The following is a 288,358-nucleotide window of genomic DNA, read 5'->3' on the forward strand; positions in this document are numbered from 1 at the left end:
ATGGTGGAGTCGATTATTCAGGACATAGTTTTCGGGTACTTGGAGGCACATAATAAAAGAAGCTGTCGTCAACATGGTTTCTTCAAGGGAAAATCTTGCCTGACAAATCTGTTGGGATTCTTTGAAGAAATAATAAGCAAAATAGACGAAGGAGAATTGACTGATGCTGTGCAATTCGATTTTCAGAAGGCCTTTGACAAGGTGTTATACATGAGGCTGCTTAACAAGTTACAAGCCCATGGTGTCACAGGGAAGATTCTAGCAGTGGTTAATTGGCAGGAGGTAAAGAGTGGGAATAAAGGGAGCTTTCTGGTTGGCTGCTGTTGTGTAGTGGTGTTCAACAGGGTCTGCGTTGGGACCAATTCTTTTTACATTACATGTCAATGATTTGGATGATGGAATTGATGGATTTGTTGCAAAGTTAGCAGATGATATGAAGATAGGTGGAAGGGCAGGTAGATTTGAGGAAATAGGGAGGCTACAGAAGGACTTAGATTAGGAGAATGGGCAAAGAAATGGCAGATGGAATACAGTGTCAGGAAGTGTATGGTCATGCATTTTGGTAGAAGAAATGAAAGTGTTGACTATTATCTAAGAGAAAATACAAAAATCTGAGGGATTGGTAGTCCTCGTGCAGGATTCCCTAAAGATTAGTTTGCAGGTTAATTCTGTGGCAAGGAAGGCAAATGCGATGTTGGCATTCATTTCAAAAGGATTAGAATAAAAAGCAAGAATTTAATGTTAAGACTTTATAAGGTACTGGTGAGGCTTGAGAGCAGTTTTGAGCCCCTTATCTTAGAAAGAATGTGCTGAAACTGGAGAGGGTTCAAAGGAGGTTCATGACAATGATCCCAGGATGAAGCAGCTGGTCAAATGAAGAGCATTTGATCGCCCTCGGCCTGTATTTGCTGGAATTTAGAAGAATGAGGAGTGACTATCAAATAGTGAAAGGCCTCGGTAGAGTGGATGTGGAGAGGATGTTTTCTATGGCATGGTAGCAGAGTCTAGGACCAGAGGACACAGCGTCAAACTAGAGGGACATCCTTTTGGAATGGAGATGAGCAGGAATTTCTTTAGCCCGAGAGTGATGAATCTGTGGAATTCACTGCTACAGGCAGCTGTGGAGGCCAAGTCTTTATGTATATTTAAGGCAAAGATTGATAGATTCTTGACTGGTCAGGGCACGAAGGGATATTGGGGGAGGGGGAGGGAGGCAGGAGATTGGGGCTGAGGCAAAAAGCAGAGCAGACTTGATGGGCCAAATGGTTAATATCTTATGGTTTTATATACAGCTAGGGTGCCCAAGACTTTTGTACTATATTGTAGTAATTTTATGTATTACACTGTACTGCTGCCACACAAAAAACACAATTTCATGACATATGCAAGTGAAGATAAGCCTGATTCTGATATTGGCCTCTATTGTTCACTGAGAGTGGGAAGGGAGCAGGGAGAGGGGAATCATGGTTGGGAAAAGGGGAAGGGAGAGGGAAACACCAGAGAGACATTCTGTAATGATCAAAAAAAATCAATTGTTTGGGATCAAATGTCCTAGACTGGTGTCTCAGGGATGGGTGTGTCTGCACCCACACCACCCCCACCCCTGGCACTCCCTCTCTGCTACCTGAGTACAGGATATGACATTAGTCAATCTTGAGGGATAATAAATCAGCCATGATGGAACAGCAGAGGAGACTTGACGAGTTGAATGACTTAAGTGTCTGGTGGTTTTACGGTCTTGTCACTACAGAAATAGCAGATTAATTCCAATAAATCATGAGGAAACAAACACGCTTCAACTCACATCAAACAGAGTCAGTTTCTGCACCTGGTCCATGATCAGTGACTTGAGTGGGGAAATTACAACAGTGACTCCTGGGGTCAGACAGGATGGCAGCTGATAACACAGACTCTTTCCTCCACCTGAAACAGACAGAACACAGATTTCTGCAAAGAAGCACAAGCTAAACAGCCACAATAAAGGAACTACCGCACACTGGGTATTGCATTTTCTTTAATGCTTCCCCATGTGATACTAACTGAAGTACAGGATCTGCATTCCTCAACAATTACCACTAAAAGCAGCTGTTACCTCGCTGTTTGCCCCTTTCCTTGTTTATAAAATAGTACAGGCTCTTCAGCCCACATTGCCGTGCCAACCGTTAAGCCACTCTAAGATCAAACTAACCCTTCCCCCCTCCAAAACCCTCCATTTATCTCTCATCTAGGTGCCTATCTTTATGTCACTAATGTATCTGCCTCTATCACCACCATTGGCAGCGTGTTCCATACCTCCCTGTCTGTGCAAAAGAATCAAATCCTGACATTCCCTCCGTATTTTCCTCTAAATACTGTAAAGTTACGCCCCTTTTCATGAAAAGAAAAAGAAAATTAACTAGCATTTATATCTTTTGAAATCAGTAATTGTAGGCAAAACAGCACATGCAAAATACTGGATGAACTCAGCAGGTCAGGCTGCATCTATGGAATTGAATAGATAGTCGACATTTCAGCCAAGACCCTTCTTCAGGACTGAGAAGGTAGGGGGAAGATGCCAGCATTTTGTGTGTGCTGTTTTGGATTTCCAGCATTTATAGACCTTCTCCTTTTTATTGTAAGCAAAATGTACTAATCGTGTATTTATATAGGTTAACAAAGATGAGGTATAGGGCCCAATTCTAACAAATCAATTACCACAGCTGGCGACCCCCACGGATTGATATCCTTGTACGACACACCCTCCAATCACTCCAAAAGAAGAACTGTATTTGATCCTTTAGTAATAACAAGCAAAACAAACAACACTGAAGCGACTAAACTTATGAAACTAAGACCTGTGATACTGAACATACTTAAGTGGACTTAACCAAATTTAAGCATAACTCAGCAGTCAATAAAAGAAATGACATCCGTCAGTCCCCAGTGCTAAACCACCCAGAACAAAGCACAAATATGTAACTTATTCCCTGTGCTTTTGCCATGCCCCCACTCACGTAACTAGTTACAATATATATAATAAACACGCAACACAGAATACAATGCAGATAGAAAACGTTTGCATGGCTCCTACTTGGAGAGTATCAAACTAGGTGGCACAATAGAGTATCTGTAAGCATAAAACTATAACAGTGTATCTGACCCGGGTTCAATTACCACCGCTATTTGTAAGGAGTTTGTACATTCTCCCCGTAACCGCGTGATTTCCTCCGGGTGCTCCGATTCCCTCCCACGTTCAAAAGAAGTACGGGTTAGTAGGCTAATAGGTCACATGGATGGTGCAGGCTCATTGGCCTGTTATCGTGCTGTATATCTAAATAAAAAGCTGTCATGAAGTGAGCTATTTGAGGTGTTTGCTTGAGCTACCTCAGCAACATACCAGTGGGCATCAGAACAAAGCAATCTTCATTCAGCAGCGCTGCATTAATTGCTTCCAGCTGGTTGGTTCGGAAATGGTGCAGCCCAAACTTCTTGTGGAAAATCCGCATCATCTCTTTGGAGTGTGGAAAGTGGTAGCCTCGGAAACGTTCCAGAGCTGGGTCTTTGGAGAGCCACTGCTCACTGGAAGACCCTAATGGAAAAAAGTAAACTCAATGTCAGTATTTATTCTAAAGAGGCACCTTGCTGTCACTCACTCACTCTCTCTCTCTCTCACACACACACTCACACACCTCCTCTCTGATCTTGAAGCTCTGCAGCTTAGAAAATAATGAATAGGATGGGAACAAACTGCAGGAGGCTATTGCCAAATTGGCAAAATCAGCAAATGATTCAGCAAATACAATTTAACATGGGTAATGTAGGGGGCAGTAGAGTGGCATAGTGGTTAAGATCACTGATCTGGGTTCAATTCCTTCCACTGTCTGTAAGGAGTTTGTACGTTCATTTCAAATTCCAAAGGTGTATAGGTTAGGAGTTGTAAGATTACGGGCATGCATATTGGCACCAGAAGCATGGAAACACTTGCGGGCTGCTCCCAGCACATCCTCAGATTGTGTTGTTTGTTGACTCAAAATGATGCTTTTCACTGTTTGCTTTGACATACATATGACAAACCTAATCTTTAAGTATATGTAAAACTACACATTGGGACAAAGAATCTAACTTGGAATTTTTCAGCTGGTGAAGAAATAAAGGGACATGGAATGAACATAAATCATTAAACTTTCCAGAGCAAATTGTTCATGCTGTTATAAAACCACATGGGAAAATCTCAGACTATGAAATAAAAAACTGGACCACAGTACACCATTCAGACCACCTTAGGAAATTATGTCAAAGCTCTGGAAAGTGTACAGTGGTTGTAACTTGGGAAGAGTTTGGTGATTTTAAAAAAATACAAAGAAAATTGATATGTATCAAAGATAGTCAAAATCCTAAAGATTTGGATGAAATAAAGGAGAAACTGTTTCCTTTGTGGCCAGAGTTCATAAAGGTGCAGTTACAGAGGAATGGAGAAATATCTCTTCAACAAGGGGCTGCAGACCTGAAACTCAACATATAGAAACATAGAACAGTACTGGACAGCACAGGTCCTTCACCTCACAATGCTGTGCTGATTACTGGAGGTTTTTACTCCAAAATACAATGTAATGCATTCCTCCTGCATAGACCTCCATTTTCCTAGCATCCACATGCCTATCTAAGAGATTCTTAAATGCCCCTAATGTACCCTCCTCAACCACCACCCTGGCAGGGTGTTCCATGCACCCACCACTTCGAGTACTTTTCTCCAATCACCCTAAAATTATGCTCTTCCGTATCAGCCATTTCTACATGGTTAAAAAGTCTGACTGCCTATTCGAAGTATGCCTCTTATCATCTTATACACTTCCATCAAATCACCTCTCATCCTCCTTTACTCCAGAGAAAAACCTTAGCTCATTCAGTCTATCCTCATAAGGCATACTCTCCAATCCAGGCAGCATCCGGATACATCACTTCTGCACCCTCTCTAAAGCTTCCAATACCTGAAAATGTTATAAGATCAAATTAAAAGGAACACTCAAAACACAATTTGATACATATTTGAAGTGTCAGCTTTGCAGATAAAAAGATGAGGTTTGATGTGAAATTGGAAAGCTCTTTGAAAGAACCTGCATAAGCACAAAAGGTCAAATTGACTCCTCCTGTGTAGCAAGGTAGTATGATTTGACAGTACTACAGAGATCTATTGAAAAAGTACTATATGAAGGTCAAGTAATGAAGTTGAAGAGTGATTTCACTTGTTTGCCTAATGCCATACTGCTTGTCTTTGACACTCTTTCAAAGAATATCACAATACCTAGAGAAAAGAACACTTTAAAATTATAAATAACAGCAGGTTTTTTTTTACAGAATCAGAGACGGTTTTACTTTCAAAGTAATTTGAAGCTTAAATCCATAAATATCAGATGACAATTCCACTCTCACGTGTTGCAGTCATGCCACACTCTCGTCGACATCTCATTTTCTGACAGGAGTCGCTGGCTGCCCACTACTCTCTCCAGCACTTTCCTCTTGCCCCTCACTCTGAGGCGACACTGTGGCATCGCGGTTAGCACAACAAACGGGGTTCGATTTCTGCCACTGTCTGTAAGGAGTTTGTATGTTCTCCCCATGACATCCTCCAATTTCCTCCCACATTCCAAAGACATGCGGGTTACCAGGTTAATTGGTCACGTGGGTATAATTGAAATGTGCACTCCTTGGGCTGGAAATGCCTGTTCCTGTGCTGTATCTCTGAATAAATAAGACAATCCAGTGCTGGACATTAGAGAGAGGTCATTGGTCCGGTGATGCCCAAAGATCCTCTAAGCCCAGCTGAGGTTATGCTTAGTCAGTTATGGGCATGCTACATCGGCGCCAAAAGCAGGACAACATTTGCGGGCTGCTCCCAGCACATCCCGGCCTGTGTTGGTTGTTGACGAAAAATGACATATGTCACTGGATGTCTCAATATTAATGTACCAAATAAAGCTAATCTTAATCTTCTCATGTTCTACACAATTCAAACCAATACACTGAACCTGGAATCTCTGAGGGCCATTCCGGTTAAATATCAATCCAACAGCTGGTTGGTTTAATAGGCAAAGGCACCAAATGGTAAACCACAGAGTGAGGGTCAGAAGCGGAAATGGTGAGCAGTGTCAGGTTCCTGGACATCAGCATCTCTGAGGATCAATCCTGGACCCAACACGTTGATGCAATTACAAAGAAGATGCAACAGCAGCTACATCTCATTAAGAGTTTGAGGAGAATTCGTATGTCACCTAAGACACTCACAAATTTCTACAGATGTACTGTGGAGAGCATTTTAACTGGTTGCATCAACGCTTGGTATGGAGGGGCCACTACACAGGATCAGAATAAGCTGCAGGAAGTTGTAAACTCAGCCAGCTCCATCATGGGCACTGGCCTCCCCAGCATCTGGGACACCTTCAAAGGGCAATGCCTCAAAAAGGTGACATCCATAATCACCCAGGACATGCCCTCTTCTCTTTGCTCCCATCGAGGAGGCGGTTTTCTGAAAGGACAGTGAACCCATGAACACTACTTTTCCCCCTCTCTTATTGCACTGCTTATTTAATTTTCTTTTTTTTTAATATGTTCTTATTGTAATTTATAGTGCTTTATTATTATGTATTACAATGTACTGCCACTGTGAAACAACAAATTTCATGACATGTGCCAGGGATATTAAACCTGATTATGATTCTGAAAGGAATGAAAAATTCCACTTCACTCTTTGGACTGCAGAGAAAGCTGTTGCTGTTTACTCACTGCAATTAGTGGCAAAGCCTGGCAGGGCATTGGAAAAGACAGGTCAAATTTTGGAATCCTCAAATATTAATCTCAAAAGGATAAGGTATGGCAGCATTGTAGTTATTTAATTGCAAATGTAAAGACAACTCAAATCCAAATATGGCAATTTCAAGATTGAAGTACAGTTTAAAACAAACTACTGGCAAAAGGATATTCTGTAAGAAGATGATTGAGTGAGCTCGGGCTGGTGGTTGAAAATGGAGGGCTATGTAGGAGGGAATGGTTAGACTGATCTTAGAGTAGGTTAAAGGGGTGGCACAACATGACGGGCCAAAGGGCCTGTACCATGCTGTGATATTCTATGTGTAACATTCCCCTATCCTTGCCCATGCTGGTCTGTACTTAATACCAAACAGCAAATGGATTTGATGTTCAGTTGTACCAGATCCGTAATATAATTTAAATCAGGATAGCCAAAGACAGGAAACAGATTATCACCAACGCTGAAAGCAAGTTTAAATATGGTCACTATGCAAAGCTCTGCATCAGCTACAGTGGCAACTGGACAAGGTAGCAGATGTCTGCTGGTACCAATGGATCTCCGCTCAACATGAACGAACTCTGATTAAAAAGAGAGATAATTCGGAAGATGCAAATCCTCAGCTTAACTCCACCGGCTGCGAAAGGAGAGCTGGTCATGGGGCCATCAACCCCAAGACATAAAACCCCATAGCTATAGTAACACTGACAGAAGCACCAAACACCTCGTTTCTGGAAGAGGATGATCTTCACCTAGAAGACATATGAAGTCATGAGGTGAATTTGGAAGGCACAGGGCAAATCAACCTTCAATCAGCCCAGGACAGGGGACCTCTGGCGAGCTGCTGACAGCAACCTATGCTCCAGTAGGGGTGATGTGCTTAAGAAGATCCCAAACTTAGTTAAAGTATTCAAAGATTAAAGATCAGCTTTATTTGTCACATATGAACATCAAAACATACAGTGAAATGTGTTGTTTGCATCAATGGCCAACATAGTCTGAGGACGTGCTGGGTAGCCCTCCCAACCATTGACCACATCTACATGAAACGCTGTCATAGGAAAGCAGCAACTATCCGAGATCCCTATCACCCAGGTCATGCTCTCTTTTCGCTGCTGCCATTAAATAGAAGGTACAAGAGCCTCGGGACTGGCACCATTAGGTTCAAGAACAGTTATACCCCTCAACTATCAGGCTCTTGAATGGAAGGAGATAACCAGTCACTTGCCCCATGATTGAAATGTTCCCAATTATCTTACTTTAAGGACTCTTTATCTCATGTTCATGTTATTTATTGCTATTTATTTATATTTGCATTTGCAGTTTGTTGTCTTCTGCACTCTGGTTGATCTTTCATTGATTCTGTTATCTATCCTATAGATTTGCTGAGTATACCCACAGAAAAATGAATCTCACGGTTGTATATGGTGACACACATGTACTTTGATAGTAGATTTTACTTTGAACTTTGAAGTATCATCACACTTCAAGCGTCAACATAACATGGCCACAACTAACCGCACGTCTTTGTGGAACGTGAGAGGAAATCGGAGCCATCAGAGGAAACCCACACAGTCATGGGGAGAACATACAAACTCCTTACAGACAGCAGCAGGAATTGAACCCCAATCGGTGATCATTTGCGCTGTTAAAGCACTGCACTAACCGTACAGGTCATGGATTCTATTAAACACAGCAAGTTCACTGATTACCTGTGGGGCATAGTGTGGTTTGAGATTTGACGTCAACATCTTGTGGCGGGATTCTCTTCTCCCAGGACTTTTTGGACCCTCCTTCCCGGATGGGGAGAACATGGGATGTAACACTGGATGTAGGACCACTTGCCGAATGCACAAAACACTCGGTTTCTTCTTCATCTAAGTCTTCTATGTCGAAGTTATCAATATCAAAGCCATCATCCAGTAGCGGCTCCCCCTCAGTGCTGCGATTCTTGCTTTGTATGCTGGGTAGCCTCTGATTATGAGAAGTAACCCTGCTTTCAGTAGAGACTGGTGGCCATCCATCTGCCTCCCTTCTGACATCTCCATTAGAGGATCTGTTCAAGACATGAGCAGAAGGAGAATACTTGTACTGGCTGGTAGTCGAGGAGGATGTTTCACTCCTCCCTACCGAAAAATCAAGCTTGCTTCTTTGGAAACGCTGCATGCTGCCAATGACAGGAGTCGAGTGCACACTTGTAGTGCCAGTTTGTGACGAAGTTTCATCCAGTGCAAAGAAATCTGCTTCATTAAGAAAGTTATCCGCTGGCAGGGTCGAGTTGTTTGGGCAAGATTTCCTAAATGTAAATGTTTTTGGAGAACACCGTCCCTGGTTTGAATAGATGTGAACAGGAGGAACTGAGTTGATAGAGTTATCATTTCTTAAAGAATTCTGTACCGGCCAGGAAGCAACCTTCACAATATCTTTGTTTGGTAATTTCTGTGTTTCGTTCTGATTAGCCAATAGCTTCTTCCTGGAAAGATAATAACAATTCTTAGTTAGTCAATGATATACAATGAAGAAGTGAAGTGCCCTTACTTTGATGGGGCTGGGGGGGAAGGGGGAAACAGTTCAGGTGACATCTACTCTGTGCAATGAGACTCTATGCAGAGCCCCTTTATACAACTAAAGCGAACTCCAGTCTCTGAGGCCACAGCCCCCACTCACCCGCCCACCCCAAACTGGTAGCCTTGTTACTTTTGAATTTCCTTCCTGAGCATGTATAGCATTCAGCATATTTAATCTGAAGATACAAGAGACGATGGATGCGGGGATCTGGAGCAAAAAAAAAGTAAATCTATTATCAAAGTATGCATATGTCACCGTATACTAGCATTTTTGCTGCAATTAAAGGAAAATAAAAAAAAAAGAACAGAATCTGTGAAAACTATACATTAACAAAGACAAAGAACCAATGTGCAAAAGTCTAATTCTGTTTAGAACATGAATTGTAGAGTCGGTGAAATTGTAGAGTTGTGAAATCAGTTCAAAGGTTCATTTTATTATCAAAGTAAATACAAACCTGAGAACTGTCTCTTCTCCAGATAGCCATAGAATACAGAAAATCACACAAGTAGATGAAAGAAAGACATCAATTCCCCCTCCCCCCATCCCCGCTAACAAAAACTAAAAACTACAATTAAGTGTAGTGGTGAATGAAGTTATCCACACTGAATCAGGAGCCTGATGGTTGAAGGGTAATGACTGTTCCTGAATCTGGTAGTGTAGGCCTGAAAGTTCCTTTACCTCCTGTCCAATGTTAACAGTGAGAAAAAGCATGGTCTGGGTGGTAGGAGGTCCTGCATGATGGGCGCTTCTTTCTTGTGACAGGACTTCTGGAGGAACTCTGCGTGTCAGGCAGCACCTACGGAGTCAATGGCTGAAGGGGAGATGGCTAACAAGATGTTGTGAGGTGCAAGGGTGAAGCAGGAGCTGACAGGCAATTGGTGGAATCAGATGGGGAAAGGGATGATGGGTAAGTTTTGAAGTTAAACCATTACTGAAATGCAGGTGTAGAAATTGCAGTAAGACAAAAGGTTAAAACAAGAATAGCTTGGGATAGTTGTAGTCAATTAAGACCTTTGCAGTGAGACTGCCGGAGACACTTCCTCATACTATAGAAAGATAGACTGGGATGACCGTGGCAATGTGTACTTAAGCCAAATGAGTGAGGCCTCTGTGGTGAGACTTTTCCAGAAAGGTCGCCCTCAAACAAACTGTCCCTTTACACAATAAAAGACAAGATAACAGAAGGAAGTGAAACATACCCCAGGCTCCATTGTCTTTACTAACTTCAAAATATCATCAGCTGTCTACTTGAAGTCTTGATGGTCTTTAACACCTCTATTATGAATGGCAATTGATCTTGCGAGTAAGGAACTCAAACATATACAATTACAATGATCAACATCTTAACTGATAAGCCAATTCTGTATAAAAATAGCAGTTTTCTTTGGAATGAGATTCGAACATGAGGATTATCTGAATCAGAAGCAGGAGTACTAGCCATTTGGATTCTCTTTCACTTCCGCTGCCAATCTCATCTCATGCTTTTGCTTCCCCACCCCCACCACTCTCCCCCCACCCTTTTTTACTTTCACTTCTAACTTTGAAATTTCTGTAATCAGCCTGATTCTGATCTCTGAAACTCATAAAGCTGCTGATGCCGGAAGGCTAAAATTAAACCAAAAAAAAAATGTTGGAAACACTCCAACGCTTTGGTAGCATGCCAATGATCATCTTCCTGAGAAATTAACCCAGATTCTCTTCGCAGATGCTATTTAATTCTCACATATCTGTCATCTGTCACTGGTTGTATTTTAATTTCCTTACTGTTTTTCCTCATGGAATCTCAGACTAGATGACCAAATCTTCGGACAAAAAAATGAAAGATTTGCTTTATTTGTCACATGTACATCGAAACAGAGTGAAATGCGTTGCTTGCTTCAAATCAAATCAGCGAGGATTGTGCTGGAGGCATCCCACAGGTGTCACCACACTTCCTGCAACAACACAGCATGGCCACAACTCTCTAACCCTAACGCGCACATCTTTAGACTGTGGGAGGAAACCACAGCGCCCAAAGGAAACCCACGCGTTCACGAGAGAAGGTACAAACTCGTTACAGCGGCAGTGGGACTCAAACTCTGATCTTACAACTAAGCACTGTAATAGTGTTACACTAACCACTATACCACTGTGCTGTCCCTACACTACCGCAAGGAAACAGAGGAGTTAATACATAAAAAAAATTGGAGGGGCAAAGGTGTGAATGATAGAAAAAAAGATCAATTGAAGTAGTAGAGGGAACTCAGAAGGCTGCAGGAATTTATGGAGAAAGAGAGGTAATAAGGCCATGGAGGGAGGTGAACACAGTGTAACTGACCAACGTCAGTTAATAAGTATCGGAGAGGAGAGTGAACAGGGAATAAATGAGCAATAGGTCTGATTATGGAAAAAGACGGAAAGAGAGCCAGAGGGTGTTTTGGAATGTTCAGTGGTGCAAGTACAGAGGAATGGATCTTGAACAAAATGCTAATGGATCTTGAACTTGAATAGATGGAATCAGCACTTACCGGAGTGCTCTCTGCTGAAGCAGCTGACTGGCACAAGACAAAACCTGCAGTTCACTCCCAGGGATCTGGTCAACCAAGGTACAGATATCTTCCATCACTTGGATCAGTTGCTTGCTGTACCCCATTGAACTACCTGTAAAATGGACAAAGTCAGCATCTCTTTATAGACAACTTCACAGTTTACATGTTTAGATATACACCTAATGCACCCAAATCACTAGCCTCTCTAACGCAAGTCTGGAGAACGCCTACAACACAATAATTAATCCCACAAGAGGTCACCATGCAAACATCATTTATAGGAGGATGCATTTCTAGAAACTCTATTTTGCATGTTTATCAAAAAGTACAACATCATTCATTCTTCAGTTAATATCTTTAATTTGAATTGCCTTTTTTCCAGTGTCAGCAATGACTTGGCATCATACAAAATACTCCCTACTCCAGAACACCAAGTATAAAAATCCTGGCTGACACTATCAGTGAAGCCCCTTGGCAGTGCTGCACTATCAGAGATACTGTCTTTCGGGAGATATTTTGGACAGTCAAACCAGGACCAGACTTGTACAGTGAATGGCTGGGTGCTAATGAGTGTTGTAGAACACAGGGACCTGGATGTACAGTGCACAGTGAAGGCGACATTTAGCATATTGGCTTTCATCCAGTTTAGGAGTAGGGGCGTTATGTTAACTTGATGAGGCTCCAGTTTGAGGCCATTGCTAAATCTTTTAGTTATTGGTTTCTATTCCCAATGCAGTTTTATTCTTCGTTTGCCATTAATGAATAAACAAAAACAAAAGCAGACCATTCAGGCACATTAATTCCAGGGCTAACGTTCCTCACAATCCGTGGAGAGCATTCTAATTGGTTGCATTACTGTCTGGTTTGTCCCTTCCATACTACACAGAATCAGAAAAGGCTGCAGAAAGTTGTAAATTCAGCCAGCTCCATTATGGGCACAAGCCTCAACAGTATCAAGGAGCCTTCAAAAGGTGATCCCATCGTTAATGACTCCCATCATCCAGGACATGCCCTCTTCTCATCGCTACCATCAGCGTGGAGGTAAAGGAGCCTGAAGACACACACTCAATGTTTTAGAACAGCTTCTTCCCCTCTGCCATCAGATTTCTGAATGGACCATGAAATTATAAACACCCACTTGGAAGTTTTCATGTTTTATTGTTTTACAACATAGAATCACAGTGGATTTAATCTGGCTTTTTGACACAGAGCAACAGAAAAGACTCTTTAATGTCAAAGTGAAAACAAATTTCTACAAATTGGTCTAAATTTGCAGAAATTGATTGCATAATTACTCACTCCTTCAGTCAGTATTTGGTAGATGCACCTTTGGCAGCAATTACAGTCTTGAGTCTGTATGGGCAGGTCTCTATCAGCTTTGCATATTTGAACACTGCAATTTTCTCCCATCCTTCTTTACAAAACTGCTCAAGCTCTGTCAGATTGCATGGTGGTTGTGAGTGAACAGCCCCTTAAGTCCAGCCACAAATTCTCATTTGAATTGAGGCCTGGACTCTGACTTGGCCACTCCAGGGAAAATAACTTTGTTGTGTTTTTAAGCCATTCCTGTGTAGCTTTGGCTTTACGCTTGGAGTTATTGTCTTGCTAGAAAACAAGTCTTCTCCCAAGTACAGTTCTCTTGCAGACTGCATCAGATTTTCCTCCAGGATATCCCTGTATTTTGCTGCATTCATTTTACCCTCTACCTTCACAAGCCTTCCAGGGCCTGCTGCAGTGAAGCATCCCCACAGCATGATGCAGCCACCACCATGCTTCACGGTAGAGATGGTGTGTTTTTGATGATGTATGGTGTTTGGCTTACACCAAACATAGTGTTTAGTCTAATGGCCAAAAAGCTCAATTTTGTTTTAATTAGACAATAGAACCTTATTCCAGCTAATTTCAGAGTTTCCCACATGCCTTCTGGCAAACTCTAGCCAAAGTTTCATGTGAGTTTTTTTTCAACAGTGACTTCCTCTTTGTCACTCTCCCATAAAGCTACGGGCAACAGTTGTTGTATGTGCAGTCTCTCCCATCTCAGCCACTGAAGCTTGTAACTCCTCCAGAGTTGTCAAAGGTCTCCAAGCTTGTAACTCCTCCAGAGTTGTCAAAGGTCTCCCTAACTAGTCCCTTGCATGGTCACCCAGTTTTTGAGGGCAGCCTGCTCTAGGCAGATATACTGCTGTGCTACATTCTTTACAATTCATGATGCATTCTTAACCGTACTCCAAAGGATATCCAGTGACTTGGAAATTTTCTTGTATCCAGCTCCTGACATGCTTTTCAATAAACTTTTCGTGGAGTTGCCTGGAGCGTTTTTTGAGTTCATGGTGTAGTTTTTGGCAGGATACTGGCTCACCAGCAGTTGTACCAGCTTCGTCTTCTGACTTTTAATGGCTGTTGGCAGCCCGACATAAGGGTGCATTGCCATCACCGACTGGAGTGTGGTGTACAGAATTGGGAAATAAAACCCTTACTTGTTCTTTATCAAATGAAAACTAAGTTACCCCAAAAAAACCCTATAGATTGTAAATAATGAAAGATAATATTGTGAATTAAATTAAAGTCACTTTCATAACTTACAAGTTTTTAAATGAAAACCTGGAAACCATCAGCCCCTAAAGACAGTAGTAAAGCCTGCATTTGATTTCTTTCAACCTTGTATGTTTCACATTGCAATAGAATGTGTTTAACTGTTTCATAATGATGAAACCTACACAGCCCAGAGTGATGTTTTCCAACATGATTCAAGGAATAATTAAGCATAGTATGCCTAATACTAAGTCAAGTCAATATAATTCTTTCCCTTCTTGTTTTACCCCCTTCTCCCATCAATCCAACAGATTTATGTATTCTTATAAATGTGTGTCCCCTAATGCCCATTATCCAACAAAGTCTCAGGCATATCAGAATCTATTTCATTAAATAACGTAACGTAAAATCAACTAAAGTCATTGAAAAAAACAAGGAGGGGTTACTGAGAAAGTTACAGTGGGACATATTGCATAATCTAGCAAACCCATATTCCTAGCATGATAAGAACCCAGCCACCCAAAACTAAAAAAGTTCTTCTTGTGATCCTCCAAAATGTCTTCCAATACACTTTTAACAGGGTAATCATTTCTCTGCCCCCTCAAATTAATCCAGTATGTTAACAGCAACTTCAACCTCCACAACTGTAAAGGTCCCATATCAACCAGTAAAGCGAAAAAGGAGATAACCTTACTGCACCACAGCACGGTCTGAAAACCTGTGCTTGCATCACATCCAAACATTTTATATTTGAAGATGAAGCTGATCCATAAGCCACACGGCCATAATCAAGTACAGAGCTAATTAAACAAATATAAATGGTCAACAGAGATTTTCATGTAGAACCCCAAGAATACCCATATAGACACCCAAGGATATTTAATGCTCCTTTACATTTATCAATATTTAGTAGTTGGACCTTCCAGATACAGGTGTATTTTTACTACTGATTGTACTCTGGTGATCTCTATTTAACTGATTGTGACTTCTAAAACCAATTGGTGTGTCATATTAAAGGGAGTGAATACCTATGCAATCAATTATTTTGTGTTTTATATTTGTAATTAATTTCAAAATCTTTGTAGAGATCTGTTCTCACTTTGACACGAAACTCTTTTTCTGTTGATCAGTGTCAAAAAAGCCAAATTAAATCCACTGTGATTCAATGTTGTAAGACAATAAAACATGAAAACTTCTGGGTGGTGGGGTGAAGGGGGTGAATACTTTTTATAGGCACTGTATATGCAATGCCCTGATTAAGATTTTTTACTGCTATGCACACTCCAAGTAGATGATTTTATGCAGTATATGATCTGTTATTTTCTGCCAATCAACAGTTGTGTATGGGCAATATTTACACAGCACAAGCTCAAATAGAAGTTTCTTTAATTGGAACATCATGAAGTTCCTGCTCGGTTGAACCCTAAATCATATTGACCCTGATGGATATCGTTTATGAAAGGTGGCCTTCTCACCACTTAGTCCCGTGGCTGTTAGTGGGGCCAGCAATGAGACAAGTTTCCACATGAGCCTGATGGCAAACAGCCTGTTCCTCTGTTCCACATTCTCATCATTCTTCAACAGCAGAGGAGCAGTTTCAGTTGAACTCTTGTTGGATTTATTAGCAGCAGCCACTTTCAGTCATACATTGCAGTCAAGACCTGGCGTAGCCTCACTCACAAAGGAAAAAGAATATGCACATTTAATCTAGTCTGTTATAAATCCTGATAAGAATATAAGATACAGGAGTCTGCTCCACCATTTGATCATGGCTGATTTATTATCCCCCCTCAACCCCATTCTCCTGCCTTCTCCCTATCACCTTTGACACCCTTACTAATGAAAAACCTATCAACCTCCGCTTTAAATATACTAATGACTTGGCCTCCACAGCCGTCTGTGGCAATGAACTCCACAGATTCACCACCATCTTGCTAAAGAAATTCCTCATCTCTGTTCTAAAAGGACATCCCTCTATTCTAGACTCTGGTCCTAGACTCCCCCACTGTAGGAAACATTCTCTCTACATCCACTCTATCTAGGTCTTTCAATATTTGATAATTTCAATGAGTTGCCCATCATTTTCTAAACTCCAGTGAGTACAGGGCCAGGGTTAACACTTCTCATTCTCATGAACCTTCTCCAATCCTTTCTTGGATAAGGCGCCCAGAATTGCTCAAGGTACTCCAAGTGCATTCTGACCAATGCCTTATAAGGACTCAGCATTTCATCCTTGCTTTTATATTATAGTGTTCCTGAATTGAATATCCAGATTCACGATGGAAAAGTCTGAGTTAACAGGTTACTGCTCCAGTAACCGGATCAATTAAATACATACACCTAATTGAGGCATGTAGCAGATATATGTCAATATTTAATACATTTGAAATTTAGATTTATTATTGAAAACATGACCACAATTTGAAAAGTCTTATTCCCTTAGTAAAAACTACGATGGAAGAAATCAATCTTTCACTGATTCTATCATTGTTATTATTCCATTGTGGATATATTCAGTATAGCTGCAAGAAAATGAATTTCCGGGTTATATATGCTGACATGCATGTACTTTGATAATACGTTTACTTTGAACTTTGAATATCAATGAACAACAACAGGATAAAACTCTTACCTTTATCCACTCTACTGCTGGATGATCCGTTGGTATGATCCTCATCTTGTGGTTGTGGATCTGTTGATGAAACAAATTGCTCTCGAGAACGCACAGTTTCTGCTGAATCACTGTGGACAGAGATTATTTCAGTGAAAGGTTCTATTCAAAGATAAAATCCCGGAGGAACTGCTGCATATACTGACTTGACCAAGCACTGAACTGCCTTTCATGGTAGCACTCTCACCACTAAATGGCAGAGTTGTGGGTTCAAGCCCCACTCCAGAAAACAAATACATTGTTCATATTGATTGTCCAGGGCAGAATGAGATCAACACTCAGCACAGATGAACCTCCTGGACCTAATAAAGTGTATGATTATGGTCTTTCGCTGCTGCAGCCCATCCACTTCAAGGTCCAATGTATTGTGTGTTTAGAGATGCTCTTCTGCACACCACTTTTGGTAATGCATGGTTATTTGAGTTACAGTTACCTTCCTGTCATCTTGAATCAGTCTGATATTCTCCTCTGACCTCTCTCACTAACAAAGTGTATTTGCCCACAAACGGCTGTTCACTGGATGTTTTTTGTTTGTCACACCTTTCTCGGCCCTCTCTGGAGGCTGTTCTGTGTTAAAATCTTAGGAAATCAGCAGTTTCTGAGATATTCAAACCACCCTGTCTGGCACCAACAGTCATTCCACAGTCAAACTTTTCCATTCTAATGTTTGGTTTGAACAACAACCGAATCTCCTGACCATGTCTGCATCTTTTTACACCACTGAGTTGCTGCCACGTGATTGACTGATTAGATATTTTATTGATTGATAATTTATTTATGGTAATATTACTTTTTGTGTTGTGTGAGTTATATTTACTATGTTGTGCACTTTTGTCCAGAGGAACGTTGTTTTGCTTAGCAGCATACATATATACAGTTGAATGATAATGAACTTCAACTTACTCCTTTTTCAGATTGGTTCACAGGTGCATTAGATAGAAAATTAATAAAAACATATTTGCAACAGTTTATGATTCAAGTGGAAGGGTCACACAAAGCTTGCGCTTACAAAAAATTAATAGCAGAGCATCAAGAAACTTGTGGAAGAGAGCAGTAAAGTGTGAATTGTCACAAGTGAGTTCAATTAAACTTGCTTGTTTACAACCAAATTCTGGCCTATTAAGATTTTACCTACTGTTACTCAAGATACTCCCAGAGAAAGTGATGGTATTAAATACTCCCCTCACCATCCACACTGAAAAATAGAATTGATTGTGCAGGCAAACCTGAGACATTTGAAGAAGGATGGCAAAGACATCTGATCACTTTCGGGGGACGGTGGAATAAAATCAACTTCACAGTCCTCGTTCTGTGTTTGATCCTGGTTGCTGCTCTCTGAGTGGATGGCATTAAGTTGTGGCTGGCTGCTCAGAAGGATGTCAACATCTGTAAGGTCAACTACATAAATCACAGAAAGTTAGCAAGCAGGTAAAGCCAAGCGATTAGGAAGATGAATGGCCTTACTGCAAGAGGGTTGGAGTAGATTGTAAAGGGCTTTAAGTTCACACCTGGAGAACTGCATACAATTCTGGGCAGCACAGTAACATAGCAGTTAACATAACACTTGACAGCACCAGTGATGAGGGTTCAATTACTGCCATTGTCTTTAAGGAGACTGTACATTCTCCCTGTGACATTCATATTAGCCATTATCACTGGGAAAAGTCTCTGGCTGTCCACTCAATCTATGCCTCTTATCTTATACATCTCTATCAAGTCACCTCTCATCCTCCTTCATTCTAAAGAGAAAAGCCCGAGCTCAGTCAACCTATCCTCATAAGACATGCTCTCTAGTCCAGGCATCATCTCGGTGAATGTCCTCTGAAGTCTCCCTAAAGCTTCCACATCCTTCCGACAATAAGGTGACCAGTGACCAGAATTGAACACAATATTCCAAGTGTGGTCTAACCAGAATTGTAGCGGCTAAATCTAATCCAAAATCAAAATGCACAACACAGGATACATGGCTCCTACAAGGGTTTTATAGAGCTACATTACCCTATGGATCTTGAACTCAATCTCTTGTCTAATGAAGACAACATACCCTTAAGGATAACTTCCAGGCTGAGTCAGTGGTGAAGAAGGCAAATGCAATGTTGGCATTCATTTCTAGAGGAATAGAGTATAAGAGCAGGGATGGGATGTTGAGGCTCTATAAGGCGCTGGTGAGACCTCACTTGGAGTACTGTGGGCAGTTTTGGGCTCCTTATTTTAGAAAGGATGTGCTGACGTTGGAGAGGGTACAGAGAAGATTCACTAGAATGATTCCGGGAATATGAGGAATGTTTGTCCGTTCTTGGACTGTATCCCTTGGAGTTCAGAAGAATGAGGGGGGACCTCATAGAAACACTTGGAATATTGAAAGGCATGGACAGAGTAGATGTGGCAAAATTGTTTCCCATGGTGGGTGAGTCTAGTACGAGAGGGCATGACTTAAGGATTGAAGGGCGCCCATTCAGAACAGAGATGCGAAGAAATTTGTTTAGTCAAAGGGTGGTGAATCTATGGAATTTGTTGCCACGGGCAGCAGTGGAGGCCAAGTCATTGGGTGTATTTAAGGCAGAGATTGATAGGAATCTGAGGAGCCAGGGCATCAAAGGTTATTGTGAGAAGGTGGGGGAGTGGGTCTAAATGGGAGAATGGATCAGCTCATGACAAACTGGCGGAGCAGACTTGATGGGCCGAATGGCCGACTTCTGCTCCTTTGTCTTATGGCCTTATACCATACTTCTTCTTAACAACCCTATCAACTTGTGCAGATTTGATGGATCTGTGGACGTGGACCCCAAGATCCTTCTGTTCCTCCATACTGTTGAGAACCCTGTCATTAACACTGAATTGTGTGAGGAATGTCAGGAAGAGGAGACAGTAGAACATGTAGTTCTGAGTTGCAGGAAGTATGGGATACAGAGAGAGATGATGAGAATTAATCTCAGGGAATTGGGGGTGCAGGAATTCACATTAAAAGGGTTGCTGGGCATGGGTGAGAGAGCACAGGTCAGGGTATTTTTAGCTTTCTTAAGGGATACAGGTCTTTTTTTTATATAGGATATGATGGATAAGCAGGAATAGGGTACTAGGATGGCCAAAGATGGGAGGATAAGTGCAGGTTAGGGTATGTGTTGGCATGTGATTGGGTGAAGGGATTTAGAACGTAAGTCTATTGCACACTCTGGAGCAGAAGGTGGTGGTAATGCACCATTAAGCTGGGTGCCAACTGCTATAAAACAAGACGGAAAGGAGAGACCCCTGAACTCTGCCTTGAAGAGCATGATCTGGGATCAGCCATGATGGAATTGTGGAGCAGACTCGATGGGCTGAATGGCCTAATTTGCTGCAGTGTTTTATGGAACTTCCACAGTGAATTACTTCACAATTTTCCAGATTGAACTCTATCTGCGAATCCTCAGCTTTCCATCCTGTCAATGTTCCAATGTTACCCATGACAACCTTCTACACTATCCACAACACCACCAACCCTCATGTCATCTGCAAATTTACTAACCCACCCCTCCATTTCCTCACCCAAGTCATTTATGAAAATCACAACAAGCAGAAGCGCCGGAACAGATCCCTGCTGAACACCACAGACCTTCAGGCAGTCCATGGGCACCACGGTTAGCAGGACACTATTACAGCTCGGAGTACTCTGGAGTTCAGAGTTCAATTCTGTCAGAAGTCTCTGTACGAGGGTTTCCCCCAGGTGCTCCTGTTTCCTCCCACGGTCCAGAGACCTACTGGCTCAGTTAATTGTTCATTGTAAATTGTCCCGTGATCAGCACAGGGTTGATCAGGGTTGTGAGGTTTCTGGGACAGTGTGGCTCAAAGTGCCAGAAGGACCAACTCCATGCTGCATCACTAAAATAAATAAATAATACACTCCATCTACTACCACCCTCTGCCATGTCAGACAGGAGCTGAATGCAGCTCATCGTGTCTGCTCCACCAATCGGCCATCGCTGATTTATGATCCCTCTGAACCACAACGATTTTGCCTCCAAAGCCATCTGTGGCAATGAATTCCAGATTCACCACTCTCTGGCTAAAGAAATTTAGACCATAAGACCATACGACAAAGGAGCAGAAGTCAGCCATTCGGCCCATCGAGTCTGCTCCGCCAGTTTGTCATGAGCTGATCCATTCTCCCATTTAGATTCACTCCCCTGCCTTCTCACCATAACCTTTGATGCCCTGGCTACTCAGATACCTATCAATCTCTGCCTTAAATACACCCAATGACTTGGCCTCCACTGCTGCCCGTGGCAACAAATTCCATAGATTCACCACCCTCTGACTAAAAAAATTTCTTCGCATTTCTGTTCTAAATGGGCGCCCTTCAATCCTGAAGTCATGCCCTCTCGTACTAGACTCCCCCATCATGGGAAACAACTTTGCCACATCCACTCTGTCCATGCCTTTCAACATTTGAAATGTTTCTATGAGGTCTCCCCTCATTCTTCTAAACTCCAAGGAATAAAGTCCAAGAGCGGACAAACGTTCCTCATATGTTAACCCTCTCATTCCCGGAATCATTCTAGTGAATCTTCTCTGTACCCTCTCCAACGTCAGCACATCTCTTCTTAAATAAGGAGACCAAAACTGCCCACAGTACTCCAAGTGAGGTCTCACCAGCGCCTTATAGAGCCTCAACACCACATCCCTGCTCCTATACTCTATTCCTCTAGAAATGAATGCCAACATTGCATTCGCCTTCTTTACTACTGACTCAACCTGGAGGTTAACTTTAAGGGTATCCTGTACGAGGACTCCCAAGTCCCGTTGCATCTCAGAACTTTGAATTCTTTCCCAATTTAAATAACAGTCTGCCCGTTTATTTTTTCTGCCAAAGTGCATAACCATACACTTTCCAACATTGTACTTCATTTGCCACTTCTTTGCCTATTCTTCCAATCTATCCAAGTCTCTCTGCAGACTCTCCGTTTCCTTAGCACTACCGGCCCCTCCACCTATCTTCGTATCGTCAGCAAACTTAGCCACAAAGCCATCTATTCCATAATCCAAATCGTTGATGTACAATGTAAAAAGAAGCGGCCCCAACACGGACCCTTGTGGAACACCACTGGTAACCGGCAGCCAACCAGAATAGGATCCCTTTATTCCCACTCTCTGTTTCCTGCCAATCAGAAAATGCTCTATCCACCTATGTAACTTTCCCGTAATTCCATGGGCTCTTATCTTGTTAAGTAGCCTCATGTGTGACACCTTGTCAAAGGCCTTCTGAAAATCCAAATATACAACATCTACTACATCTCCCTTGTCTAGCCTATTGGTAACTTCCTCAAAAAATTGTAATAGGTTTGTCAGGCAGGATTTTCCTTTAAGGAATCCATGCTGAGTTCTGCCTATCTTGTCATATGCCTCCAGGTACTCTGTAACCTCATCCTTGACAATCGACTCCAACAACTTCCCAACCACTGATGTCTAGCTAACAGGTCTCTAATTTCCTTTTTGCTTCCTTGCCCCCTTCTTAAATAGCGGAGTGATATTTGCAATCTTCCAGTCCTCCGGAACCATGCCAGAATCTATCGACTTTTGAAAGATCATCGCTAGTGCCTCCGCAATCTCCACAGCTACTTCCTTCAGAACACGCGGGTGCATTCCACCTGGTTCAGGAGATTTATCTACCTTTAGACTATTCAGCTTCCTGAGTACTTTCTCTGTCGTAATTGTGACTGCGCACACTTCTCTTCCCTGCCACCCTTGAGTGTCCGGTATACTGCTGATGTCTTCCTCAGTGAAGACTGATGCAAAATACTCGTTCAGTTCCTCTGCCATCTCCTTATCTCCCATTACAAGTTCTCCAGCATCATTTTCTATCAGTCCTATATCTACTCTCACCTGTCTTTTACTCTTTATATACTTGAAAAAGCTTTTAGTATCCTCTTTGATATTATTTGCTAGCTTCCTTTCATAGTTCATCTTTTCCCTCTTAATGACCTTCTTGGTTTCCTTTTGTAAGGTTTTAAAAACTTCCCAATCCTCTGTCTTCCCACTAATTTTTGCTTCCTTGTATGTCCTCTCCTTTGCTTTAACTTTGGCTTTGACTTCTCTTGTCAACCACGGTTGCATCCTTTTTCCACTCGAAAATTTCTTCTTTTTTGGAATATACCTGTCTTGCACCTTCCTCATTTCTCGCATAAACTCCAGCCACTGCTGCTCTGCTGTCTTTCCCACCAGTGTCCCTTTCCAGTCAACTCTTCACCTCTGTTCTAAAGGAACATGCTTCTGAGGCTGTGCCCTCAGGTCCTAGACTCCCCCACTATAGGAAACTTCCTCTCCATGTCCACTCTGTATTCAGCAGGTTTCAATGAGATTCCCCCCCCCCCAATTCTTCTAAACTCCAGCAAGTACAGGTCCAGAGACATCAAACCCTCCCCACACACTAACCTGGGGGTTTCCAACCTGGGATCCATGGACACCTTGGTTAATGGAAACCCTGCATTAACCCTTTCATTCCTGGAACCATTCTCTTGAACCTCATCTGGACCCTTTCCAATGCCAACACATCCTAGGTGACCAAAACTGCTCCCAACACTCTAAATGCACTCTGAGCAATGCCTTATAACCCCTCAACAATACATTCCTGCTTTTATGTTCTAGCCCTCTCAAAATGAACCCTAATAATAAAACAATTCACAGCAGCTCCATTAATTACCTTATTTCTATAAGACAGGCGTGTATTTAATATTTCATTAGTAGTTAAGTAATATTGTAAATATATTGTTTGATTAAGCATTCTTGCTCATTTAAATCATTCATTACAGATTATATGTAAAAATACGTGAATTGTGTTCATCATGAAGCCACTATGTCATACGTACTAACCTCGCTTAAAGCAACCACAAAGATAGACTTGCATTTTGGACTCCTGTGTCTTTCTTTTAATTAGTTTAAAGTTTTGGAGTTACAAAAGATAGGAGTCAGAAGTGGGGACACTCAATAACGACTGCACTATGTCCAATTCCATCTGCGCTTTCTCAGCAAGTGACACTGCCATTGCCTGCACGCTGATAAATGACAAGTATCATTCACCAAAGACCCAGACCATTTCCAACCAGAGAGAGCATTGAACCACCTACCCTTAGTTACAAGAGTCTGAGTTCTAACGGCAAGCCATTCACCACTTCCAGATATCCCTGAGTATCTAACCTGTTGCTGCAGCATCCTTAAACAAATTCATTAACTTTAGGCAAATCATAACCAATCCTTACTTTTCTCTTCTGCATCCTCCTCACCGCCAACTGAGTCATTGTCACTCAAGATAATCCGTGGGCCTGAAAAACTTATCTTCTTTTGAGTGGATGACCTGGTGGAATCTTCATTGTCACAGTGGGAAGCCTGCTGGGAGCTGACCAGGCAGACTTCAAGGTCATTAACCTGCTTTGACCCTGTACAGAGTCTACCCGGTGACTGGATCGCTGTGCTGCTCTTGCCCAAAGAAGTTGCATTCTGGTCCTCACTGACTGGCTTCACATTAAGACTGTCTCCATTTAGAGCTTTGGGTGAAGTCAAAGCACTAGTGTTTAAAAGCTTCACTTTATTAGGTTCATGTGCTGGCTGCTCGGTGCTAGAAGACAAAGTTGATTTCAAGCCACTTTTTTCTTTCTTTGGGGGTTCAAAGTCATCCAGATCATCCCAGTCATCCAGACCAACAATGGAGCCTAACGACTGATCTGGATCAAACTTCCTAGAAACAGGGTCAGCCGCTGCACTTTGCCTGAGAGATGGGGATCCAGCCAAAGGAGCGACATATCGTGATGTCACGTCCACCTGCTTGACAGCACATTCATGAAAGTTATTGATCTTGAGTGGCAGATCACTAGGCTTTGGCGAGCATGGAGTTGATACAGTTTTACTCAGGGTTGCTTGCTTGAGAACATTCACATCCCTGTCTTTCAGAGCACCGGTGCAGGTTAATCGCGGTAGACTGGGAGTTCCAACAGTGCCTGGGGGAACCTTCTTGAACGTGAATGTCCTGTTAATGATAAATTGGATTTACATGTTATTATTGTATGGAGACATGCTCCTGCTTTATGGCAAACTGGGAAATAATACTTGTAAGGGATGATCAGGAATTTCATGAAAGACAGTCAAATGTAAATACAGTTTTAATATATTTTTAACTACATACCCTTGTTTGCTTTTGCCCAGGGAAAGCTTATTTGGTACTCCTTTCTCCGAGTGCAGCTCGAGCTGTTTCTGCAGGTTGTTCTGTGGCAAGCAACTCATTCTGCAGAACAAACCCAAATACAATAGCTGATTTATATTTCAGTTTGGATAGTTTACACACAGGTACGTGCTGATGCTCAGTGGAATGTATCAAACTTGATCCATGGAACTCACGTTCTCCCACCTTCCATGTACCATACTTGATTAATTCGATTGCCATGTGAATTCTAGAGGCTCCGATCTGAGCAGATAATCTGGATGATAAACGCGAGAAATTCTTCAAATGCTGGAAACCTGCAGAATTTAAATAATCTGGATGTCACTTCCATACTGATATCAGTGATGAAGGCCCACTTCAGTGACTGAACCCCATAACCCTGGATGACACTTGTGCAGTACTGAGGAAATGTAACATTTACTTGGATAAGTATTTACCTGTCCTCTGACCAATAATCTTACTTCCATCAACGTAACCAGAAAAACGCATTAGCCTGCAACTTGCAGGGAATGCCAACTGATGCCAAAATGTGAAACGTTTAAGGGGAACCTGAGGGTGAACTTCTTCAGTCAGAGGATGATGCGAGTGTGGAACGAGCTGCCAGCGGAAGCAGGTTCAATTGCAACACTCAAGTGAAGTTTGGATCAGTACATGGATGGATGGAGGGGGTATGGAGCAATATAGTTCAGATGCAAGCCGATGGGTCTCGGCAGAGTAATAATTCCGCACTGACTAGATACGCCAAAGGGCCTGTTTCTGAACTCCAGTGCTCTGATATATAAACTGTCCTGTATCTTACATAAAAGCAAAATATCCCTTAGCATTTAAAGACTATGCACCATCCAACTGTCTACCAATAATAATAATACCATTTCAGGAGCTTTCTGTGTGGAAAATGTAATGTTCATTATATTACGACTGAATCAGCACTTTTAAAAAATTCATAAAGCTCTTGATATCCTGAGCTAATGAAAAAGACATAGAAATGCAAACGAGAAAATCTGCAGATGCTGGAAATCAAAGTAACACACACAAAATGCTGGAGGAACTCAGCAGGCCAGGCAGCATCTATGGAAAAAAGTAAACAGTTAATTTTTCAGGCCATCATGACTGGGGAAAAAGAGATTATGAATAACAAGGTAGGGGGAGGAGAGGTAGAAATACAAGGTAGTAAGTGATAGGTGAAACCAGGAGAGGAGGAGGGGTGAAGTAAAGAGCTGGGATGTCGATTGGTGAAAGAGATAAAAGGCTGGAGAAGGGAGAATCTGATAGGAGAGGACAGAAGGCCATGGAGGAAAGGGAAGGGGGAGCAGCACCTGAGGGAGGTGATGGGCAGGTAAAGAGATGAGGTGACAGGGGAACTGGGATTGGTGAAGTGGGGGGGGGGGCATTACCAGAAGTTTGAGAAATCGATGTTCATGCCACCAGACTGGAGGCTACCCAGACAGAATATAAGGTGTTGCTCCTCCAATCTGAGTGTGTCCTCGACCGGAAGCTCAAGAAATGCAAGTGCTTTTCTCCATCCTCCACATGATATAGAAAGAATTATTGGGGTTGAAGACCATTCAGCAATCAGTTCACCTGAACTCTTTGCTGAACAATCCCCTCTGTCCATTCCCCTGCTTTCCTATAGCCCTGTAAATCATTTTCGTGCCTATTCAATCCCTTTTCAAAAATTATGACTGATGCAGCTTCTCCACGCATCATCTCTGGATCTTCAGCTTTATCGTTTTAAACCTGTTCTTCAACCCTCTGCTAAAGGGACAACTTCTCTCTAAAACAAGGGTTCCCAGCCTGGGGTCCACAGACCCCTTGTTTAATGGTACAGGACCATAGTACTAGACAAGTTGGGCACCCCGCTCTAAAATAATCTTCTAACCTATCATGATCATACACAGCACACTCAAAATGCTGGAACTCAGCAGGTTAGGCAGCATTGATGAAAATGAACAAACAGTCAATGCTTCGGGCCAAGACTCTTCCTTCAGGACTGGAAAAGAAGGGGGAAGACACCAGAGTAAAAAAAAAGGTGCAGAGAGGGGAGTGGGCCTAGCTAGAAGGTGATAGGTGAGGCCAGGATAAAGGGCTGGAGAGGAAGAAATCTGATAGAAGAGGAGAGTAGGCCATCAGAGAAAGGGAAGGAGGAGAGGATCCAAGGGGAGGTGACAAACAAGTGAGAAAAGTTACAGGCTAGAGTGAGTAATAGAAGAGGAGAGGGGGACGGATTTTTTTTAAACTGGAAGGAGGAATCGATATTCATTCCATCAGGTTGGAGGCAGCCCAGATGAAATACGAGGTTGTGCTCCTCCATCCTGAGGGTGGCCTCGCCTTGGCACACGAGGAGGCCTGGCACCGATGATCTTACACACCTTTGTTAAATCGCTTCTCAAACTTTGTTGCAGGGAAAGGGCACCAAAAACTAAAGGGCATAGATATTTGATATTAATGGTCACACGTACCAAGCTTGTTCTGCTTGTTGTTCACACAGATCAGGTTCTTAAAGGTTGTTATAACCAGGGATGGTAGTGGGGATAAGCTCCCAATAGATAGGCCTCAAATAGCCCCTGGCAATCAAGTTCAGGCCCTGGCCTTTGCGTGTGGCTTAGCTACTAAGCCCGGCAGAACCATTTCTACTGACAGATGGGGCAAAGGCAGATTACTGGCACTTTAAAACCAATCACTCCAGGCAGATGGGGCTTGTCAACAGTGATGGCAACTCATCCCAGAGAAAGAAAACTCTGATCTCAAATCTCTGCTGCCTTGCTATACCCATTCATGGGGAGGGCCTCGGGAGGAAACCAGGAGGGAAAAGTCCGGAGCCGGAGTCCCTAAGGCAACACTAACTGGTAACTCCTGCAACACCTCTGGTGCCAAACTGTACTGGTCTCTGCAGCTCCTTTGGATTCATCACCTGTGTACAGAGGGGAAGTCTGCCACACGGGCAACTGCTTGCTCACTGTGTTATACTGCCCTGGTTTCTGACCGTACTGGCTGGTGTATCACATAGCCAGCTGGGCCATAACATCCACGGTCGACCTCAAACGTTGGAGGGCCTCCTCACACAGATCAGATCATTACACAGTGCATCGAGCTAGGATAAAGTAAAACCATAATCATGCAAAATAAAGTTTAAGAACTACCGAAAAAAGTGCAATGCAGGCAAACGACAAAGAGCAAGATTATAACGAGGTAGATTGTGAGAGCAAGAGTCCATCTCATCACACAATAGACCCATTCGACAGTCTGATGAAGCTGTCCTTGAGCCTGTTGGTACCTGCTTACAGGCATCCCTGAAGGGCAACTTCATCATGCAGAAGGTACATGGAACGAGCTAGCAGAGGATGTGGCTGAGGCGGTTACAATAACGGCAATTTAAAAGCTATTCGTACAGAAACGATGAACAGTGCGCAAACACAGGCAAATGAGACAAGCTTAGATGGGAATCCTGGCTGACATGCAAATCTCTTACTGGCTCTTCCTTCAGTTAGTCCTGACGAAGGGTCTCGGCCCGAAACGTCGACTGTACCTCTTCCTAGAGATGCTGCCTGGCCTGCTGCGTTCACCAGCAACTTTGATATGTGTTGCTCGACATGGAAAGGTCGGGCCGAAGATCCTGTTTTTGCGGTCACGACCCTGACTCTTCAGTTTATTAAACAAGGACGTGTCTACCCTTCATTGTGGTTTAGGGTGGTGGTGATGTGTGACATTATAATGGGAGCAATGTATCAGTGGCCAATTCCCCTCGCCTCAGGAAAGTTTGAATCGTTGAGTTCGTCCCCTACCGAATGAGGACAAGATGCAGACGTTTGATGAGGCAGCACAGCCAACAACTGTTTCTGTTCATCACACACACACACACAGTGCAGGGAAGCCGAGGCCTCGGCTTGCTTGCTCGGCCGCTGCAGTCCACTACCCGGACGGGAGTGGTCGGTGGCAGACCCCGCCTCTGCTCCTCACTGCGGACCTCCAAAGAGCCACATCGACCCTCCCAGCCCCACGCTCACCTTGCTCCCAGGGGCCGGGCCCAAGGTGCCCACGACCCGAGGCCCGTCGCCCGCCACTTCCCGACTCAAATTCCCGCGCCCGCTTCTCCGCCGTATCCAGGAAGTGCGTCACCGCCGCGCCGTGGGCGGGACCAGGCGCAGGACCCGCCTCCAGCTGATGTCAGTCACCCACTTGGGAAAAGTGGACGATGGTTGTCAAAGTTCAGTAAAACTTTTGGCGGTAGGGAGGGAGGTCGGATGGAGAAGCCCCTCAATTATTTGTAGTACTGTAGCACCCCAGGGGCCATCTAAGTGGTAAAAGGGCCATGACTTTTAATAAATGTACTCAGAATCAGGCGTAATATCACTGGAATCTGTCGTGAAACGTGTTATGTGGCAGCAATGAAAATGCAATGCATGTAAAAACTGTAAATTACAGTAAGAAATATGCATATATTTAAAAAGTTACATTAAATAAGTAGTGGAAAAAGACGGAAAAAAGTGGTGAGGTAGTGTTCATGGGTTCAATGTCCATTTAAGAGGATAAGAAGCTGGTGCTGAATCGTTGAGTGTGTGTCTTTAGGCACCTACACCTCCTCCCTGATGGTAGCAATAAGATGGCGTGGCCTGGGTGAAAGATCTGTCTTTTTGAGGCATCCACTACTAGTTTAGAAGACTGAGGGGGGATTTCATTGAAACCTATCAAATAATGAAAGGCCTAGATAGAGTGAATGTGTAGAGGATGTTTCCAATGGTGGGGGAGTGTAGGACCAGAGGGCACATTTAGAACAAAGATGAGGAGGAATTTCTTTAGCCAGAGGGTGGTAACTCTGAAATTCATTGCCACAGATGGCTGTGGAGGCCAAATCATTTGGTATATTTAAAGCAGAGGTTGATTAGTAAGGGTGTCAAAGGTTATGGGGAGAAGGCAGGAGAATGGGGTTGCAAGGGATAATAAATCAGCCATGATGGAATGGTGGAGCAGACTCAATGGCTTAATTCTTGTCCTTTGTCTTAAGGTCTTAATGCATGGTCTATGAATGTAAGAATGAAAAGGCATTGCACTGAGGAACCTAGAACGAGAGGCCACTGGTTAAAAATAGGGGCTGTTCATTTAAGATAAAGATGAGGTACCATTAATGAAATAGAGGAACGGAGTTCCTCATGCGATGGAAATAGTCTTTGAAAAATTTTTAGGTTGTTTGGAATCTTTAAATTCCCTGGTGTTATCAGAGGGTCTGTCCTGGGACATCATCACAAAGAGGGTACCATGGTGGTTCTACTTCCTTAGAAGTTTATGTAGATTCAGCCAGTCACCAAAAGCAGACACCTAGTGGAGACTATCCTAACTGGCTGCATAAAAGCCTGGTAGGCCCATGAATGGAGAAGTCGACACAAAGTGCTAGATACAACCTAGTTCATCACAGGCAAAGACCTCCCCACCATTGAGCTCAGTGAGTGAGTCTGCTCAGAACTGGCAGCTCTGCTCGGCTCCAGTTCGCCTCCGTGTGTCATGGCTCAGGTAGTGACAAGGATCAAATTTATTTGTCATATGCATTTACAAGGTGGAGTGGGGGTACATCTCTACCAAAGGAGGTGTGAAGTACTCCTTCCCTCTGCTAGCCTGCAGGTGTCCCTTGGTGTGGCACCTTCTTAGCCACTCCCCCCCCCCCGCCGATCAGGGTCAGGTGAAGCCATGGGAACAGGTGGCGGATGGTCTTATGAGCAGCTGGTACATATCACAAGTCCAGGTTATGCCACCACTGATACCAGGCAGACAGTCTCTGAAGAGTATTGACAATGGCTGGGGTCACCCGCCTTGTAAAGACACTGCCCAGGAGAAGGAAATGGCAAAACCACTTCTGCAGGAAAATTTGCCAAGAGTGACCAATGGCATGGAAAGACAATGATCGCCCATGTCATGTGACACGGCACATGATCAACAGTTGACATTTACACATATTGGGAATTGCTGTGGTGTGTTAGTCAGGGCGTGACATACTACAAAAAACAACACTCAACAATTATAAAGAGTTATATAAAAAATAAAGTTAGAGGTTAAGGTATGGATATGGAATAAAATGTGTATGAATAGATAAACACCAGCATATATTTACAGCATTATAAAAATGGTTTAAAGTGTTTACAGAGCTGTGTAGTAACTGAGGGAACAGATAGAAGGGGGGTGGGGGGGGTTGATCAACTGCCTGGGGGAAGAAACTTTTAAGGCGTACATGGGGTGAGGAGATGCATGGGAGTGCCCCATGCCTGCCCAACAGAAGATACCTGAGCCCTGCATCAGTCAGCAAGTCCATCCCCATCCGTCCCACTGCCTCACAAATGTACGGGGAGTGCAAACATTGGACATTCATAACCAGGAAGGTATTGTTTAAAAGTTTGGGGCTGGAAGTCAGGATTCTCAGGTCAATGAATTATTTACAATAGCGTCAACTAAGCTTTTCACTGTATCACGATACATGTGATAATAATAGATCATTATCAACAATAGCAAATAATCAATATCAATAATGGTCAGAGATCACAATCAACAACTTGTTGCAGTATTGAAATAGAAATGCTTTCCATTTATTTGCTCTGGAACTATAAAAATAGAAGCAAGGTTCTCACTGCTGCTGAAGCAGGGTGCCTGTGTGTGACAGTCTCTCTCCCTCCCTCCCTCAAATAGCACTGGCATTTTGGGTCTGCAGTTTGTGGATTGGAATCTTTTGATTTTGTGTTTTTATATTCTGTGTTTTTGCTCGTTCTTTCTTGTTGCTGTTTACGTGATTTGTTTTTTTTGTGCTTGGGGAAGGGGGTTGATATTTTTGTTGCCGTTTACACGGTTTGGTTTTTGTGAGTGAGGCAGGCTTTGATATTTTTCTTTGACCAGGTTCCATGGTTTACCTTGTTCCAAGGCTGTCTGTGGAGAAGATGAATTTCAGGGTTGTATACTGCATATGCACTTTGATAATAAATATACTTTGAAGTTTCATTTATTTTTTACGTGTACATCCAAACATACAGTGAAATGCATTATTTCCACTAACAATCAACACAATCTGTATTGCAGCGCCAGTGGTTACTGCTGGAGTTCCATTCCTGCCACTGACTGTGAAGAATTTGTAGAATTTCCTGATGATTGTGTGTTTCCTCCCGGTATTCCAAAGACATACAGTTGCTATGTTGGCGAAGGAAGGGTGGTGACACTTGTAGGCTGCCCAGCACAACCCTCACTGATTTGAATTGATGAAAGTGACGCATTTCACTGTATGTTTCGATGTACACGTGACAAATAAAGCCAATCTTTAACCTAAGGATGTGCTGGGGCAATTTGCAAATGTCACCACACATTCTGGCACCAATATAACATGCCCACACAATTGCTGGATATAAAGAGCTTGACAAATTGTTGGCAGAATCTTTCGGATGGTGACAAGAGGACGCTACAGGAGTGAGATATACCAGTTAGTTGAGTGGTAATGCAGCAACAACCTTGCAGGCAACGTCAGTAATCAAAGAACTGATTGTGGACTTCAGAAAGGGTAGGACAAGGGAACACATACATTCGTCATAGAGGGATTAGAAGTGGAAAGAGTGAGCAGTTCTAAGTTCTTGGGTGTCAATATCTCTGAGGACCTAATCTGGACCCAACATATCGATGCGGCTATAAAGAAGGCAAGACAGCGGCTATATTTTATTAAGAGTTTGAGATTTGGTATGTCACCAAATACACTTGCAAACTTCTACAGATGTACTGTGGAGAGCATTCTAACAGTCTGCATCACCATCTGATGAGGGGTAGGGCACAGAATCGAAGTAAGTTGCAGAGACTTGGAAAATTAGTCAGCTCCATCATGGGCACTAGCCTCCGTAGTATTCAGAATATCTTCGAGGAGCGGGGCCTCAAAAAGGAGGTGTCCATCATCAAGGGCACCCCATCACCCAGGACATGCCCCCCTCTCATTGCTGCCAGGACGGAGGTAAAGAAGAATGAAGGCACACACATACAACAATTCAGGAACAGCTTCTTCCCCTCTGCCATCCTATTTCTAAATAGTCATTGAACCCTTGAACACGACCTCACCACTTCTTTATTTCTTTTTTTTTGTGCTACTTATTATTTAATATATATATTAGTACTGTAATTCAGTTTTTTCTCTACTACTGTATTATGTATTGTGTTGTACTGCTGCTGCAAAGTTAGCAAATTTCACAACATATGCTGGTGATATTAAACTTGATTCTTATTCTGAACATTACACAATGTCACCTCATTAAAGAAAACTGGACACTTGCTTGCAAAAGGATACAAACTTTATAGCCATGAAAGAAACATGATTAATGTACAAAAACGTAACAATTAATTCAAACTCTGTATGAAAATAACATTGGAATATCTGAGGGTGTTAAGCAGGTGTGGAAATCTAGATTCCTCTCTCCTTAAAAGATGTAGAGCATGGAAGTCAATAGGAAATATAAATTTGATATTGATTTTTGTTGAAGGGTATTGAGTGTTACTGAAGCTGGAGCTGATACAGTTGAGCTGAAAAAAACTCAGGATTGAACAGCTTCCATTGGTAAGCATTTGAATGAAAGCAATTATGCTTTAAGACTGTAACCTGTAACCTTTCAACTAATAACACTAAAATAACTAACAAACAGCTGATGACTGATGCTGACTGTAATTGAAAAAGAACAGAATACATGATTTACAATCAAATTGCAGCAACTGTAAATCTACTTGTATTGCCACACATAAGAATGCTTCACAGTGTGAATGTGTCTCAGATTTTTCTAAATAAAAACAGAAAATGCTTAGAATCCACAAAAATTGTACATTGACGAAACTGGCATTCCTATACCCAACTAGGGTTTGACTCACAGGATTCTGGTTGTTGCACCCTTCGTTCATGGGGAATAAGATTAGATGGGGAGAGAAAGAGGACGTGAAAGGAGCTGAGGGGGGAGAGAGGAAGGGGGAGAGAGGGGGAGGGGGGAGAGATAGAGAGAGAAGGTGAGAGGATCTGGAGAGGGAGAAAGGGAACATGAAAGGATCTGAATTTAAAAACGCAAACAACAGGAATTCTGCAGAAAGGATCTGGTCGGGGAGAGAGAGGACATACAACCATTGCCTTTAGAGTGTGGCCAACAGTGGGAAGCTACGTGATTCTGACAAAAGAAACCAATCTGAAACTTTATTCTTTTCATCTCTCTAGATGACTGACCTGTTAGGTATTTCCAGCATTTTCTGCTTTTACTTCAGATTTTTTAGCACCCTGAAATATTTTGCTTTTTGATTTTTTTCAAAAATATCACCTGTTAGGCTTATAGAGTTTCCTTCTTTCTAAATCCTTCTAAGGTTTTTTTTTAAATGGTTTGTTGAATGTTTTGGGGCAAAGATGAGACTGTATGTTGGGATTTAGTTGCTGAGTGTTTGTACTTGGTTATTTCAGAGAGGACATCCACAAGTTAAAGCTGCTGCTTTTTGTATTATACTGAGTTTTGTGTGTGCTCTCAAAAAATGCATTTTGAAGTCAGTACTTCTTTGTCTAAGTTTTATGAAGAGGGCTACATAACCCCTCTTTTCCAGTTCTGACGACAAGGCTACACCTAAAACTTTAACCTGCCTCTGCTCCGAACAGAGCTCCTTGAGATTATTGTTGATTTCAAACTTTTTCTTTTAAATCAATGTTTTATTTATTAAGCTTTTCCTACAGAATCCTGACCAGTGAACTCAGTGTCAGAAATACTCTATTTTGTTGTCTTCTACGTAAAACTATTTCTTTTCATAGCAGATATTAATATTTGATTCAACAAGTCAATCAGGTTTTAGATTAAAGCAAAAAAAACATTCATGTGCCGGGTGAGATCCATTTTGTCAAATGTGTATTGCTCCAGTTCAACTGAATTTCATGCAGAGTAAATGTAAAATTTGGACGTTAGGGATTATTTTGTACTCACAAGAGTATTTAAATCTGAAGAAGTATGAACACTGTCATTTTTACTTAAGTGTAAGTTATACTGAAGTGATTGAAAACAAAACAGACACATATTTAATATATTGCTAAGCAGTAATCAGCCTTTCATTTTACGATTCGATGTCTCCTTGGGATTCAGCTGCAGCTGGACCATTCATCACGTCAGAGCTTGGGGATGGGATAGGATGCACATGCAGCCAATCCACACATGTTCTTTCCTCGTTCAATGTAGAAATAGCTAAACAAAATGCACAGAGAAAGATTTAGGATGTCTGACAGCAAATGAAGTGTGGTGTCAGTTGCAGTGGAGTGAGCAATCATGGTCCTAGTTGTTATGTTCAGATATACAGCATTAGTTTTGTATGCACAAAACATCCATAAACAGCAGGAGGGAACACATTGATCTTTGACTAAGGACATTTCAGGGGTTATGTTCCAGTAACCGAGCAGATGAACAGCTTTAGTTTTTGTATGGATGAACTGGAGTATCACTACTCTGCATTTTATAAACCAGATCATCAGGCATAGTTCAATTCCTGCTGAAGATGGAGGGACACATGTCCATGAAAGTTCTCAGTCATCCAAGTCATTGTATATCAAGCAGTAGTAAATCAAGGCAACTGGACTTGCTGTGTTGTCTAGAAGACGTTCCACCACTCATCCAAGAGGCTTCTTCAGTTCTGATCCATAGTGGATAGTTTTCCGGTTTATAAACTCTGTGAGTGGGAAAGCACACCCCTGAAAAGAGGGGGTGGGGTATGACACCATCTATCAGCTACTCACACTGCAGTCCTAACATCACTACCCCGGTGTCTCCACAACTGTTCACACCTCCATTGATGCAAAGACAAGACTAATGACCCTGTCATTACCTCTATGACTCTTAAAGACCCTCATGTGATTGCTGTACCTTTAAACAACTCACAGAGTTTATAAACCGGGAAACTGCCCACCATGGATCAGAACTGAAGAAGCCTCTCGGATGAGTGGCGAAATGTCTTCTAAACAACACAGCAGGTCCAGTTGCCTTGTTTTACTATTCTTAATGAGGAGGGATGTAACTTTCTTCTCCTCACCTGCCTGTGACCTCTCTTTGGTTCCCTTCCTCCTTACCTTTCTTCCATGGTGCACTGTTCACTCCTATCAGACTACTTCTTCAGCCATTTATCTCTTCCACCTACCCCATCCCATCCCAGCTTATTTCATCCCCCCGCCTCACCTGGTCTCTCCTATCATCTGCCAGCTCGTACACCTTCTCCCCCTCCCACCTTCTTATTCTACCTTCTCCCCCCTTCCTTTCCAGTCCTAATGAAGGGTCTCAGGTCAACTATTCACTGTCACCATCAGGGAGGAGGTACAGAAGTCTGAAGGCACACACTCGGTGATTCAGGAACAGCTTCTTCCCCTCGGCCACTGGATTCCTGAATGGACGTTGAACCCGTGAACACTACCTCACTTTTTTTTAATTTTTCCACTACTACATATATATATATATATATGTAATTCAGTTTTTCTTCTCTCTATAATTATGTTTTATATTGTACTGCTGTTGCAAAGTTAACAAATTTCACAACGTATGCCAGTGATATTAACCCTGATTCTGACTGTTTCCCCTCCATTGATACTGCCTGACCTGCTGAGTTCCTCCAGCATTTTAAACCTCTACAGTTGTGGCTGCTTATACATAACAATCAACCCTTGGGAATGGGAATTAGAAAGTGAACACAAAAGGTAGTTTGTAAGCCAGTAACGTTCCTAGAATAGACAGAGGAGCCACAGAATGGATACAGACCTTTCGGCCCATCTGGTCCTCAGTGACCTCAGCCTCCTCCCTTCTAGTCTCAGTTGCCCACGATGTCCCATAACCCTCCAAGCCCTTTTCCTCCATCTGCCTATCCAAATGCCTCTTAAATGTTGCAATTGTATCTGCCTCGACTGCCCTCTCTGGCAGCTCAATCTCAGTTCCCTTTAAATCTCTCCCCTATTACCTTGTATTCGCGCCCTCTAGTTTTGGACTGTCCAACACTGGGCAAAAGACTTATCCCCAGCTTTCATGATTTTATAAACCTCTATGATCATTTATGATGTAATATCAAGTTCTCCAGCAAACTGTTCCTGCTTTCTCCCGTAAGGTCAGAACCCAACCTCTAAAGTTGCATCAGCGTCCTGTTATTCCTGTCTACTTTGCTCAGCTATTGAACCAAGTTGTGTTACTGCCAATTAGTCATAATCTCCCGGATTCACATGGATGGTCTAATTTTTATGACACTGACCCATGAATTCCCCAGCCAGAACCCCAGGAGTTCTTCACAATCCAGTACTTTTTCCCGTTGGACTCTCCATAGCCCACTGCTAACACGGCGTGGTTCACTTTGTCTGGGGTCGAAGCGCAGTGTTTGCTGTCAAAGGATTATTTAAAAAATAAGTTTCATTAGCAATACAAGTCTTACATTTATTATTATTATTAATAAAGATACAGTGTGGAATAGACCCTCCCAGCCCTTCGAGCCGTGACACCAGCAACCCACCGATTAAACCCCAGCCTAATCACGAGATCATTTACAATGTCCAATTAACCTACTAACAGGCATGTCTTTGGACTGTGGGAGGAAACCCACACATTCACAAACTTCTTACAGACAGTGCAGGAATTGAATTCTGAACTCCAGTGCCCCAAGCTGTAATAGTGTTGCGCTAACTGCTACTCTACCATGCTGTGCAATTCAACATTTCCCATTCCAGGATTGCCAACAAAAACTCGCACAGTGTAATTACAGTGGCACCTGTAACAGAGGAGGTATAACTGCACCGTGACAGGTTTATATCAGCATTTTACATTGTAAATATAGACATAAAATTTTGTACCGGGATCTTAAACTGAATTATGACGCCCTGATTTAGTTCAAATTTCTCTAGTCCTTTGTGTGTTACATCAGGCGAACTCAGCTATTTTTTTTTCTTTTTAGTAAGGAAACCTACTAGAAGTGATCTCAAACATCTAAAATATTCCGTAAGTTATCATGCTTAGAATGCTGGAAGTAAGATTTCTGCAAATCTGGATCATTTCACCTGAAGAGTGGTAGAACTATGGATTAGGTTATGGGGCATTTAACTTAACTGAATGGCTCAGGGAACAAGTGAAGAAATCTGAAAGTAAGTTTGAGAGAAGATTAGTTCATGGGGTTTATTGATGTGTTATTGGACATTTGTACTCTCTCATGTTCCTCTTTCTTGGGATTCCAGACTCATCTCTCAATAACATAAGATTAAAGGGCAGCTTTATGGAGTTTCTGAGGTGTTTGATAGGGTAGCCATGAAGAAAATCTTTCTGTTGTGGAGAAGCCCAAAACTGGGAATCATAAATATAAGAGAGTTACTAATAAATCTAATTAAGGAATTCAAGTGAAACCTCTGTACCTAGAGGATGATGAGAATATGGAGGGTCCCCTCAGGGCTCCAGGTATCTCTGTACCTAGGGGATGATGAGAAGATGGAGGTCTCCTCATATCTCTAGATACCCCTGTACCGAAAGGACAATGAGAAGATGGAGGTCTCCTCAGGGCTCTGGGTATCTCTTTTGCTGGAAGACAATGACAATATGGTGGTCTCCACAACAAGTATTGCACTGTATGTTTCAATGTACCTGTGATAAATAATTCTGAACCTCTGGTTGAGGCCAATGGCTCAGAAGCGATGAAGGAAAATCTAAGTATCGGAGGGACAAAGGAATAGAAGAATATACTGGGAAGATGACCAAGCACGTGAAGCGTCTAACGACCACCAAAGTGCACTCGACCGGTGTTAGTTACAACCTGTTTGGCAATTAATTGGCATAGTGTCTCAAATAAACAAAGGGAATCCTGGCAATTTTCTCGATTAGTTTTTGCTCTTTAAGAGTTAAGCGACTGCCCCATTAACCGATGGCCCAGTTAACCAGGATCCATTGTGTTTTCAATTTGAGTATATTTTGGATTCAAGAAACTTACTTGGAATAAATGCCTTTGTGGTAATTGAGAAAATCGTCAGTCACTTGAAAAGCAAAACTGACAGGGTTGACTCTTGCCACAGCATCTACCATGCCATTTTCATCGTACTGTAAGACAAACAAATCATTAGACTGATGGACTTCCTCAGGTACTGTAACAACACAGCAGGCACACTGCTGGTTGACAATCTAATTTTTGTGCCATGTTGATCAGCATATCCTTCATAAACATAGGAAAATATGCAGCCGCTGGAAATCCAGAGCAACACACACAAAACACTGGAGGAACTCGGCAGGTTAGGCAGCATCCATGGAAATGAATAAACAGTCCATAGATACCGCCTGACCTGCTGAGTTCCTCCGGTGTTTTGTGTGCGTTGCTCTGGATTTCCAGAACCTGCAGAATCTCTAGTGTTTATGAAGGAAATGCTGATATAAATCAGGCTGAGACTCTTCATCAGGACTGGAAGGGAAGGGGGAAGCAGCCAGAATAGCAAAGTACGGAAAGGGGAAGGAGTACAAGTTAGAAGGGGATAGGTGAAGCCAGGTGACTGTGGTGGGGTGGCGGGGGGAGGTTGATGAAGTAAGAAGCTGGGAGGTGATAGGTGGGAAAGGTAAAGGGCCGAAGAAGAAGGAATCTGATAGGAGAAGAGAGTGGACCATGGGAGAAAGGGAAGGAAGAGGGTCACCACCAGGGGAGGTTATAGGCAGGTGAGGAGGAGAGGTAAAAGGGGTGGCCAGAGTGGGGAAATGAAGGACAGCATATCCTTCGATAGATTTCATTAGCAGTAAGCTACAAAGGTCAAGTTTCAAATTAATAATGGAGCATCAATTTCTGTTCACAGAAGATAGCCTCAGTTCTGTTGTTCCTTGAGAGCAGGTGTTTATTGGATGCCTCCATTGGTCAGGGTTGACAGTGAATGTTGTGTCCTGGCTGTCTATATTCGATACACAAGCCAGGGCAGGTTTATTAACCATTTCCAAAAGGCTTGACTTTTAATTTTCATACTACACTTCCTAAGACTCTCAACCAACAGAAATAATTTCCCTCAGCCTACCTTACCATTGCACGTACTGTGAAACCACTCTGTAGCAATTTAGATTCCATGGATTTTAATAAGGACAATCTTGAGGGGTTTTATTTCTTTATTTGCTTATGAGATATATGGAATACTGTGAAGTTCAGCATTTATTGCTGACTATAGCTTGGGAAAATTTGGACTAGGGGAAAGAAATGAAAGAGGTGAGAAATGGGTAGAATGGTGCAAGATGAATAATCAGGTCATTCTGAACACCTACTTTAAAAACCATCCAAGACGCTTGTGGACCTGGAAAAGTCCAGGTGATAACACTAGAAATCAAATTGACTTTATTACTATAAACCAAAGATTTAGAAACTCAGTGACTCAATGCAAAACATATCCAGGTGCAGACTGTAATAGTGACCATAACCCAGTAGTATGTCATGTAAAAGTAAAACTTAAAAAACTAAAGAAGCAAAAACCTGAAAAATTCTTTGACTACTCGCAATTAATTAAAGAAGAAAACTTAAGACAAAAATTTACAATTGAAGTAAGGAATAGATTTCAAAGTCTAGAAATAGAGTCTGTTGAAGATGATAGCAATCATGTAGAAATGAAGTTTAACTCTCTAAAGAATGCCTTGGTAGAATCAGCAAAGTCAGTGATTCCTGGAAAAGTAAAAAGCACAAAGAATAAATGGATGACAGATGAAATCAAAAATCTAATGGAAGAAAGGAGACGGAAGAAAGCAAATCCTAGAGAATATAAGTCCTTAGATAAAAAAAGTTAAAAGCTTATGTCACAAAGCCAGAGAAGAATGGTTAAACCAGGAATGTGAGCAAATAGAAAGAATCCCTATTACTGATCTAAAAAGGTTACATCAACAAATCAAGAATATTACTGGTAAAAAGCTCCTCTGTTCTTCAGGTGGATGTTTGAATGGAAAGGACGGTACCATTATCATGGAAAAAGATGAGATTATGAACAGATGGACTGAGTATATTCAGAAATTGTTTGAAGACGATCGAGGCAAAAAACCAAAAATTAAGAAGAACATTGAAGGTCCAAATTTTAAAATCTAAAGTTCTTAATGCTATAAATAAGATGAAGAAAGGAAAGGCAGCAGGTCCTGAAGAATTAGTAATAGAACAAATTACCGCTCTTGAAGATTATGGAATTGAAAAACTTACTGACTTAATCAATGATATTTATGAGACAGGAATAATACCAGAAGAGATGAAAAAAATCAGTATTTATCACTCTTCCTAAGAAACCTGGAGCAATAGAATGTGAATTACATAGGACCATAAGTTTAATGAGTCATATCACTAAGATACATCTAAGAATTTTGATGACAAGAGCTAAAAGTAAGATACAAGCTGAAATAGGTGAAGAACAATGTGGTTTTGTGAAAGACAAAGGTACAAGAAACGCGATATTGATGTTAAGGATACTATCAGAACGAACTATTCAAGTGCAAAGAGATTTGTTTGTTTGCTTTATTGACCACACAAAAGCATATGATAAAGTGAGGCACAATAAGTTATTTGAAATATTACAGAAAGCTCTAGATCTAGATTCGAAAGACCTCCGCCTAATCAGAAATCTGTACTGGGAACAAACTGCCGCTGTAAGAATAGACGGAGAAGTGAGTCAATTTACGAAAATCAAGAGCGGTGTTAGACAAAGGTGTGTTTTCTCCCCTGATTTGTTTAATGTGTATAGTGAAACAATATTACAAACATCTTGGGAATCAAAGTTGGCGGTGAAAACATCAATAATTTTAGATATGCAGATGACACTGTGTTAATGGCAAGTACGGAGGAAGAACTACAAAATTTAATTGATATAATTGTTGAAGAAAGTGCAAAAATGGGTCTATCTATCAATTGCAAAAAGACAGAATGTATGGTGATATCCAAAAAGAAGGAGAATCCTATCTGCAGGCTGAGAATAAACGGGGATGTTATAAAACAAGTACAGAACTTTTGCTACTTAGGAAACTGGGTGACATCAGATGGCAGGTGTGACATGGACATCGAAAGAAGAATAGGGATGGCAAAAGACACCTTTACGAAAATGAAGAGTATACTGACCAATACTAAACTAGGTATGACAACCCGCCTTAGAGCACTGAATGGTTACATTTATCCAGTTATGTTATACGGCTCAGAATGTTGGACAATATCTAGTAACATGAGGAAACAAATTGAAGCAGCAGAGATGTGGTTTTTAAGGAGGATGCCAAGAATATCATGGAGGAAACGAATATCTAACAAGGATGTCACGAACAGAGCAAGCGCAAAAAGTGAAATAATGTATGAGATCATGAAAAGACAACGTAACTTCATTGGACATGTGATTAGGAAAGAGGAGTTAGAATGCACGGTAATTATGGGAAAGATTGAAGGGAAGAAAGCAAGATGAAGGCAAAGACAAATGATGATGGAGACAGCAGCCAGAGAACTGGAAATGAACACCAATGAATTGATCCACTTGACCTGAAACAGGAGTGTGTGGGCCATGGCAGTCAAAGCTCAAACTGTGCACGGCACCCGATGATGATGATGATGATAGCTTGGGAAGGCGATGCCGAGCCACCATCTGGAACTATTGCAATCCTTCTGAAGAAGGCACCCCACTATATTGTTGGCTAGACTGTTCCAGGCATTCAATCTAGCAATTTCTTGGTAACTTAACTCTTGATTAGGTAAAACTGTCCTTGAGTCCTTTCAGGACCAAGGGCTGGGGGCCACTCTCCAAGGTGTTCAGTGATTCATGAGGTATTCTACCCATAGGCTCTGACTGGTTCAATGGGACCTGAGCTTGCTAACCAGACCAGACCAGAAATGTTCTCAGTACAACTGAAACATAACTCCTGTTCCCTTCGGTCTTTATATCCAGGGACTTTACTATTTTTAATTAAATATTTACTCATTTAGGTACATGAACTCACAAGACTTCACAGACTTCCAGTACTTTTTGCTTTTCACCATTTGGAAAACATTCTGTTGTTAAAGTGCAAAATGGATGGCCTCGTGTTGGAATTCTTCCCCCACACCATTTCCCATTCACTTCATCCATTATCACTTTGATCTGTGCTGCTTCTCTGTGTAGTTTGGTAAGGGACAGAAAGTCTGTCTGGTCTCTGTCTGTCCCTGTGCACACTTGTATGCCTAGAGCCTGGAGGGAGCTGTACCCTGGGACTGTGAAGGGGTGGGTGGGTGGGTGTGTGTGTGTGTGTGTGTGTGTGTGTGTGTGTGTTAATAATTACATGATAATTTGCAACCAACCTCTGTTATATTGACCACATCCTTGACAAACGCAGCGGCTTTGCTGGCCTGGAACCTGCAAGTTGCATTCTGTTCGAAACATAAAGAGGAAAAGCGAATCATAAAACGAATATTAACTGCAGTTTGCTAGATCCCTTTTTTTTGCTCTGTAAAATAGCTGCTGAAGTTGGGTAGACTTTTGATTAGAAGATTTTATGACTGGGTTTTAGTTTAAAAATTTTGAGGAAAAGTGTATTATGCTTTATTACTTTGTGAGATTAGTGTGTTTCCATTGCAATCCTTTAAAAAATGGATTATCTTTCCTAAGGCGATAAGAAAAATGCAATACAAAATAATCCAGGGATGGGCTTGCCAAAATAACAAACCATTCGAGGAACTCAGCACGTGAGGCAGAGTCTATCAAGTCAGAAAGATGGTTAACATTTCGGTTGAGACCCTTCATCTAATCATGACACAGGTCCTGCCCTGAAAATTCAACCAACCCTCTGCCTCCACAGATGCTACCTGACACATCAAATTCCAACAACAGTTCGTTTTTTGCCCTAGCTGAAAGTACCTGTGGAGGGTGGTCCCGGAGTTCTGGGTCTTGGGCAAGGTTTAATCAGCACAGTTTGTGGATCGGACTCTAGTTTACGTTATGATGTGTTTCTGCTTGCTCCTGTGTGTGTGTGGGTGATTTTGAATCGGGGCAGCCTGCAGGTAACCAACACTCAGCTGAACTGAATATGCCTGGACTCTTTCAATTTTGTGTTTTATAACCTGTGTTTTTTTTTTTCGTTGCCATTGGCATGATTTGTTTTTCTTTGTGGGCATGGGAAGGTGGGGTTTGATGTTTTTCTCAGGATGGGTTCCGTGGTTTTCTTTGTCTTGTGGCTGTCTGTGGGGAAGATGAATCTCAGAGTTGAGTACTGCATGTACTTGGATAATATTTGTACTTCGAATCTCCTTTGTCTCACCAAAATCCTGTACATCTACAACCAACCTTCCTTATCTCACACCCAAACCCTCTGCATACCAGTTAGCTCTTCCCAAACTAGGCTATTAATTTTCTATGTTTTGAAAAAATACATAAGGGCACAGATGTCCCTATAAATAATGATTCCATAATAGATTTCCATAGATCTTGTTATAACAGGTAAATTCACGCACTGCCCCATTATTCTCTACCTGCATATTATTGTCCACTCTCTTTGTAGACTACTCACAGTTCATTATCTTATCTAGCATTTTATCATAATGTTTTGGATATACTACATTTAATTCTCTCATTGGGAATGGTCATGGGGGGAAGGCAGAAGAATGGGATTTGGAGGAATAATAAATCAGCCAAGATTGAATAATGGAGCAGACATTCTAGGCTGAGTGGTCTAATACAGATCCATAATTCCTCGAAGGTTGTGTCACAGTTAGATATGTTCACGATGAGAGCTTTTGGCACACTGGCCTTCGTAATCAGAGTCCTGAGTACCGGAATTGGGATATTATGGTGACACTGTATAAGACGTTGGTGTGGCCAAATTTGGAGTATTGTGCATTGTCCTTGTCACCGACCAACGGGAAAGATATCAATACGATTGAAAGGGTACAGAGAAAATTTACACTGATGTTGCCTAGACCTGTGGACCTGAGTTAGAGAGAAGGTTGAATAGGTTAGAACTTTATTCTGTGGAGTGAGGGGAGATTTGCTACAGGGTATACAAAATTATGAGTGGTATAGATAGTGTAAATGCAGGCAGGTTTTCCCCACTGAGGTTGGGTGGGACTAGAACTAGAGGTCATAGGTTAAAGGTGAAAGGTGAAATATTTAAGGGGAACTTCTTCGCTCAGAGGGTGGTGTGACTGTGGAATGAGCTGCCATTGGAAGTGGTGCGTATGGGTTGTAATATTTACGAGAAGTTTGGATAAGTACATGGATAGGAGGGGTATGGAGGGATATGGTCCGTGCGGGTCAATGAGACTCGGCAGAATAACAGTTTGGCACAAACTAGATGGGCTGAAGGGCCTGCTTCTGTGGTGTAGATTATTAATGTAGATCATACAGCAAATAGATGAAGCCAGCAATGATTCCTAGGGTATGCAGCTATTTTAACCACTGCTACCCCAAGGCCCATTCCCACTCTATTTTCTGACATCCCCAACCTCACAGCCTTTAATCTTGTTCAGTAGTCTACTGCATGATCTCTGATCAAAGTCCTTCTGAAAATCCAAAATGGCCCCTCCACTGCCTCTCTCTTACCTTCCTTATACCCACTGCTAGTTACACCTTTAGAAGATATAAAGGGTTAGTGAAACATGTTTTCCTTTTTGGAAGCATGCTGATTCTGCCCAGTCATCTTGTTTTTCTCTGAACTTCCTGATACTGCACCTTAGAAATAGATCCCGAGTCAGAGTTTGATAGCAGGAAAACAGGCCATTCAGCCCACTGTGTCCATCCCAACCCTTCTGCCCAACTACTATAAACCCCACTGGTCCCTATTAGGACCACGTTCTTATGCTCTCCCAGTGCAAACACAGCCTTCCTACAGTGTGACGAGTACCTCACTGTACATAATTCTCCAAGTGTTGCGAAGCTGCAGTCTCCATCGAGGTCGTAGCTCAGCTTTAGTTGGTTTTTGAAGTTCGTAAGGATGGTTGGGGTATAATGAGGGGAGATGGGTGTCATATTAGGGTTTAGGGACAGGGATGTCGGGGAGTTAGAGATCAGGACAGAGTCTGGGCTTCTGCTTCACACTTGAAAGCCAGTGACATGTGTATGGATGCTGGACTGGCCCAGGTCAGTGTGTCCTGGGATTGGAATTAAAATGTGAGCAGGAGGCACAGGAGCCGGTGAGTCAGCGAGCCCAGTGTGTGATCCTGGAGTCTGGGGTCCTGTCATCAGCAAGTCTGAAGGGGAATACCAAAAATCAAAGCCCATTGGTAGTATAGAAGTCTGGAAGCTGAAGCCTGATGGGCAAAGTCTGAACACTGGAGGCCCAGATCCCTGTCTTGGTGTTGGAGGACTGTCCTTGTTTGTGTATGGCAGGGGGGAGTAAAGGGGCTTGTTTTTCTGTTGTTGTTTGTTGCTTGTTGTGTTCTGTTTTATTGTGTTCTATGTTGTTCTGCCAAGAACTTTGGGTACACTGCGTTGGCGCCGGAATGTGTGGCGGCACTTGCGGGCTGCCCCCAGCACATCCTTATGTTGTGTTAGCGGTTAATGCAAACAATGCATTTCACTGAGTTGCACTGCATTTCAAAAATTAATAGATTAAACAAAGACATAGTTAAGCAAGATGCTCTTTAACTGTATAGTTATAAATATAAATTCTCACCCTTCCTTCATAAGGATAATCCTTTTCTGTTTCTAACCCATGGTTGTACTTTATGTATTCAAAGGCTTGACTTGGCAGACCCCTAGAGAAATATTTGAAAACACAACTGTAAAGCAGGAAATAGCCACAGGGAGTTGTGAAGAATCAGTTCCGGTTTTATGACTTCAAAAGCATCACAATCATAGGATGCAGAGTTCATTACTTTGGACGGATTGTGCATGGGATTGAAATTGCCTCACCGTGCTATAGATAGTAATAATCACATTTTAATTTGAAACTGTAAATAACTTATGATGTCCTGATTATTATGTAGTGTTTTTTTAGTGGATAAACATTTGTAAAAGGAATGTAGTTGGATTCGTCACAAAGAGAGATTACCCCTATCCCACAGCAGGTGAAGGAGCCTCTGTGGAGAAGGCTGTATTTCATTAAGAGTTTGAGGAGAATTCGTATGACATCTAAGACACTCATAAATTTCTACAAATGTACTGTGGAGAGCATTCTGACTGGTTGCATCACCGCCTGGTATGGAGGGGCCACAACACAGGAATAGAAAACGCTGCAGAAAGTTGTAAACTCAGTCAGCTCCATTATGGGCACGAGCCTCCCCAGCATCGAGGACATCTTCAAAAGACGATGCGTTAAAAAGTCGGCATCGCCATGAAGGACCTCCATTACTCAGGACACGCCCCCTTCTCATTGCTATCATCAGGGAAGAGGTACAGGAGCCTCAGGACACACACTCAATGATTCAGGAACAGCTCCTTCCCCTCTGCCATCAGATTTCTGAGTGGATGTTGCACACGTGACAGCTACCTCACTATTTTTTATAGTTTTGCACTACTTATTTAATTTAACTACAAACGTTTGTATTTAATATATACCTTTGTATATTTACTGTAATTCACATTTTTTTCTATTACGTATTGTATTGTACTGCTGCTGCAAAGACAACAAATTTTACATTTGCCGTTGATATACTTTTATACTTTATACGTTATTGTCGCCAAACAATTGATACTAGAACGTACAATCATCACAGCGATATTTGATTCTGCGCTTCACACTCCCTGGATTACAAATATTAAATATTAAAAATAGTAAATATTAAAAATTTAAATTATAAATCATAAATAGAAAATAGAAGAATGGAAAGTAAAGGTAGTGCAAAAAGTCCAAGAGGCAGGTCCGGATATTTGGAGGGTACGGCCCAGATCCGGGTCAGGATCCGTTCAGCAGTCTTATCACAGTTGGAAAGAAGCCGTTCCCAAATCTGGCCGTGCGAGTCTTCAAGCTCCTGAACCTTCTCCCGGAGGGAAGAGGGACAAAAAGTGTGTTGGCTGGGTAGGTCGTGTCCTTGATTATCCTGGCAGCACTGCTCCGACAGCGTGCGGTGTAAAGTGAGTCCACGGACGGAAGATTGGTTTATGTGATGTGCTGCACCGTGATATTAAACCTGATTCTGATTCTAATGATTACTGGATGGTCAACTTTTAGTCCCACATTCAAAATGAAGACTTTTTTGAAAATATGTAACACATCACTGAATCACTCACCCTGAGCAGCCATGGTTGTTGAAGTTCTGAGCGCAGTCTATGAGCTGTTGTTCTGCCTAGGAGAAGTTTTAAAATATCTTAGCTTCATGCAGACTTAGAATGGTGATCAATAATAACTGCTAGCTTAAACGAGGGAAGTTTGGGAGCTACACTTACCAGTGTAAGAAGATGTTTGGACCTTATTGCAATTGCAGATTCCAAGCACCCCGTAGTGGAAAATGTCCAACAGCTCCCACATGCACCCTGTGGAGAACACAATATGTAAATAACTTTAAGACTAGAACCAGAAAAGAGGTTTTATTCTGTGCCTAAAGTATCTTAGTTGTTCATACAGTAGAACTTAGATGCTGCTTAGAGGGCCAAGACCCTAAATTCCACAGTAGAAAACCCTCCCTACTGTGTGTCTCCCTCTCTACTATACTTTCATCTCTAATTTACCAACTTGGACCACTGTCTCCTTTCTTCCAGAATTTTTCTTTGATAGCATTCTCCTGAAGCAATTTAGGGTGCTGTACAAAATAATATATATTCAATGAAGCTTATCCAATGCCTATAAAATAATGAAGTATTTTACATTTAAAATAATACAGATTCAAAGCAAATTTATTATCAAAGAATGTATAAATTATACACCTTGAGATTTGTCTGCTTACAGGCAGCCACAAAGCAAGAAACCTGAATAACCCAGTTTAAAAAAAGATCAAAACCACTGCGCAGAGGAAGAGAGAAACAAAACACATCATCATGCGAACAACAGAAGCAATTCAATAGCATTCCGAAACAGACTGAGTCCCCAGATCCACTCCCAGAGTAGGTCCAAGTCTCAGTCCCAATTTATCACACCAGTGGAGCCAAAACACACAGCAGCCGGACCAGTTCACAGCCTCGGCACCTCGGGGGAAAAAAGGGAAAATTTGCGGGACAGCGAGCAAAATCAGCCTGACCCTTGCCTCCGTTCCCATCACTCGGGCTTCCAGTCTACCTGTGCGGCATTTAAATTGTCCAAGCATAAACAACGATGCATCTAATGATAGGATTTATTGAATATAAAATAGTGATAAGTATTTTAAAAATTAAAATAATAATGCCTATACAATAATAAAACATTTCACTTTTAATACTTTATTACGTGTCAGGTCCGCACCAAGCAGGATTTCCTGGTAGCCAACCATTTTAATTCCAATCCCCATTCCCATTTCAACATGATGAGGCCACTCTCAGGTTGGAGGAGCAACACCTCATTTTCTATCTGGGGAGCCTCCAACCTGATGGCATGGACATTGATTTCTCCAGCTTCCACGAATTTTTCCTCCTCCCCTTTCCCTCTTCTTCCATTCCCCACTCTACTTCTTCACTGAACCTTACCCACCTATTAACTCCCTCCCCCCCCACCCGTGCTTCTCCTTCCCCATGGTCTACTCTCCTTTCCCATCAAATTCCTTCTTCTCCAGCCCTTTTCCTTTTCCACCTCTCACCTCCCAGCTTCTCACTTCATCTCCCCTCCCCCACGCAACTGGTTTTACCAATCACCTTCCAGTTTGTGCTCTTTCCCCTACCCTCATCTCCTTCTCTGGTTCCTTCCCCCTTCCTTTGCAGTCCTGATGAAGGGTCTCTGCCTGAAACACTAACTGGTTATTCCCCTCCATAGCTGCTGCTACGTTCCTCCAGCGCTTTGTTGTTTTTTTTTTGCCCTGGATTTCCAACATCTACAGAAGCTCTTGTGCTTATGAAAATGTTCATTCTGTCCATCATTTATATTGTGTATCCATCTCCTAGCACCGCAGTTTGCTGGAAAAATACTGCAATTTTGGGTATATGACTCCTGAAATGCCCGCTTTGCTGCCGCTGCTACTGTGTGGTAACCGGAATCTCTGGAGCTGAAGGCCTCGAAATCCTCGGCTTTGCGTGTTTCAGCAGCCGGGGCGAGGTCGAAGGCGCTCGGCAGAGGATGACGCTTGGGAGGCTGTATCGGAGAGGCTGCTTGGAAGCTCGGAGTTTTCGGACAGATGGACTCAGTGTCGGCTGTGGTCGGCTGCTTCCAAGGTATTGGCAAGTCGACAGTGCCTGGAGGTTTATGGCAGGGAGTTTCTCCCTTTTGCCGCCTGCTATCGGGGACTCGGGAGTCGATCGACTCGGGGACTTGGAGACTATTTTTTCTTACCGTGCCCATGGTCTGTTCTTCATCAAATTATGGTATTGCTTTGCACTGCTGTAACTATATGTTATAATTATATAGTTCTGTCAGTGTTAGTCTTTGGTTTGTCCTGTTTTCAGTGATATCACACCAGAGAAACATTATATCATTTCTTAATGCATGTATGCATTTCTAAATGACAATAAATGAGGATTGAGTGTTCTCATAATCTAATATGTTGACTTGTACAAGATTCAAGATTGTTTAATGTCATTTCCGGCATATAAGTGTAAAGAACAAAATAATTGTAACTTTGGATCTGATACAGCACAGAAAACACAATTTGATAAAGAACACAATAAATATTAATACTTAAAATAGCATATATACATCGATTGATGTATAGGTGGAAACGATAGGATCTTTTAAGAGGTTCCTGGATGGATACATGGAGCTTAGAAAAATAGAGGGCTGTGGGTAAGCCAAGGTAGTTCTAAGGTAGGGACATGTTCAGCACAACTTTGTGGGCCGAAGGGCCTGTATCAGGCTGTAGGTTTTCTATGTTTAGTGTGGGCACGTGGCCAAGTGGCATTTGACTAGCGATCTGAAGGTTGTGAGTTTGAGCCCCAGCCGAGGCAGTGTGTTGTGTTCTTGAGCAAGGCACTTAACCACACATTGCTCTGCGACGACACTGGTGCCAAGCTGTATGGGCCCTAATGCCCTTCCCTTGGACAACATTTGGTGTCGTGGAGAGGGGAGACTTGCAACATAGGCAACCGCCGGCCTTCCATACAACCTTGCCCAGGCCTGCGCCCTGGAGAGTGAAGACTTTCCAGGCGCAGATCCATGGTCCTGCAAGACTAACGGATGCCTTTTATATATATGTTTCTATGATTGTATGTCCATACAGAGGTGCGAGGCACGAAGTGTCTGTACTCAAGGTGACTGACAGGAAATGAGAAAGTAGTGGTGGTTGGACTGGGTTAGTGGGTGCAGGTGTCTTGTTGCTGTTTTCCATGTGGGAGATCTGTTAGGTTCTTCTGTGTGAGAGAGGGGATTGGAGGTTTGGGGTTTTTGCGAGCTTTTCTTTCTTTTCTCGTGCGGGGGGATTTATGTCTTTCTTTCTTCAACTTCCATGGTTTTCTTTGTTTCGTGGCTATCTGGAGAAAATTAATCTCAGAGTTGTACACAGCATACACGTTTTGATAATAAATGAACTTCTGAACCTTTGTTTTTGTGTCTGGTGGTCGTAGCGTGGAGGTTACTTCTCCCTGATGGCAGTGGGACCAACAGTCCACGAGCGGTGTGGGTGGGATCCTTCATGAAGTTACTGGTCCTTTTTCCAGCACCTTTCTGTATGCGTGTCCTTGATGGCGGGTGGGCTGGTGCTGGTGATGTGTGGGGTAGTTTTGACCACCCATTCGAGAGCCTTCCTGTCCTCTGCGGTGTAGTGTTCAAGAGTACGTACTTTTGAAGTTAACTCTGACCATTCACTGTGCTTAGCTGTAAAACTATTTTCGACGCACGCTGCTGCAGTTCCAGCTCACTGGCTAATAGTGCGATACTGCACACTTTGCCCTTACTCTGCCTGGTTGTCGTGGAAACACCAGCCATCCCACCTCTCCCGGAAGTTCTGGGAGTCTCCCGCAAATTAATAGTGGCTCCCTGATGCCCACAAATTATATACAATGTCCTGGAAATTGATTTTTTTGAGAGCGAGCATGAGAGAACGCGCGAGAGAGAGTGAGAGAGCGAGCACAAGAGCAAGAAAGCAAGCACGAGTGAGAGCGACCACGAGAGAGAGTGAGAGAGTGCGCACACGAGAGAGCGAGAAAGCAAGTGCGAGAGAGAGTGAGAGCGAGAGAGCGCGCAATAGAGAGAGAGTGAGAGCAAGAGCAAGAATGTTCCAAAAAAAGAAAATATAAAACGTACGTCACCCCAGACTACACTAAAGTGTACCCCTGCCTAATAGGGGTCAAAATAATGACAGTGTTGCTCACTGCACTGTTTGCAACAGTGACTTTTCTATTGCCCATGGTGGGATAAGACTGTAAAAGACATGTTGAGGTGAGTTTAACAGGTGTCATTCGTTCATTAGCATAGTTAACGTTATTTAAACTAGCTGGTCAGCTGCTAAGGAGCTACTCTATTGCAGACATCCCACCTCTCCCGGAAGTTCCGGGATTCTCCCGCAAATTGATGGTGCTACCTCCCCGAAATGAGTTTTTGCAGGGTGGGATGTCTGAAACAGTAAGGACACCCAGAGTGACTTCGAGATTCGTTTTAAGAGTTTATTAACATGATGTCATGGAGAGTCTGCAGCAGTCTCCATCACCACCAGAACTCTGAATTCTAGGTTATACCAAGCTCATATTTATACAGCAAGACAAACAACTTCACATAACTTTGTTTGGCCTCCCAAGGTTAGTACATTATCAATCGCTTAAAAGACATGTCAATTATTCTCTCAGCGCGAGTCTAGCGATCTAACAGTCCTCTTTGTTCCCTGTTATCAGGGCTCATAATTTACCCCCAGACACATCCTCCCTCCTGGTTCCAGGGGCCTAGTATCTTATTAATTGGAGTTCTTGTGTTCACTTATCTTCCAAGGTTATTCTCGACACACATCAGCAGTCTTAAGCCCAGCTGCTCCAGAATGGTCAGTATCCCATCAGACATTAGTTTTAATCACAATGGAACATCATTGTCTCCCTCTCTGAGCTGTCTCACCACTTGAGTACTTTCAGCATTTTCTGTTTTTTATTGCATTTTCCCAGTGTCCATAGAATTTGCTTTTCCTTTGACTGTATTCCTTCTGTGGCTGATTTAGTGACCATAAGTTATGAAACTTTACCTGATTTTTCACGGGCGTGACATAATTTCCTTTTTTTCTCCAATCTATGGACTTGGGTAATGGGCCATCTTTCGTGTAGTGGTTCCCCCGGGTAGCTGAACAGTTCTATTGGACAAAGGAAACAATTCTTTTAGGAAAAGTAAACTTAGTCATATTGAGGCCTGAAGATTGTTATTCACCACAGACTGGAGCCCAGCTCTTTATTTCAGATGACAATCATAGAGTCATAGAAAAGTATAGCACAGAAACAGGCCCTTTGGCCCATCCAGTCCGAGCCAAACCATTTAAACTACCTACTCACATTGACCTGCATTCGGACAGTAGCCCCCCCCATACCCCACCCATCCACGTACCCATTCAAACTCCCCTTAAACACTGGAATTGAGTTTGCATGACAGCTTGTTCACATTCTCAAGACCCTCTGAGTGAAGAAGTTTCTCCTCAAGTTCCATTTAAACATTTCACCTTTCACCCTTAACCCATGACCTTTATTCGTTGTCCCATCCAACCTCAGTGGAAAAAGCCTGCTTGCACTTACTCTATCTACACCACTCATAATTTGGTATACTTCTACCAAGGCACCTGAGTTTTGATCAATTTAAGCTCTGAGTCAAATTGAAAAGGTTGGATACATGCAGAATAGAGGTGGCAGGGCTCGAGCCCGAGAGCAAGGTACAACCCAAGCTTTGCACGATTTCAGCGCCGGACCGGATCGGAAAGGTCAGGGGGTCAGGGACGAGCCAGTTCAGCTCACCTGCTCCGCGAGATTTACTCGTCTCTGCACTGAACTGAGGCTAACGGGCTTCTGAATCATCAGTTTCAGTTCTGAATGCTATTGGCTGACTTTTCTTGTTTGCACGATTTGTTTTTGTTCTCTCTCTGCATACTGGGTGTTTGACCGTCTTCTTTTGTTTTAATGGGTTCTATTGTGTTTCTTTGTTTTGTGGCTGCCTGTAAGGAGATGGATTTCAAGGTTGTATAAAGTGTACATACTTCGATAATAAATGTACTTTGAACTTTGAACTTGCAGGCTGCCCCCATTAAATCGTTAAGTTGTGTTGGCTGTTAATGCAAACAATGCATTTCACTATTCAGTACATTTCAATGTACATGTGATAAATAAAGATGTAAATGAAAAAGATGAAATGGAAAGATGATTCTGCTAGTTTTCATGAGCTACTCTGCCATGATTAGAAACTCAGATTCAAGGAATATCTCAATGATATAATTACGAAAAAAATATATATAATTGCCAGGCTTCTGGGCTTTGTATAGCCTGGTTAGTTATTGGAACACCATTAAATAATGTAGAAATTAATCTGCAGGAAATATAGTCCAGAGTAACTCCAGCATTGTCTATACAATAACATTGCAGAGTATTTATGTGTAGGAATAAGCCACAAAACATTGAAAAGCAACTGTACAGCAAGAGATTAAAAAAGTATTTTATTTCTGAAGCACCTTTCGCCAGGGGCTGTTTCAGCTAATGAAGTATCTTTGAAACCTAGGGAAAGGCAGCAGCCGTTATCTGGACAGACTAAGCTACAACAAAAAGCAGTGAGATAACGTTGAGAGTCTCTCTGGGAGGGTTCCCCTGCTTTTTTGAAATTACGCTGTTTCATTCTCTATGGCCACGTGCACAGAGTATACAGAATCATGAGGGGTATGGATAAGGTTTTCCACTTTTCCATTGAGGTTGAGTGAGACTAGAACTAGAGGTCATAGATTACCATAGGGATGAGATGGGGACAGCCCACAAGTTTCCTTACACTTCTGACACCAAAGTAGCATGCCCACAACTTAGTAGCTGTGACCAGAGCATTCAGAGGAAACCCACGCTATCACAGGGAGAATGTGTAACCTTCTCAGGGACAGTGGCAGAATTGAACCTGGGTGCCGATTCTAAAGTGTTGCACTATCCACTACGCCACCGTGTCACCCACAGATTAGAGGAGGATATTAGTAAAACATCCAAACAAAGGCAATTCAAGCACTGATACCATTAACAATGCAGCGTATAAAGAGTTAGAATATAATGAACTCACGATCTCCTAAGCCAGAGATGAAAGTGTTTCCCACCAGAAAAGTGGAAAAGGAAAATTATAGAACTAGATGAGAAAGGAGAGGACATAAATTCCAAACAACGTTGAATACACAGTCAAGGTGTGTTCATGTTCTTGAGTTATGTTATTCCTCTCCATGCCTGGTGGCACTTTGGGTGATAATCTTGCCATTTCTTTAGCATTTTGTCTTTTTTTTAAATGAGGTTTAGTCGCTAGCTCGAGGCTCAACCCAGCACGGGTGCAAAGCGCGCAAGGGGCCGGCCGGATTTGACCCGGAACCACTCACCTCAAAGTCCGATGCTGGTGCCACTACACTACCAGCCAGCATGTTCTCGACTAACACACAGAAAATGCTGGAGCAACTCAGCATGTCAGGCAGCATGTATGGAGGGGAATAAACAGTTAATATTTTGAGCGGAGACTTTTCATCAGGAAGCGGGGAGAAGCCAGAATACTTGTGCCACTGATGGTCTTGTTCCTCGGACTTTTTGCCTTGCTTAGTGATACTTTCATTCTGTGTTTTATCCCTGGGTATCCGATATTAGTCTTTCCCTTTTAGTGCACGAGCATAAAACCCAAGGAGATAACAGCTGAAAGAAATTGGTACCTGTTGTTCTTTCATCAAGTATAGTTCCTTAAACTCACTGAAGGTCATGTCAGAAAATTGGTTGAGACCCACTGTAGAAAAGGAATTGATACATTAGGCCTTTGCAATACTGTGTCTGGGGAATTACGTCAATGTAAATAGTACAGATTGCATAACATTTACAGTGAATGTATTACTTCACAACTGTAATTTTAATAGATTACATTGTTTTTTTTCACACTGTATCGGTCTATGAAGTAACCTCGGCTGTTGTACATGGAGTATATATAAAGGCATCTGTTAGGTCTTGCGAGACCATGGATCTGCGCCTGGAAAGTCTTCACTCTCCAGGGTGCAGGCCTGGGCAAGGTTGTATGGAAGACCAGCAGTTGCCTATGCTGCAAGTCTCCCCTCTCCCCGACACCAGTGTTGTCCAAGGGAAGGGCATTAGGACCCATACAGCTTGGCACCCGTGTCGTCGCAGAGCAATGTGTGATTAAGTGCCTTACTCAAGGACACAACACGTTGCCTCGGCTGGGGCTCGAACTCACGACCTTCAGATCGCTAGTCCAGTGCCTTAACCACTTGGCCACGTGACCACACAGAGTGTATATATATTGCATGGCAATAGTTAATCAAATTAACTTCAATCCATGATGTTTCAACAAACTCTAAAATAACCGGAAGTTTTTAGTTCTAATGTGTTGACCTCATGACCTTGCTTTTCACCTTTTTGCTCTTCTTTCCGTTTAATCTTAATCGTTTTTAGGGTATTTAGAAACACTGGGGAAACTGGAGCCAGGCGATTTGTCTATCTGGCACAGCAAAAACACTCTAGCAAATTTCTACAGATGTGCTGTGGAGAGCTTTCTAACCGGTTGCCTCTGGTACGAAGGCTCGGGCCACTGCAGAGGGTCGAAGAGAGCTGCCCAGGCTTGGGAATTCAGCCAGCTCCCTCTCGAGCACAAGCCTCCCGGCATCGAGGACACTTCCGAAAGCTGATGCTTCAAGCAGTCGGCATCCATCGTGAAGGACCCTCACCACCCAGGACTTGCCAGCTTGTCATTACTAGCGTCTGGGAGGAGGTACAGGAGTGTGAAGACACACACTGAATGCTTCAGGAACTGCCTTTTCCCCTCACATACTTAGTTATACGACCACCATTTTGTGTGAAGAAATGCCATAACTCTCCGAACAGCACTGATTTAATTTTAAAGTTGTGCCCCCTTATTCCGCTCTGGGCTCAATTTAATTGATCGATATGCAGAGCTTTGTCTAGTTAAAGGGAGCTATAAATCCAGTTGTAAGTATAAACTCAGCGGCCACTTTATTAGATACACCCTGTACCTAATAAAGTGGCTACTAAGTGTATGTTCACAGTCTTCTGCTGCCACTTCAACTTTTGATGCGTTGTGTATTCAGAGATGCTCTTCTGCACACCACTGTTGTAACGGGTGGTTATTTGAGTTACTGTCGCCTTCCTGTCAGCTTGAACCAGTCTGGCCGTTCTCCTCTGACCTCTCTCATTAACAAGGTGCTTTTGTGGGCAGGTGGCCAAGTGGTTATGGCACTGGACTAGTGACCTGAAGGTCGTGAGTTCAAGCCCCAGCCGAGGCAACGTGTTGTGTCCTTGAGCAAGGCACTTAATCACACATTGCTCTGCGATGACACTGGTGCCAAGCTGTATGGGTCCTAATGCCCTTCCCTTGGACAACATTGGTGTCGCGGAGAGGGGAGACTTGCAGCATGGGCAACTGCTGGTCTTCCATACAACCTTGCCCAGGCCTGCGCCCTGGAGAGTGAAGACTTTCCAGGCGCAGATCCATGGTCTCACAAAACTAACGGATGCCTTGCCCACAGAAATGCCACTCACTGGATGGATTTTTGTTTATTGCACTGTGAACTCTAGATGGTTGTGTGTGAAAATCCCAGGAGATCAACAGTTTCTGAGATACTCAAACCAACGATCTGGCACCAACAATCATTCCATGGTCAAGATCACATTTCTTCCCTATTCTGATGTTTGGTCTGAATCTCTGAACCTCTGGACCATGTCTGCCTGCTTTTATACACCGAGTTGCTGCTACATGACTGGCTGATTAGAGATTTGCATTAACGAGCAGGTGTACTGGTGTACCTAATACACTGGGCACTGAGTGTATTTGAATGGACTCACTCTGAAAGGAGTGTTCGCCACTGTTGTGAGCATCAACCTTTCTCTTGTTCTGGATGAAAGTGTGCATCCTGTCGGTATACTCCTCTGTGCTGTAGTCTTTGTTGTGCTGAGCGGGAATCAAGTAAAATATTATCAATAAAAGTTCGCATTTACAGTATGTATCAACTATTAATGCAGTGAAACATCCCAGAAAGCAGAACCAAATAAAATATGTCATTAAAGCCCACGTTAGGTGGCGAATAAAGACTGTCTTTAGAAGGGAAAGGTTGCACGATATCCACACCCGAGAAACTGGCAATATGAAAGGTCACTTGGCAATCAGCATACAAAGGAATAAGCTTTACAGTGGCTGCCTCACTCCCCCCCCCACACCCCACGGTCTTCCGTCTACCCATAGACATGCAGATCTTTTTCAAGAATCTATCCAATTCTTTTGCACGCAGTTGACTTTGCTTCCACTGCCCTTTCACGTAGCACAATCCAGATTGTAAAAAAAAAATCACTGAATGAAATAAGATTTAAACCGGATCAGCAAATTTGCTAATCACACTAAGATTGGGGGTGTTGTGGACAGCGAGGAAGGCTAGCAAAGCTTGCAGCGGGATCAGAACTGGCTGGAAAAATGGCAGATGGAGTTTAATGCAGACAAGTGAGAGGTGTTGCACCTTGGGGGGACAAACCAGGATCGGACTTAGCCAGTGAACAGCTGGGCACTGAGGAGAATGGTAGAGCAGAGAGATCTGGGAACCCAGATCCATACGTCCTGCAAAATGGTCTCACGGGTAGAAAGGGGTGAAAGGAGAGCTTTTGGCACATTGGCCTTCATGGGCGGCAGGGTAGAGTAGTGGTTAGCACAACGCTTTGCAGTGCAGGCGACCCGGGTTCAATTCCCGCTGCAGCCTGTAAGGAGTTTGTACGTTCTCCCCGTGACCGTGTAGGTTTCCTCTGGGTGCCCTGGTTTCCTCCCACAGTCCAAAGACGTACCAGTGAATTGCAAATTGCCCCCTGATTAGGCTCGGATTAAATCGGGGGCATTGCTGGGCAGAGTGTCTCATTGTCCACAAGACCGAGGAGGATGATACGAAGGAGCGGGCACATCTGTGGAGATTTTCACAGCCACAGGATATCTGAAGGTGGTCGACAGTTAATTAAGTATTTTGTAATATAGGAAATTCTACATCCATTCTGGCTGCAGTCAGTCCCCAAAGGCCGTGAAGTGATCATGATGAGATAATTGTCTTGGTAGTGTAGGAATACAGGCAGATCTAAAGAATCTAGGTTTGCTAATCAATGTCACAAACCAATGTAATAAGCACAAGCAATAAGGGATAGGTTGCACGTGCAGGAGGGTGCCTCACATAATGTTTGCATTGTGGCCGGTACCACAGGGGGAGGAAAATATCATGACCTTCCACCTTATCTATGCCCCACATGATTTCTGCCATCAGCAGTAGCAACAATTGAAACCTGTGACTGTTTCTGCGAGAGGCTGGAAGTGGGGTAGGATTGGAGAAGGCAGCCTGTCAAATGCAGCAGACATAAGATGCCCAAGAAACTCAGCAGGTCAGGCAGCATCAATGGAGGAAATAAACAGTTGATGTTTTGGGCCGAGACCTGTCATCAGGACCGGAAAGGAAAGAGTCAGAATAAGAAGGTGGGGAGAGGGGGAGGAGTACAAGCTGGCAGGTGACAGGTAAGACCAGGTGAGGGGGAAAGTGGGTGGGTGGGTGATTAAGGACAAAGTAAAAAGCTGGCAGGTGACAGGTAAGACCAGGTGAGGGGGAAGGTGGGTGGGTGTAAAACGAGGTGAGGAGGAAGGTGGGTGGGTGGGTGATTAAGGACAAAGTAAAAAGCTGGCAGGTGACAGGTAAGACCAGGTGAGGGGGAAGGTGGGTGGGTGTAAAATCAGGTGAGGGGGAAGGTGGGTGGGTGTAAAACGAGGTGAGGAGGAAGGTGGGTGGGTGGGTGATTAAGGACAAAGTAAAAAGCTGGCAGGTGACAGGTAAGACCAGGTGAGGGGGGGAGGTGGGTGGGTGTAAGACCAGGTGAGGGGGGAGGTGGGTGGGTAGGTGATTAAGGACGAAGTAAAAAGCTGGCAGGTGACAGGTAAGACCAGGTGAGGGGGAAGGTGGGTGGATGGAGCAGGGGGATGAACTGAGAAGCTGGCAGGTGACAGGTAAGGCCAGGTAAGGGGGAAGGTGGGTGGATGGAGCAGGGGGATGAACTGAGAAGCTGGCAGGTGACAGGTAAGACCAGGTGAGGGGGAAGGTGGGTGGATGGAGCAGGGGGATGAACTGAGAAGCTGGCAGGTGACAGGTGGAAGAGTGAAGGGCTGAAGAAAAAGGAACTTTCTTCTGCCTCTAGTTGTCAACTCCCACACCCTGGGGGAAAGAATTTGACCACCTACCTTATCTATGCCCCTCGTATTTTATAAATCACTATAATCATCGCAGAGACACGAGTTCATATCCCAACATGACCTCTGAATGGATCTAGTGTAAATTGAGTAAATTAAACATGCCGGAATTTAAAGGCCAGTGTTGGTGACCATTATTAATGCAAAAACCCAAGCTTGTTGTTCTCACCTACCCCTGTGAAAGGCCCTGGTCCTCACAGACTTCAAACACAACTTGCGTGGCCAGTACAGGTTGAGGTGACACAGAAGTGCAGCAATTAGAGTAACACTTTACAAGGTCAGCTGGAAGGGCAGAGCTCCAGGAGAGGACAGTGGGCCATGGGAGAAAGGGAAGCAGGAGGGGAACCAGAGGGAGGTGAAAGGTAGCTAAAGAGAAGAGAAGGGGTGAAAAGGGAACCAGAATGAAGAATGGAAAAAGAGAGAGGAGAGAAGTTACCAGAAGTTAACACAATCGATGTTCATACCATCAGGTCATCAAATGCAGACTAGGAGAATGGCAGAAATGGGCAGCCTTGAGCAGATGTGGAGAAGATAGAAGGCAGGGTTTCAGGGCCAGAGGATGAGCGGATGTGGAGACGGTAGAAAGCAGAGTTTCGGGGCCAGAGGATAATTTTGATAAGGCAACTGAGGAAAATGATGGAGTTAAAGTCAGAGTTTGTGTTCCAAGCCAAAAGTGCAAACACGAATGGGTTACCATGGGCCACTTTTGGAAGAGTAGGGGGACTTATTCTCAATCTCCGGACATTACCCCTCCTTCAAGCAGCTTACTAATGTATTACAACACAGAACTAGACCACTCAGTCAATCAGGTCAACGTCTCTCCCGGCAGACCAGTTGCTCTCTTATTTCCCTTCAGCCCACCTCTCCTGTACCCTTACAACTCACATGCTCATCAGCTCCCCTTTCGTCCATTTGCCACTCATCTACACCAATTCACAGCAGCTCTTTAACCTGCCAGTTCATCTTCGAGATGTGGACAGTCCCAAATACCCGGAGAAAACCTGCACGATCAGGGCTGGGATCAACGAGTGCCACAAGATGGTACCCAAGGCCAGTATTAGACGCAGATCCCTGGAACTGTGAGTTAGCAGAACTAACTGCTGCCAATCCTGGGCTTGAACGCGATTCAGTTCAGGTTTTACAATAACCATGTCAAAGCAGGGAAGAATAGAATTAGGAAGCAAGAGGGCAGAGACTGGAGGTATTGGACCACTTTCTACGGACTCACCTTCAAGGGCTCTACAACTCATGTTCTCAATATTATTTATTTATTTAATTATTTATTATTATTTGATTTTTTTATATTTGCCTGGTTTGGTCCTCTTTTGCACATTAATTGTCAGCCTTTGTGTAGGTTTTCATTGATTCTATTGCATTTCTTTGTTCTACTGTGAATGCCCGCAAGAAAATGAATCACGAGATAGTATATGGTGACATACATGAACTTAGATAGCAAATTTACATTGAACTTTGGAGGAACAGGTGGATCAGAGGTGACCTGTATTGAAAAAGAAATGTTTCCATTTGCGTCTCACTGTTTCTAAGTACATACAGAACTGTGCAAGTCTTAGGCACGTATATATATATAGCTACAGTGCCTAAGAAGCATAGTAATTTTGTGTATTGCACTGTACTACTGCTGCAAAAACTAATTTCATGACATACGTGAGTGATGATAAAGCTGATTCTGATCTGGGTCTCTGTTGTGGACTGAGAGTGGGAAGGGGACAGGGAGAGGGGAATCATGGTTGGGAAAGGGGGAAGGGAGAGGGGAACACCAGAGGGACATTCTGTAATGATTAATAAACCAGTTGTTCAGAGTGAAATGACTTTGCCTGGTGTCTCAGGGTTGACTGTGTCTGCTCCAACACCACACGTACCCTGGTACTCCGTCTCCCCCACCTGTCCCACGTGGCTCCCGTGGCACTCCACCCTCACCATTCCCAACATCCTTATCTCCCACCAGATTTACAAACTCGCTCTCTGCTCCACATTGGCAAATACAGTATTGTGCAAACGTCTTAGGCACCCAAATATATATAAACTCCCAAGACTTCTGCACAGTACTCTACTTCAGGAGTTTGAATTTTTCTTTATGTAGGTGTCACTGGCAATGAAATGTTACATCAAGGCAGTAAATATGGGAGATATTGTGTGCACAGCAAGATTCACGGCTTGAAATAGCAAATACCAAGGGGCATCATTTTATGGTGATTGTAGTAGTGTTTCGGGGAATGCCAGAGGTGGATTTTTTTACACAGATAATGGCGCGTGTGTGGGACACATTACCAGGGCTGCTGGTAAGGGCAGATACGTCGGCGACATTTAAGAGATTCTGACATAGGCACATGGATGTTAGCAAGATGGAGGGTTATGTGGGAGGGAAGGGTTCGATTGATCTCAGGGGTCAGCACGACATTGTGCTCTACTTTCTATGGTACAATATTCCTAGGAATCAGACATTTAAAAAGGACGGGAATTTCTCAGAATGGGAATGCAGGAAAGCAGAAGTGTGAAAGTTTCGCGGAGCTGAGGGGACGTCCCATGAGTCACAATGAGGTAGTTCCTTCCTTGAATGAAGTTTAGAAATAGACGAAGGGAATCTAGCTTAAGCTCTGAGTAGGCGATGAGTACAGGAGACTCAGTTCCTACACCACCAGGTTCAGGAACCGTTATTACCCTCCAACCAGCAGGTCCCACACCACTAGGTTCAGGAACAGTTATTACCCCTCAATCATCAGGTCCCACACCACCAGGTTCAGGAACAGTTATTACCCCTCAACCATCAGGTCCCACACCACCAGGGTCAGGAACCGTTATTACCCTACAACCATCAGGCCCCACACCACCAGGTTCAGGAACAGTTATTACCCCTCAACCATCAGGTCCCACACCACCAGGTTCAGGAACAGTTATTACCCCTCAACCATCAGGTCCCACACCACCAGGTTCAGGGACAGTTATTACCCCTCAACCATCAGGTCCCACACCACCAGGTTCAGGAACAGTTATTACCCCTCAACCATCAGGTCCCACACCACCAGGTTCAGGAACAGTTATTACCCCTCAACCATCAGGACCCACACCACCAGGTTCAGGAACAGTTATTACCCCTCAACCATCAGGTCCCACACCACCAGGTTCAGGAACAGTTATTACCCCTCAACCATCAGGTCCCACACCACCAGGTTCAGGAACAGTTATTACCCCTCAACCATCAGGTCCCACACCACCAGGTTCAGGAACAGTTATTACCCTACAACCATCAGGTCCCACACCACCAGGTTCAGGAACTGTTATTACCCCTCAACCATCAGGTCCCACACCACCAGGTTCAGGAACAGTTATTACCCTACAACCATCAGGTCCCACACCACCAGGTTCAGGAACAGTTATTACCCTACAACCATCAGGTCCCACACCACCAGGTTCAGGAACAGTTATTACCCCTCAACCATCAGGTCCCACACCACCAGGTTCAGGAACAGTTATTACCCCTCAACCATCAGGCTCCTGAACCATTATGGATAACTTCACTCAGCTCAACACTGAACTGATTCTGTGACCTATAGACTCACTTTCAAGGACTCTATAACTCATGTTGTCAGTATTTATTTTATTTCACTGCACAGTTTGTCTTGTCTTGTACATTGGTTATTTGTCAGTCATGGCTTATGCACAGTTTTTTTTGTAGATTCTGTACTATTCCTTTACTTTTCCTATAAATGCCTGCAAGAAAACGAATCTCAGGGTGGTACATGGTAACAAATATATAATTTGATAATAAGTTTTACTTTGACGTGGGCAATCTGGTCTATAAAAGCTTAGACTCAGTGGGTGGAGGGAGAAAGCTAGAAAATATGAACAGCAGTAGGGTGCATCTTTGAAATGGGGGGGAGGGTGGAGGCAGAAACAACAAAGCACAAATATTTACCATTATCATCCATTTCTTGAAAGTATTTATTTCTGTAAAACAAAGCAAAGAAAATTATCTCATTTAAATCACCATGTTCCCTCTGTTACTAAGTTTGCTGATGCTCAATATGCTAAATTATAGGCATCCGTTAGTCTTGTGAGACCATGGATTTGCGCCTTGGAAGGTTTCCAGGGCGCAGGCCTGGGCAAGGTTGTATGGAAGACCAGCAGTTGCCCATGCTGCAAGTCTCCCCTCTCCACGACACCGATGTTGTCCAAGGGAACGGCATTAGGACCCATACAGCTTGGCAGTGGTGTCGTCGCAGAGCAATGTGTGGTTAAGTGCCTTGCTCAAGGACACAACACGCTGCCTCGGCCAAGGCTCGAACTAGTGACCTTCAGATCACTAGACCACACGCCTTAACCACTTGGCCACGCGCCAACACAATATGGTACATATACTGTCTGTATCAATAAAATTGCACTCCTTTTAGTTACGTCCCAATCACGACCAGTCCATTCCACTCAATACCATCCCTGTTGTTGCAATGAGAGTCGCAGCGTCACGGTGCCATCGTGGTCAGTGCAACGCTTCTCAACACCAGTAATCAGCGATCAGGATCCAATTCTGCGAGGAGTTTGTTCCTGCCTGTAACGAGTTTATACACTCTCCCCATGACTGCTCCGGTTTCCTCCCGCCATCCAAAGCTTAGGGTTAGTAAGTTGCCGGCATGTCATGTTGGCGTGGGAAGCGTGCCCACACTTGCGGGCTGCCCCTGGCACATCCTCAGACTGTGTTGGTTGTTGGTGCAGATCAACACAGTCCGAGGTTGTTGGTTGTTTCATGCACAGAACTATGCAAAGTGGTTGGGTGTGTATGTGTGTGTATGTGTATATATATACACACACACACACCCAGGGTGCCTGAGATTTTTGCAAAATACTGCAGTAATTTTATGTATTGCATTGTACTGCTGCAAAATAAAAAAAAAATTTCATGATATTTGTGAGTGATGATAAACCTGAATTTGATCTGGGTCTCTATTGTGGACTGAGAGTGGGAAGGGAGCAGGGAGAGGGGGATCATGGTTGGGAAAAGGGGAAGGCCCTTTTCCCAACCATGGGAATTTCCCAAGGCCTCCAGTTCAGACAACATCCTCATGAGTTGTTTCTATATCTTTTCTAGTTTAATTACTATAAGACCGTAAGATATAGGAGCAGAATAAGGCCATTTGGCCCATCAAGTCTGCTCTGTCATTTCATCATGGCTGATCCATTTTTCACCTTCGCCCCAAAATCCTACCTTCTCCCTGAATCCCTTCATGCCCTGACCAGTCAAGAATCTATCAACCTCTGCCTTAAATACACATAAAGACTGTATGTGGTAACAAATTCCATAGATTCACCACTCTCTGGTAAAGAAATTCTTTTTCACCTTCGTTTTAAAAGGACACCCATCTACTCTGAGGCTGTGTCCTCTGGTCAAAATCAAATCAAATCAAGTTTAATTGTCATTCAACCCACACATGAACACAGCTGAATGAGAGAGCGTTCCTCTGGGTCTGAGGTGCAAAAATATACACGCGCATTCAAAATAATAAGAAAGGTGAAAAAAGAGCATAGTAACGTAAGAAAACAAATTTCTAATCCAGGTCCTTGGAGCGACAAATCCTGCAAACTGACGGTTCCCAGCAGTCCTGCCTGTAACTCCACCAATCCAACACTAGAGGGCAGCACTGGTGGGTGAGGCCACCCCAACCGAGCCTGGACGTCATGCTGTAATGCAACCCCAACAACTGAGGGCTTGTCCTAGCTACAATGAGGCGACACTGCTGTCTCATTGCCTGTCCCACCAGCAAACAAGTCTCTCCCATCATAGAAAGCATCCTCTCCATGTTCACTCTATCAAGACCTTTCACCAGTTGACAGGTCACAGCTCATTCTTCTTAATTCTATTGAGTACAAACTCAGGGCCATCAAACTCTCTTCACATGACAATCTGTTCAATCCAGGAATAATTTCTGTGAACCTCCTATCAATCCTCTCCAGTTTCAGCACATCCTTTCTGAGATAAGGGGCCCAAAACTGCTCACAATACTCCAAGTGAGGCCTCTCCAGTGCTTTATAAAGTCTCAACACCCTTGCTTTCATATCCCAGTCCCCTTTAAATGAACGCTAACATCCCACTTGCCTTCCTCACCACAGATTCAACCTGCAAATGAACCTTTAGGGAATCTTGCATAGGAACTCCCAAGTCACATTGCCTCTCAGATTTTTGAATTTTCTCTCCATTTAGGAAATAGTCTACCCTTTCATTTAGTCGACAAAAGTACATGACCATACACTTCCCAACACTGTATTCCACCTGTCACTTCTTTTCCTATTCTCCTAATCTGTCTAAGTCCTTCTGTAGCCTCTCTATTTCCTCAAAACTATCTATCCCTCCACCGATTTTCATATCTTCTGCAAACTTTGCAACAAAGCCATCAATTCCATCATCTAAACTATTGACATGTAATGTAAAAAGAATCCCAACAGATTTGTCAGGCAAGATTTTCCCTTGAGGAAACCATGCTGACTATGGCCTATTCTATCATGTGCCTCCAGGTACCCTGAGACCTCATCCTTAATAATCAACTCCAACATCTTCTCAATCACTGAGGTCAGACTAACTGGCCTATAATTTCCTTTCTTCTGTCTCTCTCTCTCTCTCCCTTCTTGAAGAGTGGAGTGACATTTGCAATCTTCCAGTCTTCTGGAGCTATTCCAGGATCTAATGCCTCCACAATCTCCTCAGCCACCTCTTCCAGAACCCTGGGGTGTAGACCATCTGGTCCAGGTGACTTATCTACTTTCAGTTTCCCAAGAACCTTCTCCCTAGTAATGGTAACTTCACACACTTCATGACGCCTGACACCTGGAACTTTCACCACACTGCTAGTGTCTTCCACAGTGAAGACGGTTGCAAAACATTTATTCAAATCTTCTGCTATTTCACTGTGCCCCATTACTACCTCTCCAGCATCATTTTCCTGTGGTCTGATATCCACTCCTGCCTCTCTTTGACACAATTTATCTGAAGAAACTTCTGGTATCCTCATCCTTTCTATAGCAGAGATATAGCATCCTTCCTTTTGCAAAATGATCAGATCTGCACGCACCATAGCAGGCGTGGTCTAATCAGCAAGTTAATCATGAATATGCAAAATTGGAATGTGCAAATTATTCATGATATGCAAATATGCTTTGAGCACCCAACTCTAAGTCACTATATTCAGACATGTAGTGGTTTTAGCAGGTACCCCTGGGAACATTCTCTATACACTTCCTTCTAGACAAATAAAAAAAAATTGGCCATTTCTACACTCTGCTAATTACCTAACCTTACTTGTTCAACCCCATTTATTGGTGGCTGGCACCGTAGTGTGACAGTTAGCACAACCGCCTTACAACACCAGCGATCACTAATCAGGGTTCGATTCCCGGATGGCGCGTAAGGAATCTGCACGTGACCGCGTGGGTTTCCTCCAACATAGCGAAGATGTACGGTTAGGGTCAGTGTGCTGAGGGTGTGGTGTGTTGGTGCTGGAGGCCTGGCGACACTTGCGGGCTGCCCCCACAACAATCCCTGGACAGTGCCGGCCATTGATGCAAATGATGCATTTCACTGTATATTTTATGCACACGTGATTAAACAAAGATAATCTTTAATATATCTCTTCACTCAGATACAGTTTCAGATGTACTTGTCACGTGTACGTGATAACATACAGTGCAATGTGTTTCAGCGTCAATGAGTTGGACAGCATCCAATCAGTGAGCAGCAGCACAAGCAGAATTCACTTAGGCAGACAGTCTGAAGTTGAAACTAAAGCATCACTTCACCTACTACCCTCAGCCACATGATATATGCCCTCTGTTATTTCTGACACTCTCAGTGCAGCCAACTGTTCCATTACCTTACAGAACAGGCCCTTCAGTCACCAGGGTTAAGACTCCCACGGTGAACAATAGACTTTGATGTCTGCCAAAGAACAAAATGATCTGTAAATACAGATCCATAACTCCTTGAAAGTGGCAATGCAGAAAGATAGTGTCATGAATGCCACGATAGCGTTGCCGTTAGCACGATGCCATCACAGCTTAGGGTGTTCTGGAGTTTGGAGTCTAATTCCGCCTCCATTTAGTTCTCACTGTGACCACGTGGGTTTCCTCCTGGTGCTCTGGTGTCCTCCCACCGTCCAAAGGTGGCTAGTAGGGTCACTGGTCATTGTACATTGTCCTGTGATTAGGCTGGTGTTAGATAGTTGGATAGCTGGGTGGTGGAAGAGTCTGTTCTGCACTATCACTCGAAAGTTCGAAGTACATTTATTATCAAAGTCAAATATTCCAATATACAACTTTAATATTTGTCTCCTTACAGGCAGCCACAAAACAAAGAAACCCAATAAAACCCCCTCAGAAAAAAGACAGTCAAACACCCAATGTGCAATAAAAAGAACAAATAATACAAACGCTAAAAAGTAAACAAATAACAATCAGAGCTAAAATTCAGGAACAGCCACAAAGCCAGTTCATTGCTGCAGCCAGTCCAGGAGCTTGTTAGTTGTAGGCCACTGCCTCATTTCAGCTCACAGACGAGTCAACCTCGGGGAGCAATGAGCGGAACACCAGCCCGTCCCTCACCACCAGCCCGACGCCCCGACCCTTTCAATCAAATAAAGGGAACTTTTGGCACATTGGCCTTCATAAATCATGGCATTGAGTACAGGAGTTGGGAAGCTATGTTGAAATTGTACAAAAGTTGGTGAGGCCAAATTTGGAGTACTATATGCAATTCTGGTCACTTATCTAAAGGAAATATTTCAATAAATTTGAAAGAATACAGAGCAATACAAGGATGTTGCCTGGACTTGAGGACTTTGGCTATAGGGAAAGGTTGAATAGGTTAGGACTTCCGGTAAATTGGCAGCTCGTTTGAATGCAGTGGTCTCTTAGGGGCCAAGCAAAGATCACTTTTCCCTTTGTCTTATGAGTGATCTGTTTCTTGTTTGGAACTGCTGACCGGGCTGTCAAAGGAGCCAGCGGACGAGTCAGATAGAGAGAAGCTGGTGCTCGACTAGGTGAAGGAGAGGTGGCGGTCAGCCGGGAGAAGGAGAGGGGGCGGACGGCTGGGAGAAGGAGAGGGGGCAGTCGGCCGGGAGAAGGAGGGGACGGTTGGCCGGGAGAAGGAGAGGTGGCGGTTAGTCGGGAGAAGGAGAGGAGGCGGTCAGCTGGGAGAAGGAGAGGGGGCGGTCAGCTGGGAGAAGGAGAGGGGGCGGTCAGCCGGGAGAAGGAGAGGGGGCGTTTGGCCGGGAGAAGGAGAGGGGGTGGTCGGCCGGGAGAAGGAGAAGCTGGCGGTTGGCTGGGAGGAGAAGTGGCTGGGGATGGGTTGGGAGAAGGAGAGGGGGCAGTCGGCCGGGAGAAGGAGGGGACGGTTGGCCGGGAGAAGGAGAGGGGGTGGTCAGCCAGGAGAAGGAGAGGGGGCGGTCGGCCGGGAGAAGGAGAGGGGGCGGACGGCTGGGAGAAGGAGAAGCTGGCGGTTGGCAGGGGATGGGTTGGGAGAAGGAGAGGTACCAGTCGGCTGGGAGAAGGAGAGGTACCAGTCGGCTGGGAGAAGGAGAAGCTGGCGGTTGGCTGGGGATGGGTTGGGAGAAGGGGGGCGGTCGGCCGGGAAAAGGAGAGGTGCCAGTCGGCTGGGAGAAGGAGTCAGCAGGCAAAAGCAGCGCGCAGTGTAAACTGTGACTGACTCGGACGTTCCTCTTGTGATCGCAAGACCCTACTGGACACTGATAATGTGAGATGTCGCAGGCCTGTTTCCCTTCTTTGGTGGAGAGAGAAAGGCAACGAGGCAGCAGCGTGGTCTTGGTTGTAGCATGGTCAAGGCCTGCCGCAGACCAGGTGAGACGACACTGGAGGCAGTGAAGTGTGGAATCCGTGCTCAGTTGGGAGCCGACCTCTCCCGTCAGTGCTGCCCTCCAATGTTCGATAGGTGGAAGGACAGGCTGGATTGTCAGGAGCTGTACCGTCAATTTGCATGTCGCTCAGAGACTTGGACTAATCATGTGATATCTTATGTAACAAATGATGTGTGTGTGTTTTTCTTCTCTGTCTCACTATTTTGAATGTATGTTATGCACCTGGGCCCCAGAGGGCCGCCTCCTTGTTCGGCTGTCTCCATGTATCCAGGAAACCTGACAAATCTGTTACAGTTCTTCAAGGAAGTACCAAGCAGGGTGGACAAAGGAGAGGCAGTGGATGACATTTACTTGGATTTTCAGAAGGCATATGATAAGGTGCAACACACGAGGCTTCTTAACAAGATAAAATCCTGTGGCATTACAGGCAAGATACTGGCATGGATAAAGGAATGGCTGACAGGCAGGAGGCAGCGAGTGGGAATAAAAGGGGGCCTCTTCCGATTGGCTGATGGTGACTAGTGATGTTCCTCAGGGGTCAGTATTGGGACCGCTATTTCTCACATTGTTTGTCAATTATTTGGATAATGGAATTGATGGCTTTGTGGCGGATAATACGAAGATAGGTGGAGGGGTAGGTAGTGCTGAGGAAGCAATGCGATTGCAGCAGAACTTAGACAAAATGGAGGAATGGGCAAAAAAAAAGTGGCAGAGGGAATACAGAGTTGCGAAATGTATGATAATACATTTTGGTAATAGGAACAAAAGTGTGGACTATTACCTAAATGGGGAGAAGTTTCAGACATCAGAGGTGCAGAGGGACTTGGGAGTCCAGACTCCCAGAAGGTTAAGGACATCTACATGAAACACTGCCGCAGGAACCATCATTGGGGACCCACCACCTAGGACATGCTCTCTTCTCACTGCTGCCATCAGGAAGAAGGTACAGGAGCCTCAGGACTCACACCACCAGGATCAGGAACAGTTACTACCCTCAACCAGCAGGCTCTTCAACGGGAGGGAATAACTTCACTCAACCTCACTTGACTCATCACTGAAATGTTCCCACAACCTATGAACTCACTTTCAAGAACTTTCATCTCATGTTCTCAATATTTATTGCTTTTTTATTACTATTCTTTCTTTCTTTTTTGTATTTGTAGTTTGTTGTCTTTTGCACACTGGTTGAACGCCCAAACTGGTCTGCTCTTTCATTGATTCTGTTATGATAATTATTCTATCATAGATTTATTAAGTATGCCCGCAAGAAAATGAATCTCAGAGTTGTATATGATGACGCACGTGTAACTTTGAAGGGGACACGTACGATGCAAAATCAATGCAATTTTTTTCTTTTGTGCGTCCATTAGAAAGAGTGGCGGAAGAAAGAACGATTTCTGGCTTCTTCCCCATTCCTTTCCAGCCCCGATGAAGGGTCTCAGGCCGAAACGTCGACTGTTTATTCCCCATCATAGACGCTGCCCGAACTGCTGAGCTCCCTCGGCATTTAGCATGCGCTGCTCTGGATTCCCAGCATCTGCAAAATCTCCTCTGTTTATGAAAGGGCGATTAGTTAGATGGAAGGGGATCTGGTACAAGGAAGTTTGAGATTCATGCCGGTAAAATACTTGTGAGTCTAGTCGGTAATCCTGATGCGGGGTAACAACGTCGACTATCACTGCAACAGATCCATAGCTCCATCTCCGCCAAGTCCCCCTACCCCGCAACTTCTCGCCATTGGAATTTGTCGCGCCAGGAGTGATCTCTGAGCTTGGCTTAATGCCAAATGATTTGAACAGATACAGTTTTTATAATTTCAAACCTCAGAATCGAGTAGACCAGGAACTGATTTTGCCTATTGTATTTGCCCTGGCTTTTTGAAAGAGCTCTGCAATTAAACCCTAACACGAGAAATTCTGCAGATGCTGTAGACTCCGGGTTCTTTCGGCATTTTGTGTGCGTTGCTCTAATTAATCCTACTCCGCTCTAACCCCTACACCCATTTCCTTTTCACGCGGATTTCTACCACTTTTTTTTTTCAGACTTCTTGCTTCCAACACGCTCCCAGACTGTGATTTCCAGACCGCGATTTACAGTGTTAAACGCGCGTCCCCAATCGAAAGATCTTAGGGCACAAGTTTCTGCACGGCGAGCTGCCTCACCGCGTACAGTTTACCACAGGAGTCATGCCGGCTTCCCGAACGCTCCGGCACCAACAGAAATCGCAGTCTTGTCTCTGAGGTTTCAAAGAAACCTCTTACCTTCGAAAGAATACTCGAGCTGGCTACAGACGGAGTGCAAAGCCAGAAGTATTGGGATAAGCACTAGCGACTTTCTCATCTTCAGCAGTCTCCTTGCTGGAACACAACCAGGACTGGTATTCCCCTCCGTCCGCCGAACCCGGCTGCTTCCCCTTCCTCTCGCAGTGGGCCAGACAGCAAACGGTGAAACTCAAAGCACCAAGTCTGCTGTGGTGTCGTGTCGTGACAGAGCCCCGGATCAGTTTCACTTGCGATGTGTGGCTGTCACAAAAAGGCACTGGCGGGAGGAGGAAGTGAACCAAGTAAAAGCAGGGGCACTGGAGGAGGATTTTACAACCTTAGGGCCGGTCGGGGGTGGGGCTGGAGGGAGAAAATCGCTGACTGCAAGTGTTGGGAATTACTGTAGTGCGGAGCTAAAGTTGAAGATGGCGCCATCATGTGATCTGAACGATATATTGCACAATAATAGTTTTGCAACCTTCAAATGGAGCACTCTGACCTCTGCTCCACTATAGTCACCACAGCGCCGGACACCTTTGAGCGCCTGCCGACAATGGAAGGACAGGATGCGGAGCCGACCCTCGAGGGGCTCAGCAAGGCCATCGGGGAAGGCGCCGGGCACTGATGGGATTCCCCCAGACCTGATCAAGCTCTGCATGACCACCCTACTGCACCCACTGCATGAAATCCTCAGTCAGTGCTAGCAGGTAGGGGCTGTACCACAGAATATGAGGGATGCCAAGACCACTTCCCTCTACAAAAAACAAAGGCGAGGGAGGCAACTGTAACAACGACAGGGGCATCACCCTCTTGAGTGTTGTTGGCAAAGTCTTCTTTGTCCACAGAGATTGGCTGAATGTGTCTACCCAGAGTCATAGTTTGGCTTCTGTGCTGGAAGGTCAACTGTAGACATGATTTTCTCTCCCCACCAACTCCAAGAGAAGTGCAGCGACCAAAATAAGCCCTTTTATGTCATGTTCAATGAACTCACCAAGGCATTTGACTTGGGCAGCAGAGACAGGCTCTTTCAGATTCTCTCTAAGGTAGGCTGCCCACCAAAACTACAAAGCATGATCACATCCTTCCACAACAACATGAAGGGGACTCTGCAGTACAATGGCAGTTCTTTGCCGCGTATGTCAAAGGGCTCCAGTGTTAGGCAAGGCTGTGTTCCCGTCCCAACGTTCTTTGGGATCTTCTTTGCTCTTCTCCTGAGGCATGCATTTGGCACCACAACAGAGGGGATCCACCTCCACACTCGATCAGATGGCATGCTGAGTTAACAAATTTCAAGACACATGCCAGTGATAATAAACCTGATTCCGATTTCTGATGCTTTTTAACCTCACCCGCCCAGAAGAGAAGAACCAAAGTGCATGAGGTTTTGATCAGAGACGTGCTGCTTGCAGAGAATGCAGCAGTTACAACCCACACTCTGCAGCACCTTCAGAGCTTGATAGGAATCAGGCCTGCAAGGAAATTGGTCTGACTATTAATCTGAAAAAGAAAAAAGACTTGGGACAAGATGTGGACGCATTACTGGATATACGACTACAGACTGGATGTTGTTTATCAGTTCACAGACCTGGGGTCCATCATCGGCGATAACCCCTCCTTAGATTCAGGAATTGACGTGTGCATCAGGAAATTTGCCTGCCTCACCACACAGGTCTGGGAGATCTACAAACTCTCAGTAAACAGACTCAACAGAGATTGCACCTTGGCACTATCTACATACAGTAACCACTGTGCAAAGCACCAGTTATATAAATGACTCAAAATTTAAAAAATAAATCCAGCTTCAGGTTGGTTAATACCAGAGGACGTCCTTTCAAGGTGAGTGGAGATAGGTTTAGGGGGAGGTGGCAGAGGTGTGTTTACACTCAGAGTGGTAAGTATGTGGAAAGCCCTGTCAGCAGCTGTGTGGTAAAGGCAGATATATTAGGGACACTTAGATAGACACATGGATGAAAGTGAAGTGGAGGGTTATGTGTGAGGGAAGGGTTAGGTTGGTCTTGGAGTAGGTTAAAAGGGCGACACAACATTGTGGTTGTGGGGTGGTATTAGGGTGGCGGGGTGGACATATGTCTCTACCAAAGGAAGCGTAAAGCACTCTTTCCCTCCGATAGCCTGCAGGTCACCGTTGGCCAAGGCGTAGCACCTGCTTAGCCCCCTGATCAGGGTCAGGTGAAGCCATGGGAAGAGGTGATGGATGGTCGTACGAGCAGCCGGTGCAGATCACAAGTCCTGGTTATGTGACCATTGACGCCAGGCAGACAATCTCTGAAAGAGTCTTGTAAAGTCACTGCCCAGGTGGAGGAAATGGTAAGCCACTTCTGTAGAAAAGATTGCCTAGAACAATCATGGTCATGAGACTGTGATCGCCCGCGTCAGATGACACTGTACGTAATGAATGAATAACATTGTGGGCTGTAGGGGTTGTACTGGAATGTTCTACATTCCATGTTCACAAACCATGGAGTCTGACTGATCTACTTTATTGTTTACATAACATAGTAATTTCCTCCCACTTCCCCTCTGTTCCTTTCTCACAGCGAGGTGAATCCCTATTTGCAAGAGGGCGGGGCAGCACAGTAGCTCATCATTTTACAGTGATCACTGATCAGGGTTCAATTCCCTCTGCTGTCTCTAAGGGGTTTGCACGTTCCCCCAGTGACCATGTGGATTTCCTCCCACATTCCGAGAAAACATACGGGTTAGCGACATTAGGTTGTGGGCACGCTGTGTTAGTGTGGTGGCACCGGTTCATCCTTGGCCCCTGATGCAACACAACACATTTCACTTGCTGTACATGTGACAAATAAAGCTAATCTTTCTTTTTTTTTCTTTCCGTTACTGATGTTGACAGAATGCAGGATTCAGAGCTTCTGTTAATGAAGGTAATGAGAGTTGGGGCAGGACACTCAGAACCAAGCCTCAATGACAATCACATAGACTGTAAGACCATAAAATATAGGACTAGAATGAGGCCATTTAGCCTGTCGAGTCTGCTCTGACAATTCATCATGGCCAATCCATTCTCCTGTCTTCTCCCCATAACCTTTCACACCCTGACTAGTCGAGAATCTGTCACCCTCTGCCTTAAATACAGTGGAAGCCGCCTGTGGCAATGAATTCCACTGATTCAGCTTCACCTGGCCAAAGAAATTCCTCCTGACCTTCGTTCTAACAGGGTGTCCCCCTATTCTGAGGCTGTGACCTCTGGTCCTAGACTTTCCCCACTATTGAAAACATCCTCTCCACATCGACTCTATCCAGACCTTTCAATATTTGATAGGTTTCAATGAGATGCCCTGTTATTGTTCTAAACTGCAGAGAGTACAGGCCCAGAGCCATCAAATGCTCCCAATAGATAACACTATTAGTGGTTAAAAGCTGATATGGAGTTCACATTCTACTTCTGCTATTACAAAATGTTTTAATTTCAAAATGCTTTTAAAGGAACTGCACACTCAGTGCCCACTTTGTCAGATACAACTGTACATCCGCTCGTTAATGCAAATATCTAATCAGCCAATCATGTGGCAGCAACTCAACGCATGAAAGCATGTCCACATGGTCAAGAGGTTCAGTTGTTGTTCAGATCAAACATCAGAATGTGATCTAAGTGACTTTGACTGAAAGACGATTGTTGGTGCCAATCTCGGGATTTTTACACACAACAGCCTCTAGAGTTTACAGAGAATGGTACGAAAAACAAAAAGCAAACCCTAGTGGGCGGCAGTTCTGTGGGTGGAAACACCTTGTTAATGAGAGAGGTCAGAGGAGAATGTCCAGACTGCTGCAAGCTGATAGGAATGTGAGAGTAGCTCAAGTAAACCCACGTTACACTGGTGATGTGTGGAAGAGCATCTCTGAACGCACAACACATCAAACCCTGAAGCGGACGGGCTACAGCAGCAGAAGACCACGGACATGCAGAAATACTCTTGGTGGCCACTTGATCAGGAACAGGAGTATCTAATAATGTGGCCACACTGAGCGTGGGTGATGCTGTTGGTGATTATAAGCTGACATGGACTTCACATTCTGGAAATGCTTTTAAAAGAAATATATGTGGTTAAGTTGTCATGGGATTTTACCTACCAAAAATAGCTCACAGTCATAACTGGGGTTGCGGGGGTGGTGTCGGAGAGAAGAAGGTGCTTAGGTCAGGTCACTGCTCTCCCAATTATAAGTTTGCTGTTTGCTATCATCTTTCACTGTTGACTGCCTGCTATCTGCAAAGCCCATGTGGAAGGCAGAATTATCTGTTGCCATAACAACAGAGAATTCTGCCTCCTCATGGGTAGAAGGCAGCGATCAGTTCAGTTTGGACAGCAGCTGACTGGTGCCTGACTAGGTGCAGTTGAGGAAAGTAATAATTTGCACTTAAACCATCTCCTGGGACCACTCTGCATTAGTTAACGCACTGGTATCAAAGGGTTTCAAGTGGAACTTTGAAGCAGTTTTGATAAAAAGCTGCTAATTGTGGGAAGATGGGAAAGGATCCAAAACTGACTCTATGAAGGCAAATGGTCATACAAACAAATCACAGCGTCGACTCAGACACACTTTGGTAATGGAGGGAGCATTACTGGAGCTTACTTGATGGAGGTCCCAAAGCTGGGTGCCACATTTTTATCCAGTATCTGATTTGATTTCTTATTCTGCAGTGCTGCCAGGATAATCAAGGATACGACCCACCCAGTCAACACACATTTCGTCCCTCTTCCCTCCGGGAGAAGGCTCAGGAGCTGGAAGACTCGTACGGCCAGATTTGGGAACAGCTTCTTTCCAACTGTGATAAGACTGCTGAACGGATCCTGACCCGGATCTGTGCTGTACCCACCATATATCCGGACCTGCCTCTCGGGGTTTTTGCACTACCTTACTTTCTCTTTTCTATTTTCTATTTATGGTCTATAATTTAAATTTTTAATATTTACTATTGATTTGTACTCCAGGGAGCGCGAAGCGCAGAATCAAATATCGCTGTGATGATTGTACGCTCTAGTATCAATTGTTTGGCAACAATAAAGTATAAAGTATAATGAAGCCAGGGACCTAGGGGCAGGTCGGGGTAGTGAGCTCCAGCAGTCAGAATTACAGAGCTTCTGTTGCCATGGTCAGGCCGCTCGCAGGTAGGAGGAGCAACACCTCACATTCCATCTGGGTAGCCTCCAGTCTGATGGTACGAACATCAATTTCTCTAACTTCTAGTAATTTCTTCCCCTCTGCTCCTTCCCTATTCTTCCATTTCATCTGGCTCCCCTCTCACCCCTTCTCTTCTCCTCATTTGTCCATTGCCTTTCTCTGGTACCCTTCCACCTTCCTTTTGGTCCCGTGGTCCACTCTCCTCTCCCATCAGATTCCTCCTTCTTCAGCCCTGTACCTCTTCCATTTACTACATTCCAGCTCCCTACTTCATCTCCCCTCCCTCATCCACCCATCTTTCCCCCATCTGTCTCATCTATCACCTGTCAGCTCGTACTCCTTCCTCTCCCCCCACCTTCTTATTCTTGCTTCTGCACCCTTCCTTTCCAGTCTCAGCTAGAAACGTCGACTCTTTATACTCCTCCATAGATGCAGCTTGACTTGCTGAGTTCCTCCAGGATTTTGTGTGAGTTGCTCAAGATTTCCAGCATCTGCAGAATCTCCTGTCTACAGATTGGAAGCTGGATTTTGATACAGCATCATCTGGAAGACAGAGCAGATATGGACACCCACAGACATTGCAATTTGAGCAAATGTGAAATGATTCTAATCCTGCTGTCTACATCTGACAAGCTCCATTTAGAATCAGTCTTATTATCATTGTCTTATAGGAGGTGAAATTTGTCGTTAATTTCTCTGCTGAATATTGTCCATGGAATTTAGTGGAAGGGGTTAATTACTTGGATACAAAGTCATTCATTCATTTTGTGCTGTGTCGACCTTAAGAGAGATATTAAGGCAAACAAGAAACATGAGATTCCGCAGATCTGGTAATCTTGAGAAAAAATGCACAAAATTCTGAAGGAAATTGTACAAGACATTGGTGAGGCGAAATTTGGAGTACTGTGTACAGTGTTGGTCACCGAATTATAGGAAAGATGTCAACAAAATAGAGAGAGTACAGAGAAGGTTTACTAGAATGTTACCTGGGTTTCATCACCTAAGTTACAGAGAAAGGTTGATCAAGTTGGGCCTTTATTCTTTGGAGTGTAGAAGGTTGAGGGGGGGACTTGATAGAGGTGTTTAAAATTATGAGGGGGATAGATAGAGTTGATGTGGATAGGCTTTTTCCATTGAGAATGGGGGAGATTCAAACAAGAGGACATGAGTTGAGAGTTAAAGGGCAAAAGTTTAGGGGTAACATGAGGGGGAACTTCTTCACTCAGAGAGTGGTAGCTGTGTGGAACGAGCTTCCAGCAGAAGTGGTTGAGGCAGGTTCGATGTTGTCGTTTAAAGTTAATTGGACAGCTATATGGACAGGAAAGGAATGGAGGGTTATGGGCTGAGTGCAGGTTGGCGGAACTAGGTGAGAGTAAGAGTTCGGCATGGACTAAAAGGGCCGAGGTGGCCTGTTTCCGTGCTGTAATTGTTATATGGTTATATGGTTATCACTCAGCAGGTCAGACAGCATCTATGGAGGGGAATAAACAGTCGACGTTTCAGGCTGAGACCCTTCATTGGGACTGGAAAGAAGGGAGCAAGAATAAGGTGGTGGGAGGAGGGGAAGAAGCACACGTTAGAAGGTGATAGGTGAGACCAGGTGAGGGGGAAGGTGGTGGGGTGGGGGGGGGGTTCGGGAAGGAAGGCAAATCAATCACCTCGGATGACTTTAAACTTGTCTGGCAGGAGGGTGGAGCCCAAACCAAAGAAGTGCTGTGTGGAAGACAGGGGAAACGAAAGCTAACAGTGGATAAATGAGTTAAGCCTGTTAGGCAGGACAGGGAGCAAGGTATAACTGCACTTAACGTACGGTGCCTGACCAGGCAGATGAACTTTGCATAGGTTAGCACATGACACTATGACCATATAGTTGTTTTTGAAATCACAGTTGAGGGAGTTCAGGGCTGGTAGTTCACTGTTTCCATTACAGATGCTACAGCATGACTAAGGTGTGAGAGGAGGGTGGGTTCAGGGAATCATCAGGAGTGGATATTCGAGGGGGAATTTCCCATTGAGCTCTAGGGAAGAACTTCGAAATAAGAGAGGAGTGATTACCGTAATGGTATTCTGTAGGGCTCCCAATTGTCAGTGGAATTAGAGGAGAAAATCTGTTGGAATATCACAGAAAGGGTGTAGGAACATGAGGGTTGTAATAATAGTGATTTTAACTTCCCTAGTATTGACTGGGACTGCCATTGTGTTAAGTGTATGCAGGAAGGTTTTCTGAAACAATGTGCAAAGTGTTTACACGTAACCCCCTTTTGGGAAATGTGCAGTGCCGAGGAGATTTACGAGGATGTTGCCGGGACTAGAGGGCCCGAGTAACAGGGAGAGGTTGGCCAGGTGAGGTTCTTATTCCTTGGAAAGTGGTGGACGAGGAGCCATCTTATTGAAATGTTCACAATTAGGAGAGGCATCGATAAGGTGGCTGGAAGCAGTCTTTTCCCCAGGAGAGGAAAGTACAAAACTAGGGGGATCAGATTTAGCTCAAAGTTCAAAGTAAATATTTATTATCAAATGTCACCATATACAACCCTGAGACTTATATTCTTCTGGGCATATAGCAAATCTATAGAATAGTAACGACAGTATAACAAGATCAGTGAGAGGTCAACTAGAATGCAGAAGACAATAAACTGTGCAAATGCAATAAATAATGAGAACATGAGATAATGAGATAAAGTGTCCTTAAAGTGAGATCATTGGCTGTGGGAACATCTCAGTGATGGGGCAAGAGAGTGTAGTTATCCCCTTTTATTCAAGAGCCTGATGGTTGAGGAGTAGAATCTGTTTTTTAACCTAGTGAGAGGGGAGAGGCTCAAAAGGGACAGAGAGGGTGGTGAGTATATGGAATGAGCTGCCAGTGGAAGCAGTTGAGGCAGGAACAACAATATAATTTGAGAAGCAATTGGGTAAGTACGTGGAGGGATGGGACCTGGGGAAGATATGGGCCGAATGCAGGAAATTGGGACTGGCTGGATGCTCAGCATAGACTAGTTGGGCAGAAGGGCCTGTGTCATACTGTATTGCTGTATGACTTGAAATGAGGCTGATTTGTCTGTTGGAGGAAGGGCACTTTGGAAAAATGACCATAATTCTATTAGTTTAAAATAGTCATAGGGAAAGATAACACTGGGCGATACGTTAAATTACCGAAATGGGGCAAGATAACTTTGATGGCATTAGATTTGAATTTGCACAGATCAGCTAGGAAAGGCTGTTAGCAGGTAACAGGATCTCTGGCAATTGGGAGGTTATTAAAAGAGAGAGGTGGTCCAACAAGTTCCTTTTAGAGTGAAGGGGAAGGCTGGACAGGATAGGGGAACTCTGCCTGGTAGAGATAGTGTAGGTGTGCTCAAGGAAAAAGATGGTGATGTATTTTAGATCTGTGTAGCTAGGACCAAGCGGATCCCTTGAGGAGTGCAGCAGATGTAGGATGCAATATACTATCTCAGCCTAATATATGATGACATACATATGTACTTTTGAACGGCAGGGTGGAAATATGTCTCTACCAAAGGAGGTGTAAGGTGCTCCTTCCCTTCGGTAGTCTGCAGGTCACTCTTGGACAAGGTATGGCATCTGCTTTGACCCCGATCAGGGTCACGTGAAGCCATGGGTGCAGGTGGTGGATGGTTGTATGACCAGCTGGTGCGTATCACAAATCCTGGTTATGCCACACCGATGCCAGGCAGACGGTCTCTGAAGAGTAATGATCATGGCCGGGGTCACCCGTCTTGTAAAGACACTGCCCAGAAGGTGGCAATGGCAAACCACTTCTGTAACTTGCCAAGAACAATCATGGTCATGGAAAGACCATGATCGCCTACATCATACGACACAGCACATAATGATCATGATAATAGATTAACTTTGAACTTTAAGTACACTTAAGAATACGGGTGGCAGAGTAGTGCAGTGGTTAGCATTACACTAGGATGCTATTATCACTGATTGGGTTCCAACTCTGCCGTTGCTCGTAAGGACTTTGTATGACCTCTCTGTGACTGTGTAGTTTTCCTTTGGGTGCTCGAGTTTCCTCTCAGATTCCAAAAGCATACGAGTTAATGTTAGAATGTGTGGGCCTGCTAGTTTGGCACGGAAAGCGTAGCAACACTTGCAGGCTGTAGCCAGTGCGTCCTTGGACTGTGTTGGTCATTCACAGGTTCAAAGTACATTTATTATCAAAGAATGTATAAGTTACACAACCTTGAGATTTATTCGCTTACGGGCAGCCACAAAGCAAGAAACACTAAAGAACCCAATTAAGAAAATAAAAATAAAAGACCAACACTCGATGTGCAAGTGAAGGAAAATAAGCACAAATCATGAAAACAATCGAAGCGAACAACAGCATCCCAAACCAAAACCAGGTCCTCAGATCTGAAGCCCGGAGTAGGCCCAAAGCCTCGCTTATCAGCTAGATGTAATGTAAAGATTTTTACTCCCCATGTATGTGAAGGATGCAAGAAATAAAGTCAATCCAATTCAATTGATCATATTAGCAGGCATGGAGCACAACAGTTGGGGCAGTCTTCATAGTCTCAGCGCCCTAAAGAGAGGAGTGACCATCGCAGAGAACGAGTGAAATCGGCTGTCGCCTCAGATCCTGACACCCTGACTTTTCAGTCCATCTGGGCAGGCGTTTAAGTTGACCAAGCAACGGAAGAGTGAAAGGCTGCAGCACCCTAAAGAGAGGAGTGAACATCGCAGACGGTAAGTGAAATCAGTTCTCGCCCCTGATCCGGGCCAGCGTTTGAACTGTCTAAACAGCGGATTGCACCTCGCACTGGGACCTGGCTACTGCGAAGGGCTCGGGGCCTAGACCACACCACCTAGCGACTTGCTCCAGGCCTAGATTTCGCCACCCAGCCCAAACCTGCTCTGAAGCTCTTCAATTCAGCTTGGCACCTAGAGTGATCCAACCTCACACCTGGGCTGGTTGTATCGGTACCGAATTTCCTTTGCCTCCACTTCACCTCTCGGCGTCCAGAACAATCCAATTCGCACCGGCCGGTTGTACGGGCATCGGAAGTCCACTGCCCCTCTCCAAATGGCTGACCCCATCTGCATCGATTCTGCAAAAACATCAGCCCAGCTCACCCCCAAACTCACCTCACCATAGCTCACCCCCTCACGGTTTGCGGTAATAATTTAACACAATTTATCTCAGAAAAGGTGTTTTGCTTGAATTGCTTGCTTTTCTAACTACCAGTGAGCTGTTGCATGTGTTTGGTAGTGCCAATCTTAAATGGAAGTACCTTGAATCTTTAATGTACGTGTGATAAATAAAGCTGATCTTTAATCTTTAAAGAAGCAAGCTGGGAGAGCAAAAACATGAGACATGAGATATCCCTTGCAGATAAGATAAAAGAGTATCTGAAAGATTCTGCAGCTCTATCAGGAGCGAAAGGGTAACTAAGGAGAGAGAGTAGGCCCTTTTAAGGTTCAGTGGAGCCACAGGAGGCAGGAGATGTCTTAAATGAACAATTCATTATGGAGTGGGTCATGGAAGAGAATCAGTTCAGGAAACAGTGTAGTGACCTGGTGGAACATATTGCTTTGGCAGAATTGAAGTGCATTAACGGAGCAGAAATCTTGAGGCTTTACAATTGTGTCTGAGAAATTGCTGGGCCCTGCCAGAGATATCAGCTACAGGTGATGTACCAGAAGACTGCGGGAGAATTTAATGTTACGCCTTTATTTAAGGACTGCAAGGACATTTCAGGGAACTACAGGCTAGTGAGCCTGACATCATTGGTGGCAATGTTATTGGAGGCGATTTTATAAGATTATAAAACACAGGAGCAGAATTAGGCCATTCAGCCCATCTAGCCTGCTCCGCCACTCAGTTATGGCTGAATTATTATCCCTCTCAAACCTAATTTGCACATGGAAAAGCAAGGACTGAATAGGGATAGTCAGCGTGACTTTCTCAATGGGTAATTATGTCTCACAATTTGATTGAGTTGTCGAACAGTTGACCAAGAGGATTGATGGGGCAGGGGGTAAACATTGTCTATAAGTACCTTGGGAAGGCCCTTGGTCTGGTCCTGCCTACTAGGCTGGTCTCAAAGATCGGATCTGGTTAAACCTGAACAGGACCTATCAGGCCCAGGGGAGTGTTCTTAAGAGGAGACATCATGGGCTAACACGCACATGGTTCCCTGAAAATGGTGACACAGTTGGGGTCACCTGCTATGTCCCATGCTCCCGGTGCGGCCTCCTTTATATCAGTGAGACCCAGCACAGGCTGGTGGACTGCTTCATCGAGCACCTTCACTCTTGTCTGCCACAAAAGACAGGATCTCCCGGTGGTCATCCATTTCAATTCGATTCCCCATTCCATGTCAGTCCATGGCTCCTCTCCTGCCACGATGAGGCCAAACTCAGGGTGGAGGAGCATCACCTCTCATTTCATCCAGGTAGCCTCCAGCCCAACCGGCATGAACATTGATTGCAGATGTGGGAATCTGCAGGAGCACACTGTCTGCTGGAAGAACTCAGCAGACCGGGCGAAAGGACGGAAACTATTGATGCTTCAGGTCAAAACTCTGCAACAGAGTCAAAAACGGTGCTTTTTGCTACCAGAGAAGTTTCCGACCCACTGAGTTTCTTCAGCGGATTGTTTGTTGCTTTGGAATGGGAGCTATGGTTACAATACACCAAGCTGGATCACAGGAGAGCTGAGGAGTGATTTGGAATGTTTGTGGAGGTGCGCTGCCATGGTAGGCAGCGGTTAGTGCGACGCTATTACAGTTCGGAGTTCAGAGGTCAATCCCATCGTCCTCTGTGAGGAGTCTCTGAACTCCCTCCATGTGGAACACGTGGGTTTTCTCTGGGTCCGTGTTTCCTCCCACAGTCCAGAGACATACTGGGTAAGCTAATTGGTCATTGTAAAATGTCCTATGACTAGATTAGGGTTAAATCTGGGTTGTCAGGGTTTGTCAGTGCAGCTCAGAGGGCTGGAAGGGCCAACCTGCACTATATCCCTAAATAACTAAAAGAATAACATTTCTAACAGATGATCATACTCACAATCTGATTTACTGAGGAGTTCTCATCTGACTGAATCCCGATTGTGCACATTTTTAACTGGTCAATAAATGTACTGATTAAATAATAACCGAGAAAACTTGGTTAGACTTGTGAAAAATCTCTTTACTCCTTCGAATAATGTAAGTACACACAGAGCAAAGCTCCAGCTTATTCTTGTTTCCCGTCACTGCTCGGAGACTCCAAGAGCTGACCGAAGCCTCTGTGGACAAACCTTATCCCACCCACCGTGAATGCGGTGCATCTGGTGTCAGTCGGAGCAGATCCAGAGAAACTCAAACCAGCTTGAGGTCTACAGAGAAGCAGTGGCCTGGAGTTCGAGCTTCAGCTTAACTCTTATTCCAGAACTGTTTTGTAAGGGATCAGGGGCACAATTTTAATTTCTATGGTTCTCCTTAAGGTGAGGTCTATCCTGGTAAGCCTCATCTTAATGAGCTGAGCATGTGGGCCTCACGGGGGCATTGTGGTTAGCGTAATGCTTTACAGCGCCAGTGGTCAGTGTTCAATTCCGCTACCCCCCCCCCGCTGCCCGTCAGGGGTTTCTACGTTCTCCCCATGACCGTATGGGATTCATCCGGGTGCTCCGGTTTCCTCCCACATTCCAAAGACGTACGGGTTAGGGTTAATGAGCTGTGGGCATGCTATGTTGGCGCCGGAAGCATGGCAACACTTTGGGGTTGCCCCCAGCATGTCTTTGGACTGTGTTGGTCATTGACGCAAACAACGCATTCGCTGTATGTGTTGATGTTTCAATGTACATGTGACGAATAAAGCTCAACTTTTGATCTAGTCTTGGATGTGGCGTTCGGTGTTCTGCGGTTGGGTACAGCGTGGGGCAGGTGCAGTCTACTGATCTTTCTATACACTTGAGTGATGTATCTAGCCTCAGAATGGGTGAGTGGACATCTCCACACTGGCCATGGACATCAGCTGGAAATTGGTGTTACGTCAAGTGAGCTTTTGTGCTGTAGGCTTCAGTCTGTCCAAAAAGGACTGAACCTTGGAGTCTCATTATTTAACAACTAGAGTAGGATTCAAACCAGGGTCCCAGGGGTGCTAATCCAGTTTAATCAAAGAAAGGAAACCTTTCAAGCTGAGCTTCATTGAGACCCAGAGATGGAAGGTTAGTGAATGGGAAGAGAAAGCCTACAGTCTGGGATATGAACTTGGATTCTCCCTGGGAAATATTGGTGTGGTGGTCAGTCACATCACACTGCCTTCCAGTGGCAAAAGGTCACCCTCATTGGGCAGGGGTGGGGGGTGATCTCTGCGTTTGGCTTCGAGCCCGCGATGAGACGACCACGCCGTGGATAGCGACATCACACAGCCCTTCGTCAGCCGGAAGGGCCATTCAGCCCATCAGCACGGGCTGGCGTGGAACAGGTCCCACCTCAGAGAGACTACATTCGGCCTGACGCTCAGGACGTGAACTCTGGCCTCAGTGATGAAAGGAGTCTGCTGACTATCCACACGTTCACGAGGGAGGGCAGCCGTCCATCGCGGGGCCTAGCACCCTGGGCTGGATTGGATCCAAACCCTGGAATTGGAAGGACAGTATCCTGGCCCATTACACCATCCATTCTGGACAATTTTAAAGGACTGCGTAGATTTAAAGAAAGCTAAAATGGCTCAGTTGTCACCACAAATACTAACAACTGCTGTAGTATTTTTTTTGGGGGGTTGGGGAAATATTTGCTCTACAGGAGAAGTCCAGCAGCTATTTATTGTCAAATGGCCCTCAGGAGCAGGTGGGTGGGTGGTGCACGGCATGGTGTCTTCACTTCAGCCGTGGCCCATGCACAGCACGCTGAAGGAGACCGGCGGTGTCGTTGGTTATGTAAGGGTTTCTGAGGCAAAGGGATGGTTGTGACTCAGGTCGGCTGCTTTGGTTCGATCCTCAGGGACGCTTCATAAAGGCTTTCTTCATCCATCACATTGGTCTGGACCAATAGGTACCTCGCCACCTGAATGAAACAAAACAGGACAGTTTTAGACCACAAAACATAGGAGCAGAATTAGGCCATTCAGTCCATCAAGCTTGTCCTCCATTCCATTACAGCTCATTTATTTTCCCTCTCAACCCCATTCTCTTACCTTCCTTGATACCCATACTAATCAATTGCCTATCAACTTCCAATGACTTGACCTCTACAGCCATCTGTGGCAATGAATTCCATGGATTTACCCACCTCTAGCTAAAGAAATTTCTCCTCGTCTCTATTCTAAAGAGCTGTGCCTCTGTTCTAAGGCTGTGTCCTCTGGTTCTAGACTCCCCACTAATTGAAACATCTTCTACACATCCGCTCTATTTAGGCCTTTAAATATTCCATGTCAAATTATTGGAACGAGCCTAGTAGGTTGTGCGGTTGCTGGAGTGCAGGTGAATTCAAGAATGCAGACTAGAGTTAAGTTCAGCTCTGTGATGGGCCCATACTTCAATGTTAAGCTTTGGTTCTCCATATTCAACAGCCAGGTCACATCCTGAGCCATGAAACCTCGTGGATATTACAGTTGCCTTTCCTGTTGGAAATCTCATCTACATGGAATCTCGGGAATTCCCCTTATCCACACTCAGTAGGTCGTACAGGATTGGATTACAAAGAGGCTAGACTACAGTGGAGTTCAGATTACCTTCTCCGATAGGCATCAGTGAAACAGCTCAAAGTGAAAGTCAATTTATGATCATAGTACATATACGTCTCCACAAACTACCTTGAGATTCATTTTCTTGCAGGCATTTACAAGCAAATAAAATACACTAGAATCTATGAAAAAAACATAAAGACTGACAAACAACCAATGTGCAAAAGAAGACAAATTGTGCCAATAATAATAAAGTAAATAAATAATACTGAGAACACGAGTTGTAGAGTCCTCGAAAGTGCATTTACAGGTTGTGCAGTCAGGACCTTTATGAGCAGGGCCAGTGTACTGCCCTACAAATGAGCAGATCTCTAAAGCTCATCTGAGGCTGAAGCTGTGGCCTGCTCTGGGCTCTGTGTCTGAGGGTTCTGCGCTGAACTGAGCCTGAGGCCGTGGCCTCACCTGGGATCCGTGTCTAAGGGCTCTGTGCTGAACTGAGGCTGAGGTTGTGGCCTGCTCCAGCTGCTCTGGGCGCATTTACTCAGCTCTGCACTGAACTGGGTCTGAATCTGAGGCCTGGCCTGCTCTGGGATCCATGTCTGAGGGCTCTGTGCTGAACTGAGCCTGAGGCTGTGGCCTGGCCTGGGATCCGTGTCTGAGGGCTCTGTGCTGAACTGAGCCTGAGGCTGTGGCCTGCTCTGGGCTCCATGTCTGAAGGCTCTGCGATGTTCACTCGGCTCTGTGCTGAACTAAGTCTGAGGCTGTGGCTTGGCCTGCTCTGGGCTCCATGTCTGAGGGCTCTGTGCTGAACTGAGGCTGAGGCTGTGGCCTGGCCTTGCTCTGGGATCCGTGTCTAAGGGCTCTGTGCTGAACTGAGGCTGAGGCTGTGGCCTGGCCTTGCTCTGGGATCTGTGTCTGAGGGCTCTGTGCTGAACTGAGTCTGAGGCTGTGGCCTGGCCTGCTCTGGGTTCATGTCTATGACTCAGTTTTGTTCTGAATGCTATTTGCTTACTTTTATTGTTCTCATGATTTGTTTTTCCCTCTCTCAGCACATTTGGTGCTTGATGGTCTTTTTTTTGGGTTCTTTTGAATTTCTTTGTTTTGGGAGGAGAGAAATCTCAAGGTTGTATGTAATATATGTACTTTGCTCTTTGACTTTGGAATATGGGATTCGAATCTGCAATCTTGTTGTTATCTTCACCAGAAAGTCACCTTCATTGTTGCTTCAGTGATCTCACTCTCACTTGTGAATCAGAGACTTTTGCAATTCAGACCTACTGCAGAGATCACAACAGGGGAGCCTAGACCAAATCTTCTTGCGTCGATACTGTGGGAATGCAGCAAGGTCAGAGGTGCCTTCCTTTGTGTGAGATGTTAAGTGAACTCCACGACTACTCAGGGATAAAGCCGAAAGACCCAACGTCATTATCTGAACAAGGGTTGAAAATCATAAGCGCAAAAGATTCTGCAGATGCTGAAAATCCAGAGTAACACACAAAATTCTGAGGGAAAATAGTTGTCCATGTTAATCTGGCCAAAGTATTTCTTTCAGCTTCTAACATGGCAGATTGAGGGATCTTGCTATGGACAATTTGACCTCTGCCTTTTTTTACTGCAGCAGTAACCCCGCTTTAGAAACACTTCATTGGTTGTACGGAACGGGATTTGGAGCCGTGAAGGGTGGCAGAGAGACACAAGGCTTTCAGCTTGTCTCTATTGGCAGCACTTTGTTGTTAGCTATCAGTGGGTCATCTGCAAAATATCCATCGATAAATTGGTTTATTATTGCACCACGTAGCAAGGCAGAGTGAAAAACTTGTCTTGATTAATGTACGTACAAAATCAATTTACTACAACAGCGTATTGAGGTAAAACCATAACAGAATGTAGAACAAAGTGTAATAGCTACAGAGAAGGTGCAGAGCAGATAGACAGTAAGTGCAAGGCCATTACGAGGAAGATTGAGAGGTCAAGTATTCAGTGTATCAAACTAGGTATGCTACCGTGCCAGCCAGTGCTCCCCCCTCAACAGTATGTAAGGACCACCTCTTTGTGGGCTTTGATGACAAACTCTCTGTAGATGTGTAGTAGGGAGTATATTGACTAGCTGCGTCACGTGCTGGAATGGAAATACCAAAGCCCTTGAATGGAAAATCCTACAAAAAGTAGTGATACAGCCCAGTCCATCACAGGTAAAGCCCTCCCCACCATTAAGCATATCTACATGAAACTCTGTTGCGGGAAAGCAGCATCCATCATCAGGGACCCCCGCCACCCAGGACATGCTCTCTTCTCGCTGCTGCCATCAGGAAGAAGGTACAGGAGCCTCAGGATTCACACCACCAGGTACAGGAACAGTTATTACCCCTCAACCATCAGGGTCTTGAACCAGAGGGGATAACTTCACTCACCCCAACACTGAACTGTTCCCATAGCCTGTGGACTCACTTTCAAGGACTCTACATCTCATGTTCTTGATATTTTTTGCTTATTTATTTGTTAGTATTGATATGTACTGACTATAATGGAAACGTATGTAAAGGATGAAGTTATTGAATGGTTTATTGTATATATTTATTTTTGAATAAAGTATATTTTGAAATTAAAAAAGAAATTCTTCTTTTTGTTTGTTGTCTTCATTCTGGTTGGGAAGTCTTTCACTGGTTCTGTTACGGTTTTTTATTCTATAGATTATAGAGTATGCCCACAAGGAAGTGAATCTCAAGGTTGTATATGTACTTTGATAATAAATTTAACTTTGAACTTCTCTTTTAACAAAATTCTAGGAAAGTGTTAAGACCAGCATTTAATGCATTCTATTCCCAAGGAACTGCATTTGGTGTGGTGAAGGTGCATTAGTTGGGGGTTCCGGGATTTTGTCCAGTAACAACGAGAGAGCAGAGCTGCAGTCCCAGTTGTGTAGGTGTGTGATGTGGAGGGGAAGCCGTGGGACCACTCAACATGCTAATATACGAAGGTAGGTGGATCCATGAAAACTGATTATTTGGAAGGAAAGATTTAAAAATAAAATCTAAACTTGAGCAAAAGATGTGAGTACTAAATAACGGTTACAGCAGTACCAAAACTTGACGTCATCTTAAATGTTTCTTCCCTCAGGGGGTGAGTCCGATCAACCATTCTAGCCTGCCCACCCACCTTCCCTCCCCCCCATCATTGCCCTGCGCTGTAATCAATTTAAACCACTTTTTATAAAGCTGTTTACATTGTAAATACATTCTGGTATTTATGCACGTTTTATTCCATATTCTGCACTTTAAGTTCTAAGTTTATTTTTTATATTATTCTTTATAATTGTTGAATGTTGTTTTTTTGTTGCAGGTCTCCCCCCTGACCATCACTCCATATCAAATTCCTAATACACGTAAGGTATATGGAGAATAAAGTTGATCGTTGCATTCTTCTGAGGACGTGCAGCCTTGTCAGAAACACTGTTCGAATAAGCTACCAAACTGAGCTTCTGTCTGGCAGATCAGGTAAATGTTGTGAGTTTCCTGGCACAACGTGAAGCGGCCATGGGATTTTTCTCACCGTGCTTGCCTACATCCTTCCTTTGTACACCCACGCAGAAATCAGAAAGATGCGGTTAAACCTTTTAACTTACACAACGCTTAAAATGAACTGACCTTGGTTTGCTGCTCTATTTTGTAGGAGGTCTGCTGGAATTGTCTGATTTCTCGGATTATGTGAGATATCTGTAAAAGTAAACAGAAATTGAAATGGTTTCCACAATGTACAGTATTTATAGAGCAGTCAGAGAAAACAGTCAGAGCCAAACAAAAATATAAGTACACGTAAAAAGCTTGTGTACAAAAGCATCGGCAGAAGGGAAAGGGCTGTTCGATGTAGATTACCTCTGTGTACAAGACATATTATCAATTATACAACATAGAACATTACATTACAGGCCCTTTGGCCCACAATGTTATGCTGACTTTTTAACCTACTCCAAGATCTATCTAACACTTCCATCCTACAAACGGTATATTGCCCTCCATTTTTCCATCATCCTTGTGTCTATCTACAAGTCTCTCAAATGTCCCTGATCTATCTGTCTCTACCATCACCCCGGCAGGACATTCCACATACCCATTCTCTGACATCCTACCCAATACTTTCCACCATTCACCTTAAAATTATGCCGTCATGTTTTAGACATTTCTGCCCTGGGAAAAAGGCATGGGCTGTCCACTTTATCTTTGCAACTTATCATTTTACCAATTATCTACTATTCCATCAAGGTTGGACCCTCTTGAACTCTCTTTTTCCTCCTCAGTAGTCCCTTGGGATTGAGGACACCTTACTTTCACTCCACTTCGAAGGTGACCAATGAGTTCTCACTGAGACTAGCAAACTCTGCCAAGGTTGGTTTTCCGATGATTTTCACTGTTCTGTGAGATTTTTGTGCAACAACGGAGAGTATTAGACTCAGCCAGTTCCATCGCGGGCACTAGCCTCCCCACCATTGAGGTTATCTCTGAAAGGCGATGCCTCAAAAAGCTGGCGTCCATCATTAAAGACACTGACCAGCCGAGAAATGCCTCCTTCTCGTTACTGCCATCAGGGAGGAGGTACAGGAGCCTGACAACATACCCTCAATATTTTAGGAACAGCCTCTTCCCATCTGCCGTCTAATTTCTGAATGGACATGGAACCCATGAACACTACCTCGCTATTTTTTCTTTCCTTTTGAGCACGATTTATTTAATTTAACTATTATATATACACACTTACCGTAACTCAGCTTTCCCCTCTATTATCACTGACCCGCTGCTGCAAAGTGAACAAATTTCACAACGTAATGCCCATGATAATCAACCTGATTCTGATGGCTGATTTACTATCCCTCTCAATCCCATTCTCCTGCCTTCTCCTTGCAATCTTTGACACCCTGACTAATCAGGTACCTATCAATCTCCGCTTTAAATATACCCAATAATTTGGCTTCCACGGCCATTCGTGGCAATGAATTCCATGGATTCACCAGCCTTTGGATAAAGGAATTCTTCCTCATATCTGTTCTAAAGGACCGTCCTTGTATTCTGAGTGTGGCCTCCGGTCCTAGACGCACCCACTATTGGAAACATCATCTCCACATTCACTCTTTCTAGGCCTTTCAATATTTGATAGGCTTCAATGAGATCTCCCCTCATTCTTCTAAAGTCAAGCCCAGATCTATCAAACACTCTTCATTCATTAACCCTTTCATCCCCAGGATAATTCTTGTGAATCTTCTTTGGCCCCTCTCCAATGCCAGCACATCCTTTCTTAGAAATGGGGCCCAAAACTGCTCACAATACCCCAAATGTGGTCTGACCAATGCCTTACAAAGCCTCAGCATTACATCCTTGCTTTTATATTCTAGTCCTCTTGAAATGAATACGAACATTGCCTTTGCTTTCCTTGCTACCAACTCAAGCTGCAAGTTAACCTTTAGGGAATCCTGCACTAGAACTGTCAAGTCCCTTTGCACCTCTGTCAGGGGATCAGGCAGGCCAGACAAAAGGTCATCCAGCGAAAACATTTTATTTATTTCAACATACAATGTAGAATAGGCCCTTCCAGTCCTTTGGGCTACACTACCCTACAACTCCTGATTTAACCTTAGCCTAATCACAGGACAATTTACAATGATCTCTGCAAATGGATCCTCAACTCCCTCTCCAGGAGATCACGGTCGGAAATAAACCTCCATCTCGCTGATAATTAACACAGGCGCACCTCACATCCTTTAGCCCACTGCTGTACTCTCTCTACACCGACGACTGTGTGGCTAGGCACAGCTCAAATGCCATCTATAAATTTGCTGAAGACACCACTACTGTTGGCAGAATTTCAGATGCTGATAAGGAGGCGTACAGGAGCGAGATAAGATCAGCTGGTTGATCGCAGCAACAATCATGTACTCAATGTCAGAAAGACCAAATAATTGATTGTGGACTTCAGAAGGGTAAAGACAAGGGCCCACACACCTGCCGTCATCGAGGAACCGGATGCGGAAAGGGTGAGCAGTTTCGTTACTGAGTGTCAGCATCTCGGAGGATCTAGCCTAGGCGACAGTGGCTATATTTCATTCGGAGTTTGAGGAGATTTGGTATTTCACCAAACTTCTACAGACGTACCATGGAGGGCATTCTAATTGGCTGCATTACTGTCTGTATGGGGGGGGGCAGGGGTCTACTGCCCAGGATGGAAGTAAGCTACATAAAGTCGTGAACTCAATCACCCCTGTCATGGGCGCTAGCCTTCCCAGCATCCAGGGGCATCTTCAGGGAGCAGTGCCTCAAAAAGGGGCATCCATCATTAAGGACCCTCATCACTCAGGACATTCCCTCTTCTCGTTCCTACTATCAGGGAGGAGGTACAGGAGCCTGAAGACACACACTCAATTTTTCAGAAACAGCTTCTTCCCCTCCACTATCAGATTTCTGAATGGACATTGAACCCATGAATACTAACTTACCATTATCTTTTCCCTCGTTTTGCACTATTTATTTAATTTAACTTTTTAAAATATACATACTGACTGTAATTTACAGTTTATTATTATTATGTATTGCACTGTACTGCTGCTGCATTATAACAAATTTCATGACAGGTGATATTAAACCGAATTCTAATTTGATTCTGATCAATTAACCTACTAACCGGTATGTCTTTGAACTGTGGGAGGAAACCAGAGCACCCGGAGAAAACCCCTGCATCCATGGGGAGGGCGTACAGGGACTCTCTGCAAAGACTGAACTCCGAACTGCAATGCCCTGAGCTGTAATAGTGTCACACTAACTGCTACACTACTGTAGCGCCCATTAACTTTGTTCCTCTCTCCACTGATGCTCTCTGCTCTGTTCAGTATTTCCATCATTTTCTGTTTCATAAATTCCGATTGTGTGGCTTGGTACAGCACAGTGACATGATCCTGTATTAAGTGCTTAGTACAGCTCATATCCATTTAGTCAATACGGGAATTTAGAAAATAAGCAAAGTTTTTTTTTAAACTTCTGCCTATGCCAACTCATTAACAATGCCAAGGGAATGAAATGAGCCACACATGAGGCTGCTAAGCAGGGTAAGAGCCCATGATATTACAGAAAGATACTAGCATGGAGAGAAGATTGGCTGATTAGCAGAAGGCAAAGAGTGGGAATAAAGGAAGCCTTTTCTGGTTGGCTGCTGGTGGCTTGTGATATTCTGCAGGGGTCAGTGTTGGGACTGCTTCGTTTCACGTTATATATCAGTGATTTGGATGATGAAATTGAGGGCTTCGTGACCAAGTTTGCGAACAATACAAAGATATGTGGAGATGCAGGTAGAGTTGAGGAAGCAGGGAGGCTGCAGAATGACTTAGACCAGCGGTCCCCAACCACAGGGCCGCAAAGCAGGTGCTACTGGGCCGCGAGGAAGCGATATGAGTCAGCTGCACCTTTCCTCATTCCCTGTCACACACTGTTGAACTTGAACATAGGGTTGCCAACTGTCCCGTATTAGCCGGGACATCCTGTATATTGGGCTAAATTGGTTTGTCCCATATGGGACCGCCCTTGTCCCATATTTCCCCCGCTAAGGTAGATCGATCCTATGAAACCGTTCGTGCTGAAATGGCGTGAAGCGAAGAAGCAATTACCATTAATTTATATGGGAAAATTTTTGAGCGTTCCCAGACCCAGAAAATAACCTACCAAATCATACCGAATAACACATAAAACCGAAAATAAATAACACTAACATATAGTAAAAGCAGGAATGATATGATAAATACACAGCCTATATAAAGTAGAAATAATGTATGTACAGTATAGTCGGGAAGATAAAGGCAAAACCGATTTGTGGGCAAAAAATTGGCACGTACGCGCATGCGCACACAGGTGCCCGCGCAAGGCTTCACGGTCATGGTAGTCTTTCCTGGGGTAAAGTGTCCCGAGATTTGACTGGTACTTTTGTCCCTTACTTGGGAGTGGGAAAGTTGGCAACCCTAACTGTAAAAGACATGTTGAGGTGAGTTTAACCCTACTTGAACACCCCCCCGCCCCCCGCCGTTGGCCGGTCCGCAAGAATATTATCAATATTAAACCGGTCTGCAGTGCAAAAAAGGTTGGGGAACCCTGAATTAGACAGATCAGGAGAACGAGCAAAGAGCTGGAAAATGCCATACAGTGTTGAGAAGTGTATGGTCATGTACCTTGGTAGAAGGATGTGGATTGTGTATGGTCCTACACTGAAGTTCATTGTTTCTGGAGACTCCGTTAACATCTGGTGTATTTGGACGGTATCAAGAATCCTATAACCAGCAATTCCAAGCAGTGAAATACCTGTCAAGAGGAGAGTCATCCCGATCTTCCTCCTCAACTGCCTCCCATCACTGGTCACAAAGATTTGCTCTCAAAACACAGAAGGCCCAGCTTTTCTTTAGAGGCACAATGGCGTGATTTCCACTGCTCACGAGTCCAAGAGAAATGCAGGAGCAGCATCAAACACAGTTCGTGGACTTTCCTGAACTCACAAGAGTCTTTGATTCCCTAAATTGGATGGGTCTACGGAGATTTATCCTCAGGTTTGGCTGCCCTCAGTAATCTGTTTCCTTCATATATGTGTTCTCTGATGGCATAGAAGCTGCGATATTAACCAACCAGCCTGCAACAGGTCCATTCTCAGTGTACTAAGCACAGTTTTGTACAATGATGCTGTTGGACAAACAGCCCCTTGCCAAACAGTATCATGAAAGAAGTATCACAGGGTGATCGGTACTGTCTACAATCAATGCCTTCGGTATCCGAGATGATTACTAGTGGCAGGAGGGATCAGCGGGGGAAAGGGTGAGCAATTTCCAGTTCCTGGTGTCACCCTCTCTGAAGATCTCTCCCGGGCCCACCATATTGATGAATGTGGTAAACCATATATATGTTGTAACTGGGTTAAATGTCTGGACACGTCCCTCTGCTGACTGCCCCTGTGGCTCCTCCCACAGATCCCTGAATAAAGGTGTTTTGCCTTGCCCCTCCCCCTCAGTCCAGGGGCAGACACTCAGCATGGAGGTCGTATTGTACAGCGAATAAAAGCCTTTCAGTATTTTACCCAACTTCAGTCTTTTGGAGTTATTGAAGGTGCTTCAATGAACAAGACACTTCAGCAGCTATACTTCATTGGGAGTTTGAGGAGATTTGGTATGTCACTAAAAATCTGCAGATTTCTACAGATGCACCGTGGAGAGTGTTCTGACTGATTGTATCACTGTCTGGTTGTCTGGTGTGGAGGGTCCGCTGCACTGTATCAGGAAAGGTTACAGGGAGTTGCAAACTCAGCCAGCTCTACCAGGGGCACTAGACTCCGCAGCATCGAAGACACCTTCGACAGGCGATGCCTCATGAAAGCAGCATCCATCATTAAGGACCCTGTTCACCCAGGACATGCCTTGTTCTCATTGCTACCATCAGGGAGGAGGTACAGGAGCCTGAAGACACACACTCAACATTTTAGAAACAGCTTCTCCCCCTCCACCGTCAGATTTCTGAATGGACAATGGACTCTTCCTCACTATTTTTGCTTATTTAATTTTTACATGGATACTTCTTTTGGTAATTTATAGAATATTTTATGTATTCCAATGTACTGGTGTCGCAAAACAGCAAATTTTACGACATTTGTTAGTGATAATAATTATGATTCTTTTTAGGGGGATCACAAAGTCAAGGAAAGAGGACCGGGTCGAGACAACAGAGACTTACGGAGAAGAGGAGTTCGGTGGGTAATACCGTTCCGGCTGACCGGAAGTGCACTGAGAGCAGTAAGCGTAAAGGAGTTGGGTGCTTACTGATCTGGTTAACAACAGATGGTGCAATCCGGGGTATATTACGATCGAGGAATGTGTTTGCAGACTGGATATTGAACTTTTTACTGTTGGACTTCAGCCACATTCCACTGTGATACAACACTTGGCGGCACGGGAGGTCGTTCCTGCCTGTGGCCATCGAACGTGCAGCTCCTCCCGTGGAGGGTCAGACACCCTGAGCCAATAGACTGGTCCTGGACTTATTTTCCATCTGGCATAGCTTGCATTTTGTTGTTTGATTTTTGGGGGTTTTTGTTTTGCTATATTTACGCTCTATTCTTGGTTGGTGCTGTAACAAAACCAAATTTCCCTCAGGATTAATAAAGTATATCTATCTATATCTACCTATCTTTTAATTAAGGTGAGTTTGGGGAAAACTGTCAAACCATTTTTGTGTGTGGAGATGTCTTCCCATCCACCAGACTTTCTGCCAGTAAAGTACAGCAGAGAGAGACATGATTGAACAAGGGAAAGAATCTATCCAATGTTCACTGACGTACCATTCTCATCTTGGAGAAGTTGACTAAGCCATCTTCGGTATAATTAGGCGTTCCTTCTTCAATGAACGCCAAGTCCGTCAGATACATTCCCAAGTAAGGAACACATGGAGGGTCACAACTGCAGACAACAAACAAGAAGTTGCTTGTTAAATATCAAACTGTAGACATTTTAGTTATGAAAGAAAAATAGAAAGACTAGGATTTCATAGAGCAATAAATACTCGCCAGGTCACCTCAGAGAACTCTCCTGCTCTTTTTCAAATAAAGACAATGAGATCTTTTCTCAAAGTTGTGCCTCAGATTTAGCTGGTTTTTTAAAGGTTTGTAGGGATGGTTTTGGGGACAATCAGGGTTAGGCTGGGGTTTAAGGACGAGAATGTGGGGGAGTTAGACGTCAGGTTAGGGTTTAGGGACAGAAATTTGGAGATCAGATTGGAGTCAAGGCCTCTGCTCCACGCTCCATATTCAAAGGCCAGTGATGTGAAGAAGGACATCTGGGGTCTAGGCCTCTCCTCTGTGTTTGAAGGCCAGCGTCCTTAGGTTGTGCTGGTTCTTAACACAAACGATACATTTCACTGTACGTTTCGATGTACCTGTGATCAATAAATGAATCTGAATCTCAAATTGAATCTTTTATGTTTACTTAACAAATGTACCATCAAAGGGGAGGTACCAGAAGCCTGATGATACACATTACATTCTTCTCCTCCGCCTTCAGAACAGTCTATGAACCCATGAACACTAGCTCACCATTTTGATCTTTTTTGCACTACTGAATTATTTTTAAATATACTTGTTATTGTAACTTATAGTAATTTTTTATATATTGCACTGTACTGCTGTCGCGAAACATCACATACACAAAATGCTGGAGGAGCTCCATCCTGAAGAAAGACCCGGGCCTGAAACGCCGACTGTTTGGTCAGCCTGACCTGCTGAGTTCCTCCAGCATTTTATGTATGTTGCTTTGGATATCCAGCATCTGCGGACCTTGTGTGTTTAAAATTTCACAAGATACAAGTAAGTGATAATAAGATTCTGATTTGTATGTTCATTAAACCTAAACACAGCCTTGATTTAGTGCCTCATCTGAAAGGAAGATAGTGTGATTAGCTCTCAGCACTGCACTGGAGTACCAGTCGAAATCTTTCCACTTGAGCTCCTGGAGTGGGGCTTGAACTCACAACCTTCAAGCTGGGAATGTTACACACTGAATGACTCAGGAAAGATGGGCATCTAGAAAGTGCTTCCGGTCTCTGCTAATGCCTTAGCAGGACTGTTGATTGGAAAATGGACTGGGGAAACTCTTACACCGAGGGGCAGTATTCAGCACTTACAGATTCATAGAGTGCTACAGCATAGAAACAGGCCCTTCAGCCCATCTAGTCCATGCCAAACTAGTATTCTGCCTAGTCTTATCAACTGTACCTGAACCATAGACCCTCATACCTCTCCCATCCATGTACCGATCTAAACTTATAGAGTTCTCATGAGGCAGGCTTCCTAGGCAAAAATCCACTCAGTGACCAATTTATTGGTACAGGAGTGGAACCCAATGAGGTCTTCTGCTTCCACTTCAAGTTCTACAAGTTGTGTGTTCAGAAATGTTCTTCTGCACACCACCATCATAACACATTGAGTTACTGCCCCTTCTGTCTGTTTGAACCAGTCTGGCCATTCTCCTCTGACCTCTCTCACTTTTACCCACAGAACTGCCACTCACTGGATGGTTTTTTCCAACAACTCTCTGTAAACTCTAGAGGCTGTTCTGTGTGAAAATCTTTGGAGATCAGCAGATTCTGAGACACTCAAATCACCCCGTCTGGTACCAACGATCGTTCCACAGTCAAGGTCACTTAGATCACATTTCTTCTCCATTCTGATGTTTAGTCTGAACAAAAAAATTGAACCTCTTGACCATGTCTGCATCCTTTTATGCACTGAGTTGCTGCCACGTGATTGGCTGATTAGATAGAAACACAGAAACATAGAAAATCTACAGCACAATACAAGCCCTTCGGCCCACATGTACTTACCTTAGAAATTACCTAGGGTTACCCATAGCCCTCAATTTTTCTAAGCTCCATGTACCTATCCAGGAGTCTCTTAAAAAACTCTATTGTATCTGCCTCCACCACCATCACCGGCAGCCCATTCCACACACTCACCACTCTCTGCGTAAAAAACTTACCCCTGACATCTCCTCTGTACCTACTTCCAAGCACCTTAAAACTGTGCTCTCTCATGCTAGCCATTTCAGCCCTGGGAAAAAGCCTCTGACTATCCCCACGATCAATGACTCTCATCATCTTATACACCTCTAACAAGTCACCTCTCATCCTCCCTCACTCCAAGGAGAAAAGGCCAAGTTCACTCAATCTATTCTCATAAGGCATGCTCCCCAATCCAGGCAACATCCTTGTAAATCCCCTCTGCATCTTGTCTATAGTTTCCACATCCTTCCTGTAGCAAGGTGACCAGAATTGGGCACAGTACTTTAAGTGGGGTCTGACCAGGGTCCTATATAGCTGTAATATTACCTCTCAGCTCTTAAACTCAATCCTACGGTTGATGAAGGCCAATGCACTGTATGCCTTCTTAACCACAGAGTCAACCTGCGCAGCTGCTTTGAGTGTCCTATGGACTCGGACCCCAAGATCCCTCTGATCCTCCACACTGCCAAGAGTCTTACCACTAATATTATATTCTACCATCATATTTGACCTACCAAAATGAACAACTTCACACTCATCTGCCACTTCTCAGTCCAGTTTTGCATCCTATCGATGTCTTTGACAGCCCTCCACACTATCCACAACACCCCCAACCTTTGTGTCACCAGCAAACTTACTAACCCACCCTTCTACTTCTTCATCCAGGTCATTTATAAAAATCACAGAGAGGAGAGGTCCCAGAACACATCCCTGTGGAACACCACTGGTCACCAATCTCCATGCAGAATATGTTCCGTCTGCAACCAAGATATTTGCATTAATGATAGGTGTACGGGTGTACCCAATAACAGGGCTACTGAGTGTATGCCACTGTAATTTAAGAAGGATATTGTGAAGCATGTTGCTCTTTGCCAAGATCCAGTCCTGTTTCCTAAGTTTCTATGAGGTAGAACTGGCTGCTGGAAGAAGGAATGCTGTGGTGGGGGTGGGGGATGATTTGCTGGCTTGTTACATCAGTATCCAATCTCACTTTCTGCTTTTACATGCAACAAAATGGCAGTTCAAGGCATGGCAGCCATTTTGGGTTGCCACTTAATGCTAATTTCCGTATCTCTGTTCAACATCTGAAACATACTTTTTCAGTGCCTCCCGGAGATTTTTGAATCGTCCTTCAGACGACACCAGTTTTTGCAGCTTGTCTATTAAAGCCTTAGTCTAAAAACAAGAAAGAGAGAGAGAGAAGAACGTGATTGGAATTTCAACTGTTTTCACCTGAAGCCACTTAATTACCACATTAAACTGCACCCCCTCGGCCTAACCTGCTTCGACACTTTCATCCATGTTTTCTTCAACCGGAAGATGGCACTTCTGTTAAGCGCTGAGGTTATTACCAGCACGGCGTTGTAATTGTGGAGACACTTGCAGATGTCTGCCACTGCCACCCATTTCTCAATGGCTGCCGTTCGCGCATTCACATCATCGTTCTTCAGAATCTCCGACGCTATTAAGTTGCTGATCTGAGGAGAACAGGAAGAAGGTGACATTCTTGAGAGCATCCTGACTGGCTGCATCACTGCCTGGTATGGGAACTGTACCTCCCTCAATTGCAGGACTCTGCAGAGAGTGGTGCGGACAGCCCAGCGCATCTGTAGATGTGAACTTCCCATCATTCAGGACATTTACAGAGACAGATGTGTAAAAAGGGCCCGTAGGATCACTGGGGACCTGAATCACCCCAACCACAAACTGTTCCAGCTGCCACCATCTGGGAAACAGTACCATAGCATAAAAACCAGGACCAACAGGATCCGGGACAGGCCATCAGACTGGTGAATTCATGCTCACACAACTGTATTTCTATGTTATATTGTCTGTCCTGTTCTACATACTATTTATTATAAATTACTATAAATTGCACATTGCACATTCAGATAGAGATGTAATGTAAAGATTTTTACTCCTCATGTATATGAAGGATGTAAGCAATTTAAGTCAATTCAGTTCAATTACCGTCAAAGTGTTGCGGACAGTTCCAGGCAGTACACTTTAGAGTGGGTGTCTAGGCCTTATATGGATAAAATTAACTCAGCCCTAGGGATGAGAGATCTCAGCTGTGAAGAGGATGGGACTTGCCATACAGCAGAGAGGGTTAAGAGGAGGTTTCACAAATTCTTTCAAAATTGATATAAATAAGGAAAAACTACTACCAGTGACGGGAAGGTCAATGATTTAAGATTACGGGCAGAAGAGCGAGAGGGGAGGACATGACAATTTTTTTATTTACATGGTAAGCTGAGACACAGATTTGGCAGAAATAAAGTGAATCAAAACTTCCAAAGGCATTTGGATAAAAATTGATAGGGAAAGTTCGCAAGAGTAAGTAAATTGGAGAGAACTCCAAGGAGGATGATGCCAGGTGACTTTCTTCTGGGTTGTGTGCAGTGACCGAATCCACCGGAGGGCAGCCTGTCCTGGAGTTGGAGGGGAGAGGGGAGTGTGTGTGTGCGTGTGTGAGAGAGACGGGGTGGATGAGGGGGGCTTGTTTTGTTTTGTTATTGTTGTTGTTTGTGTTCTACTGAACATGGTGAGCATACCACATACCATGTTGTCATTATGAAACCAGGTTGCCGTTATGCAATGCTTTGAGCAGCTGGTCATGGAACACATTGAAGCCTTTCTCCCAGCTACATTGGACCCTTTCCAGTTTGCTTATCGCTCAAATCAATCCGCTGATGACACAATAGCCTCTGCCCTCCATTCTGTCCTGTCCCACCTGGAAAATGGGGTCTCATATGCCAGACTGCTGTCTATAGACTTCAGTTCGGCGTTCAACACCATCATATCCCAGAAACTTGTGGGGAGACTGTCCTTGCTGGGTCTCAATGCCTCCCGCTGCAAATGGATGCTTGACTTCTTAACAGTAAGGCCACAGTCAGTCTGTGTGGGCAGCAACGTCTCTCGTCCCATTACGCTGAGCACTGGAGCTCCCCAGGGCTGTGAGCTCAGCCCGATGCTGTTCACACTGCTGACCCATGACTGTGTCGCAGGATCCAGTCAAACCACGTCGTCAAGTTTTCGGATGACACAACGGTGTTTGATCTTATCAAGAACGATGACGGGACGGAGTATGGAGAGGAAATGGAACAGCGGCGGATTGGTGTGAGAAGAACAACCTGAGCATGAAGATGGAGAAGACAAAGGAAATCATTGTGGACTTCAGGAATTTGCAGACAAGCCGTCCCCTCCTACCAAGTACATTGCTCCTCCATAGAGAGAGTACACAAGTTCTTGGGAGTGCACATCACAGATGACCTCACTTGGTCCCTTAATATCACCTCCCTGAACAAGAAGACACAGTGGCACGTCCACTTCCTAAGCAATCCCACCCCACCTTAACTGCGTTTGACAGGAGCACGATTCAGAGCGTCCTGTCAAGCTGCGTCTCCATCTGGTGTGGGAGCTGTCCAGCATCAGACCAGAAGTCCCTCCGAAGGACTGGGAGAACAGCTGAGAGGATCATAGGGGTCTCCCTACCGTCCATCGGGGACATTTATCAGGAGCACTGCGTACACAGGGCCCTTAGTATTATCAAGGATCCCACCCATCCATCCAGCATCCTCTTTGACTTGCTACCATCAGGCAGGAGACTCCGATGCATAAAAACAAGAACGGTCAGGATGAGAAACAGTTTCTTCCCCCAGGCTGTTAAGCTTCTGAACTCCCTGGTATATTGTACTTGAAGTGTTGCCGGTTAATCTGTTCTGTACCTGACAATATTTAATATCAGTTTGTTATTTATGTGTGATTCATCTGTAGATTTTATCCGTACCTTCATAAGTTATCGGGTGTTATGTGTACTGCTGTGCTTTACAACCTGGTTCAAACTTTGTTCTGTTTCGATATACATTATTTGGTTATATACATTATATGGTTACATACATTATATACATGTATACAGTTAAATGGCGGTAAACTTGACTTGATTTGTCGCCAGAATGTGTGGCAACACTTGTGAGCTGCCCCCAGCTCAACCTTAGGTTGTGTTGATTGTTAACACATTTCACTGAAAGCTTTGATGTACGTGTGATAAATAAATCTGGATCTGAGTCTATGAAGTAGGACCTATCATTTCTTCTGATGAAAAGCAGCGTGAGCTGCAAACCCTTCTGCAATAATCAGAAACAGGAAAGCTAAGGAAAGTCTGCTCCATCACGGGCACTAGGCTCCCCAGTATCCAGGACATCTTCAAGGAGCAATGCCTCAAAAAGGCAGCATCCATCATCGAGAACCCGCACCACCCAGGACATGCCCTCTTCTCATTCCTACCATCAGGGAGGAGGTGCAGAGGCCCGAAGGCACACAGGAACAGTTTCTTCTCCTCTGCCATCTGGTTTCTGAATGGACTTTAAACTCGTAAACACTACCTCACTACCACATGGAGAGGACTCTCTGTGTGGCAGAGGGTAAAGGAGGTTTAAGGCTTCTCAACACTGGGTACCAGGACAGGCTGGCAAGTGTAAAACTGATGTCAAATGGACGAGTTTAGCAATGGGACAACTCTCTTATGACATGCAGAGGCTCTGCTCTCAATGATAGCCCTGTGGGCCCATATTAGCAAAAAGTGGCATAGCAGTTAACACAGTGCTTTACAGGGGCATCTGTGCTTTACAGGGGCAGCCGCTGTCTATAAGGTGGTTGTACGTTCTTCCCGTGACGGTGTGGTTTCCTTCAGGTGCTCGAGTTCCGTCCCACATTCCAAAGGTGTACCAGTTAGGGTTAGTGAGTTGTGGGCATGGTCCCTTGACCCCAGAAGTGTGGCAACACTTTGTGGGCATCCCCAGCACAATCCTCACTGATAGGATTTGTGTATGCAACCATTTATTTCAGCTTTATTTATCACGTGCGCATCAAAACATACAGTGAGATGTGCCATTTGTGTTAACAAGGATGTTCTGGAGGCAGCCTGCTAGTGTCGCCACACATTCTGGTGCCAAGGTAGCGTGCCCACGAAGCTCGGCAGAACAACACAGAACCCAACAAGCAACAAAACAACTGCAAAACAAGCCCCGTTCCTCTTTGACACAAATGACACATTACACTGCATGTTTTGATGTATATTTGGAAAATAAATCTAGTTTTTAATCTTTAATAGATTCTGAAGTAAGTATTTGACTCCTACGAGGTTTCTATGATGGTTGACAATTCCCTTTGTGGAACGTTCTGTGTTTGATCCACAATCTTGAGCCTGCCCTGCATTTCATTATGTCATTTCAAATCTCATTTTTCTTAACAATCTTATCCAAGAAAGATTAATTCAGCTTAACGTTGTAACTATCAATGGGCCTTTCACCGGAGACCAGAGGCACTTCAGTGAAGAAACACAACCCTTCATGGTTTATTGAGTGGCTGCACTCACATCATTGAAATGTTTGGTGGTTTTCATAATGTACGGGGCTCTCTCATTCTTTTCGGGCTTCATCCAACCTTGACCAAAGAACTCCCTGCGTGGAAAGCAAACAAGTAAGCATTTCACTCAGCACAAGTATTGTCTGCTAACACCTCCCCGCGTCTTGTAAAATGAGAAATAATCACACAGGCAATTTCACAATTTTGAGGAGACAATGGGAGAGAACACAATGGAGATTTTTAAATGAGAGGTTCATTTCATAGAATAGAGTGGAGAAGCTGCTTGTACTTTCTACAGCACCACAGCACAGCACAGGCCCTTCGGCCCACAATGTGCTGACATCGTAATCTGCTCTAAAATCAATCTAACCCTTCCCTCCTACATAGCTCTGCCCTCTTCTACCATCCTTGTGCCAATCTAAGAGTTTCTAATGTTCCTGCCTCTACCACCCCTGCTGGTAGCAAGTTCCATGCACTTAGCACTCTCCGTGTAAAACAAAACTAACTCTGGCACTCCCCATCCCCCAAACTTTCCTCCAGTCACGTTTTTTTGTCTTAATTGTGTTATTCCTTGTAAACATTATGCTTTACGTTGTATTTCACTTCTTTTATGTCTTTTACATTTCTTTTTCATCTTGAACGTGATTCTGGAACAGTTGGAGCCTGTGATTTGCAGTTTGGAGATCGTTTGGGTGTTTTAGCGCTCTGCAGTCTCCGAGAGGATTCTGGGAGGCAGAGGCAGTGTGCGGAAGCCTCGTGGCGAGGAGGCTATGAGCCGATGTTCAATTCTATTTTGCTGATTAAGGTGATGAGGGAGATTGAGACGCTGGCTGCCTGCCTGCTGAGGGATCACTGTGTTTCCAGAGAGGGGTGACTGCCTTTTTATTGCTGGTGAGATCACTCTGCTACGGAGAGGGAGAATGTTGCCCAGGTCTTCTGCGTTTCTCATGGTCTCATGGCTTTTTTTTGTATTCTGTGTATTTTGCCTGATCCTTCTTGTTTTTTGTGTGCGGGGGAGGGGGATTTGGGAGTCGACATGCCGTTTTCATTTTCGTTCGTTTTTTTTGTGCAGGGAGGAAGGATCTGGGGGTTTGATGATAATCCTGTCGTTGTTTTCTTGCTTTCATGGCTATCTGGAGAAGAATAATTTCAGAGTTGTATATTTTGATAATAAGTAACCCTTTGAACCTTTTCTTGTGAATGCTGCCTGTATGACTCTATGTCCCTGTGACACTGCTACTCGTTTTCCATTGCTCTCTCTGTACATATACTTGCACAGATGACAACAGACTCAGCTTGGAGTCCCTTTGTAGGACACAAGAAATCGATAGAGGAGTGATGCTCCTCCAAGACCACCACTCCACATCCCCCCCCCCAATTGAACAGCCCTGTTGAACACCAGAAACATAACCTCCAATTCCCACTTGTTGGAGAACCTCAGGTGACTCAGAACCGAAATGTAGGAGGTCACCTTTCATCATAAAGGAGAAGGAACAGTGACTTACTCGTATGGAATGCACCCAAAGACCAGGTGATCCAACAGTGTCAGCTCTTCAGCAATCTCCAGCGCAGAGAGATTCTCAAAAGTCTCTTCTTCCGACTTTTCAAAGAGAGGGAAATAAGAGGGAGCTTCAGTGTAAAGATCCTAAATGACGGCAGTCTCAAACTGAAGAGTAAAATTCATACCAACCGTGTTCATAATCTCTTCCAGTGAGATTTGGTTATCTGCCGGGTCATCTTCATTCAGTGTCCTGGGAATTGGAAACAGAAAATTAGCAGGCCTTTACAATACGGAAAGGATGGTGAGGAAGCTATTCGGAGAGGACATTAAGCACAGAGATACAAGTACAAAATCCATCAAGACCTTTGTTAAAAACAAGTTGTTTTTCCCACTGCGACCTGATACTTACACCAGCGATGTACCACTCTCTCTGTTAAAGTGGTGAGGGTAGAGGCTCTCACAACAATATCTAGACGACCACGTGAATTCTATACTGCCATCATAGAGAGCATCGTCACACTGTCTGGTTTGGTGCATTATCCTCTTGCAATAGTCAAAAACTACAGCAAACTGTAGGGTCAGCAGAGAAGATCACTGGCTGCTGTCTACCATCACTGCAGGACTTGTGTGTGTCCAGGACAAGGAAGGAGAAAGGAAAATCATTGCAGACACTACCCACCCTGTAAACGGCCTTTTCCAAAAACTCCCTTCAGGAAAGTACCTTAGGGCTATTAAAACAAAAAACTTCACACCATCTTAAAAGTTTCTTTCCTCATACTGTTAATCGGGTTAATCATTTTAGTTACCTCCCCATCTCCCTCTATCTATTACTCCCATCACTGCACTGCAAACACTTTAAACCACTGTTTATCATGCTAGTTATATTGTAAATACATGCTGGTAGGTATGTATTTATGCACATTGCATTCCATATCCATACTTTAATCTCTAACTTTATATTTTACATAATACTTTATTCTTTATATTGTTGAACGCTGTTGTTATTTGTTGCATGTCGCGCTCTGACCAACACACCACAGCAAATTCCTAATATGTGTAAAGGTACAGTACGTGGTGAATAAAGCTGATTCCTTGGCCAAGGCAGATGAAGCTATGGGCTGGGTGCTGATGAATGGAATTGGTACAGATGGGCAGCTGGTGGTCAGCATGGGCCTGAGGGCTGAAGGGTCTTCTCCCGTGCAGCAGGAAACCACGACTCTGGTCACAGGCTAGACATGGAGCTCGGCCCCAAAACTGCTCTGGAGTGAAACAACGAGAAACTTTGAACAGCACGGGCCTCCTTTCTGTGGGAGAGATGTTCATTAGGGTGGCTGTCAAGGCTTTCCCATTATGAGAAAACTGAAACCATGAGTCTTATACATACACAAAAGTGTCACAAACATTGGAGGAATTTCTATTTATGCAGAGAGCATTTGAAATGCAGGAAGTGGTTGAACTAATGATCGAGACAGAACTAGGAGGGAGTCAGATAAAGGATATTATTGTGGGGGTGGGGGATTGATTGAAGTGTCTGTGGGACAGGAACAACTGTAGATTCTGGATGAGTCATTCGGGCCAAATGATCACCTTCCGTGGTTTTTGGGGACTCTAGAGACAGCCGATGCTGGAATCTGGAGGAGGGAGCACTCTGCTGGTTCAGCTCAGTGGCATCCGTGGGGAGGGAGGAGCCTTCAGTGTTTCGAGCCAAAACCCCGCATCAAGATTCATGCACAGCTTCAACTCGAAACATCAACAGCTCCTCCCCGCCCACTGAAGCCGCTTGACCTGTTGTGTTTGTTTATTTATTTACAGTATGGTAATCGGCCCTTCCAGGCCAACAAGATCGTGTCACCCAATTACACCCATGTCAAAGTCAAAATAATTGATCATCAAAGACAACATATATGTAACCATATACTACCTTAAGGGTGGTGGGGTGGAGGTGTAAGGTGCTCATTCCTTCCCTTAGCCTGCAGGTCACCCTTGGGCAAGGTGTAGCATCTGCTTAGCACCCCCCCCCACCACCGGCCCCGATCAGGGTCACGTGAACCCATGGGAGCAGGTGGTGGATGGTCGTACGAGCAGCCGGTGCAGATCACAAGTCCTGGTTATGTGACCACTGATGTCAGACAGACAATCTCTGATAATGGCTGGGGTCACCCGTCTTGTAAAGTCACTGCCCAGAAGGCGGCAATGGCACTAATCTGCAGGGTGTTTCCCACAGATGGTCAGTCTCTATGTTATAGGTTCCGTAGAGCACCCTGTGGACTGCCCTGATGAGGTATTCCTTCTACCTGTGATTGGGATTCAGTTTTGCTGCGTATTTTCGTTGGCGTGTATCCCTGCTTGGGAAATGTACCTGATGATGTTGGCTGCTGCTTTCCTCTCCTGAGTGAGCAGTTCAGGGTCGTGAATGACTTCCTCCAGAAAACCAATCACTTTCATTTTCAGCTCCGAGTTTGCTTCAAAGTCCTTTGGGGGAAGAGGAATTAACAGTTAATGTTCCCAGGTCTTGCAATATTGCCAGCAATACTCCTCTGGCACCTCTTCCCTTAAATACAGCTAAATCAAAGCCACCTGCATCGTCTGCCAGGATGGCATCATTCATAAAATACGTATGGTTTCATATCCATGCTTCTCACATCGCCCCCCACCCCCGTCTCCCCACCTTCCCCCTCACCTGGTCTCACCCATCACCTGCCATCGTTCTCTCCTTTCCCTCCCCCACCTTGTAATTCTGGCTTCTCCCCCTGCCCCCTTCCTTTCCAGTCCCTGATGAAGGATCTTGGTCCAAAACGCTGACTGTTTGTTCCCCTCCATAGATGCTGCCTGACCTGCTGAACTCCTCTGGGATTTTGTCTGTGCGTTACTGTGGGTTTCCAGCATCTGCAAAATCTTTCGTGTTTACAGCCAAACACCCACCTGGGAATGCTTAGAGACCCAATGCCTCAACACGTTGAGTACCCGATTCGTAGCTGCTCTTCGGATAACAAATTCCTTGTCACAAATCCTCTGATCCGCAGGAAAGCCTGAATTCAATTAAGAAATCCATTGGGAAATAATTGGGCAGAGAACAACAGATATTAGCTCATCACACCGTCTAATGCGGGAGTTCCCATCTTTTTTACGCCATGGACCAACACCATTAAGCAAGGGGTCCGTGGAACCCCAGGTTGGGAACGCTTGGTTCAATGGTAGCTCGATACTCAGGGTTAGATTAGATATCTCTGTCTCACTGGAGGTTTCCTAACTTGAGCCTGACTGAGCAGTATTAGGCTTAAGTAAGTTATGACAAAAGATGACATACCCCTTTCTCAGCATGGGTCTTAGTGCTGGGCTTCCATGCCGAGTAGCTTTAAATTCCTTGGCGTTATTGTATCAGGGGATGAGTTCTGTAAGTGTCTTCACAAAGGGTGCAACAGCGCCTCTACTTTCTGAGACATTTGTGCAGATATGGCTCATCACTAAAACTTTGACGAACTTCTATAGATGCACAGCGGAGAGTATCTGAGCTGGTTGTGTCACAGCTTGTCATGGAAACACCAATGGCCTAAAGAAGAGTCTACAGAGAGTGGTGGATACAACCCTGTCCATCACAGGCAAAGCCCTCCCCATCAGTGAGCACATTCATATGGAGCACTGCCACAGAAACGGAGCACCCATCATCAAAGACCCCCTCCATCCAGGTCGTGCTCTAGCCTTTGGCTAGGAGGTTCAGAAGCCTTGGGTCCCACACCACCAGGATCAGGAACAATTATCACCCTACAACCATCAGGCTCCTGAATTGGTATGGATAACTTCAACCTCCACTACTCTAAACTGAATCAGCTTAGAGGAGTAACAGTGTGTGGGGGAGACTCTCAGAAACAGCGGGAGCGGGAGAGCCATTTGTCCACCCGACACACTTTCTCCCTCTGGATGTACTGATTAACCATTGGAACACTCTAGACTGTGTTCCGAGTTTGTGCCTTAACTTATGTGGTTTCTGTTGCTGCCTACATTTCAAAAGAATTCAAACAATTTATGTCTTGCTGATGGTGAATTTAAATGCACAAATCAGCCCCCTTCTTCTGTTGCGTTCTTTTAGAACCAATTACCAAGGTTTGGCATTAAGAAATCAGATTCTGTGTTTCAAAATCCAGAGACTACCTGCGCTGGCCAGTGACATACGCCTGAACTTCTCCTTGGTGGGAGTGCCCTCATTGGCACCTGCGGTTGCAATGGCAAAGGCCGAGGTGGCGGACAGGGCACTGCGGTTGTTCTCCATCTCCCGACTGGACGTGACCACCACTCCATTGTTGTAGGAAAACAGGGAGAATTCTGCAGAGATAAGATGGGTCACAGGTAATCCACAGCCCCCATAGCCGAGCGCTGATGTCTGTCGAGGTCGTGGCTCAATAGTCATTTTGTTTAGGTTCGTAGGGATGGTTTTCGGGACAGCTTGGGGAGTTAAGGATCAGGTTAGAGTTCAGGGAGAGGTATAAGGGAGAGTTGGAGGTCAGAGACGGTAAATGAAGATTCAGGGGCAGGAGCAGGGGTTCGGTTCAAGATGGCGCCAGTTGCATTTTCCATTAATGTAGTGGTGCTTATCACTGGCTTTGGGGCAGTGCTGGATTGTGTTGGTTATTAATGCAATTGGTGCTTTTCACTGTTAGTTTTGATGTACATGTGATAAATAAATCTGAATCTGGCTATCTTCAGTCATCAGTTTCTTACATGGTTCAATTTATATTGGCTGTGCCAAATTACGTATAATATAGTCTATGACATTCTTTACAGAGTCATTTAAAGTAACTTTATTATTGACAATGAACTGGACTGGTCAAAGAACACTGAGGCTGTCTACAAGCAGGGTCAGAGTCGTCTCTATTTCCTGAGGAGACTGAGGTCCTTTAACATCTGTCGGACGATGCTGAGGATGTTCTATGAGTCTGTGGTGGCCAGTGCTATCATGTTTGCTGTTGTGTGCTGGGGCAGCAGTCTGAGGGTAGCAGACACCAACAGAATCAACAAACTCATCCATAAGGCCAGTGATGTGGGGATGGAACTGGACTCTCTCACGGTGGTGTCTGAAAAGAGGATGCTGTCTAAGTTGCATGCCATCTTGGACAATGTCTCCCACCCACTACATAATGTACTGGGTGGGCACAGGAGTACATTCAGCTAGAGACTCATTCCACCGAGATGCAACACAGAGCATCATAGGAAGTCATTCCTGCCTGTGGCCATCAAACTTTACAACTCCTCCCTTGGAGGATCAGACACCCTGAGCCTATAGGCTGGTCCTGGACTTATTTCATAATTTACTGGCATAATTTACATATTACAAATTAACTATTTATGGTTTTATTACTATTTATTATTTATGGAGCAACTGTAACGAAAACCAATTTCCCCCGGGATCAATAAAGTATGACTATGACTATTAAAGTACATACATGTCACCATATACAACCCTGAGATTCGTTTTCTTGTGGGCATACTCAATAAATCCATAATAGAATAATAACCTTAATAGAATCAATAAAAGACCGTACCAACTCGGGTGTTCAATCAGTGTGCAAATACAAAAATAAAGAAATAAAAATAATAACAGAAATATGCTGAATAAAAAGAGGAAATTGAAAGTCTATAGAACATGACTGGGGTAAATATTGTTCCAATAGTAATATCTACAACTGGTGTCACCTCAAAGTCACTACACAATAGCATTAAACAATTAGGGCTACACGGCAATATTTATGTAAATCTCCAGAAAGCCACAACACTACACACCACTAGAATAGTCCGAAAGTTCCTGGCAACTGAGAAATGAGTGTGTGTGGCTATGCCTGTACCTCTGGTTTTATCAGCTTGAGCTGAGAAAAAATAAAAATGTAATAATAGCCATTCATAAGAAAATAAGAGAAAAAACTTGAAGCAGTAAGAAGCTATTCAGCTCCCAGCATCTGCTTCACGATTCAACAAGGTAAGTAAGAGCTGCCTTTCTCAGCACCACTGTCTTGTACTAAACCCATATCCCTTCATGTCCTTAACATTCAAGTGTCCTCTGTATTAATGATTTCATTCATCCCTATGCAATAGAGCTACTATATAATAAGAACTATATCATTGTTGGTACAAAATATTAATGGTGTAATTGATTTGGTAAAGTAAGAATAGATGTTTTTAAAGTGAAGGAAATGAAACAGATAAATAAATATATTAGATTCATATTAATTTATTTATCATATGTACACCAAGTGAAATCTATCATTTGCGTTAACAACCAACACACTCTAAGTATGTGTTGGAGGCAGCCTGCAAGTGTCTTCACACTTTCTGGCACCAACATAAAAAGGTCATAATGCTCACAAAAGAACACAGAATCCAACAAACAGCAAACAAGCCCCTTTCCTCCCTCCCACTCACACACACGGACTGTCCTCTAATCCCAGGGCAAGCCTGCCTGAAATACATCTCTTTCAGGATTGATGAGTCAGACTTAAACAAATATAACCTGCTCAAAAAGAATTACATAGAATCTCTGAGTTGGAGAAATGACATCTGAATTCATCGTTGAAAATGTTATTGAACAAAATTTAGGGTCGGAGGGCACAGCCTCAGAATAGAGGGACGCCCCCTTTAGAACAGAGATGGGGAATTTCTTTAGCCAGGAGGTGGTGAATCTGTGGAATTCATTGCCACAGACGGCTGTGGAGGCCAAGTCATTGGGTGTTGATAGGCTTTTGATTAGTCAGGGTATCTAAGGTTATGGGGAGAAGGCAGGAAGAATAATAAATCAGCCATGATGAAATGGCGGAGCAGACTCAATGGGCCAAATGGCCAAAATATGCTCCTATGTCTTATGGTCTAAAATTTGACGCTGTTACACGAAGTAATGATGGGGGCAGATGGCCAAAGGCTGGTCTTAAAGAGCATCCTGCAGGAGGAGAAGGTTTTAGAAGGGAATCCCAGATTTTAGGACCTGTGGGGCAAATGATAAATGAGTAGAAGAAGCTGGTATTGGAAGACTGCAGTGAGGACAGACGGTTAGGGATGAAGATGTCATATTGTTATGGCTGGAGCAGTTGGAGATGGTTGTCCTGAGAGGGAGATTTCTAGGGCTGGAGGTGGTCACGTCAAGAAGGAGAGTTCTAGGGCTGGAGGTGGTCATGTTGAAAGGGATTTTTTCTGGGGATTGGAGATGGTCATGTTGAGAGTGAAATTTTTGAGATCTGCAGGTGGTCATGTTGACAGGAGAGTTCTTTGTCTGGAGGCTGGTAGTGGTCACGTTGAGAGGCATTGTTTTGGGGGCTGGAGGTGATCATGCCTCAAGGAAGAGTTCTGGAGGCTGGAGGTGGTTGTGTTGAAAGGGATTGGAGGTAGTCATGTCAGGAGGGAGAATTCTGGAGTCTGGAGGCTGAAGAGGTTACAGAGACAGGGAACTATGAGAGTTTGGAGCAGGTTACAGAGACACTACATTCCAGGATTGTTTGATCCCCTGATTAGTTGACACTAAACTCTTTGCTCCTTACCTGAAGAGTTCTTTGTTTTCAGTTTTTTTGGAGTCGTTGGAGATTTTGTCGGTGATGTTTCTGTCTCATCCTCATCGCTCAGGTTTTGCTCAATCTCGGAATCTTCCTTCACCGTCCTTGCCGTACCTACATATGAATGCGAGATTCATTATATGTCTGGAGGGCTGAGAGCTCTCAATCGATTCACTGCTTTGCCCACATCCCACCCGAATCCAGGAAACAATCTCTTCCTGTTGACTGGGAAATTAGTGAAATTATTTTATTTTATTTATAGAAACAGCATGGTAACAGGCCTTCCTGGTCCAACAAGCCCACGTCGTACAATTACACCTATGTGACCAATTAACCTACTAACCTGTATGCCTTTGAGAGGTGAGAGGTGAGAGGAAACGGGAGCACCTGGAGGAAATCCACAAGCGTCTTACAGACAGTGAAAGGAATTGAACCCAGGTTTCCAGCACTGTAATAGTGTTACACTGACTGCTACACCACTACCTGGGGATACGAATTGACAATAAACTGGACTGGTCAAAGAACACTGAGGCTGTCTACAAGAAGGGCCAGAGTCGTCTCTATTTCCTGAGGAGACAGAGGTCCTTTAACATCTGCCGGACGATGCTGAGATGTTCTACGAGTCTGTGGTGGCCAGTGCTATCATGTTTGCTGTTGTGTGCTGGGGCAGCAGGCTGAGGGTAGCAGACACCAACAGGATCAACAAACTCATTCATAAGGCCATTGATGTTGTGGGGATGGAACTGGACTCTCTGACGGTGGTGTCTGAAAAGAGGATGCTGTCCAAGTTGCATGCCATCTTGGACAACATCTCCCATCCACTACATAATGTAGTGGGTGGGCACAGGAGTACATTCAGCCAGAGACTCATTCCACCGAGATGCAGCACTGAGCGTCATAGGAAGTCTTTCCTGCCTGTGGCCATCAAACTTTACAACTCCTCCCTTGGAGGGTCAGACACCCTGTGCCAATAGGCTGGTCCTGGACTTATTTCATAATTTACTGGCATAATTTACATATTACTATTTAACTATTTATGGTTCTATTACTATTTATTATTTATGGTGCAACTGTAACGAAAACCAGTTTCCCCCGGGGTTAATAAAGTATAACTATGACTATGACTATGACTGTGACACCACCATTGGCCTTTTTTAGAGTCTTTTTTAGCCTTAAAGGAGCCTGGCTGTGATGGGTGACTTCAGGAGTAAGCAGTCTACAGTTAGAACCCTTTTTGCTCTCACCTGCCTCACTCTACATGTCAACTTGGCTTGAAACACCAGATCATGTTACCAGCCATGGAAATGTCTGAGCTCCAACTTCCCCAGTAGGTTGGGAAGCGGCTGTTAGTTCTGTAATAAATGACACACAAACTGACCGACCAAGCGCAGCTCCACAAGGGAATATTTCCTGTAGATTGCTGCTCACTCATATCATTGTACATGAAATTGAACTCCTCCGGCTCACACACACCTTCCCACCATGTTGCCAGAGCAACAGACATAAAATACTGGAGGAACTCAGCAGGTCAGGCAGTATCTATGGAAAAGATATAAAGAGTCGACATTTCAGGCTGAGTCCCTTCGTCGGGACTGGACATCCGTGGTGAAAATGAGGTGGTCAGGGCCAGGGGATTTGAAAGTTGTCGAGGAGTTCGAGAGCTTGTGAAGTGTCACAGATGAAGGTGGGAAGGGACTGAACCAAGGGGGATAAAATGGAGTCGGGGTGCGTGAACACGAGTTCAGTGAGGCAGGAGCAGGCAGAGACAATGGGCCTTCCCGGACAGTCAGGTTTGTGGATCTTGGGTAGGACATACAGGCAAACAGTACAGGATGCAGCGTCTACACCCTCCTGCTGGAAGCCCAAGCCAGGTGGGCTGGACATGTGGTCAGAATGCCAGACAGCCAATTGCCTGAGCAGCTGCTGTACGGAGAACTGTGTCAGGGCAAGTGCTCAGTCGGGGGGGGGGGGGGCAGAAGAAATGTTACAAAGACTGCCTTAAAGCGTCCCTCAAAGGCCTGGGTGTCGACATCAACACTTGGGAGACGCTTGCCCTCGACCGTCCAGCTTGGCGCAGCAAGATCACCACAGGAGCCCGTGTAGCTGAAGTCAGGCGCATCATCGAGGCGCAACGAAAGCGTGCTGTGCGCAAGGCCCGAGCAGCATCCACTGCCACGACAGCACCCACCCACTTGTGTCCCACGTGTGGGCGAGCCTTCAGGGCCCGGATTGGCCTCATCAGTCACCTCCGGACCCACAGCCAACAATCTCCCATTTGACTTTGAAGCCATGGTCATCTTCGACTACGAAGGACGAACAACAACAACAACAACACGGTAAGGCAACGAGGTTGGTGGCGGTGGGTGGGAGATCTCCAGAGTTGGTGAGGCTGGTGATGGTGTGGGAGACAATGGACACCATATTGCCATTTTGTTTTTTTTTCAAGTTTTATTCAGCAACAATACACTAAACGAGAGCTTCATAAACTATGAACCATTTCAAATTAATATAGTTATTGCTTTCTGCAGCACATTTGAGCCCCTGAGGACCCGGGCACAGGCGTAACCCTGGAAGAGGGGCAGGAAACGGGCTCAGGCAGACCCTTTGACACTCTGCCGCCTGGACCCGTGAGTGGCCTGCTCGGCCAGGCCAACACGTTGCCAATCACACATTGTGAGTGACCGAGAGGGACGGTGCCTCCTCGAACTGGACAGAGTGCAGCAGTTCAACAAGGCACACGGTTCATACTCTCAGCTGAATCAGAGATTCAAGTGTATTGTCATTCCTCAGTACGTGAGGGTAAAGAGGAATGAAATGATTGTTACTCTGAATCTGATGCAGCATAAAAAACTCAGATTAGCATAAAGAACATAACAAAGAAACAGAAAAACCACAGTATATATAAATACAACAGTACTCCTAGAAAACACAATGTACCAGTGACTGTTATATACATATTCTGATTGTATGTAGATAAATTGAAGCTGGGTGATGTGTATGTAGGGCCTGTTGGGGGTGGGGGTCAGGTTATTGTGATGTAAGTGTTGGCCAAACCATCGACTGCTGTACCCTGAGAACCCTGACACCCTGATACGATTTGTAAAACTATCCCCTTCCTGATATTACCATCTCACCACCCAGGCCATGCTGTCATCTCACTGCTGCCATCGGGAAGAAGGTACAGGAGCCATAGGACCCACACCACCAAGTTCAGGAACAGTTATTACCCCTCAACCATCAGGTCCCACACCACCAGGTTCAGGAACACTTATTACCCCTCAACCATCAGGTCCCACACCACCAGGTTCAGGAACAGTTATTACCTCTCAACCATCAGCTCCCACACCACCAGGTTCAGGAACAGTTATTACCCCTCAACCAGCAGGTCCCATACCACCAGGTTCAGGAACAGTTATTACCCCTCAACCATCAGGTCCCACACCACCAGGTTCAGGAACAGTTATTACCCTCAACCATCAGCTCCCACACCACCAGGTTCAGGAACAGTTATTACCCTACAACCATCAGCTCCCACACCGCCAGGTTCAGGAACGGTTATTACCCTTCAACCATCAGGTCCCACACCACCAGGTTTAGGAACAGTTATTACCCCTCAACCATCAGGTCCCACACCACCAGGTTCAGGGACAGTTATTACCCCTCAACCATCAGGTCCCACACCACCAGGTTCAGGAACAGTTATTATCCGACAACCATCAGGACCCACACCACCAGGTTCAGGAACAGTTATTACCCCTCAACCAGCAGGTCCCATACCACCAGGTTCAGGAACAGTTATTACCCCTCAACCATCAGGTCCCACATCACCAGGTTCAGGAACAGTTATTACCCCTCAACCATCAGGTCCCATACCACCAGGTTCAGGAACACTTATTACCCCTCAACCATCAGGTCCCACACCACGAGGTTCAGGAACCGTTATTATCCGACAACCATCAGGACCCACACCACCAGGTTCAGGAACAGTTATTACCCCTCAACCAGCAGGTCCCATACCACCAGGTTCAGGAACAGTTATTACCTCTCAACCATCAGGTCCCACATCACCAGGTTCAGGAACAGTTATTACCCCTCAACCATCAGGTCCCATACCACCAGGTTCAGGAACAGTTATTACCCTTCAACCATCAGGTCCCACACCACCAGGTTCAGGGACAGTTATTACACCTCAACCATCAGGTCTCACACCACCAGGTCAGGAACAGTTATTATCCCTCAATCATCAGGTCCCACACCACCAGGTTCAGGAACAGCTATTATCCTACAACCATCAGGTCCCACACCACCAGGTTCAGGAACAGTTATTACCCTCAACCATCAGGTCCCACACCACCAGGTTCAGGAACAGTTATTACCCTACAACCATCAGCTCCCACACCGCCAGGTTCAGGAACGGTTATTACCCCTCAACCATCAGGTCCCACACCACCAGGTTCAGGGACAGTTATTACCCCTCAACCATCAGGTCCCACACCACCAGGTTCAGGAACAGTTATTACCCCTCAACCATCAGATCCCACACCACCAGGTTCAGGAACAGTTATTACCCCTCAACCATCAAGTCTCACACCACCAGGTTCAGGAACAGTTATTACCTCTCAACCATCAGGTCCCACACCACCAGGTTCAGGAACAGTTATTACCCTCAACCATCAGGTCCCACACCACCAGGTTCAGTAACAGTTATTACCCTACAACCATCAGCTCCCACACCGCCAGGTTCAGGAACGGTTATTACCCCTCAACCACATCAGGTCCCACACCACCAGGTTCAGGGACAGTTATTACCCCTCAACCATCAGGTCCCACACCACCAGGTTCAGGAACAGTTATCACCCCTCAACCATCAGGTCCCACACCACCAGGTTCAGGAACAGTTATTACCCCTCAACCATCAGGTCCCAAACCACCAGGTTCAGGAACAGTTATTACCCCTCAACCATCAGGTCCCACACCACCAGGTTCAGGGACAGTTATTACCCCTCAACCATCAGGTCCCACACCACCAGGTCCAGGAACAGTTATTACCCCTCAACCAGCAGGTCCCACACCACCAGGTTCAGGAACAGTTATTACCCTACAACCATCAGGTCCCACACCACCAGGTTCAGGAACAGATATTACCCTCAACCATCAGGTCCCACACCACCAGGTTCAGGAACAGTTATTACCCTCAACCATCAGCTCCCACACCACCAGGTTCAGGAACAGTTATTACCCTACAACCATCAGCTCCCACACCGCCAGATTCAGGAACGGTTATTACCCCTCAACCATCAGGTCCCACACCACCAGGTTCAGGGACAGTTATTACCCCTCAACCATCAGGTCCCACACCACCAAGTTCAGGAACAGTTATTACCCCTCAACCATCAGGTCCCACACCACCAGGTTCAAGAACAGTTATTACCCTACAACCATCAGGTCCCACACCGCCAGATTCAGGAACGGTTATTACCCCTCAACCATCAGGTCCCACACCACCAGGTTCAGGGACAGTTATTACCCCTCAACCATCAGGTCCCACACCACCAGGTTCAGGAACAGTTATTACCCCTCAACCATCAGATCCCACACCACCAGGTTCAGGAACAGTTATTACCCCTCAACCATCAAGTCTCACACCACCAGGTTCAGGAACAGTTATTACCTCTCAACCATCAGGTCCCACACCACCAGGTTCAGGAACAGTTATTACCCTCAACCATCAGGTCCCACACCACCAGGTTCAGTAACAGTTATTACCCTACAACCATCAGCTCCCACACCGCCAGGTTCAGGAACGGTTATTACCCCTCAACCATCAGGTCCCACACCACCAGGTTCAGGGACAGTTATTACCCCTCAACCATCAGGTCCCACACCACCAGGTTCAGGAACAGTTATCACCCCTCAACCATCAGGTCCCACACCACCAGGTTCAGGAACAGTTATTACCCCTCAACCATCAGGTCCCAAACCACCAGGTTCAGGAACAGTTATTACCCCTCAACCATCAGGTCCCACACCACCAGGTTCAGGGACAGTTATTACCCCTCAACCATCAGGTCCCACACCACCAGGTCCAGGAACAGTTATTACCCCTCAACCAGCAGGTCCCACACCACCAGGTTCAGGAACAGTTATTACCCTACAACCATCAGGTCCCACACCACCAGGTTCAGGAACAGATATTACCCTCAACCATCAGGTCCCACACCACCAGGTTCAGGAACAGTTATTACCCCTCAACCATCAGGTCCCACACCACCAGGTTCAGGAAGAGTTATTACCCTACAACCATCGGGTCCCACACCACCAGGTTCAGGAACAGTTATTACCCTCAACCATCAGGTCCCACACCACCAGGTTCAGGAACAGTTATTACCCTCAACCATCAGCTCCCACACCACCAGGTTCAGGAACAGTTATTACCCTACAACCATCAGCTCCCACACCGCCAAGTTCAGGGACAGTTATTACCCCTCAACCATCAGGTCCCACACCACCAGGTTCAGGAACAGTTATCACCCTTCAACCATCAGGTCCCACACCACCAGGTACAGGAACAGCTATTATCCTGCAACCATCAGGTCCCACACCACCAGGTTCAGGAACAGTTATTACCCTCAACCATCAGCTCCCACACCACCAGGTTCAGGAACAGTTATTACCCTACAACCATCAGCTCCCACACCGCCAGGTTCAGGAACGGTTATTACCCTTCAACCATCAGGTCCCACACAACCAGGTTTAGGAACAGTTATTACCCCTCAACCATCAGGTCCCACACAACCAGGTTCAGGGACAGTTATTACCCCTCAACCATCAGGTCCCACACCACCAGGTTCAGGAACAGTTATTACCCTACAACCATCAGGTCCCACACCACCAGGTTCAGGAACAGTTATTACCCTCAACCATCAGGTCCCACACCACCAGGTTCAGGAACAGTTATTACCCCTCAACCATCAGGTCCCACACCACCAGGTTCAGGAACAGTTATTACCCCTCAACCATCAGGTCCCAAACCACCAGGTTCAGGAACAGTTATTACCCCTCAACCATCAGGTCCCACACCACCAGGTTCAGGGACAGTTATTACCCCTCAACCATCAGGTCCCACACCACCAGGTTCAGGAACGGTTATTACCCCTCAACCATCAGGTCCCACACCACCAGGTTCAGGGACAGTTATTACCCCTCAACCATCAGGTCCCACACCACCAGGTTCAGGAACAGTTATTACCCCTCAACCATCAGGTCCCACACCACCAGGTTCAGGAACAGTTATTACCCTACAACCATCAGGTCCCACACCACCAGGTTCAGGAACAGTTATTACCCTCAACCATCAGGTCCCACACCACCAGGTTCAGGAACAGTTATTACCCCTCAACCATCAGGTCCCACACCACCAGGTTCAGGAACAGTTATGAGCCCTCAACCATCAGGTCCCAAACCACCAGGTTCAGGAACAGTTATTACCCCTCAACCATCAGGTCCCACACCACCAGGTTCAGGAACAGTTATTACCCCTCAACCATCAGGTCCCACACCACCAGGTTCAGGAACAGTTATTACCCCTCAACCATCAAGTCCCACACCACCAGGTTCAGGAACAGTTATTACCCTACAACCTGAATCAAAGAGGACAAGTTCTCTCAATTTCACTCACCCCAACACTGAAGTGTACCCTCAATCTATGGACTCAGTTTCAAGGGCTCTTCATCTCATGTTTTCAATATTTGTTGCTTATTTATTTGTTTTTATTTTGATTGATTTTTTTTCTTTTTGTATTTGTACAATTTATTGTGTTTTGCACACTGGTTGTTTTTCCATCCTGTTGAGTGCAGTTTTTTCATTGATTCTACTGTGTTTCTTTGTATTTACTGTGAGTGCCACAAGAAAGTGAATCTCAGGGTAGGACATGCTGACATATCTGTACTTTGATAATAAATTTACTTTGAACTTTTAATGCTGTGGGCATTGACAGCTTACCTCCTTTGCCCGGACCAGAATCTTCAGCTTTGTCTGATTTGGATTCGGGCTCATCGGAGAGTTTATTGGAGTAGTTACTGGAGAAGTAGAGTTTGTTGATGTCCAGGCTGGTCTTGCTGAAGGGGGACGATGAGGAGTAGATGCTTGCATAGCCGTTGGACGAGCAGGTCACGGTGGCGAGATCCAGGGCTTTGCCTCCAGTGATAATGGGAATATTAAGAGAAAGCTTCCTCCTCCGAATAGGTGACGACGTCTTCGAAATGGAAAGGGGCGGAGGGGAGGAGAATTTCCGGCTCGCTCGTGGGGACTTTGGGGGCTCCCTGTACAGGAGTTTGTTATTTTGGCTGCTTGCAAGAAAGAGTTCAAGTGACCTGTGTTTGAGAGGAAATCTAATGTTAGTAGGGTTGCCGAGATATAACGACTGCATTTTATTTAATCAAAAGTATCATTATACAATTAGGGTTGATTGAATCCTGATGAAGGGTCTGAGCCCGAAATGTCGACTGTTTATTTCTCTCCATAGATGCCGCCTGAGCTGCTGAGTTCCTCCAGCATGTTGTGTGTGTTACTATGAAGTCCAACACACTTTGCTGAACAGAACACTAAACAGTACAACGTAATACAGGCCCTTCAGCCCACGATGTTGTGCCAACCTTTAAACCTACTCTACGATCAATCTAATGCTTCCCTCCTACATAGCCCTCCACTCTTCTCTCATCCATTTGTCTGTCTGAGAGTTTCTTAATAATATATCTGCCTCTATCGCCACCCTGGCAGTGTGTTCCGCACATCCACCAATCCCTGGGCAAAAACCTACTTCTGATCCCCATATATTTTCCTCCAGTCACCTTAAAAGTGAGCTATATTCTTTATAATTAGCCCTTTCGCTGTGTGGGCATGTGGCCAAGTGATTAAGGCATTGGACTCGTGACCTGAAGGTCGTGAGTTCGAGCCCCAGCTGAGGCAACGTTTTGTGTCCTTGAGCAAGGCACTTAACCACACAGTGCTCTGCGACGACACTGGTACCAAGCTGTATGGGTCCTAATGCCCTTCCCTTGGACAACGTTGGTGTCGTGGAGAGGGGAGACTTGCAGCATGGGCAACTGCTGGTCTTCCATACAGCCCTGCCCAGGCCTGCGCCCTGGAGAGTGAAGACTTTCCAGGCGCAGATCCACGGTCTCGCAAGACTAACGGATGCCTTTAGCCCTTTCGGACAACTGTAACGGACGATGCTGGTGATTCTCTGTAAAAGGAGCTGTAACAATCACAATGATTCCTCAGGTAATTAACTACAATTGGCTGTGACTGTCCTAAAGAGATGATGCTGAAGAAGGGAAACCAGTGTGGTAGAGACACAACGGACTGCAGATGCTGCATTCTGGAGGTAAACAAGCAAGCTTCCGGAGGAACTGAGTGGGTCAGTGGAGGAAAATGGACAGTTGACGTTTCTGGTTGAGAGGGACCGTTCACCTGGACTGAAAGGGAGTGGTGACAGTCAGGTGAGATGAGGAAAGTGATGAGGGGACGAGATGGTGCAGGAACTGGCAGGTGATGGGTGGATCCAGGTGAGGAGTGATGGTAGGGTAGGTGGGTCACATGGAGGAGTGACCCTTGTCGTGCAGACATGTCCCAGAAATCTGCCACACCAGGAGTTATTGGTAACAAACAGTTCTTGGAGACTGAGAACCGAATGTTTTCAATTGTGTGCCCAATGAAGACGATTTCATGAACATTTTGTTGACATCGCTGTACATGTGATCAGAACAATTATTTTCCACTTGCACGTACGTTTGCACACATACACACAAACATGCATGTATGCACACACACAGACAAGCAAATGCATACGTGCATGCAAACGTACACACACGCAATGGCACACAGACACACAGAGGGGGTTCAACGTGTCATACGATAATACACAGACGTCACCTTGCAGGTATTGCACTTATTGGCTTCTTGTAAATGGCGATGAGTTTGTCCAGCACCACGTCAGCCGTGGTGAATACACGGTACGAATGCAGGAATGTGTTGAGGAAGTCTATGCTTAGGAAGCGCAGGTCAGTCAGGCGTTCCAGCAGACGTTCCACGGTTGCATAGCGAATCTGGAGAACTTTGCAGGAGTTGAGAGTCTTGCTGAACCTGATATCCACATCGTCACAGTAAAGGCTGGTGTCAGACCTGTCGGTTACAACAAAACCAGGGTGATGATCTCGCTCAGCAAAGGCTGGCGCTGCCAGTGCAATGGAGACGATATAGTTCAGACTAAAGTTCCAGATGAAGTTTGATAGATTCCTGATAAAGTGTGATTTCAATGGATAGTATTAAGATATAAAAGAGGAGATGTGTCTATTTAAAGTCAGAGAACAGTCACAATCTCATCAAAAATGTCTTAACAGGATGGAAAGACTAATCTGTCCCAATATTCCTAGTAGCTTATTCTCAATATTCCTTGAAGAGCTGCCCATACATACTTTTCCTTAATGATAATTTGATGTATAGATACGGCCACACTCGAACAGTTACTTGTACGTTGTGTTTTATGGGATTGCTTTTATATTTATATTTATTCTGTTCTTCATATTTTTGTGTTTCTTTTGTGCTGCATCAGATCTGGAGTAACAATTGTTTCATTCTCCTTTACATTCGCGTACTGAAAATGATAATAAACAAACTTGAAACTTGAACTTGAAAATAGCTTTAAAATTCTGCCATGAATTTTATTTAGAGATACAGCACAGTAACAGGCTCTTCCAACCCAGCCAGTCCGCACTGTCCAGTTACACACATGTGATGAATTAACCTACTAACCCGTATGTTTTTGGAACGTGGGAAGAAACCAGAGTAACTGGGGAAAAGCCCACATGGTCACGGAGAGAACGTACAAACTCCTTGCATACAGCAGTGGGAACTAAACCTGGAAGCATTAGGCTAATTTCACGCTACTGTGCTGTCCCAATGTTCTCTCACATCCCTTCTCATTGTCGGCCAAATGGTGAAATGGTCTCTAATGGTCTACAACAGCCCAGCGACACACTCTGTTTCGTTTCTGACTTCTGTCTTCACCTGGTTGTTAATCTGATGGCAGTCTAAGCTGCCATGCTGTTTCTTGTTCCTGATTGATCAAATTGACTGGCTGGATTTGAAGTAACCTTTTCCTATTTCTGGCGCAGTGACTTGGACAATATGTGACCAAGTTCTGTTGCATTATTAATTAATTTATTGAGGTACGGCGTGGATCAGGCTCTCCTGACCCTTTCAGCCATGCCACCCAGCAATCCCCCTATTTAACCCTAGCCTAGTCATGGGCACGTGTGTGGGTATGTGGCCAAGTGGTTAAGGCATTGGACTAGCGACCTGAAAGTCGTGAGTTCGAGCCCCAGCCGAGGGAACGTGTTGTGTCCTTGAGCAAGGCACTTAATCGCACATTGCTCTGCGACGACACCGGTGCCAAGCTGTATGGCTCCTAATGCCCTTCCCTTGGACAACAGTGGTGTCATGGAGAGGGGAGACTTGCAGCATGGGCAACTGCTGGTCTTCCAGGCCTGCCTGCGCCCTGGAGAGTGAAAACTTTCCAGGCACAGATCCATGGTCTTGCAAGACTAACGAATGCTTTTAACAGTCATGGGACAATTTACAATGACCAATTAACCTGCCAACCAGTACGTCTTTGGACTGTGGGAGGAAACCGGAGCACCCGGAAGAATCCCACACATTCACGGGGAGAACATACAGGCAGCGGTGAGAATTGAAGCCTGTACTGTAATGCACTGCGCTAACCACTACGCTACCATGCCACCCCAGTGGGTAATGGAACACTCTCCCTGCGCCCCAGTGTCTGAGAGAGGCAAGTGCAGGTGCAGGCAATCGTCACTTACTTAATCATCTGTGGAACTGTGACTTTGGAATTTTCTTCAAACGCGTTCATCATCAGACCGTTGCATCGAATGTTATCTATGCACTAGTAGGACAGGAATAATTAAGTATGTAAAATCAAATAGTTCAGATCTTAAATCAAAGTACAAACCGTTGGACAGAAAGTTTTGAACAACCTGATGAAAGGTTGCATCTGAAATGTAAACTCGGACCTGCGTGCCACCACCAGCAATTTCAGTTCTTACATCTAAGTATACTTTTTGTTCTGAAGGAAAAGTACACTCATGAGATCTAAGGACTGAAATTACAGCTAGAAAATTATCCAACTGCTTACTAGAGGGCATGCGTTTAAAGTGGGGGGGGGGAGTTCAAAGGAAATACGTGAGGCCGTTTCTTACAGAGAGTGGGAGCCTGAAACGTGCTGCAGGGAGAGGTGGGGGAGGTGCAGTTCCCTCATCTCACATGCTGAAGAATCTTAGGGGTAAAAGCCGAGAGCATGCTTGGGAATTGGGCAAGGACCTTGACACAAAGCCAGTGGAAAGGGCAGGAAGAGAGCAATAGAATGGAAAGCTCTTTCAACAGGCTGGCAAAGGGATGATAGGCCAAGCAGTCCTTGTCCTCATGCTAACCCCCGTACTGTCCAGAACATCTTCAAGGAAAAATGTCTCCAAAAGGTGGCATCTACCATTAAGGACCCCCATCACCCAGGACATGCCCTCTTCTCATTGCTACCGTCGAGAAAGAGGTACAGGAGCCTGAAGACACACACTCAATAGCTTCTTCCCCTCTGCCATCAGTTTCTGAATGGACATTGGACTCATGAACATTACCTCACTATTTTTTTTCCATTACTCATTTAATTTAACTTATATACTTACTGTAATTCATAGGTTTTAGTATTATATATGGCAACGTACTGCTGCCACATAACAACAGATTTCATGACATATACCGGTGATGATTATAATTTTGTCTGCGTGAGGATTCACTCACCTGACTGACGTCACTCGTCCACGCTGCTTTCTCCTGCCGTGAAGAGGCCACCAGAATCACAGTGAACGAAGGAACATCTTTCGGTTCCACCACAATTTTGAAGTCGAGGTGTTCCATGTCCTGACCCCCTCCCCGCGCTGCCGGATTTAAAGAGAGGAATTTCAGAGACAAGGCCACCCGGGGTCCCACGTCGTCCCCGAGAAACACCAACACCACTGACCTGTCCTTGGATCGTGCCATTATAGTCACAGAGAACTGCAGCACAGAAACAGGCCTTCAGCCCATCTAATCCCTGCCAGCTTGGTCTTCTGCCTAGTCCCATCTACCCGTACCCAGATCATATCCATCCAAACCGCTCCCAAATATGTACCTATCCAAACTTCTCTTACATGCTGCAATTATTTCCGGTCAAGTATCAGCCAAAAGATTTCCCACCGTGGGAATTGGAGAGATAAGGGTAGCTGAGGGTAGCAGACACCAACAGAATCAACAAACTCATCCGTAAGGCCAGTGATGTTGTGGGGATGGAACTGGACTCTCTGACAGTGGTGTCTGAAAAGAGGATGCTGTCCAAGTTGCATGCCATCTTGGACAATGTCTCCCATCCACTACATAATGTACTGGGTGGGCACAGGAGTACATTCAGCCAGAGACTCATTCCACCGAGATGCAGCACAGAGCATCATAGGAAGTCATTCCTGCCTGTGGCCATCAAACTTTACAACTCCTCCCTTGGAGGGTCAGACACCCTGAGCCAATAGGCTGGTCCTGGACTTATTTCCTGGCATAATTTACATATTACTATTTAACTATTTATGGTTTTATTACTATTTAATTATTTACGGTGCAACTGTAACGAAAACCAATTTCCCCCAGGATCAATAAAGTATGACCTTGACTATGACTATAAAGAGGTATTAGCTTTATTTGTCACATGTACATTGGAACATCAAAATCTACAGTGAAATGAGTCAACGGCTATCGTAGCTCGAGGATGTGCTGGGGGCTGCCCGCTAGTGTCGCCGTGCTACTGGCGCCAGCATTGCATGCCCACAATTCACCAATTCATGCCCACTGTGAAAGGAAACCGGAGCAACTGGAGGAAACCCACGTGTTCACGGGGAAGGAGTGGGGTGTGGGGAGTACCAACTGTAAAGTGTTACGATAGCTGCTTTACAATGCTGACATATTATGCCCACAATGTTCAGCAGAACACCATTACATGCACAATGTCGGTCTTTGTGTATAGTATTTCATTTATTCTATATATTTCTTAATTTTCCTGTAAATGTCTGTGAGAAAATGAATCTGAAGGTAGTATATATATATATATATGTACTTTGATAATAATGGTGGATATAAGCTTGATTTCAAGGTTTAAGAGGTACATGGATGGTAGAGGTACGGAGGGTTATGATCCCAGTGCAGGTCAATTGGAGGAGGCAGTTTAAATGGTTCAGCATGGACTAGATGGGCTGAAGGGCCTTTTCTGTGCTGTACTTTTCTATTTACTTTGACTCTCACCTTACCAACTGTACACACACTTACAGAATCAAGTACACACACACAAACACACTCATGGGTGCACATGCATACCCTCTTGCACACACGTTCAAACAGCATGATAAATATTTTAATACTTTTTACGTACTCTCATCATCTGTTGTCTCTGGATCCTCCACCAAGGTGCAGTCAATAAGTGAGAGAACACCATTCTGGAATAAAGGCGAAAGATGAAGATTAGCTTTCTTACAGTCTTCAGTTGTGCATTGAAACATCAAAACATACATTGTTTACCTGAATGACCAACACAGTCCAGGAAGGTGCTGGGGGCAGCCCGTAAGTGTCTGCATGATTCCGGCACCAACGTAGCATGCCCACAGCTTACTAACTCCAACCTGTACGTGTGGGAGGAAACCAGAGCACCCAGAGGAAACCAACATGGCCAGGGTATAAAGCAGTGGAAATTGAACCCTGATCGCTTGTACTGTAAAGCATTACATTAGTCACTACGCTACTGTGCTGCCCATAAAGGCAACTGATCTAGTCTGGAGCTGAGGCTTGTTCATTGGTTGTTGGCTAACGAGGTGAGCACTACGGATGCTGCGGCTTTGTTGCCCGGACTAATCAAGTATCTATCAACCTCGGCTTTAAATATACCCAATGACTTGGCCTCCACAGCCATCTGTAGCAATGAATTCCAAAGATTCACCACTCTCTGGCTGAAGAAATTCCTCCTCATCTCCATTCTAAAGGGACGTCCCTCTATTCTGAGGCTGTGCCTCTGGTCCTAGACTCCACCACTACAGGAAACATCTTCTTCACGTCCACTCTATCTAGGCGTTTCAAGACTCAAAAAGGTTCATTTATTACCAAAGTATCTATGTGGTATACAACTCTGAGATTTCTCTTCACCAGATAGCCACGGAACAAAGAAAACCATGGAGGTCGTCCAAAGAAAAACATCAACCCCCCCCCACACACAAAAAAAACAAATCTTGCAAAAGGCAACACAATCAATAACCCCTTCCCACCACGGAAGAACAGCGACAAGGACATCAACCCCGCCCATCCCCCACGCAAAAAAAACAAATCACGCAAACGGCAAGAACATCAAATCCCCTCTCCTGCAATATTCAGTATGTTTCAATGAGACTCCCCCGGACCCCCCTCCCCGATTCTTCCAGCAAGTACAGGACAAAAGCCATCAAACACTCCTCATATGTTAACCCTTCCATTCCCATGATCTAGACGAAGCGAAACATGGTCAGTCATGGTGACCTACTTTTGTTAAATGGAGTTTCCCACCCGATCCTCTGGTGCAGACGATCAGGTGCTTGGAGAACAGAAAACATTGCTTCTCTCCCTCCTTCTTCAGCGAGAGAGACCCCAGGCGACCCCGAGTGATTTTCCCCTTCTCTGTCATTGGTACTTGGATAAGCGAGCCTGGGTTAGAGAGAGTTTCAGCTCGTTATCAGGCACACAGTAGAGCAAAGATAAACCCATCACTCTCAACAGCAGATCACACAAATTCGTACCTCAGCAAAGCTAACTATTTATTTATGGAGGTGGTTATCAAAGTTCAAAGTAAATTTATTATCAAAGTACAAATATGTCACCTGAGATTTGTTTTCTTGCAGGCATTCACAGTATATACAAAGAAACACAATAGAATCAATGAAAGACTGCATCCACCAGGATGGACAAATAACCAATGTGCAAAAAAACGTAAATGTGTGCACAAACAAAATAATAATAATAAATAAATAAGCAATCAGAATCAAGTTTGGGATTAGTAATCTAACTAATGTGAGTCTGAATCCCAAGGCCACAGATGAATTTCAACTCAGTTCATTAAATAATTGCAGTTAATTAAATAAAAATGATCACAATACTGCTGTACTCTTGGACATACACAAGAGATGCTGGAAATCTGCAGCGATAGAGATGCTGGAAATCTGCAGTGATACACACAAAATGCTGGAGGAACTCAGCAGGTCAGGCAGCGTCTATGGAGAGGAATAAACAGTTGACGTTTTGGGCCCAGACCCTTCATCAGGACTGGAAAGGGAGGGGGCTGAAGCCAGAGTAAGGAGAGTGAGGGGAAGAGGGGGGGAAGAGGGGGAGAAGAAAAAGGTGGAGGGTGATAGATGAGGGAAAAGATGGGTGGGTGGGGAAGGAGGGATGAAATAAGAAGCTGGGAAGAGAGAGGTGGAAGAGATAAAGGGCTGAATAGAAGAAGGAATCTGATAGGAGATGAGAGTGGGCTGTAGAAGAAAGAGAAGGGGGAGGCACAAGAAGGAGGTTTATGGAGGGGAATTGCTCACTCTTTTCCATAGATCCTGCCTGACCTGCTGAGTTCCTCCAACATTTCTTGTGTGTTGCTCTGGATCTCCAGCATCTGCAGAATCTCTTGTGTTTAAATGCCAAACAACTGTTCCTTCAACCCATGACTGTTTGAATGAGTAGGCCATTAAATCATTGCTCTTGAGATGGGTTCCATTCGTGAAGACATCTGGCAGTTGTCGATGTGCAGGATGCTTTATAAATCCAAGACTCGTTACATTTATATCAGAGATTCAGTGTGACTACAGCACCTCTTTAGAGGTGATGTCTTGTAAGGGACTGAACAATCTTTCACATTGGAACGAGTCACATGGCACACTGTTGTAGTGTCAGTCCTTGCAAGCACAAATTTATTATTTTACTGATGGCCTTTTTAAAAGTTAGATAGGTTAGGTGACAAACTTCCTTCCCTAATGGACTTTAGATAGGTTATAACAATACACCAGTATTGTCGAAGAGGGTTAGGCAGCTTTGGGTCTGTACTTGCTGGAATTTGAAAGAATGCAGGGGAGATCTCACTGAAACCTACTGAATGTTGAAAGACCTGGATAAGGTGAATGTGGAGAGGATGTTTTCTATGATGGGGGTATCCAGAACTAGAGGGCACATCTCAAAATTGAGGGTGACCCTTTAGAACAGAGGTAAGGAGGATTTATTTTAGCCAGAGAGTAGTAAATCTGTGGAATGTTCTGCTACAGACTGTGGTGGAGGCCAAATCTGTGTGTATATTTAAGGTGGAAGTTGATTGTTTCCTGATTGGTCAGGGCATCAAAGGACATGGCGAGAAGTCAAGTGAGTTGAGTGGGATCTGGGATCAACCATGATGGAATGGCAGAGCAGACTTGATGGGCTGAATGGCCTAATTCTGCTCCTATGTTTTATGGTCATATGGTCTTAGTACACACAAAATGCTGGAGGAACTCAGCAGATCAGGCATCTGCGGAGGGTAAGCTAGAGAAGTCATTGCTCATTCTCTCCAATTCCAGTAGTTACTCCCCCATTCCCTCTCTCTCTTGTTCCATTCCCCATTCTGGTTAACCTCTCACCTGCCCCTTTACCTGTTCCAGTTATCCTCTCCCAGCTTCTTACCTCAACTCCCTCACCTCCCCCCATCCACCTACCTTACCACTCACTTGTCCTCTTTCCCATGCCCACTCGTTATTCTGACTTCTGCACCCTTCCGTTTCCTGGTGAAGGGTCTTGGCTAGAAACACCGACAGTTCATTCATCTCCATAGATGCTACCAGACCTGCTGAGTTAGCCCCAGCATTTTGTGTGGGTTGGCATGATGTTTGCCAGTTCAACACATGGTCACGATCTGTCTGCGAGATCTCACTAGTTCACTGAGCAGCCTCCTTACATCCACCCAAGATGTTGATGGGTTTTAGCTTAACTCTTCAGTTGAAGAATGTCAAATATGGACACGCATCGCAAAATCTACAATAAGTAGTGGATGCAGCGCAGTCCATCATGCGTAAAGCCCTCCCCACCATTGAGCACTGCGAGGAGTGCTACGCCAAGAAAGTAGCATTATGGACCGCTGCCATTCAGACCACACTCACTTCGCACTGCTGCCATTAGATAGGAGGTACAGGAACCTCAGGACCCACACCACCAGGTTCAGGAACAGTTATTACCCCTCAACCATCAGGTCCCACACCATCAGGTTCAGGAACAGTTATTACCCCTCAACCATCCAGTCCCACACCACCAGGTTCAGGAACAGTTATTACCCCTCAACAATCAGTCTCCTGAACCAGAGTGGATAACTTCACTCAGCTCATCACTGAACTAATTGCACAAGCTACAGACTCACTTTTATGGACTCTGCAACTCATGTTGGCAAATTTATTTATTATTATTATTTGATTTTTCTCTATTTCACAATTAGACTTCTTTTGCACAATGGTTCTTTGTCAGTCTTTGTGTACAATTTTTCATCGATTCTATTGTATTTCTTTGTTCTACTATGAATGCCTGCAATAAAATGAATCTTGCATACGTGTACTTTGATAATAAGTCTAGTTTGAACTGTGAAGCCTTCTTGAGCGTGTGTGAGACATTAAACCCAGGTGAATGTATAGGGTCCCACAGCCACTACCGGAGAAAGAGCAGCACACAGTTATCTTTAGTGTCCCAGTCAGCATTCCTCTCCTAACCAGTCATTAAAACCTACTGTGTGACCTTGACGTGGACAGTTTCTTCAGTTGTGACAACTCCTCACAGGGATCTCATTAGCTACAAACTGATCTGAGTTCATCTAATTGCAGACATCTTCAAACAGCTCAGCCTGAAACTGGCATGTCAGCTGATCCAGTATATCCCTCACTTACTTACTGCCTGTTACCCCGCTGGCGTTTAGGGCGGCGATGGAAGTCCTCCGTCTCTGGTGGTCTTCAGGGCTTCCTTCATCATTGCAGTAGCTTCCTCTCGGTTTTCACTGTTGTCAGTCAAGCAAGTCCCAGCTGGAGGCTCAGGAATACCGTCACACTGAGATGCAGGAGGAATCTTGTTTGCTGTTTCCATAACGATTTTGTTTTACCGGTCAGGGTTGTTAGCCCTGAGCTGAGCCTCCGAACCTGGAGGACCAGCGGACCACTCTTACTCTGGCCTCTACCCTTCGATATGGGTGACTCTACCAAGAGCCAAAGCATAACACCCTGACTCCGGCCAACATGGAGTTAAAAAAAAACACGTGGACTAAGATGTAAACTGTCCTGTGCTATCACCAGTGGGGTCATCAGTTGATCTGCCACCTGTCCACAGGAGTTTCGACCCGCTTATGATCAAGACTCCCTCGAGGTGGTGGGCCAGCAGTGCTAAAGCACCACTTCCCACTGGTGAGCTTAAAAACTTGGCATCTGCCAATATCAGAGTTGTTGGTCGCTTCCATCCAACAGATAGTCTGCTCTTCAGGTGTCTATGCAACTACATAGCTTTCTGTCTCACTGAAGCACACAAGCCTCCAAACCACGGCAAGGCTGAGGTCCTCTTGAAGAAGCATAACCCTCATTCTAATGAGAAAACAAGTGAACGGCAGCTTATCCCTCTAAATGGTGGTGTTTCATTGGCCAATCATTTTAAACTAAATTAATTACATTTACATTTTACTTTACATTTTCCTATTTCACAGTTTCCAATCCATAATTTAATCTAAATTAACCAAATACAGTGGACCAAAGCTATTTGGGTCTAACTCCGTTATAAGACCATTTACAACTGTTCTATAAACCCAAGAGATTCTGCAGATGCTGGAAATCCAGACCAACACACACAAAATGCTGGGGAAATCAGCAGGTCAGGCAGCATCTATGGAGGGGAATAAACAGTCAGTGTTTCAGTCCTGATGAAGGATCTTGGCTCAGGTAATTTCATCACATCAGTGTATTAACGTAGTTTAAGGAAAAAGAAAAATCTAACAGAATTCCCCAAAATCAAGGAGGGTTCCATCAGATTCCACCTTCTTCAGCCTTTTACCTCTTCCATCTATCACCCCCAAATTTTAACTTCAACACCCCCTTTCACCACCCCCCACCATCCCTCTCCCCAGGTTTCACTGTCTCCTGCTAGCTTGTACTCTCACCTCTCCCACAACTCATTTTACTCTGGCTTCTGCCCCCTTCCTTTCCAGTCCTGAAGAGGGGTCTCAGCCCAAAACGTTGACTGTTTATTCATTTCCATAGATGTTGCCTGACCAGCTGAGTTTCTCCAGTATTTTGTGTGTGTTACAACTGTTTCCCGTTTGTTCTAGTGTCTGAGGTGTCAATGCAGCTTTGAGTGATACAATCTCCCATTACCTTGCCGTACAAATGTCTGGCTGGTGTCCAGGAGAATCTCACAGCCCTCCACGATCATCCGCTCGATGGCCAGGTTCTTCCGAATGTTTTCTGTTTCACTTACCTCATCGTGCATTATTCTGCAGTGAGAGCAAAGACCGGGGTGTCAGCTGGAGGAGATTCTGCAGAAGCTGGATATCTGGAGCTACGCACACAAAATGGCAGAGGAGCTGTGGCAGGAACATTACATCTCTCTGCCTGGAGAGGGCATGTAGAGATGTCGAAGTGTTGGGGCGGACAGTAGGTTTTGATGGACTCTAGATCGTGGTCTCGGGGGGCTCTGCATGGTTGGTGGTGGGGGGTATTGATGCTTTGGCTGAAGTGAGCAGGAGGGGGAGGGTTGATGCTTTTTGCTGCTGCTTGTGTGTGGGAGGAGGAGGGGGCTCCAGATGTTCCTCTGTCATTCACTATTTGGGCTTTTCCCCTCTCTTTTTCGTGAATGTCTGTGAAGAGTAAGAATTTCAGGTTGTATACTGCATACATTCTCTGATACTAAATTGAGCCATTGAACTCAGCAGGTCAAGCAGCATCTATGGAGGGGAATAAACACTGGAGAAGCTCTGCTGCTGTAGTTGGGGAATTGAATTCAAGTGCTGCGAGGAAATGTTGCAGCTCTATAAAACCCTGGCATTATGACGTTATAGCAATTAGTGAAACTTGGCTACAGGAGGGGCAGGACTGGCAGCTTAATATTCCAGGGTTCCGATGTTTCAGATGTGATCGAGGCAGAGGAATGAAAGGTGGGGGAGTAGCATTGCTTGTTAGGGAAAATATTACAGCAGTGCTCAGGCAGGGCAGCTTAGAGGGCTTGTCTACTGAGTCCTTATGGGTGGAGCTGAGAAACAGGAAAGGTATGGCCACATTAGTGGGATTGTATTACAGACCACCCAATAGTCAACAAGACTTGGAAGAGCAAATCTGCAGAGAGATAGCAGGCAACTGCAGGAAACATAAAGTTGTGGTGGTAGGGGATTTTAATTTTCCATATATTGATTGGGTCTCCCATACTGTTAGGGGTCTAGATGGTTTAGAGTTTGTAAAATGTGTTCAGGAAAGTTTTCTAAATCAATATATAGAGGGACCAACTAGAGGGGATGCAATATTGGATCTCCAATTAGGAAACGAGTTAGGACAAGTGACGGAAGTGTGTGTAGGGGAGCACTTTGGTTCCAGTGATCATAACACCATTAGTTTCAATTTGATCATGGACAAGGATAGATCTGGTCCTAGGGTTGAGGTTCTGAACTGGAAGAAGGCCAAATTTGAAGAAATGAGCAAGTATCTAAAAAGCGTGGATTGGGACAGGTTGTTCTCTGGCAAAGATGTGATTGGTAGGTGGGAAGCCTTCAAAGGGGAAATATTGAGAGTGCAGAGTTTGTATGTTCCTGTCAGGATTAAAGGAAAATTGAATAGGAATAAGGAACCTTGGTTCTCAAGGGATATTGCAACTCTGATAAAGAAGAAGAGGGAGTTGTACGAAATGTATAGGAAACAGGGAGTAAATCAGGTGCTTGAGGAGTATAAGAAGTGCAAGAAAATACTTAAGAAAGTAATCAGGAGGGCTAAAAGAAGACATGAGGTTGCCTTGGCAGTCAAAGTGAAGGATAATCCAAAGAGCTTTTACAGGTATATTAAGAGCAAAAGGATTGTACGGGATAAAATTGGTCCTCTTGAAGATCAGAGTGGTCGGCTATGTGCAGAACCAAAGGAAATGGGGGAGATCTTAAATAGGTTTTTTGCGTCTGTATTTACTAAGGAAGCTGGCATGAGGTCTATGGAATTGAGGGAATCAAGCAGTGAGATCATGGAAACTGTACAGATTGAAAAGGAGGAGGTGCTTGCTGTCTTGAGGAAAATTAAAGCGGATAAATCCCCAGGACCTGACAGAGTGTTCCCTCGGACCTTGCAGGAGACTCGTGTTGAAATTGCGGGGGCCCTGGCAGAAATATTTAAATTGTCGCTGTGTAAGGGTGAGGTGCCGGAGGATTGGAGAGTGGCTCATGTTGTTCCGTTGTTTAAAAAAGGATCGAAAAGTAATCCGGGAAATTATAGGCTGGTGAGTTTAACGTCAGTAGTGGGTAAGTTATTGGAGGGAGTACTAAGAGACAGAATCTACAAGCATTTGGATAGACAGGGACTTATTAGGGAGAGTCAACATGGCTTTGTGCGTGGTAGGTCATGTTTGACCAATCTATTGGAGTTTTTCGAAGAGGTTACCAGGAAAGTGGATGAAGGGAAGGCAGTGGATATTGTCTACATGGATTTCAGTAAGGCCTTTGACAAGGTCCCGCATGGGAGGTTAGTTAGGAAAATTCAGTCGCTAGGTATACATGGAGAGGTGGTAAATTGGATTAGACATTGGCTCAATGGAAGAAGCCAAAGAGTGGTGGTAGAGAATTGCTTCTCTGAGTGGAGGCCTGTGACTAGTGGTGTGCCACAGGGATCAGTGCTGAGTCCATTGTTATTTGTCATCTATATCAATGATCTGGATGATAATGTGGTAAATTGGATCAGCAAATTTGCTGATGATACAAAGATTGGAGGTGTAGTAGACAGTAAGGAAGGTTTTCAGAGCCTGCAGAGGGACTTGGACCAGCTGGAAAAATGGGCTGAAAAATTTCAGATGGAGTTTAATACAGACAAGTGTGAGGTATTGCACGTTGGAAGAACAAACCAAGGTAGAACATACAGGGTTAATGGTAAGGCACTGAGGAGTGCAGTGGAACAGAGGGATCTGGGAATACAGATACAAAATTCCCTAAAAGTGGCGTCACAAGTAGATAGGGTTGTAAAGAGAGCTTTTGGTACATTGGCCTTTATTAATCAAAGTATTGAGTATAAGAGCTAGAATGTTATGATGAGGTTGTATAAGGCATTGGTGAGGCCGAATCTGGAGTATTGCATTCAGTTTTGGTCACCAAATTACAGGAAGGATATAAATAAGGTTGAAAGAATGCAGAGAAGGTTTACAAGGATGTTGCCAGTACTTGAGAAACTCAGTTACAGAGAAAGGTTGAATAGGTTAGGACTTTATTCCCTGGAGTGTAGAAGAATGAGGGGAGATTTGATAGAGGTATATAAAATTATGATGGGTATAGATAGAGTGAATGCAAGCAGGCTTTTTCCACTGAGGCAAGGGGAGAAAAAAACCAGAGGACATGGGTTAAGGGTGAGGGGGGAAAAGTTTAAAGGGAACATTAGGGAGGGCTTCTTCACACAGAGAGTGGTGGGAGTATGGAATGAGCTGTCAGATGAGGTGGTAAATGCGGGTTCTTTTTTAACATTTAAGAATAAATTGGACAGATACATAAATGGGAGGTGTATGGAGGGATATGGTCCGTGTGCAGGTCAGTGGGGCAAGGCAGAAAATGGTTCGGCACTGCCAAGAAGGGCCAAAAGGCCTGTTTTTGTGCTGTAGTTTCTATGGTTTCTATGGTTAGACCACCTTGGAATATTGTGTTCAGTTCTGGTGTCCTCATTATCGGAAGGATATGGAAGCTTTAGAGAGGGTGCAGAGAAGTATTAACAGGAATCTGCCTGGATTAGAGAGACTGTATTATGAGAAAAGGTTGAGCGAGCTAGGGCGTTTCTCCTTGGAGCAAAGGAGGATGATAGGTGACTTTATAGAGGTGTACAAGATGATGAGAGGTGCAGACTGAGTGAACAGTTAGAGCCTTTTTCCCCAGGGTGGAAATGGCTAATATGAGGGCGTTTAATTTTAAAGCGATTGGAGGAAAGTACAGGGGGAATGTCAGAGGTAGGCGTTTTGCACAGAGAGTGGTGGGTGGGTGGAATATGCTGCCAAGGATGGTGGTAGAGGCAGATACAGTGGGGGGGGGGGGGGATTAAAAAAACTCTAAGACAGGCACGTGGGCGATAGAAAAATTGAGAGCCACGTGGGAGGGAAGGGTTAGATTGATCTTGGAATAGATTAAGTGGTTGGCACAATATCGTGGGCCAAGAGAGCCTGAACCTTGCTGCACTATGTTCTATGTTTAATTCAGCCATGGTCTTCAAATGCCACTGAGGTCAGTGGGGATTCTCCCCTTTACTGCCACAGCAGGGCCATGTTGCACAGCTCACCCTGCACAGGGTTCCCAAGTGTCGGCACTGGTGAATGCCTCACCCTCCAAACCTCGCAAGGACCCTCTGTGAGGGTCTCCTGTGGTCCTTACATGGCACTGGAATTGTCAGGGGAAGCTACTGTCACATTTTCTCCGGAGTTTACAACTGCCGGCGAAGGTAAAGCCTTCAGAACAGCGGAGGTAAACCTGCAGACACTGGGTATCTGAAACAAAACCCAAGGAAGGAGAGCAGCAACATCCATAGAGAGAGACAGAGTGAACGGGTCAGGTTGAAACAGCTCCCGATCTCAGTACGACTTTGAAAAAAACAAACTGTTGAGTGTTTTTTAATGCTGTACTGTGAGATCATGTCCCGTTATTGTACTGGAGATCCGTTCAAGGGACAGATAACAGTGAGGTAGAATCTATCCTTGGGCCTGGTGGTCCATGCTTTTAGGTTTTTGTATCTTCTGCCAGATGGAAGAGGGGAGAAGAGAGAATGTCCGGGGTGGGTGTGGCTGTGAAGCCTGACTCGGTGGGATCTAAAGGGAATTCCCTGGGCTGTGAAGCCTGACTCAGTGGGATTTGAAGGGATTTCCCCAGGCAGGCGTCATACTGGTGCTGTGAACCCAATTCCAGCAGCTCCCCTTTAAGATACTGGTCTGGGTTTTAGTTGTGTGTATCGAGATACGGGGAAAAGCTTGTCTATAGGTTATACAGATCAGGTCATTACACAGTATGCTGAGGTTAAACAAGGTAAAACAATAACAGAATGTAGAATAAAGTGCAACAGCTACAGAGAAAGGGCAGAGCAGATTTCAGTCACTTGCCAGAGGTGGCTGGGAATTGCTGGATGCCATTACTAACCGTGAAAGTTCCTCCAGCTTTGACTTGGCATACTCCAGACTCTTCCTCTCCACGTGCTCGTGGGGTGTGTGAGCCAGCAGCTCGTGCAGAGTCAGGATGTACCTGGGGATCTACGGAGCAGAAATCAGAAAACCAAATGAGAGATCAGAACTACACGAGTAGATCACACAGTGAACGGTAGGGTGTTGAGGACTGGAGTAGAACAGAGGGATCCGGGAATCCTTGAAGGTAGATAGGGTCATAGAGAGAGCTTTTGGCACATTGGCCTTCACAAATCAGAGTACTGAGTTGTGTTGATGTAGTATAAGACTTTGGTGAGGCCTAATTTGGAGTATTGTGTGTATTTCTGGTCAGCCACCTGCAGGAAAGATATCAATGAGTTTGAAGGAGTACGAGGATGTTGCCAGGAATTGAGAACCTGAGTTACAGGGAAAGATTGGACTGGTCAGGACTTCATTCCCTGGAGTGTGGGAGAACGAGGGGAGATTTGACCGAGGTGTACTAAATTATGAGGGCATAGATAGGGCAAGTGAAAGCAGGCTTTTTGCACTGAGGTTGGTTTAGACTAGCATTAAAGGTCATGGGTTAAGGAAGAGAGGTGAAATTTTTAAAGGGGACCTGCGGGGGATGTTCTTCACTCTGAGGAATGGAATGAGCTGCCAGCGGAAGTGGTGGATACGGGTTTGATTGCAACAGAAAAGAGAAATTTGGATAAGTGTATAGATGGGAGGGGCATGGAGCACTATGATCAAGGTGTGGGACTAGGCCAAAAGCAGGTCAGCAAGGACTAGATGTGCTGTAGCATTTTATAAGGAAGAGGACAGATGGCTGAGGAGGCCAAGCAATTGGATATATTTAAAGCAGAGATTGATAGATTCTTGATTAGTTAGGGCGTGAGAGGTTACAAGGAGGAGGCAGGAGAATGGGGTTGAGAGGGATAATAAATCAGCCCTGATGGATTTGCAGAGCAGACTTGATATGACAAATAACCTAAATCTGCTCTTAAGGTTTTCTGACTCTGTGACTCTAAGTAGATGTAGTGTACGCAGGCTGCTTTTGGGAGAAGCCAAACGAGAAAACAAATGCATAGACAAGCAGTGTCTTCAAGAATCCCCTGGTGTGGAGAAAATCCATGCATTGCCTGTCACTTTGTGGCTCTGAAAACCCGGCCTCCCTCCAACAGCCCAAGTCTGTGATTCACAAGGAACTACAAGTCTGGGGACAAACTACCGAAAGCATCTGAATCGAGGGAGTGTGGGACTTGAATGCCACCTTCAGAAAGGTGGCATCTATTATTGAGGACGTTCATCTGAGTCATGTCCTCTGCTCACTACCACCATCAGGGAGGAGGCATGGGAGCCGAAGGCACACAGTGCACTTGATGCTTCAGGAAAAGCTTCTTCCTCTCCACCGTTAGATTTCAGAATGGTCTGTGATTCCATGAACACTACATCGCTAGTTTCACATTATTTATTTATTTATTTTCAACTATATATTCCTTATTATAACTTAGTATTATTGTAATTTTTTGCACTGTACTGTTGCTACAAAACAACAAATTTCACTGCATATGTATTAGGCCTCCTGTACCTAATAAAAAAGGCATTTTGTGTATGTTTGCGGCTTTCTGATGCTGTAGCCCATCCACTTCAAGGTTTCACATGATCTGCGTTCAGAGATGCTCTTCTGCACGCCACTGTTGTAACGCCTGGTTATTTGAGTTACCGTCACCTTCCTGTCAGCTTGAACCAGTCAGATCATTCTCCTCCAACCTCTCTCATTAACAAGGTGTTTTCACCTGCAGAACTGCCACTTACTAGATTTTTTTTTGTTTATCGCACTGTCCTCTGTAAACTCAGAGACTGTTTTGCATGAAAATCCCAGGAGATCAACAGTTTCTGAGATACTCAAACCACCCCATCTGGCACCAACAATCATTCCGCAGTCAAAGTCACTTTGATCCCATTTCTTCGCCATTCTGATGTTTGGTCTGAACAACAACTGAACCTCTTGACCATGTCGGCATGCTTTTATACATTGAATTGCTACCACGTGATTGGCTGATTAGATATTTGCATTAACGAGCAGATGTATGGGTGTACCTAAAAAAGTGGCCACTGAATGTCTCTTTAGTCACTGTATTCCTTATAACTTATAGTAATTTTTATGTATGTCAATGTACTGATGCTGGAAAATGACAAATTTCACCACATATGTCTGTGATAATAAACCTGATTTTGGTTTCTCAAGAGCAAACACATTAAGATGTTGTTCCAGGGCTGTGAGGCCTAAGTCAATTAAAGGGCAGATGTTTAGCAGTGGAAGGCTCCGCCCTCTTCCCCGGCCCCCGAGGGGAGGGGTAGGATAGAAGCAGCTGCCTCACCTGAAACATTGGGTAGGTCAGGAACGTCTCCAGTGTCCTCTCTTCGCAGTCTGGCTTTGCTTCATACTGCTTCAGTAGTTTGTCAAAGTCTCGGTTCTGCTTGCAGCTGGCCAAGATCTGCAGACTGTACTGGTGGTTCCTCACAAACTCCTGGTAGATGTTCAGCATTGGAAGGAGAATGTCGAAAAGGTCAGCTGTGGGGTGGTTCAGAAAACACGTGGTCAAGCGGTTGGTGTGGTCATCGTCTTAACTCTCCACATTTCTGCTAAACCGGCGGGAAGCGGTCAAACCTCACATTGTGACTTGGTGCACTCGGTGGAAAGATGCATGCATTGTGAACGTTTAGAGTCATAAGCACCACAGAATAGAAACAGGTCCTATGTCCTGTCTAGTCCTTGCTTAGTCCCATTGACCTGCTCCTGAACCATTGCCCTCCGAAACCTTCCAACAATGTACTTATCCAGACTTCTCTTAACTGTTGTACTCAAACCTGCACCCACCACTTTAAAGTTCAAACTATATTAATTATCAAAGTACGAATACATCACCATCTACAACCCTGAGATTCATGTTCTTAGAGGCATTCACAGTCAAACAAAGAAATAAAATAGAATAGAATAAAAAAAACAAACTAGGACTGACAATCAACCTAGGTGCTAAAGAAGACAAACTCTAGAAACACAAAGAATAGTAACTAAATAAATAATATTGAGAACATAAGTTGTAGTGTCCTTGAAGGTGAGTCCATAGGTGGTGGAATCAGTGAAGTTATCCACACCGGTTCAGGAACTCTATGGTTATAGGGTAATAACTGTTCCTGATTTTGTCCGTGTGGGACCCAAGGCTCTTGTACCTCCTTCCTGATGGTAGCGGTGAGGAGAGGGCATGGCCTGGATGGTGGGGGTCCTTTCTTGTGAACTCCACCTCATGTACCTCTTAAATATTTCAACTTTCACCCTTAACCTATGACTTCCAGTACTAGTCTCACCCATACTCAGTGGGAAAAGCCTGGTTACGTTTACCCTATTTATACCCGTCATTTTGCCTTTCATAATCTCCAGATGAGCCATAAAACCGTAAGATACAGGAGCAAAGTAGGCCATTCAGCCCAATAAAGTCTGCTTCGCCATTCAATTATGGGCTGATCCAATTCTTCCAGTCATCCCCACTCCCCTGCCTTCTCCCCATACCCTTTGATGCCCTGGCTAATCAAGAACCTATCTATCTTCGTCTTAAATGCACCCAATAACTTGGCCTCCAGAGCCACTCGTGGCAAAAAATTCCGCAGATTTACCACCTTCTGACTAAAGTAATTTCTCTGCATCTCTGTTCTAAATGGATGTCCTTCAATCCTGAAGTCATAGCCTCTTGTCCTAGACTCCCCTACCATGGGAAATAGCTTTGCCATATCTAATCTGTTCAGGCCTTTTAACATTCAGAATATTTCTATGAGATCCTCCCTCATTCTCCTGAATTCCAGGGAATACAGCTCAAAAGCTACCAGATGTTCTTCATACGGTAACCCTTTCGTTCCTGGAATCATTCTCGTGAATATTCTCTGGACCCTCTCCAATGTCAGTATATCCTTTTTAAAATACAGAGCCCAAAACTGCACACAATACTCCAAGTGTGGTCTCATGAGTGCCTTATAGAGCCTCAACATCACATTCCTGCTCTTATATTCTATACCTCTAGAAATGAATCCCAACATTGCATTCACCTTCTTTACAACTGACTCAATCTGGAGGTTAACCTTTAGGGTATTTTGCACAAGGACTCCCAAGTCCCTTTGCATCTCTGCATTTTGAATTCTCTCCCCATCTGTAGAGCTACTAGGACTTGATGTTTCAATCCCTATGGTAAGTTGGCACTCTGGATGTTGGCAGTGTATTTGGAGTGGTGACAAGGAGGGAGGGTAGGTACGTCATCGGGGTCATCAGGTGGGCACCCTCCTTCTTTGACGTTTCATTGATAAGCCATAATAGTTTGCCTGTTTATTTCTTCCAGCGAAGTGCACGACCATACACTTTCCAACATTGTATTCCATTTGCCACTTCTTTGCCCATTCCCCTAAACAATCTAAGTCTCTCTGTTTCCTCAACACTACCCACTTCTCCACCTATCTTTGTATCATCGGCAAATGTAGTCACAAATCCATTAATCCCATTGTCCAAATCATTGATATACATCATAAAATACATTGTACCAGGTCTCTCATTGGTTGCTTTACCAAAGAGAAAAACAACCAGATATCTTACACACAAAATCCACTCCATAGATGCTGCCTGACCTGTTTAGTTCCTCCAGCATTTTGTGTGTGTTCTTTTATCTTTTATTTAGAAAAGGGGACCAAAACTACTGTGTGTTGCAGGTGTGGCCTCCCATTGTATAACTACATTAACTGTTTATTCCCCTCCATCGATGCTGCCTGACGTGCTGAGTTCCTCCAGCATTTTGTGTGCGTGTTTCCAGCATCCACAAGAATCTCTTGTGAACCAGATACTTTACCCTGGATGAGGAATTAAGTATGAAAAAGCAATTGAACTCTGATTGAACTGAGTTAGTTTACTGAATAAAAGGCGAATCCTCGTTCTGTTGAAGAGGCATAGCTCCATCTGAAGAGAGGAGGATTGCAGATTGAACAGTATAATTTTCACATCGCTGCAAAGGAGCCCATTATCTAAGTTACCACTGCCAATCCTCGTAATGAAGCAAGTTACCATACATACCTAGTACCAACGTAGGCCAACTGGAAACTCGAGCTTTCAGTCCCTGGTAAAATATTTGGTGCAAAAACATAATTGTTTCACTGAAAAAGAGAAAAATATCAAGAAAGAGAATGGAATGTGTATTTAGAGAGTTTTTCTCTGTCTCCATCTGTTCCCCTCGTCTTAACCCCCTCTTATTGATCACAAAATAAACCTTCTCAACAACAATGGGAACCATTTCTTACTCTTCAGGCTTGGTAACTGATCACATCCTTCCAACTCTATGGTAAGTTGGTTTATTATTGACATATGTACTGTTAGAGTGAAGAGCATTTTGTTTTCGCATGCCATTCATTTCGTTACAACAGTACAAGAGAGGGATGCAGAACACAGTCCTGGATTGGCACCAAAGATTGAGGCTGAAAGCCAATTGGAGGCTCGGGTTGAGGGCCGAAGTTCGATCGGAGGCCTGGAGGCCAATCGGACGTCCAGAAGTCAAGGGCCAGTGACTGGGGACTGAGTCTGTGAATCTTTGCATGTCCACTGGGGAAGTCAGGAGTCAGTGTCTGTGAACCTACGAGCCTGTTGGAGGCAGAAGTCAGCCTGTCCTGGGGTTAGTACACTGTGTGTGGATGGTTATTAGAGAGGAACAAAGCTTGCTTTGTTGCTTGTTGTGTTCTGTGTTGTTCTGCCGAGCTTTGTGGGCATGCTACGTTGGTGCCAGAATGTGCTGCAAAACCTGCGGGCTGCCCTCAGCACGTCCTTTGGTGTGTAGGTTGCTAACTCAAATGGCACATTTCACTGTACGTTTCGATGTACGTGTGATAAATAAATCCAAATCTGAATTCAAACTGTTAGTTACAAAGAAACTGCAGTGCAGGTACACAATAAGGTACAAGATTGTAACGAGGTAGATTGTGGACTCAGGGGACCATCTTAATGTACTAGGGAACTGTTCAATGAGCTTATAACAGCGGGGTAGAGGCTGTCCTTGAACCTGGTGGGACGTGCTTTCGGGCTTTTGTATCTTCTGTCTGATGGGAGAGGGGAGAAGAGAGAACGTCTGGGGTGGGTGGGGTCTTTGATTATGATGGCCACTTTACTGAGACAGCGAGAAGTGTAGGTAGAAGCCAGCTATGTGTGAAATTCATAAAGAAAAACTACTTTGAAGCACAGTGAGAATAATTTTGAAAATCTTTCATGGTGTATGTATTTCCCACCCTTCGGGAATGTGGTGGGGAACTGGAAGCAGACAACCTTGCTGAAACACACCACGTTTCAGAGCTGTTTCAGGGGCATTTTATTGTGGGTCTGAAGTCACATATAGAATATAATGGGCAAAGAATTCCCTCCCTGATGAACATCAGCCTAAGAGAGTTCTCATCAGAAGATGGTCACCAATACAGTAAGTCCAGATTTACAGTATTTAATCATCTGAATTTAGATTACCCATCTGCCAGGTGTGAATTGAGTGCACAAAGGCCCAAAAGTCGAATCCCCTTCTCCTGTGTCTGGAAGTCAGGGGCCCAATGTCCGTGAGTCTGGGCCAGGGACTGAAGATTGGAGGCCTGATGTCTCCAAATCTGAGAATCGGGGTCAAGGGCTAGAGGCCCAGAGGCGGCCTGTCCAGGAGTTGGCAGCTTGTCAATGTGTGTGTGAGTGAGCGCGTTAAGTGAGAGGGAGAATATTGGCTTGTTTTGCTGTTTCTGTTGTGACGTTCCTGACATTGTTGTTGTTTGTGCTGTTGAACATTGTGGACATGCTCTGTTGTCGCCGGAATGAGTGACAAGACTTGCGAGCTATCCCCCGTACATCCTCAGGTGTGTTGGACGTTAACGCAAACACTGCGTTAACGTCCAACGTTCACTGAATGTTTCACTGTACATTTGGTAAATAAGTCTGAAACTGAACCTCAGTCCAACAATCTAAATGCCATTGTAGTTTCCAGTTGGGTACCTGTTCAGAAATATGCTACTGACATCATCGTGGGCAATGGGAGGCTTCTTGGAGCTGGCCGCCATGCGGAGGGGTCGGAGGAAGCAGTTCACGAGGATGTGGAGCTGCTGCACGTACTCAGCCTCGGCCTCCAGCATGCTGAACACAACCTGGTTCCTCTTCCTCATGCTCTCTGCGTGCGGGGACCGGATGTAGTCCTGAATGATGGTCTTCCACTTCCTTCGGCACAGCCATCCTCGAAGAAAGCTTTGGACCTGTAGGATATAGCATAGACCAGAGACCATAGAACATAGACCGGAGAACATAGGGCATAGGGCATAGGACATAGGACAAAGATCACAGACAACTGACCACAGACCATAGGATATAGGACATAGAAAATAGACTATTGAACATAGAACGTTAAGCACAGTTCAGACCCTTCAGTCCTCAAAGTTGTGCCGAGCTTTTAACCTACTCCAAGGTCAACCTAACCCTTCCCTCCCACAGAGCCCTCCATTTTTCTGTCATCCATGTGCAATGATTTAGAACTGAACAATAGGGGCTGAGGCTAAGAGTTGGCAGATGGAACCAAGATTACCTAGATGATCGATAGTGAGGGAGGTAGGTACAGAGTGTGGCAGGTATCAGTGGACAGGTCAGCCCAGTGGTCAGGTGGGCAGAGGGATGGTAAATAAAATCCAGTTTGGAAGTGTGTGCACTGGAAGAGCACAGAAAAAAATTACAAGGATGTTGCTGTGACTGGAGGACCAGAATGATAAGGAAAGATTGAGTAAATTAAGACTTTATTTCTTGGAGCGTAAGAGATTGAGAGGAGATTTGATAGGGGTGTAGATAGATAAGGTATCGATAGGGTAAATGAAAGCAGGCTTTTTCCATTGAGGTTGGGTGAGACTACAACTAGAGGTCATAGGTTAAGGGTGAAAGGTGAAATGTTTAAGGGGAACATGGAGGGAAGTTTCTTCACTCAGAGGGTTGAGAGAGTGTGGGAACAATCTGCCAGCAGAGCTGGTGGATGGGGGTGTGATTTCAGCATTTAAGAGGGAAGTACATGGATAGGAGGGGTATGGAGGGTTATGATCCTGGTGCAGGTCAACAGGATTAGACAGAATAATAGTATGGTGACTAGATGGGCTGAAGGGCCTGTTTCTGTGCTGTAGTGTTCTATGACTCTATAGAACATATTTGTCTGGGGCAAACAAGGCAAAAAGATTTATAATAAATACGGGACATGAAGTGGGGGTCCACAGAGCCCTGAACGTTGAGTAGATAATGTGGGGTTAAGAACATGGTAAAAATCAAATCAAAAATCTCTTCCTACAGGATACCTCAGTTCTTTGTCTGTATGCCTGGCTTACCTTCTTAATTTTCTTTATGTCAACATCTTCATCATTCTGCATCACCGGTTGGGTTAGTTGGATGCGGTCGTTGTTTTTGAGTAGTGAAGCGATCTGTTAAAAGGTACGAGAGTGAATTCAGTGGCCTGTTCTGTTGACCCTGGGTGCATTCAGCTGTGGATTCACAAACAGGAGTCTCACAGACATTCCCAGACGCACCGCTTCCAAAAGGATTCTCGGCCAAGTCATTCTGGGCCGGCTTCTGGTCAAGGTGTTGCCGAGCTGCATGTGGTCTGTCACGTTGTGGCTCAGTTCTTTCTTTAGGTTCGTAGGGATGCTTTTGGGCGCAGTGAGGGGGGTGGTAGGGGTCAGCTTAGGCTTTACGGACAGGGATGTGAGGGAATTAGAGGTCAGGCTGGAGTCTAGGCCTCCGCTTCCTGTTCCAAAGCCAGTACTGTGGATGAAAGACTTCCACTGTCAGGTGACAGGTCAGCGAGGATGAGGGCTGGTGGCCCCTGCAGGTTACTGAGTTACTGGTGGGATCTGGATTCAGAGTTCTGTACGGGCTTGAGGCATGAGGGCCATGACTGCCTGGGTATGCGGGGCAGTGAGGCTGGAGTTCGAGGTCTATTGTTGGGCAACCCATCATTGGCAAGTCCGGAGCTCGAGGCCTTTAGGTCAAGGTAATTATCCAAGGTTCTCATTCGTCACTGTCAGTAAGTCCCAAGTTGAAACCAAAGTTTGAAGCCTGTCTGTGGGCCCACTGTGAAAGTTTGAAGCCTGGCTGTGGGCCCACTGTGAAAGTTGAAGCCCGGCTGTGGGCCCACTGTGAAAGTTGAAGCCTGTCTGTGGGCCCACTGTGAAAGTTGAAGCCCGGCTGTGGGCCCACTGTGAAAGTTGAAGCCCCATGCCCGCACATCCACAGATCCACTGGAGGCCGGAGACAGCCTCTTCTGGGATGGGTACTGATGCATTTCACAGTATATTTCGATGGATATGTGATAAATAAATGAATCTGAATCTGGGAGTGAGATGCCTGATTTTCTCCCTGAATTTCCTGATCCATAAAGATTTGGGATTCAAGTTTATTTATCACACATACAACGTCCATAACCCTGGTCTGAATGGCGTCTCACCTCCGCTTTCAGTCGCTCAACCTCGATCTCCTGATCCTCAATCTGCTGTCGCAACCGTTTGGCGACCGTTTTCTCCGTCTCTACAATCTGCAGCAGGTGGAGGTATTTCTGCATCAGGGATTCATGTTCCGTCGCAAGGTTCCTGTAACTGTTCCAATAACATATCGTTAATAGGTGGTGGAAAGGGAAGGGCAAAGCCTGGGTTTCTAACCTCGTGTAAAGGTATGAGAGTAGAGATTGGACCTAAGAGATAGTTTCCATCCAGGGGGTCAGTGTGGACATGGTGGAGGATTACAATTACCTGGGGATACGAATTGACAATAAACTGGACTGGTCAAAGAACACTGAGGCTGTCTACAAGAAGGGTCAGAGCCGTCTCTATTTCCTGAGGAGACTGAGGTCCTTTAACATCTGCTGGACGATGCTGAGAAGTTCTACAAGTCTGTGGTGGCCAGTGCTATCATGTTTGCTGTTGTGTGCTGGGGCAGCAGGCTGAGGGTAGCAGACACCAACAGAATCAACAAACTCATTCGTAAGGCCAGTGATGTTGTGGGGATGGAACTGGACTCTCTCACGGTGGTGTCTGAAAAGAGGATGCTGTCCAAGTTGCATGCCATCTTGGACAATGTCTCCCATCCACTACATAATGTACTGGGTGGGCACAGGAGTACATTCAGCCAGAGACTCATTCCACCGAGATGCAACATAGAGCATCATAGGAAGTCATTCCTGCCTGTGGCCATCAAACTTTACAACTCCTCCCTTGGAGGGTCAGACACCCTGAGCCAATAGGCTGGTCCTGGACTTATTTCATAATTTACTGGCATAATTTACATATCACTATTTAACTATTTATGGTTTTATTACTATTTATTATTTATGGTGCAACTGTAACGAAAACCAATTTCCCCCGGGATCAATAAAGTATAACTATGACTATGAAAGAGTCTCTGGCTGACCACTGACCACTGACCACTGACCACTGGGTCTCTGCCTCTTACCATTTTACACTCTATCAAGACACCTCACACTCTCTTTTGCTCCAAAAACAAATTTAACGATAAAAGTCTTCTTTTGTGCTTAGAATTCAACAACGTAAAATAAACAGTTGAAACCTTTTGCCCCAAGTTATTCAGTGAAGTCTTTTCAGTCCTTGCTTGAACAGTTGATAACCGTTCTCTGTAAACAGTGAGGGAACAAAATGTCACAACAGCGGGCACTCCAAGCCTGTCAGGATGTGAGTGGGTTAGTCAGCAAGGCCCTTGACTTGCTTATTGAAACCATGGAAGGCCTATTTTACGGGCTTGTCCTTTATGGCCTTTGGTTACCATGGCTACTAAAAGCCTTTCTGGACATTGTTTGTCTTACCTAGCAATAATTGGCCATTCAAGCAAATAAAGAACATTCCAGAAGAAGCCGGTGACACTGACCTTAAGAAAGAAGCTGTACCCTGCCTATCAGTCAAACTCTTAACCAATCTGCAGCCCTTCATCTTTATTAACTTAGGACACAAAAAGTGCTGAAGGAACTTGGCAAATCAGGCAAGATATAATGGAGGGGAATACTCAGTCGACATTTCAGACTGAGAGCATTCATTAGGACTGGAAAGGAAGGGGGAAGTAGCCAAAATATGAAGATGGGGGTAGGGGGAGGGAAAGAGTACAAGCTGGCAGGTGATAAGACCAGGTGAGGGGGAAGGTGAGTGGGAGGGGGGATGAATGAAGTAAGAAGCTGGGAGCTGTTAAGGTGGAAGAGGAAAGGGCTGAAGGAGGAACCTGACAGGAGAGGAGAGTGGACCATGGGAGGAGAATGGGCACCAGAGGGAGGTGATGGACAGGTGAGGAGAACAGAAGAGATAAGAATGTAACTAGAATGCGGAATAAAGAAAGAGAGAAGGGGAAGAGGGAGAAATTACCGGAAGTTTGAGAAATCAATGTTCATGCCATCAGGTTGAGGGCTACCCAGACGGGGTGTGAGGTGTTGCTCCTCCAACCTGAGTTTGGCCTCAACATCAATTTAGACCATAAGACCATAACACATAGGAGCAGAATTAGGCCATTTGGCCCATCAAGTCTGTTCCACCATTCTATCATGGCTGATCCATTTTCCCTCTCAGCCCCAATCTCCTGCCTTCTCCCTGTATCCCTCCATGTCCTGAGCAATCAAGAATCTATCAACCTCTGTCTTAAATATACCCAATAACAGCCTCCAGAGCCGCCTGTGACAACAAATTCTACAGATTCTCCACTCTCTGGCTGATAAAATTCCTCTGTTTGAAAAGGATGATCATCTATTCTAAGGCTGTGTCCTCTGGTCTTAGACTCCCCGCCATAGGAAACATCCTCTCCACATCCACCCTAACGAGGCCTTTCAACATTTGACAGGTTTCAATGAGGTCACCTCTCGTTCTTCTGAATTTCAGTGAATCCAGGCCCAGAGCCATCAAACACGTCTCGTATGACAAGCCTTTCAGTCCCAGGATCGTTTTCGTGAACCTCCTATGAACATTCTCCAACGTCAGCACGTCATTGCTTAGATCAGAGATCCCAGACTGCTCACAATACTCCAAGTGAGGCCTCACCAGTGCTTTATAAAGCCTCAACATTACATCCTTGCTTCTATATTCTGGGTCCTCTCAAAATGAACGCCAACATCACATTTGCTTTCCTCACCACTCACTCAACCTGCAAATGAACCTTTAGGGAATCCTGCACGAAGACTCCCAAGTCCCTTTGGACCTCAGATTTTTGAATTTTCTCTCCATTTAGAAAGATTTCTCCAACTTCGATCATTTCTCCACCCATTCCCTTCCTCTCCTTTTCCATTCCCCATTCTGGTTCCCCTCTCACGCCTTCTGTTCTCCTCACCTGCCCATCACTTCCCTCCAGTTCCCCTCCTCCTTTCCTTTCTTCCATGGTCCACTCTCATCTCCTGTCAGAATCCTCTTTCTTCAGCCCTTTATCTATTCCACCTATCACCTCCCAGTGTCTTATCATCCTCTCCCCCACCCAGCCACCTTCCCCCTCACCTATCACCTGTCAGCTTATACCCCTCACCTATCACCTGTCAGCTTGTACTCCTTTCTCTTCCCCCCACTGTTTTATTCTGGATTCTTCCCTCTTCCTTTTGAGTTCTGACGAAGGATCTCAGCCTGAAATGTCGACTGTTTATTCCCTTCCATGGACGCTGCCTGACCTGCTGGGTTCCTCCAGCATTTTGTGTGTGTTGCTCTGGATTTCCAGCATCTGTAGAATCTCTCCTTTTTAAAAGATAGAGGCAGCTGATCCTCAGTCACCTCCTGGACCCTGTCTCTCTCCTCCACCCTCTTTTCATATTGGCTATCTTCCCTCTCTCAGTCCCACTGCAGGGTATCAGCCCCAGGAATCTACAGCTCCATTTCTCACAGCAGCATGCCCGACTTGTTGCGTTCCTCCAGCAGTCTGTGTGTTTATTTTTTAGAGATACAGCATGGAACAGGCCCTTCCGACTCAACGAGCCACGTTGCCTGGCAACCCACCTATTTAACCCTAGCCCAGGGGTTCCTGACCTTTGTTATACCATGGACCCCTACCATTAACTGAGGGGTCCGTGAACCCCAGGTTGGAAACCCCTGCTCTAGCCTAATCACAGGATAACCTACAATAGCCAATTAACCTACTAACCGGTTCGTCTTTGGATTGTGGGAAGAAACCAGAGCACCCAGAGGAAACCCATGTGGTCACAGGGAGAACGTACAAACTTCCTTACAGCAGAATTGAACTGCAAACTCCGACACTCTGAGTTGTAATAGCATGGCACTGACTGCTGTGCTACTCTGATGCTACCGTGTCGTTCCATATTTTTCTTCTTCTCTTGTGTTTATGAAAACATTGAAGGGTTTACAACACCTCCGTTTTGGGAATGAGGTCACGACTGACTTTCTTCAGCTTTCTCAATCAGTTTAGTCAAGAGTCAAACGTGTCGGTGTGACCCTAGACACAAGACCACAAGATGTAGGAGCAGAATTAGGCCATTTGGCCCATCGAGTCTGCTGCGCCATTCCATCATGGCTGATTATTATCCCTCTCAACCCCATTCTCCTGCCTTAACCCCGACTACTCAAGAACCTACAGTACAGTCATTTAGTTTTATAAATAAAGGCACCCATTAGTCTTGCGAGACCATGGATCTGTGCCTGGAAAGTTTTCACTCTCCAGGGTGCAGGCCTGGGCAGGGTTGTATGGAAGACCAGCAGTTGCCCATGCTGCAAGTCTCCCCTCTCCACACCACCGATGTTGTCCAAGGGAAGGGCATTAGGGCCCATACAGCTTGGTACCAGTGTCGTCGCAGAGCAATGTGTGATTAAGTGCCTTGCTCAAGAACACAACACGTTCCCTCAGCTGGGGCTCGAACTCACGACCTTCAGGTCGCTAGTCCAATGCCTTAACCACATGGCCACGTGCCCACACATATACATATACACACACACACACACACACACACACACACACACACACACACACACACACGAAGGGTGATTGATAAGTTTGTGACCTAGGGTAGAAGGAGATGAGTTATTAACTTCAAACTTTCTGCATAATTACTTAGGCCACGAGTCCAGTGTTAACCTTTTAATTCCCAGAATAATTCTTGTGAACATCCTTTGGATCCTCTCCAATACCAGCACATCCTTTCTTCGATAAGGAGCCCAAAATGTTCACAATATTCCCAGTGTGGCCTGACTAATGACCTCTAAAGGCTCGGTGTTACATTCTTTCTTTTATATTCGAGTCCTTTCAAAATGGACACATAGACTCAGAACCAAGTAACAGACGAAACGCTGGGCAATCTCAGCGGGTCGGGCTGCGTTTATGGGGGGAAATAAGAGCTCATGTTTGCGCATTGCTCCAGATTCCAGGACGGCTGGATAACAAATTACACAGCATATGCTGGTGTTATTAAACCTGACTCTGATCTTCCGGTGTCTCCAGTGCTGCAGAGAAGTCACGAGACTCACAGCAGAGCCCTTGGGAGAGGTGGGGTGGGTGGAAACGAGATAATAATAAAGGCTCTCTGGAGAACCGGCAAAAACACTGTCTGACAACTGCACCATATGAGCCTTCAAAGTGCAGCTACTGTCTGTACGAGTTTTATAATTAGCACAATTAATATTTGTGTGAATTTCACTGCTGGCCTGAGAGGATCTCAGAATGCAGCCATCAGTACGTGTAAATTAGATGTGAGGGTGAGGGTGGGCAGTGTTGTAATAAGGTAATGTGTTGCTTCAGACTCTTGTGCCTGGCTGTTCGTACCCTGCCTTGGAAGATAATTGCTGGCCTAAGGCTACCATGAAGAAAAGCCAAAATCCATCTTATTCTCCTTCACCAGCTGTGAGCTGGCCATCTCTTTCAATGGACTGGTGTGGGCTAAATGGGCTGAATGGCCTCCTTTCTCTGAATCGTAAATACCGGAGATTCTGCAGATGCTGGAAATCCTGAGCAACACACACAAATTTCGGCCGCTCCGAGATGATATCGGTATTTGTAAGTAGGATGCCGTGCATAATCCTGATTTGATGGAGGCAGACGTGAGAAGCATGGAGGAACATCTGGAGAAACTTCTGAAATGCCTGCTTCGCTACCGCTGCTACTGTGCGATCGAGAATCTCTGGAAGGGAAGGCCCCAAATCCTTGGCTTTGCCTATTGCCAGGGCTGGGGTTGAAGCGCTCGGCAGAGATGGTGCTCGGTGCTCAGTGTCGGAGGACTGGTCGGAGGCTTGAAGTTTTCGGACAGACTCAGAGTCAGCTGTGGTTGGGTGCTTCCAGGGTGCTGCATCGGCAAGTTTGCGGCGCTGGAAGCTCATGGCAGGGAAAGTTTTTCTTCCTTCTCCATCTGCGTGAGATGATGGGACTTTCGAGAGACTTTGAGACCTTTTTTTTACTGTGCCCATGGTCTGTTCTTATCAAATTACGGTATTACTTTGCACTGTTGTAACTATATGCTATAATTATGTGGTCTTTGTCAGTTTTTCAGTCTTGTTTGTCTTGTGTTTCTGTGATATCGTACTGGAGGAGCATTGTATCATTTCTTTAGAGAGTCTGTACAAATATGACGGATTCTACATCCTCCCTTGATAAAGTCCTGATGAAGGGTCTCAGCCTGAAATGTCGACTGTTTATTCCTCTCCATGGGTGCTGCCTGACCTGCTGAGTCCCTCCAGCATTTTGTGTTTGTGTTCCTCTGGATTTCCAGCATCTGCAGAATCTCCTGTGTTTAATACCTCCCTCTGAGCTGTATTGTTTGCTCATCTCCACTGCTAGTGACTTGCTGTGGGTGGCAGGTGGAGATTCGTCTCTCTCAAAGGAGGTGTAAGATACACCTTCCTTCCACTAGACTACAGGTCACCCTTGGGCAAGCTGTAGCACCTGCTTAGCCCCCGATCAGGGTCACGTGAAGCCATGGGAGCAGGTGGTGGATGGTCGTATGAGCAGCCGGTACAGATCACAAGTCCTGGTTATGCGACCACTGACACAGGCAGACCATCCCTTAAGAGTATTGATAATGGCTGGGGTCACTTGTTTTGTAAAGACACTGCCCAGAAGGAGACAATGGCAAACCACTTCTGTCGAAAAAATTGCCAAGAGCAATCATGGTCATGGAAAGACCATGATCACATACTTTACAACACATCACAAAATGATGATGTCATACAATGCAGCAGATAACAATGATGTCATATGACACAGCACATAATGATGATGTCATACAACGCAGCAGATAACAATGATGTCATATGACACAGCACATAATGATGATGTCATATTACGCAGCAGATAACGATGATGTCAAACGACACAGCACATAACGATTACGATGATGAGTGACATAGTGCAACAACAACCATGGAACAACCCACACAAAACGCTGCAAGAACTCAGCAGGTCAGGCAGCATCTATGGAGAGGAATAAACAGTCGATATTTCAGGCCGAGACCCTTCATCAGGACTGGAAAAGAAGAAGGAAGAAGCTGGAATGTGTGGGGAGGGGTAGTTAGAAGCTCAGGTGAAGCCAGGTGAATGGAGAATGGGACATGATGTAAGAAGCTGGGAGGTGATAAGTGGAAAAGGCCAAGGGCTGGAAAAGAAGGAATCTGGTAGGAGAGGAGAGTAGACCTTGGGAGAAAGGGAAGGAGGAGGGACACCCTGAGGATGTCATGGGCAGGTGAGGAGAAGAGGTAAGAGGCCAGAGTAGGGAATTGAAGAAGAGGGAAGGAGGAGGGGAAAATTACCAGAGGTTGGTGAAACTGATGTTCATGCCATCAGGTTGGAAGCTACTTAGATGGAATACGAGGTGTTTCTCCTCCAGCCTGAGAGTGTCCTCATCAAGACTGAAGAAGAGGCTGTGGGTTGACGATAATGGAGTGTTGACCGATCACAATGATCAATCTCCACTGAAGTGGCCACACCAGACGTGAAAGCCCGGGTGTGCTGCACAGGGGAACCGGAAATGCAAACTCACTGTTCCTTTGTTGGTGCAACAATCCTGTTGCTCATCTCCTGTTACTCCTAGACTACAATTGATTGTGGACTTCAGGAAGGGGAAGTCAGGAGGACACATGCCAGTCATCGTTGAGAGATCAGCAGTGGAAAGGGTGAGCAGCTTCAAGTTCCTGGGTTGTCAACATCTCTGAAGGTCTATCCTGAGCCCAAGATATTGATGCAATTACAGCCCTCCGGTGAAAAATGATATTGTATCTGTTAAATAGGGGCCGTGGACAATTCTGATTTGATGAAGGTGGACGTGAAAGTACAGAGGAACATCTGGAAAAATTTCTGAAACGCTCGTTCGCTGCTGTCGTTACTGCGCGGTCGGGAATCTTTCAGAGGGTAGGCCTCAAAATCCTCGGCTTTGCCTACTGTTGGCGACCGAGAAGGAGGTTGAATCGTTCGGACAGAGATGGCGCTCAGGACTCGGTGTCAGAGAGCTGATCAGAGCTCGAAGTTTTCGGATGACTCAGAGTCGGACCACGGTCGACATGGTAGGGAGAGTTTTTCTTCCTTCTCCTGTCTGCGTGAGATGTGGGACATTTGAGAGACTTTGAACTTTTACTGTGCTCATGGACTTCTTCATCAAGTTATGGTATTGTTGCACTGTTGTAACTATATGTTATAATTATGTGGTTTTGTTAGTTTTTTTCAGTCTTGGTCTGTCCTGTGTTTTGTGATATCACATCAGAGGAAATATTGTATCAACACACATCAAAGTTGCTGGTGAACGCAGCAGGCCAGGCAGCATCTCTAGGAAGAGGTACCTCTTCCTAGAGATGCTGCCTGGCCTGCTGCGTTCACCAGCAACTTTGATGTGTGTAGCTTGAATTTCCAGCATCTGCAGGATTCCTGTTGTTTGCGTTTTTGGAAATATTGTATCATTTCTTAATGCATGCATTACTAAATGACAATAAAAGAGGACTGTGTGTCTTCATAATCTAATTACAGGCAAGCTAGAGGCTACATTTCATTAGGCACATGAGGAGATTGGTATGGCACCAAAGACTCTAGCAAATTCTACAGAGCATTGTGACTGGTATGGAGGGACCACGGCACAGAACAGTCGACTCAGCCAGCTCCAGCCTTCCAACAGTCGAGGACGTCTTCAAAAGGCAGTGTCCACCCTGAAGGGCCCTCATCGTCCAGGGCGTCCCCTTTTCTCTTTACAGGTACTATCATCAGTGAGGAGGTGCAGGAGCCTGAAGACACACACTCAATGTTTTAGGAGTAGATTCTCCCTCTCTGCCAGCAGATTTCCAAACAGCCCATGAACTCATGACCACTGCCTCACCATATCGCTCTCTTTTTGCACCAGTTTATTTTTCATTTATGCATTTCTCACTGTGATTTATAGTCATTTTCAAGGTATTGCTCAATCTGTATTGCTGCTGCAAATTTCACAACATCATCAGATGGGAATTGGAGTGAGTTGCATATCAAGGTTAAGAGAAAGGCAGGGTAATGGGGTTGAGGAGAGGGAGATGGGAGACTCACCGGGGTAGTGAGGTTGAGGGTGAGGGAGGTGAGAGACTCACTGGGGTAGTGGGATTGAGGGAGAGGGAGGTGGGAGACTCATCAGGGTAATGGGGTTGAGGGAGAAGGAGGTAAGAAACTCAGTGGGGTAGTGGGGTTGAGGGAGAAGGAGGTGGAGACTTACCCTTGTAGGGGGTTTCAGGGTGTTGGAGATGGGAGACTGATGGGGTAATGGGGTTGAAGAAGAGGGAGATGAGGGACTGACCAGGTTGGAGGGGTTAAGGGAGAGGGAGGTGAGGGACTGATCAGGTTGGAGGCATTGTGGGAGAGGGAGGTGAGAGACTGACCAGGTTGGAGGGGTTGAGGGAGAGGGAGGTGAGGGACTGATCAGGTTGGAGGCATTGAGGGAAAGGGAGGTGAGGGACTGACCAGGTTGGAGGGGTTGAGGGAGAGGGAGGTGAGGGACTGATCAGGTTGGAGGCGTTGAGGGAGAGGGGGGTGAGGGACTGACCAGGTTGGAGTGGTTCAGGGAGAGGGAGGTGAACTACTGATCAGGTTGGAGAGGTTGAGGGAGAGGGAGGTGAGGGACTGACGAGAGTGGAGGGGTTGAGGGTGTTCGAGGTGGGAGACTGACCAGGTGAGCTGCGAGCTCTCAGCCTACCTTGCATGGCCAATTGCTGTCACCCAGTCATCACAGTCCTTCATGTCCTCTGTCCTCAGCTCCAGGCCTTTCTGGGCATCGTGGCCAAAGTTAATGGTGAAGTAATACTGCAGGAAACAAGGTAACAGAGTCTCTCAGAGCAGCCCCACCAAACAGGTACTTAAGAAAGTTCCATAACATCACCTCCCAGTTCCAATACCATCATTATCACCAAATCCCACCCTCCTGTGGCCATTCGGAGAGACAGCAGAACCTTCACCCTGTATCGGAAGAATCCTGGCTCCACCAGATAGCCCCTCCTCCCTGACTATTGCCTGATGCTAAGGTCAAGAGGTCTAGTTGCTTGGAGTGAACATCATGAATAGTCTGTCCTGCTCCAAGCATATAGACGTCAGGGCCAAGGAAGTTCCTTCCTCAGGAGGCCAAAGAAATTCAGCATGTCCCCGTCAACCCTTCCCAACTTTTATTGACACAGCGCAGAAAGCATCGTATCTGAATGCATCACAGCTTGGGATAGTAACCAGCTACAAACACTGCAGAGGGTTGTGGACGCATCTCAGCAGAAACTAGGCTCCTCTCTATGGACTCTGTGTACACTTCCCACTGCCTCAATGAAGCAGCCAGCATACCCATAGACCCATCCACCCCGGATACTTTCTCTTTCCCCCTGCCCCACCGGGCAGAAGACCATAAGAGGTAGGACAGAATTAGGCCATTTGGCCCATCGATTCTGTTCCACCATTTCATCATGGCTGATCTATTTCCCTCTCCGCCCCATGTGCCTGCCTTCTCCCCTTACTCCTTACCCCTTACCCCTTCACAGCCTGACTAATCAAGAACCTCTTAACCTCTGCCTCAAATGCACCTGACGACTTGTCCTCCGAAGCCGTCTACGGCAATGAATTCCGCAGGTTCACCACTCTCTGGCGAAGGAAATCCCTCCTCAGACAGAAGCCTGAATACATGTACCATCAGGCGCGAGGACAGCTTCTTGTAAAACTATTGAACTTCCCTTATTGTGGCCCTGCACCTAACTGTTCACCTGTGCTGCACCTTCTCTGTAGCTCCTACACTTTATTCTGCATTCTGTGTTGTCCGACCTTGTTCTGCCTCGATCCCTGTGTAATGAGTTGATCTGTATAAACAATAATGCAGAGCAAGTTTTTCACTTACCTCAGTACGTGTGACAACAATAAACCAATTTACCAGCTTACCATGTTTCTACAATTAATAAACAGACATAGCTGCTCGTTACAATTTTTAAAATTCAGTTTTTCAGTGTTAAAGAGCTTAAACATTAATTACGTCTGCAATCGTCGCAGTAATGATTGCAAAAATTGCTGGCACAGTGGCGTAGCGGCTAGTGGAACGCTATTACTGCGCCAGTGACCCGGGTTCGATTCCTGCCGATGTCTGTAAGGAGTTTGTACCTTCTCCCCGTGACCGTGTGGGTTGCTCCAGCGTCCTCCCACAGTCCACAGATGTACAGTTTAGGGTTAGTGAGGGCTAGGCATGTGTCGTTGGTGAGAATTGCACACTGCCCCCAGCAAACACTTGGCTTTGTCACTGATGCATTTCCCCTCCAGTGCAACTCCATCGGCTAATTGAAGGGGTCAAGTTCTTTAGGGTGATTCAGACCGGAACGACACTGTGGGAGGGGGGAGGGGTGGTACCGAGGGAGGGTCACACTGTGGGAGGGGTGGTACTGAGGGAGGGTCACTGTGGGAGGGGTGGTACAGAGGGAGGGTCACACTGTGGGAGGGGTGGTACTGAGGGAGGGTCACACTGTGGGAGAGGTGACTGAGGGAGGGTCACACTGTGGGAGGGGTGGTACTGAGGGAGAGTCACACTGTGGGAGGGGTGGTACTGAGGGAGAGTCACACTGTGGGAGGGATGGTACTGAGGGAGGGTCACACTGTGGGAGGGGTGGTACTGAAGGAGGGGTCACACTGTGGGAGGGATGGTACTGAGGGAGGGTCACACTGTGGGAGAGGTGACTGAGGGAGGGTCACACTGTGGGAGGGGTGGTACTGAGGGAGAGTCACACTGTGGGAGGGGTGGTACTGAGGGAGGGTCACACTGTGGGAGGGGTGGTACTGAGGGAGAGTCACACTGTGGGAGGGGTGGTACTGAGGGAGAGTCACACTGTGGGAGGGATGGTACTGAGGGAGGGTCACACTGTGGGAGGGGTGGTACTGAAGGAGGGGTCACACTGTGGGAGGGATGGTACTGAGGGAGGGTCACACTGTGGGAGAGGTGACTGAGGGAGGGTCACACTGTGGGAGGGGTGGTACTGAGGGAGAGTCACACTGTGGGAGGGATGGTACTGAGGGAGGGTCACACTGTGGGAGGTGTGGTACTGAGGGAGGGTCACACTGTGGGAGGGGTGGTACTGAGGGAGGGGTCACACTGTGGGAGGGATGGTACTGAGGGAGGGTCACACTGTGGGAGAGGTGACTGAGGGAGGGTCACACTGTGGGAGGGGTGGTACTGAGGGAGGGTCACACTGTGGCATGGGAGGTACTGAGGGACGGTCACACTGTGGGAGAGGGGGACTGAGGGAAGGTCACTCTGTGGGAGGGGTGGTACTGAGGGAGGGTCACTGTGGGAGGGTCACACTGTGGGAGGGGTGGTACTGAGGGAGGGTCACACTGTGGGAGAGGTGACTGAGGGAGGGTCACACTGTGGGAGGGGTGGTACTGAGGGAGAGTCACACTGTGGGAGGGGTGGTACTGAGGGAGAGTCACACTGTGGGAGGGATGGTACTGAGGGAGGGTCACACTGTGGGAGGGGTAGTACTGAGGGAGGGTCACTGTGGGAGGGGTGGTACTGAGGGAGGGTCACACTGTGGGAGGGGTGGTACTGAGGGAGGGGTCACACTGTGGGAGGGATGGTACTGAGGGAGGGTCACACTGTGGGAGAGGTGACTGAGGGAGGGTCACACTGTGGGAGGGGTGGTACTGAGGGAGAGTCACACTGTGGGAAGGGTGGTACTGAGGGAGGGTCACACTGTGGGAGGGGTGGTGCTGAGGGAGGGTCACACTGTGGGAGGGTGGTACTGAGGGAGAGTCACACTGTGGGAGGGGTGGTACTGAGGGAGAGTCACACTGTGGGAGGGATGGTACTGAGGGAGGGTCACACTGTGGGAGGGGTGGTACTGAGGGAGGGTCACTGTGGGAGGGGTGGTACAGAGGAAGGGTCACACTGTGGGAGGGGTGGTACTGAGGGAGGGTCACACTGTGGGAGAGGTGACTGAGGGAGGGTCACACTGTGGGAGGGGTGGTACTGAGGGAGAGTCACACTGTGGGAGGGGTGGTACTGAGGGAGAGTCACACTGTGGGAGGGATGGTACTGAGGGAGGGTCACACTGTGGGAGGGGTGGTACTGAGGGAGGGTCACACTGTGGGAGGGGTGGTACTGAGGGAGGGGTCACACTGTGGGAGGGATGGTACTGAGGGAGGGTCACACTGTGGGAGAGGTGACTGAGGGAGGGTCACACTGTGGGAGGGGTGGTACTGAGGGAGAGTCACACTGTGGGAAGGGTGGTACTGAGGGAGAGTCACACTGTGGGAGGGGTGGTGCTGAGGGAGGGTCACACTGTGGGAGGGGTGGTACTGAGGGAGGGTCACACTGTGGCAGGGGAGGTACTGAGGGACGGTCACACTGTGGGAGAGGGGGACTGAGGGAAGGTCACTCTGTGGGAGGAGTGGTACTGAGGGAGGGTCACTGTGGGAGGGGTGGTACTGAGGGAGGGTCACACTGTGGGAGGGGTGGTACTGAGGGAGGGTCACACTGTGAGAGAGGTGACTGAGGGAGGGTCACACTGTGGGAGGGGTGGTACTGATGGAGAGTCACACTGTGGGAGGGGTGGTACTGAGGGAGAGTCACACTGTGGGAGGGATGGTACTGAGGGAGGGTCACACTGTGGGAGGGGTGGTACTGAGGGAGGGTCACTGTGGGAGGGGTGGTACTGAGGGAGGGTCACACTGTGGGAGGGGTGGTACTGAGGGAGGGGTCACACTGTGGGAGGGATGGTACTGAGGGAGGGTCACACTGTGGGAGAGGTGACTGAGGGAGGGTCACACTGTGGGAGGGGTGGTACTGAGGGAGAGTCACACTGTGGGAAGGGTGGTACTGAGGGAGAGTCACACTGTGGGAGGGGTGGTGCTGAGGGAGGGTCACACTGTGGGAGGGTGGTACTGAGGGAGAGTCACACTGTGGGAGGGATGGTACTGAGGGAGGGTCACACTGTGGGAGGGGTGGTACTGAGGGAGGGTCACTGTGGGAGGGGTGGTACAGAGGGAGGGTCACACTGTGGGAGGGGTGGTACTGAGGGAGGGTCACACAGTGGGAGAGGTGACTGAGGGAGGGTCACACTGTGGGAGGGGTGGTACTGAGGGAGAGTCACACTGTGGGAGGGATGGTACTGAGGGAGGGTCACACTGTGGGAGGGGTGGTACTGAGGGAGGGTCACACTGTGGGAGGGGTGGTACTGAGGGAGGGGTCACACTGTGGGAGGGATGGTACTGAGGGAGGGTCACACTGTGGGAGAGGTGACTGAGGGAGGGTCACACTGTGGGAGGGGTGGTACTGAGGGAGAGTCACACTGTGGGAAGGGTGGTACTGAGGGAGAGTCACACTGTGGGAGGGGTGGTGCTGAGGGAGGGTCACACTGTGGGAGGGGTGGTACTGAGGGAGGGTCACACTGTGGCAGGGGAGGTACTGAGGGACGGTCACACTGTGGGAGAGGGGGACTGAGGGAAGGTCACTCTGTGGGAGGGGTGGTACTGAGGGAGGGTCACTGTGGGAGGGGTGGTACTGAGGGAGGGTCACACTGTGGGAGGGGTGGTACCGAGGGAGGGTCACACTGTGGGAGGGGTGGTACTGAGGGAGGGTCACGCTGTGGGAGGGGCCATTACAGAGGGAGGGTCACACTGTCGGAGGGGTGGTACTGAGGGAGAGTCACTGTGGGAGGGGTGGTACTGAGGGGGGGTCACACTGTGGGAGGGGTGGTACAGAGGGAGCGTCACACTGTGGGAGGGGTGGTACTGAGGGAGAGTCACTCTGTGTGAGGGGTGGTACTGAGGGAGGGTCACACTGTGGGAGGGGTGGTACTGAGGGAGGGTCACACTGTGGGAGGATGGTACCGAGAGAGGGTCACACTGTGGGAGGGGTGGTACCGAGGGAGGGTCACACTGTGGGAGGGGTGGTACTGAGGGAGGGTCACACTGTGGGAGGGTGGTACTGAGGGAGGGTCACACTGTGGGAGGGGTGGTACTGAGAGAGGGTCACACTGTGGGAGGGGTGGTACTGAGAGAGGGTCACACTGTGGGAGGGATGGTACTGAGGGAGAGTCACACTGTGGGAGGGGTGGTACTGAGAGAGGGTCACACTGTGGGAGGGGTGGTACTGAGGGAGGGGTCACACTGTGGGAGGGGCCATTACTGAGGGAGGGTCACACTTTGGGAGGGGCCATTATTGAGGGAGGGTCACACTGTGGGAGGGGTGGTACTGAGGGAGGGTCACACTGTGGGAGGGGTGGTACTGAGGGAGACTCACACTGTGGGAGGGGTGGTACTGAGGGAGGGTCACACTGTGGGAGGGGCCATTACTGAGGGAGAGTCACACTGTGGGAGGGGTGGTACTGAGGGAGACTCACACTGTGGGAGGGGTGGTACTGAGGGAGGGGCCATTACAGAGGGAGGGTCACACTGTGGGGAGGGGAAGGTACTGAGGGAGACTCACATTGTGGGAGGGGTGGTACTGAGGGAGGGTCACACTGTGGGAGGGATGGTACTGAGGGAGGGTCACACTGTGGAGGGGCCATTACAGAGGGAGGGTCACACTGTGGGGAGGGGAAGGTACTGAGGGAGACTCACATTGTGGGAGGGGTGGTACTGAGGGAGGGTCACACTGTGGGAGGGATGGTACTGAGGGAGGGTCACACTGTGGGAGGGGCCATTACTGAGGGAGGGTCACACTGTGGAGGGGCCATTACTGAGGAAGAGTCACACTGTGGGGAGGGGTGGTACTGAGAGAGGGTCACACTGTGGGAAGGGTGGTACCGAGGGAGGGTCACACTGTGGGATGGGTGGTACCGAGGGAGGGTCACACTGTGGGAGGGGTGGTACTGAGGGAGGGTCACACTGTGGGAGAGGGGGACTGAGGGAGGGTCACACTGTGGGAGGGGTGGTACCGAGGGAGGGTCACACTGTGGCAGGGGAGGTACTGAGGGAGGGTCACACTGTGGGAGGAGAGGTACTGAGGGACGGTCACACTGTGGGAGAGGGGGACTGAGGGAGGGTCACTCTGTGGGAGGTGTGGTACTGAGGGAGGGTCACTGTGGGAGGGGTGGTACTGAGGGAGGGTCACACTGTGGGAGGGGTGGTACCAAGGGAGGGTCACACTGTGGGAGGGGTGGTACTGAGGGAGGGTCACTCTGTGGAAGGGGCCATTACAGAGGGAGGGTCACACTGTGGGGAGGGGAAGGTACTGAGGGAGACTCACATTGTGGGAGGGGTGGTACTGAGGGAGGGTCACACTGTGGGAGGGATGGTACTGAGGGAGGGTCACACCGTGGGAGGGGCCATTACTGAGGGAGGGTCACACTGTGGGAGGGATGGTACTGAGGGAGGGTCACACTGTGGAGGGGCCATTACTGAGGGAGAGTCACACTGTGGGGAGGGGATGGTACTGAGGGAGACTCACACTGTGGGAGGGGTGGTACTGAGAGAGGGTCACACTGTGGGAAGGGTGGTACCGAGGGAGGGTCACACTGTGGGATGGGTGGTACCGAGGGAGGGTCACACTGTGGGAGGGGTGGTACTGAGGGAGGGTCACACTGTGGGAGAGGGGGACTGAGGGAGGGTCACACTGTGGGAGGGGTGGTACCGAGGGAGGGTCACACTGTGGCAGGGGAGGTACTGAGGGAGGGTCACACTGTGGGAGGGGTGGTACTGTGGGAGGGTCACACTGTGGCAGGGGAGGTACCGAGGGAGGGTCACACTGTGGGAGGGGTGGTACCGAGGGAGGGTCACACTGTGGGAGGGGTGGTACTGAGGGAGGGTCACACAGTGGGAGGGGTGGTACTGAGAGAGGGTCACACTGTGGGAGGGGTGGTACTGAGGGAGGGGTCACACTGTGGAAGGGATGGTACTGATGGAGAGTCACACTGTGGGAGGGGTGGTACAGAGGGAGGGTCACACTGTGGGAGGGGCCATTACTGAGGGAGGGTCACATAGTGGGAGGGGCCATTACTGAGGGAAGGTCACACTGTGGGAGGGGTGGTACTGAGGGAGGGGTCACACTGTGGGAGGGATGGTACTGAGGGAGGGTCACACTGTGGAGGGGCCATTACTGTGGAAGAGTCACACTGTGGGGAGGGGATGGTACTGAGGGAGACTCACACTGTGGGAGGGGTGGTACTGAGAGAGGGTCACACTGTGGGAAGGGTGGTACCGAGGGAGGGTCACACTGTGGGATGGGTGGTACGGAGGGAGGGTCACACTGTGGGAGGGGTGGTACTGAGGGAGGGTCACACTGTGGGAGAGGGGGACTGAGGGAGGGTCACACTGTGGGAGGGGTGGTACCGAGGGAGGGTCACACTGTGGCAGGGGAGGTACTGAGGGAGGGTCACACTGTGGGAGGGGTGGTACTGAGGGAGGGTCACACTGTGGCAGGGGAGGTACTGAGGGACGGTCACACTGTGGGAGAGGGGGACTGAGGGAGGGTCACTCTGTGGGAGGGGTGGTACTGAGGGAGGGTCACTGTGGGAGGGGTGGTACTGAGGGAGGGTCACACTGTGGGAGGGGCCATTACTGAGGGAGGGTCACATAGTGGGAGGGGCCATTACTGAGGGAAGGTCACACTGTGGGAGGGGTGGTACTGAGGGAGGGGTCACACTGTGGGAGGGATGGTACTGAGGGAGGGTCACACTGTGGAGGGGCCATTACTGTGGAAGAGTCACACTGTGGGGAGGGGATGGTACTGAGGGAGACTCACACTGTGGGAGGGGTGGTACTGAGAGAGGGTCACACTGTGGGAAGGGTGGTACCGAGGGAGGGTCACACTGTGGGATGGGTGGTACGGAGGGAGGGTCACACTGTGGGAGGGGTGGTACTGAGGGAGGGTCACACTGTGGGAGAGGGGGACTGAGGGAGGGTCACACTGTGGGAGGGGTGGTACCGAGGGAGGGTCACACTGTGGCAGGGGAGGTACTGAGGGAGGGTCACACTGTGGGAGGGGTGGTACTGAGGGAGGGTCACACTGTGGCAGGGGAGGTACTGAGGGACGGTCACACTGTGGGAGAGGGGGACTGAGGGAGGGTCACTCTGTGGGAGGGGTGGTACTGAGGGAGGGTCACTGTGGGAGGGGTGGTACTGAGGGAGGGTCACACTGTGGGAGGGGTGGTACCGAGGGAGGGTCACACTGTGGGAGGGGTGGTACTGAGGGAGGGTCACTCTGTGGGAGGGGCCATTACAGAGGGAGGGTCACACTGTGGGGAGGGGAAGGTACTGAGGGAGACTCACATTGTGGGAGGGATGGTACTGAGGGAGGGTCACACTGTGGGAGGGATGGTACTGAGGGAGGGTCACACCGTGGGAGGGGCCATTACTGAGGGAGGGTCACACTGTGGAGGGGCCATTACTGAGGGAGAGTCACACTGTGGGGAGGGGATGGTACTGAGGGAGACTCACACTGTGGGAGGGGTGGTACTGAGAGAGGGTCACACTGTGGGAAGGGTGGTACCGAGGGAGGGTCACACTGTGGGATGGGTGGTACCGAGGGAGGGTCACACTGTGGGAGGGGTGGTACTGAGGGAGGGTCACACTGTGGGAGAGGGGGACTGAGGGAGGGTCACACTGTGGGAGGGGTGGTACCGAGGGAGGGTCACACTGTGGCAGGGGAGGTACTGAGGGAGGGTCACACTGTGGGAGGGGTGGTACTGAGGGAGGGTCACACAGTGGGAGGGGTGGTACTGAGAGAGGGTCACACTGTGGGAGGGATGGTACTGAGAGAGGGTCACACTGTGGGAGGGATGGTACTGAGGGAGGGTCACACTGTGGGAGGGGTGGTACTGAGGAAGGGTCACACTGTGGGAGGGGTGGTACTGAGGGCGGGGTCACACTGTGGAAGGGATGGTACTGAGGGAGAGTCACACTGTGGGAGGGGTGGTACAGAGGGAGGGTCACACTGTGGGAGGGGCCATTACTGAGGGAGGGTCACATAGTGGGAGGGGCCATTACTGAGGGAAGGTCACACTGTGGGAGGGGTGGTACTGAGGGAGGGGTCACACTGTGGAAGGGATGGTACTGAGGGAGACTCACACTGTGGGAGGGGTGGTACTGAGGGAGGGTCACACTGTGGGAGGGGCCATTACTGAGGGAGAGTCACACTGTGGGGAGGGGATGGTACTGAGAGAGGGTCACACTGTGGGAGGGGTGGTACTGAGGGAGGGTCACTTTGTGGGAGGGGCCATTACAGAGGGAGGGTCACACTGTGGGGAGGGGATGGTACTGCGGGAGACTCACACTGTGGGAGGGGTGGTACTGAGGGAGGGTCACACTGTGGGAGGGATGGTACTGAGGGAGGGTCACACTGTGGGAGGGGCCATTACTGAGGGAGAGTCACACTGTGGGAAGGGCCATTACTGAGGGAGGGTCACACTGTGGGAGAGGCCATTACTGAGGGAGGGTCACACAGTGGGAGGGGTGGTACTGAGGGAGGGTCACACTGTGGGAGGGGCCATTATTGAGGGAGGGTCACACTGTGGGAGGGGTGGTACTGAGGGAGGGTTACACAGTGGGAGGGGCCATTATTGAGGGAGGGTCACACTGTGGGAGGGATGGTACTGAGGGAGGGTCACACTGTGGGAGGGATGGTACTGAGGGAGGGTCACTGTGGGAGGGGTGGTACTGAGGGAGGGTCACACTGTGGGAGGGGTGGTACTGAGGGAGGGGTCACACTGTGGGAGGGATGGTACTGAGGGAGGGTCACACTGTGGGAGGGGTGGTACTGACGGAGGGTCACACTGTGGGAGGGATGGTACTGAGGGAGGGTCACTGTGGGAGGGGTGGTACCGAGGGAGGGTCACACTGTGGGAGGGGTGGTACTGAGGGAGGGTCACACTGTGTGAGGGATGGTACTGAGGGAGGGTCACTCTGTGTGAGGGGCAGTGCTGTATAGGAGGAAATGAGAGCCAGAGGAAACCCATGTAGTCAGAGGGAGAATGCTGAAACTCCTCCCAGACAGCGGTGGGTATGGAGCACGAGTTGCTGGTGCTGTAACGCATTAGGGTAACCTCTATGCTGCTGTGCTGCCCCAGTAACAGGCCCTCCTGGGCATGTGGCTAAACACAGTTCACACACAATTGATAAGCTATCAGGAAGACCCAAGAGTTGTTGGTTCACTGCTCGGTTATGAACAGAGGACGACTTCAACCCATTTCCTTTATCAATCGCTGCCGGATTTGCCTCATTGCTGTTCACAGGATTTTGCTATGCCTCTGCTTACATTTGAAAGTGAAAGAACGTAGGAGCTCAGGGACAGCTGAAGGGAGGACTGGCAGGGACGGGCAGAATGGAAGAGCGTGGAGTGCTCAGATGATGCTACAGGAGATACCAGGCAGATAACTAACCCCAGGAGCAAACGCTGCCATAAGCCCTCTGACAGGAATAATTCTCACCAAGTACAAGCTCTTCAAATGCTAATCGCAAAAAAAGAACACAGCTTGAGAGAGCTTTTGCTCACTTTGTACGTAGTTTTCTTTCAACCATTGTAAAAATCTATTTGTTTATTTTAGCTGTTAAAGAAAGCCCCATCAATACAATCTTCTTTCTGCAAGCAAGTGGGCACAAGTGTAGAGAAATAATCAGCTGCATTCAGAAATGCCTCCGGTGTGGGCAAGAGCACAGAGGGTGCAAGATATGAGCAAGTGTGTGCTGAAGGCCAGTAGTTAAAACCAATTCTTCTTCAGAGGACCCATCAATATCGTGTGGCTCAGACTCACACTGCAAAATGAATAGGCTGAAAGAACTCCTTTACAGAAACTGACAATGGCATCTTCTACTCAGAAGGTACGATGTTTAGACCACAAAGCCGCACACTCTATGTTCTAAAGGAATGGAAAAGGAGAAATTCATGAATGATTGAAGGGGCAGTTAATGATGGAGTGTGGATGACTTCACTCAACACAGCCCCGAACTGATCCCACAGCCTATAGTTTCACTTTCAGACGCTCTACAACACATCTTCACAGGTTCATTTAATTATTTGTTTGTTTATTTACCTATGGTCAGTTTGTCTACTTCTGCACATTGGTTGTGTGTCAGTCTTTGTGTCCAGTTTTTCAGTGATTCTAATGCGTTTCTTCATTCTACTGAGTACGCCCACAAGAAAATGAATCTCAGGGTTGTACTCTGGATTACCAGGAGGGTCACGTGCCGACATCAAAGTCTATGTATTACAACTGTTATATGAACTAGATGGGCCAAATGGCCTAATTCTGCTCCTGTGTCATATGGTTTAATAATCCATATGGCCAGGAAGGCCAATTGGCCCCTCAAAGGTGTTCCTCCTTTTGGGGGGCAACTTTCAACCTTTAATAAGAGGTTCTGCAGATGTTGGAAATCCAGAGCAACACACACACAAACAGAGTGCTGGAGGAACTCAGAAGATCAGGCAGTATCTATGGAGAGCAATAAATAGTCAATGTTTCAGGCCGAGAGCCTTCATCAGGACGATCTTGGCCTGAAACATCGACCGTTTATTCCTCTCCATGGATGCTGCCTGACCTGCTGACTTCCTCCTGCATTTTGTGCTTATTTCAACCTTAACTCACCTTTTTAAAAAATGTGAAGACGTTACATCCCTTTTCCTCCTGTCCTATCCACATGCCCCCAGCTCCTCACCCCTATCACCATCATCGTGTACCTTTTGTTCATTGCAGTGTGGGCTTCAGAAGCTACATTAAACAGTGGACCTCTTTGTCTATCAGCAAGACGCAGGAGGTGTTGGTGCACCAATCAATGAAGAACAAAGGGAGACCTCTTGTTCTCCAGTAAACTGTTGCTTACCTATCACGGCCGGGTTTAATCAGCCATTTACCTCTTTGCTGTTCATGGGAACTTTCTAATGGGGATAGGAGTTCAACAGTACAAAGTTCAAAGTAAATGTTATTATCAAATCTATAAATGTCACCAAATACAATCTATTTTCTTGTGGGCATACTCAGCAAATCTATAGAACAACAGCTATAACTGAATCAATGAAAGACTGTCAACTACGGCATTCAACCAGAGTGCAAAAGACAACAAACTGTGTAATACTGTAAGGGGGTTTCGTCTCTTATGTTACTGCGTAGGCTCATTAAAATGGCTTCTTTGTTATGTTAAACACTGAGAAAGTTTTTGTGCTAGCAGCTTGTTTTGGTTTAAAGTGTGATAAGAATATGTTACGAACCAATTGGGATAGTTGATATGTTTTTGGAGTATTTGAAGATACTGTATGCGCGGGGTTTTGTGGGAGAAGGCGGGAGAGAGAGACAGAGGAGGGACCAGGTGCTGTGAGCTCACTAACGGGGTCGGACCCCGAGGAGGGCGTTCGGCGAGGAGAGGAGATTGAGACGGACTTGTGTGGAGCGTCTGGTCGAACACTGTTGTTGGTCCCAGGCGGCCGGTCGAGGTGGTCCGAGGGGTTGCAGGGTGAAGAAGAAGGGTCCTGAGCTCCAACTGTTTGTGCACAAAGAGATTGAACTTTGATAAGTGTGGTGCCTTTTATTTTCCTTTTATATTTTATTCTCTATTAATTGTATAGTTCCAGTAATATCTATAAACTGTAAATCACTTAATTGTATCTGGTGTATTGTCTGTTATTTGGGTGGGGTGGGGTACATCACACAGCATCCACACAAACTAATTACCCAGTTTGGCGGGGCTGAAGGCTCTCCCAGTACCCTCCCCCCACCCCCCTTCCCCCTCACCTGTCACCCGTCAGCTTGTACTCTCCCCCCACCCCTCCTTCCCCTCACCTGGTCTCACCTGTCAGCTTGTACTCTCCCCCCACCCTCCCTTCCCCCTCACCTGGTCTCACCAGTCACCTGTCAGCTTGTACTCTCCCCCTACCACCCCCCTTCCCCTCACCTGGTCTCACCTGTCACCTGTTTGCTTGTATTTCTTCCCTCCCCAACCCCACCTTCTTATTCTGGCCTCTTCCCCCTTCCTTTCCCATCTTTATGAGGAGTCTCGGTCTGAAATGTTGACTGTTTATCCCTTTCCACAGATGTAGCATGACCTGCTGAGTTACTGTAGCATTTTGTGTGTGTTGCTTTCATTTCAATGTTTGTCTTTCTCTTGTTCCCTGCTGTAACGGAGATTTTCAGAAGGCTCTCTTCTCCCAGATGCATCAGCCAGGCTGGGTGTACATATATATTCATGACTTTGTAAAACAGTTGAAGCATTAGTTGGGAATAATATTTACAGGGTGGCCTAGAATGGGCACCGCAGTAATGTAGCGGTTAGCGTGACGCTATTGCAGTTCACCGTTTCGGTTAGCGTGATGCTATTACAGTTCACCATTTCGGTTAGCGTGACGCTATTACAGTTCACCCTTTCAGTTAGTGTGGCGCCATTACAGTTCACAGTTTCAGTTAGTGTAACACTATTACAGTTCAGCGTTTCGGTTAGTGTGACACTATTACAGTTCAGCGTTTCGGTTAGCGTGACGCTATTACAGTTCAGCGTTTCGGTTAGTGTGGCACCATTACAGTTCACCGTTTCGGTTAGTGTGACACTATTACAGTTCACAGTTTCAGTTAGTGTGACACTATTACAGTTCACTGTTTCGGTTAGTGTGACACTATTACAGTTCACAGTTTTGGTTAGTGTGACACTATTACAGTTCACCATTTCGGTTAGTGTGACGCTATTACAGTTCACCGTTTCGGTTAGTGTGGCACCATTACAGTTCACCGTTTCGGTTAGTGTGACACTATTACAGTTCACAGTTTCAGTTAGTGTGACACTATTACAGTTCACCGTTTCGGTTAGTGCGGCACCATTACAGTTCACCGTTTCGGAATTTGGCGTTCAATCCCAGCATCCTCTGTAGGGAGTCTGTATGTCCTCCCCGTGCAATGTGTGGGTTTTCTCCGGGTGCCCTGGCTTTCTGTAACAGTCCAAGGACGTGCCGGGCAAGTTAACTGGTCATTGTTCATTGTCCCATGATTACGTTAGGGTTATATCAGCATTTTCACAGGCTGCTGGGCACCGTGGCTCAAAGGGACGAAAGGGCCTATTCCGAGCTGTGTCTTTCAATACAGTGTGCATGGCCTGTTTTATATTACAGAACTTTTCTCAAAAATATACCTTATTGAAGTATATAGTTATATGAACAGAACGTGACATTTTCATCATTCACTGCGCTAAGATCATCATTATATATGCTTATCATTTTTACACGTCAGCATGGCATCAGTGTTTAGTCGCTAATGTTCTGTGGGCAATGGATTTTATCTACAGGAGACGCTGCTCTATCATCAATGATCCCCACCCTCCAGCCGGTGGCATCTTCTCACAGCTACCATCAGGCAGGACGTACAGAACCCTGAAGTCCCTCACCACCAGGTCCAGTTTCCTTCAACCATTCCATTCTTGAACCAACCAGCGCTGCCCTGAACACTGCAGTTTAGCAACACTATGACCACTTTGCTCTAAAATGGACTTTCTTTTCTTGTGAAAAAAATATAGGTATTGTTTCTTTTTAATTTAGAACACAGAACATTACTGCACAGTGCAGGCTCTTTATTGAAACAACACACACACACAAAATGCTGGAGGAACTCAGCAGGCCAGGCAGCATCTATGGAAAAGAGGGCAGAGCAGTCGATGTTCTGGGCCGAGACCCTTCAGCAGGACTATTCATCTGTGCTTTTTCCCATTGACGCTGCCTGGCCTGCTGAGTTACTCCGGCATTTTGTGTGTGTGTGTGTGTGTGTGTGTGTGTGTGTGTGTGTGTTGCTTGGATTTCCAGCATCTGGAGATTTTCTCTTGTTTGTTATTTATTATTGATTGATTGATTGATTGATTGAGATACAGCGCAAAAAAAGGTCCTTCTGGCCCTTCCAGCCACGCCACATAGCAACGCCCAATTTAACCCTCGCCTAACGGGGTGATTTGCGATGACCAATCAAACTACCAACCAGTTCATCTTTTGGACTGTGGGAGGAAACTAGACCACCCGGAGGAAACAACACGGGGAGAAGGTAAAACCCTTTACAGGCAGCAGCAGGAATTGAACCCAGGCCGCTGATGCTGTAAAGTGTTGTGCTAATCACTACGCTAATGTACCACCCCTGTTTAACCTACTCCAAGATCAATCTAACTCTTCCCTCCTACATAACCCTCCTTTCTTCTTTGATCCACATGCCTATCTACAAGTCTGTTAAAAATTCTTAGAAGTTTGGATAAGTACATGGCAACTTTCCTTTACTGGAAGCACACTGCGATGGAGCTGGATTGTGGTTATCTGGACTGTACAGTATGTTGACAGTTTAGACCGAGATCCAGAATTACAATTGTGAATCAGAGATCAAAAAGCAGAGTGGGAACAGGAACTGGACCTGCACCACGATTCAACAAAACCAAAGTTGAGTTTATTGTCATCTGCACACATACATGTGTGCACAGGTGCAATAGAAAATATTCTCACAGGAGCATCACAAGCACATAATGTCAGATTTAGAATATAGAACAGTACAGGCCCTTCAGTCCACGAAGTTGTACTGAGCTTTAACCTACTCTAAGATCAATCTAAGCCTTCCCTTCCACATAGCACTTCCACTTTTCTTTCATCCATGGGCCAATCTAAGAGTCTTTTAAATATTCCTAATGTATCTACCTCTACCACTGGCTCTGGCTGGGCATTCCACACACTCACAGCTCACTGTGTTTAAAAAAAACTACCTCTGGCAACCCCTCATATTTTCCTCCCAACACCTTTAAATAATGCCCCTCAAATTGGCTCTTTCCACTCTGGAGGAGTCTGGCTGTCCACTTGGTCTATGCCTCAGCATCTTGCTCTCCTCTATCGTCACCTCTCATCCTCCTTCATTCTAAAGAGAAAAACCCGAGTTCCTTCAACCTCAATTCATGCTTTTCTTGCGAATGCTTCTAATCTGACGCTGTGTCTGCAACGCTGCTGCAGGTTCTGCTTTGCACCCCTGCATACGTGTAATTGTGCATGCAACAATTAACTTGAATTTGACTTTAAAGATTAAAGGTTAGTTTTATCTGTCACATGTACAGCCAGTGAAGAGTGTCATTTGTGTCAAAGCAAGTCAGTGAGGATTGTACTGGGCAGCCTCTAGGGTTGCCAAGCTTTCGGTGCCAACATAGCACGCCCACAACGCAGTGCCCCTCACCCGATGTCACCGGAATGTGGGAGGAAACCGGAGCATCCGGAGGAAACCCACACGGTACAGACTCCTTACTGACAGCGGTGGGAGTCAAACCCCGGTCGGGCATCGCTGGGGCTTTAAAGTGCTATGCTAACGGCTGCTTTACTGTGCCCTAATGACTTTGACTTTGACTTTGAGAGCTGTTCCTTCCGCTGCGTGTGCTGTGGCGAGAGGACCCTCTGCTGGGGTTTCACTGAATTTCAGCGCACGTACAGCAGGCCGCACTCACCTGTAGAAACTCCCCACACTTGCAAGTCCAACGTGCTCCAGACAAATCTCTTTCTCATGCCTGTCTCAGAATATCTTCTGATAGCATAATTTGCGCAAAGAATGTATGGGTTTAGGACGAGATTCACGTGGTATGTGACAACATTATGAACATCTTAATGTTGCCAGGGTGTTAGGTTAGCGAGGCAGCTAGTGTAAGGCTTCACAGTGCTGGTGATCAGGGTTCAATATCCATCACTGTCTGTAAGGAGTTTGTACGTTCTCCCCGTGCCCGTGACCACATAGGTCCCCCCCCCCCACATTCCAAAGATGTATGAATTAGGGCTAGTATTATTCAACGTTTTCATATGATGTAATTTGACCTTTCCGAATCCTTCTTATTAACTTAAAATATATGAATAGAGGAGCGGAGTTGACGACATTACTGAATGTAAAAGTTGCTGGTGAACGCAGCAGGCCAGGCAGCATCTCTAGGAAGAGTCCTGACGAAGGGTCTCGGCCTGAAACGTCGACTGTACCTCTTCCTAGAGATGCTGCCTGGCCTGCTGCGTTCACCAGCAACTTTGATGTGTGTTGCTTGAATTTCCAGCATCTGCAGAATTCCTGTTGTTTACATTACTGAATGTGTTCGATTTAAGATAATGGTCTAGCCTTGTTTTGTTCCGTTTGCTTTTTTTATGGGTTTTGTATTTAGTTTTTTTTTGTTTCTTTTGGGATTTTTCTTTGTATTTTTTTTCTTTTTTTCTTTATGATTAATTATATTAAGAGTTTGGAAGTCTAGTATACTTGTATTATTTGAAATCTTTTTTGTACATGTCTATCAACAATAAGATTATTCCAATCTCTCTGTATCAACATTATTATTCTGTTTATAATTTTGGAAAATTAATAAAAAGATTTAAAAAGAAAGAATTCGGGTTAGTAAGTTGTAGGCAGCAGAAGCATAACGATACTTGCAGATCGTGTTGGCCATTGACGCAAAACGACACATTTCGATGTCCATGTGACAATTAAACCTCATCTCTTTATTTTAGCTTGATCTTCAAACTAACGTTAAGCAATTTTCAGAAGGAATTTTGGTCACAGCTTTTACCAAGCGCTGGAGTGCTTCAGCATTTGACACTACACTGCACTTATTGACTTGTTTACCGAGTCTGGAGACAGAGTTTAAAATTATCCAGCAAGGGGTTGGTGACATCACCGTACACCAAGCAGAGCTGTCACACATCCCTGGAGTAATCAGACTGTACAGCCCACTAGAGCAGAAGATTCAAAATGAGGGCACCGTCTCGGTGCAGACAACAGCCTGGCCGCACACACTGAGGGCTGTTCAACGCCCCCACCCCCCAGGTGAGGCAGTACCTGGTGCTGAGGGAGCCTCCAACCCTTTTTACCACAAATTCAGCAGGCCCAGACCTGTGAGTTTGTGGTTCCCAAAGCTTCTTCCTCCTGGAACTGTTGTAGACTTGTTGACAGAAATTAATTGTTGTGGATAATTAAAAACTCTATCATCTTTGTATCATGTAACCTCATGGATGAGAGAAGAAGAATCTTGAAAATTACAATGTGCCGACCTTTTGACTTACGCTCAGATTAATCCAACCCTTCACTCTTACGTGGCCCTTCAGAAAGGAGAGACTCTACGGATGCTGGAAATCTCAGCCAACACCAAGTGAGGGGGCTGAGGGGTGATGAGGAGGGGTGGGGGATGAAATAAGAAGCTCGGAAGAGAGAGGTAGAAGAAGTAAGGGGCTGAAGAAGGATCTGATTGGAGACGAGAGTGGACTGCAGAGGAAAGAGAAGGAGCAGGGGCACCAGAGGGAGGTGATGGGCAAGTGAGGAGAAGAGAAGGGGTGAGAGGGGTGAGAGGGGAACCAGAATGAGGAATGGGAAAAGAGCAAAGGGGGAGGGGGGGGAATTTACCGGAAGATGGAGAAATCGGCATTTGTACCATCAGGTTGGCAGATACTCGGACAGAATATGAGGTGATCCTCCGACGACTGGAGCTTGGCCTCACTGTGGCAGTACAGGCAGCCATAGACTGACAAGTGAAAATGGGAAGTGAAGTTGAAATGGGTGGCAGTGAAAGTGCTCGACAAAGCTCAGAATGTGCTGCCTTGGATGAGTGCTGACTGTTGGAGACAGGAATCTGGAGGCTCTGGTTCCACAATAGTCTCAGCAAATGCCCCAGTGTGACACTGAAGGAGAACCGCACGAACTGATTTAGAGATACAGCGGGGTAACTGGTCCTTCCGGCCCGAGCCCTCACCGCCCAGTCACACCCAGGTGACCAGTTAACCTCCTAACCCAGAGGTCTTCGGAATGGGAGAGGAAACCGGAGCACCCGGAGGAAACCCACGCGGTCACAGGGAGAACGTACAAACTCCCCACAGACAGCGACAGGAATTAAACTCGGGTCATCGGCGCTGTAAAGTGTTCCGCTAACCACCATGCTACCGTGCCAACCCTAATCAAATACAAAAGCCTTCACCAATTTGCATGTCATCCCTGCGCAGGAGTCATGCTAATTCACTCCAACTTTAGTATATGTGCTGTCGAAACGGACGGGCATCTCTGCCCGTTTACGTGAAAGCAGGACGTGCCGCGGCATCCGTCTGATGAAGAGGCAGGGGGATCTCCTGGGTGTCCCAGCCAGTAGTTATACCCCATCTGATATCACTGAGAACACGTAACCTGGCCAACAACACATTGTTGTTACTGTGCACCAGTAGCTATGCTATGCTTCCCACATTCTAACACTGACTACACAGTCATCACCACAAAGAGTTGTGGCTTGTTCCGACAGGGAATGGGTGCTAATTGTAACCACTTCCTGTAATTCTACCTGTGGTAGGAAATGTACTCATTAAACTCCTTCACTTGAGCAATGACAAGGATAAGCTTAAAGTTAAAAAAAGAACTTATTGTCAAAGTTCACATATGTCACCATATACAACCCAGAGATTCACTGTCTTGCTGAATAAGCTCATAGAATAACCATAACAGAATCAATGAAAGGCCGTACCGACTTGGACAATCTGTCAGAGCAAAGTTCCTTTCTCGCACCTTCAACCCTGTACCCACAAATCACTGCCTCTCATCTTTCCAGTCCACAGCGAGAAAACAGAGCACGAATCAGGAGAACATCAATGGGACACAAGTTATTCCCAGTGCAGCACCTTCCCGGTAAACTATCCTGCCTCACAGGAAGGGTGAATCATGGGTATACAGCACAGGTAACTGGCTCTTCCAGCCCAACGAGCCGCTCCGTGCAATCACACCCACGCGATCAATTAACTTACCAACCTGTACATCTTCGGAAAGCGGGAGGAACCTGTAGCACGTAGAGGAAACTCACACGGTCACGGGGAAACATACAAACACCTTACAGGCAATTGAGCCCGGGTGGCGGGCTACGCTAACCGCTGCTCCATGCTGCCAACCCCACCCGGCAGCTCTTGTTCTACAAGAATCATTGTCATTAAACACGTGGCCTCCTGTGGAACTGTTTGTTACCAGAGTAGGGTCTAATGCACAGGAGAGAAGGTCATCTGAAGTGTGTGTGAGTGTGTGTGTGTGTGTGTGTGTGTGTGTGTGTGTGTGTGTGTGTGTGTGAGTGTGTGTGTGAGTGTGTGTGAGTGTGTGTGTGTGAGTGTGTGAGTGTGTGTGTGTGTGTGTGTGTGTGTGTGTGTGTGTGTGTGTGTGTGTGTGTGTGTGTGTGTGTGTGTGTGTGTGTGTGTGTGTGTGTGTGTGTGTGTGTGTGTGTGTGTGAGTGTGTGTGAGTGTGTGTGTGTGTGTGTGAGTGTGAGTGTGTGAGTGTGTGTGTGTGTGTGTGTGTGTGTGTGTGTGTGTGTGTGTGTGTGAGTGTGTGTGTGAGTGTGTGTGAGACAGAGTGTGTGTGTGTGTGTGAGAGAGAGAGAAGGAAGAGTAAAAGATTGAGAGGGGAGGGGAAGAAGGGGTAGAGGAGGGGATGGGGAGAGAGGTGAGGGGAGAGCGGTGAGAGTGGGGGAGAGGGATGAGGGTGAGAGGGTGAGAGGGGGAGGGGGAGAGGGATGAGGGGGAGAGGGAGAGAGGGATGAGGGTGGGGGAGGGGGTGAGGGAGAGAGGGAGGGGGGAGAGGGGGAGAGGGGTGAGAGTGAGGGTGAGGGTGAGGGAGAGAGGGATGAGAGTGGGGAGAGGGGTGAGGGTGGGGGAGGGAGGGAGTGAGGGAGAGAGGGGAGGGGGAGAGAGGGGAGGGAGAGGGGTGAGGGTGGGGGAGGGGCAGAGGGGGAGAGGGGTGAGGGTGAGGATGAGGGTGAGGGAGAGGGGGAGATGTCTCAGAGAACTTCACTTGTCTTCTCCACACACTTTCTCAGCACCTGTTACGGGCTGTGCCCCTCCCTCTGCACGCCCCAGTGTGGAGACCGTGTCCTGGGAGACTCTCACTAACCGCGCCGGGTTGGCGTTTGAACAACATCCTGAATTCATGGCTCAGTAACAGCCGCCACCGTGTCAGGAAGGGAAAGGAGTGTCCGAACTGCAACCATTTCTAACCAATACTGATTTATGGGTGCTATTTACTGTCATTGAGGAAATATTAATGAGTGAGTTGATTAAAAACAATTTATTTATTTCAGTTACAAGATGTTCTAGTTAATTATAGTACTGTGGATTTGTTTCCCTGGTAACCAATTAAAGATTTCCTAAATGTACTTTTATGTACCAGAGTGTATTCTTTTGGCTCCATATAAGAGAATAATATCAGGAGATGCTATCTTTAGAAATCAGATGATTCTGGTATGATTCCACCATGGATACTTTGATATGCTTTAACTAAAGCTGCTAGATCCTCTCTCAAGATCTGAACTCCATCTCAAGTTCCTTTCCAAGTGCAGACTATAAATGGATTTAAATGAAATTATTCTGGCGTAATTATTCCTATATTTGTTCAATGTATGTTAGGTTGTTCCCAACTCGGTACTGATATGACACAGAAGATCCCTGTGCTGTCTGTCAGCCTCTGAGGTAGGCACTCCTGCCGGTGAGGCGTGGCACGGGGGCTGTGGTTGTATTCGGTGCTTTTGGTGCGGCCTGCTCTACATCCGAGACCTGATGTTGACTGGGGGACTGCGTTGTCGAGCACCTTTGCTCCACCTGCCACAAAGGGCAGGATTTCTCAGTGGCCACCCATTTCAATTCTCCCTCCAATTCCCATTCTGACATGTCCATAGGACCATAAGACAAAGGAGCAGAAGTCGACCATTCGGCCCATCGAGTCTGCTCCATGTCAGTCCATGGCCTCCTCTACTGCCACGATAGGGACACTCTCAGGGTAGAGGAATAACACCTCATATTCCGGCTGGGTAGCCACCAATCTGACGGCAGGGACATCAATTTCTCTAACCTGGTAATTTCTCCCCTCCCCTTTTCTCTTTTTCCATTCCGGCTCCCCTCTTACCCTTCCCTTCTCACCTGTCCATAACCTCCCTCTGGTACCCCTCCTCCTTCCCGTTCTCCCACGGTCCGCTCTCCTCTCTTAACCGAATCCTTCTTCTTCAACCCTTTACCTCTCGCACCTATCACTTCCCAGCTTCTCACTTCATCCACCCTCCCACACCCCCTCATCTTCCCCTTCACCTGTCACCTGCCAGATTATACTCCTTTCCTACCCCCCCACCTTCTTCCTCCTCCCTTTCCAGTCCTGATGAAGAGTCCCAGCCGAAACATCGACTATTCTCCTCCATAGACGCTGCCTGACCTGCTGAGTTTCTCCAGCATTTTGTGTGTGATTATGGTTAATGCTAGAAATTCGAGAGTGTTGGGGTCAGAAGTGAGTGCAGTTGCTACTACTAAGAAGGTTTCTTGGGAAGCTGGAAAGTCTGAAGGTCATAGGAGCAGAATTAGGCCATTTGACCTATGATGGCTGATCGTTTTTTCCCCTCCTCAGCCCCACTCCCCGGCCTTCTCCCCATAACCTTTGATGCCATGTCCAATCAAGAACCTATCAAGCTCTGCCTTAAATACACTCAATGACCTGGCCTCCACAGCCGCCTGTGGTAATAAAATCCACAAATTCACCACCTCTTGGTAAAGATATTTTTCTGCATCTCTGCTTTAAGTGGTTGCCCCTCTATTCTGAGGATGTGCCCTGTTGTCCTAGACTCCCCCACCATGGAACATATTCTTTCCACGTCTACTCTGTCTAGGCCTCTCAACTTTTGAAAGGTTTCAATGGGATCCCCCTCATCCTTCTAAATTCCAGCGAGTACAGACCCAGAGCTATCAAACATTCCTCGTGTGATAATCCTTTCATTCCCGGAATCATCCTTGTGAGCCTCCTCTGAACTCTCTCCAATGTCAGAACATCTTTTCTTAGAAGAGGAACCTAAAACTGTTCACATATTCAAGGTGAGGCCTCACAAATGCCTTATAAAGCTTCAGCATCACGCTCTTGCTCTTGTATTCTAGACCTCTTGAGATATATGTTAACTTTGCATTTGCCTTCCTCACCACTGACTCTACCTGCAAGTTAACCTTTAGGACCCCCAAGTCCCTTTGCAGTTCAGATTTTTGGATTTTCTCCCTGTTTAGAAAATAGTCTGCACATTTATTTGTACTACCAAAGTGCATGACCATACATTTTCCAATGTTGTATTTCATTTGCCATTTTCTTGCCCATTCTCCTAATTTGTTTTAAGTCCTTCTGCAGCCTTCCTGTTTCCTCAACACTACCTGCCCCTCCACCTACCTTCGTATCATCTGCAAACTTGGCAACAAAGCCATCTATTCCATCGTCTAAATCATTGACATACAACATAAAAAGAAGCGGTCCCAACACCAACCCCTGTGGAACAGCACTAGTCATTGGCAGCCAGTCAGAAAAAGACCCTTTTATTTCCACCCACTGCCTCCTACCTATTAGCCAATGCTCTAACCACGCCAGTAACTTCCCTGAAATACCATGGGCTCTTTGTAAGCAGCCTCATGTGTGGCACATTGTCAAAAGCCTTCTGAAAATTCAAATATACAACATCCACTGAATCCCCTCCATCTATCCTACTTGTAGTCTCCTCAAAGAATTCCAACAAGTTTGTCAGGCAAGACTTTCCCTCAAGGAAACCATGCTGACTTTGTCCTATCTTTTCCTCTATCACCAACTATTCATAACCTCATCCTTAACAATTGACTCCAACATCTTCCCAATCACTAAGGCCAGACTAACTGGTCTATAATTTCCTTTCTGCTGCCTCCTTCCTTTCTTAAAGAGTGGAATGACATTTGCAATTTTCCAGGCCTCTGGCAGCATGTCACAGTCCAATGTTTTTTGAAAGATTATTACTAATGCCTCCACAATCTCTACCACTACCTCTTTCAGAACCCTAGGGTGCAGTTCATCTGGTCCGACTAACTTACATAGCCTTAGGCTTTATCAGCTTGTTGAGCACCTTCTGTCTTGCAATAGTAACTGCACTCACTTCTCTTCCCTCACACATTTCAATATCTGGCACACTGTTACTCTCTTCCACTATGAAAACTGATGCAAAATACTCATTTAGTTCATCTGCCATCTCCTTGTCCCCCATTATTATTTCTCCAGCCTCATTTTCTCACAATCCTATATCCACTCTCATCTCTCTTTTACATTTTTTACATACTTGTAAAAATATATATGCTATTCACTTTAATATTGTTTGCTGGCTTGATTTCAAATTTCACCTTTTCTCTCCTAATGATTCTTTTAGTTGCCCTACTGTAGGTTTTTAAAAGCTTCCCAATCCTTTATCTACCTGCTAATTTTTGCTTTGTTGCATTCCCTCTCTTTTGCTTTTACATTAGCTTTGACTTCCCTTGTCAGCCATGGTTGTACTATTTTGCCATTTGAGTATTTATCTATTGAAGGTAGATAAGTCACTTGGACCAGATGGTCTACACCCCAGGGTTCTTAAAGAGGTGGCTGAAGAGATTGTGGAAGCATTACCTATGATCTTTCAAGAATCACTAGATTCTGGAATGGTTCTGGTGGACTGGAAAATTGCAAATGTCACTCCACCCTTTAAGAAGGGAGAAAGGCAGAAGAAAGGAAATTATAGGCCATTTCGCCTGACCTCGGTGGTGGGAAAGGTGTTGGAATCTTATTATTAAAGATGAGATTTCAGGGTACTTGGAGGCACATGATAACATAGTCAGCATGGTTTCATTAAGGGAAATCTTGCCTGACAAATCTTTGAGGAAATAACAAGTAAGATAGACAAAGGACAGTCAGTAGATGTTATTTACCTGAAGTTTCAGAAGGCCTTTTTCAAGGTGCCACACACAAGCCTGCTTAACAAGATGATATTACAGGAAAGTTACTAGCATGGATAGTAGATTGGCTGATTGGCAGGAGGTAAAGAGAATAAAGTAGGCATTTTTCTGGTTGGCTGCTGGTGACTAGTGGTGTTCCACAGGGGATGGAGTAGGGACCACTTCTTTTCATATTATATATCATTGATTTGGGTGAAGGAATTGATGTCTTTGTGGGCGAGTTTGCGGACAATGCAAAGATAGGTGGAGGGGCAGGTGGTGTTGAGGGAGTAGGAGACTGCAGCAGGACAAAGACAGATTGGAAGAATGGATAAAGAAGTGGCAGATGGAATGTAGTATGGGGAAGTGTTAGGTCATGCACTTTGGTAGTAGGATAACTATTTTCTAAATGGAAAGAAAATTCATAAATCTGAGGTGCAAAGGGACTTGGGAGTACTTGTGCAGGATCCCCGAAAGATTAATTTGCAAGTTGAATTGGTAGCAAGGAAGACAATTGCAATGTTAGCATTCATTTTGAGAGGAAAAGCAAGGATTTAACGCTGAGGCTTTGTAAGGCATCAGTCAGACCACACTTGAAGTATTGTGAGCAGTTTTGAGTCTCTCATCTAGGGAAAGATGTGTTGGCATTGGAAAGGGTCCCGAGGAGGATCACGAGAATGATTCCAGGAATGAAAAGGTTAACATATGCCAAGTTTAGAAGAGTGGGGGGGATCTCTCTATTGAATATTGAAAGATCTGGATAGAGTAGAGGTGGGGAGGATGTTTCCTCTCGTGGGGAGTCCATGTTACATACTTATAATTGTTGATGTGGAAATAGTGAAGGCAGGCTTTTCTGATTCATGGCTTTTGCTGCAAATTTTTATTTCCTGAAATAGTAATTACCTGTTTTTTATGTCCTCATATTACGTTGCTGTAAGGAATTTCAGGCACACAATGATTACAAAAGTTAACATTATTAAAGAGTATAGGCCACACTGTTGCCAAGAAATGTATTTTTACAACTTCACAACTAAACAGCCTCATAATTGAGGGACACCCATTTAGAACAGAGATGAGGAGAAATTTCTTTAGCCAGAAGGTAGTGAATCGGTGGAATTCGTTGTCACAGGTGGCTGTGGAGGCCAAGTCATTAGGTTGATAGGTTCTTAATTAGTAAAAGCGTCAAAGTTTCCTGGAGGTGACAGGAGAATGGCGTTGAGAAAGATAACAAATCAGTTATGATGGAAGGAAGGAGCATAATCGACGGGCTGAATGGCCTAATTCTGCCCCCTATGTTTTATGGTCTTATGGGAAGTCTGGTTCTGGAACTGGGGTCTGAGAACTTATCTGCTCTGGATGGGGTGCCAGGGACTTTCAGCTAAGCTGCTCCAAGAGCTTTGTTCGCTGTTTAGATCCTCTAGAACAATCTCAGAGTGAATGGGAGCTCTCCCTGGTATCTGGCCAATACTTGCACCTCATACATCACTCGGGAATGTGAGTTCAAGAGTTGCGAGGCGAAGTTGCAACTCCATAAGACTCTGGTCAGACCACACTCGGAGTACTGTGCTCAGTTCTGGTCTCCTCGTTATAGGAAGAATGTGAAACCTTTAGAGAGGGTGCATAGGAGATTCACCAGGGTACTGCCTGGATTAGAGAGGGTGTCTTATGATGATAGGTTGAGTGAGCTAGGGCTTTTCTCTTCGGAGTGAAGGAGGACAAGAGGTGACTTGATAGAGATGTACAGGATGATAAAAGGCACAGACAGAGTGGGCAGTCAGGGACTTTTCCCAGGGTGGAAATGACTAATGTGAGGAGACACAAGTTTAAGGTGATTGGATAAAAATAGGGGGACTTAGAGTTTAGCTTTCTTTATAAAGAAATACACACACTGCCAAGGGTGGTGGTAGAGGCAGGCACATTAAGGGCATTTTTAAGAGACTCTGATATAGGCACGTGAATGATAGAAAAATGGAAGGTTATATGGGAGGAAAGGGTTAATTTTGTCTTGGAGTAGGTTAAAAGGTCATCATGGTTGTACTGTTCTATGTTGTATTGATCTCAGTCTTAGAAATGTCCTCCTTTAGATTAAAAAGAGACCCTTTATATGGCATCTGACGCACCATTTCAGGATACTCCACTAAGCTTTTGAAAAACATTATAAACGTGGTCACCGTGATGTAGGAGTGGGCTTCAAGAGAGAACATTCCGGATACACCTACTACTGACTGTGAGACTGCACTTGCCATAACTGTTGGTATGTGGCAGAGGATGCTGTGTTTTTTGCCGGAGTCTATATAAAGATCGGGAGAGGGAGGGCGGGGCAACAAGGGCTGCAGGAATCCTGAGCTGTGTAATTACTGCAGATCTGAACAGACACTTACACAAAAGCTCCATCATACTAAGCTAATTCTTCATAAATCGGATAAAGTATAGCTCAGTGGTGGGAAGTCTGTCCTGATGTTCCTGGGTGCTTGGAATGAGGACCACGTCTAAAGCTAGCAGATGTTTGACATCTGGTTTGGGCAGAGAGGACAAGCTTTAAATACTTGCAGGAAGCCAGACGAAGGAATTGCACTGAATGGTAATGAAGACAGGAACAAACTTCAGGGGTCAGAGACAGACAGGAGAAGGTTGATAGAAATGTGATATGACAGAAGGTCGAACTTATTTATTTATTTAGAGATGCAGTGCCGAAAAGGACCTTTTGGACCTTTGACCCACTGACTTAACGTTAACCAAGTCACAGGACAATTTACACTGATCGTCTTTGGGCTATGAGAGGAAACCGGAGCACCTGGAGGAAACCCAAACGTTCACGAGAAAAACATACAAACTTTCTTACAGAGGACACCGGAATTGAACTCTGAACTCTGACTCCCAAAGCTGGAAGAGGATCGTGCTAACTGCTACACCACCACAGCACACAGGAGTGGAGAGACCAGACGGTATTTCTACACTGTGCGACAGACAGATTGAGGAGGCTACTTAACCATATCCTTAAGACACAGGAGCAGAATCAGGCCATTTGGCCCATCAAGTCTGCTCTGCTATTCCATCATGGCTGATTTATTATTCCTGTTAAACCCCATTCTCCTGCCTTCTCCCTCTAACCTTTGACACCCTTATTACTCAAGAATCTCTCAATCCCTGTTTTAAATACACCCACCCACTTGGCTTCCACAGCCATCTGTGGCAATGAATTTCACAGATTCACTACCCTCTAGCAAAATAAATTTCTCCTCATCACTGGTCCATTCTGAGACTGTGCCGTCTGGTCCTCAACTCTCCCACTAATGAAAACAACCTCTCCATGTGTACTCTATCTAGGCCTTTCAACATTCGATAGGTTTCAATGAGATCTGCAGCCATCCCCTCCATTCTTCTAGACTCCTTAAGGTTGTTATAGCCGGGGGTGGTAATGGGGACAAGCTCCCACTACTTATTAAATACTCCCAAAGGTGTGCGCCTCAAATAGCCTCTGACAACCAAATCCAGCTCCTGGCCTTCACGTGTGGCTTAGCTACTCAGCCCGGTGGTACTGACAGAGGAGGGGCAGAGTGTCACCAGTGCCTTAAAACCAGTTGCTCTGGGATGATGGGGCTTGTCAACTGTGGTTGGCAGTTCATCTGGAAGGAAAACTCTGATCGCAAACCCCACTCATGGGGAAGGCTTCAGGAGTAAACCCCAAGGGAGAAATCGGGAGCTGGAGTCCCCCGAGTTCAGCACTGGATGTCAGCTCCTGTGTTGCTGCTGGTACGGAACTGTAACAGTCTCTGCCGTTCCTTTGGGTTGATCCGATGTGTGGAGAGGGGGAGCTTGCTACATGGGCAACAGCTTGTATTGCCCAGGCTCGCGTATCTAGACAACTAGGATGCGATATCCATGGTTGACCATGACCAACGGAGGCCTCACTCACTCACAGGCCCAAAGCCATCAAATGCTCCTCATGCATTAACCCCTTCGTTCCCAGGATCATTCTCATAAACCTCCTCTGGACCATCTCCAATAGCAATAGGTTACAGGAAGAAGGCAGGAGAATGGGATTTGGGAGGGGTAATAAATTAGCTGGGTGGCGAGGTGGAGATGCGTGAAGGTGTAAGGTGCTCCTTCCCTCCGCTAGCCTGCAGGTCATCCTTGGGCAAGGTGTAGCACCTGCTTAGCCCCCCCACCGCCCACCACCGGCCCCGATCAGGGTCACAGGAAGCCATGGGAGCAGGTGGTGGATGGTCGTACGAGCAGCCGGTGCAGATCACAAGTCCTGGTTATGCGACCACAGACGCCAGGCAGACAATTTCTGAAGAGTATTAATAACAGCTGGGGTTACCCATCTTGTAAAGTCACTGCCCAGAAGAAGGCACTGGCAAACCACTTCTGTAGAAAATTTACCAAGAACAATCATGGTCATGGATAGAGAGAGGGAACCCATAAATTGCCAACATCATACGGCGCAGGACATAATGATGATGATGATGATGAATATATCTATCGTGATGGAATGGCAAATCATAAACACAACCGATTCTGCAGATGCTGGATACCCAGAGCAACACACACAAAATGCTGGAGGAACTCAGCAGGTCAGGCAGCATCTATGAAAAAGGAAAAAAAAAGAGTTGACAGTTTAGGCCAAGTCTCTTCATCTGATGAATGGTCTTGGCCTGAAACATCGACTCTTTATTCCTTTTCATAGATGCTGCCATATCTGCTGAGTTCCTGCAGAATTTTGTGTGGAATGATGTGATGCAGAGCAGACTCAACGGCCAATTGGCCTAATTCTGCACCTTCTGTTCTTATGGTCTAATGCAGGGGTTCCCACCCTGGGGCCCATGGACCCTTCAGTTAATGGTACGACTCTATGGCATAGAAAAGGTTGGAAACCCCTGGTCTACAGAATCACTGTTCCTCTCCATCTCGAGCCTGTTGCTTACCCTGCACTGTAACCATCCACCTGGTAACCTGCCTTCCAGCTGCCAAGGCCTTTGCCCCCGAGCCTTTATTGATTTAGAGACACAGCACAGAATAGGGCCTTCCGGCCCTTCGAACCCAGCCCCCCAGCAACCCCCGATTAACACTAACCTAATCACGGAACAATTTACAATGGCCAATTAGCCTACTAACTGGCACATATTTAGACCCAGAAAAAACCCATGCATTCCAAGGGAATTCCTTACAGAGAGTGCCGGAACTGAACTCTGAACTCTGACGATCTACGCTGTAATAGCCTTGTGCTAACCACTACACTAATGTGGTGCCGAATGTCTCTGCCTGTTTCCACTGGAACGTTCTACTGAAGATCACTGGTCACCTGTCATCTGGCTTGCTGTCAGATTTTCATCCTTTGTAGGACGTCCGAGGATCCTCACCTCGTGGTGGTGGAGAGGCTTGTGAGCCCCCGCAATCCCGAGAGCGACGCCTGGTAGGGTCACCCATGGCGGTAAGGTCATAGGGTCGTTTCCAGTCAAAGAGTGATTCAACCAGGACCTCAACGGTGGAGCTGGCAGAAGATGATGACACATTACAATGGCAATGAAGATGGAGGAAGGCTGCAGCAGTGAAGAGTCAAAGTTCAAAGATCAAAATAAATTTTTTTTCAAAGTACATACCATGTGAGTCACCATATACAACCCTGAGGTTCATTTTCTTGTGGGCATACTCAATAAATCCATGATAGAATGATGAGCATAACAGAATTGATGAAAGATCGCATTAACTTGTGCATTCAACCAGTGGTGCAAAGACACAAATTGCAAGTACAAAAAGAAAGCAACAGCAATAATAATAAATAAGGAATAAATGTTGAGAATATGAGATGAAGAGTCCTTGAAAGTGAGTCCTTGGGTTATGGGAACAGTTCAGTGATGGTGGGAGTTAAATGTAGTGAAGTTATCCCCTTTGGTTCAAGAGCCTGATGGTTGAGGGGTAATAACTGTTCCTGAATCAGGTGGTGTGAGTGCTGAGGCTCGTGTACCTCCCTCCTGATGGCAGCAGTGAGAAGAGAGCCTGTCCTGGGTGGTGATGGTGGCTGCTCGATGTCCCTGATGATGGATGCTGCTTTCCTGTGACAGCACTCTGTGTAGGTGTGCTCAATAGTTTTTTCCTGCGATGGACTGGGCTGTATCCATTACTTTTCGTAGGGTTTTCTGTTCAAAGGCATTGGTGTTTCCATACCAGACTGTGATGCAGTCAATATATTCTCCACCCCACTTCTATAAGAAGTTTCTCAAAGTTTTAGAATGCAGTGCCGAACCTTCGCGAACTCCTGAGAAAGTCGAGGTGCTGCCGTGCTTTCTTCATAATTGTATTTCTGTGCTGGTCGGACAGGTCCTCCAAAATAATAACAACAAGGAATTTAAAGTTGCCAACTGCTCCATCTCAGAGTCTCTGATCAGGACTGGCTCATGGATCTCTGGTTTCCTTCTCCTGAGGTCAGTAACCAGCTCCGTGGTCTTGCTGACATTGAGTAAGAGGTTGTTGTTGTGTCACCACTCAGACAGATTCTCAGTCTCCCTCCTATCTGCTGATTCGTCACCACTCTCGACTCAGCGTCAGCAAACTTGACTGTGGCACTGGAGCTGTGCTCAACTACACAGCCAGAAGTAGAACAGGGGGCTAAGCACACAGCCTTGTAGTGCGCCTGTACAGCTGGAGGTTGTGGTGGAGATGTTGCCAACCTGAACTGACTGGCAAGTAAGGAAATCGAGGATGCAGTTGGACAAGGAGACATTGAGGCCAAGGTCTTGATGCCTATAGATTAGTTCTGAGGGGATGAGGGTGTCCTCAGTCGCCTTGCACTCCGTGCCACTGGACCCTGACTCGATCTGTCAGGGACGGAGTGGTGTCTGCCCGTGCATCAGCCTCCCCATGTTAAACAAAGCCACTCTCAGGTGTTCTCCATTGAGGGAATTCACCCAGTTATGTGGATCCCAGATCGGCCTGTACAGCCACCTGAGGACCCAGCATTAGACAATCCCTCAAGAGAACATCATACTCATCTCGAGTGTTGGCACTACGAGGATATTAGGTCACTTTGAGATCAGGCTACAAGACTGCAAAAATATCCTTTTTTATTTTATTTTATTTTGAGATACAGCACAGTAACAGGTCCCACCAGCCCAATGAGTTCTTTCTGGCCAATTACATCCAACCAACGGGTCCTATCGACTGACCGAAAGACACGGTTATCACCGGTGGATAATTAGCCAGCTGTTGGGCTGTTCCAGATCTGAACTTAACCCCTCCATTTCGCTGTTGGAGTGGCACTGGGGAACAAGTTAATCTCCCCCTCAAGCAACACCACTAAACACTGAGGTTATTTATGGTTTATTACTTTCAGTTATCATTTATACCAAAACTTAATCTCTTCCAGTGACTTTTCTTTATATTACAAACTTTATTTCATTTACTTATTTAGAGGTTCTGCACAGTAACAGCCTCTTCAGTCTCAGCAAGCCTATGTCACCCAATTACACCCAAACAGGAGACGGAGCGAAGGATGGCAATGTCATCGCCCAGTGGATAATTTGACAGCCATTGGGCTGTCCCAGATCAGAGATCAGGGATCAGGGATACAAGCACTGACTGTCCAATCCATGCCAGATTCACTGACTTCATTTTAGAACCACTTGTTGGGTGTGTTCATTAAAGATTTAAAGATTTTTAAAAAAAGATTAGTTTTACTTGTCACATGTACATCGAAGCATACAGTGAAATGGAAGGGAGTCGTCTTCCTCCTTGTCTTCCAGTCCTGATGAAGGGTCTCAGCCTGAAACGATAACTGTTTATTAATTTCCACAGATGCTGCCTGTCCTGCTGAATTCCGCCAGTGTTTTGTGTGTGTAACAGTGAAATATTTTTTGCATCAACAACCAACACAGTGTGTGGTGCGTGGCCAAGTGGTAAGGGCGTTGGACTAGCGATCTGAAGGTCGTGGGTTCGAGCCTCGGCCGGGGCAGCGTGTGTCCTTGAGCAAGGCACTTAACCACACAATGCTCCAGTCTACCCAGCTGAGTATGGGTACCAGCAAAAAAATCCTGGGGGTTAACCTCGCGATAGACTGGCGTCCTATCTGGGAGGGAGTCTCGTACTTTCAGTCGCTTCACGCCACAGAAACCGGCATAAGCACCAGCCTGATGGGTCACAAGACTCGTGACAGACTTTAAAGACCAGCACAGTGTCGCCACACTTCCAATGCCAACATATCATGCCCTGAACTCACTAATCCTAACCCGTACGTCTGGAAGACTGCAGCACCTGGAGGAAACCCACCCGGTCATGGGGAGGACGTACAAACGCATTACAGACAGCAGCGGCATTGAACCTGGGTCACAGGCGTTGCAAAGCGTTAAGCTAACCAAGCCGCTTCGTTGCTGGCAAGTCTGACAGTTCCTGCCCACTCTCGGTTACCCCGAGGTGAGTCACCACGGTCCCACTTGGTGTCCTTTCTACCCTGAGAACTTCATGGACAGCATCCTAACTGGCTGCATCACCGTCTGGTACGGAGGGGCCACGGCACGGGATCAAAGTAAGCTGCAGAAGGTTGTAAACTCTGTGGGGACTGGCCTCCCCAGCATCGAAGACATGTTCAAAAAGCAATGCCTTAGAAAGGTGGCAATCATTATTAAGGACCCCCATCACCCAGGACTTGCCCCCCACCAGGGAGAAGCCTGAAGACACACACTCATCTTTCAGGAACAGCTTCTTTGTCTCCACCATCAGATTTCTGAATGAACAATGAACCCATGAACGCTACCTCTGTTTTTACCCTCTCTTCTTACTTTACTTATTTAATATAAATTTTCTTTTATATATATATATAATTGCAATTTCTTATTGTAATTTATAATTTTTATTATTGTTTATTGCAATGTACTGCTGCAACAAAACAACACATTAGTGTAGTGGTTAGCACAATGCTTTACAATACAGGAGACCCGGGTTCAATTCCCGACACTGTCCGTAAGGAGTTTGTACGTTCTCTTCGTGACTGCGTGGGTTTCCTCCGGGAGCTCCGGTTTCCTCCCACATTCCAAAGACGTACCGGTTGGCAGGTTAATTGGTCATTGTAAAATGTCCTGTGATTAGGCTAGAGTTTGCTGGATGGCGTGGATCAAAGGGCAGGAAAGATCTCTCCCGTCCTCATCTCAATTAAAAACAAAATTTCGCAGCACACACCGGTGGTTCTGATTCAGGGTTCTACAGGGTCTTTTGGGTGCATTGTCAAACATTCGGTGACCCTGCCGGGCAATAATGAAGGAATACCCCAGGTTCCTCCACAACAGGATTCACCTGATCTCCGGGGGTGATGGAGTCCCATCAGGATTCTTTGGTCCTTCTCGATCTGCAGGGGGGAAGAAGTGATCTTACTGAGCTGCTACAGAAAATAGAACCAGGCGATTCTAGATTCAGCGAGGCTGTTGCTGTGCAGAGCTCCTATCCATGCTTCACCATGGTAACGGGAATGACATGAATTTCACTGTACTGGATATAATTAAAATAAACTATCCAGATTAACATTCTTGCCGCGGAGCCCTGGTTAATATCGATCTGCTGGCGCAGCAGTTACAAAATTCAAGTGACTGTGGGGGCAGGAATTTGAAAGTTTGGAGGATTAGTTAATGGTTTTTTGATGTCTGGTCTTCAGATTTGGTTATCACACGCACAGTGAGGTGTGTCATTTGCGTTAACAAGTCACGTCCTAGGGGTTAGTGGCTCTGGTTCCTCCTGCCTGCATGAAACTCCGAGCCCGGAACACACCAGCAACTCAAGCCCCTGTCCTCACTGGTCTGATATGACTGCGTCCATGTCACTGATCTCCAAAAGTGGAATGGAGGCTTATGGACTCTGGCCTGACTTCTAATTCCCCCATGTCCCTGACCCTAAACCCTAACCTGACCCCTAACTTCCCTCACTGCCCCAAAATCATCCCTGCAAACCTAAAAAAGACAACTACATCTGGGCAGTGACCTCATTGGAGACCACAACTTGGTGCCATCTTAAGTATAAAAGTTCAGACACGTAAAACAGGAAAGGAGGCTCTTCGTGACTACAGAGGCTCACTGAAATTAGCCCCAGGTGCCTGGTCTTGCCCTCATAGTCCAACACCCTCCTGAGAGTCTTGTGCAATCAGATGTCTATTCGGCAGTGTCACTGCAGAACCTTTTCGTAACGTTTCCCGTCCCTGTACACAGGTAGCTGCGTCGACGGCAACATCCAGGTCCTAGGCTGGTCCGAGTTTGGTGGTGGAAAATGATTCAGAAGCCTTGAGGATCTTCTGGACTGAACCAGCCAGATCTCACTGGAATAGTAGTTTGGCAGACAGCAGCTCTATTGTCTGAAACATAGATATCCTCTTTGAATCAGATAGGGAAAAGGTCCATGTTTACTCCCACTGGTATTAGCTTCTTGGCTTTAGCTTTATTGAATTACAGAAAGGTAGGTCCTCCTGTTACCACAGAGGAATTTGACCTCCCATCTTTGGATCAATATTCCAGAACCAGACTGTTGTCCTGGGAAACCTATTACCTCCAAGCTCCCACTGAAGCCCAGGGGAGTAGAATCAGAATCAGGTTTAATGTCACTGACGCATGTCATGAAATATTTTGTTTTGTACATTGTAATATATAATAAAAACCATAAATTACAATAAGTATATATTAAAAAATTAAATTAAATAAGTAGTTCAGAAAGAGAGGGAAAACAGTGAGGTAGTGTTCGTTGTCCATTCACAAATTTGACGGTGGAGGGGAAGTTGAAACATTGAGTGTGTGTCTTCAGGCTTCAGGTAACAGTGAGAAGAGGGTATGTCCTAGGGAAGGGGTTCTTAATAAAGGATGCTCTCTTTTTGAGCCATCATCTTTTGAAGGTGTTCTGGATGCTGAGGAGGATATTTCCCATGATGGAGCTGGCTGAGCTTACGAACTTTCTGCAGCTTTTTCTGATCCCGTGCAGTGGCTGGTCCATACCAGGCAGCTGGACTTCTCTCCACGGTGCATCAGTGATTGTGCTATGAGGGTACCAATGGCACGGAATCTGCTATCACACCCCACAGAACCTCTGCAGCTGCCTAATGGAGAACGATGGGTCAGCATAGCTCATTCTCGCCAGTTGTAACTGACAGTGGCAACTAACGGCGCTCTTCTCAGGAACAGCCACACGCTGAGAATGAGGGTCAAAGTCAAGTCAGTCAACTCAGCACAAAGTGGGAATCAGTGTTTCTACATCCATAGATCCCATAATTTTGCTGCGCAAGTTGACAGAGTGGTTAAGAAGGCGTGCAGTGCGTTGGCCTTCAATAGTCAGGGGATTGAGTTCAAGGGCCACAAGGTAACGTTGCAGCTCTATAAAACCCTGGTTTGGACTACACTTGGAGTATTGTGTTCGGTTCTGATCGCCTCATTATAGGAAGGAGGTGGAAGCTTTAGAGAGGGTGCAGAGGAGATTTACCAGGATGCTGCCTGGATTAGAGAGGGTGCAGAGGAGATTTACCAGGATGCTGCCTGGATTAGAGAGCGTGTCTTATGAGGAAAGGTTCAGCAAACTAGGGCTTTTCTCTCTGGAGTGAAGGAGGGTGAGAGGTGACTAGATAGAAGTGTGCAAGATGATAAGGGGCGTAGATAGAGTGGAGAGCCAGAGACTTGTCCCCAGGGTGGAAATGACTAATACGAGAGGGCAGAATTTTAAGATGATTGGAGAAGAGTATGGGGGGATTGTTCAAGGTGGTATTTTTTACACAGAGTGGTGGGTGCATAGAACACATTGCTGGGGGTGATGGTAGAAGCTTGTCCATTAGGGACATTTAAGAAACGCTTCAATAGGCACATGGATGAAAGGAAAATGGAGGGCTATATGGGAGGGAAGGGGCAGATTACCCTGGAGTGGGTTAAAGAGTTGGCAGAACAAAGGCCTGTACTACACTGTAACATTGGCTGTTTCATTCCTGGTCTCCAAGCTGATGAGATATCCACTGATTGACAGTGGAGCTTTTCCCACACTTAGTAATAATAAGCAGAAACATAATTTACGATAATAATAGCAAATGTCTGTTTACGGAGTAATCGGATCTTGAACATTATATGCTGATGATAAACGTATAAGGATTGGTGCACTTATCTCTGGATGAATCTTGTCATCTTGTTTCTCGCTGCTTACAATGAGATTCAGTCATAACAAGAAAAACAAACTCGTCAGATGCGATAATTTGAGAGAGACAACACTCTGTTCCAAGCATTAAACTGCTGGTATCAGAAAGTCACTTTATTCCCGTAAGGATTAAAACACTGAATATATTACAGTGCCTGATAACACAACGAGAAACAAGACATTGATTTACAGTTCAATGGCACCTGCTCTACCACAGGCTGTCGTAAAGTACTTCACTATGATGTGGTTGTAATGTTTGAAACGCAGGAGCCAATACGCGCACAGAAAGCTCCCACTACTTGGCAAACCTTCCCTGGTCTTCGAAGTATTGCGAAGGCAGATGGGGTTTCCAGTTCAGCTGAAAACAGCATCTCCACACAACGCTGGAGGGGGCACTTGTGTGTGAATGCAAGCCCTGTGGTTTTATTCTGTCAGGCATTGAGCTATAGGGTTATGGAGAACTACAGCAACAAAACAGACCTTTCAGCCCATCTAGTTCATACCAAACTGTTATTCTGCCATTGAGCTGCACCTAGACCATAGCTCTCCTTACCCCTCCTAATCATGTACTTATCCAAAGTTCTCCTAAATGTTAAAACTGAACCTGCATCTATAACTTCCACTGGCAGCTCGTACCACAGCCTCACCAGCCTCTCAGTGTAGGAGTTTCCCCTAAGATTCCCTTTGAATGTTTCACCTTCCTTAAGTGTTTGGTTCTTGTCTCACTCAACCCGAGGGGATAAAACCAGCTTGCATTTATCCTATCTATACCCCTCATAATTGTGTATGTATATCTCTATCTAATCTCCCCCATTCTCTTACACTCCAGGAAGCGAAGTCCAAATCTATTCAACCTTTCCCTCGAACTCACTCTCAGTAACACCCTTGCAAACTTTCTCTGTATGGCCCCAAGCTGAGGGGACTGAGTGGAACATGGCCAAAACACAGTTTAAGTTTTAAAGTAATATGTTCTGACTTTATTTTTTAGATATTATTTTGATTTATGATTAGTTTTTCTAGATGGTAAAATTCCCAATGGCTTGGAAAAAAGGGATGAAGAATTGAACATAGAACAGGAACAATGTTGTGCAGATCTAATTAAATAGGTAATCAAATGCCCGACTAATCTAATCCGTCGCCCTACACTTTGTCCATCTCCCTCCATTCATATGCCTATCTAACAGCCTATCATATTTTGCCCCAACCATCACCCCTAGCAGTGTATTCCAGGTACTCACCACTCTCTGTGCAAAGAAAAACTTGTCTGGCACATTCCCTCTGAACTTAATGCCCCCCACCCCTGCCTCCCACCTTGAATTCATGCCCCCTGAGTGATGAAACGTCTGGCATCTCTCTGTGGGCAAGCAGCCACAGTGACACCAAGATCTACTTGCACGAAGAGCTCCCATTATAACCGAGCCCAGGAACATGATTTTTTTATATTAACCAAAATAAACCTTATTCATAATAAAAAAAAGATTTGCAAGAATAAACAGTGCAATGCCTTTTCATTCCTACTTTGCAGGAGAGCATTTTGTCATCTGTAAGTCTGTTAGTATACGCACTTCCTTATCTTTTGCATTTTCAGCTGGAAGGGCTTAAGTCACACCAGTAGTGAAGGTATTACACATGATTGACAAGGTATAAGGTGCCAATTTAGTTGCTAATAAGGTTGGACCAGGCTGAGATACAATGTCACATCCAATGCCATGCACTGTCAACAACAACAGCAACTTGCATTTATTTTAAACACAAGAGATTCTGCAGACGCTGGAAATCCAGAGCAACACACACAAAATGCGAGAGGAGCTCAGCAGGTCAGACAGTGTCTATGGAAAGGAATAAATAGATGATGTTTCGGGCCAAGAGCTTCCATCAGGACTTATTTTGCAAAACCAGAGGACGTGAGAAGAATGATTATCAAGCAAGTGCAAATCTCAGTGAAGAGGCAAACGGAACATTACAGCACAGTCCAGACCCTTCAATCCCCGATGTTGTGCTCACTTGTTAACCTACTAAGTTCAATCTAACCTTTCCCTCCTACATAGATCACCATTTTACTATCATCCATCTGCTTATCTTAGAGACTCTTAAAAGTTCCTGATACATCTGACTCTACCACCACCCCCGGCAAGGTTTCCCACGCACCCACCAGTCTCTGTGAAACACCGACTTCTGACGTCCCACCAATCACCTTAAAATTATGCCCTCCTGTATTAGTTATTTCCATGGGAAGAAGTCTCTGGTTGTCCTCTTGATCTGTGCCTCTTATCTCACACACCTCTGTCAAGTCAGCTCTCATCAAAGAGAACAGCCCGAGCTTACTCAACCTGTCCTCATCCAGACAGCATCCTGGTAAATCTCCTCTGCTCCCTCTATAATGAGGTGACCAGAACTGAACACCATATTCCAAGTGTGGTTTAACCCGGGTTTTATAGAGCTGCAACATTACCTCACGGTTCTTGAAATTAATCCCCCGACTAATGAAGACCAGCACACCATAAGCTTTCTTGACCACCCTATCAGCTTGCGCGGCAACTTTGAAGGATGTATGGACGTGAGCCCCAAGGTTTCCCTATTTCTCCACTCTGCCATTAACCCTTCATTCGACCTTCCAAAGTCAATCACTTCACGCTTTCCAGATTGAACTCCATCCGTCATTTCTCAGCCCCGCTCTGCATCCTGTCAATATCTTGTTGTAACCTATGACCACATTTTTACGCAGCTCGCAGTACTGTCGACCTTCGTATCATCTGCAAACTTAGCCTACCACTTCCTCATCCAAGTAACTTATAAAAATTACGACTGGAGGCTTGCTCAGAGAGGGAAGGTGAAGGAAAGGAGAAAGCAGAACAGAGGCTTAGAGATGGAAATACAGAACTCAGGGTCTTGGCAGTGACCTAGTGATTAAAATGGTAAGCAATCCAGAATTGGAAAAGCTTTGTAGAGCTGTAGGAAGTGGTGGAGATGTCTTGGAAGTCCTATCACACTTCACAAGCAATAAAGGAATTTCAAAATGTCCTTAAATGTAAGCTTTAGTAGTCAAAAGTAATTGAAACATACAGTGAAATGCATCATTTGCATCAACAGCAGTCTGACGCTGTGCTGGGGGCAGCCTGCAAAAGTCACTGTGCTTCCGACACCAACACAGCACGCCCACGACTCTAACGCTAACCTGTACGTTTTTGGAATGGGGGGGGGGAGGTGGAACCGGAGCACTCCAAGGAAACTCACACGGTCACAGGGAAAACGTACAAGCTCCTTACAGACAACGGCGGGAAATTGATCCCTGGTTGCTGGCAGTGCAAAGCTGCTAACCACTGTGACCATTCTGCCCAAATCATTCCTCATGTAGGACACATACAGCCTATTTCTACACACCAAATTCCCGAGATAGGCAGTAATAGGTATTGCTGATTGCATAGTGACTCCCCTTTATACGAGACCACAAGAGGCCAGTAGCGTAAACATTTGTGGATAGTTGGGCAAGGCTTTGCATTCACATGTGTAGTCCGTTGTTTCATCCAGAAGGGCTAAAGCATCTAGATGCCAACAAGGATGAGCTCCAGTCATTCTGATTCAGATTCAAAACAAGCCCCTTTCTCACTCTCCCATCCACCCACACAGGCTTCCAACCTTCAGGAACCTTCCCAAAGTCATGCCGCAAACTTCTCCATCTTCTTGACTTTTATTGGTGGCTAGCAGTCCAGCTCAAAAGCTGCATTACCGCCACCTACTGAACTGAAGGGTGAGGAGGATTCAGGAAAGTGGACCTAACACCTACCACCACCCACAGGGAGAAATAATACTAATTATACAGATTATAATAATAACTGAACATTTAAACAACCAGCGCTAATGACTTAAATTGTATTAAACAATTCAGGAACAGCTTCTTCTTCTTTGGCATCAGGTTTCTGAATGGACAATGAACCCATGAACACTGCCTCACTACTTATTTTATTTTCTCTTTTTGCATTACTTATATCTACTTCTTACTGTAATTTACAGTTTCCTACATATTGTAATATACTGCTGCCACAAAGACAACAAATTTCATAACATATACCAAGTGATACTAAACCTGATTCTGACAATCCAACAATTTCAAGAATTTAAATACTTGTCTGTACTTCTCTCGTGTGTCTTACCCATACCCTACCAAACTATCCAAAGTAACAATATTGATTTCCTGGGTCTCCCTTCTCTTCTACCCATATGCCCCAAGTTCCAATAACACATGCAAGACTCTCTCTGGAAGTTGACACTGTCTACATTCACCTGAAGTACGGTTACCAAGTCTAAACAATGTGTCATTTAAACCAAGTAATTATAACTTCCTCCCCTCTGGACCCGCCTCTCCTCCAAAGTGAAGTAACCATTTTCTAAATTCCACATAAATATCTCCCCTTCAACTGTGTCCCACAGTACCTGCCAGATTGAGAGAGTGTGATCCTTAATTAAAACCTTTGCCTCGCCTTTACTTCATAGAAAAGTCACGTCTCAGTCAACGAAGGTTGGTCAGGTGACTGAATCACCGTGACTCTGATTGGATAATTTCCGAGAATGGTTCTCAATTATCCCCTAGCCTTTTCCCATCTGCCAGCTAACACCCCTTGTGTGTCACCCTGCCCTCCTGCAGCCAATTAGAAAGTGAAAAATCTACATAAAATGATTGGCTGATGCCTCACCCTCAGTCAAACAGCCATTGACCCTGGGTCCTATGGTTTGTGACTAATTATCCATAGTGTTCAACCAGTAATGAAGATCTTCACTGCTCTTAAAACCCAGAGCAACACAGAAAGTGCTAGAGGAACTAAACAGCATCTATGGAGAGGAATAAATGGTTGAAGTTTTGGGCTGAGACCTGTCTTCAGTTCTTCCAGCATTTTAGAATCATAGTTATAAAAAAAGTACAGCACAGAAATAGGCCCTTGGCTCATCTAATCCACGCCATTTAAACCACCTAATCCTATCTAGCTGCACCTGGACCATAGCCCTCCATAATCCTCCCATCAACATATTTATCCAAACTTCTCTTAAACATTGAAATTGAAATCGCATGCACTACTTGCACTGACAGCTTGTCCCTTACTTTCAACACCCTTTGAGTGAAGAAATTTCCCCTCATGTTCCCCTTAAACATTTCACCTTTCACCCTTAATCTATGACCTCTGGTTGTAGTCCCACCCAAACTCAGTGGGAAAAGTCCCTATCTATACCTCTCATTATCTTGTATACCTCCATCAAATCTCCCCTCATTCTCCTACACTCTAGGGAATAAAACACTAGGGAATAAATTCAGTCTTCCCCTGTAACTCAAGTACCCCAGTCCCAGCAAAATCTTGGTAATTTTCTCCGTACTCTTTCAACATTATTTATATCTTTCCCGTCCGTAGGTGACCAAAACTGCATGCAATACTCCAAATTAGGTGTGATGATGTATGCAATCCAAGTATTTATTATTATTTAAATTATTATTATTATGAATTATTTAAACAAACAAGAATGTTTAATCAAACAATATATTTACAAGATTACTCAAATCTAATTGAAACATTAAATACACAACAGTTACGGATTGTGTTCAGTGAGCAGGTAGGGTGGGTGGGAGTGGAACAACTTGGCTGAGGGTGGGGACTGAAGGGAACACTATCTCGGGACACAAGCTGAGCCCTCACAGATCAGATTTCAGATTCAAATTTATTTCAAAAGTTCATTTTATTGTCAAAGTACGCATATACAGCACAACTCTGATATTTGCCTTCTCCAGATAGCCAAGAAATACAGAAAGACACGTTGGTGTTGACGAAAGAAAAGACATCACCTAACCACCCCCCCCAACACCGGCATGAGAAAAAGGAAATGAAACTCGCAGACCCCAAAATCCCCCCTCTCCCCGCAGCAGAAACAGCCACAATAACAATCACCGACCCCTACACATAATAATCCTCAATCCCCTCACTCACAGAAAAGATCGGTGACAGTAGTAGCAAATCCCCAACCCCGCTTTTACACACAAAGATTAACAGATGACCCACCTGCCGATTGTCCTCAAGAAAGAAAACACTGAAAAGCTGAAGGAGACCAATTATCACATAAATCTCAGAACATGGGAACTGTCTTTTCATCTGCAAACGAGGAGAGCACCAGCACGAACTCAGTCCTTCCGTAAAGAATGATTGCCAGCCTGGGTCCGAACACTGCCGGCCCAGGTCTGAATGCCTGGGTTTATTATGTGTACATCAAAACACACAGTGAAATGTGCAGCTTGCGCCAAGAACCAACACACCCACAGTGGTGTACCTGGGGCAGCTCACAAGAGTTGCCCCACATGCCAGCGCCAGCATAGCATGGCTACAAAGCTCAGCACAGAATAACACGAGCAACACACCAAGTGACAAAGCAACAACAGCGAAAGAAGCCCTGTGTCTCCCTCTCAGCCACACACGCACATACATGCACCGTCCGCTAACCCAAGAAGAGGCCACCTTCGGCCTGCAGCCTCCAGCGGACTTGCGGACTCGCACACTTGGGCTCTGGTCAGCGGCCTTTGACTTCTGGAGTTCAGACTGACCTTTGGCTTGGGTCACTGCTGAGGCCTGGGGCTGTAACCAAATGGGCGGACCTGCTGGCCTAGCTGAGACAGCCTCAGTCTCTGTGCAGAGAAGGAGCAACTGTAGTTGGCTACACACACAAAAGTTGCTGGTGAACGCAGCAGGCCAGGCAGCATCTCCAGGAAGAGGTACGTTCACCTGCAGCTTTTGTGTGTGTTGCTTGAAGTTCCAGCATCTGCATATTTCCTCGTGTTTGCGGCTGCAGTTGGCTAAGACCTACACCAACTGCCTGTTAAAGGATGGGGAATGGACCTGTAAAAAGGGGGAGCAGCTCAGTCGCTGGAGGCCATTCTTCCCCTCAGCCCTGTTCTAGCATACATTTAATTAATGGCTACAGATTAATTTTATTTGTCACATGTATATGGAAACATACACGTGAAGGGTGTTGTTAGATTCAACGACCAACAGTCCAAGGATGTGCTGGGGGCAGCCCACAAGTGTTGTCACGCTTCTGGCACCAACAGAGCATGCCCACAACTCAGCTGTCTAACCTAAATTTGGAATGTGGGAGGAAACCAGAGCACTTGGAGGAACCCCACGCAGTCATGGGGAGAAAGCACAAACCCTTACAGATAGTGGTGGGAATTGAACCCGGGTCGTTGATGCTGTAATAGTGTTACGCTAACCACTACACAATCGTGCCAGGCACTTTGTATCTTAACTTCATTTACTTCACTCCATACCCAGCAAAAGCCTGTTGATCTGAGTCATCACATCAACAACATCCAGGAGATATCCTGCTCCTCAACGCCTTACAGTCTAGCTCTAAGTTAAAGTTGCTCGTTCCAGTCTCCCCACTAGAGAAAACTGTTGCTGCCTCTCTCTAACTCACTAAAATGCTTAAGCATGAAAAATTTTAATTCAACTTCCCATTCCTATTTCGATATGTCAGTCCACGGCCTCCTCCACTGCCACCACGAGGCCACTCTCAGACTGGAGATACAACACCTCAAATTCCATCTGGGTAGCCTCCGACAAGATGGTATGAGTATCAATTTCGCCAGCGTCTGGTAATTACTCCCCCCCCCCACCCTTCTATCTTTTTCCATTTCCCATTCTGGCTGCCCGCTCACTCCTTCTCTTCTCCCCTGCCCGGCAGCTCCCTCTGGTCTCCTCCCTCCCTTATTCCATGGTCCACTCCCCTCTCCTATCAGATTCCTTCTCCTTCCGCTCTTTACCTCCTCCACCCATCACTTCCCAGCTGCCCCACCCACCCACCTTACCCCTCACTTATCACCTGCCTGCTGTACTCCTTCCCTTCCCCCCACCCTATGTTCTTATTCTGGCTTCTTGCCTTCCAGAGATGATGACGGGTCTCAGCCTGAAACATCGACTGTTTATTCCCCTCCATAGATGCTGCCTGACCTGCTGAGTTCCTCCAGAATTTTGTGTGTTCCGGCATCTGCAGAATCTCTCAGGTCAGGCAGCATCTATGGAGAAGAACAAACAGTCGATGTTTCAAGCTGAGACCCTTCATCAGGACTGGAAGGATTTCCCCCCCCCCCACTTTTTTAATCTTATTCCAGCTTCTGCCCCTTCCTTTCCAGTCCTGATGAAGGGTCTCGGCCAGAAACATCGACTGTTTATTCCCCTCCATAGATGCTGCCTGACCTGCTGAGATCCTCCAGCGTTTTGTGTGTTCCAGCATCTGCAGGAGTTCTTGTCTGCCACAAAAGCAGGATCTCCTGCTGGTCACCCAACAGCATTTTGTGTGTGTTAATCTGCAGAATCTCTTGCGTTTATGCTTTAAAAATACCTTTGATGCTGAGAACCATCCTGGTGTCTATTCCCCTGTCTAGATGCTGCACGACTTGCTGAGTTTCTCCAGCATTTGAAGACAAGATGAACATGGTGTAATAACAGCGGTCTGGTTACCGAGCATCGAAGATGTACAGACAGCTTATGCAGGGAGCATATCCGTGACAAAATGCAGTGTAAATAAATGCACACTTCTGCTTTTGTGGCCGGATCTTCACCAGACGCTGGTATTCTGTGTGTGTTTCTCTGTGCACAGGTCACACCATCAACAGGATCACCTGGCTCTCATGGCTTTCCTGAAGTTTTTCCATCACACCCTGAGCCCCAGTCCTCAGCCCCCAAGCCCATTACATGGAGGGATGAGCTCCCCATCCCACATTCACTTCCCTGTCCAGTCTAGGGATCAGCTCCATGTCCCACGTTTGCCTCACTGTCCAGCTTGGAGTCGTCAGGCATGATCAGTACCATCTTCTCACTCTCTCATGTAAGAGTCAGGGATTGCTCTGGACATTTTGCATTTTGTTCTCTCTGGGCAGATTTCTCACATCGACCGAGGCCAGGGCAAGCAGAATCACCCCTTGTACGTCTCTCTGTGCTGTGACGTTGATGTCGGGTACATCTCTGCTGTAGCACAGCCCCGCATCACTTTACTGCCTGACTCCAGCTCCCTGGGGGATGAAATCTAATCTAACCCCACACCTCTGTGTGTGTGTGTGTGTGTGTGTGTGTCTATTTCTCAGTGTCTGTGTGTTTATCAGTGTGTGTTTATCACTGTATGTGTGTGTGTTTATCAGTGTGTGTGTGCATGTTTATCTGTGTGTGTTTATCACTGTATGTGTGTGTCTTTATTAGTATGTGTGTATTTATCACTGTGTGTTTGTTTATCAGTGTGTGCACATGTTTATCAGTGTGTGTGTTTATCACTGTGTGTATGTTTCTCAGTGTGTGTTTATCACTGTATGTGTGTGTTTATCAGTGTGTGTGTGTGTTTTTGTCAGTGTATGTGTGTGTGTTTATCTGTGTGTGTGTGTGTGTGTGTTTATCTGTGTGTGTGTGTGTGTGTTTGTCTGTGTATGTGTGTGTGTTTATCTGTGTGTGTGTGTGTGTTTATCTGTGTGTGTGTGAGTGTGTTTGTCTGTGTGTGTGAGTGTGAGTGTGTGTGTATGTGTGTGTGTGTGTGTGTGTGAGTGTGTGTGTGAGTGTGTGTGTCTGTGTGTGTGTGTTGATCTGTGTGTGTGTGTGTATGTGTGTTTATCTGTGTGAGTGTGTGTGTTTGTGTGAGTGTGTGTGTGGTGTGTGTGTGTGTTTATCTGTGTGTGTGTGTGTGTGTGTGTGTGTTTATCTGTGTGAGTGTGTGTGTGTGTGGTGTGTGTGTGTGTGTGTGTGTTTGTGTGTGTGTGTGTGTGTGTGTGTGTATGTGTGTGTGGTGTGTGTGTGTGTGTGTGTGGTGTGTGTTTGTTTATCTGTCTGTGTGTGTGTGAGTGTGTTTGTGTGTGTGTTTATCTGTGTGTGTGTGTGTGTGTGTGTGAGTGTGTGTGTCTGTGTGTGTGTTGATCTGTGTGTGTGTGTATGTGTGTTTATCTGTGTGAGTGTGTGTGTGTGTGTGTGTATGCGTGTGTGTGGTGTGTGTGTGTGTTTATCTGTGTGTGTGTGTGTGTGTGTGTGTGTGTGTGTGTGTGTGTGTGTGTGTGTGTGTGTGTGTGTGTGTGTGTGTGTGTGTGTTTGTCAGTGTATGTCAGCCTCAGGACACAGCTGTAAGCCGGTGGCCGCGGCACTCTGTGATGTGAATGATCCCGGCGGAGAGATTTCCTGTTCGGTTCCGAATCCCCGCAAGAATCCGCAGCAACCGTCCGCCTCACTCTGCACGGAAAGCGCCGGGCTGACAGCCCGTCACATCCATGGCCATTACAGCTCGTTTGATTTGTGTATGATAAACATGCGGCAAATCCTGTGGAAGATTTCTGGATTGTTTCGACTTTCTCTGTAAACGAGCGGTATTCCCCGCGCGGCAATAGGCTGCAGGGGCTGTTTCATTGACACTGCGGGGCAGTAATGGGTCAGAAATCGACCCAAATATTGGAGCCTTGAACGATGACAGACTCCAGATAGCAAGGGTGCGGAGAGCAGGGGGTGTTTAATATGGGGATACTTGTATCACTGAGGCAAGGCTATCGTTTATGTTTATTCCGTGTCAGAGAGAGCACTATCGACATTTGGCAAACCGCCAACACATTCCCACAGTGAAAGTCTTGAAGATAGCCCACCCTTCCACCGCCCTCTGTAAACGCAGTGTCTCAGCCTAACACAGGTATTGTTGATTCAAGTATTCTGACATCAGTAATAAAGAGGAGGGGAGGGGGGAGATAAACGAGGGAGGAAGAGGCGAGGGGTTGCGGGGAACGCAGTACCTTCTCGGTCCAGGAGGAGGCGCCGGTGAGCCCCGGTAAATAAATAACCCGGGCAGCGCTCGCCCACGTTTACCCACTTTGCCCAAGGAGCAGCTAATTAACTTAGCCTGTCCAGTTTGATAAACCTCACATCTGGCCTGTTGCATAATTTATCGATTTGCTCCTTCTTAATATTGGATTCTCAGCAGGAAGAATCTGCACTTCAAAGATTAATTAAAATTCTGATGCCGCGCGCTCTCGTTTAGCTTCATTAGCAGACGCGTTGTGACTGATTAACCGTTAAAAATAGACTCCCTTAGCCAACTACCGATTAATTATTTATTTAGAATTACAGGTAATTTAGAAATATTATAGCGTCTGTACAAAATAAAGTTGTTTTCACTATAATATTCAAGGAGGTGCGTTTACTTGTTCGCTGTCAATGACATGAAATCCCTTTCCCGTCATAAAGTTCGTCTGTATTTAAAATGTTGCATGTTCTAGCTTTTCCTCTCTAGTCTGTGTGTTGGCTTGACGCCGCAGTAGTTGCACCAGGATTATTAGGAAAACAAACAGCCCGATGATCCAGTCGAGGGATCTTACACAGGCGAAGATCTGGATACCAGAAACACTCCGCTCTGTGGCCGCGCCGGGAGCATGCACACCGGGTGCCTTTTTCACAATAAAACACTAGCTTGGAGCTCACGGTGACCCTGGCCCTCTGGACACTGGGCGGTGGATACGGAACACCCGGGGGGGGTCCACTGGATTCTGGGTATTGAACGGTGGAGTGGCACTGGATTCCGGATATTAAACACCGTGTCAGCACCAGATAACGAGGTGCGCTGGATTCTGGATATTCAACAGTTCGGTGGGCATTCGATCCTGGGTACCGAACATTGGACTGGGCACTGGATAATGAGCGGACACTGGGTTCTGGGTTTTGAACACTGGGGGTCGGCACTGGATAGCGAGTGGGCAGTGGATTCTGGATATCGAGCACCGGGCAGGCACTGGATAGCGAGCAGGCACTGGATTCTGGATATAGGCACTGGATATTACCCAACGAGCTCTGGATATCGAACACTAGTTAACGGGCACCGAACCCCATGCCCTACCGCACATCGAAGCCCGGCGCGGGCGATGGGCAGATGATCTGTCTGCCGCCTACCTGTTTCTCCAAGGATTCCTTGGCGGACAGAGACGGTTTGGGAGACGGTGCCCTCTCGCACACGCATCCCTCCAGCAAGTAGAGACCCGAGGCTTTCGAAGCGGAATCATTCTCGAAATAAAACAGCATATTCTGGAGCAGGGCGAACCACTTGCTGTGCCATTTGGTGTTGTCGGAACTCCGCTTGCTTAGGTAGCCCTTCCTGCTCCCGTCCTTCTTGGCCAGGAGCCCCAGGTAGGAGAGGTGCCCGTCATTGAGGCGGATTCCCTTCTGCATGTTGCCGCAGCCGCCAGCGCCAGCCTCACATCGCAGCCCCAGCAACTCACCGAGGCTCCGACTGCGGTTCGAATCAGATTCTCGCCGGAGAGGTGCTTCTACATCATTTCCTCCGCCAGCCCGCTCCGTGCCCCTGCCCGCCGGCTCCCGCGTTGAACAGGGACTGATCTTCCCGGCTGCTCAGAGCCCGGGACCGCGGCTCCGCGTCACGTGGCGCCGCTGCGGGGCAACTTCAGCACCGTGGACAGGGGTGGGGAGGGACAGGGGGGACAGAGCTTGGAGCGAGGGGGCATAGGGGCTGGAGAGAGAGGGAAGGGAGGGAGACAGATAGAGGGTTGGGGTGTCGGTGAAGGTGGGGAGCAGTAGAGGGCACAAGGCTGTGGGATAAGGTGGGGAGGGATGAGGTAGATGGGAAGGGGGGAGAGATGGAAAATGGGACTGGGCAGTCAAGGAAGGGGGCACGAGAGAGGGAAAGAGATCATGGGGAGTTAGAAGGGGTTGGACAGAGCATGGAGGGAGGGAGGGCATGAAGAGAGAGGACAAGAGAAGGAGATTAGGGAGGGAAGAGGGCAGGAAGAGAGCATGGAGAGGGGGAATGGGATTGGGAGAAAGAGACGAGGAAAGGGGGTGGTCTGGTGGGGAATATAGAGAGATGAGGAGAAGGCATAGACAGAGGGGTAGGAAAGGACAGGGATTGAGGGTGACGGGAGAATGAAAAGTAAAAAGAGAAATGCAATATTAAGGAAGGGGGCTAGGAAAGGGGAAAGAGAGAGAAGCAGGTCGAGGGAGGGAGAGGAGGAGGGTTAGGGAATGCAGGCAGTGAGGGTGGGAAGAGGAGTCGAGATAGAAGGAAAGAAACCGGATGTTGGGAGAGAGGGGAGAGGAGAGAATGGAGGGAGAGAGGTAGAGGTGGTATAGGGTTCCCAAGTAAAGAGAAACAGTGATTGAGAGGGAAGGTGGGAAGAGAAAATCGACAGAGAAAAGGAGGACTGGTGGGGGAGGGGGAATAGAGAGAGAGAGAGAGACAGAGGGGGGTGCTGGATAGAGGGGTGTGGTAGAGAAGGAAGATATTTAGCAAGAATTGGGTCATGGCCTAGGGAAATCGGGATGAAGACAAGGGAAATAAGGAAGGCAGAGAGGGACAGGAATTACAAGATGTGATGGTAGTGACAAGAGCCAGGATGGAGAAGGAGAGGAGATAGAACTAGAGAGTGAGCAATGAGGAGGAGAGAGAAAGAGGGGCTGAATGTGTGTGTGGAGGGATTGTGCTATGGTCACCCATGCTCCCGACAACCTTTACTACAGGGAAGGCACAGTCGCAATAAAGGATGTGTTCAAAAGTTACACCCCTGAAGTCACCCTTGGCAACACTGTGCCAGAGATACTCAGGGATACACACAGCTCAGTGCAGGTCACCATCTTCTTCCTGGAGATTCAGAAGCTGCCCCTTGGTGTAAACAATCCGTTTTCACTCACCAGCGCTCATTTGAACACTGCGGAGCAAAAGCAAGGTTGGGTCACCACTGTTCTTAAGCTGGATCACATCAGAGTGAAGTTGAGAGAGTGAACTACATGGTAGTGGGTCGGGAGTCACACACAGACTGGAACGGGCTACACACACTGGGACGGTAAAGTAGACTGATGAACCAGATGGGCTTTAGAGACAGCACAGAGGAGACTTACCAAGATGCTGCCTGGATTCGAGAGCCTGTCTTATAAGGAAAGGTTGAGTGAACTAGGGCTTTTCTTTGCAGTGAAGGAGGATGATAGGTGACTTGATAGAGGAGTACAATATGATAACAGGCATAGATAAAGGGGACTGCCAGGGTGGGAATGGCTAATACAAGGGGTCACAATTTTAAAGTGATTGGAGGGAAATACAGGGGGGATGTCAGAGGTAGAAATTTTACACAGAGTGGTAAGTGTGTGGAATGCCCTGCTGGTGGTAGAGGCAGATGTATTAGAGACTCTTAGATAGGCAGAAGATAGAAAAAGGGGAGGATTTATGGACAAGAAGGGTTAGATTAATTGTAGAGCTGGTTTCTATTGGTCAGCACAACACTGTGGGCTGAAGAGCCTGAACTGTCTTCTATGTCAACTGAATTTAAATTCCTCAGCCTTCTTTTCAGTCCCAGTCCTCTCGACTACGAGTCCTGTAACGCTGCTGCCATACAACTCTACCAGGTCACGGCTGGTCATCAGCATATGAACTCAGGGTTAAACACGCCTGAGCTTTTAAGCCACCAATTTAGAATCCATCTCCATTCACAGGGACTTAGCACAGCCTTTCCCTGGTCACCAATTTCTTTTTTTTTATTATGTCCAATTTAACATCTGAAATTAAACACTACTTCATTAATTAAAGTCCAGTTAAAGCAAATTGCCATTTGCTGCAGCAGATTGTGGAGATTAGAGGGCCCCTGAATTATAGACTGCAGGCTGCGCAAGGCGTCACACTACCTTGGCAATAAATCAGGCGTGTAATAGGTTGAGAGGGGAATGCGATGGTAGGGATGAACAGTCACAGGTAGAAGATTACTCTGATTAATCAAAGAATCGATTAAATGCATCTGAAAAAATAAACTAAAGGACCGAGAGGAAAAGGGGATTCGATTCAAGATTCAAGATTGTTTAATGTCATTTCCAGCACACAAGTGTAAAGGAGAACAAGATACAATGCCACATAAAAAATGTAATAAGATAAAGAACACAATAATTTAATAAAACACAATAAATATTAATACATAAAGTAGATTACATACTGTACATAGATTGATTGTATGTCCAGACAGTGACGCTAGGCATCAGGTGACTGACTGGAAATGATAAAGTAGTGGTGGTGGTGGAGTGAGTTAGTGGGTAGAAGTATTGATCATTCTTACTGCTTGGGGAAAGTAACTGTTTTTGAGTCTGGTGGTACTGGTGAGGATGCCGTGTAATCTCCTCCCTAATGGGAGTCAGTCGAACAGCCCATGAGCAGGGTGCAGGGTGCAGAGTGGGTGAGATTCTTCATGATGTTACTGGCCCTTTTCTGCCACCTTTCAGTCAATACGTCCTTGATGGTGGGTCAGCTGGTACTGGCGACATGTTGGGCTGTTTTGACTGGCTGTATGCATTATTTGTGAAGATTGAGGAGGGACCATACTGAGATGTTCAAGGCAGAAATAGATTGGATTGTATAGGGAGAGAATTCTAGAACAGGGAGAGACCCAAGAGGCCAGGATGCTGGAAACTGCAGTAACAAGCAATCAGCGGGTTAGGCAGCGTCTGTGTGGACAAGGTGGGGGGGGGGGAGCAGTTGTCACTGCTTAAAGTCAAGCATCAAGTCCTTCACAAGTTTTGTTATAGGTCAGGCTTTTTATCCTGTGGACAACATTGGTACCGGGTTTGGGAAGTGGCTGGGAACATTGATGACACAGAAGAGGCAGGCAGGGACCGTTTCCAACATGAGAGGTTACAAAGTTCAAAGTAAATTTATTATCAAAGTACATATATGTCACCATATGCAAACACAATATACATTTTCCTGCGTGCATACTCAATAAATGCATAAAATAATAACCATAACAGAATCAATGAAATAATGCATCAGCTTGGGTGTTCAATCAGAATGCAAAAGACGACAGACTGTTCAAATACAAAAAGAAAGAAATAATAATAATAATAAATAAATAAACAATAAATATCAAGAACGTGAAATGCAAAGCGATCTGTGCTTGGCGTTCATCACTATTATTGTCACCAATGTTGCCACCACTCAAAGTCCCAGGCTCATTGGTGAGCACAGACTTCACTGGGCCAGCAGCGTAAACACTGAGGATACAGGAGCAGTTCGAGCTGGTGAAGGTCACATTCAACCACCCACTCCCCCAACCCCAAAGCCTCTCTGTCCCCTAGAGGACACACCAGACATGTGACGTAAACTTCACCACTCAGAGACAGAGCACCACAGAAACAGACCCTTCATCTAGTCCGTGCTGTGCTGTTATTCTGCCTAGTCCCACCTACCTGCACTTGGATCATACCCTTCATGCTCGTCCCATCTAGGTACTTATCCAAGCCCCTCTGAAATGACACAGTCACACCCACATCCACCATTCCTGCTGGCAGCTCGTTCCATACAGTCACCACCCTCTGAGTGAGGAAGTTCTCCCTCGGGTTCTGCTTAAATATCTCTCACCTGTCATCCTTAACACACGTTGTCATCATCAGGGGAGAGCAAACAGAACAGAACCCTAACCGTTGCCAAAGACAAGGCAGACCATTCAGGGGCAGTGGGATACAAACACGCCCAGCCTGGCAGCAGCAGTACAGTGCAATACATAAAGTTACACAGTACTGTGCGAAGGGGCTTAGACACCCTGGTTTATATATATATATATATAGATGTGTGTGCGTGTGTGTGTCTAAGACTTTTGCACAGTCCTGTATGTCATTATTTTGTTAATTTATATGTTACGTGTGTGGGTCATATGGACTGTGTTGTGCACCTGGGTCTGGGGGAATGTTGTTTTGTTTGGCGGTGTACGTGTACACCGTTGAATGACAATACACTTGAACTTGAGCTTGAATTGAACCTAGGGTAGTGCATTTCAGGCTTTCAGGTGTACGTGTGGAGGGGCCACAGTAAGGCTCGATGGGGAAGGACCAAGTATACAGTTCTTTCACTACTGGAGAGAGAGGAGCCCTCCATGATTGTAGTAATGAGCCACCCCAGGGGGTCACATGAGCAGCAACAGTCCTGTTGGTGAGTAGGAATGTAATAGAACAGCATGGAAAGCTATGACTATTAATGTAATGGACACCATGGTAACGTTGCCATTAGCTTGGGCTGTCAGAATTCAGAGTTCAATCCTGGCATCTTCTGTAAGGAGTCTCTGTACATCCTCCCTGTGACCACGTGGGTTTTCTCCGGGTGCTCTGGTTTCCTCCCACAGCCCAAAGATGCACCGGTTAATTGGTCAATGTAAATTGTCCCATCATTAGGCTAGGGTTAAATTGTTCCATAATTAGGTTAGGGTTAAATCTGGCGAGGTGGGACATGTCCTCTCACTATCCTCTGATCAGTAAGGGAGATGCATGGTTTGATGGCTGGTGTGATTTTTTTCTACCCATGGTTGTTGTATACTCAGTGGCCACTTTATTAGGTACAGCTGTACACCTGTTCCTTAACGCAGGTATCTAATCTGCCAAATACACGGCCGCAACTCAATGCATAAAAGCACTGAGTTCTGTTATTGTTCAGACCAAAAATCAGAATGGGGAAGAAATGTGACAGAAGTGACTTTGACCATGGAGTGATTGTCGGTGTCAGATGGGGTGGTTTGAGTATCGCAGAAGCTGCTGATCTCCTGAGATTTTCATGCACAACAGTCTCTGGAGTTTATGGTGCATGCATTAAACAAAAAAAATCCAGTGAGCAGCAGTTCTGTGGGCAAAAACATCTTGTTAATGAGAGAGGTCAGAGGAGAATGGCCAGACTGGTTCAAGCTGACAGGAAGGTGACAGCACATATTTACATGCATACTTTTATAATAAACGTTTTTTGGATCTTTGAATCAATAACTCAAATAAGCATGTATTACAATAGTGGTGTACAGAAGAGCATCTCTGAATGCCAAAGTTCTCTCTAATTTGTAACGACCAGTGTGTGCAAAAATCTTGTGCTGTGCAATTTTTTTGCCCAGTGACAAAACATGTGCGCACTGAATAATTTCTTCAATAAAAACAACCTAAAATCTGCAGGCAAATCATCGCAAACTCCACGTTGTCAACCCTGTCCACATCAGAAACCAGAAAAGGAAATGTGATTGTGTACGATTGTAAAATATAGTCAACATGCCATTAAGGTAGAGGGTGACAACCTTTTGTACACAGCTTAAATTCCTTTGAGCACTAGTAGCAAAAGATGTGTGAAGCGCACACACACTCCCCTTAGAGGGAACATTGCTAATTGCACAACATGTCAAGTCTTGAAGTGCATGCATTCAGTGGAAGCAGCAGAAGACTACAAACATACCATACGACCATAGACATAGGAGCAGAATTAGGCCATTTGGCTCTTCAAGTCTGCTCTGCCATTTCATCATGGCTAATCCAATTTTCCTCTCAGCCTGAATCTCCTGCCTTCTCCCCGTATCCCTTCATGCCCTGACCAATCAAGAATTTATCAACCTCTGCATTAAATATCCATAAAGACTTGGCCTCCACTGTTGCCTGTGGCAAAGAACTCCACAGATTCACCACTCACTGGCTAAAGAGATTCCTTCTCATCTCTGTTCTAAAAGGATGCCCTCTCTTCTCTGAGGCTGTGTCCTCTGGTCTTAGACTCTCCCAACTTGGAAACGTCCTCTCCGCATCCACTCTATCAAGGCCTTTCACCTTCTGATATGTTTCAATGAGGTCACCTCTCATTCTTCTGAATTCTAGTGAATACAGGCCCAGAGCCATCAAACACTCTTCATATGACACACCATTCAATCCTGGAATCATTTCTGTGAACCTCCTTTGAACCCTCTCCAGTTTCTGCACATCCTTCTAAGATAAGGGGTCCAAACCTGTTCACAATACTCCAAGTGAAGCCTCACCTGTACTTTATAAAGTTTCAACATTACATCCTTGCTTTTATATTTTAGTCCTCTTGAAATGAATGAATGCTAACATTGCATTTGCCTTCCTCACCACTGACTCAACTTGCAAATTAACCTTTAGAGAATCCGGCATAAGGACTCCCAAGTCCCTTTGCACTTCAGTCTTTTGGTATTTTCTCTCCATTTATAATATAGTCAATCCTTTCATTTCTTCTACCAAAGTGCATGACCACACACTTCCTGACACTGTATTCCATCTGTCATTTCTTCGCCCATTCTCCTAATCTGCCTGTCCTTCTGTAGCCTCTCTACTTCCTCAAAACTACCTGCCCCTCCACCTATCTTCATATCGTCTGCAAACTTTGCAACAAAGTGATCAATTCCATCATCCAAATCATTGACATATAACGTAAGAAGAATTGTTCCCAACACAGACCCCTCACTTTGTCAAAGGCCTTCTGAAAATCCAAGTGTACAACATCAACCGATTCTCCTTTATCTATCCTTGTTATTTTCTTCAGAGAATTCTAACAGATTTGTCAGGCAAGATTTTCCCTTGAGGAAACCATGCTGTCTGTGGCCTATTTTATCAAGTGCCTCCAAGTACCCTGAGACCTCATCCTTAATAATTGACTCCAACATCTTCCCAACTGCTGAGGACAGACTAACTGGCCTATAATTTCTTTTCTTCTGCTTCCCTCCCTTCTTGAAGAGTGGAGTGACATTTGCAATTTTCCAGTCTCCCGGAACCATTCCAGAATCTAGTGATTCTTGAAAGATCATTACTAATGCCTCCACAATCTCTTCAGCCACCTCTTTCAGCACCCTGGGGTGTACACCATCTGGTCCAGGTGACTTATCTAACTTCAGACCTTTCAGTTTCCCAAGAAACTTCTTTCTAGTTATGGTAACAAAAAGTACCTAATAAAGAGGGGACTGAGTGTACATTTGGCGTTAATCAAGGTTATAACATCTATCTGTGGTTGAATAAACCAGTCAGTTGGAAATATGTACTTTTTGCCTGTAGTGTTTTGAACAAATATGAAATTACTGTTATTGTAATATTGAGCTAATTGTTAATAGCAAAGTGTATATTAATTTTAATGGTAATCATAAGACTTGGGTGTATTTCACATCAGGTTGTAGGTTAGTGAGGGAGTTTTCGCACAGTCCTTTAATATTTGGCCTATGATAGGACTGTAGGTTCCAAGGAAAATGATTTACATAAATAATTAAAAAGCATGTACAGTGATGAGCTTAGTGGGATTATGTGAAGCATTAGTTCTTGGACACTTTTCCTATTCAATGAACAGTCTGTTGATCATTGTTTTATGTATTCTTCTAACTCAGAAGGAGGCTGTTCAGCCCATCGAGTCTTGGCAGGCTCAGTGTTATCCCATCAGTCCCACTCCCCTGTTACACAGAAACAGGTTCTTCTTTATACACCTCCCTCTCTCAGTTGTACGAAGGATAACATGCAGAATAACTTTGGGAAGGTGCAGGCCTTACGAAGGATAGCCCCAACCATCGTAGGATTGCGCGAGGGGCAGCCTGCGAGTGCCACCAGAGCTAACGTAGCATGTCCACAACTTACTAACCCTAACCCGTACGTATTTGGAATGTGGGAGGAAACCAGAGTGCCAGGAGGAAATCTACATGGTCACACGGAGAATTTACAAATGCCATACAGCCAATGGTGGGAATTGAACTCCTAACACTGGCACTGTAAAGCGTTACACTAACCGAAACGCTACCGTGCCGCCGTATGTGATTGGAATCACAGCTGATACGGTCCCTGGGAACCATTATGAACAGAGGGAATTGGACAGGATTTAGCTGGAGTTAGCCATGTTGAGCTGGGTAGTGGAATAGATATCACACTTCAATATAAGGCATGTTAAAGTGTCAGTGCGATTCGAGATCAATCCCATGCTGATTGGCTGATTCTCCTCCGAAACCATCAGTAATTACATAACATCCGTGGAGGCAGGACAGAACTAATCTTTCAGGTCCTTTCAACAGATTTTTCAGTTTTTATTTCCTGTTCCGTGGTTTAACTTCTCATTTTATTCTGAACCAGAGCAGGATGTGGAGGGACAAGTGCGGTGGGGAGGGACATTGCAATGAGGGTGGGTGCCTACATCCCTGCCAGGAGAAGACTTCGACTGTGCCAGACTGAGCAGGGAGTCTGAAGTCAGCGAGTCCGCAAGTAGCGGTCCAAAGGTCGAGTCTGTGAGTCTAAGAGCCCGGGGCCAGGGACTGGAGGCCTGGAGGGACCCTGTCTTGGGGTTGCAGGTCTGTCTGTGCGTATGAGAGGCTGGGTGTGGTGCGGGGGGTGGGGGGGGGTTGAGGAAAGGGGCTTATTTTGCTGTTCCTGTATTGTTCTGGTGCTGTTGTTATTGTTGTTGCCGTTTGTGTTGTTCTGCTGAACATTGTGGGCATGATATGTTGGCACTGGAATGTGTGGCGACACTCGCGGGCAGCCCCCAGCACATCCTCGGGTTGTGCTGTCTGTTAACACAAACAACACATTTCACTGTCTGTTTCGATAAATAAATCTGAACCAGGATTGAACAAATGGTTTACAGGATGAGAGGGAAGTGCTCAAAACCAGTTCACAGCCAGTCCCGTCAGATGGACTGCGAGCTGGTTCGCTGTCCCTTAGCGGCTTGTTTTGTCAAGCTATTTTCAGGTCGGTATCAGCTTGAAATTTCAGTTTGCATTAAGTCTTTGAAACTTATATTTACTACGTTTCTCTGGAATAAATATCCAAATGCAAATCAGAAGTCATTTAGAAGTATTAAAGGAACAAGCAGTTTTCACTGAAGAAATCCTGCAGAGGATGTGTGAGAGTGCATGGTGAGCGATAGAACAGGGAATGAACTCACAGGAGGGGAGAACTAAAGCTGCTCTCAGGAACATGAAAACAGCATCGTTTGAAACGATACTTTTATATTAGTGAGTTTCACATCCCTGGAATACCCAAAGGATTTCACAGGCAATGAGGAGTGCCTAATGTCTCTAGGTCTGTACTCAATGGAGTTTGGAAGGATGGGGGCCGGTGGGGGGTGGGATTCTCATAGAAACCTACCAGATTTTGAAAGGCTTGGATAGAGTGAGCTGCACTGCATTTCCTCAGTAGCTACAGTACTATATTCTACATCTTGGTTTCTATTTCCTACCTCGATGTATTTATGTTTGGAGTGATCTGCCCAGAGTTGGTGCGTGGCCAAGTGGTTAAGGCATCAGTCTAGTGATCTGAAGGTCGCTAGATCGAGCCTTGGCTGAGGCAGTGTGTTGTGTCCTTGAGCAAGGCACTTAACCACACATTGCTCTGCGACTACACCAGTGCCAAGCTGTATGGGTCCTAATGCCCTTCCCTTGGACAACATCGGTGGCATGGAGAGGGGAGACTTGCAGCATGGGCAACTGCTGGTCTTCCATACAACCTCGCCCAGGCCTGCAAGGCGCAAATCCATGGACTCACGAGACTAATGGATGCCTATTATAGATCTGCACAGACAGCATGTGAACAAGTGTGTCTGGTCTGCAGAGGCAGGTGCCTCCCAGTCCCCACCCAGCTAACAGGAGTTACCTGTTCACACCCATCACCTGCAGCCTATTTAAACCCAGCTCTCATCCACAGTCCTTGTTCACTTATACGAACCAGCCAGCCTCAACAAGTTGCTCCTGAGCTTCAGTTACCTTGCTGTGTTCAGTGTCTGACCTAAGGCCCATTCTGGCTTGTTATTTTGCAGCTTGTTATTAAAGTTATTGCTTACTGCTTAATTGTCTCCACTTGGGTCAAATCTCCTCCACACTTCCTGACACAAATGTATTTCACCATATCCTGGTACGTAGACCCATAATAAACCAGTAAGTTACTAGCATCATGCAAGCAGAACATTCCATAAATTGTCTTATGTTATTGACAGGTGCCTCATTGGTACAAGATCAATTGATGTATGCAAAAGGTTTGTGTTTGATGTCTTTTCTAGAAAACACTTCTTAATTTCCGGCAGTGGGTATGTCAGTTAGTTTTGGCGATGTTCCACGTGGAGTTGGTCAAATGACATTCCATTTCCAAAGTAATCAAGATTGAAGATTGTTTAATGTCATTTCCTGTACACAAGTGTAAAGGAGACCGAGATAATTGTTACTCCAGATCTGATGCAGTAAAAAAAACACACAAAAGATAAAGAACGCAATAATAACTCAAAATAAACATAAATATGTAAGATAGCTTAAATACATAGATTGATTGTATGTCCATAAAGTTGCTCGGCACAGGAGTGTCTGTACATAGGGTGACTGACAGGAAATGAAAAAGTAGTGGTGGTTGGGATAGTTAGTGGGTAGAGGCATTGATCAGTCTTACTGCTCGGGGAAAGTAACTGTCTTTTTTGAGTCTAGTGGATGCTACGTAGCCTCCTCCCTGACGGGAGTGGGACAAATAGCCCATGAGCAGGGTGGGTGGGATCCTTCATGATGTTACTGGCCCTTTTCCAGCACCTTTCTGTGTATACAGTATGCCTTTGATGGTGGTTAGGCTGATGCCAGTTTTGACGAACTGTCGTAGAGCCCTCCTGTGCAATCTTCATCAACATCCATTAGAATTTTTGCCCTTCCCTCCCTCCACCCATCTCACCTGAGACTGAACCTCCTGCCCAGGAGTCAGTTCCACTCCGACTGCTGACTGGGGCGGTGTGGCGGCCGCGTTCAACAGCCCATGACCTCATGACTCCAGCCCTGGTGAATGAACAGAAATGAATGGTTGAAGTGACCAGGGTTAACGTAAATAGGGATGTTAGAACATTGAACGTGCAACAGGGAACAGGCCCTTTGCCCACAGTGTCCGTGCCAACCACCATCTCAATTTAAACCAATCTTGTTTGCCTGCACATGACCGATATCCCTCCACTCCCAGCCCGTTCATCTGCCTGCCTAGATGCCTCTTAAGTGTTGCAATTGTGTCTGCGTCCACCACCAGCCCAGGCAACGTGTTCCAAGCACCTTCCACTCTCTGCGTAAAAACTTGCCTGATAAGTTTTTAAACTTTCCCCCTCTCACCTTAAAGCCATGCCCTCTGCATCGAGCACAGATCTGATGAGCTTGGAGGGGAGACAGATCTGAAGTCAAACGCACAGACTGACCATGTTGACTTAATTTAGTCTCGAAATTCTTGTAGTATCTTCCACCCCAGAGGGCTGCCTGAGTGGCTACAGTGCTATTGGGTTTAATCGAACACTAAACACATTGCCTATGAATGTAAGAATGAAAAAGTGTTACAATATTTGTTCCTGTAAATATCTTCAACTATGAATAAAGTTTTTTTGGTTTAAAAAACTCAATTTCATATTATGCTAATTCTTAATGCCCAAATATGTAACTTTGTACTGTAATGCTGAGGAATAAATGGCTCACACACCCGCCGTGACAGTGTTACAGCGGGATCCCATGCAGCCGCCACAGACTGGAAGGCACACAGCCCTTTGAGGTGTCTCCCCACCAGCATGCTGTGGCAGCTACCAAAGCCCAAAGAACCCCCCCACACACACCCTGGCAAGCACCAGCATCTGTAGCAGTCCCTACTAAACCAGAATCGAGCCATCCTCCAAACCAAGGATAGCGTGGGTGGAAGGTGAACTTACAGCCAAGGGGGTAAGAATGAATCTAAGACTTTGCCTCTGGTATTGGAATCGGTTTATTATTGTCACGTGTCCCCAGATACAGTGATAAGTTTGTCTTGTACACTATTCATACAGATCAAATCATTACCCTGAGGCAGTAGAAAGTGAAACAATAACGATGCAGAATAAACAGTAAAAGTTACCAGAAAATTGCAAGGTCATAACGATGTAGGTTATCAAGCAAAGAACCCGTCAATACATGGAACTACCATGTTGTAGCCATTACTGAAACTTGGTTGAGAGAGGGGCAGGAATGGATGATTAATGTTCCAGGTTTTCGAAGTTTTAGAAAAGATAGAGAAGGAGGTAAAAGAAGGTATGGAATTGCACGACTGATCAGGGACAATATCACAGCTGCTCCCAGGGGAGACATAACGGAGGGGTCAGACACTGACTACATTTGGGTGGAAATCAGGAATAGGAAGGGTGTAACCACACTGATGAGATTGTACTACAGACCCCCCAAAGTCACTGGGATATTGTGGAACAGATACGTAATCAGATGAAGGAAATGTGTAAAAATATTAGGGTTGTTATCATGGGGAATTCCAACTTCCCTAATTTAAACCGGGACTTTAAAAAAAATTCATTTACGGGATGTGGGCATCGCCAGCTAAGCCGGCATTTATTCCCCATCCCCAGTTGCCCTTGAGAAGGTGTTGATGAGCTGCCTTCTTGAACCGCTGCGGTCCCTGAGGTGTAGGTACACCCACAGTGCCAATTAGGGAGGGAATTTCATGGTTTTGACCCAGTGACAATGAAGGAACAGCAATATGTTTCCAAGTCAGGATGGTGAGTGACTTGGAGGGGGATTTCCAAGTGGTGTTCCCATGTATCTGCTGTTCTCGTCCTTCTAGATAATAGTGGTTGTGGGTCTGGAAGGTGTTGCCTTAGGAACTTTGGTGTGTTGTTGCAGGGCATCGTGTAGATAGTACACACTGCTAAAACTGTTTGTCGATGGTGGAGGGATTGGATGCTGGTGGAAGGGGTACCAATCAAGTGGCTGCCTTGTACTGGATGGTGATGAATTTCTTGAGTGTTGATGGAGCTGCACTCATCCAGGTGAGTGGCAAGTATTCCATTACACTCTTAACCTGAGCCTTGTAGATGGTGGACAGGCTTTGGGGAGTCAGGAGGTATGTTACATGCCACAGGATTCCTAGCCTTTGCCCTGCTCTGGTAGCCACAGTGTTTATATGGTTAGACCAGTTCAGTTTCCTGTCAATGGTAATCCCCAGGATGTTGATAGTAGGAGATTCAGTGATGGTGAGACACTGAATGTCAAGGGACGATGGTTAGACCTTCTCTTGTGGAGATGGTCATTGCCTGGAACTTGCGTGGCTCGAATGTTACTTGCCACTGGTCAGCTCAAGTCTGGATATTGTCCAGGTCCTGCTGCCTTTGGGTATGAACCGCTTCACTATCTGAGGAGTCATGAACGGTGCAGAACATTGTGCAGTCTTCTGCCAACATCCCCACTTCTGACCTTATGACGGAAGGCCAGTCATTGATGAAGCAGCTGAAGATGGTTGGTCATAGGACACTTCCCTGAGGAACTCCTGCAGTGATGTCCTGAAGATGAGATGGTTGGCCTCCAACCACCACAACCATTTTCCTTTGTGTCAGGTATGATTCCAACCAGCAGAGGGTTTTCCCCTAATTCCCAATGACTCCATTTTAGCAAGGGCACTTGATGCCATACTCTGTCAAATGCTGCCTTGATGTCAAGGGTTATCACTCTTCACCTTGCCTCTGGTATTTAGCTCTTTGGTCCATGTTGAGACCAAGGAGTTGATGAGATCAGGAGCTGAGTGGTCTTGATGGAACCCAAACTGGGCATATGTAAGCAGGTTATCGCTGAGTAGGTGCTGCATGATAGCACCTTCTTAGTGTAAGGGGTTTAGATGGGGCTGAATTTGTTAAGTGTATTCAGGAAGGCGTCTTAAATTAATATGTGGACAGACCAATGAGAGAAGGAGCTGTACTGGACCTGGTGTTGGGTAATGAGCTGGGCCAGGCGACTGACCTTTCTGTGGGTGAACAGTAACCACAACTCCTTAACTTTCAGGATAGCTATCAATAAGGATAGATATGGTCCTTGTGGGAGGGTTTTAAATTGGGGTAGGGCAAATTATGAGGGCATTAGGCAGGAACTAAGAGCATTAATTGGGAACACCTTTTCCCTGGCAAGTCCACATCAGACACATGGAGGGTGTTTAAGAGTCACAGAGCACAAGAAAGGTGTGTTCCTTTTAGAAGGAAGGATGGGGATGGAAAGATAAGAGAACCTTTACTATCCAGAGAGGTGATGAATTTAGTCAAGAAGAAATAGGAAAAGTATGTACAGCTTTGGAAGTCAGGATCTAATAAAGCACATGATGAGTATAAAGAAGCCAGAAAAGAGCTAAAGGGAATTAGGAAAGCCAGAAGATGCCATGAAAAGTCCTTGGCAAGTTGGATTAAGGTGAATCCTAAGGCATTCTGAACATACATCAAGAGCAAGAGGATAACCAGGGAGAGGGTGGCACCTCTCCAGGATAAAGGGGGAAACAGTGGCTTGTATGCAGAGAATGTGAGAGAGGTATCTAATGAGTACTTTGCTTCAGTATTCACCAAGGAAAAGGATATGGGGGGACCAGGAGATCAGTGCTGAATGTATAAATACATTAGGGAATTTAGAGGTCAAGAACAAGGAAGTGTTGGTCCTCCTAATGAGTGGATAAGACCCCAGGGCCCAGTGGGATTTACCCCAGGTTATTGAAGGAGGCAAGGGACGAGATTGCAGGGCCCTTGACTGGTATCCTTGCGTCCTCTCTAGCCACAGGTGAGTGGCTAACGTTTTACCTTTATGTAAGAAGGGAACAAGAGAAAGTCCTGGGAACTATAGACTGGTGAGCCTCACATCAGTCATAGGGAAATTGCTGGAGAAAATTCTTAGGGATAGGATATATGAGCATTTGAAAACCCCTGGCCTAATTAGGGAGAGCCAGCACGGCTTTGTGTGTGGCATGTCGTGCCTTACCAACCTGATTGAGTTTTTTGTCAAGGTGACAAGAGCGATTGATGAGGATATGGCAGTGAACGTTGTCTACATGGATTTTAGTAAGGCGTTCAACAAAGTCCCTCACGGCCGGCTAATCCAGAAGATTAAGGTGCCTGGGATCCGCAGTGAATTGGCCGTTTGGATTCAGAACTGGCTTGCCCATAGAAGACAGAGGGTAGTGGTTGAAGAGAATTATTTGAGCTGGAGGTCTGTAATTAGCGGAGTTCCATTGGGACCTGTGCTGGGACCTCTGCTGTCTGTGGTGTATATAAATGACCTGGATGAAAACATAGGTGGGTGGGCTTGTAAATTTGTGGATGATACCAAGATTGGTGGAGTTGTGGATGGTGTAGAAGATTGGTAAAGAATACAGCATGATATAGTTCATTTGCTGAGAAATGGTAGATGGAGTTTAATCCCGATAAACATGAGGTGTTGCATCTCGGTAGGGCAAATGCAAGGAGACAGTACACTGGAAAGGGAAACTAGGATTCATAACAGTGATGCTAAGCAGAAAGATCTTGAGATCCTAGTTAATTTTTCCTTAAAAATACCTGCACATGAAGGTAAGATGGTTAAAAAGGCTTATGGAATGCTTGTTTTTATTAGTCGAGGCATTGAATTCAAAAGTCAGGAGGTTATGTTGCAACTTTATGAAGCTCTGGTTTGGCCACATCTGGAGTATTGCATACAGCTGTGGTTACCCTACTGTAGGGAGAATGTTGAGGCTTTGCAGAGGTTGCAGAAGAGGTTTACCAGGATGCTGCCTGGTTTAGAGGTCATGTGCCATCACGAGAGGCTGGATAAACCTGGGTTGTTTTCTCTGAAGCTCAGGAGGATAAGGGGAGATCTGATAGAGCTTTACAAGATTATGAGAGGCATAGATAGAGTGGGCATGGAATATTTGTGTCCCAGGGTAGAAATGTCTAATATCGGAGGGCATGCATTGAAGATAAGACGGGGTGTGTTCAAGGGGGTGTGAGGGGTCAGTTTTGCACTCAGAGAGTGGTGGATGCTTGGAATGTGCTACCTGGTGTGGTGATAGAGGCAAATACACTAAAGTCTTTTAAGAGATGTTTGGGTAGCCAAATGGATGTAGGGAAGATGGAGGGACATGGGCTTGATGTAGGTAGGAGGGATTAGTGTTTGGGTGTGTTTGATTTGCTTTTTAGGTGGTTTGGCACAACATTGTGGGCCGAATGGCCTGTTCTATGTTTATCATTCAAGAGGTCCAACACTGCAGCTTAGCAGTTAGCATAATGCACAGTAGTGCCAACAATTGGGGACCAGTTCCCTCCGCTGGCTGTAAGGACTTTGTCTGTTCTCCCCATGATTGGGAGGGTTTCTTCCGGGTGCTCCGGTTTCCTCCCACAGTCCAAAGATGTACGGGTTAGGGTTAGTCAGTTGTGGGTGTGCCATGTTGATGCCAGAAGCATGGTGATATTTGTGGGCTGCCCCCAGCTCAGTCCTCAGACTGGGTTGGTCATTGACGCATTTCACTGTATGCTGTGGCAAATAAAGCTGATCTAATGAGAGGTCCGTTGAAGAGTATGGGCTTGGCATGGGGTTATGATCAATATCATGGGGTTATGATCAGTATCATGGCGTTATGATCAGTATCATGGGGTTATGATCAATATCATGGGGTTATGATCAGTATCATGGCGTTATGATCAGTATCATGGGGTTATGATCAATATCATGTGGTTATGATCAGTATCATGGGGTTATGATCAATATCATGGGGTTATGATCAGTATCATGGCGTTATGATCAGTATCATGGCGTTATGATCAATATCATGGGGTTATGATCAGTATAATGGGGTTATGATCAATATCATGTGGTTATGATCAGTATAATGGGGTTATGATCAATATCATGGGGTTATGATCAGTATCATGGGGTTATGATCAATATCATGGGGTTATGATCAATATTATGGCGTTATGATCAGTATCATGTGGTTATGATCAATATCATGTGGTTATGATCAGTATCATGTGGTTATGATCAATATCATGGGGTTATGATCAATATCATGGTGTTATGATCAATATCATGGCGTTATGATCAGTATCATGTGGTTATGATCAATATCATGGCGTTATGATCAGTATCATGTGGTTATGATCAGTATCATGTGGTTATGATCAATATCATGGGGGTTATGATCAGTATAATGGGGCTATGTTCAGTATCATGGGGGTTATTCTCAAGGTCGTCCCAGGTTTTTACCCCAAAACTTGAGGCTGGACGGGTAAAGTTGTGACAGGTTTTCGCAGATGGACACTGGGGGTGGTTGTTTTTGGGTGTTTTCTGTGTTCATGTCTTTCAGATAATATCCAAGAACTGGTTACCAGCTGGAGCTCTCAATCTTTGGTCAGGGTACGGAGAGAGAAGATCCAAGGTGTCACCAGAACGAGTTCTGAGGACTGAGAGAGGCCACTCAGCCCATCCTGTCATTAGTAGCTCTTTAAAAGAGCTCTCCAGTTCGTCCCACCACCCTGTTGTTTCCATGGATCCCTGCAAGTCTTTAGCTAGGTATGAGTTGAAGACTTTTCTTGGCCATAACTGTTGCAAGATTGTCCTGTTGTCAAAGGGCTCAAGGTCTTGCATACCAATTAGGATGATCCCATCTTCAGATGTCTTCAAGTCCTTTACGATGAAGTTCTTTTAGAATGTAACAGCCAGTTTATGCCCAACGAGATCCAAGGTCCTTCCCTTCCATAAATCTCTCTGTTTTCCTTTCCTCCATGTGCCTGTCCAAGGATCTCTTATAGGCCCCCAATGTATCTGCCCCGGCAGGGTGTTCCAACCACTCTCTGTGTAAAAAACAAACACCAACTTTGCCCCTAAACTCTCTTCCAATCACTGAGGGCAAGGGGGGGGGGAGGAGAGGGGGATGGTAGGAGGCACGGTAGGAGAGGAGAGGGGCAAGGAGAGAATCGGGAGGGCAGGAGAGAGAAGAGGGTGGGGAGGAGATGGAGGAGGACAGGAAGAGGAGAGATGGCAGGGGCCAAGAAGGGCAAGTGAAGAAAGGCAGGGGAGGAGAAGGGAAGGACAGGAGAAAAATTAGGACAGAAGAGAGGAGGGAGAGAAGGAGACAGGAGGGAGGAGTTTGCAGAGGGAGTCAGGAGTGAGGGAGGTCGGAGAGAGGAAGGATGGGAAGAGAGAGGAAGGAGGGGATGAGAGAGGAAGGATGGGAGGAGAGGGGAAGGAGGGGAGGAGAGAGGAATAGGAGGAGGAGAGAGGAAGAAGCCAGAAAAGAGATCTGGCAGAGTGATGGCTCTTGATTTGAAATCGGTTTAATTGGAAATAACTCGGGCTTGTAGGGAAGATTGATAGTGGGAGAAACATGAGATTAGACGTTCTCCGTGTCTGTGCCAAAATTACAACAACCGCTCCTTCAAGCATTTTCAAGCTGACAAGTTATTCATCATTTTTGTAACATGTTTGCCTGCAGTGATGAGATGATTGCAGTTAGAGTTAGAGACAGATTACTTTAAGCAATTATTGGTGACAGAAGGATTCAAGCAATTTCCCCCTCACCAGGAAACACAAGCTGAGACTTGGGTGATAGTTTCTTAGGGATCGCATGCTGAGGTTTCTCAAAGCTCAGTTATCCCAAACCAGGCGCTGAACATGAACAAGAGACCATTCAGCCCTGTGCTCCTAGTCGGTGGGTCATGGCTGACCTCCTCCCAGCTTTGTCCTGTTTCCCTCTATGCCTTGGCCAAATAAAACTAACATATTTTTTGCAGTTTTGCAGTTTTCATTTGATCAGTAGCCCAACAGCTCCTTCGAGGGAGGTGCCCTCTCCGCAGCACCCTCTGACAGCTTGAGTAACACACAAAATACTGGAAGAACTCAGCAGGTCAGGCAGCATCTATGGAGAGGGAATATGTGTGAAGATGTTCTCTCCAATGGTGGAGGATCACAATTTGGGTTTATTTGTTTACTTAGAGATACAATGTGGAGTAGGCCTTTCTGGTTCTTTGAGCTGCACCACCAACCAACGTTCAACAACCCCGGTTTAACCCTAACCTAACCACGGGACAGCTTACAGTGATCAATTAAACTACCTGGTACGTCTTTGGACTGTGGGAGGAAACCAGAGGACCTGGAGAAAACCCACGCATTCCATGAAGAGTTTGTACAGAGACACCTTAGAGAGGACGTTTGGACCAAACTCTGAACCCCAACCTCCGACACCCCAAGCTGTAATAGTTCAATCCCAGCATCTATTGTAAGGAGTCTTCCACTACTGGACAGGGAGGGGCCGGGTTGGGTGAAGAAGCCTCTCAGTTACTGCAGTAGCGTACCTCCCCAGAGGGCCACGAGTCACGAGTGCTCTCTTACCAGCCTCCATAGTAGGGAAGTCACAACAGAGACTGCACTCCCGCAGTGCTTAAGTCGAGCCCATCTGCCTCAAAAATTACTGGCCAGCTTTTATTGACTAGGACAGTTCAGCTCATCATTGGGACTCAACTACCGGACCACCTGGAGACCATCTACAACTCTCGATTCCTACGGAACACTCATAACATCATTAAAGACCCATCCCATCCCGTACGTCGCCTTTTCAATCTCCTGCCATCTGGTAGGAGATACAGAAACATCTTAGCCAAGACAGTAAGGCTGTAAAACAGCTTCTTCCCAAGGGCTGTTGTGCAGCTGAATAACGCTACAGCCTGGCTTGCCAATGGCCTTTGAGTGTTCTGGACTTTTGAAGTCACTTGCTGCAAGTAAATATGGGAAATGTTTAATTAAGACATACCATATGCTTTGTAAATATGTTTTGCATGGACTGGAGTGGCACCACAATTCTGTTGTCTACAGCAACGACAACGAAGTTCTATTCTATTCTATTTGAACAGTCCACTGGTTTTAAGAAATGTCAGAGAATGCTTAATGCATCGACTATGGTTGTAAGAATATAAACTTTGTATAGTTTACACATACAAAATGCTGGAGGAACTCAGCAGGTCGGGCAGCATCTATGGAGAGGAATAAACAGTCGATGTTTTGGGCAAAGGCCCTTCATCAGCTATTTCATGGTTTATACTTGTAAATATTTTTTATTATGAATAAAAATTTATTTTGATATAAAAACATTTGGCATCTCCCCTGCATCGTTTGTGGCCTCTTGCTCGTGATGTCCCCAAGAGGGCAGGTTCAAGGTGTGGATGAAAGTCTTGTTATTTAGATGAGTTGGTTGGACATCATCAAAGCTGTGAGGTGATGGAGGAGGTGATGGAGGAAGTGATGGAGCAGGTGATGGAGGAGGAGGGGTTGGAGGAGGTGATGGAGGAGGAGATGGAGGAGGAGATGGAGGAGGTGATGGAGGACGAGATGGAGGAGGTGATGGAGGAGGTGATGGAGGAAGAGGGAGGAGGTGATGGAGGGGATGGAGGAGGTGATGAAAGAGGAGATGGAGAAGGTGATGGAGGAGGAGATGGAGGAGGTGATGGAGGAGGAGGGAGGAGGGGATGGAGGAGATGGAGGTGATGGAGGAGATGGAGGAGGGGATGGAGGAGGTGATGGAGGAGATGGAGGAGGTGATGGAGGAGGAGGGAGGAGGAGATGGAGGAGGTGATGGAGGAGATGGAGGAGGTGATGGAGGAGGAGGGAGGAGGAGATGGAGGAGGTGATGGAGGAGGGGATGGAGGAGGTGATGGAGGAGGAGGGGATGGAGGAGGTGATGGAGGAGGAGGGAGGAGGGGATGGGGGAGCTGATGGAGGAGGAGATGGAGGAGGGGATGGAGGAGGTGATGGAGGAGGGGATGGAGGAGGTGATGGAGATGGATGAGGTGATGGAGGAGGAGGGAGGAGGGGATGGAGGAGATGGAGGAGGTGATGGAAGAGGAGATGGAGGAGGGGATGGGGAGGTGATGGAGGAGGAGATGGAGGAGGGATGGAGGAGATGGAGGAGGTGACGGAGGAGGAGATGGAGGAGGAGATGGGGAGGGGATGGGGGAGGGCAAGAGTTGGTTTCTGTGCTTCCTCACCTTCATTTCCATTCATCTTAGCCTCAGAAAGCCAGAGTCATTGTGTGAGCTCCCTCCGCCCTCTTGCACATGATGGAAATTTGAGGTGTTGCTCCTCCCGCCGCAGTTTTGCCTCATCATGATAGTAGAGCTACAGATGGCATCAATAGTTTTGGGGAGACGGGGAATGGATCAATCATGATCACATCGAATGGTGGAGCAGGCTCACAGAGGTAAAATGGTCCCTGCCCCCTCCGAGATAGTGGGAAAGGCATTGAGTCTGACTCCTGCCACAGTAAATTGAAAAGATGCAAAAGAGCTGTGGAAGGCAAGTCACTGGGTGTATGTAAAGGGGAGATTGGTTCTTGATTAGTAAGGGTGTCAAAGGTTACTTGGAGAATGGAATTAATATATCATCCAAGATGGACTTTAGGGCTGAGTGGCCTGGGTCTGCTACTACTCTAGGTCTTATTGCCTTATGGTTAGAGATGTGCAGCGGAGAGTTACTGGACTGGGTCCAGTGCTGAGGAGCAGCTCTATGCAGAGAATGACGAAACTGAGACTGTCCTCTATCGAGCAAGAAGTTAGGGAGTATCAAACAAGGTTAACCTTCAGATCTCCAGATAAGACATTCCATCCGGGTATTCATTCCACCCTGGATTCTGGACTTGATACAGACCCCATGCCGACAGGAGAATGAAGGAAATGTAGCTAGAATTATGGCAGGGAGGGGAGAGGAGGTTATTTAACACTTCACACACAAAATGCTGGAGGAGCTCAGTAGGTCAGGCAGCATCTATGGAGGGGAATAAAGAGTCAACATTTCTTACTTCACACCCCCTCCCCTTCATCCGCTCACCTATCACCTGCCAGCTAGTACAGCCTCCCCCTGCCTCCGCCCTTCTTGTCTACCTACTTCCTTTCCAGTCCTGATGACGGGTCTCAGCTCCAAACGTCGACTGTTACTCCCTGACCTGCTGAGCTCCTCCAGTATATTTTGTGTGTTGCTCAAGACTTCCAGCATCTGCAGAACCTCTTGAGGTTATTTAAAGCATCAGGTGACAAGTCCCACAAAGTTTTGACCTGCAGATAATTGGTAAGGTGACAGAGGCAACACTGATAATGACATCTGCCCACGCAGCTCGTCTAAAGCAAATGCAACATTGCACTCCCTGTCCTGATGAGAATATTTTACAAAGGGTGCTGTTGGTATACAGCCTTATTGTCTAAATGCACAATAGGGTCGTTAAGAAGCCTTGCTTTTTTTAGCTGAGGCATTGAGTTCAAAAGTCACAAAGTTATGCTGCAGTTTGACAAAACTCTAGTTAGGCTGCACCTGGAGTAGTGCACACAGTTCTGGTTGCTCCAACATAGGAAGGTTGCCCAAGCTCTGGAGAGGGTGCAGAGGAGGTTTACCAGGATTTTGCCTGGACTAGAGGGCATGCATTTCAATGAGAGGTTGGACAAAAGTGGCTTGTTTTCTCTGGACCAGAGGAGACTAAGGGGAGATCTGATAGAGGTTTATCGATTATGAGAAGACAGACAGTATCTTTTTCCAGGAGTTGTAGTATCTAATACCAAGCCGCTTGCAACTGAGGTGAGAGGGGGCAATTTCAGAGGAGATGTGAGGGGCATGTTTTTTACACAGAGTGCTGAGTACCTGGAATGAGCTGCCCATGGTAGTGTAGGGGCAGATACATTAGGGGTGTTTCAGGGATGTTTATATGGGCACTTGAATGTGAGGAAAATGGAAGGAAATGGACATTGTGTAGGCAGAAGAGATTAGTTTAGTTGGCCATTTGATTACTAATTTAATCGATGCAGCACATCACTATGGGCTGAAGGGCCTGTTCCTGTGCTGTACTAGTCTCTGTTCTAATGTTACAGACCTCAATGGTGACAAGTCTCCTTACCGTTCAGTCCAACAATGCGATCTTCAGCGTGCCCTATTCCTCCACCTGCTCTCTGGGCCAGCAAACTGCAGGTACACAGAAAGATGGCCAGATCCGGAAAATTCCCAAAACAGGGAGAGGACAAAATAACTTCAAACAGGGATTAATGCAGATTCATTCCACCTCTGAGCCAGCACAATATGCAAGCACAACACCACACACAAAATGCCGGAGGAACTCTGCGGGTCGGGCAGCATCTGTGGGAGTGAGTAAACAGTCAATGTTTGGGCTGAGACTCTTCATTGGGACTGGAAAGGAAGGCGGAAGATACCGGAATAAAAAGGTGTGTGGGGGGAGGGGAAGAAGGCTAGCTAGAAGGTGGTAGGTGAAGCCAGGTGGGTGGGAAAGGTCAGGGGCTGGAGTGGAAGGAATCTGATAGGCGAGGAGAGTGGACCATAGGAGAAAGGGAAGGAGGAGGGTCACCAGAAGGAGGTGATAGGCGGGTGGGAAGAGATGAGAGGTCAGAATGGGAAATAGAGGAAGAGGGAGGGGGGAGGGGAAAAATTACCGGAAGGAGAAATCGATATTCATGCCACTGTGTTGGAGGCTAACTGGACCGATCTAAGATGCTGTTCATCCACCTCGAAGTGGCCCCATCATGGCAAAAGGTGAGGACATGGACAAGCATGCCGGAATGGGACTGTGAATAGGAATTTAAATATTTAGCCACCAGGAAATGCCAGTTTTGGTGGATGGAGCACAGATGCTTGACAAAGAGTTTATCCGTGATGTTTGAAGCTTCTAAATATTCCTCTTGGTTGGTTAAAGTTTTTGGGCTAAGATTCTGTCCCAGGCCACAGTTTCTTTCCTTTTCAAAGTAAATTTATTATCAAAGTACATATATGTCACCTTGCACTACCCTGAAATTTATTTTCTTGCAGATATTCACAGGGAAAATAAAGAAATACAGTAGAATTTATACAAAACTCTGCATAGCAATGATGACAACCAAGCAATGTTCAAAAGAAGAAAATTTGGGCAATTAACAAAAAAAAAATTAATACTGAGAACATGGGTTGTACAGGGTCAGTGGAAGTGAGTCTGCAGATTGTGGAATCAGTTCAAGGTGGAGATGAATGAAATAATAAATACCAGTTCAGGAGCCTGATGGTTGTAGGGTAATAACTGTTCCTGAACCTGGTGGTGTGGGACCTGATGGTTGTAGGGTAATAACTGTTCCTGAACCTGGTGGTGTGGGACCTGATGGTTGGGGGGTAATAACTGTTCCTGAACCTGGTGGTGTGGGACCTGATGGTTGTAGGGTAATAACTGTTCCTGAACCTGGTGGTGTGGGACCTGACGGTTGTGGGGTAATAACTGTTCCTGAACCTGGTGGCGTGGGACCTGATGGTTGAGGGGTAATAACTGTTCCTGAACCTGGTGGTGTGGGACCTGATGGTTGTAGGGTAATAACTGTTCCTGAACCTGGTGGTGTGGGACCTGATGGTTGAGGGGTAATAACTGTTCCTGAACCTGGTGGTGTGGGACCTGATGGTTGAGGAGTAATAACTGTTCCTGAACCTGGTGGTGTGGGACCTGATGGTTGAGGGGTAATAACTGTCCCTGAACCTGGTGGTGTGGGACCTGATGGTTGAAGGGTAATAACTGTTCCTGAACCTCGTGGTGTGGGACCTGATGGTTGAGGAGTAATAACTGTTCCTGAACCTGGTGGTGTGGGACCTGATGGTTGAGGGGTAATAACTGTCCCTGAACCTGGTGGTGTGGGACCTGATGGTTGAGGGGTAATAACTGTCCCTGAACCTGGTGGTGTGGGACCTGATGGTTGAGGGGTAATAACTGTTCCTGAACCTGGTGGTGTGGGACCTGATGGTTGAGGGGTAATAACTGTTCCTGAACCTGGTGGTGTGGGACCTGATGGTTGAGGGGTAATAACTGTTCCTGAACCTGGTGGTGTGGGACCTGATGGTTGAGGGTTAATAACTGTTCCTGAACCTGGTGGTGTGGGACCTGATGGTTGAGGGGTAATAACTGTCCCTGAACCTGGTGGTGTGGGACCTGATGGTTGAGGGGTAATAACTGTCCCTGAACCTGGTGGTGTGGGACCTGATGGTTGAGGGGTAATAACTGTTCCTGAACCTGGTGGTGTGGGACCTGATGGTTGAGGGGTAATAACTGTCCCTGAACCTGGTGGTGTGGGACCTGATGGTTGAGGGGTAATAACTGTCACTGAACCTGGTGGTGTGGAACCTGATGGTTGTGGGGTAATAACTGTTCCTGAACCTGATGGTGTGGGACCTGATGGTTGAGGGGTAATAACTGTTCCTGAACCTGGTGCTGTGGGCCCTGATGGTTGAGGGGTAATAACTGTTCCTGAACATGGTGGTGTGGGACCTGATGGTTGAGGGGTAATAACTGTTCCTGAACCTGGTGGTGTGGGACCTGATGGTTGTGGGGTAATAACTGTTCCTGAACCTGGTGGTGTGGGCCCTGATGGTTGAGGGGTAATAACTGTTCCTGAACCAGGTGGTGTGGGACCTGATGGTTGAGGGGTAATAACTGTTCCTGAACCTGGTGGTGTGGGACCTGATGGTTGTGGGGTAATAACTGTTCCTGAACCTGGTGGTGTGGGACCTGATGGTTGAGGGGTAATAACTGTTCCTGAACCTGGTGGTGTGGGACCTGATGGTTGAGGGGTAATAACAGTTCCTGAACCTGGTGGTGTGGGACCTGATGGTTGAGGGGTAATAACTGTTCCTGAACCTGGTGGTGTGGGACCTGATGGTTGAGGGTTAATAACTGTTCCTGAACCTGGTGGTGTGGGACCTGATGGTTGAGGGGTAATAACTGTCCCTGAACCTGGTGGTGTGGGACCTGATGGTTGAGGGGTAATAACTGTCCCTGAACCTGGTGGTGTGGGACCTGATGGTTGAGGGGTAATAACTGTTCCTGAACCTGGTGGTGTGGGACCTGATGGTTGAGGGGTAATAACTGTCCCTGAACCTGGTGGTGTGGGACCTGATGGTTGAGGGGTAATAACTGTCACTGAACCTGGTGGTGTGGAACCTGATGGTTGTGGGGTAATAACTGTTCCTGAACCTGATGGTGTGGGACCTGATGGTTGAGGGGTAATAACTGTTCCTGAACCTGGTGCTGTGGGCCCTGATGGTTGAGGGGTAATAACTGTTCCTGAACATGGTGGTGTGGGACCTGATGGTTGAGGGGTAATAACTGTTCCTGAACCTGGTGGTGTGGGACCTGATGGTTGTGGGGTAATAACTGTTCCTGAACCTGGTGGTGTGGGCCCTGATGGTTGAGGGGTAATAACTGTTCCTGAACCAGGTGGTGTGGGACCTGATGGTTGAGGGGTAATAACTGTTCCTGAACCTGGTGGTGTGGGACCTGATGGTTGTGGGGTAATAACTGTTCCTGAACCTGGTGGTGTGGGACCTGATGGTTGAGGGGTAATAACTGTTCCTGAACCTGGTGGTGTGGGACCTGATGGTTGAGGGGTAATAACAGTTCCTGAACCTGGTGGTGTGGGACCTGATGGTTGAGGGGTAATAACTGTTCCTGAACCTGGTGGTGTGGGACCTAATTTTCCTGAACCTTCTACCCGATGGTAGTATTGAGAAGACAGCATGGTGGGTGTCCTTGATGATGGTGCTGCTTTCTTGTGGGAGGGCTCCTTGTAAACGGGCTCAGTGGTTGAGAGGGTTCTCCCTGTGACGGACGGGGCTGTATCCTTTTCCATTCCTGGACATTGGCGTTTCCATACCAGGCCGTGATGCAGCCTGTCGGGACGCTCTCCGCTGTGCATCTATAGAAGCATATTGTTACAGTAGTTCATGATACACACTACAATTTATAACATAGTTATCTCTGTACTGGAACCACCCCACTGCATCTGTGGACACCACGTGCCCCTTCTCCAAGGACACCAGAGCACAGGCTAAACCCCGGAAAAGGTGCAGGTAGTCGGTTCCAGCAGAGTCCTTGACAGGTCGTCGCCTGGACCCGTGAATGGCCAGCTTGTCAGGCCCAGGAGCAAAAATGCCAACCAGAAGACCCCCTGAGCAGCCCACCGTCCCTCTCCGTGGGGGGTGGTAGATCAGGAGTGTGGGGCTGCAGCGTAACCAGAATTTGAGCAGCAGCCTCAGACAGAGGCTGCAGGCTCTCACACTCCACTGGCTCCTCTCAGCCACAGAAATGACAGGCGTTTGGCGAATCCGTAAACCGACTTCGGAATCTCTTACACTGCACTACGTCATGTAACACCTTCCACCACAGATCCCCGGTGTAAAGGAGGAGGACCCCTGTGTAAATGGACCTCCACAGGGGTCTGCCCTCACTTCCGGGTGGTAAGACAGACCGCCACGGCGTGTCCGCATGGCAGACGGGGGCGGGGAAGTGAAAAGCGCGCAGGAGCAGCCCACACAACAACCACCTCGGCATATTGTGGAACTGTGCAGTGGAGGTCTCCGCAATGCGGCTCCCGCCGTGGGGGACCAGCCTGCTGGAGAGATTTTGGGCCCTGGGTCCGACGAATAACTGCAGCCGAGCAGAGTTTGGTTCCTGGCCGCTCGATATAGCGGTAGATCAGTGCATAGTGTCACAATTCAGAAATCTGCCACTGCCGAGCTTAGCTTTGGGGGTGGAACACAGTGTACTCACACTGCACTGCCAAGTGGCTCGTCAGCTGCCAGACACAGGGGACATTCGAAACATTCAAAAGTCAGGTACCTGGATAGGGAAGATTTAGAGGGATATGTGGTGAGGATGTTTCTTCTAGTAGGGAGTCAAGGACCAGAGGGCACAGTCTCATATTAGAGGAATGTCCATTTAGAATGAGTTGAGGAGGAAGTTCTTCAGCCAGGGATGGTGAATCTGTGGAATTCATTGCCACAGATGCTTTGGAAGCCAAGACATTGGATATATTTATGGCAGAGTTTAGAACATAGAACATTACAGCACAATACAGACCCTTCAGCCCACGATTCTGTGCTGTCCATTTAACCTACTTTAAGATCAATTCCTCCCATATAGCCCTCCATTTTTGTAACATCCATTGTTTCTCTAAGAGTTTTTTAAATGACCCTAATGTATCTGCCTCTACCACCACCTCTGGCAGGGCATTCCACACACTCACCACTCCCTGTGTAAAGAACTTACTTCTGACATCCCCCCCTATACTTTCCTCCAATCACCTTCAAATTGTGCCCCCTTATATTAGTCATAGGTTGATAGGTTCTTGATTAGTGAGAGCATCAAAGGTTCTGGGGAGAAGGCAGGGCAGTAGAGTTGAGAGGGATATTAAATCAGCCATGATGGAATGGCAGAGCAGACGAAGGCCCACATGTCCTGCTCTGATGTCTTCTGGTCTAATATGGGCCAAGTGCAGGCAAATGGGGATGGAATTGCACGGTCATTTTGGTCACCATGGACTAGATGGGCCAAATGGCCGGTTTCCCAGCTGGGCTCCAGGGTGTGGACTGGGCTCTGTAACCGGTGATAGATGGGCCTCACATGTGGTGTGTGGGACAGAGACTGGTGCTCACAGCGACGTGCAGACATGTCACCGAGGTGTCCAGATGTGCCCTGCTTGCTGCTGTACCACTGCTCACATCTGTGCACGTCCAGCTGTTGCACAGGAACTCCGCGTGCGCGCACTCCGTATGGCTAATCCATGCACTGGAGACATTTTTGTTAGAAATGCAGCCACGTGTCCCACGCAGAGGTCATACTGGCTGACCTGTCCAAGACCACTGAAAGACAGACCATGTTCTGGATCTTTAAGGTGGATCTAGTGCTGAACACCGGGAGAGCCACATGCACTCTGCATCTTAGAACATAGAAAAGTATAGGCCCTTCGGCCCACAATGTTTTTCCAATCCTTTAACCCACTCCAAGATCAATCTCACCCCTCCCTACCACACAGCCCTCCATTTTTCCATCATCCATGTGCTTATCCAAGAGGCTCTTCGATGTTCCCAATGTAACTGCCTCTACCACCATCCCTGGCAGTGCGTTCACACTTTCTGTGTAAAAACTCTACCTTATCCCCCTATACGTTCCTCCAAGCACCTTAACATTATGCCTTCTTGCATTAGACATTTCTGCCCTAGGAAAAAGCTTCTTATCATTTTGTACAACCCTATCAAATCACCTCTCATTCTCTTCCGCTCCAGAGAGAAAACCCACCAGCTCACTCACACTATCCTCATAGTACATGCTCCCTCATCCTGGTCAATCTCCTCTCCACCCTCTCTAAAGCTTCCACATCCATCCTCTTAATGTGGAGACCCAAATTAAGCACAATACTCCAAGTGTGGTCTAACCAGAGTTTGATAGAGCTGCTATGTTATTTCTTGAACGCAATCCTCTGACTAATGAAGGCCAACACACCGTGCACCTTGTTAATCTCCCTATCAACTTGCACAGCAACTTTCAGGAATCTACATATGTGGACCCCAAGATCCCTCTGTTCCTACACACTGTTAAGAATCCTGCCATTAACCTTGTATTCGGGTTTGACCTTCCAAAGTGAGTCTTACTTCAGTGGTGGGCAAGTTGTTGGAGAAAATCCTGAGATGCAGGACTTTTGAGCATTTGGAGAGACATAATCTGATGTCAGCATGGCTTTGTCAAGGGCAGGTCATGCCTTACAAGCCTGATTGAATTATTTGAGGAAGTAACAAAACACATTGATGAAGATAGAGCAGTGGATGTAGTATATGTGGATTCCAGTAAGGCATTTGATAAGGTTCCCCAAGCAAGGCTCATTCAGAAAGTAAGGAAGCATGGGATCCAAGGAGAAGTTGCTTTGTGGATCCAAAATGGGCTTGCCCACAGAAGGCGAAGGGTGGTTGTAGATGGTTTGTATTCTGCATGGAGGTCAGTGACCAGTGGTGCTGTGCAGGGATCTGTTCTGGGACCTCTCCACTTTGTGATTTTTATAAATAACCTGGATGAAGAAGTAGAAGGGTGAGTTAGTAAGTTTGCTGATGACACAAAGGTTGGGAGTGTTGTGGATAGTCTGGAGGGGTGTCAGAAGATACAGTGGGACAACAAATTTCACGTCACGTGCCGGTGATAATAAACCTGATTCTGATTCTGGCATCGATAGGATGCAGAAATGGGCTGAGAAGTGGCAGATGGAGTTTAACTCAGATGAGTGTGAAGTGGTTCATTTTAGAAGGTTAAATTTGAAGGCAGAATATAATATTAATGGTAAAAGTCTTGGCAGTGTGGAGAATCAGAGATCTTGGGGTCTGTGTTCATAGGACACTCGAAGCTGCTGTGCAGGTTGGCAGTGTAGTTAAAAAGATGTATGATGTGTTGGCATTCATCAACTGTGGGATCAAGTTCAAGAGTTGTGAGGTAATGTTACAGCTACATAAGACCATGGTCAGACCGCATTAGGAGTGCAGTGTTCATTTCTGGTCACCTCACTACAGGCAGGATGTGGATACTATAGACAGAGTACAGAGGAGATTTACAAGGATGTTGCCTGGATTGGAGAGTGTGCCTTATGAAAATAGGTTTGAGTGAATTTGGCTTTTTCTCCTTGGAGTGACGGAGGATGAGAGGTGACCTGATAGAGGTGTATAAGATGATGAGAAGCATTGATCGTGTGGATAGTCAGAGGCTTTTTTCCAGGACTGAAATGGCTAACATGAGCGGTTGTAGTTTTAAGGTGCTTGGAAGTAGGTACAAATGGGATGTCAGAGGTAAGTTTCTCATACAGAGAGTGGTAGGTGTGTGGAATTCATTGAGGGCAACGGCGGTGGAAGCAGATATAGTAGGGTCTTTTAAGAGACTCTTGCATAGGTACTGGAGCTTAGAAAAATAGAGGGCTATGTGGTAGGGAAATTCTAGGCAGTTTCTAGACTAGGTTACATGGGTCAGCACAATATTGTGAGCCAAAGGGCCTGTAATGTGCTGCAGATTTCTATGTTCCATGAGTCACTTCACACTTTTCAGATCGAACTCCATCTGCCACTTCTCAGCCCAACTCTGTATCCCGTCAATGTCCCACTGTAACCTACAACAACCTTCTACACTGTCCACAACACAGTCAGCCTTTGTGTCTACTGAAAACTTCCACTTCCTCATCATGAGTATCATTTTATAGACAAGGGCCGGGGGCGGGGGAGGGGGGGGGTATGGTCCAGCCAGGGAATCGCAGGCTAATTGCTTGCAGCACTTTTGGGAGGGTCTGAGACATGTTGAAGCTTAGTTTTGTACTCGGGAGCGAGTTGCTATTTGACAGCAAGAGAGGTTGGAAGCATGTTTCGGATTGCTGACTCGAGAGTTGTTTTCCTGGAATTTTCAGTTAATTGGCTCATTCCAAGACTTCCTGAGAGTTTGTCATCTGTTGCTTATGGTGAGAAGGTCACCGCTTGTTCCCATTATCACTGTGCACGCTGGGAACGTTGGCAGAGCGTTAGATGCCCAGGATGATCTGTCACGTTGCTGTGTGGTGACCTCCTTTGTTCCCCTGCTGACCCAATTTCCTCTGCCACTCAGACATGGTCTGCCAGTCTGGCGAAGAACCCTAATGCCCACAGCATGGCACTTGGTGCCAAGTCAGAAGCCATCAGCATCATTCTCTGCCAACCTGCCGCTCCACTGACAAGCACAGATGACAAAAAAAAATCAAGATCTCACTGGCAGAGAGATTGCCTGCAAACAGGAAGCTCATCACCATGTGTACGCTTCTGGGAGAGTCGATCAGCGCACTTGGAAATGTGACTGTCAGAAATATTCATTCTATGGCCTCTTCTGCTGCCTCGATGAGGCCACACTCACGTTGGAGGGGGAACTCCTCCTATTCTGTTTGGGCAGCCTCTAACCTGATGGCATGAACATTGAGTTCTCCAACTTCAGTTAATTTCTCTCCCCTCCCCTCTCTTTTCCATTTCCCATTATGGTTCCCCTCTCCCCCCTTCTCTTTTCCCTGTTTGCCCTTCACCTTCCTCTGGTGCCCCTCCTCCTTCCCATTCTTCCATGGTCCACTCTCTTCTCCTGTCAGATTCCTTCTTCTTGCGCCCTTAATTTCTTCCACCTATCACCTCCCAGTTTCTCACCCACCTTCCCCCTCACCTGGTCTCACCTATCACCTCCCAGTTTCTCACCCACCTTCCCTCTCACCTGGTCTCACCTATCACCTCCCAGTTTCTCACCCACCTTCCCCCTCACCTGGTCTCACCTATCACCTCCCAGTTTCTCACCCACCTTCCCCCTCACCTGGTCTCACCTATCACCTCCCAGTTTCTCGCCTACCTGCCCCCTCACCTGGTCTCACCTATCACCTGCCAGCCTGCACTCCTCTCCCCCGCCCCACTTTCTATTCTGGATTATTCCCCCTTCTTTTCCAGTCCTGATGAAGGGTCTCAGCTGAAATTTTGACTGATTTTTCCCCTCTATAGATGCTGCCTGACCTGCTGAGTTCCTCCAGCACTTTGTGTGCATTGCTAAAGATTTCCAGCATCTGAAGAACCTCTTGTGTGTATAACTGGATCCAATGCTAGTCTTCTTTGTATGTCTTTGTGAGTGTGTGTGTGTCCATGAGCAAGAGAAATGGGCAGTGCCAACTGGCTGAAGGCATCTTATAAGAGGAGTCCTGCCCACCCAGAGACCAATGAGCAAATCTTAGCTGATCCTCAAAGACACCTGGAAAAGGGCCATGTGTGAGGGATGGGTGTGGAGAGAAAAGGCAGCAACTGTTAGCAGGAGGCCATAGTTCAGTGAGTATGAATGGGGTCCACAATGAAAAGACAAAGAGTTCATGAGAAGATGTATTGGAACAAATTACCATCTGTACATCACCATTCATGTAATGGCGGGATTCTTATCCATGGGGAGGAACAGATGAATCCTGGGATATACATCTCTCGATCCCTCAAAGCTACTGTACAAGGTGACCGGGTGGCTGAGAAGGCGAAAGGTGTGTTAGCCTTCATTAGTTGGGGGATTGAGTTCAAGAGTTGCAAGGTAATGTTGCAACTCTATAAAACCTTCACTTGGAGTATTGTGTTTAGCGTTGGTCACCTCATTGTAGGAAGGATGTGGAAGCTTTAGAGAGGGTGCAGAGGAGAGTAACCAGGATGCTGCCTGGATTAGAGAGCGAGTCTTATGAGGATAAATTGATTGAGCTAGGGCTTTTCTCTTTGGAGCCAAGGAGGATGACTTTACTTTACTTTATTGTCGCCAAACAATTGATACTAGAGCTTACAATTATCACAGCGATATTTGATCCTGCGCTTCGTGCTCCCTGGATTACAAATCGATAGTAACTATTAAAAATTTAAATTATTTATCATAAATAGAAAATAGAAAAGGGAAAGTAAGGTAGTGCAAAAAAACTGAGAGGCAGGTCCGGATATTTGGAGGGTACGGCCCAGATCCGGGTCAGGATCCGTTCAGTAGTCTTATCACAGTTGGAAAGAAGCTGTTCCCAAATCTGGCCGTATGAGTCTTCAAGCTCCTGAGCCTTCTCCCGGAGGGAAAAGGGATGAAAGGTGTGTCGACATGTGACTTAATAGAGGTGTACAAAATGATTAGAGGCATAGACTGAGTGGATAGCCTCAGACTTTTTCCCAGGGTGGAAATGGCTAATACAAGGGCACATAATCTTAAATTGTTGGGAGTAAAGTATAAAGGGGATGTCAGAGTACAGAGGTCAGAGATAAGTTTTTTTTATACGGAGAATGGTAGGTGCATGGAATGCAGTGCCAGGGGTGGTGGTGAATTATATTAGAGACTGGTAGAAAGGCACATGGATGAAAGAAAAATGGAGGGTAACTTGGGGAGGGAAGGGATGGTTTCATCTTGGAGCAGGTTAAAGGGTCAGCACGATATCATGGGCTGAAGGGACAGCACTGTGTGGTAATGTTCTACACTTTATGATTCTAGTCCTGAGCAGAGCCATGTGGATGAGAACTGTTGCATTCGAGGGCTGAGGCAGGTTTTCAGACACCCTCAGCTGTAATTGGTCCATATGGCTTTATAACTCACCCATGTATCTATGTTGTACGCCTGTAACTGTTGGAGGACCTCCACTGGGGTTTCCATGGCCAACTTGGATAGAACAAGTTCAATCAGTAAATGTCCTTCAGTCCCTTGAGCCTACAGCCTCGTTCAGCGAAATCACAGCTAAACTCAGATTTGCATTCCTACCCTCTGTCTTTCAGAGCTCTCGATACAACCGCAGGGATCTGCAGGCCCGGTGCAGGAGGCTCCTGTCATTCCTCTGGGAAACGCGTGTGGAAAACAGCAGGCCTACAGCCTGAGACCCAGCAACACGAGAGACTGCAGGTGCTGGAATATGAAGCAAACCTTCAACTGGTGGAACCCAAAACATCCATCACTGTCCCCACAGACACTGCTTGACGCGTTGAGTCATTCTCACTGCTGCCTTTGGGAAGGAGGCACAACAGCCTTAGGCCCCACACCACCAAGTTCAGGATCAGTTACTACATGAAGGTCCTGAACTTCACTCACCTCAACTCTGAACAGATTCCACAACCTGTGGGCTCACCTCCAAGGACTCGACAACTCCGGTTCTCCGTAATTTTTTATATATTCGAGCTGTTTGACTTCCTTTGCTCATTGGTTGTTTGTCAGTCTTTGCAGTTTTACACCAATTCAAAGGCTCAAAGGTTCAATTTTATGTCAGAGAAATGTATACAACATACACCCTGAAATGCTTTTTCTTCGCAAACATCCATGAAAACAGAGGAGTGCCCCCAAATGATAGTGAAATGTTAGAACCCCAAAGTCACCCCCCAGCTCCCCCTCCCGTGCGTAAGTGGCAGCAAGCAACAATCCCCCCTCCTCCCCCCACCGGCAAAAAAAAGCATCGGTACCCGCCATCGAGCACTCAAGCGTGAGCAAAGCAACAGCAAAGACACAGACTTGCAGTTACCCCAAAGACTTCGCGTTTCACCCGGTATTCAACATACCGCAGGCTCTCTCTCTTCCTAATAAGGCAGAAAGAGGTGTCTCCATTTTCCCAGCAAGCGGGGAGACATAACAAACAACTCACTGGTTTACGATGTTAAGAGTCCGATACGTCGCTTTTTTCGAGCTCTGTGCCTGAAGATCACAAGGATCCCGGGTCTCCAGGCACAAAGCCGTAGATACTTCGACTCCCTCGACGACACACGGGTCTCCTGTTGTGACACCAACCCTCGATCCAGCCGTCTCCAGAGCTCCGAGATCCCTGGTTTCCGAATTCGAGCCGAACCCTTAGGCCGAGCCTTTGGCGTGCCGAACAACGGCCAGGTATGGAACCCCCATTCTATTGTATTTCTCTGTTCTACTGTGAACACCTGCAATAAAATGAATCTTGGGATACTATGGTGACATATACTGTATATACTGTACTTTGATAATAAATTTACTTTGAACTTTGAATCACTTTCACTTCTACACCTTGAGACCTGCTTGGTCCCTCAACAGATGTAGACTCGTAGGATCTTACAGCACAAGAGGCTGCTTGGCCCATCTTGCTGGTGCTAGCTCTTTGTGGGATAGTCCAGTTATTTTCCACTTCTTTACATAATTTAGTCAATTCTTAAGAATCAGATTTATTGTCACTGACATATGTCAAAAATTTGTTGCACATATAATATACAGGTAGTACAAAGAGTGAGATAGTGTTCGTCTCACTTCATGGACCATTCAGAAATCTGATGGTGGAGGGGAAGAAGTTGTTTCTAAACTGTTGAGTGTCTGCCTTTAGGCTCCTGTACTTCCTCCCTGATGGTTGCAATGAGAAGGGGGTATGTCCATAAGACCATAAGAGATAAGACCTAGGAGCAGAATTAAGCTATTCAAGTCTGCTCCGCCATTCCATCATGGCTGATCCCGGATCCCACTCAACCCCATACACCTGCCATATCCTATAAGACCAAATCCTGGATAGTGGGGGCCCTCTACTTCAGACTGGAATTGTTCAGGAAAGTTCTATGGAGTGCTGGCCTTCAGTAGTCTGGGAATTGAGTTTAAGAGCCACTAGGTAACGTTGCAGCTCTATAAAACTCTGGTTAGACCACACTTGGAGTATTGTGTTCAGTTCTGGTCGCCTCATTATAGGAAGGATGTGGAAGCTTTAGAGAGGGTGCAGAGGAGATTTACCAGGATGCTGCCTGCATTAGAGAGCATGTCTTATGAAGATAAGATAGGTGAGCTAGGGCTTTTCTCTTTGGAGTCAAGGAGGATGACATGTGACTTAATAGAGGTGTACAAGATGATAAGAGGCATAGACAGAGTGGACAGCCAGATACATTTTCCCAGGGTGGAAATGGCTAATTCAAGGATGTCTTCAGGCTCCTGTACCTCCTCTCTAATGGTAGTAATGAGAAGGGGCCATGTCCTGGGTAGTGGAGTCCTCTGTTTCAGGCTGGCAGTGTTCAGAAAACTCCAGAGGGATTATGTCATTGTTTGAGTGGATATCTTGCAGAAGGAAACATAAACATATTCAAACACAAAAACTTCTAAGAAATCTTTTTACAGTGTTGATTCATTAAAAGCTTCAAAATAAATTTCTTAATATAACACTTATTTGTTTCCTGAGACTTCCTCCTCTGGTTCAATGTATTTCTCATCAGATAGAATTAGAAAAGCAACACTGGGTATTTGCCAGATCCGGTCGCAGTGGGGACCTCGGCTTCTCCAGGGGAGCCCATGTTTCAGGAATCTCAACATTGTAGTATCTGGATAAACACGAGAGATTCTGAGATGCTGGAAATCCAGAATGACACACACAAAATGCTGGAGGAACTCAGCAGGTCAGGCTGCGTCTACAGGGCCGAGAGTCTCCATGAAGGGTCTCGGTGCGAAATGTCAGCTGTTAATTCCTCTCCATAGATGCCACCAGACCTGCCGAGTTCCTCCAACATTTTGTGATAAAGTGTTGTTAAATGTCATTGCTAAGTAATCAGGGTCAGCATTGAGATTTAGTTAGGCAAGTGAATGTGGCGTTTCGCAGTATCATCAACCCACATCAAATGAGGCAAGTGTAGTTCAGGATGAAGATCAAAGTGCCACAGATATAAAGTTTTTGAGTGTTTTAGTTGAAAACTTCTACAAATATACCATGGAGAGCATTTTGACTGACTGTATCACCTTCTGGTTTTGGGGGGTGGGGAATTGGGGGGGGGCCTACTGCACAAGATCGAAATAAGTTGCAGAAACTTGTAAAATTAGTCAGCTCCATCATGTGTGCCAGCCTCCATAGTATCCAAGACACCTTCAAGGAGTTGTGCTTCAGGAGGGTGGCATCCATCATTAAGGACCCCCACCATCCAGGACATGGCCTCTTCACACCATTACAATGAGGAAGGAGGTAACAGAAGCCTAGGGGCACACACTCAGCAATTCAGGAACAGCTTCTTCCCCTCTGCCATCCAATTTCTAAATGGACATTGGACCCATTAACACCACCTCACTATTTTTAACTTGTTATTTTGCACTACTTATATATATATAATATATATTTAATGTAACTCAGTCTTTTTCTATATTTATCATGTATTGCATTGAACTGCTGCCGTAAAGTTAACAAATCTTGCGACATGTGCCAATAATATTAAATCTGGTTCTGATTCTGATTCTAATTTGGAGATTTGTGATAATATGTAATGGATTATTACAGCCCATTGAGCTGATGCCACACTGGTCTAACAACCTTGGTTCAACCTTGACCCCAGGCAACACCTGTGTGTAGTTTGCCCGTTCTCCCAGTGACCATGTAGGTTCAAATTCTCTAATTCCTGGGATGAGAGGGTTGTCTTCCCGAGAAAGTCTAAGCAACTTGTGACTCAATTCCTTAGAATTTAGAAGAACGAGGGATAGCATTCCAATAAGGGACCTTGATAAGTTAGATGCAAAATGTAAAAGCAAAAGAGAGAGCATACAACAAAGCAAAAATTAGCGGGAAGACAGAGGATTGGAAAACTTTTAAAAACCTACAAAAAGCAACTAAAAGAATCATTCAGACAGAAAAGATGAAATATGAAAGCAAGCTAGCAAACAATATCAAAGGGGATAGTAAAAGCTTTTTCAAGTATGTAACAAATAAAAGAGAGATCAGAGTGGATATAGGACCGCTGGAAAATGAGGCTGGAGAAATAATAACGGGGGACAAGGAGATGGCAGATGAACTAAATTAGTATTTTGCGTCAGTCTTTACTGTGGAAGACACTAGCAGTGTGTTGGGAGATGAAGGGCGTGAGGGGAGAGAAATGAGTGCAGTTACTATCACAAGGGAGAAAGTGCTCAAAAAGCTGAAAGACCTAAAGGTGCATAGGTCAGCCGAACCAGATTAATTGCACCCTAGGGTTCTGAAAGAGGTAGTGGTAGATATTACGGAGGCATTAGTAATGATTTTTCAAGAATCAATGAACCCTGGCATGGTTCTGAAGGACTTGGAAATTGCAAATCTCACTCCACTCTATAGGAAAGGAGGGAGTCAGCAGAAAGGAAATTATAGACCAGTTAGCCTGACCTCAGTGGTGGGGAAGATGTTGGAGTCAATTGTTTAGGTCGAGGTTATAGAGTACTTGGTGACACACGACAAGATAGAACAAAATCAGCACAGTTTCCTTAAGGGAAAATCTTGCCTGTGAATGTTGTATATTTGGATTTTCAGAAGGCCTTTGACAAGGTGCCACACATGAGGCTGGTTACCAAGGTAAGAGCCCATGGTATTACAGGAAAGTTACTACCACGGTTAGAGCATTGGCTGATTGGTAGGAGGCAGCGAGTGGGAATAAAAGGATCCTTTTCTGGTTGGCTTCCAGTGACTAGTGGTGTTTCGCAGGGGTCGGTGTTGGGACCACTTCTTTTTATGCTGTATATCAATGATACAGAAGATGGAAAACATGGCTTTGTTGCCAAGCTTGCAGATGATATGAAGACTAGCGGAGGGGCGGATAGTGTTGAGGAAACAGGAAGGCTGCAGAAGGACTTAGACAGATTAGGAGAATGGGCAAGAAGGTGGTAAATGAAATACATTGTTGGAAAATGCATGGTCATGAACTTTGGCAGCAGAATATTTTCTAAATGGGGAGAAAATCTAAAAATTTGAGAAAATGCATGGTTATGCAATATGGTTGAAGAAATAAATGTGCAGACTATTTTCCAGATGGGGAGAAAATCCAAAATTCTAAATGCAAAGGGACTTGGGAGTCCTTGTGCAGATCACTCTTAAGGTTAACTTGCAGGTTGAATCGGCGGTGAGGAAGGCAAATGCAATGTTAGCATTCATTTCAAGAGTCTAGAATACAAGAGCAGGGATGTGATGCTGAGGCTTTATAAGGCACTGCTGAGGCCTCACCTTGAGTATTGTGAACAGTTTTGGGCTTCTCATCTAAGAAAAGATGTGTTGGCATTGGAGACGGTTCAGAGGAGGTTCACAAGGATGAATCCGGGAATGAAAGGGTTATTATATGAGGAACATTATTATACAGGCTCCGGGCCTGTACTCACTGGGATTCAGAAGGATGAGGGTTGGGGGGATCTCATTGAAACCTTTCGAATGTTGAAAGACCTAGACAGAGAAGATGTGGAAAGGATGTTTCTCATGGTGGGGGAGTCTAGGACAAGACAGCACAGCCTCAGGATGGAGTGTCATCCATTTAAAACAGAGATGCGGAGAAATTTCTTTAGCCAGAGGGTGGTGAATTTTTTTTACCTCAGGCAGCTGTGGAGGCCAGGTCATTTAAGGTGGAAATTGATAGGTTCTTGATTGGACACGGCATCAACGGTTACGGGGAGAAGGCCAGGAACTGGGGTTGAGGAGGAGATTGAAGAAAGGATCGGCCATGATTGAATGGCAGAACAGACTCGGGGGGCCAAATGGCCTAATTCTGCTCCTGTGTCTCATGGTCTACTGTCTTATTTTGTTGTGTTCTGTGTTGTTTTGCTGAGCATTGTGGGAAGGCTATGTTGGCACCAGAATGTGTGGCGACACTTACGGGCTGATTCTCAGACTGTGTTGGTTGCTAACACAAATGAGGCATTTCATTGTACGTGTGATAAATAGATGAATCTGAAACTGTTGTTCAGGGCACTGTGGGGTCAATAGTGGATTCTCAGGATGAGATCAGGCGAGGGAAGGGAAAAGGTTCCAATAAAGCAGCGGTTCTTCAACTTTTCGATGCCATAGACCCCTTTGGTGGTCTGGTGAAGCCTATGGACTCCTTCTCAGAATAATGTATCTAAGTATATAAAATAAAATACACTGGATTACAGAGGCGACAAAGTCACAGGTAAGGCTAATATACCATGGTTTGTTGCCTACACTCAGCATGGAAGGAAATGCTAAACTTCAGTCTTTTCCCATCCAAGTTCACGGACCCCCGGAATCTATCCCTGAACCCCTGAGGGGTCTGTTATGAACCCCTGCAATACAGACCCACCATTAAACCCCTCCCAGTCACAGTGTCTTCACACTCACCAGGACACTGAATCTTCACTGAGTTCCCAATTCACAATGAACTTCTTCAGGTTTGAAAATTAAGAAGTATAATTTATATTAAATAATAAATAATAAGTTAGTATTTGGTATCTTATGCTACTAAGATATGTATCTAGTATGTATTTTACTAAGTGCTACGAAGTATTTTAGAGGGGTTGTACTATGTAGTTGGTTGCAGGCAGCACCTCTCTCCATTCTAGCCTGTTGGGGCCCATTCAAGTTCAAGTTCAACTTGAATTATCTTTCAACTGCTCCCGTGAACACAGCCAAACAAAACAGCATTCCTCCGGATTCAAGGTACAAAACACACTGCCAACCGTCACACACAGCACAAGGCACATATAACACGCACAGTATAGTTATGATAGCAGAGAAACATAGAGTCACAAACAAAAATACAGCCCAAATCCCTGAGTGTCCCGGCCTGAAGCGTGATGGTGCATGGGGTGTTGTGCTGGAGTCACGTTTCTGCAAGAAGACGCCCGCAGTCGTTCCTCGCCGTGTGCCAGTGCAGCCACAGACAAATGCAATCCTGCTCATCTTCCACTGAGCAAACACTGGAGGGCAGCACCCCATGGGCGGGAACAGCCCCCAATCCAGCGTGGTCGTCTACCATGCCACACTGCCTCTGGTGTCTCCTCGCCTGGGCAGCTGCAACTGGCCTCCCTGCGGGACGAGGGCCTTGTCCGCACGACATCCAGGTTCGCACAGCTCCATCGCCATCTGCCTTGTCAATGAATGAGTGAACCAGGCGTGCGGTACTCCACATTACCAATGTCCAGCAAGCTCCTGCAAACACAAGGAAAATGCCTAAGGCAACCACTTGCATATTTTGTTGGACTGTACCCACTTCTGACGCCTTCTTCTGCGGGTCTCTGCAGCCACTGGCATCATGGTACACAACAAGTTCAGCTACTTGCAGTCCCTGATACTCTTCGGATCCAGCAGTGTCCTGAGATCATACAAAATGTAAAGGACGAACAGCTGCATCATTGGTTACATCCAGAGAGACTGCTGAGATGGAGCGCACCACCATCTTTCCGAAAGAAGGAGTTGGTTTGGGGCGTAGACCTGTTGTTTTTCTTGTATTTTAACGTCCCTGTGCTTGCTTGTATTTTTATATAATCATCTATATACAAGCAATTGTTCAGTGAATTTTCCAGCAATTACATTACAGTTGCTTCTGTATGCTTCTCGAAGCTGCTTGCAAGATGGCGCTGGTGATCAATGGTGATGTTTTGCAGACTGCTTACAAAGCTACTAGATTCCCTAGTAGATATACTCCTTTTAAGGGTGTGCTTCTGAACCAAATAAATGACCTGGTGCTTGAGAGAGGTGGTAGGGCTGGGCACCCATCACTGGGGTGGACATTTGACAGAGGTGGTAGGGCCGGGCACCCGTCACTGGGGGTGGACATTTGACAGAGGTGGTAGGGCCGGGCACCCATCATGGAGGGAGACACTGTGTCAAAGCCTGACAGTAGAAGACAAACTCGTGGTTGGCTTCATTACTCCGTGCTGATGAAAGCGTTGAGCAAGATTAAAATCAGTGAGGATGAGAGTGGAAAACCAACAGGTATTCAGGCCAGCTGCCTGTACTTGCCTGGTCTCCCTCTCTTCTCACCACTACAGGAGGTGTAGGAGTCTTGGGTCCCACACTGCCAGGCTCAGAAGTACTTGTTGTCCTGCAGCCATCGGGCTCCTGGACCGGTTTCACTCCCCTCAGCGCTGAACTGGCTCCGTGACTGTGGTCTCACTCTCGGGCACTCTGCAGATCAAGTTCTGTGTGTTGCTTGTTTACCTTTTTTATTGTTTGCACAATTTGTTCTTTTTTTCACACATTGGGTGTTTGACGGACTTGTGTTGGATTTTTAATGAATACTATTGCGTTCCTTTGTTTGGTGGCTGCCTGCAAGAAGACGAATCTCAAGGTTGTATACTGTGTACATACTTCGATAATAAATATACTTGGTCTTTGAACTTTGCTTTTCGTAGCATGTCACACCACTTTGATCTGGCTATTTTATAGTCTAATTGTTATCACTGGAATTTGTATAATTTCTGCTCTGAGTATGGCTGATTTTTCCTTCGTTCTTCTTCATTCTTGTAACTCCAAATAAAATTGCTCAGCAATAAGTTTTTTGCCTTATTCTTGACTTCTGAAGAATCTTTGGATCACCAAAGCCTCAGGATTGACAAAGGCAGTAGTTGAGTATCCAGTCCTGGTACCGAAACCATCAACCATCCCAACAAGGTGCTGCCCACCATCCCCACAACCCCCACAACCCCCACCCCATCTTTGCGTAAGCCACACCTCGATGGTTATGATGGGAGGTGCAAGACCAGATGTGGGATCTCTGAGCCCGTGTCCCATCTCACACCATCATGCACGAAATCGTAACGCTGCACCCAGCCACTTCAGTAGGCATATGAATGAGCAGGGAATCTCTTTCAGGCAGGTTTACACAAGTGTCCCTAATTTAACCATTACTAAACTTACAATCAAACACTCATTTCTATTAATAATATTGAGTAGAATCACCTAGGAAACATCTCATTTGATTCAATCCCATAGCAACGCCGTGGTAACCCTCCTGAATCCAGAAGACAGCAGGGTTTGAAGCAACCTAATTAATTGAGGAATGTGGAATGAAATATGCAATATTATTGCACCGAAAGGCCAAAATCAAACAAACATTTCAATTGATTTGGATCATCTGTGCAATGAAAGACAGCTGTCTCCAATCTGAGCCTTGCCCACACCACTTGCTTTGTGCATAGCAAACTGAAAAAAAAGCAAGTGAGAGCAGAGCAGTCCCTCTGAACTTACAAGATTTATATTTCCTTCCACATTCTGCCTTGAATCAATGCAATATATATATATCCAGGCAGAAACAGACAATGCTTTTGGCTCATCCAGAGGTATAATTCAAGCGACACTCATCGTAAAAGTTTAATCACCTTCAAATCCCACCAGGGCATTGGGAGAATTTGAATTCATTAAATAATTTTGGGATAAAAAAATTGTGTCTGTCATTGTGCTGTAAAAACCTGCTAGATTGTGTTCTATAAGCCCATAAGACATAGGAACAGAATCAAGCCATTCAGCCCATTGAATCTGCTTTGCCATTCAATCATGGCTAATTTATTTTCTCTCTCAAAGCTATTCTCCCCGTAATCTTTGACAGCCTGATTATCAAACTCCACTTTAAATATATCCAATAACTTAGCCTCCACAGGCGTCTGTTGCAATGAATTCCACAGATTCACCAACCTCTGGATAAAGCAATTCCTCCTCATCTCCGTTCTAAATGGACATCCCTCTTTTCTGAGGCTGTGTCCTCTGGTCCTAGATTCCTCCACCAGAGGAAACACTCTATCTAAGCCTTTCAATATTCGATAACTTTCAGAGAGATCCCCTCTCATTCCTTTAAACTCCAGCGAGTACGGGCCCAAAGCCATCAAAGGCGCTGCACACATTAACACTTTAATTGCCTGGATCTTTTTTGTGAACCTCCTCTGGACCCACTCCACCTGCTTCCATCATATCAATTAGAAAAACAAACTCGCTGCTAAACTGGACCATAAGTGACACCAGACCCACCACTGAGGTTAACTCATCCTTACCACTGAATGGTTCAGGAGGGCAGCTGATGAATGCCAGAGAGCTCCACGCCCTGCCACTGAATTAAAAAACCACGTGCACCAATTCCTGCTGCAACCTGCCTAACCCCTCAACAGCATCAGCTGGACTGGATGCCAAGGAGCTGCTGCATTTGCCGCATTCACGATGATATTGACGTGTCTAAGCTTCTGGGTGTTACTCGTAACTTTGTGTTGTGAATGCACAGAAAGCAAGATTCATGGCCTGAAACCATGGCGATGGGGTTACACCTGTCCGTGTGGAGACCCGACACCTACAGGGCCTGTAACCATGGCAACGTGGTTATCTCTGTCTGTGTGGAGTCCTGACACCCACAGGGACTGAAACCATGGTGATGGGGATACACCTGTACGCGTGGAGTCCTGACACCCACAGGAGGTTATCGGAGCAACCTCTCCATGTGGGATAGACCAGATTGGCCTGTTTTGATCTGTGCTTCTGCGGAGAAAGCTGATCCCAGCAAAGGAATATTTGAAGACTTTAAAGATTTAAAGATCCTAACCTGCCATGAATTAAACTTTGAAAAGTGGGAGGAAATTGGAGCACCTGGAGAAAGCCCACATGGTTATGAAGAGAATACATAAACTCCTTACCGACAGCGGCGAGAATTCTACTGGGTTTTCTGGCATTGTAAAGCATTGCGCGCACCACTTCGCTATTAGAGGTGTCATCTTGTACACCTCGATCAAGTCACCTCTCACTCTCCTTCGCTCCAAAGAGAAAATCCCATTGAACAAACAGCAGAGAAACAGGCTACTCAGAGATAAGATTAACTTTATTTCTCATGTGTAGCTTGAAATATCGAAAAGGGCAGTGAAAATGTGTCATTTGCATCACCAACCAACGCAGCCCGAGGATGTGCTGGGGGCACAAGTGTCGCCGTGCTTCCAGCGCCAACATAGCATGCCCACAACTCACTGGCCCTAACCCGTAAGCCTTTGGAATGTGGGAGGAAACCAGAGCACCCGGAGGAAAGTGACATGGTCACGAGGAAAACGTAAACACTCCCTATAGACAGCGGCGGGAATTGAACCCCGGTCACTGGTGATGTAAAATGTTACACAAACCGCTAAGCTACTGTATCGCCCAGGGATACCATTAAGATCAGGGACGAGGGAAGTAAATCAGGTCGCTGGCATTTCCTGAGGATGGGTGTGGAGACGCTGGATTGCGGGCATTGTCCGGACCTGACAGTGGCAGGCTGAAAGTAAACTGATTATACCACCAGAGTAACAACCCAAAAACCTACAGCAACGTCTCCGATTTATTCTGGTGATGAGGGCTTGGCTAGAGAGGACAACGTTCCTCGCCCATTTCTATTGCTCTTGAGTTGGCGATGGAGATTTGGCTAGAGTCTTGTAATGACTGAAAGCAATTACCCGAAACTTGGTGCTAAGGAGGATGTAGGCACGGGAAGGGAAGAGGCGAAGAAATATGTCACAGATTTCTACAGATGATAGCGTGGAGAGTACTGTGACAGGTTGCTTGGCCGACTGATATGGAGGATGCACCGCACAGGACAGGAGAAAGCTGCAAAGGGTTGTAAACTCAGCCAGCTACCTCACAGGCACGAGCCTCCCGTCATCGAGGACATCTTCAAATGATGGTGCCTCAAGTAAGATGGCAACTATCACAAAGGACCCTCACCCTCCAGGACATGCCCTCTTCTCATCACTACCATTGGGGAGGAGGTACAGGAGCCTGAAGACACTCACTGAACATTTTAGGAACAGCTTCTTCCCCTCTGCTGTCAGATTTCTGAACAGTCCATAAATCCATGAACACTACCTCATTATTTTGCTTTCCTTTAGCATTATTTATTTATTTTTATATGTCTCATTGTACTTAGAGTAATTTTTTTCTGTCTTGCACTGTACTGCTGTGTACTGGAGAGTATACTGACTGGCTCCATGACAGCCTGTTATGTGAACACCAATGCCCTTGAACAGAAACTCCTGCAGGAAATAGCAGGGCCCAGCCCTCCCCAGCACTGGGCACACCTACATGGAGCGCGGTCGCTGAAAAGCAGCATCCATCATCAGGGACCCCTACCTCCGAAATCTTCTCACTGCTGCCATCAGGAAGGAGGTACAGGACCCTCAGGACTCACACCACCAGGTTCAGGAACAGTTATTAGCCCTCAACCAGCAGCCTCTTGACTTCACTCAAATTCACTCACCCCATCACTGAACTGTACTCACAACCTACAGACTCACTTTCAAAGACTCTTCATCTCCTGTTCTCAATATTTATTGCTTATTTATTTATTATTCTTGTTTCTTCGTTTTATCTTTTGATTTGCAAAGATTGTTGTCCTTTGCTCACTGGCTGTCCACCCTGTCAGTGCGGTCTTTCGTTGATTCTATTAAGGTTATTGGATTTACTGATAATGCCAGCAAGAACACAAATCTCAGGGTTGTACATTGTGACAAATATGTACTTTGATAATAAATTTACTTTGAACTTTTGAATTACCAAAGCAATAAACTTCACAACATACAGTATATCAGTGATAATAGATCTGATTCAGACATTAGGGCATTGTGAGGGAAAGTAACTTCACTCACCTTGGGGAAAATTGTGGTTTTCAGATGGTGAGAACGTGCTAAATGTAGATGTTTGCAGATTGTGGTGGGCTGCTTCATTGGACATGAGGAGGATTCATGGATGTACAATGTATTAGGAAGCCAGGTTTTATGCTAGCTGTTATTGACAGAGAGAGAGAGACTGAGGCAGTGTACAAGTCACGTTCCAGAGTTTGCTGAGATTCATGGTGTTCACTCTTCTCTCTGTGATGTTGAGTCTGCAAGACTGCACCCCCGCCCCCCCGTCTTTGTCCCGGCAGTGATTTGTCCTGGTACTATGACGAACTGATACCGAGGCTTTGGGCCCACTCTGGGCTGCTCTGGGGATTTGGATCTAAAGACTCCATTTGGTTTGGAATGCTGTTGTTGTTGTTCGTTTCTATTGTTTGCATGATTTGTGTTTTTTTTCTCTTTCTCTGTGCATTGGGGGTTGGTCTTCATATTTTTTTCTAACTGGATTCTTTCAGGTTTCTTGCTTTGTGGCTGCCTGTAAGTGAACGAATCCGAGGGCTGTATAATTCTTTCATAATAAATGTACTTTGAATCTTTGAATCTCCTTATGGGTCATAATGATAGAGACATAATCATAGAGCACTACAACACTGAAACAGGCTCTTCAGCTCATTTAGTCCGTGATGATCTATAATTCTGCCTGGTCCTATTGATCTGGACCTGGACCATAGCTCTTCGCGCCACCCCCCCCCCCCCCCATTCCGTGTACTTATCCAAACTTCTCTTAAATGTTGAAATCAAACACACATTCACCAAGTCCACTGGCAGCTCGTTCCACACTCTCACCACCCTCTGAGTGAAGGCGTTCCTCCTCATGTTCCCCATAAATATTTCACTTTCATCCTTAACCTATGACCTCTAGTTATAGTCTCACCCAACCTCAGTGTGAAAAAAGCCAGTCTGCATTTACTCCACCTCTACCACTCATAATTTTGTACATCTCTATCAAATCCCCCCTCATTCTCCTATACTCTAGCAAATAAACTCCATATTTGAGAGGGTTAGATATGGCCCTTGTGGCTAAAGGGATCAGGGGATATGGAGGGAAGGCTGGTACAGGGTTCTGAGTTGGATGATCAGCCATGATCATACTGAATGGCGGTGCAGGCTCGAAGGGCCGAATGGCCTACCCCTGCACCTATTTTCTATGTTTCTATGTTTCTAACCTATTCAATCTTTCCCTATAACTCAGGTCCTCAAGTCCTGGCAACATCCTTGAAAATTTTCTTTGCACTCTTTCAAACTTATAGATATCTTTCCTGCAGGTAGGAGACCAGAAGTGCTCACAATATTCCAAATTAGGCCCTGGTAAAGACTTATATAACTTCAACATAACATCCCAACTCCTGTACTTAGTCCTCTGATTTGTGAAGGCCAATGTGCCAAAAGTTCTCTTTATGACCCTATCTACCTTCAAGGATTCCCGGATCCCTCTGCTCTACTCCAGTCCTCAACACCCTACCGTTCACTGTGTGATCTACTCGTGTAGTTCTGCTCCCTCATTTGGTTTTCTGATTTCTGCTCCGTAGATCCCCAGGTACATCCTGACTCTGCACGAGCTGCTGGCTCACACACCCCACGAGCACGTGGAGCGGAAGAGTTTGGAGTATGCCAAGTCAAAGCTGGAGGAACTCTCACGGTTAGTAATGGCATCCAGCAATTCCCAGCCACCTCTGGCAAGTGATTGAAATCTGCTCTGCCCTTTCTCTGTAGCTGTTACACTTTATTCTACCCTCTCATATTGTTTTACATTGTATACCTATAGTATACCTCGATCAAATCCCCCTCATTCTCCCATGCTCCAGGGAATGAGGTCCTAACCTGCTTAACCTTTCCCGAAAACTCAGTTCCTCAGTTCCCGCCAACATCCTGGTAAATCTTCTCCGCACTCTCTCAAGCTTATTGATATTGTACCTGTAGGTAGGTGACCAGGTTCTACCTGCAGGTAGCTGTGGAACATTACATTGTCAGACCGCTGGTCTACAAGTTTCATCGTGAGCTGTATTTGAAAGATAGAACCTATTGGAAGGGCTGAATAGTTTCCCCCTGTGCCGTACCATTCTCCCATTCTGTGAGTGTAGAGCCAATTGTGAAGTGGGATGCATGGCAGATGGTGATAATCTGGAAGTTACTCAGTTCTAGTTCTGAACGGCAGGCTCTGAGGGGTGGCAGGCACAGTCTGGCCTGGAGTGGGATCCCAGACCCATACACAGACCTTGAGTTCCTTTTCTTATCAGAAGTTAATATAATGTGGGGACAACAGCTGGGTCGTGTGAATGTCTGACAGACTTGTCAAATGCTAGATTAAAAATTCCTCAGACTCGTTTTCTCATTGACATTGGACAGATATAAATCTTCGCCATAAAGTTGACAGCCAGTGAAACTGTCAAAGTGACCGTGCCACTCAAACTCCAGTAACCTGGAGCATCCGCCAACCTCCTGCTTTTCCCACAGATCAGAGGCAGCGGCTGCCTGCTCACACACAGTATGGACGGCACAGAAATGGGCCTTTTGCCCCATCTGGTCGATGCTGGCCAAGACCACCACCTAATCCAGTCCCATTTGCCTGCATTTGATCCCTATCCCTCTAAGCCAGGGGATCTTAACATTTTCTTATGCTATTGACCTCACTGACAGTCTGATGAAGCCTAGGGACCCCTTCACAGAATAACGTGTTTGAATATATAAAATAAAAGTACACAGGACTACAAAAGAAACCAATTATATTGAAATAGTTATCAAAATATTTTTTTAAAATTGTGATATGTGCTTCTTTATTAAAGCATAAAATAACAAGACTATGCATTTAAAATATAGGCAAGTTAAAATTCAGTTTATTTTTAAAGACATCAGTGTAGAGACTGTTGTTGCTTAGGTTGAATAAGAACATCATGTCTTAGCAGGTAGGGCTAATGCTACTGTTGTTTGTTGCCTACATTCATCATTGAAGGAAATGCTAAATTTCAGTTAGAGATTAGTGAAAATAAAAACCATAAGACCATAAGACATGGGAGTAAAATTAGGCCATTCAGCCCATTGAGTCTCTTCCACCATTTCATCATGGCTGATCCCAGATGCCATTCAACCCCAAACTATCGCTTCTCACCATATCCCTTGATGCCCCAGCCAATCAGGAATCTATCAACTTCAGCTTTGAGTATACCTACGGATCTGGCCTCCGCTGCAATCTGTGACAGGGCATTTCACAGATTCACTACGCTCTCATTTAAAAAATTCCTCTTTACCTTGTTGTAAAAGGTCACTCCTCTATTTTGAGGCTGTACCCTTGAGTTCTGGATATCCCCACCATAGAAAACATCCTCTCCACATCCATTCTATCCAGTTCTTTCAACATTCAGTAGGTTTCAGTGCGATTCCCCAACATTCTTCTAAATTCCAGTGAGTACAGGCCCAAAGCTGCCAAACACTCCTCATCTGTTAACCCCATCATTCCCGGAATTATCCTCGTGAACCTGCTCTTAACTCTCTCCAATGACAATGCATGCAGCCTGACTCGTGTCTTATACAGCTTCAGCATTATCATGTTGTTTTTATATTCTATTCCCCTTGTAATAAATGCCAACATTGCATTTGGCTTCTTTACCACAGACTCAACCTGTAAATTAACCTTCTGGGAGTCTTACACGAGGACTCCTAAGTCCTTCTGCACCTCTGTTTTGAATTTTCTCCCCATTTAGATAATGGTCTGTACTACTGTTCCTTTTACTAAAATGCAATTTTCCCAATACAGTACTGTATTCCATCTGTATCCCATTCTTTCAATTTGTCCAAGTCCTGCCGCAAACGCATTGCTTCCTCAGCATTACCTACCCCTCCACCTATCTTTGTATCATTCACAAATTTTGCCAGAAAGCCATCAATTCCATTACCTAAGTTATTGACAAATAATGTGAAAAATGGCAGTCCTAATACTGACCCCTGAGGAACACCACTAGTCACAGGCAGCCAACCAGAAATGGCCCCCTTTATTCCCACTCGTTGCCTCCTGGCCGTCAGCTATTCCTCTGTCTATGCCAGTATCTTTCCTGTAACACCATGGGATTTTATCTTGTTAAAAGCCTCATGTGAGGCACCTTATCAAATACTTTCTGAAAATCCAAGTAAATGACATCCACTGCCTCTCCTTTCTCCGTCCTGCTCGTTACTTCCTCTTTTGGGGGAGGATGATTTACTTGTTAGCCGGTTCGGGACATTATGGTGCAAAGGGCCTGTTCTTGTGCGGTACTTTTCTATGTTCTATGTATTCATGTAACTGATAGAGTTAAGAAGAAGGCCCTTCAGCCCATCAAATTGATGTTTCAGGCCAAGAACCTTTGTTCAGTCCTGATGAAGTGCCTCCGGCAAAAGCATCAGCTGTCTATTCCTCTCCGTAGATACTGCCTGATTTGCCGAGTTCCTCCAAAATTTTGTGTGTGTTGCTCGAGATTTTCAGCACCTTGTATTTAAATTTTAACAACAATTTCTAGTTCCTAAAAATATGCTCACTGCCCCCACTGGATGGAAATAAATAAAACCGTGGCTGGAGATTTCTGTGTCAGGATAGATCATATTAATGGTGGTAAGTGAGAGCAACAGCAGAGTAATTTGTAGATGGAGCTGGAATGCCTGAGCTTTTGGGGATCAGCAACTCTTGTCGAATGCCCACGGAGTGATAGGCATAATGGATCACCTCTCATAATGAGCTTGGAGGCACTGAGACAGATCTTCCTGCCTTCATCGCACAACCCAACTCCTCTTTAATACTTGAACAGTTCAAAATAAACACCAGTACAGTGAATATTGCTGGCTCCAGATACTGACTGGGAACAAGGAGAGTACCTGCAGATATAAACTACAGAGAGCACTTTGTGATTCCCTGCAAAGCCTGGTGCTCCTGAATGGATGGACAACTTCTGGACCAGTTACAGTTAGATCTGCTTCCAACGTATCTCCTTCCCCTCCCACCATCCAATCTCCACTCTCAAGCACTGACCAAAAACCATTTCTGACTATGGAATGAACTGCAGGAGGATGGTTGAGGTAGGTGCAATGGTGTCACTTAAGAAGAACCATTATCCCACCATGGAGGATATCTTCAAAAGCCAATGCCCCAGGAGTCCTGATGAAGGGTCTCAGCCCAAACTGTCAGTTTTATATCGATGCTACCTGACCTGCTGAGTTCCTCCAACACCTTGTGTGTGCCTTAGGAAGGCAAAATCCATCACAAAGGACCTTCATCATCCAGGACATGTCCTCTTCACATTACTACCATCAATGAAGAAGTACAGGAGCCTGAAGATACACGCTCAATGTTTCAGTCCTGATGTAGGGTCTCGGCCCAAAACATCGACTGTCTATTCTTTTCCATAGATGCTGCCTGACCTGCTGTGTTCCTCCAGCACTTTGTGTGCGTTGCTTTTTTTTAACTGAACAACCCCCTCTAGATGGTTCTGCACTCTGTGCTCTGTTCTTCCAGCTTGGATCATGTTTCTCGCCTCCTTTCCTTCCTTCCTTTTCCGGCATCTGCAGAATCTCTTGTGTTTACAGTGTTTTAGCAACATCTTCTTCCCCCACCCATCAGATTTCTGAATGACCCATGAACCCATGAACACTACCTCACCACTCTGCTTTCTTTTTGCACTATGTATATTTTTATATATTCTTATGGTCATTAATTGTTAATTTTATGTATTGCACTGTAGCGCTGCCACAATGCAGCTAATTTCATGAGATTTGCCCGCGCTAATGAGCCTGTTTCTGATTCTGATAAGAAGTGCTTGGAGAGGTAAGTGGAGAGAAGGGGCGGCGGATATAGGCCAAAGGCAGGAAACTGGGACCAGTTGGGTTGGCACCGTGATCAGTATGGGCTGGTTTGGCTGAGGGACTGTATCCATGCTATGTGACTTTGTTCCCTTTAACAAGAGCAACACCTTCCAAATTTACCCCTCCAATGCTCCACAGATTTGAGAGTCTGATCAGAGATGAGGAATTGTTACTTCCACACATCAGATTGCTGTGATCCAAATTAGCAGTGGAAAGAGATTCAGGATCAGAATCAGATTTATCATCATCATTATTATGTGCTGTGTCGAATGACGTGGGCCATCGTCTTCCATGATCATGATTATTCTTGGCAAATTTTGCTACAGAGGTGGTTGGCCATTGCCTTCTTCTGGGCAGTGTCTTTACAAGACAGGGTGGCCCCAGCCATATTCAATACTCTTCAGAGATTGTCTGCCTGGTGTCAGTGGTCACATAACCAGGACTTGTGATCTGCACCGGCTGCTCGTACGACCACCCACCACCTGCTCCCATGGCTTCACGTGACCCTGATTGGTGGGTGGGGGTTGCTGAGCGAGTGCCACCCCTTACCCAAGGTGCAAGCTAGTGAAAGGAAGGAGCTCCTTACACTACCTTTGGTAAAGACGTATCTCCACCCCACCACCCACAGGTTTGTCACGGTTCAGAAACCTGATAGCAGAGATAAAGAAGCTGTTGCTCAAATGATAAGTGATTCCTGTACCTTCTCCCTGATGATAGCAATGAGACGAGGACATGTGGTGAGGGTCCTTAATGATGGGTGCCGTCTTCTGGAGGAAAATGTCTTTGATTGTTGGGAAGGCTCGTTCTCACGATGGAGCTGGCAGAAATTACAAATTTTTGCCGCGTTTTCTGATCCTGTGCAGCGGCTCCTCTGGATCAAACAACCAGTCAGAATTCTCTCTACAATACATCTGTAAATATTTATGAGAACCTTTGGTGACGTACCAAATCTCCTCAAACTGCCAATGAGATATCGCCACCAGCATGCCCTCTTGCAACAGGAACATTTCCAAAAGGAAATTGGAGAAATACTGACAAGAAGTTGTTGCGGGGATGTGGGGAGAGAGCAGAATTGTGGGAGCACGGAGAGCTCTGTGCTGTCCAGCCCGTGACTTCACCCCGAGCTGGTCTTTTGCCCTCTGCTTAGGACTCACCTAGTTACTGTTAGTCTGCTCCAGCCGATGGAACAGCCTGATAGAATGAAGTTGAACAAAGTGACATTTCTACATGGAGAGGTTACCAGTACCATTAATCAATTCAGGAGGAAATGTGCAGCTCAGTCCCACAGGGAAAACTAGAAGGAAAGGCAGGAATATACACTCGGTGTCCAATTTATTAGTTACCCTGTACACCTGTCCATTAATGCAAATACCTAATCAGCCAATCATCTAGCTGCAACTCAGTGCATAACAGCATGCAGAGATAGTCAAAAGGTTTAGTTGTTCATCAGTATAGGAAAGAAATGTCAGCTCAGTGACTTTGACTGTGAAATGCTTGTTGGTGCCAAACCAGGTGGTTTGAGTATCTCAGAAAGTTCAGATCTGCTGAGGTTTTCATGCACAGCAGTCTCTAGAGTTTACCGAGAACGGTGTGAAAAACAAGAAACATCCAGTGAGCGGCAGTTCTGTGGGTGAAAATGCCTTGTTAATGAGAGAGGTCAAGGGAGAACGGCCAGACTGGTTCAAGCTGACAGTAACTCAAATAACCACCGGTTACAACAGTGGTGTGCAGAAGAGCATCTCTGAACACACAACACGTGGAACCCTGAGGCGGATGGGCTACAGCGGCAGAAGACCGCGAACGTACACTCAACGGCAGTTCTATTCGGTACAGGAGGTAGCTAGTAAAGTGGCCACTGAGCACATTTCTGGGAAACTGTGATAAAGCCGTGGGGGAGGAATAGACGGATGTGGAGTCAGGATAAGGAAAGGAGAGAGGGAAGAGGTTTGTGTGGAGCGTAAACATTTGCCTGAATTACCTGTTTCTCTGCTGCAAACTGGGGTTAATACAAATACTGAACAGTCAGACAATCAGGCTGTGGCTACGAGAAAACAGTTAACTAGGTTTCTCTCTCCAGAGACCGTGTCTGATCTGCTGAGCGTTTCTAGATTTCTCTGTTCTTATTTGAGACTTCCAGAGTCCGCAGTTCTTTTTTTGATTTTCTAGCACAAATTATCATTGTTTCTTGCAGCCTGTTGGAGACAGCTGGCTCCTAGAATGTGAACATTTTCAGTGCTGGACCACCTCCGGTAACGGGGAAGATTGATGTTTCTAACTTTAAGCTTCATGTCTCTCAGGAATGGAGTGTTGGGAAGGAAGGCGAGTCCCTCCCCAGCCCCGTCTGCGGTAAACTGAGTCCCGGAGGTTCTAATGTAACACCGGTGTTTGATGGTGCTCTGAGTGTGGGGTAGGGGGTGAGTGATGCTCGATAAATAGCCGGGGGATTTTGTTGATTATCTGACGAGCCTGGGGAGAGATCTCCTAAAGATTCACCTCCCTACTGACGTGGGCTATATCTGGTCTCTCTCTCTCTCTCTCTCTGCGGGATGCTCAGTAACCCACGGAGACGCGCTGTTAGAACAAGTCCGGACTCGCAGCAGCTGCTGTGGAGCAAACAGTCCGGTTCTACATTCCGCTAGGCCACGGAACAAGAGTCTGTCATTATCTGGTAACGGGTCACACATTGGAGATTCTCAGGGTTACAGAATCCGGAGACCTGCCCCCTCAGGTACTGTGGAAGCTGAGAGTGACAGGGACAGTGAGGAGGCAAGTGGGGCAAATGCTGGCTGACAGTAACAACGGACAAAAAGATCTGCATTTCTGTAGGAATCCTCCCTGCTTTATACAGCCGGAGACTGTTGTGATATAACAAGCCCGGCAGCCAGTCAGCGCTCAGAAGTTTCCCACAAACACCAATGTGGTAATGGCCAGAAAATAAGCCTTTGGAGATCAAGTAAGGGTTAAACATCAACCAACATCCAGCACATCTTCCAGATACACGACCACAAAATTCCCACCGCTGTCCGTAAGGAGTTTGTACGTTCTCCCCGTGACCGTGTGGGTTTCCTCCGGGTGCTCCCGTTTCCTCCCACATTCCAAACAAGGACATACCGGTTGGTAGGTTAACTGGTCCATTGTAAATTGTCCTGTGATTAGGCTGGGGTTAAATCGGGGGGGGGGGGGTGCAGATCGAAGGGCTGGAAGGGCCGGTTCCACACTGATCTCAATAAATAATTGAATAGATAAAAGAAGGCGGCAGAATGGGGTTAAGAGGGATAATAAATCAGCCACGATGGAATGGCGGAACAGACTTGGTGGGCCGAATGGCCTAACTCTGCTTCAATGTGTTATGGTCTTATTAAGGACCCTCACCATCAGGACACAGCCCCTTCTCATTACCACCGCCAGGGAGGGGCTACAGGAGCCTGAAGACACACACTCAATGTTTCAGAAACAGCTTCTTCCCCTTCGCCATCCGATCTCTGAACGGTCTGTCAGTCCTTGGACATGACCTGACTGTTCTGTTTTATCCCCCACAACCCCGACTTAACCCTAGCCTGATCACAGGACAATTGACAATGACTGGCTAACCTTCCCAGTACACCTTTGAACAGTGCGATGAGACCCGAGCACCTGGGGAGAACCCACACATTCCAAGGGGAGGACGTACAGAGGGCGCCGGGACTGAAAGCTGAACTCCGACACCCTGAGCTGTCATAGTGGTGTGCTAACCACGGCACCATAGGTCAGAGATAAACCTGATTCTGGGAATGATGTCCTGATTACTTACAGAACAGCGTCAGGGGCTTTGGTAGCCGCTCAGGACAGGAAACAGGGATCAGTGACAGAGATCAGCAGCAATAGCCCCCCACCCCACCAGGACCCGTGCTCAGCCCCGGGGGTGGGAAATGAACTCACGACCTTCTGGCTGAGAGGTAGCTGGGACCGTATGACTGGCGTGGTGCAGAGGCACCGAGGAGCATCGCAAATTTACGAGATGGTGGAACGTAGTGCAGGACTCCTCCCGATCGCAGTGATGTGAAGGAGCAGGTAAGCTCCCCGTGGCTGGATCCGTGTGGCCCACTCGGATACGCCCCTCTTCCCTGCTGCCGCTAGGAATATTGGGGGCAAGATAGGTCAGCGCCGGAATGGGTGGCAAAGCTTGAGGGCTGCCCCCATCTCATCGTTAGCTTGTGCTGGTCGCTAATGCAAACGACGCACTTCACCGTGTTCTATGAGGTACTTGTGACAGAGAAATAAATCTGAATCTGATCGGAATCTCAATCCCAGAATATCCATGGAGTTTCGCACTACTCAGGTCTGCCCTAGATTTCACTGTTGGTTCCTGGGGGTCTGGTGAGTGGTGACATCGGGACAAATGCCCACACCCCCTCCCTCCTCCTCCCCCCCAACCCCCTTACTCCCTTCAACCCCTCACCCCTCAACCCTCCTATCCCCTCACTCCCTGCACCCCCTCCCTCCAATCCCCTTAACCCCTCAACCCCTCACCCCCTCACTCTCACCCTCTCATCCCCTCACCCCTCACCCCTCACCCCTCATCTTCTTTACCCCTTCCCCCACTCCGCCCTCCCCCACCACTTCCCCTCCCCCCACTACTTCCCCTCCCCCCACTATCCCCCTACTATCCCCCTCAGCCCTTGCTTTCCTGCAGTGTTAAGACGCCGCTGTCAAGATATTGGAAAGTTTTTTCATGCAGAATCCAACACACATCGATTCATTATTTGAATCATTGTGTAATTCGTTTGCAATTGATTTGTAATTGCAAACTATCTGCTGAAAGGTTAATTTGTGGCTTCTCTCTTGACCTGCTGAAGTAAGACAGACCATAAAATGGTGGCTAGTTCTGATACTAAATCTAATGACAAGACACTCCGGTAATTAGCTGGTAATGTGAAGTGGGAACATCGATCTCCGTTAGGAGACTGATTGGAGTAGCTACGAGTTATCACAGCCAAACACAGATGAGAAACATGGAACATCAACACAAGAGAATCTGCAGATGCTGGAAACCCAGAGAAACACACACCAAGTGCTGAAGGAACTCAGCAGGCCAGGCAGCATTTATAGAGAAAAATAAACGGACAATGTTTCAGGCTGAGACTGAGGTGTCTTGGAAAGTGACACAGGGTAGAATTCTGACTAAGTAAGACCTTAAGCCATAGGTGCAGAATTAGAACATCTGGCCCATCGAGTCTGCTCCAACATTCACATTCTATCATGGCTGACTTATTTTCACTCTCCACCCCATTTTCCTGCCTTCTATCTGTAACCTCTGAAACTCTTACTAATCAAGAACCTATCAACCTCAGCCTTAAATAGAGTAGATTCCAGTTAATTGGGACACATGTGGATCAGTAGATTTTGGCCCAATTAAGCAACTGTTTGGCCCAATTAAGCAACTGCTGCAATTAGCCTAAGTTACACAAATAGTTAAAAAGATACAAGAAAGATAAACTGAGTAACAAGTTGGGTATTTAAATGAAATACAAAACAAATTAGAACACTACCAATACCTCTGCAGCACTTTAAAACTGTGTATTAGTTCCTGATAGTCATTAACGGAGGAATTCATCTGCCGTGTTCTTTTGATTGACTGTATAAGAAAAAAATCAGCACAGACACCCAGTGTAGATAATGGACTCCCTTCACACAATGCTATCAACAACTGCATCCTCTAAATCTTCATTTTCTTTGTAAATTTCAAGATGAATGTCAATATCTTCAAATTCTTTGTAGTTCTGAACTTGTTGAAATAGTGAAATCATTTCATTTTTTCTTCCATCATTTTTGACATCTCTAAGCCTGAATGCTTGAAACCACAGTGAACAAAACGGTTTGGAATTGTCTTACTACTTATTACTCACCAATTATCAGTGACAAATATTGCTGCTTTTGAACACAAAGACATGCAACTAACACTATTTTAAAATTATTCACTCCAAGTTTGGTGTAATATCTAACAGCCACACAAGTGCACAGGACTGACACTAGTTAGAAGCTGTTGGGCAACAGTCTCCTGTCCCAATTAAACAGCATAGCATCCCAAGTAAATGAAGGAAATCACACCCATTTTCTCAACTAGTTTCTGTTCTTTAAGTGGCTGCTCGATTAACCAATGGCCCAATTAACCAGAATCTATTGTATACACAATGACTTGGCCTCCACAGCCGTCCGTGGCAATGAATTCTACAGATTCACCACCCTCTGGCTAAAGAAATTCCTCCTCATCTCTGTTCTGAAGTGACGTCCTTCTATTCTGAGGCTGTGCCCTCTGGTCCTAGACTCTCCCGATATTGGAAACATCCTCTGCACATTCACTCTATCTGCATCTTACAATATTCGCTCAGTTTCAATGACCTCTCCCCTCATTCTTCTGAACTCCAGTGGAACAGGCCAAGGGTCATCAAACAGTCCTCATGTGGTAACCCTTTCCATTCCTGGTCCATTCTCATGGATCTCCTCTGGCCCCTCTCCAATGCTACCATATCCTTTCTTAGATAAGGATTCCAAAACTGATACTCCAAGTGTGGTCTGACCAAAGCTTTATATGGAGAGTGTTTAATGGCTCTGTATTCACAGGAATTCAGAAGAATGAGGGGCCAGCAAGTGTGGAGAGGATGTTTCCTTTGGTGGGCAAGTCTAAGATCAGAGGACACAGCCTCAGAATAGAGGGGCGTCCTTTTAGAACAGAGATGAGGAGGAATTTCTTTAGCCAGAGAGTGGTGAATCTGTGAAATTCTTTGCCACAGGCTGTGGAGGCCAAGCCTTTACGTATATTTAAGGCAGAGGTTGATAGATTCCTAATTGGTCAGGGCATGAAGGGATACGGGGAAAAGGCTGGAGATTGTGGCTGAGAGGAAAGTAGGCTAATTCTGCTCCAATACCTTATGGTCTTACAAGGACTCAGTATTACATCTTTGCTCTTATATACTAATCCTCTCAAAGTGACTGCTTGGTTGTTTGGTGACATGGATGTAATTGGATAGACTAGTTGGGCTGCATGGACCTGTTACCATAATGTATCTTTGAGTAAAATGAATAAATTTGGTTCCAGTGGCCATCAACATCCTGGCAGTATTGGTGCTATGGATGGGCTGGACAGTAAACTCATCTGTAATCCTCTTCCTTGTGTCCTTCATCCGGAAAATCTGGCCATCTCAGGAGGGGATCTCTTCTCCTGCCCTCTGGCTGGCGGGAGCTATTTCACCTCTGGGTTGACCCAGAACCCACCACATCCACTCACCTCCCACAGAATCCCCAACCAAACCCTCAGCCCCACCCACCTACGAGATTTTTAAAAAAGCCAACGAGATTAGCTTTGTTTGTCACACGCACATTGAAGCATACAGCAAAATGCGTCATTTGCATCCACAGCCAACACAGTCCACGAATGTGCTGGAGGCAGCCTGCAAGTGTCGTTCCACCTCCGGCAAAGACGTAGCATGCCCACATTTCACTCACCCTAACCCGTACACCTTTGGACCGCGGGGGGAAACTGGAGCACCCAGAGGAAACCTACACGGCCACGAGGAGAACGTACAAACTCCTTACAGAGGGCGATGGGGATTGAACCCCGATCGATGGCACCCTAGAGCGCTATGCTGACCACTATGGTACTCTGCAACCCAGTGAGCATTACCAGCGTTACCGTCCAGTGCAGTCACCCATTGGCACCTACTTGTTTACTTAACTTGGAGGCTCGGCATGGTAACAGACGCTTCCAGTCCAACGGGCCCACGCCGAATTACAACCACGTGACCGAGTAACTGGAAAGGAAGGGGGAAGAAGCCAGTGAGAAGATGGGGGGAGGTGAAGGAGTACAATCCTACAGGTAATAGGTGAGGGGGAAGGTGGATGGGTGGAGCAGGGGGATGAAGTGAGAAGCTGGACGAGATGAAGGGCTTCTTTCCCCTTCCTTTCGAATTCTGATGAAAGGTCTCGGCTCAAAATACTGACTGCTTATTCCCCTCCAGCAGAGTTTCTCCAGTGTGTGTGTGTGTGTGGTGTGTGTGTGTGTGTGTGTGTGTGTGTGTGTGTGTGTGTGTGTGTGTGTGTGTGTGTGTTGCTCTGGATGTCCAGCATCTGCAGAATCCCTTGTTTGTCCATCATTATGATGTCACATCTTTTCATGGCCATTTGGAAAAGGAGGTTTTCCTCACACTGCTGTCAATAATTGTACAATTAACAAGAAAAGTATTCAAAGTAAATGAAAAACGAATAATGGTTCTGAAATTCCACGGCACCCTCAAGGGGTCACACTCAGGGAAGTCAGGGTCATGTAGGGGCATGAGTCAGGAGCCGGAGGAGGCACGTGGCCTCTCCACTGAGTGTCCCAGAGCCTCTCTGCCATCTTTACAAGGATGGCATCAAGACTTAAGACCTTGGTGGGCCCAAATCTGGAGTATTGTCTGCAGTTCTGGTCACCTACGTACAGGAAAGATATTGATAAGATATTAATAAGCACAGAATCAAATATCGCCATGATGATTGTACGCTCTAGTATCGATTGTTTGGCGACAATAAAGTATAAAGTATCAGATGTCATAAAGATTGAAAGAATGCAGAGAAAAATTACAAGGATGTAGCTGGGACTAGAGGACCTGAGTTATAGGGAAGGGTTAAATCAGTTAGGACTTTATTCTCTAGCACATAGGACAATGAGAGAAGATTTGATCGCAGGATACAAAATTATAAGGGGTATAGATAGGGTAAGTGCAAGCAGGTTTTTTACACTGGGGTTGGGTGAGACTAGAACTGGAGGTCAAAGGTTAAAGGTGAAAAGTGATATATTTATGGGGAACCAGAGGGGGATCTTCATCACTCAGAGGGTGGTGAGAGGAAGCAGGTTTGATTTCAATATTTAAGAGAATTTTAAATAGGTACATGGATAGGAGAGGTATGATTATGCAAAACATCTTTTGCACATTGCTTGTTTGTCAGACTTTATGCATAGTTTTTCATAAATTCTGTTTTATTTCTTTTTTTCAGAATCAGAATCAGGTTTAATATCACCAGCATATGTTGTGAAATTTGTTATCTTTGCAGCAGTAGTACAGTGCAATGCATAATAATAGAGAGAAAAAAGGTAACTGAGAATTATAGTAAGCATATAATAGTTAGATTAAATAAGCAGTGCAAAAAATAGGAAATAAATGAGTAGTGAGGTAGTGTTCATGGGTTCAGTGTCCATTCAGGAATTGGATGGCAGAGGGGAAGAAGCTGTTCCTGAATTGCTGAGTGTGTGCCTTCAGGCTTCTGTACCTCCTCCCTGACAATAACAATGAGAAGAGGGTACATCCTGGGTGGTGGGGGTCCTTAATGATGGATGCTGCCTTTCCAAGGCATCGTTCCTTGAAGATGTCCTGGATACCGTGGAGGACATTTTCCTGTAAATGCCGGCAAGAAAATGAATCTCAAGGTAATATATGATGATTTATACGTACTTTGATAATAAATTTACTTTGAACTTTGACTTTGACTAGTGATCTGGGGTTGCGATGTCTGGGCTCTTATTTTAGAGGCAGAGACTGACGAACCTGCTTTTCTGACAATCCATGTATCGGGCTTGGGAATCGAAACATCTTCAAAGAAAATGTAAAACAAATACACAATTCAGTCTCCAACTAAAGCATAGAGAATTCTGTTTATTTATTTATCTCCCTCTTCAAAGAGAATTTTATTAATAAATGCACACATTTCAATTGCAAATCTAGACCCTTAGTTGAGAGGGAAATTGATTGTAATGGTTTACAAATTAAATTATTGCCAGTGGGCCCTGGGTGAGCAGGAAAGATTAATTTGCCCTGTAGTGAAGCTGTTGTAACAGCCTGTGTTGAACACAGCGCCTATTATTCACATCGTAAATAAGGAACTTACATAAACTGTCCTCACAATCACGTTAGTGTGTGTATCTATCAGATTTGTATTTAATCCAGGGCCCTTCACATTGCCCAGTCCACGGCTCACAGTTATCCCTTTTGCCGACTGTTCCGTGGGCTATTGACCACAAGAGAAATCCCCAGACTACTTCGGGGGGGACGGCCGCCAACCTTCAGGGCAGATGGGGGGCGATTGGTATCCAATATCAGGCAGAACTCTTCGAAAAAAGCCACAGGCTCAACATCGACCGAGGCCACACGATCGAGAGAACAGGGCCATAGAATTATGAAGGCTGTTGATAAGTGGTCCTCGGGGTGTGTGTTAGTTTTTCCTGGGAATGTGTCGGCATTTCCAGGGGATACTCGGGAGAGTGTCAGTACTTACAGGGGTCCCAGGGAGTGTGTCAGTGTTTACAGGGGTCACAGGGAGTGCGTCAGTATTTATAGGGTGTACTGGGGAGTGTGACAGAATTCATGGAGCGTCCCAGGGAGTGTGTCAGTGTTTACAGGGGTCACAGGGAGTGCGTCAGTGTTAACAGGGCGTACTGGGGAGTGTGACAGAATTCATGGAGGGTCTCAGGGTGTGTGTCAGTATTTACAGAGGTCACACGGAGTGTATTAGTATATACAGAGAGTCCTGCAGTGTGTATCTGTGTTTGGGGTGTATGGGGTGTCAGGGAGGGATAGCACCTCTGGTGGGGGAACATGTTGCGTCCTTTTCAAGGTGGTTTGTCCACCTTTGGTCCCCACCTGGCACTCAGCTCTCACCTGTGGCTCCCCGTAGCTGTTTGCATGCGACAGCGGCCACACCCTGGGTAACAGCTTCGACAAGCCGGCTAAACCAGGTGAGGGTAACCGACGGGTCTCAAACCCTCGGTGAGATAGGGAGTTGTCTATCCCAGCATGTGAAGACAGACTCCGGCGGATTGAGCGGACGAGACCAATGGAAGGTCCAACGGTCAAGAAGGCAGTCTCTGCAAGCGTCGTGGAACGTGTAGAGCAGGACAAGACACAGAAGACGTCCTGGTCATCCACTGCGCCTAGTCCCATCTCCAGCCGTCTCGACTCTGTCTTGCCACTGGATCCAGATGGGAATTGGGAAGAGAGAGTGAGGCTGACGCTGCGCAACTCTCCCTCACTTAAATCCAAATCACGCGCTAGTCTCGACACCATCATAATGGTGTCGAGATCTTCATCGATGTCAACGATGGACGAACAATATCTGTGTTTACAGGGGTTCTGTGGAGGGTATCAGTATTTACAGACGGTCCTGGGGTGTATCAGTATTAATGGTGTTCCCAGGGAGTGTCTCAGTATTTACAGGGAGTCACAGGGAGTGTGTCAATATTTATAGAAGGTGCCAGGGAGTACATCAGTATTTACAGGAGGTCCCAGGGGTGTATCAGGATAAACAAATGGTCCCGGGGAGTGTATCAGTACTTACAGGGGGTCCCAGGGAGTTTGTCAGTATTTACAGACAGTCCCGGGGATTGTATCAATATTTACAGGGGTGCCCAGGGAGAATATCCGTATTTACAGGAGGTTCTGGGAAAGTGTATCAGAATTAACAGATGGTCCCAGGGTGCGTATCAATATTTACAGGGGTAGTGTGTCAGTATTTATAGGGGTTTCCGGAAAGTTTGTCAGTATTTACTGAGGGTTCCGAGGATGTGTGTCAGTTTATCGAAAGGGTCTGTGGGTAATTACTATCTCTGCCTCAGGCTCATCTACGTGGATGCTAATGAGGGGACTGACCCTGGCTTGGAAAGGTCAGCGCCGGGGGACCATACAGGCTGGAGGCACGGATGTGATGACCCCATCACCCAGGGGCAGACGCTGAGCTCACTGTCCTTTCACGCTCTTCATCACATCCTCCGGGAGGGCTGCTGGCAGCTCTCTCACCCCATCTAGAGGAATCTCCTCACCAAACATCGCTGGAGTCAAATGCTCTGAAATCCATTCTTTTCTTTATTACTCTTTTCCAATGTTCAAAGTAACTTTATTATCAAAGTATGTATGTTACAACATACTACCGCGAGATTCATTTTCTTGCAGGCATTTACAGGAAAATTAGAGAAATACAATAGATTTACATGTGATCAATAAATCCAAATCTGAATCAGAATCTACAGGAGCCCAAACACTCAAAAGATGAGAAACTGTGCAAATAAAATAATACTGAGAACATGAGCTGTAGAGACCTTGACAGTGAGTCTGTAGGTCATGAAATCACTTCACTGTTGAGGTGAATGAAGCTATCCACACTGGTTCAGAAGCCCGATGGTTGAGGGGTAATAACTGTTCCTGAACCTGGTGGTGTGGGACCTGATGGTTGTGGGGTAATAACTGTTCCTGAACCGGGTGGTGTGGGACCTGATGGTTGAGGGGTGATAACTGTTCCTGAACCTGGTGGTGTGGGACTTGATGGTTGATGGGTAATAACTGTTCCAGAACCTGGTGGTGTGGGTCCTGATGGTTGAGGGGTAATGACTGTTCCTGAACCTGGTGGTGTGGGACCTGATGGTTGAGGGGTAATAACTGTTCCTGAACCTGGTGGTGTGGGACCTGATGGTTGTAGGGTAATAACTGTTCCTGAACCTGGTGGTGTGGGTCCTGATGGTTGAGGGGTAATAACTGTTCCTGAACCTGGTGGTGTAGGACCTGATGGTTGAAGGGTGATAACTGTTCCTGAACCTAGTGGTGTGGGACCTGATGGTTGTAGGGTAATAACTGTTCCTGAACCTGGTGGTGTGGGTCCTGATGGTTGAGGGGTAATAACTGTTCCTGAACCTGATGGCGTGGGACCTGATGGTTGTAGGGTAATAACTGTTCCTGAACCTGGTGGTGTGGGACCTGATGGTTGTAGGGTAATAACTGTTCCTGAACCTGCTGGTGTGGGACCGGATGGTTGAGGAGTAATAACTGTTCCTGAACCCGGTGGTGTGGGACCTGATGGTTGTGGGGTAATAACTGTTCCTGAACCTGGTGGTATAGGACCTGATGGTTGAAGGGTGATAACTGTTCCTGAACCTGGTGGTGTGGGACCTGATGGTTGTGGGGTAATAACTGTTCCTGAACCTGGTGGTGTGGGACCTGATGGTTGAAGGGTGATAACTGTTCCTGAACCTGGTGGTGTGGGACTTGATGGTTGAGGGGTAATAACTGTTCCTGAACCTGGTGGTGTGGGACCTGATGGTTGAGGGGTAATAACTGTTCCTGAACCTGGTGGTGTGGGACCTGATGGTTGTAGGGTAATAACTGTTCCTGAACCTGGTGGTGTGGGTCCTGATGGTTGAGGGGTAATAACTGTTCCTGAACCTGATGGCGTGGGACCTGATGGTTGTAGGGTAATAACTGTTCCTGAACCTGGTGGTGTGGGACCCGATGGTTGTAGGATAATAACTGTTCCTGAACCTGGTGGTGTAGGACCTGATGGTTGAAGGGTGATAACTGTTCCTGAACCTGGTGGTGTAGGACCTGATGGTTGTAGGGTATTAACTGTTCCTGAACCTGGTGGTGTGGGACCTGATGGTTGTGGGGTGATAACTGTTCCTGAACCTGGTGGTGTGGGACCTGATGGTTGAGGGGTAATAACTGTTCCTGAACCTGATGGTGTGGGACCTGATGGTTGAGGGGTAATAGCTGTTCCTGAACCTGGTGGTGTGGGACCTGATGTTTGAAGGGTAATAACTGTTCCTGAACCTGGTGGTGTGAGACCTGATGGTTGAGGGGTAATAACTGTTCCTGAACCTGGTGGTGTGGGACCGGATGGTTGAGGAGTAATAACTGTTCCTGAACCTGATGGTTGAAGGGTGATAACTGTTCCTGAACCTGGTGGTGTGGGACCTGATGGTTGAGGGGTAATAACTGTTCCTGAACCTGGTGGTGTGGGACCTGATGGTTGAGGGGTAATAACTGTTCCTGAACCTGGTGGTGTGGGACCTGATGGTTGAGAGGTAATAACTGTTCCTGAACCTGGTGGTGTGAGACTTGATGGTTGAGGGGTAATAACTGTTCCTGAACCTGGTGGTGTGGGACCTGATGGTTGTAGGGTAATAACTGTTCCTGAACCTGGTGGTGTGGGTCCTGATGGTTGAGGGGTAATAACTGTTCCTGAACCTGATGGCCTGGGACCTGATGGTTGTTGGGTAATAACTGTTCCTGAACCTGGTGGTGTGGGACCTGATGGTTGTAGGATAATAACTGTTCCTGAACCTTGTGGTGTAGGACCTGATGGTTGTAGGGTGATAACTGTTCCTGAACCTGGTGGTGTGGGACCTGATGGTTGAGGGGTGATAACTGTTCCTGAACCTGGTGGTGTAGGACCTGATGGTTGTAGGGTAATAACTGTTCCTGAACCTGGTGGTGTGGGACCTGTTGGTTGTGGGGTAATAACTGTTCCTGAACCTGGTGGTGTGGGACCTGATGGTTGAGGGGTAATAACTGTTCCTGAACCTGATGGTGTGGGACCTGATGGTTGGAGGGTGATAACTGTTCCTGAACCTGGTGGTGTGGGACCTGATGGTTGAGGGGTAATAACTGTTCCTGAACCTGGTGGTGTGGGACCTGATGGTTGTGGGGTGATAACTGTTCCTGAACCTGGTGGTGTGGGACCTGATGGTTGAGGGGTAATAACTGTTCCTGAACCTGGTGGTGTGGGTCCTGATGGTTGAGGGGTAATAACTGTTCCTGAACCTGATGGCGTGGGACCTGATGGTTGTAGGGTAATAACTGTTCCTGAACCTGGTGGTGTGGGACCTGATGGTTGTAGGGTAATAACTGTTCCTGAACCTGCTGGTGTGGGACCGGATGGTTGAGGAGTAATAACTGTTCCTGAACCCGGTGGTGTGGGACCTGATGGTTGTGGGGTAATAACTGTTCCTGAACCTGGTGGTATAGGACCTGATGGTTGAAGGGTGATAACTGTTCCTGAACCTGGTGGTGTGGGACCTGATGGTTGTGGGGTAATAACTGTTCCTGAACCTGGTGGTGTGGGACCTGATGGTTGAAGGGTGATAACTGTTCCTGAACCTGGTGGTGTGGGACTTGATGGTTGAGGGGTAATAACTGTTCCTGAACCTGGTGGTGTGGGACCTGATGGTTGAGGGGTAATAACTGTTCCTGAACCTGATGGTGTGGGACCTGATGGTTGTAGGGTAATAACTGTTCCTGAACCTGGTGGTGTGGGTCCTGATGGTTGAGGGGTAATAACTGTTCCTGAACCTGATGGCGTGGGACCTGATGGTTGTAGGGTAATAACTGTTCCTGAACCTGGTGGTGTGGGACCCGATGGTTGTAGGATAATAACTGTTCCTGAACCTGGTGGTGTAGGACCTGATGGTTGTGGGGTGATAACTGTTCCTGAACCTGGTGGTGTAGGACCTGATGGTTGTAGGGTATTAACTGTTCCTGAACCTGGTGGTGTGGGACCTGATGGTTGTGGGGTGATAACTGTTCCTGAACCTGGTGGTGTGGGACCTGATGGTTGAGGGGTAATAACTGTTCCTGAACCTGATGGTGTAGGACCTGATGGTTGAGGGGTAATAGCTGTTCCTGAACCTGGTGCTGTGGGACCTGATGTTTGAAGGGTAATAACTGTTCCTGAACCTGGTGGTGTGAGACCTGATGGTTGAGGGGTAATAACTGTTCCTGAACCTGGTGGTGTGGGACCGGATGGTTGAGGAGTAATAACTGTTCCTGAACCTGATGGTTGAAGGGTGATAACTGTTCCTGAACCTGGTGGTGTGGGACCTGATGGTTGAGGGGTAATAACTGTTCCTGAACCTGGTGGTGTGGGACCTGATGGTTGAGGGGTAATAACTGTTCCTGAACCTGGTGGTGTGGGACCTGATGGTTGAGAGGTAATAACTGTTCCTGAACCTGGTGGTGTGAGACTTGATGGTTGAGGGGTAATAACTGTTCCTGAACCTGGTGGTGTGGGACCTGATGGTTGTAGGGTAATAACTGTTCCTGAACCTGGTGGTGTGGGTCCTGATGGTTGAGGGGTAATAACTGTTCCTGAACCTGATGGCATGGGACCTGATGGTTGTTGGGTAATAACTGTTCCTGAACCTGGTGGTGTGGGACCTGATGGTTGTAGGATAATAACTGTTCCTGAACCTTGTGGTGTAGGACCTGATGGTTGTAGGGTGATAACTGTTCCTGAACCTGGTGGTGTGGGACCTGATGGTTGAGGGGTGATAACTGTTCCTGAACCTGGTGGTGTAGGACCTGATGGTTGTAGGGTAATAACTGTTCCTGAACCTGGTGGTGTGGGACCTGTTGGTTGTGGGGTAATAACTGTTCCTGAACCTGGTGGTGTGGGACCTGATGGTTGAGGGGTAATAACTGTTCCTGAACCTGATGGTGTGGGACCTGATGGTTGGAGGGTGATAACTGTTCCTGAACCTGGTGGTGTGGGACCTGATGGTTGAGGGGTAATAACTGTTCCTGAACCTGGTGGTGTGGGACCTGATGGTTGTGGGGTGATAACTGTTCCTGAACCTGGTGGTGTGGGACCTGATGGTTGAGGGGTAATAACTGTTCCTGAACCTGGTGGTGTGGGACTGGATGGTTGAGGGGCAATAACTGTTCCTGAACCTGGTGTTTGGGACCTGAGGCTCCGATACTTCCTGATGGCAGCAGTGAGAAGAGAGCATGGTTTGGATGACAGGTGTCTTTGTTGATGGATGCTGGTGTCTTGTGGCATTGCTCTATGTAGGTGTGCTTTGTGGTAGATATTAGTTACCTAGTAGAGTTTACCTAGTTATTACTGTGTCACATTATTGCAATAACTCAGGATTGCACCACTCACAGTTCTTACAGTTAGTGGTTTCAAGTTATAACACAGCCACCTCACGGAAGGCACTCAGCCCAGAAACACTGCACTGTACCCGTGGACAGCGTGTGTTGCTTCTCCAGGGACACACGGCCACAGACATATCCCCAGAGAAGAAGCAGACAGTCGGTTTATGGCTGTGCCCTCAACTGACCGCTGCCTGGACCTGTGAATAGCCGGTTTGGCCAAGCCTAGGGGCAAGATGACCAGGAGATCCTCCCGGGCAGCCCACCCCCACCCCCATGCCAGGTGACCATAGATGAGGAGCGTGGGGCTGATGTGCAACCAGAACAGGGGAGCAGCCGTTTCAGGTATTCCAAGGCAGAAAGGAATTTTCTGTATACAAATTAACAGGGACACGCCACACGAAACTCTATCACCTACTGAATATTGAAAAGCCTGCATAGAGTGGATGTGCAAAGGATGTTTCCTACACTGGAGGAGTCTATGACCAGGAGGCACAGCCTCGAAACAGAAGGACATCCTCTTACAGCAGCAATGAGGAGGAATTTCTTTAGCCAAAAGATGATGAATCTGTGGAATTCATTGCCAGAGGCACCTGTGGAGGCCAAGCCATTGGGTATATTTAAAGCAGAGTTTGATAGGTTCTTGATTAGTCAGGGTGTCAAAAGATACGGGAAGAAAGCAGGAGAATGGGATTGAGAGGGAAAATAAATCAGCCATGCTGGAATGACCGAGCAGACTCAATGGGCTGAATGGCCTAATTCTGCCCCTATGCCTCATAATCTTATGGTCTATGGCTGCAGTCTCCTGTGTCTGCACACTCCCCGGCTGAACCAGATCTAAGGACATACAAGAGATCCTGCCTGGACTGGAGGGCCTGAGTTTGGCCACACTGAATCTTTATTTGCTGGAGCGTAAAAGAATGAGAGGAGATTTGACAGAGGTATACAAAATTATGAGGGGTATAGATAGGGGAAATGCAAGCAGGCTTTTTCCATTGGGGTTGGGTAAGACTAGAACTAGAGGTGATGGGTTAAGGGCGAAAAATGAAATATTTAAGGGGACCTGAGGTGGAACTTCTTCACTGAGAGGGTGGTGAGAGTGTGGAACGAGCTGCCAGAGGAAGTGGGGGATACGGGTTCGATTTCAACATTTAAGAGAAGTTTGGATAAGAACATTGTTGGGAGTGGTATGTAAGGCTATGGACAAGATGTAGGTCGATAAACTACAAAGAGAAAGAGGTTGGCACAGAGTAGATGGGCTGAAGAGCCTGTTTCTGTACTGTAGAGCTCGTTGACTATGACTCTATAATGCTCACATTCAACCAGCGAATGATCAGCTCTACCCCTTGAAGCCCTGGATGTGGTGTCAAACTGGAATCTGCTCCCTGGCCCCATCTGAATAATAAGGACAAAACCATGAGATATAGGAGCAAAATTAAACCAATTAACCCATCACATCTAGCCTGCCATTCCATCATGGCTAATCTATTATCCCTCTCAATCTCTTTCTCCTGCCTTCTCCCCAAAACCTTTACTATTCAAGAACCTATCAACCTATGCTTTAAATACACCCAATGACTTGGCCTTCACAGATGTCTGTGGCAATGAATTCCACAGATTCACCACCCTCTGGCTAAAGAAACTCCTCCTCGTCTCTGTTCTAAAGGGACGTCCTTCCATTCTCAGGCCGTGTCCTCTGGTCCTGGACTCCTCCGCTATGGGAAACATTGGCGTTATCTCTTTCAGCTGCACATTCTGCGTTCCATCAGAAACAGCTGAATGAGCAGAGGCAGATCTTAGCTAGTAGAGACTGGGTGACACAATTACACTTGACAATGTCTCTTTCTGGAGACAATCAATGCATTCTACACAATATTCATTAGATCGCCCAACTGTAAGTCCCCAGGTTGTGGGCTGAAGCAACTTCTCCTAATTGTCATGATGGGGCCTGTCAGCTCCTGTTGTCCAGAAACCTCAGTTCAATCAAGCACATTCATCAATCTTCCTCCTGCATTTCAGCGAAAAAAAAATCTCATGGCTGCCGTTGCTATAAATAATACAACCTTCAGGCAGTGAGAGACTTGCAAGGAAAGGTGACTGCAAAATCAGGACTTGAGCCGAGCTTTGCACTGAGTCTCTGTGTGACAAGGAGCGGTGATGAGATTAGCCCCTGTGTAATTTCAGTAAACTCGGCTTTTTTGCAAGGAGCCTGCTTTAAATTCAGCTCCGCAACTGGATCTTGAGATTGTGGATGTGTGTTTATGAGCTGATAACTCCCACATTACAGGCAGTCTCTCTGAACAGAATGGGTAATGTGCATAAACACAGACAGCAAACTCGATGGGTAGGAGGCAGCACACTCAAAATGCTGGAGGAACTCAGCGGGTCAGGCAGCATCTATGGAGGGAAATAAACAGTTGACGTTTCAGGCTGAGACTCTTTGTCGGCACTGGAAAGAAAGGTGGGGGGGAACTACATGACCTGCTTATTTCCTTCAGCATTTCGTGTGTTTGTGGCGTATCAGGCAGCATCCTTTGCCGTTTCTTCAGCATTTTGTCTGTTTCTTTTTCTCGAAGCCAAGTTGCCTAGCTCGACGCTCAGCCCAGATGGAAAGCTTACCAGGAGCCGGCCGGATTCGAATCCAGGGCCACTCGCCTCGAAGTCCGGTGTTGATGCCACTACACCACCAGCTGCCATTTCTGTGTGATGCTCAAGACCTCCGGCGATCGGCAGGATCTCTTGTGTCTTCGATGGGTGCTGAGCAGCGGGGGGAATGTTTAGTCGTGCAGTTCGCCTTCCGAGGGTCCAATACAAAGACTCAGAGGACCATCACCTCATCGTGGTGAGGAGGCTTGTGAGTTCCCGAGCTCCAGAGAGCGATGCCATCTGGAGTTTAGCTCCTGGTAGGGTCACCCATGGCGGTAAGGTCAAGGGGGATGTTCCAGACAACCATCAATCCGACCAAGACCTCAGTGGTGGACCTTGCAGGAGGTGACAACACAGCACAACAGCAGTGAAGGTGGGGTAAGGCTGCAGCAGTGAAGGGTCCCCGGTCGTCTTGCATTCCATATCACTGGACCCTGACCCTGATCTGTAGAACCGTGTGATGCCTCGCACAGGTATTCTCTATTAAGGGAACCCACCTTAACATCCTGGATTATGTAAATCCCAGGTCAGCCTCGACAGTCTCCTGAGGACCTAGCAATAGACAATCCCTGAGGAGAACATCTTTCTCATCTGGAGTGATGGCAATATTACTGTCCAAGGGCTGAAAGCCAACATGATTATGGGTAGGTTACAAGTGGGCTGCTAGTGATGTGACCCCACCAAGTTATTGTCCATGTTTGATAGTTGGTGCAGTATATTATACACTAAATATCTATATTGCCATCTGTACAGTAACTGATTTCAGGAGGGCAAAGGCAGAACATACACCAGTTCTCATCGAGGGATCAGCTGGGAAAAGGGTGAGCAGCTTCAAGTTGTTAATTTATTTGAAAATACGGGGCCCAACGAGCCGCCCCCACCCCCCAGCAACTTGCAAGAAAATTAACTTTGGTTAAATCATGGTGACATATACAGTGTGAAATTTGATCATAAATTTACTTTGAGTTTCGACCATTCCAGTAAAATGTTGACTTGCAGGTCGCCATTTACTTTGTTATTGCGCTGAAATAACAACAGTAATTCTGAACATTATTGAAAAACAAAAGCATATAGCAGGTCCTGGTGCAATTATCTCCTGCTTTCTAACCTTGTCTAATCTATAGTGGGTCTTACCTCCAAGACACTGAGCAGGATCAGTTGGGCAACCTCAGTATCGAAAGCGGTGTGAACTCATTCATTATCTGGTGGTTTCAGTCCTTTCCCCACTAATGATAACGATTCATGTGAGCCACTGAGTATCTTAATTAGATCACAGACTGTAATGACTGCACAACATACATCACGCTCTGTATAAACAATCTGAATTCCGCCTTTAGAATACAGAACATGAACCCTCCCAGGTATCTGTATTTATTAAGGAACTGGATGGCTCATTGATATCGAACTGTGGTGACAATGAATCATCTGTATGCTTCAATTAGATCAGACAATGAAAACAAGGCTTCCATAACACTGCAGAGAAGCCAACTGAACATTTCATTTAGATCACAGCCTGTAATCACCCTGGTCTTCACTGCTTCATCAATTACCAAACCCCTTGATAAGGAGAAGATTCCATAATCTATTAGAACCCAGAACATTACAATACCGTACAAGCCCCTTGGAGTGGTGGGGCGGGGATGCATCTCCACCAGAGGCTCCTTCTCTCCACTGGACTGCAGGTCACCCTCAGGCAAGGTGTAGCACCTGCTCAGCTTCCCCGCCACCCCAATCAGGGTCATGTGAAGCCCATGGGTGGATGGTCGTGTGAGCGGCCAATGGATATCACAAGTCCTCGTTACGTGAGCATGGATGCCAAAACCTCTGAAGAGTTTTGATAGTGACTGGGGTCACCCGTCTGGTAAAGACACTGCCCATGCTCACCCGCATCATTTGACATGGCACATAACGAACAAACAGGCCCTTTGATCCACGATGTTGTGTCGACTTTTTCAACTACTCTAAGATCAATCTAACCCTTCCCTGGAGTGGTGTATCATTGTCATCGTTATGTATCATGTTATATTATGTGGGCAATCACAGTCCTTCTGTGACCATGATTGTTCTTGACAGATTTTTCTACAGAAGTGGTTTGCCATTGCCTTCTTCTAGGCAAAGTCTCTACAAGGCAGGCAACCCCAACCATTACCAATACTCTTCAGAGATTGTCTGCCTGGTGTCAGTGGTCGCATAACCTGGACTTGTGATGTACACCGGCTGCTCATACGACCTGCTCCCATGGCTTCGCCTGACCCTGATTTGGGACTGAGCAGGTGCTACACCTTGCCCAAGGGTGACCTGCAGGCTAGGGGATGGAAGGAGCGCCTGACATCTCCTTTGGTAGAAACGTATCTCCACTCTGCCACCCAAGGGGGGTGAACTACAGCAATAATTAAGGAGTTCCTCACCCGGCCCAGCCCTTTCCTATCCAATAGCCACAGATCCAAGCTTCAGTGCATCCGTTGACACGACCCCTGCGGCCTAGAACGCGCCAGTCAGTATCATTCCTACACGAACTTCTCATTGTGCTGGGAAACCAACAAGTTTCAAGCAGATGAAAAGGTGCCTTTCATCGAGGTGGTAACCTTCCAGCAGCACTTGAGGCCTGTGTGTGTACGTGCGTCCCCGGGAACAGCCCGCGGATCAGAGAGCCCTCTGTCGCAAGGCTGCTCGGGATCAGAACCTGGTTCATCACCGTTGACATAGGTCATGAAATTAGTTGTTTGTGGCATCAGTACAGTGCAATACATTAAAAAAATTATGTAAGTTACAAAAAGAAATCTAAAAAATTAGAGCAAATAGAGAGCAGAATAGTGTGGTGGTGTTCATGGTCCGTTCAGAAACTTGATGGCGGAGGGGAAGAGGCTGTTTCTAAAACACTGAGTGTGTGTCTTCAGGCTCCTGTACCTCCCCCCTGATGGTGGCAACGAGAAAGGGGCACGTCCTGGGTGGTGGGGCCCTTCATGATGGACACTACCTTCCGGAGGCATTGCCATTGAAGGTGTCCTCGATGATGAGAAGGACAGTGATGTCCAAGATGCAGCTGGCTGAGTTCACAGCCCTCTGTAGCTCTTTCCGGTTCTGTGCACACAGGACCTTGCATCTTTCCACCTGCAGTCGCTGAAGTCCTGAAAGGAATCAATCCTGCTCTCCCCACCTCCCCCCCCGCCACTCATCGGCAGACTGTTAGGTTAAACCACAGTAAACACAGTCATGGTAATGTTACCTCATCACCTTACAGCAAGCACGTTGATGACAGCCTTTTGCTTCACTAATAATATTTTAATCAGTTTAAAATGCATGATTCAGACTCTCAGCTATTGGATCCAATTAGCACTGTGTAGCCTCCCAACCCTAATTTAAATTTTAATGAGCGAGTTCATCTGATTTGCATAGTGATTAGCTGGGGATCTAATGGTCTAATTGCGTAGCCAAATACCAACCCAGCATGGGAAAGTGATCTTGTCACTTAGCTCCTGCACCTGAGCTTCACATCATCTCAAACAGCACGACAGCGTGGTAGTTAGGCGCTTTACAACGCCAGATGTAAGATCCGGGTTCAATGCCCACCACTGTCTGTAAGGAGTTTGTACGTTCTCCCCATGACCGCGTGGGTTTCCTCCCAGATTCCAAAAATGTACGGTCAGGGTCGGTGAGTTGTGGGCGTGCTGCGTTGCTGCTGGAAGCACGGTGACACTTGTGGCTGCCCCCAGCACATCCGCGCTGAATTGAGTTGATACAAACGATGTATTTCACTTGTATGTTGTGGTATTTTGATTTACGTGTGACAAATAAAGCTAAATGTTATAAAATCTGGGTGTTTACTAACAGCAGCTCCTCATAAATCAAGCTGGGACGTGACAAGCACAGAGAGACACCAGTATATATATAGCTAGGGTCCCTCAGGCTTTTACACAGTACTGTAGTAATTTTATGTATTGCACTAGACTGTTGTCACAAAGAAAACAAAATTTCATGACATATGTGAGCGATGATAAACCTGATTCTGGTATGGGTCACTGTTGTGAACTGAGAGTGGGAAGGGGGCAGGGAGAGGGGAATCATGGTTGGGAAAAGGGGAAGGGAGCGGGAAGCACCAGAGAGACATTCCGTAATGATCAATAAACCAATTGTTCAGAATCAAATGACGTTACCTGGTGTCTTGGGCTGGGTAAGTCTGCACCCACACCACCCCCCCCCAGTACACATTCTCTGCCACCCGTCCCATGGTGCTCCAACCTCGCCATTCCCAACATCCTTTGCTCCCGCCAGATTTACAAACTCGCTCTCCGCTCCACGTTGACAAATACAGTACTGTGAAAAAGTCTTAAGCACCCTAGCTATATGTTAGTGCCTAAGTCTTTTGCACAGTACAGTATATCACCCTAACTTGGAAATATATCACCCTTTACACCACGTAATGTACTGACCAAGAACGTAAAGAGTTTTGTACTATTTCTTCCTTTTGTATATTTTTTTTATCACGAAGAAAATCTACTTTTGAAATAAAAAAGTTAAGATTTGAACATAGAACATGCAACAGCACAGTACAGGCCCTTTGGCCCACAATGTTGTTCTGACATTTTAGGTTACTCCAAAGTCAATCTAACCCTTCATTCCCACATAATCCTCCATTTTTCTATCATCCATGTGCCTATCTAAAAGACTCTAAGATGTCCATAGTGTATCTACCTCAACCACCACCCAGGCAGCGTGTTCTGTGCACCCACCACTCTCTGTTAAAAAACAACCTTGCGATATCCTCCCCTATGATTTCCTCCAATCACCTTTAAATTATGCCCCTCATATTCTACCTTCATATTTGTCCTTCCAAAATGATTCATTTCACCCTTTTCCAAATTGAACTCCATCTGCCACTTCCTAGCCCAGCTCTGCATCCTGTCAACATCCCGTTGTAAGCTACGACAATCTTCTACACTATCCACAACTCCACCAACCTTCGTGTCATCAGCAAACTTACCAATCCACCCTTCCACATCCTCATCACAAGTATAATTTTATACACAAGGTCAGGGGAATTTGCTGCTCGATACCACCAGTGAAGGAATCACCAGTCTAATTGCTATCAACTTGCACAGCAACTTTGAGGGGTCTATGGACATGGACCTCCAAGAGCCCTCTGTTCCTCCACACTGCTAAGAATCCTGCCATTAACCCTGTACTCCGCCTTCCAATTTGACCTTTCAAAGTGAATCACTTCACACTTTTCTAGATTGAACTCCATCTGCCACTTCTCAGCCCAGCTCTGCACCCTGTCTATGTCCTGTTGTAACCTCCGACAACCCCGTACACTGTCCACAACATCAACAACTTCCGAAGGAAGAAATAGTGAAAAAAATACCTTTACATTCCTGGTCAGTGCATTACATGGTGTAAACTTCAAAGATATTTTTATCATGAATAAAGTCTATTTATTGAGATTTAATTAAGTTTCTCAGCTGAAGGAGTGCATCAGTTCTAAAAGGTGTCTCACCCCACCTTCTCGAGAGAAATTAAAGGGGGGCATCCTGGAACAGAATATTGAGTTTGCATTTATGTGACTGTAAGAAATGTGAAAAGAATTAGGTCATATGTAACAACAGAAATGAGAAAATCAGACTTTTTATTTACATGCTGTACTGTGCATCATATATACAAACGTTTGTATTTATAACTAGGGTGGCTAAGCCTTTTGCACAGTTCTGTATTTGTCAACGTGAAGTGGAGAGTGGAGTGGGAGCGGGAGCGAGGAGTGTTGGGAATAGTGAGGGTGGATCGCCATGGGAGGGGTGTGGGACAGGTGGCAGAAAGGGAGTACCAGGGGTCGGGGTGGTGTGGGTGCAGACACACCCAGCCCTGAGACACCAGGCAAGGTCATTCGACTCCAGACCCAATGGTTTGTTGATCATTGGCCTGCGTGTAGACACACTCAGTTCTGAATGTCTCTCTGGTGCTTCCTGCTCCCTTCCCCCCTCCCTTCCCCTCTCTCCCTCCTCTCTCTCTCCTCCCTTCTCCCTCTCCTCTCCTTCCCCTCTCCCTCCCCACTCCCTCTCCTCTCCCTCTCCTCTCCCTTCCCTCTCCTCCCCTCTCCCTCTCCTCTCCTTCCCCTCCCCCTCCCCACTCCCTCCCCACTCCCTCTCCTCTCCCTTCCCCTCTCTCCCTCTCCTCCCCCTCCCTCTCCTTCCCCTCTCCCTTCCCCTCCCTCCCTCTCCCTTCCCCTCCCTCTCCTCTCCCTTCCCCTCTCTCCCTCTCCTCCCCTCTCCCTCTCCTCTCCTTCCCCTCTCCCTCCCTTCTCCCTCTCCTCTCCTCTCCCTTCCCCTCCCTCTCCTCTCCCTTCCTCTCTCCCTCCCCACTCCCTCCCCTCTCCCTCCCCTCTCCCTCTCCTCTCCCTCCCCTCTCCCTTCCCCTTTTCCCAACCATGATTCCCATCTCCCTACCCCTTCTCACTCTCAGTCCACAATAGAATCCCAGATCAGAATCCACTTTATCATCACTCTCATATGCCATGAAATCTGCTTTTTTTGCAGCAGCAGTACAGTGCAATACATAAAATTACTGCAGTACTCTGCAAAAGTCTTCGGCACCCTGGCTATATACTATATATATATATATATATATGTGTGTGTGTGTGCGCGCCTTAGACTTTTGCACAGTACTGTAAATAAGTAGATAAATATGCAAATAAATAATAGATAAGTAAATTTGCATGTAATAAATAAACTATTGAACAAATGAATAGATAGATGAATAAACTGGTAGATACATACACTACATAGTTAAGTAAGTGACTAAATAGGTAACTAGATAGATAGACAGACAAATAAACTTCTCTCAGCCTCCAATGCATCAGAGAAAACAGTCCTGACGAAGGGTCTCGGCCTGAAACGTCGACTGCACCTCTTCCTAGAGATGCTGCCTGGCCTGCTGTGTTCACCAGCAACTTTTATGTGTGTTGCTCATTTGTCCAACCTCTTTTCATAGTATAAACTCTCCAACTCAGTCATGTAGCGTGGTGACATCCGTTAGTCTCACGAGACCATGGATCTGCGCCTAGAAAGTCTTCACTCTCCAGGGCGCAGGCCTGGGCAAGGTTGTATGGAAGACCAGCAGTTGCCCAAGCAGCAAGTCTCCCCTCTCCACGACACCAATGTTGTCCAAAGGAAGGGCAAGGGCTGATACAGCTTGGCACCAGTGACGTCGCAGGAGTTGCCAGAGCAAGGTTGAAGGCAATGTCGGACTGCCTTAGGGACTCCAGCTCCGGATTTGTCCTCAGGGTTTACTCCCGAAGCCTTTCCATACGTGGGCATGGCCGCAAGGCAGCGGAAGTTTGAAATCAGAGTTTTCTCTCTTAGATGGACTGCCTTCCCAGGCTGACGAGCTCCATCTACCCGAATCACTGGTTTTAAGGCGCTAGGACCCACCTTCGCCCCTTCTCCTGTCAGTAGAAACAGTTCCGCCGGGCTTAGAGGCTAAGCCACACGAGAAGGCCAGGAGTTGGACTTGGTTGTCAGAGGCTATTTGAGGCGCATGCCGTGAGGAGAACTTTTAGGTAGTGGGAGCTTGTCCCCACTACCACTCCTCGGCTTGACAACCTTGGAACCAACATCCTGGTAAATCTCTTCTGCCTCCTCCCCAAAACCTCCACATGTTTTTGTACCCGGGCAACCAGATACTCCAAATGTGGCCTAACCAAACTTGTATGGAGTTATCCTCTGGGTAAAGAAGTTCCCTCTCCTATCCCCTCTAAATCTTTTCCC

The 288,358-nt window shown here is 46.0% G+C and overlaps 3 protein-coding genes and 1 long non-coding RNA gene across 6 annotated transcripts in view; 1 reads left to right on the top strand and 3 right to left on the bottom strand.

Annotated features, from left to right (window-relative positions):
* The window catches only part of blm (BLM RecQ like helicase), an 88,822-nt gene extending 59,442 nt beyond the window's left edge, over positions 1–29,380 (bottom strand). Inside the window, exons 1-10 of one of the 3 annotated variants that reach the window (XM_063066221.1) lie at positions 29,273–29,380; positions 25,445–25,564; positions 25,233–25,331; positions 24,313–25,076; positions 18,307–18,478; positions 17,042–17,151; positions 11,857–11,989; positions 8,494–9,254; positions 3,377–3,568; positions 1,805–1,923 (exon numbers count right to left, since the gene is read on the bottom strand). In XM_063066221.1, the coding sequence (XP_062922291.1) occupies positions 1,805–1,923; positions 3,377–3,568; positions 8,494–9,254; positions 11,857–11,989; positions 17,042–17,151; positions 18,307–18,478; positions 24,313–25,076; positions 25,233–25,331; positions 25,445–25,461 (2,367 nt within the window). In that variant the 5' untranslated portion in view covers positions 25,462–25,564; positions 29,273–29,380. Of the gene's footprint in view, positions 1–1,804; positions 1,924–3,376; positions 3,569–8,493; positions 9,255–11,856; positions 11,990–17,041; positions 17,152–18,306; positions 18,479–24,312; positions 25,077–25,232; positions 25,332–25,444; positions 25,565–28,737; positions 29,232–29,272 lie in introns of those variants that run through there. The other 2 variants (XM_063066220.1, XM_063066222.1) reach the window with 2 other exon arrangements.
* Positions 29,381–32,304: 2,924 nt separating this feature from the next.
* ctsh (cathepsin H) lies at positions 32,305–73,123 on the bottom strand. Its single transcript, XM_063066559.1, has 12 exons — positions 72,756–73,123; positions 64,557–64,588; positions 58,207–58,312; positions 56,052–56,122; positions 53,382–53,486; positions 48,550–48,636; positions 48,394–48,449; positions 46,838–46,919; positions 43,530–43,598; positions 39,216–39,322; positions 37,503–37,628; positions 32,305–35,467 (listed from the first exon to the last, which is right to left on the bottom strand). The coding sequence occupies exons 1-12, from the start codon at positions 72,832–72,834 to the stop codon at positions 35,392–35,394; spliced, it is 996 nt and encodes a 331-aa protein (XP_062922629.1). The 5' UTR covers positions 72,835–73,123; the 3' UTR covers positions 32,305–35,391.
* A 1,361-nt stretch (positions 73,124–74,484) lies between these two features.
* On the top strand, positions 74,485–77,634 carry LOC134356016 (uncharacterized). The gene is made up of 3 exons (XR_010020262.1): positions 74,485–74,591; positions 74,885–75,080; positions 77,432–77,634. It is a non-coding gene; the product is annotated as an uncharacterized LOC134356016 (long non-coding RNA).
* Positions 77,635–85,033: 7,399 nt separating this feature from the next.
* rasgrf1 (Ras protein specific guanine nucleotide releasing factor 1) lies at positions 85,034–208,759 on the bottom strand. The gene is made up of 27 exons (XM_063066224.1): positions 208,183–208,759; positions 159,169–159,275; positions 149,509–149,656; positions 148,394–148,486; positions 147,036–147,289; positions 145,101–145,180; positions 142,372–142,565; positions 139,989–140,098; positions 135,019–135,137; positions 130,161–130,321; positions 129,027–129,090; positions 127,376–127,512; positions 126,385–126,467; positions 124,439–124,687; positions 122,507–122,877; positions 114,494–114,619; positions 111,126–111,296; positions 109,899–110,005; positions 109,336–109,448; positions 107,166–107,226; positions 106,981–107,075; positions 105,486–105,570; positions 101,389–101,586; positions 101,205–101,284; positions 97,896–98,013; positions 91,196–91,264; positions 85,034–86,932 (listed from the first exon to the last, which is right to left on the bottom strand). The coding sequence occupies exons 1-27, from the start codon at positions 208,456–208,458 to the stop codon at positions 86,840–86,842; spliced, it is 3,762 nt and encodes a 1,253-aa protein (XP_062922294.1). The 5' UTR covers positions 208,459–208,759; the 3' UTR covers positions 85,034–86,839.
* Between the last annotated feature and the right edge of the window lie 79,599 nt (positions 208,760–288,358).

The sequence above is a fragment of the Mobula hypostoma genome, chromosome 13 (genome assembly GCF_963921235.1).
Source record: "Mobula hypostoma chromosome 13, sMobHyp1.1, whole genome shotgun sequence".
NCBI lineage: Eukaryota > Metazoa > Chordata > Chondrichthyes > Myliobatiformes > Myliobatidae > Mobula > Mobula hypostoma.

Excerpts from the sequence above, each read along its gene's own strand:
- ctsh (XM_063066559.1), bottom strand. The coding sequence starts at position 72,834 with ATGAGAAAGTCGCTAGTGCTTATCCCAATACTTCTGGCTTTGCACTCC. Across the intron at positions 53,487-56,051 it reads ACTTGATGAAAGAACAACAG|AACTGTTCAGCTACCCGGGG; the intron begins GTACCAATTTCT and ends TTTGTCCAATAG. Across the intron at positions 48,637-53,381 it reads TCACGCCCGTGAAAAATCAG|GGTGCATGTGGGAGCTGTTG; the intron begins GTAAAGTTTCAT and ends TGTTCTCCACAG.
- rasgrf1 (XM_063066224.1), bottom strand. The coding sequence starts at position 208,458 with ATGCAGAAGGGAATCCGCCTCAATGACGGGCACCTCTCCTACCTGGGG. Across the intron at positions 109,449-109,898 it reads GGGTCTCTAAGCATTCCCAG|GACTTTGAAGCAAACTCGGA; the intron begins GTGGGTGTTTGG and ends CTTCCCCCAAAG. Across the intron at positions 91,265-97,895 it reads ACTTCTCCAAGATGAGAATG|ATATCTCACATAATCCGAGA; the intron begins GTACGTCAGTGA and ends TTACTTTTACAG.